Source organism: Tachyglossus aculeatus, chromosome 8 (genome assembly GCF_015852505.1).
Source record: "Tachyglossus aculeatus isolate mTacAcu1 chromosome 8, mTacAcu1.pri, whole genome shotgun sequence".
In the NCBI taxonomy this organism is placed as follows: domain Eukaryota; kingdom Metazoa; phylum Chordata; class Mammalia; order Monotremata; family Tachyglossidae; genus Tachyglossus; species Tachyglossus aculeatus.
Window position 1 is genome coordinate 15,171,197 of NC_052073.1, and position 288,358 is coordinate 15,459,554.

A 288,358-nucleotide genomic window follows, 5' to 3' on the forward strand; every position below is an offset into this window, starting at 1 on the left:
AATTCCCATTTTACAAATGAGAAAACTGAGGCACAGAGAAGTTGTGACTTTGCCAAAAGTGAAAAATCAGGCAAGTGGCAGAGCCAGAATTAGAACCCAGGGGTCTTGATTCCCAGGCCACTGTTCTTCCCACTAGGACATGCTGCTTCTACTAAAATGTCCAGGATAGAAGGTTGCCCATTCTTTATTTCAAAATGTTCAGGAATGGAGATTCCATAAAGTCCCTTCAAAGTCTATTCCAGAGTTTTACCACTCTGGTAGTCAAGATGATTGTCCTCAGAACTCTCCTGCTTGTAGCCAATTTCCTCTTCACCAGCTCTCTGTGACTACAAAGAAGAATTGGTCAGCGTAAAACTTCTTCATACACTCAAAGACAGTTATTAAGTCACTCCATAGGCTTCTCTTCTCAAAGCCAAACAATCCAATTCTTTCAACTGTCCTCACAGGGCCTGTTTTCCATCCCTTTAATCATTTTTGTTGCTCATTTTTGGACCTGCTCCAGCTCCTCTGCATTCTTTTCAACATGTGGTGACCAAAATTGTATGCAAAAGTTCTCTAAGAGTCATACCAGGACTGAAACCCCTGAGGGCTCCCATGACTGTTTGTGCTTGAACCCCTGGCCTGCCTGTGTTCTAGGCTGGACTTTTCTTTCCTCCATTTCCCCTTTGCATCGTTGGTGATTGCAAAGGGGATGTGTCAGGCTTCCCATTACTAGTGGCCAATGAAATGCAGTCTGAGCCCCTTTGGAGGCTGTATTTTGTTTTGTGTTTGGTCCTTGACCTTCAGGGGGCCTTCATTATTCCAAAGGGCCGAACACAGTGTCCAGAGCACATTTTTTCAGCCTGAAGCCTTCTCCTTACTCCAGCAGATGATGGTACTAAAGATCTCTCCATGTGCAAGACTTATTTTCAAGGCTTTTTCAGAACGTAACATTTTTGAAAGAATCAGTTTGCTGAATATTTGCCGCCTTCCTCCTAAATTCCTAAAGTCACTGAGTGGAGCATGTCACACCCAAGTAAGGGGAGAAAGGGGCAGTGAATAATCAGATGGAGTTAGCTAGATGGTGGTGGGTGCTGGATCCAAAGGGGAGAATAATAATAATAATAATGGCATTTATTAAGCGCTTACTATGTGTAAAGCACTGTTCTAAGCGCTGGGGAGGTTACAAGGTGATCAGGTTGTCCCTCGTGGGGCTCACATATTTAATCCCCATTTTCCAGTTGAGGTAACTGAGGCACAGCGAAGTTAAGTGACTTGCCCAAAGTCACACAACTGACAATTGGCAGAGCTGGGATTTGAACCCATAACCTCTGATTCCAAAGCTTGGGCTCTTTCCACTGAGCCACGCTGCATTGTCTGGAAGGCCCTACTCACTCCAGTCACTTTCCCCATTGGCCAAGGATGGGACTAGTTCAACAACTGCTCTGGGAGAGTAGTCCTTTTAGCAATTTCTTTAAGGCTCAGGTTCAGATTTCCCTCCCTCAGGATTATTTGGCATCCTATTATTGAAGATCCCTCCCTTCTGTGTCACCTATACACTTGGATCTGTACTCCGTAGGCACTCTGATGCTCCTCCCACCTCCAGCCCCACTGCATTTAGGTATGCATCTTTATACTCTGTAGCTTCCCCTGTCTGTAATTTATTTGAATATCTGTCTCCCCGACTATTTTATAAGCTCCTTGAGGGCAGGGATTATGTCTGCCAACTCCATTGTATTGTACTCTCCTAGATGCTTGGTTCTGTGCTCTGCATACATTAAGTGCTCAATAAATAGGATTGATTGACTATTTGCTAAAGCTCTCTACAAAAGGAAGTTCTACTGTCCCTCTCAATAATCCAGCCAACTATTTTGTAATGCTTACAGTTGGATATATCTTTCTTATACTCAACCCCAATCTCTGCTCCTGGAACTTTTCCCCTACAAACTCAAACATTTGCTGGGGAGCTTGATGCTGAGTATACTAACTTATTGAAGTCACTGACAGCTGAACCATTTCTCTCTTAAAAAGGCTAAAACACAAGAAAATCTCCTTGACACTATATTCATTTCACAAAGCCATTGCTCTCTCTTCTGCCACATGTTGCTTCTTAATACCAAATAACTGATTGCTGCTGTCAGATTAGGTTTTAATAGTTCTGAGTTATTACAAAATTCCTCATCAACCATGTTTAAAGGTTCCTCAAGATTAGATATAAATCATTATTCCGATTTAGTTTGCATGATTTGTCTTCTCTAACGTTAAGTCCACTACATAATCTTCCACAGTTTCTTTTCCTTTCTATCAATTTCCCTCGTCTATGCTCATCCAGCCTGGTATAAGAACTCTTCATCTGAAAGTCTGCAGACAATGACTTTGGCTGCCAACCGGTATGAAATGCTCATCTTACTTCATGGGCTGAGGTCATTGACTGGATGCATTTTCACCATGACATTTGTTATGCGGAGAAAACATGGATGCAGTGGAACTTGCACAACTCTAGTTCTGTTGTTGTTGTTTTTATTATTGTTGTTGTTGTTGTTGTTAAGCACTTACTACATACCAAGCACTGTACTAAGTGCTGGAGTAAATGCAAGGTAACCAGGTTGGACAAAGTCACTGTGGTGGTGGGCGAATCTCCATTTTACAGATGAGGAAACTGAGGCACAGAGGTGTTAAATGACCTGCCCAAAGTCACACAGCAGACAAGTGTGGAGTTAAGATTAGAAACCAGATCCTCTGATTCCCAGGCCCATGGTCTTTCCACTAATCCACGCTTCTTCTGTTGGTGCCTTTGATCTGTTCGATATGTTGGAAAAACATCAAATGGTCCAGTGACTCGATTATGAAATCAACCCTGGCTTGCCAAGTAAGAAGTCCAGATAACTTTAACTTTCTCTGTTGTCTCATTTTCTCTCCATCTACTAATCACCAGTACATATATACACTTTAAGATCTTGTTACTTTTTCCAACCTCGCATGCCCCCAGCCGGGCTTTCCATCTTCTTTCCCAAACTCTCATCACTCAATTTTCTCCTCCCTGTAAATACCATGTTCATAATCTTAGAGTTACCTTTGATCAATCTCACTCATTTACTGAAGTCAGTCTATCATTCAGCTCATTGTGGACAGGGGATGTGTCTGTTTATTATTATATTGTACTTTCCCAAGCACCTAGTACAGTGCTGGGCATGCAGTGAGTACACAATAAATATGATTGAATGAATGAATCCTATTTATTGAACACTTACTGTGTGTACCCAGTCCATTACTGTATCCTGCAGACTTTTCCTCTGCAGTATTTTATGATTTATTAAAGGTCACCACAGTGCTAGGCATTATCAGGAAGGACATAGAAATAATCCAACGTCAGGCATAGTTTGGTCACTAAGTAAAACCATGGTTTGTTCATACCTGGGATGTCACCTGCAGGCCTGGTGGTCACATCTCAGTAAGGCTGAAGAATTAGCAGAAAAGTTCATCCCAACTGGACAAGGAGGGATGCAGAGGGAAGAGAATAGACTCATATTGTTAGGATTCTCTGGCCTGGAAAGATGAAGGTTTAGATGGAAGAGTATTCAACTTTACAAATCATCAAAGTTGTGGGCAGGGCTAACTTCACTACATCCCTAAACACTAAGGCTTCTGATCCCCATTGAAGCTAAAGGCAATGGGATCAAAACAGAAAGAGGGAAACAACTCATCACACAATGGGGTGATAAGTAAGAAGAAATTAATCAGCCAATCAGTGGTATTTATTGAGGAATTTATTACTCGAGGGAGTTGTACAGGCTCAAAACAAATACTAAGAGGTTCAAAAGAGTGTCCGATAATTCCTGAATGACAGGTTTTTGTTTTTTTCTATGGTATTAGTTAAGCGCTTACTATGAGCCAGACACTGTTCTAAGCACTAGGATAAATACAAGATAACCAGGATGGACACAGTTCCCTGTCCCACATAAGGCTCACGATCTTAATCCCCATTTTACAGATGAGGTAACTGAGGCACAGAGAATGCAATGACTGGTCCAAGGTCACACAGCAGAAAAGTGGTGAAGCTGGGATTAGAACCCAGGTCTTTCTGATTCCCAGGCCTGTGCTCTATCCACTAGGCCACGAGGTTCATAGTGAATCATTAGAAGGAAAGTTAGGGATGGCATATCCACCACCATTTGGGTGGATGTCACACGATTCTCCAAAAATCTATTTCTTGACTCTGTTGGACACAGAAATGTGACACTAGACTGACTAGTAATTTTTTAATGGTATCAGTTAAGTGCTTACTATGTGCCAGGCTCTGTACTCAGTGGTATGGTAGATACAAGCTAGTCAGGTTGGAGCCCCATGTCCCACATGGGGCTCTCCGTCTTAATCTCCATTTTACAGATGAGGTAACTGAGGCACAGAGAATTTAAGTGACTTGACTAAGGTCACACAGCAGACAGTGCTAGTAATATCACTGACTGTGTCCTTATGGCTCTGCCTCGTGCCCTACACTTAGTCTAGTACAACATAGCCTTAGAACAAAGCTCTTACCTCTAAACTAGGCTACTGCAATAGTCTTCTTGCTAATCTCCCTGTCTTCAATTCATTCATTCATTCATTCAATCGTATTTATTGAGCGCTTACTGTGTGCAGAGCATTGTACAAACGCTTGGGAAGTACAAGTTGGCAACATATAGAGACGGTCCCTACCCAACAGTGGGCTCACAGTCTAGAAGGGGGAGACAGAAAACAAAACAAAACATATTAACAAAATAAAATGAATAGAATAAACATGTACAAATAAAATAGAGTAATAAATAAGTACAAACATATATACAAAAATACAGGTGCTGTGGGGAGGGGAAGGAGGTAAGGCGGGAGGGATGGGGAGGGGGAGGAGGGAGAGAGGAGGAGGGGGCTCAGTCTGGGAAGGCCTCCTGGAGGAGGTGAGCTCTCAGTAGGTCCTTGAAGGGAGGAAGAGAGCTAGCTTGGCGGATGTGGGAAGGGATGGCATTCCAGGCCAGGGGGATGACGTGGACCAGGGGTTATGCAAAAAGCGTCCTGACCTTGTTATATTATTCACTCCAGACATTACAGCATATATACCTTTAACCAGAAGTTTTATGCCTCTGGTTCATGCATATTGCATCTAGTTCATGTTGCATTTTTGTTCTTATTTTTCATTTATTATAAACTCCTCAGGAACAAGGGCCATCTTTTATCCTTCTTCTTAAATTCCTCTTAATCTCTGGTACACTGCTCAGCAGAATAGGAGCTGAATGAACACTAATAATGAAGATGATGAACTCTTATTATTACTAATAATCACTGTGGTGTTAAGTGTTTACTGTGTGTCAAGCACTGTGCTAAGCCCTGGGAAGGCACAATATAACCAGATCAGACACAGTCCCTGTCCCATCAGGGCTCTAGGTTATACTGTGCTCTGCACACAGTAAGCACTCAATAAATACGATTAATTGGTCGATCGATTCAGAGCTAAGTATCCAATTTGGGAATTATTCAGGCCTCCCTTTGTCCTTCTCCCACTTACTGGCCTTGGCTCATTTAAGTGTTCACTAATATCACTTCTAAGCCCCCTGTGTTGGTCCTGTGGAGAGAAAGTCCATCTCTGGGAATCAGGAGAGCTGAGTTCTAAACTTCATTCTATAAGTAGGGGACTATCTGCTGGGGCTGTGCCATCAATGGTGATAGATTCTGGCCTAGACCATTCATTCAGTGAGGTGGCAAGATCCAGCCAGAATCCTGAAACTTGGCTGGCTAATCTGGACAACAAAGACTTCTGTGGCCATCGAGGCAACCACCTATGGCACCATGATACATCTCGGTCATAAATACCACTATTTGTAGGTTTTCATAATCTGCATAGCGACTGTCTCCAGTGACCATGGGTGACTGAAAAATGACTGTTCTCCTAATGACTCCACAGCCCGTCAGCTTAGGTCCCATTTGTTATCATCCCTAGGTGCCTTCCCACTTCAAAGAAAGAACATTTTAAAGACCTAATGAATCCTCCCTCTTCCCCCACAAACCAGGATAGCGCTTGCAAAACTTCAAGATGGTAAGGTAAGCATTAATGGATCGAAAACATATGGCTTCAATTTCCCTGGAAAGATAGAAAGTTTCCTGAAAAGCCTGGGGGAAAACACCCCCAGAGTTGTGTGTTTTGCCAAACCCACCGCACTGCTAGATTGGTCAATCCCCAGTATGAATTTTTTTTGTTTGTAAAATTTGTGGTGGAAACCAGATTTTGCAGGAAAATTGGGCTTCCATTCTAAAGTCAAGTATATAAGAAGGAAAACAAAATTAGAGCAAAGTTTCAAGTGACAGAGTGAGGCATTCATCTACATATTCCTTCCCAGCCGAGTCTACTCCAAAGTCCAGAAGGAAATCTAGTCTAAAGCAGACAACATCTACATTTGCAAAGTTTTCCTTACTTTGCTTGTACTAATAGGCATTGGGCCTGGGAGGGCACTACAATCTTTATAGCCCTTTTCCAGCACAAACCACTGAAGACTGTGAGGGACCTGGGAATTTCTAGCCATGATGCTCCTCTCTTGACCTCCAGTGGAAAAACAGCCACTGAATAACATCACAGAAGCATTAACAAATGCCCAACTCATTGCATCAGGAGATTGGTCAATCAATCCATCAATGAGCACTTACTCTGTGCAGAGACTGTACTATTTTCAGTTTTGTGTTGTTTTTGTGTGCTTTGCCCTTTGGTCTTCTCAGTAAAGTTATTTAGAACCCAAGAAACTAAAAGAGATTTTGAGAGGTCGTCTGTTCTCTCCCCCTTCCTCCAGGCCAGTGAATAGCTAAAACAACCAAGACAGGAGGTGGTCTCTTCTTTCTTTAGGCCCCTCTTTTTATAAAGTTTCCATAACCTCTTTTGATAGCTTAGCCCAGTTGTGAATCATCTTTATGTTGGGGAAGATTTTCTCAGCAATAAACTCTCAGATCACCTTCCCAGTAGGGTGGAGAGAGGAAAGAAGCAGAGGACCCCACCTTCCCTCATCTTAAAGGTCATGAAGCATTGGAATTTTATTTTCTGCCTGTTGCAGCACAGAAGAATTTCGTTATTCAATTATGCTACTCTGCAGTCATCTTCATTGGGGACCTTTCTGAATCTCAGCCCTACATTTTGTTCTTTATTGTCCACCACACACCCCATTTATGTGTTCAAGGAAATATGGCTGTTGCAACTACAGCCAAGAAGAAAAGTTCATTTCTAAATAGTAACTAGGAGATATTTTGAATCCTAGTCACGTAGGAGTGGCTTCTTATTAACTGCCTATTGACCAAATCCCACAGTAGAAAAAACATTTCCAGCTCTGACTTCTTTGCACCAGGGATCTGGTCACTCACTCCTCAGCAAAGGACAAGAAGGTGCCCTCCCTCAAACTGTCCACTTCTGACTAGAAAAAAATGATATTTGGGGCCATAACTCATTTTCATCCTGCAATCAAATCCCACCGAATCTGAGCAGAAAGGAAGTCCAGAGGTTTACCACACAGGGCCTAAAATAGTGTGAGAAAGGAATTAGCTTCAGCCTGGATGAAAATCATTAAATCAAACACTGGGAAATTCATTTCTCATAAGAATGGAGTCACTGGAGGCTTGCCCAGCTATGAACCAAGAATAGCCATTCACAGCTGAAGGGATGTAGTAGGAAAATACAGTTCAAGGTGTAATAAAACTCCTCATCTGCAGCAGACTTGTGGATTCCAGCAAATGTTACAGATCAGTACCTGTGTTAAAAGGTTTGGAGTTACATGCCTTTGCTTTTTTGGATAGTGTTTCTCAAGTGTCTTTGACTGCAGTTCGTGTTTTAAAGGAAAACATATCTCTGGTGTTTTCTGGGGAACAGTGTGGAAATGGAGGGGCCTCCATGCTTAAGAGGCAGACATTCTATATTTTTGTATTCATTTGCAGCTCAGAGACCATAAAAAATTTTAATGAAAAATGCCATTGACGGATTCCAAGAAATTCTCTTTCAGTGGTGCAAGCAGTTCATTCTGATGGATAGATGGATAATTGCTAACATTAACACAAAGAGAAAACTGGAGCTCATTCCTGTCAAGGAATGTAGTATTGGGTTTATTGTTTAGGAACAGTGAAAGGGATCCCAAGAAAGACAAACTGAATAAAGGGTGCAATCTTAATATTTAATATATGCATCTATATTTAATATTCACCTAACGCTGCCTCTTTTTAGCATTTGCAGCTCAGTTTGACCACACAGTAAGAACATTGCCTTTGTTTCTTAGATTATATTTTACAGTTTGATGCTCTTTCTTTCTACTCCTAAATTAAATGAGGTGCAACGTTCAATAGCTAGTGTTGAGAGTTCTGTGATGAGCCCATACCAGCACCTCCCATCAGGCCCTAATGCTAAGATCCCTAAAAAAGTGGCCAAACCATTAAATGCCACCTTCTGAGGTCCAGACCAAGATGCAGTATAGCAACACCTCAGCTTTTTGTCAAGAAGGAAGCTCCAAATCCTACTAAAGGTACAGAGGTAAATCTTGGTTGTATAGCTGCCTTCTCTCCCCTACATACTGCAAGTTTAAAGACAAGAATCTTGCTTATTCTTGAACATATATCCTAGTGGCCTAGTACAATATTGGGTATCCTAGGGATGTGCCAATACCAAGACCAGGCACTATATAGAGCCAAGGCAAAAAGTACCCTTGGACTTTCCTTCTGAGATTGACCTTTCTGTAGTGTAGGCTCAAATCACTTCTAACCATTAATGAATCATAGCAATTTTGGAAATGTGCAAGAGTTGGAAAGACTGCTTCAGAGGGCACATACTCCACTTGGTCTTCTTGCCCTGTTTTTTTTTTTTCTCTTGAATGGCAGAAGAGCTTGGGGTCTTAGTTTACCTCGAAGAGTGTAGGAAGCGGAAAGAGTATTCATTAGCTGTAACTGTATTCTTGGGAAGATGGACCTACAAATCCTGACAGGCAATCAATGGAAATGATGGCTCCAAACTGCTCCTTATTTTTCAGAGCATATGCAACCGAGAGGAGTCCATTGGAAAAATACAATAGGAAAGAAATTCCACATTGTAACCAAAAAGGTGGATATCATCTTTATAAGAGACAGAGTGGCCTAGAGGAAAGAGGACTTGGGAGTCCTGGGAGTCAGAGGAACTGAGTTCTAATTCAGGACCTGCCAATTGGTTGCTGCGTGACCCTGGGCAAGTCACTTAATTTCACTGTGCTTCAGTTTCCTCAACTGTAAAATGGGGATTCAATGCCTATTCTTCCTCCTACTTAGACAGTGAGTCCCATGAGGGACAAGAACTGTGCCCAACCTGATTAACTTGTATATACTCCAAAATTTAGAACAGTTCTTAGTAAGCACTAAAAAAGCAAATCTGAGTTAAAATATAACAAATGACAAATGAAATATTTCAATGTAAGTTAGAAAACAAAGTAAGCACTTAACAAATATAATACTACTAGTAATAGCAGTAATAATAGTAGCAGTAATACTAGTAATAACATCCTTGGCCCTGCTTTTGTTCCCCAAACATCAATTCACCAATGGCTCTTACTAGTACTGGCAGCTTGTCCTCTAGACTGGAAGCTCACTGTGGGCATGGACCTTTTCTGTCAACTCTTGCAGCAGCATGGCTCAGTGGAAAGGGCCTGGTCTTTGGAGTCAGAGGTCATGGGTTCAAATCCTGGCTCCACCGCCTGTCAGCTGTGTGACTTTGGGCAAGTCACTTAACTTCTCTGTGCCTCAGTTCCCACATCTGTAAAATGGGGATTGACTGTGAGCCCCTCGTGGGACAACCTGATCACCTTGTAACCTTCCCAGCGCTTAGAACAGTGCTTTGCACATAGTAAGTGCTTAATAAATGCCATTATTATTATTAACTCATATTGTACACTTCTGAGCACTTAGTACAGTGCTCTGCACATAACAAGTGATCAATAAATATGATTGACAAACATGATTGACTCTTCCCTATCCCAAAGGGCATACACACTTTACTCTGAAGGGTTATGTGGAGCAATGTTGTTTAGTTTCTGAAAATTTTGTCTCTCATAACCCAGTGAATCTGAATGCCTGCCCAATCCAGTCCTGAGTAAAATTACACAGTTGATTTATTTTCTGTGGTTTGACCACTTTAGGCCCCTCTTCTTTCCATGACTTCCATTGATTTTCCAGAGATTAGATTCAGTCTAAGCGTACTCATCTTTGTGGAGCTCAAAGTTGTGAATACTAAGGAATGAATCATTGAGATGTCTCAAATCATGTGGTTGAAGATGTGAAACTGTAGAGTTTGAGAAGAAACCTGCAGTCATAATCGTGATAAACAGGAACCAACAAGTTGGATTTGCATCTAAGGGCAACCAACCACCAGGCAGGATTTACCTTTTTTAAGACAGTCTGGAGCTCACTCACCCAAGTATCTATTTCATTTCTCCCTTTCAGGCTGCACAAGTCAGATAATAACTACTGTTCCAGGAAGACAGTCTTAGAGTAGAACTAGGGAACAGGTAAGGCTTTAATTTTTAGGAGAGTCCCAGGATTCAGCTGAAAGAAGAGGCCCTGAATCTTCCAAACCTAGATGAAATATAAGCCAGATCAGATTCCTGGACCTCATTTTGCCTCCCAAAGAGCAATCTTCTAAAATATCCTTCTAGAGTCTATGCTCCATGGGCACCCAGATTAGCAGACAGACATGAAAGAATCAAACAGGAACTAAAATGGCAAGAATTGAAGAGAAACTGAGGAGCCAATCATTCACAAAAGCTACTGCTCTTCCTTTAGCTTCTGATGCTTGTGATTATTGGAAGTATTGTTACTGACATAGGATAGCTATATGGATTTAATCAGGATAATGAAGATGATGATGGTGATGATGGAGTCTTACATCAGGAATGAGAGATGAGGCTCTGTCCTGGGGCTTCAGAACAAGTATCTACATGGAGGAATTGATTCTAGTGCTAGTGATTTGCACAGCACTACTTACAGTCTCTCATTCCTTCAATCATGTTTCTGTTGGGGCATAGAGGGCAGCAAGAAAGTAGGTGGGCAAGGGGTGCAGCACACTGCAAAATGCATATGTGGTCTTTGCCTACATTTGCCAGCTACAGGCAGAATAAGCACTAGCACCTAACTCTCCTGATGGCCAGAGCAATGCTCTTTCTACTGGGACAATAGAAGGGCTGAATGCTACTGAAAGGGAAAAGTCAGAGTTTTAAGACCATACTCATTTAACCCATCATAGCAATGAAATAAACACGATTTTTGCATCTTGAAAACTGGTGATCTATCTGTCTGCCCCCTTTGCTATCTTTTGTTTGAAGGAGAAAACGGAGAATGCAAAGGTAAAGTCCTTTGAAGTGAGAATATTTTTCTTTACCCAGAAAAAGTAATAAACACCATAGCCATGCAATTTATTTTAGAATGTTTTCTATATAAACAGTAGTAGTATATTTTCTATACAAATGCAGGTCCATTTTCTATTTGCACTACTTGTAAAAGCTGTTTTTCTAGGGGTCTATTTTCCATACAAGTGGGCTGTTCAGTAAGTAGCATATTTTCTCTCCAAATAGGATTTTATGATGGAGTCTAATTTTGTTCTCTTTAACAAGCAATTATTATGCTCCCTGTGTAATGTTCCAGATGTGCGACAGGTTTAGGAAACCTTACCACCAAGTGAAGTACATCGTTGTAACTGTATGTTCTCACAGTGGAGACTTTCCAGGTCACTGAATCCTGGTTTGTGGTTGAGGATTTTTTTCAAAAATGAAAATGAGCGTGTTCTGTCAGCAGAGGGGTCAGTAGTCCTACAGCCAACCGTGAACACACAAACTGTTGCCAATTTCCCATAGGTTGGATGGCTTGTGGTACTGGAGTAAATAGAGGCACACCAAAGAGAAACAGCAAGCACCACTCAGGGGGGAAAATCCATAAACACAGGAATCAAAAGGTCACCAAGAGGCTTTAAAGGTTATACAAAAGAGGCAGGAGGCAGCATAATCACCAGTTTAGCAAAAAGCATGAAGAAATCAACAGTGGTTGCAAATGCTTTTTTTAGTCCTGAAAACTCATTACTACAAAGAAAATTCATCCACAGTTCCCAATTCCCTAACCCTATAGGTGCTGGATTTTGCATCTTAAACAATAAAAAGTCAGTGGTCCTTAAGGCAAAGAGGGACCATGAGAGGTCATCTAATCCATCCCCTTATCTTCTGGCAGGCCCACCCTCAAAATAGTCAAGACACATGACAGTCTACTTAGTTTTTAAAGACACCACAGCTCCCATTGCTCAATTGTCACTATTAGGGAATTTCCCCCTTATGTCCAAACTAAAAATTTCATGGCACCCTTCACACTCCTTTAAACTTGTTTTGACCTTGTTCTAGACCTGCTGATGTTTTAACCTGAGTCTTCCACATAGACCAACCAAAACCACAAGGAAAAATATGACTGCATTTATGTATGTTGATGGATGAGCGCACCAGCTGAGTAACAAATCTGCTTTATTGTCTGCCTGAGAGACACTGTGGGGAATGAAGCACCTGCAACCTTTTCCCATGATTTGATTTGTCTTGATTCATCCAATAGTGTTGGGATCATTGCAGAATTGCCACAATAAATATTCTTGTCCAGGGGATGAGGGGAGGGAAAGAAAACTTGCCCATCACATAGCAATATACGGGGAAGAGTACAGGAGAACTGATTTCCAGTAATGGAGTCTGTCCAACTTGATTCTGATCCCCAGGTCCAGTCCCCTGCCTCCAAGTAGGTAAATGACTAAATCTTCCAGACTAGGAGGTGGCTTAATCTTTTCTCAAAGATCTCCTAGTGTGGAAAGTTCACAACCTCTCAGAACCTTTTTTAGAAACCAGCATTTTATCATCTTAATAGTCAATGCATCCTTTCTCATATTCCAACCCAAATCTCTCCAGCTTAAATTTAAAACCCGTTTCCTCTTGTTTGGTCCTCAGTTGCCATGGAGAACAATTGGTGAGAATCCTCCCATAAAAACCTTTCATATACTTGACAACAGTTATTAAGTCTCTGCTTAGCTTCTCTTCTTTAGGTCAAGTAACCCTCTTTTCTTTAGCCTTTCTTCCTAGGACTCTCTTTCCTCTCTGAAATCTGTGTTGTTGTTCCATCTTGATGCTCTCTGGGTATTTTTTAAAGTGTGATGACCAAAACTGAAGGTGGTCCTGTCTGATCAACACAGTATCATTTCTTCTCAAGTCACTTAACTTCCCTGGGTCTCAGTTTCCTCAATTGTAAAATGGGGATTAATACCGTGAGCCTCATGTGGTACATGAACTGTGGCCAACCTGATTAGCTTGTATCTACCCCAGTGCTTAGTACAGTGCCTAACACATAGTAAACACTTAACAAATACAAAAAAAAACAAACTCTTGTACATTATTATCCTGTTGTTACATCCCAACACTGCACTTTTAAAATAATGAAAGGCATAAGGCAGTCCTGATTCCTATTCAGCTTCTGGTCATTTTTGATTCCCAGGTCTCTTTCTGCAGCACCCTCCCTTACCCCCACCCCCCAACACACACACAAACACCCTATGCCTCTGTTTCCTGCTCTGGGGTCAGGAATTGGGACTGGATCAAGACAGTGAAAGAAACAGGATTTGGCTTTCCTGTTCCTGTTTCACTGGTCATTGGCCCATGTTTTTTGCTCCATCAGCTGCTAAATGTGGGAATCAGCAGGAAGCTTGGATATAAGACAACTAGAATCAGGGGACCCTACTCCCAAACCCAGTATTGCTGGGAGTTTCTCATTTTCAAACCCTATTCCCACTCCCACATGCCACTTCAGCCTTCCACATTACCTAAATACTTGGATACTCACTCTCTACTTCCCTCCCCCATTATCCCTGTATACAGATCATTATGTTTTCCCTAGCCACCTCTAGTTGATTTTAGCATCCGTCTCCCCTTATAGACTGTAAACTCTTTGAGGAAAGGAATTATGTCTACTAACTCTAGTGTACTCTCCCAAGCACTTAGTACAGTGATTTGTTTTGAGTAAGTGCTCAATAAATGCTATTGCTTGATGGAAATCTTTTCAGAATCAAATCCTTTCTGAAACCCCAAGACATGACATTTCCTGTTCTCCCTTGAGTGTGTGGTCAGGAATCTTATGTTTATTTGCCACATTGTAGGATCAGCTCAGTCTGTGACACTCACTGACAAATCAAGGTGTCCTTTGTGTAGGGCCACTCCATTCCTAAATTAAATGGAAAGTCTTGTCTCGGACCAGCATCTCAAGAGACGGTTACTCCACCAAACAGGGACTTGATGTACTTGGGAAAAGAGTGTAGGTATCTCAGGCAAAATGGAAAATAGTGAACACAATTTAATTAATATGCTTCATCCTAAAATTAAAGCACTGGGCAAGCTTCTAAATTCTGCTTTGTAATTTTCTAAAAGGACATCCTACCCAAAGAATTAATCCTGCTCTTTTCCTTTAAGAGAACTTTCTATTCCATGTGGGATTTCTGTATTTGGTAGAATATTCATTCTCTATTAATGCAACATGTTACCTGATGGTCATGATTTAAATCATTAGCTGGAAATATCATCAAATCCTTTCTGAAGTCAGGGAATAGATTGACTCAGTTTCAAGATTGCAGATAGTTTTGAGTAAAATATTAAAATTCCTGGCAACCTCTGAGAATGACTTAATCTAAGTATGAAGGGAGGAGATAGTATTACATAAGCTGCTTCTTCAATGTTGGCCCCTGGGGGAGAGACCACATCTCATGGATTTCCTTTTTCCAATTCTAATTTCTGTGATTATCTCACGTCTATAAAGTTTCCAGGAGGCCTGAGACAAATGGGTCAGTGATCTTGAGGTAACTGGTGATGGGTTTGAGGGTCAGAAGGTAGGTTTGATATTTCCTTCTCTTGGAGTTCTGCAATTTCTTTCCTGAACTGGTGATTCACACTGGCATGGATCTGAACAGCACCATCCTACTTTTCAAATACAGTTGACCGTGGATTTTCCTGGATCTATAGCCATTCCGATTACTTCTTTCAAGGACCAAGAGTTTCAAATCCTTCATTCTGCAGAAACTGTAAAAAAAATACAAGAATATAAATGTATAGATTCCCCTGAAGCATGGTGGCATTTTCATAAATGTATAGAGAAGCAGTATGGCTCAGTGGAAAGAGCACGGGCTTTGGAGTCAGAGGTCATGGGTTCAAATCCTGGCTCCACCAATTGTCAGTTGTGTGACTTTGGGCAAGTCACTTAACTTCTCTGGTCCTCAGTTACCTCATCTGTAAAATGGAGATTAAGACTGTGAGCCCCCCATGGGACAACCTGATCACCTTGTACCTCCCCAGTGCTTAGAACAGTGCTTTACACATAGTAAGCACTTAATAAATGCCATCATTATTATTATTATTAGGCTCTGTTTCCATTAGGACTTGGGCAAAGTCTCACAAAGATGGTGCATTAATAATGCCACATTTTTTTTCCTCCAACCTCCCCCAGGAAGCCTTCCCTGTTTGCTTTCTCTTCCACCAGGGTTTATGTGCTCCCAAATGCCACTTCAAAACTCTGTACCAACTATGCATTTATGTACTCACAACCATCCTTAGCACTTATGAATATCTCGACTGAGCCATATACACTTCCACTTCTTCTTCTTCCTGTTTGCAAATTATTTCACCATCTCTCTAGCTATACTGTAAACTCCTTGAGGAAATGGATCACAACTACTAACATTACAGTAATAATAATAATAATAATGGCATTTATTAAGTGCTTACTATGTGCAAAGCACTGTTCTAAGCACTAGGGAGGTTACAAGGTGATCAAGTTGTCCCACGGGGGGCTCACAGTCTTAATCCCTATTTTACAGATGAGGTAACTGAGGCACAGAGAAGTGAAGTGACTTGCCCAAAGTCACACAGCTGACAAGTGGCGGAGCTGGGATTTGAACCCATGACCTCTGACTCCAAAGCCCATGCTCTTTCCACTGAGCCACACTGCTTCTCTATAATAATTGCTTCTCAGTAATCTCACCAGTGCTTAGCCTAGTACTCTGCACACAGTATGTACTCAATCAATACTATTGTTTGACTAGCCTGGGTTTCAGAGTTAAGATGGTGGGAAGCTGGCTTTGGCTTTTGAATCTGGCCAAGACTGACTCATTTCAGCCAATCAGGAGCTTTAGGTTGGAAAATCACCTATCAATCCATCCAGAACAATATTTGGAAACTAAGGGTGGAAGTGATTTAGATGATAAGAGCACATCTGGTCTCCATTCCCTGCAAAAAAAAAGGTGTTTAGCAATAATCAATCATTTATTGAGCTTTTACAGTGTGCAGAGCACTGTTCCAAGTGTGTGAGAGAGTAAAATATTAGAGTTGGTAGGCACGTTCCCTGCCTGCAAGGAATTTACAATCAGGAGGAGAAGTTTCTGGTCCATGGCTATGCCTAAGCAAAAGTGCTCCTAAAACAAAATCTCTTAGAGATCCCTGGTTCTGACTCTTCCCTCCTTCGCACTCCCCCTCCAGTTGCCCTTTCTAGTTTAACTGTATTAGCAGCAGTAGTAAACCAGTGGATGTGGAAACAGCATAGCCATGCATCCCTCCAGCAAAGCTAATAGCTGAATTGGTGCAAAGACAGGGGGTTGGGAAATGCTGACATTAGTGGTGACTTCTCCCTGAGCATTGTACCCCCACCTCAGGTGTGGAGGTGACAAGAAGTTCATGGTAGCGCTTCTTGGCTTTTCCTCATCATCCACTCATATATGAGCCTGGATGGAAGACAGGAGAATCAGCCATAAGCTTTTTGGGAGAGTATTATACTTTCAGGTTTCTGTGACAATTAGGGTCTTCTAAATCAATCTTTCTGGGCTGGGGTTCACCTCCCCTATTCCTCACTAATAAAATAAAGAGTGCAGATGGGATGGAGCCCACTGTGGACAGTTTTTAGGCTGGTGAACTTACTTTACAGAAATTGATTCAGGGTGGAGAGAGAGAGATCCCACTGCCTTGCCACTGAAGCACAAATCATCCAGAGAAGCACAGCTGGTGAAAGGCTTGAATTTATGACCGTGAACTGCAATAGCCCTGAGCCACTTTGGCTGCCTCCTCCCAGCTCGGCACTAGCCTTGCAGAAAGAGCACTTTGAAATATCATCTCTTTTTCATCCATTTTTCATTCTATAAAATACTTAGTTTCTGGAAGAGAAGTCTAAGAAGGAAAGAAAAAAAAACATGAAAGAATGAATAACATTGCAGACAGGGCTGATCTCTAAATGGATCCGAATTTCTATGGCTGTATCTGCACCAGAATGGTCTCCCTTTCCCAGTGATAGTTGACTGTGCTTTGCTCTTTGTTTTAACAAATGCACATGGGCTGCTCGGGTTGCCATAGCAAATATGCATCTTAATTGAGTAGCAGAATTGGGAGGCACATGAAACTTTTGGGTGGGTTGTTGGCTCACACATTCAATGACTTGGTTTGCATTCCTGAGACTGAAGTCATGTGTGCCGGTTTCTTTTTCAAAAGAAAAACATTCCACCGGGGTGAAGTTTTAATCTGTGTATCTCGATCCTTCTCATTAAAACATCCCATCCCATTTCCTGCTGGGCTCCACCCCTGGGCTCTTGACTCAGCCAGGGCATGATAACTCTAGGGCCGGGATGAGCTAATCTGACAATCTCCCCAAAGCAAACAATCTCCACTCAGCATTCTCAGTGCTCCACATAGCCCAGTTTCCTGAACTTGCTTTATCGCAGAGCACTCACATCCTCATTAACTCAGCAGCATTTTTATTAAAAAACTCAGGTTCCTCTTTATTAGGGCCTGCTATGATAGACGTTTCATGGGTGAAATGCCATCAGAGCCCACTGTTGGGTAGGGACTGTCTCTATGTGTTGCCAACTTGTACTTCCCAAGCGCTTAGTACAGTGCTCTGCACACAGTAAGCGCTCAATAAATATGATTGATTGATTGATTGATTGATTGATCAGAGGGTAACTCCTTGGACGACAGTGTTTGTAAGCTTTCAAAGAAATCAGTCTCTTTATAGGATTTCCATGCAGCCTGATCCAGTCTTCAAAAGCTGATCCTACCTAATTCCCCTTGGAGAAAATCAAATCACCGGGACCTAATGGAAAGAACAGGGGCCTAGGAGTCAGAGGACCTGGGTTCTAATCCTGGCCTCTGTCACTGGCTTGCTCTGTGACCTTAGACATGTCACTTAACTTCTCGGTGGCTCAGGACTGTCATCTGTAAAATTATGATTATTATTGTGCCATTGAGTCGTTTTTGAAAATAGAGATTTAATAAGTGTCCTCACGTGCTGGCCCCCTAAGATTAGGAACCCCGTCTGGGAAAGGGACGGTATACAACCTGATAATCTTATTCCACCTCAGCTTTTAGTGTAGTGGCATGAGCATAGTAAACACTTAACAAATACCATTATCATCATCAAAGCTTCTGGAGTTCTCATAAGCTGGGATCCTAAAGTCAGGTGAACTTCGGAAGCCAGGCAAATTATTTTTTAAAAGCTTTAGTTATACAGCTCATTGTCCTTCCTCCCTAAGAAATGGTTTAGTCAGGGGCTATTTTAGATTAACACCCAGAACATGACTTCTCAGAGGAAATGATTTTTCTCAGATTCTTTGAATCCGTATTTACAAGATATAAGGATTTTGATGAGGAGGGAGATGAATCCCAAGTAAGCCTTTGATAATTAGGTTATTTTTTGGAACCAAAATTCCTCTTTCTGGAACTTCAGTGAATTGTGTTTCAATCAGTCCATGGGCCTACCGTCTTCTTCTGGATGCCTAAAAGTCAGTGTAAATCTCCCCCCACCCGACCCCCAAAATGCAGCTCTGAGTGGGAAAAAGAAGGTCCTGGGGATCACAACAGGTATCCAAGATCTGAAACAGTAGTTTCTCCTTTTTCTCCTGGAGTGAACAGTATGAGCACCATACGCCTGTAGACCAGAGTTCCTTTAGGAAGAAAAGCAGCTCTCTAAGGAATTGATGCAAGCAATAACCCATCCTTGCACATCATGCCAAGAGCTGCAGATTTATGATCATCATTAAAGAAACAAATTGCTCCCCCCCCCATACCTTCTGCCTTACAGATGGATTGCTGTATATTCTGTGAAAACTCTCAATTTATGTTTCAAATGAGAGAAATGAGATGACACCTTTAAAAAGCCCCGAGGACAGAGATTAAGGGCAATAGAAGATCTCTGATTCTCCTTCCAAAAAATATCTGACAGACACTTTCAGGTCTCTTAAAGTGTTGACATCATGGAAATCCTTGCCTGATTAAAAATTAGCCAAAGCTGAAGCTGTGGCCCCGAGAAAACAAACTCCAATTTAATGAAATGACATGTAAATGCATCCAGGAAATATCACCCAACAAACCCAAGATGGATTAAACAGATCTGACTTCCTTCTCATGTCAGATGTTTCTTTAACTTTGACATATCTAAGATGAAAGAGATTGTATTTCTTTCGCAGTGAAATTATCTCTCTGCTACTGGAGACCTAACAAATGAAAGTAACAGTGTTTTTACTTTCTGATTCCCCAAATAATTTTGTATTTATGACACATCTCTCGAGGGGGTTTGACATTAGAGCTCAGAGTCAAAGGTTCTGACTGCTTCCAGTTTGTGGAGGCTTAAGCAATGAAACTCTGCTTAGAATGACCTCACTTCACTCAAGGGTATTTACTTAGCACTTCCTATGTAGAGATCTTAGAACTAAGCACATGGAGGAATACAGTACAATAGAGTTGGCAGATGCGATCACTGCCCTCAAGGGGCTTACAGTCTAATGGAAGAGACAGACATGAAAATAAATTACAAACAGGGGAAATGTCAGAGTATAAGGATATGTACATGAGTGCTCTGGGGTTACACATCAAGTGTAGGGATCCAAGTGCATAGGTGATACAGAAAGAGATGCTAAATAGAGGGGGGAGATGAGAAAGGTGAGTCAGGAAAAGTTTCCTACACTCTAGTTAGGGCTTTGAAGATGGGGTGTGTGGAAGCCTGCCAGATATGAAGTGGTGCAGAAGGGGGCACATGAGTAAAGGGTTCAATAAATACAATTGAATGAATGCTAGTCAAGATCAAGGCACACAGAAATTAGGTTGATGTTAGTAGGAAAAGAGCAGGAAGAAGTATGAGGGAGAGATCTGATTGAGTGCCTTAAAACTGACAGCAGGAAGAGATCTGATTGGTTTTCTGTTCGAGGCACGTGGAGATTGATGTACAACACATCATTAATAGCATTTACTGCATCCCCTTGTCTAGGACTCTGGATTAATCAAGTGGGGGACCCTCAGGACAAACATAAATGGAGATCCCTGCCTTCAAGGAGTTTACAATCAATTAGAGAAAACCATTGTTAAAAATACAATTGTTAAAAGAGCTGTAATAGAGACTTCAGCCTATTCCAGTTCTAGATAAATAGCAGTTAGGACACTGAAATGTCAATAGTCATGGCAGAGTCAGAAAGTTTCAACTGCATTCACTAAACCTGGCTTCCCAAGGAAAGGTGTACCTAAAAGAGCAATGCAGCAAATGTCTCCAGTGAAAATTCCAACCATCAGGTTTCCTGGAGCAATACCTTCATGCATCAATATTCTAGTATTAAGAGCCTGAGTAGGGAGGCTTCTTACCCAAAGCAAGCAGAGCTTAAAAGAGGCCCTCCATGGCTCATCTCCAGTTTCAATATTTGTGAACCCTGCAAAAGTAAAAATGGGTCAAATGATCGCTGAAGTTCAGGAACTTCAGAAGGTAAAGTCACAAACCAACTCAACTCTTGCTTTTTCCAGAACTTTGTCTGTAGATTAGCTATTCCAGGTGACTCTTCTAAACCATCTTGAAGAAAAGTGTAGAACAAGGAGCCTTTTTGAGAGTGGATACCAGCTTCTCTATGGCCCCATATTGAAGGCTTTCCAGGGCAGGAATAATTGGCACATATCCCTTCCTTTTCATATCCACCAGAGAGAAAATAATTGTGAAATGAAAGGTGGCAAGTGTGGGGATAGGTATGTACTTGCCCACATTCAGGCAATAGCAGAAAAATTTAATTGTGGAACTTGGTACAATGAAAGCAAGAAGAGGAGATTTAGGAAAATGGGGGCAGCAGTGGCTTCTGTAACTGGGAAAGCCTACCCTGTAGTGATAGTAATAGTAGTAGCAGTAATAATAGTAGTAGTTATTAGTAGTCATATTGACTGAGAACCCTCAGTGCAATGCACTGTTCAAAAGGCTTGGTAAGTATAAAAAAAAATAGCATGTCCCCTGGCCACAGAGAGTTTCCACTCTAATAGGGGAGACAGACTTGAACTATTTAAAGAGAGAATTGTTAAGATATATAATCAAATGTACAATTAAATAATTATATGCACAAAAGTGCTGAGAATTGGCGTAATATTTCATGATAGGGATGGTTGATGTGTTGATAGCTCTTAGAAGGGTCCATGTTGCTCAGCAGAATCAGCTGCTTCGGAACACCCTCCAGATGCCTCTTCTGTTTGAGCTCCGTCAACCCTCTTCTGTGGGCCCCAGAGGTTGATAAACTCTCTGAATTCAATGATTTTGTGTGTGTGTGTGTGTGTGATCATACATGGATGTGAGTTTCTAGGAAATGTCTACTACAGAATAGAAATCAGAATTCCTAGGGATGAGCAAGTTGGTCTTATTCCCTGGGAATACTTGAGACCCACTGGCTAGAGGGACCTGAACAACAATAACAACAAAAACAGCAAGTGGAACAGGAACGCAAGTGGAATATAGTTATCAGAAACTGAACTTGGTTTTCTAGGTACTTTTCAAGTCCTGCTCTATATGGACAAGGTGGGAATATTGATTGGCCAAATCATCCAGTGAATTTGGGGTCACCTAGACCGGTGTTCTCCAAACCATGGCCTGTAGTCACAGTAAACTATTTTTATTGGCTGACTCCACCCAACTTGTGCTACCTATTCCTTTCCTCTGCTTTACACTCTGGAATGAGTGCATCAGTGACACTCAATTGATAAAAAGAGATGAGGAGTAAGATTAAGATAGGTCAGTCAATCAATCGATGGTATTTATTGTGCACTAACTGTGTGCAGAGTACTTGGAAGAGGACAAGGGAGTGGGTAGGCATGATCCCTGCCTTCAAAGTGCTTAGAACAATGCCTGACACATAGTAAGTGCTTGATAAAAGCCACCATTAATTAATTATTAAACAATTAAGAATTGTTCAAGGCAAAATGTGAGGAATGGGGAGAACTTGGGATTTAAGCAAAGCTTGTGTAAAACTTTACTAGATTTGGTAGAACTGGACCAGAAACCAATATGGTATTCTTGTTTTGCCATTGACTTTCTCTAAGACCATTTGCTTTCTGATATTCAGGGAATTCTCCATCTTCCTATCAAGTAGGAAAGGTGCAGAGTTCTGAGGAAGATCCCATTGTCTTTTGCAGATTTCATGTTATAGCAACATGGCAGAGAAGGAGGCTGCCAGTGTTACAGGAAGGGAAACCTGTTGGATTCGGTGAGCAGCATGGTGAGAGTGAGAAAGGGAGGTCATTGCTGATCCTCTGAAAAGGTGGCAGGAGCCCAGTGGAATCCAGTGACAGAAGTGTAAGTGGCAGGAGCCCAATGACAGAAGGAGAGTTCTTAGAAAATGCCCCTTTACTTCTCCCTCACCCCTTTACTTCTAACCCTCTTCCAGACTTCTGAAAAGTCAGACTGTCTTATGAAAGAGGAGAATTTGGATTATTTTCCTCTGGGTGATCAGCATCTTTTAAAAATCCAGCCATCTGACCAGAGAGAAACAATGCCACTTTAGCCTCTTGAGAAATAACCTTCAAATCAGAATTTGACAAACAATAACAAAAATTCTCAGAGAAGCAAGGGATCTCGCTGACTGCGGCGTTTTCCTTCCCTTCTCAGCAGTGACTTCATCTTGGATCTACTAGCACAGAATCCTATTACTGCTGTCTCAGCTGCAGAGCAGCAAGACAAAGGAAGGTTACAGACACATCGCAGCTCTCTGTGCCTGTCTAATCAATAGTTTTTATCTAATTTCTTTGCTTCAAGGTACAGGAAAACAAGGTGCTGCGTCTGAAATGGGAGGCTGGGAATAACTGAGCTTTGGTGGGAATCAATACAAAATAGAATAGCTGACAATGTCATCTTGCCTGAACCAATATGAAGACAGATTTCAAGTTCTGCTAATTGTCTAGATGTTTGTATTTTTAAATGTCATGACTTGGAATCTGCACAATATTGGCTTCATTTGGAAGCTACTTTGGTTATCAGATCTTTTTTTAATACTTGGAGAAAGTTTTAGAAATTGGTTTTATGGTTTTATAGTGTATCTTTTTTTTTCTGTTCTATTGGGTGTTTCAGGTTTTTGAGATATTTGAAGAGGTGACCTCAAAAATAATTTCCAACAATGGGGATGTTTTTCTGACAAAGTGCCTTGTCAAGTTGCACGCCTCTTGTTTTGGTAGATTCATTCATTCATTCAATCGTATTTATTGAGCGCTTACTGTGTGCAGAGCACTGTATTAAGCGCTTGGGAAGTACAAGTTGGCAACGTATAGAGATGGTCCCTACCCAACAGTGGGCTCACAGTCTAGAAGGGGGGGACAGAGAACAAAACAAAACATATTAACAAAATAAAATAAATAGAATGTGTACAAGTAAAATAAATAAATAGAGTAATGAATACGTACAAACATCTATACATATATACAGGTGCTGTGGGGAAGGGAAGGAGGTAAGGCGGGAGGGATGTAGAGGGGGGGAAGGGGGAGAGGAAGGAGGGGGCTCGGTCTGGGAAGGTCTCCTGGAGGAGGTGAGCTCTCAGTAGGGCCTTGAAAGGAGGAAGAGAGCTAGCTTGGCAAATGTGGGGAGGGAGGGCATTCCTGGCCAGGGGGATGCCGTGGGCCGGGGGTCAATGGCGGGACAGGTGAGAACGAGGCAAGGTGAGGAGATTAGCGGCAGAGGAGCGGAAGGTGCGGGCTGGGCTGTAGAAGGAGAGAAGGGAGGTGAGGTAGGAGGGGGCGCGGTTGTGGGGAGCCTTGAAGCCGAGGGTGAGGAGTTTCTGCCTGATGCGTAGGTTGATTGGTAGCCACTGGAGATTTTTGAGGAGGGGAGTAATATGCCCAGAGCGTTTCTGGACAAAGACAATCCGGGCAGCAGAATGAAGTATGGATTGAAGTGGGGAGAGTAGATGAGCCGGCAACCAAAATATATGGAAATAGTTTCAGCATGTTGTCCTGTTGAGGTGAAGGGATGTCTTCAACCCAGAGTTGACAATGAAGTCCCAGAACTGACTGTGCCCTGGCTCCTAGTCTGACCACAAGAAGGTATTTTTTTCCCCTTCTTAGGCCTCCAGTTTCCACCCTGTGAAATGGGGATATTTTAGCTTCTTTTTCTTTAAGAGACTGTTGCTGAAATTTAATGGATTCATGCTGAGAATACTGTAAGCCCTATGTGGTACATGGACTGTGTCCACCCTGATTAGCTTGTATCTACCCCAGCGCTTAGTAGAATGCCTGGTACATAGTATGCACTTAACAAATGTCATTTATAAAGAAAGTGAGGCCAGATCAGATCAACTCAATAGAATTCTCAAAGGAATCCAAGGGGGCAAAACCCCAGTAAATGTAGAAGGTATAAAGCAATAAAATATTGCTAAATAAAAGTGGTAAGTTTTTTAGCAGTACAAAGTGCTTCAAGACATCAGAATGTTGTCAGTCAAATAGTATTTATTGAGCACCTGCTGTGTGCAGAGCACTGACTAAACAGCTGGGAGAGTAGAAGCAGCATATCCTAGTGGCAAGAGCACGGGCTTGGGAGTCAGAAGTCATGGGTTCTGATCCCCAGCTCCACTACTTGTCTGCTGTGTGACCTTGGGTAAGCCACTTAACTTCTCTATGCCTCAGTTACCTCATCTGTAAAGATGGGATTAAGACCGTGAGCCCCAAGTAGGACAACCTGATTACCTTGTATCTACCCCAGTGCTTAGTACAGTGCTTGGCACCTAGTAAGTGCTTAACAAATACTATCATTGTTATTATTATTAGTACTAATAATAATAAAATGGAAGATAATGCTTTTGGTCCCAATCACTCCAAAAACTGGGTTTGTTTTCCTTCAATATCAAGTGAAAAAATGAAACTATAGTGAGATGGCATCTCATTCCACTGGGGTTTGTAGTAGTAGCCTCATCACTGTGGGCACATGACACTAAATTGGGCATTTTTGTCCACACTGCATCAGGTTTACATTCTGATCATTTTGAGAGAATACAGTATTGGGATGAGTGAGGAATTGGTTCCAGGATCAGAATCTAAACAAAATAATTGCAGTGCCTACCTTCTGAAAATGTACTTACAAGAGGAAAAGCAGTTGGTCCACTTTTTAACACTTTATTATCCCCAACAAATTCTAAATAGAACAACCTCTTCTGAACTCAATCTGCCAGCAACAGTGTAGTTCTTAGAATCAATGTGATGAGGAGGAGCAAATGAGGAAGGATCCTCCGGTGCTCGACTGAAACTTGTCCATTATTTCTCCTTCCAGTATTGTCCTAGTCCTCTCTCAGGATGGCACCTGGAGAGTTTCCAGTACTCTTCCAGAGTCAAGGAGAGGTCTGTGCATTCCATTCCTAACTTGGGCAGTGGCTAGGGAGTGGAAGGCAATCTGCTACAAGTCAAAACTCACCTGTGTGAGGCAGAAGCGGCATGGGAGAGAGTTGAGGGTGGAAGACTCAGGTTGACTGCGTGGAAGGAGGCAATGGTAAGCCACTTCCATATTTTTACCAAGAAAACTCTATGGATACACTACCAGAACGATTGCAGATGGGGATGGGGCTTGCTGGGAGAGATGTGTCCATGGTGTCTCTATAGGTGTCTCTATAGACACCTCTGCACATCTGCCAAGCTAGCTCTCTCCCTCCCTTCAAAGCCCTACTGAGAGCTCACCTCCTCCAGGAGGCCTTCCCAGTTCCTCTCCCCTTCCTCCCCCTCCCCATCCCCCAGCCTTACTTCCTTCCCCTCCCCACAGCACCTGTATATATGTTTGTACGTATTTATTACTCTATTTATTTTACTTGTACATATTTACTATTCTATTTATTTTATTTTGTTAATATGTTTTGTTTTGTTGTCTGTCTCCCCCTTCTAGACTGTGAGCCCGCTGTTGGGTAGGGACCATCTCTATATGTTGCCAACTTGTACTTACCAAGTGCTTAGTACAGTGCTCTGCACCCAGTAAGCGCTCAATAAATACGATTGAATGAATGAATGAATGAATATAGGTCAGAGCCTACTCGATGGCATAAGACAAGACAAGAATTGCCCTAGTGGCAGAGCACCAAACCAACCTCCCAGAAAAGAGAGAAAACTGGAAGGGGAAACATCTCCAACAGGTCATCTGATCCAGATCTTTGGCTCCAGTCAGGTAAATGTCTAATCCATCCAGCACAGAGGCTTGCCTAGCCTGTGTTTAATGAGCTGGAGATTATTTTTTATGCTATTTCTAAAGTCCATACTAAATACCAGGCACTGTACTAAAAACTGGGGTAGATTCAATTTAATTAGGTTGGGCATAGTACCTGACCCATGTAGGGTTCACAGTCTCAATCCCCATTTTACAGTTGAGGTAACTGAGATGCAGAGAAGTGAAATGACTTGTCCAAGTTCACACAGCTGACAAGTGGCAGAGCCAGGATCACAAGTCCTCTGACTCTCAGGCCCTTGTTCTTTTCAATAGACCATATAACATCCCTCATAGGTCTAGCCTTATTATTTCCAAAAAGTTATTCCATTTGTTCAATCAAACTGTCTTGATCCCAGCCCATTTCCTCTTCTTAGGTCAGACTCTCAGGTCAGAAGAGAGCCCAATTCGGATTTGAGAGTAAATTCTTTAGCACTTACTTTGCTGGGCATTAAAAACGACCTGAAATTTCTCTTTAAAGAACATATCTTTATCAATCGATCTCTGGCTTTTACTGAGTGCTTATTGTGTGTAGAGCACTGTACTAAGACTTTGCAAGAGAAAAGTAGAGTCAGTAGACACAATCCCTGCCCTTAAAATGCTTACAATCTATCTTCACAATTTAAACCTTTTTTACTTCCCAGATTATACTTGCAGGCAACACTTAAAGCAGTGATGACTTTTAAAATCGCATTTGCATAAGAACACTGCAGTAATTTTGTTCTCCTTTTTACTGGTTCTCTTGAAAGTGGCTCATCTACTTTAGTATAGGTGATTATGTTTTGTTGTACTTTGCTCTTGTTTCTTTTGTCTGGAGCTCTGGCTGGGATCTTCCACTCCCACAACTAGTGACCTATAAGATGATTAAAAAAAAATCACACTCAGCTGACATTTTAAATGCAGCTGTAGAGTGATTTGCTGATAAGTAACCTAGATGAAGGAAACAATCTTCTGAAGGGTTAGGTTTCATCAGAAGGTAAGAGACCATAGATTGAACTCTCCTCTCTCTCACAATGGCTGAAAGATTTGGAGGCTGATGGTTTATAGATGCATTGACTCCAGAAGTGAGCAGGGGAAATAAGGCTACCAACATGCTGAATAAAAGAATCAGAGAACATGGAATGAAGGTAGCTACCTTGTCAAGGATGCTGAAGAAGACTGCTCCAAGGCACTGCCATTGAGGTAGTCTTTTATTTTCCTAGTTATTATGTTGCTTGATTCCAAGTGTTGTAATGAAGAGAAATTGGTGCCCAGGGTCCAAATGTAAATTTTGAAAACTCTCTCCTTCTTAAGACAAGGCTTTCCCACAGTCTGTTCAAATTGAGAAGCACTAAGGCCTAGTAAAAGAGCACATGGCTGGGAGACCGAGAACTTGGATTTTATCCTGGCTCCACCCTTGCCTGTTGTGTGACCTTGGGCAAGTCACTTAACTTCTCTGTACTTCAGTTTCCTCATATATAAAAGGGAGGTTCAAGCCTGTTCTCCTTCCTACTTAAACTGTGAGCCCCATGTGGGACTGCTAATGTGTTTGACTTGTTTTTCTTGCATATATGCCCTGATAATAATAATATTGATGGCATTTGTTAAGAGCTTACTATGTGCCAAACACTGTTCTAAGCACTGGGGGGGGGATACAAGGTAATCAGGTTGTCCTACATGGGGCTCACACTCTTAATCCCCATTTTACAGATGAGGTAACTGAGGCACAGAGAAGTTAAGTGACTTGCCCAAAGTCACACATCTGACAAGTGGCAGAGCCAGGATTAGAACCCATGACCTCTGACTCCCAAGCCCGGGCTCTTTCCACTGAGCCACACAAGTAAACACTTAACCATACTGATATAATTATTATTATTGTTATTATTTGTGTAGTGAAAGGAAAATGGAATCTCTATTCCAGGGTCCCAAGGATAGAGGTAGCATTGGTTCGTAGCTTGGCTTATAAATGTGTTTTAGGCCATTCCTTGTCCTCATACCCTACCATGTCTCTTTGTGTGTCCTGACTGTGTACAATACTTACCTCAGAGCAGGATTGTGTACATTGATGAACCGGTGTTGGTGAGGTGTTATTATTAGCTTTCTCTCAAAGCCCCATTGACAGCATCAAGGACATCATTCATCTCCAGGATTCCACGGTAAACTCCCACTCAGACAGCACAGCAATAACCACTTGGCCTGGGGTTTTAAGACCTCAGGCGTCCTCCTCATCCTCCTTTCCCTAAACCTCCCACCTCTCCACCCACCAAATTTTGACATTAGGTAAGTAGGCCAAGTCCACCTTGGCTCCCTACCTTGTGGGTAGGGAATGTGTCTGTTTATTGTTATAGCGTACTCTCTCAAGTGCCTAGGATAGTGCTGTGCACACAATAAACACTCAATAAAGACGTCTGACTGACTCTGCAGTCCCTGGAGATGGGGGTTGATTCTCCATTTAACATCCATCCCATCTCTGACATGATATACAAATGCCCCTTATAAGCATTCTTTCTTCCATGGTGGTCTATGAAGCTCACTTTCATCCTCTAAAGTAGGTATCTCCCTCTCTCCATCTTCTTTCCTTTTCCCTTTGACCTCATTGGTGGGTGCCCTGCCCCCACTCCCACAGTGTTATGGATGTTTTGTGATTAATGTAAGAGGGAGCATTATATATCATTCCCAAAGTCCCTCTGGAGGAGAGGATTTCCATCATTTTAAAAATATGGTTTGGTAAAGCTTCTTTGTAAAATGAGTGATAACGAATGTTCTCTCCGTGGAGGAGTAATTATAATTCTGTAACTTCTCTGTACATTTTCTAACTGATTCTTTTTGTGTTTTCCTCTCAGAATAGATAGGCTTGTGGGCTTTACCGAGCCTAAAATAGTTTTAAGACAAATGCTTTAAATCTACATTGGGGGTTGAATTATTCAAATTTGATACAACTTTTGATTGAATTAATTCACCAAGTCAAATGCAGCTATTTTAATGAATGTATTTTTCTCTTGAGGAGCAAATGCTAAGCATTAGGCCAACATGCATCTGTATTAGTATGTGGCTATACTGGTCTCATTGGGTCTCTACTGATTTCTTAATGATAACCAGATTCTAGATTATAAACTCCCTGAGTCCAGGAACCTTTCCTTTCAATTTTACTCTCTTAAGCAGTCAGTATAATGTTGGGCACACGCTAGACACTCAGTCAATACCACGTATTAAATATGTCTCAAATGCTCAAAGCCTCCCACTCTGCCTGTTGTGTCTGAAAATGTGGATGCTTTCCCCGAAAGCCTTGGCCTTTACAATGAAAGCATTTGCAGTATTTTCAGTGTTTCCAAGGTCTCCATTTTAGCCAGATTTTGAAAAGAATGACCAGAATTCTACAATGCTTTCCCTTTAGAGCCCACATGTGTCTGGGGTACAGAAGCCAAATATTTTTTAATGAATTGGGTCTTTGAAAATAGAGGTAATTGATGCAAATAACTCTGAAATAGCTCACTGGCAGTAATATTACCACTGGGTCCTTGCCAGCTGGAGCTACACTAAATTATTTGAAAGGTTGAATTTTACTTCTCCACTCCTATATTTTGCTTCTTTTTTGTGACAAAAGATTTCATTTAAATGATCTCTGTTTTGGTAACTGAAAATGATTGGTGTTTTTCAAATGGACTTTGATAAAAAAAAAAAAAAAATCCAGTGCATGTTAGCCACAGATGTGATTTACCTTGGATGGCTCAGGGAGTCCTCTTTAGGTCTCCAACAACTGAGGTCAAACCATAATATAGTAGTGGGCAGATCGTACACTTAACTCCATTTTTTAAACAGTATTTTATTGATCTAACTGAAAATGTCTAGTCAGTGGTTTACTCTGCATGCTCCCAACCAACAAGCAAATTTTAGGAAGTCTCATCTAAACTTTACCCTTTTCTAATAAAATCTGTTTACAAAAAAATAAAGAAATCCACATTTTTTTTTATTGTCCAGAGGTGCTTGAAAATGGGGTACAGGGAAGAAAGCTAAAGTGCTTTGTGCAGTGGTCCCAACTGGAAATATGGATGGAGAATAAAGGCAAATAAGAACAACCCAATTTGTGTCATAGCTCGATCTATTAGAGCATGTCTCTGCCCTGAATCTTCTCTCTGCTTGTGCCAGCACTCCTTTGATGATTACTTTATCTGAAGAAGATAAGACATTATGAATTTGATTATGGCATCACTCCATGTGGTTTTGACAGGGCCTCAAGCACCCTAGCAAATTGCTGTCTGAGCAGTTCCATTATTATTACATAGCACCATTCGGAGTTAAGGGCTATGCAGGAATAAATATGGAATTTTTTAAAAGTGATAACAGTCCCTCTTAGCCTTTAAAGAAATTACTCTTTTAAAGTTACAGTGTTTTCTCATTGCTTGCAATGTCATTCTGCTACCCATTAATAGTTGCTGGACTGAAGATTACCTACAACCTCAAAGCAATCCCAGCTCCCAACTTCTCGAAGCTAAAATGTCATTTTTGACCCCCTTTGTAGAATTTAATCAGTCCTTAAACAGTAAAGAGCTGACAAGGAGAACTATTGATCATAGCTGCTTTTTGAAACATCATATAATTTTCCAAGCTGAATTTTATGACTATGAAATATTTTAACTAGGAGGACACTGCACCAACCATAATTTTAACAATAGGAGACTTTTTACAGTTATGGATTTTAAAAATATCCTCTCAGGAGTTTAAAGTCCTTGATAGTTTTTCAGTTTACAAACCTATCTTCCTCCTTCCCTTCCCAACCAAGGGATAAATAATAAATATGTTGGAAGTAGCATTTATTGAACCCCACTCAGTGCAATGCACTGTACTAGATGTTACTTTATTCACTACTTCCCAAATATAATAATAATAATAATAATGGTATTTATTAAGCACTTACTATGTGCAAAGCACTGTTCTAAGCACTGGGGAGAATACAAGGTGATCACATTGTCCCACGTGGGGCTCACAGTCTTAATCCCCATTTTACAGATGAGGTAACTAAGGAACAGAGAAGTCAAGTAACTTGCCCAAAGTCACACAGCTGACAAGTGGCGGAGCCGGAATTTGAACCCACGACCTCTGACTCCCAAGCCCGTGCTGTTTCCATTGAGCCACGCTGCTTCTCTATGTCCCACTGCCCACAAGGAGCTTACATTCTAATGGAGGAGACAAACATTATATTTACAACAAGTTTCTTGAAAACTCAAAGTTCTTACAAGTGTGAACTCCATTTTTCCTGGGTAGAAATTGAGACCCGAAGTCCCAAGCCCCTAGAGTGAGTGAAAATCCAAGTACAAGGGTCACCCTCAGTCCAAAAGGAGGTGGGAGAAGAGGAAATAAGGGTTTTGTTGGGGAAGGCCTACATGAGGAGATGTGCTTTTAACAGGTTTTGAAGGTGGGGAGAGTGATCGACTGTCAAATATGACGAGGTAGGGCATTCCAGACCAGAGACAGGACCTGGGTGAGAGTTTGGCTGTGAGATAGATGAAATTTAGGTTGGCATTAGAGGAGCCGAGTGTGCGGACAGAGTTGTAGTAGGAGAGCAGTGAAGTGAAGTAGGAGGGGGCAAGGTGATTGAGTGGTTTAAAGATGATGGCAAGGAGCTTCTCTTTAATGCAGAGGTGGATGGGCAACCATTGGAGGTCCTTGAAGAGTGGGGAAATGTGGACTGAATGGCTTTGTACAAAAATGATCTGGGCAGCTGTGAAGTATGGACTGGAGTGGAGATGCCAGAAGGTCAGCAAAGAGGCTGATCATCATCATCATCATCAATCATATTTATTGAGCGCTTACTATGTGCAGAGCACTGTACTAAGCGCTTGGGAAGTACAAATTGGCAACATATAGAGACAGTCCCTACCCAACAGTGGGCTCACAGTCTAAAAGGGGGAGACAGAGAACAGAACCAAACATACTAACAAAATAAAATAAATAGAATAGATATGTACAAGTAAAATAGAGTAATAAATATGTACAAACATATATACATATATATACATATATACAGGTGCTGTGGGGAAGGGAAGGAAGTAAGATGGGGGGGATGGAGAGGGGGACGAGGGGGAGAGGAAGGAAGGGGCTCAGTCTGGGAAGGTCTCCTGGAGGAGGTGAGCTCTCAGCAGGGCCTTGAAGGGAGGAAGAGAGCTAGCTTGGCGGATGGGCAGAGGGAGGGCATTCCAGGCCCGGGGGATGACGTGGGCCGGGGGTCGATGGCGGGACAGGCGAGAGCGAGGTATGGTGAGGAGATCAGCGGTGGAGGAGCGGAGGGTGCGGACTGGGCTGTAGAAGGAGAGAAGGGAGGTGAGGTAGGAGGGGGCAAGGTGATGGACAGCCTTGAAGCCGAGGGTGAGGAGTTTCTGCCTGATGAGGCTGATGTAGTGATCAAGGCTGGAAAGCTTGGATTAGACATGGTAGCAGTTTGGATGGAGAGGAAAGGGTGGATTTTAACAATATAATGAAGGTAGAACAACAGGATTTGGTGACAGATTGAATATGTGAGTTGAATGAGAGTTGAGTCAAGGAAAACACCAAATTTATGGGCTTGGGAGACAGGGAGTATACTCCTAGCCACGGTGGGAAGAAATCTGTGGAGTTAAGTGCAAACTTTGAACTAGACATTTGCTGGGTCCACCCAAACCCTAAAACGGCCATGATTACTGTGGATCAGTTGAGTCATTTTCTCTCAATTTGTTCTTGCTTGCAGGCTGACTTTTTTCTAGGCCTAGGCTGGCAGACTCAGGTTAATTTGCATGGCCATTTTTACAGCATCCATTCTGCTCCCTCTGCCTTCCTCAAACACCAAATGGCACAAAGTCAGTCCACTCCCGCTCTTAAAAGTTGTGAGCAAAGCATTCCACAGTCCATGCCCATTTGTTGCTCTGATTCCCATTCCAGGTGTTCCCTATTAAATTCCACCCAGCTGTCATCCGCTATATTATTCCTTGTCGGAGTTTCCGCTGGCTATACTAGTCCAGATTGGGACCCAGCCTACGTTTCTAACCTAGGAAGACAAAAAACCTTGATCACTCTGGGTAACTTGGTGTGCAAACAGAGGGGATCTTCCTGAGGTTTTGTGCTCATTATAATGATAGCAAGCCCTAGTGGGACTAGCCTAGCCATGGCCTAGTTCGGCTCACGGTTTATGAGGCTCCCCTGTAGCAGACAGTGAAATCTGAAGCCAACTTCAAACATGTGCAAGTTGTTGCCTCAGCCAATCCATTAAGAGTATTTATTGAGCACTTTGTGCAGAATAAGGCTTGGGACAGTACAATAGAATAAGAAGACACAACCTTTACCCTCAATAAGTCGGAGAGACAGACACCAAAATAACATGCAGGTCGAGGGAAGCAACCAAATCTAAAGATATGCATGAAAGTGCTGTCGGGATAGGGAGTGGGATGAAAATTGAAATGTTTGGGGGTAGGGACTCAAGTTCATAGGGTGAGAGGGAGAACATAGGGTGAGGAGATTAGTCTTGCGAGGCTTCCTGGAGGGAATAGGATTTTAATAGGGATTTGAGGATGGGGAGAGTGGAGGTTGGTCTACTTTTCCCAGTCTTTTTTTTTTTAATTAGTAGACTAGGTTCCAGATGCTTTATGACAAGGCAAGGACAAGGTCACAGAGCCTGACCATACTTTAGTTAGGTGTAGTTTGTAAGGTGGAAAGAGAAGGGGCAAGGTCCTGATCACTCTCAACACTTGAATCCATTCCCCTCCACCATGGCGGGCTGTGGCTGAAGCTGACAGAGAAAGCTGGAGGGAGGGAGAGTGGCCACAGGGTAAAACACCCCTCCCCAAGGGCAAAGGAAAAGCACTGGGTGGAAGGGTGTGAGGAATAATGAGAGACATCTAAGCAGACAAAGAAATGCTCTGATTCAGCCATGAGGACAGCTCTCTGGGCTTCAAAGCAAGCCCCACAACAAACTGACTTGCTTTCTGGAAAGTCATTCAGTTGTATTAAGTGCTTACTGTGTGCCAAGTAAATGTTTCATCCTTCATGTCTGTAGTTTTGATGAGTTAAAAATGATAGTTCCCGTCAAAGGCAGCTGTTGACTGATAGGGAGGTCTTACGCATCCATCTTCTGTCCTGAGCCCAGACCACAGAGCTTGCTGGGAGAGAAGCCCGGGGTACCTCAGTCTCCAGATGTCTAAGATGATTTGGGAGGCCAAATCACTGTGGCCTTTTCGATGGCCTTCACCAGTATGAAGCATCTGGGGTGTGATGAGCCCCTCTTCTCCACATAGGTGAATGATGTACTCAAGAGCTTCCCTGTGAGAAACAATAGTCATCCCACCTTCTTTCATTCATTCATTCAGTCGTATTTATTGAGCGCTTACTGTGTTTAGAACACTGTACTAAGCGCTTGGGAAGTACAAGTTGGCAACATGTAGAGATAGTCCCTACCCAACAACGGGCTCACAGTCTAGAAGGGGGAGACAGACAGCAAAACAAAACATATTAACAAAATAGAATAAATAGAATAGTAAATATGTACAAGTAAAATAAATAGAGTAATAAATCTGTACAAACATATATACAGGTGCTGTAGGGAGGGGAAGGAGGTAGGGTGGGGGGATGGGGAGGGAGAAAGGAAGGAGGGGGCTCAGTCTGGGAAGGCATCCTGGAGGAGGTGAGCTCTCAGTAGAGCTTTGAAGGGAGGAAGAGAGCTAGTTTGGCGGATGTGCAGAGGGAGGGCATTCTGGGCCAGGGGGAGGAAGTGGGCCGGGGGTCGACGGTGGGACAGGCGAGAATGAGGCACAGTGAGGAAGTTAGTGGCAGAGGAGCGGAGGGTGAGGGCTGGGCTGTAGAAGGAAAGAAGGGAGGTGAGGTAGGAGGGGGCGAGGTGATGGAGAGCCTTGCTTCCCCCCTGCTCTGTATCTTGGTACAGAGATGCAGCCCAAAGGCAAAATCTGCCAAGTGGCCCTGCCCTCTGTGCTTCTGCTGGTCCCATCCTGAAAGACAAGATGGGCAGAAGCCCTGACCTTCCTCTTTTCCAGGAGTGTAGGGCAAAGAAATAGACATCACAAGCTCATCACAAGCTCTTCTCTGCTTTTCTCTGATGGACTTAGGCTAGGCAGTGCACAAGTCAGCTCTCCATGAGCAGAGAGCACTAAACTCAATGCTAGGGAATAATGGAAGAAGGCCCAGCTCTGTCCTTGAGAAGCTGGCATTCCAAATCCTTGGTTACTGGGCCCGGACAGCAAAATCTGTCCAAGGATTGTTGGACTCTTGCTTTTTTTTGGAACATTTAGCTGATTGAGGAATGCAATCTGCTTTCAATTTTAGTGTCTCCTCACCTGAAAAGAGTATCTTGATTTTGGCAGGGTTTAAAATTTGGAAAGGCATCAGGAAGTAAAAGTTAAGTGATGTCATGAGATAAACTGATAAAGATGGAAATGATTTTCCACCATCAAAAGCCGGGAGCCCCACAGGACAGGATGCTTTATCTCCAGGCAAGAGAGCTTGAAAGCACAATGGTTAATGCAAATCACATTCTCCCCTGCTTCCTTTCCTCTCTTTTTCCTGCAGTGGGTGACTGCTATGAGTCCATGGCTCCGGTATGGAAAATTCAACCCCTCCCAAGTCCAGGAGGAGTCCTGAGGGGGAGAGAAGGGCATTTGTGTGATGCAGCTATTTAGGCCCAGATCCATCTCTTCAGTCTGTGCTCTGGACTTTCTGTTTTGGATGTCCCATTTGGGCCAGAAACAACTGCTTTCAACTCAGCAATGTCTTTGTTAGTTCTGAGCTGAGTCTGTAATAAGCTGGAGGTAAGATGGTTCATTCTCTGACCCACTTCACAAGGAGATAATATATTGGGTATTCCAATAATCAAGACTTAGAAATTTCAGATCTATGTGATTACCCTTGCTAGGATCAGCTGAGGTCTCTCTCAGAAGTACTTTGTCAAAAAATATTTCCAAGAAGAACTTATGTTATAAATTACATTCATGGAACATTCAAATGTTAAGTGAATATTTAAGTTGCAGTTCACAAAAACCACCCTCTTTGACCGGTTTGGGTGAGGGTGGGCAGTGGGATTGGAGAAACTTTCATTTTACAGCTTTCCCTTTGTCAGCATTTTTAATACTAAAAATGACAAACTTTTGTGGGGAAATGCCAGTGGAGACAGCTGTATTTTATTATTGAATACTTCTGGTGGTGAGTTTGGCTCTGGGTCTGTTTATATTACTAGTAAGATTTCATGCAAGCCTCTGCAAAGTTTTGTGTTTAAACTTAAATGTCTGATCTGGTTTGTAATTGATTCCATCCCTCCCCCCCCCCCCGCACCCCACCCGCCACCACCAATCTCCAGCCCCATTCCATTTTTTGAGTTCATGTTGCAAAAGCAAATTTATCACTTCCAGAAAATGGAATAAAATCTTAAGGTGCTGCATACCCAGGGACAATTATTCCATTACCCTGCCCTAGCATTTCTACCAAATCTGATTCAGTGATGATTACCTCTCAGTCCATCCACTCCCAGTGTTTCCACATAGCTGTGTTCGAGCTATTTTTCTGAAGGTTAAGCAAATCAACACAGGGCCCTATCTTAACACCAGCCTTCTTGCTACTGGCTCCACCACCCTGTTGCTTCTTTTTTCCACAGATTGATCCAACTGTTTCTTGAGGTGATTTTCATCAATATCCTCTACCATTGGGTTGGCAATATGGCACATATTTAAATTCTATTTCTTGTAGGCCTTCCATCTTACTTTCTGAAAGCCAGTCCACCACATAACTCTGAAAGTTTATTTTGAATGAAATTGTTCTCATCGGGTTTAAAAGCCAACCTCCCCCTATTTTTCATAAGTATTTTATCTTTGAACCTGCAAAAAACTCCTTCACTTTTACCTTCTGCTGAAAGTGGGGCTGTATGATGGAGCCAAAGAGAACTAGAGCCTGTCATTTCTACTGGTTATGGGGTGACATACCAATGGAGATAACCTAGAGCAAATTGGTGAAAGTTTCATTCTACATTATTATGGCAATACATGACTATGGCATTTATTAAAGTGTCATAATAATGATAATGGTATTTGTTAAGCACTTAACAATGTGTAACAAGGTCACACAACAGACAAATGGTAGATCTAGGATTAGAACCCAGGTCCTTCAGTGCTAAGGCCTGGGTTAGATTAAAGGTTATCTGATGAAACACAATCCCCATCCCATCTAGGGCTTGCAGTTGATCTCCACCTCTCTGGGCCTCAGTGTATTCATCTGTAAAATGGGAATAAGTGACGTGTCCAAGGTCATACATCAGGCCAATGGCAGAGCTGAGATTCAAATCCCATTCTTTTGACTCTGAGTCTTGTACTCTTTCCATTAGGCAACACAACCTACTCCTGCCCAAGTGAAAATGAATCATGTCAAAATGATCTGCAAAACCTCCCTTCTAGATGAGGGATGCCAGTCAGTGTTCCCAAAGTTAACTCATCTTTTTTTTCTTGACTCCCAAGCAAGGGAAGGCAGATCAAGTGATGGGATAAATTGAAGGAAGTGTGTAAGGGACAGGGAATGTTGGGACACTGCAAAGCGTTGTGGAAGAGGTGCAAAAGTACAGGTAGCACATCAGAACAGGTGGTGAAGGGGGAAACATTGGAGAGAAAATGAGTTAGAGCAGAAAGTTTGGGCAAGGAACAGGGACCCATGAGGCAAAGTGCAACGTGGTGGAGCAAGGAGGTTGGGGAAGAGTATGGCAGAGACCTGGGAAGAGAGGCGAACACCAGTGAACCCCTGTGGGGTAGGCAAAGATGTGGAAACAATGGACAAGGGGGCAAAAAAATAGAGGCAAGGGGTGCAGGTGCCAAGTAGTGCTTTGGGATGGGGGGAAAAGGAAAGGATGCTTGAGGGAGAAGTGTGAAGAGTAGAGGTGATAAAAATAAAATATCACATTGGGCAAAATAGCTGGAACAGATGGATGGCATGTTCTTTTGGGGACGGGTGAAGAATGATGGTGGCAAGAACCTGACGATGATGATGATGATGGAGTCTTCTAGCAGGCATCAGTCAATCATTGGTATTTATTGATTGCTTACTGTGTGTAGGGCCCTGTACCAAACACTAGTGAAAGTAAAATACAGCAGTGTTGGTAGACCTGTTTCCTCCCCACAAGAACTTTGCAGTCTAGAGGAATGTTGGATAAGCCTCAGCCCTGGGACTTCGGTACTGAAAACCTGTGCTGAGGAATTGATTCTGCTGAGGATGATTTGCACAGTGTCACTCACACTGTCTCATCCCTGCCAGTCATGTACCGCTGAGCCCCACAGTGGCATAAGTGAGCAGGCAAACAGGGTTGTGGCACCTCATCAAGGCTTTGCCAAAACTCTTTTATTTTCAGGGCTTATTTGTGGCCAAAGAAGCAACATGGCACAATGGATAGAGCATGGGCCTGGGAATCCCAAGTCATAGGTTCTAATCCTGGCTCTGCCCTTTGTCTGTTATGTGACCTTGAGCCAGTCACTTCACTTCTCCATGCCTCAGTTACCTCATCTGTGAAATGGGGATTGAGACTGTGAGCCCAACTTGGGACAGGGACTGTGTCCACCCTGATTTGCTTGACCCACCCTAGCACTTAGATCAGTGCCTGGCACTTAGTAAGTGCATAAGAAATACTATTATTATTATTATCATTATTAAAGAAACCCCAGCATTGTATCAGTGCTGTGCTGTAATGCCAGGTGTTGGCATTACACATGACATTAGCCCCTAGGGTCTTCACCATCCACATTAGCCAGTTATTTTTTTTTCTTAATTCATGGTGAGTCTGTCTAAAATAATAACCAAGGCCAATAACCAGTCAGAAGTCTTCCCCATCAATAGCATAGCACAAGGGGCAGAGTTGAAATCTCCCTCTTACTGTGAGCTCCATGTGGGAGAGTGATTGTGTTTGATCTGAGTATATGCTATCTATCCCAGCACTTAGTACAGTGCTTGGCACATAGTAAGTGCTTCTAGACTGTGAGCCCACTCTTCTAGACTGTGAGCCCACTGTTGGGTAGGGACCGTCTCTGTATGTTGCCAACTTGTACTTCCCAAGTGCTTAGTACAATGCTCTTCACACAGTAAGTGCTCAATAAATACGATTGAATGAATGAATGAAAGTGCTTAATTTCTATTATTATTTATACCCCAGAGCTCCTGACACCCAGTGTCAGTCAGTCAATTTTGTTAATTTTTTTATTTTTTGATGGTAAGTGCTTACTATGTGCAGAGCACTGTTCTAAGTGCTGGGGAGGTTACAAGGTGATCAGGTTGTCCCAAGGAGGGCTCATAGTTTTAATCCCCATTTTACAGATGAGGTAACTGAGGCACAGAGAAGTTAAGTGACTTGCCCAAAGTCACACAGCTGACAGTTGGCGGAGCTGGGATTTATTGATCACTTACCTACTGTATTAAGCACTCAGGAGAATACATTATAACAGTAAACAGTTCCCTGCCCACAGTGAGCTTACAGTCTAGAGGGGGAGCTAGACATTAATGCAAATTAATAGACTATAGATATGTATATAAGTGTTGTGGGGCTGTGTTATTGTCACCTGACCTACAGCAAAGGGACCTAAGTTCAAAGTTGCAAAAATCATAGACCTGAACAGAAGGAAGAACAGACATTAGGAAGAACAACCTGACAATCCAAAGGATAAACCGTGGAAATAGGCTGCTAAAGGAGGTTGTGAATCTTCATCTGTAGAGATTTTCAAGACTAGATGTCCAAGGTACGTCTTTGATGGCTTATTCACCTCTTTTGAGTCAGCAGGGTGTGTATGTGTGTCCTTTAAAGTTCTAGTCTGTAAGCTTGTGTACAGGGGTGGATTTAATTCTGGCTCTGCCATTTACCTGTTATGCGACCCTAGGCAAGTCACTTGACTTACTCTGTGCCTCTGCCTTCTCGTTTGAAAATGGGGATTAAATTCCTGTTTTCCTTCTCCCTTTAGACTATGAGTCTCATAGTAACTTGTATGTACCCCACCACTAAGAATAGTGCTTGGGATATCATAATTGCTTATCAAATGCCACGTTCATCATCATTATCCATAGCATTAAGCTGGTGGGTACTCTTGCTCACATCCCATCACCCATGACCAATGGCTACCTTCCCACTAACTCTAGACTTAAAGCTCCTCCCTCTAGATCTTTGTGGGAAGGGAATATATCTATCAACTCTGTTGTATTGTACTCACTCAAATGCTTAGTACAGTGCTGTGCACACAGTAAGCACTCAATAATACTATTGACTGATTTACTGAAACTTTTCCAACTTCCTTTCTGCCCTTATGTTTCTTCTCTCTCTCTCTCTCCTCTCCCTCTAATGGTTACTGCTTTTCCCTTGTTTTCTTCTCTTTCCTGGAGATCTACCTCACTCCTTCTACCCCTGTTTTCCTATTCTTTCACCAGTCTTCATCAGGCTCTGGAGCCACTGGCACTGCTCTTGTGACTGGCATTATCTGTGCTAGCTCCACCTTCTTTTTGGAGGTAGGAGAAATTTCTTTATATCTAGTGAACTGAGACTCATTCTCAGTCTCTTTCATGGGTTCCTCTGCAGTCTCCCACCCCTAACTGTGCGTGTCCCTCAAGGTTCAGTTCTGGGTCCTTCATCTACACCAACTCCCTTGGAGAATTCATTTGCTCACATGGCTTCAACTACCACCTCTAAGTGGATGATTCCCAAACCTACATCTCCAGCCTTGTTCTCTCTTCCTCTCTGGAGTCTCACATTTCCTACTGCCTTCAAGACATCTTTACTCAGATGTCCTGCCATCACCTCCAACTCAACTTGTCTGCAACAGAACTCCTTACCTTCTCACCCAAACCCTGTCCTCCCCCGACTTTCCCATCACTGTTGACAGCACCACCATCCTTCCTGTCTCACAAGTCCATAACAACTCACATATTCAATCTATGACTAAATCCTCTTGGTTCAACCTTCACAACATCGCTAAAATTAATCATTTCTACTCCATCCCAACTGCTACCACATTAATCCAAGCATTTTTCCTATCCCACCTGGATTGCTGTATTAACTGCCTTGCTGATCTCCCCGCCTCCTTTCTCTCCTCACTCCAGTCTGTTCTTCACTCTGCTGCCCAGATCATTTTTCTACAAAAGCACTCAGTCCATGTTTGCCCACTGCCCAAGAACCTCCAATGTTTTTCCGTCCACTTCTGAATCAAACTCCTTACCATCAGCTTTAGAGTACTCAATCACCTTGCCCCCTCCTACTTCACCTCACCGCTCTCATACCACAAATCAGACCGCACACTTTGCCCCTCTAATGGCAATCTAGTCACTGTACCTCGATCTTGTCTATCTCACCTCTGGCCTGTCACCCTTGTCCTCCCTCTGTCCTGAAACGCCCTTCCTCTTCATATCCGACAGACAATTACTCTCCCCACCTTCAAAGCCTTATTGAAGGCACATCTGTTCCAAGAACCTTCCATGACTAAGTCTCATTTCCTTTCCTCTCATTCTCTTCTGTGTTGCCTTGATTTCCTCCCTTTATTCTCCACCCCCCTTTGCCCCCCACCCAGCCCCACAGCATTTATGTACACATCTGTAATTGATTTATATTAAGATCTGTCTCCCCCTCTACCCTGTAAGCTTGTTATGGGCATTCATTCAATTAAATCATATTGAGCGCTTACTGTGTACAGAACAGTGTGTTATTGAGCTCATGGGAGAGTACAACATAACAATAAACAGACACCTTCCCTGCCCACATATTTCTGTTATATTGGTATGTTGCATTTTCAGCACTTACTACAGTACTCTGCACACAGTAAGCACTAAATAAATATAAGTGATTAATGTAGACATCCTCTTTCTCAGGCCTATCCGGTACAAAGCCCCTTTTCTGCTGCTCCCCAAAGCTAAGCTTGAGAAGTTGCAGCTGCCCAGCCCAAGACCACTGTGCGCTGTCCAGCTCTTCAGACTTTAGATACTTCCCAAAGTTCTGGAAGAGCTGGACAGCTCCTGCTGGCCTCTGGGGCCTGATGGTAGAGTAACATCAATTTTCAGATCCGAAGCTGACTGAGGGAGCTGACTTGTTCCATTTGAGGGCCTGCTTTCTATCCTCCCCCCTACCAAAATTGGAGCTAGGACACAAGAGAATATGCTCTAAAATCCAGATCAGTGGTTCCAGTCACTCAGGGAAACTGAGGGAAGAAGATGATAGAGGTGAAGTCAAGGAAAGATACTAGCTCCAGAAAGACAGGAGAGGTGTATATGAGTAGAGAACGGGATGAGGTAGTGAGAGGTTCCCTCCTCTCTGCCTCCTACTTCCCTACCTTTTCCTCAATGCTTCCACACTGCTACTTGTCCTAATATCCAACTACTTTCTCCACTTGTCACATCCATAGTTCCTCCTCACTGTTTCAGAATCAGTGCCCTTTTCTTCTCTCTTGCCCTTATGTTCTTGTTGGCACTACCCTCCTCCTATTCCACTGCTTCTCTGTCTGCTACATAGCTCTCTCTATCTCTCTATCCCTCTTTTTATGGTATTTAAGTACTTACTATGTAACAAGCACTTTACTAAGCACTGGGGTAATTATACAATAATCAGGTGGCATACAGTTTCTGTCACACATGGGGTTTATAGTCTAAGGTGAAGGGAGTATAGGGATTTAATCTCCATTTTAGAAATGAAGAAATTGAGGCACAGGAAATGTGACATGGCCAAGGTCACAGAGCAGTCAAGTGGCAGATTTGAGATTAGCATCCAGGCCTCCTGACACCCAGGCCTGTGCTGTTTTCCATGCTTCTTCTCTTTCTGCCATGCTACCAGTTTTGCCTATCTGTTTAGCAAGCAGATTTGATTTCTTGCTTTGCCCAATAAATAGCTGCTCTCTGACATTTACACTTCCACTGTTTTGTGGGTAATGATTTGTCAGCAATCCAGTTCGGGATGCCTAAACTAACATTTCTTGGCATATTCCACCCTGAACATTGCACATCAAGAGAATATGGCTAGGGAAATAGTAAGTAATGATGAACCAGGAATAGCACTCATGAAGTCTGACTTCTTATCCAGTGAGACCCTGCCTTTCATATTTAGGAGGTTCTAACAGAGATACTGCCTACCAAGCCATTGTGATAAGAAGCAAATGCTCATGGGGCAGATTGAATCCAAGTTGTGCAAACTGAGTGAAAGTTTTGATGCCCCCTGATCTTGTATAGTTCAACTTTAATTTCTCAAATGCATACTTAAAACCTTCTGGGGTACAAACAAGTAAACAGCATGGTAGACATTGAACGCCAGGTACATTTTTTCATTATATTCTGAGTCAAGCGACTCATCGGGGATGCATGGAAAACTAGATGTAGGCTTATTCTGGCAGGGATCCCACTGCAGAAGATATATCTAAGATATCTCAAATACTGATATTTTTTCCAAAATACATAAAGAGAGATTTAAAAATGCACCAAGTTCATACTTGGTCTTGTAAGCACTGGCCATATTTTTCAGAAGCAATTTTAGTTATTTCAAGTTATTTCAATGGGACATACATTAAATTGAAATGTGGATAATTCTCTCAGCTATCAGAATTTTAAGAAATTCTACAGGAGTCTTATTTCACTGGGGCACAAAAGAATTCCAAGGGCCAAAGAAGGATTTAAACAAATATGTTCCTGAGAAACCAAGTAGATTTATAGCTTGTTAGAAGTGGGTACCTGTATTCAAAACCCTTCTTAACCAAGGTGTGGAAGGTTTTAAAATTGTCATTGGTCCACTTGTCCAAGGGAAAACCACAGCAATACAGATGGATTCTTCTATGTGTTTTGGAACACAGTTGGTACTGAGCCTCTCCTATTCTCAGAATCCCTAGAGCTGGAAGAGAGTACAAATCCACACCCCTGACTTTAGACATGGCTGCATTTGAGATAGACTGGCATCTATGTTACTTTAAAAGAGATTGCACACATGTCAGTGTCTAACAAATGTCATTTTTAGACTTTGGTAAACCAAAGGATACTGCATCTCATTTCTATTATTGCTGTACATCTAAAAGCAAAAGAGAACAAGCTAAAAAAAATGTAAGTGAATATTATCTTTGTCAGGAAAAAAAAACCTTGCTTTTTCTGCTCTGCTTCTAATTCAGCATCAACCCCTGGGAGCTGTCTTGTTGAAAATAGATAGAGAAGGGTTTCTGCAAGAAAGTGAGTGGCAAAGAGACTTTAAGTTCAGGAGTGCTTTCTCTCTCTCTCTCTCTCTCTGTCTCTGTCTTTCACACTCAGCCACTCTCTCTCTTCCTTCCCCTCTTCCACATTTTTCATTCCTGTGGCTGTTGTTTTAAGATCACATGCTGCTCTTCCCATGTTGAACCTGATGAAATATTCGGTTCCACCTGCCGAGATCACTGGCAGAGTTCATTTGACAGAAACCACTTAAACTTAGCATCTGTGATTGGCCTGAGCCTAGTTGTTCTTTGGATCTGGGGTGTCTGCTTGCTGCCCCATCATTCAAAGGCATCACTTGAGATGGGGACTAAAAGGAAGAGCCCCCATGTATCCTAGAATATCAGATTTCCTACAGTCTTGCTCAGTCAGCACGTTGGGGCAGCTTAGAGCATTCTTTTACATCACCCATTTTTATGATCGGTCCTGGCAGAAAAAATCCCTTCCATTCCCAAACTCATATCACATGAGCTGAGTTGGGGCCAGTTGGGTGTACACTCAGTTCTGCCATAACATGTGTTTTCACTAAGCATTTTGGCAACAATGCTGTAAGGGAATGTTCACCCAAAAATGCAAGGCTGTTTGATTATGGCAAATCGTGGTATCAGCAGGGACAGTTTGTGCCGATGCATGTGCATTTTATCACAATAGGTGAGGACTCCAGTTCAGGTGTTCTTCAATGCAGAAGTTTGCAATAATGCAAATCTTTGTGCTTGCAGGAGAGCAGGGAGTATTTGAGAGGGGGCTGTTAGAACAGGGGAAAGACAATTCAGGGCTGATAATCAGAAGTACTAGGTTTTAATCTTGGCTCTGCACTGAACTACTGTATGACCTTGAATAGGTCACTTAACCTCTCTGTGCTTTAATTTCTGTATTTGCAAAATGAGGCTCACACTCCTTGCCTTTTTTTTTTTTACCTATTTAGTATATGTGAGAACAAATGTGATCTTTGATGTGAAAGAACTTTGGAACATGAAGTGCTAAATAAATTCAAGATTGAACAGAAGGACAGTGCAATTATGAAAGTGTCTGAGAGTTGGGACTAAATTGGAAGTTGGGCCCTTTTGATCATCCCAACAGAACTCTACATTTTATCTCCCTGACAAATTAGCCTTCTACACACATTATGCAGATTATCCAGCTCTGTAACCAACACATCTTAAGTTTTCTCCCCTGTAGTCTCTCTTGGATGGGAGACAGCTGTCCTGGAGGTGAAGTACACCTAAGGGCACAACTGGTAGCCAGTTGCCTTTTAATCTAACAAAAGGGGACTTGGGAGGTAGATTGATAGTTGCAAATCATGGTTCACCTTACAAATGCTAGGTCAAGTCCATGGAGACAGGGAGCCCTGCTCTGAGATGGCTACCTTATGCCCAGAGTCTGTAGAATAGAGAGCTGCAGCCTAGAGATGCTGGCAGCCCTTCACTTCCCCCTCTCCTCATTCTTGGGCATCCAGACTAGAATTTGGTACCCAACACAACCACCGTGACTTGGGTATCACCTAGGCCAGAGGTGGGGTAAGGATGCAGGTGTAGGGGGTGGGGTGGAAATGCCTGGGGGGTGGGGGGTGGTGCTCTCATTCATCAGGTCAGTCTTCTGATGGGACTCTTGGGGCAGTTTTACAGACAAACTAGAGCCTTCCTAATTCTGGTTTTGCCTAAATGGCTCAGACTATTAATATTAGGCTGGTGTTGAGGATTTGGATTGCCTTCCAGCTTCTCTTCCCAAATCATGTTTCCTGAAAAAGACATAAAAGCTCCCCATCACAACAGTTTGAATAGGACAAGTAAATGTGCCTAGGAGAATGCCAGAAAAACAGCTGAAGAAAGCCATTACTGGATTGTTTTGACAATTGTTCTTTAGCATTCTGTCCACAACAATGGGTAACCGTGGACTAAATTCTGTCCTATTGCTGAGACATACTTGAAACCCGTTGAGACACCTCCCTGCTCCAAAGGAAGAAGGGGAATTTGCACACAGAAACAGGAGACTCTTCTATTCCGTGTGAAAGTCAGAACACCATGGACTCCAATTATGAATTTTGGATTGGAGGGAAACTGTCTCCGTTCTTAGAGTTCTAAGTTCTGGGAAGAGTTCAGGCAAATGATCTTTATTTTAACCCTTCTCAGAGTAGTACTACTGTAATGTGTTGGAAGTCCACTGGGCACAATGCACTGTAGTACAGCACTTGGGAAGATACAACTGTAGCAAGAAGCACATGCACTACCCTTGATGAGCTTACCCCCAATGGTAGTTGATGCTATACTCTCTGGAAGCTGGTCAGCCCTAATCAGCTCACTTGACCGTAACGTAAATCATTAACAAACCATAAAGCCACGGGATTCTACTCATGTACTGTCTCCTAGGGTTTATTATTCCATGCTGTCTTCGGCACAGGGTAGATAGTTCCTGCCTTTAGGTCCCTGAATCTTTTTGGAGTGAAGCTAACCTAGTTCACTGGCTGAAGGGGCTCAGAGGTGACTGGCAACTTAAATAACCCCTTGTCTTCACTTTGGGTAACTATTCCGTTGGTGCCTAGTGAAGCCAGCAGTGGGTGACAAAAAGGAAACAGATGCAAAAATTAAAATAAAGATTATAATGGCTTGTAAGGACACTGAGGTGGTCATACCCTCAAAAGGGTGGTTTCTAATGGAGCAACAAAGTAATTGCATTTTTAAATGGAAACTTAAAACAGTATTGTTTGTCCTTGCAAGATCTTTGTAATACATTTAACCTTCCTGGATAAATATTATAATCCTCCCTTTTCAGTAAACTGCAAACTCTGTCACTGGAAAAAAATGCTTTTACAGAGATCTCCTCCCCCCTTAACCTGCCCCTCCCATGAACTCGTCAGCCTTGTTTTCCAAGTTGCTAAGCACAGAAAACTCCCGAGGACTCAGGGAGGCCTTGGTATCTTCCAGAATGTTCAACCTGATAAAGTCATTAAAAATAGTGGAAAAAAATATCTGCTCCCAGGTGGAGATCCTCTGTATGCCAGGTTTCTGCCTGGAGCAGCATTTTATAGCCGAGTTATAAACCCTTGAAAATAAGGTTTTTAATGAAAAAGCTGACAGCCCCTTCATAATGATACCTTGTGGAAAAAGAGCCCAGTAGCCTTTGAAGGAGATGCGGAAAGATGTGTATTTCAGCAACTGTGCACCTGTTGTGACACCACAAAATAAAGCATTCTCTCTTCACACCAGATCTCCTTAATAAATAAAAGAAGCTAACTGCCCCCTAAGGTGTATATTCTCTTCATAAAGCCTTAGATGAAATGCACCTCATTCCTTGAAATGCAAATGGGAAATTACCCTCCTAGCTTCTTGCATCTGCTGAAAACAGATAATAATAAGAATAATGGTACCTCAAATTTATATAGCACCAGCAATCACCCAAATAACATTACCCCAGACACCATGGCACTGGCTGGATATCATCAACTCTTGGCAGAACTGAAGGGTTCAAGCAAGCGACCATATTTTCCTGGAACTTGGGGGTGCTATTCATAACACATGATTGATTTTTCCATTGAAATAGCTTCCTCCCAGTTACAACAAAAACCAGTAAGTAGAACCCTCTCCCTCGCTCTCTCCTCGGTTGAGGGGCTGACAGAGGGGGTGGGTAGGAGTTTTCTGAATCCTGCGTGTATTTTGCAGAGAAACCACGATGACTTAAACTTGACAAATGCTATTAAATGTATTTTGAGTGTGGCAGAAGCGCAACAGCCTTGCAGCAGGAGGCATTTAGCAGGAACAACGGTTTGAAGGGCAATGGGAGGCTTGTGCCAGTCTGCTCCTCTGGGAATGAAGAATGAGGAGAGGGGCTGGGGCTGGCTCAGGTTCTGCCGAGCTCAATGAAAATCTGGTCAAAATGCTTAAGCCCAGACTTTCATTAGCGGTTTGACAATGGCACACGTCGAAGCAATTGCTATTCATCAGAATAATTGCCCGGCTCTGAGAGCGGAGTCAGCAGTGTCGCTGGGATGGGATTCAGAAGAATCGTACAGGCTTCTTTCACGACATCCAGTGCAAGGTGGAATAAGGCTGGCCTAAAAGCCTCATGCTGAGGGAGCAGTTTTGGCTAATTCTTGGGGTCTGTGATTAAATGGTGGCCTGGACCACGAGTGTGCCCCTTCAGGGCTCTGGTCCTGCTTTATTTTTGACAGCAACAAGAATTATTTCTTTATGTTTTGAGAAAGTGTTCTATTCCTCTCATCAAAAGGAGGATGTTTCTCTTCACAAGTTACTCTCCTATGTTCTTTTTGTGGAGGCAGCATGGCCTAATAGAAAGAGAACGAGTTTGGGAGTCAGGAGACTTGGATTCTAGTTCTGGCTCTGTCATTTCCATGCTGTGTGAATTTAGGCAAATCACTTCTTTGGGTGTCAGTTTCCTCGTCTGTAAAATGGGGATAAAATGCCTCTTGTCCCTCCCTTTTAACCTGTGAGTTTTGAGTGAGAGGGATTGGGTCTGATCTGATTATCACGCGTCTATCCCATTGCTTTGCATAGTGCTTGGCTTATAGTCCACTCTTAATGAAGTATTACCAACATCATTAATGCTAATCTATATGGCTGGGCTCTCTTCTTCTTGGGACAAAAACCATGCCATTATAGCACCTTAGCCCTACCATCCCGAACCAGAAGTGCTGTCTGTGGATGAAGCTATTGTGTAGAACTCCTAAGATGTGGGAGAGGAAAGCTTTGGAGAGGAATTTCCAGGCTTCAGATATCTGAAATTACCCGATAAAATGAAAATTGACAAAAAACTGAAAGAACCTAAACTGAAAAGCCCACAAAGCATTTGCTTTTCTTCCTATGGGCTATAAAAATGTACTGCCCCCTCTCCTCTTCACCAACAGTCAAGCATTCCCAGCATGCCTTGACCTTTCATCCATTCCTGCAGATCCTTTCTCTGAAGGCAATGACTGCTGCCATAGTCCTCTGATTGCAATTGCTACCACATTAGTCCAAGCACTTATCCCATCTCACCTGGATTACTGTATCGGCCTCCTTGCTGACCTCCCTGCCTCCTGTCCCTTCCCACCCTAGTTTATATTTTACTCCGCTGCCCAGATCATTTTTTCTACAAAAACGTTCAGGCCATGTTTCTCCACTCCTCAAGATCCTCTAGTCAAACAGAAACTCCTTACCATCAGCTTTAAAGCACTCAATCATCATCCTACCTCCTACCTCAACTCACTACTCTTCTACTACAACCCAGCCTGCACACTTAGCTCCTCTATTGCTAACTTCTCACTGTACCTCAGTCTCATCTGTCTCACCACCGACCTCTCACCCATGTCCTGCCTCTGGCCTGGAATGCCCTCCCCCTTCATATCCGACAGATACTCTCCCCAGTCCAAAGCTTTATTGAAGACACATCTCCTCCAAGAGACCTTCCCTGACTAAGCGCTCCTTTCCTCTGCTCCCATTCCCTTCTGCATCACCCTGACTTGTTCCCTTTATTCACCCCCCTCCCAGCCACACGACACTTATGTACGTATCTATAATTTATTTATATTAATATCTGTTTCCCCCTCTAGACTATAAGTTCATCGTGGGAAAGGAATGTGTCAGTTATATCGGTGCGTTGTACTCTCCCAAGTGCTTAGTACATTGCTTTGCACACAGTAAGCTCTGACTAAATGTGATTGACTGATGGTCAAAGGGAGACCAAGGTCACTACACCTAAATAGAAAGTAATCTGAAAGTGATGTGTCCATTCTGGTCTATTCCCTGACTCTTTGCAGGGCAGCCAAGGAGGAGCTTGCTACAGGCCGAGAGCCCCACCATAGATGTTATAGGCTTTATTCATATTTATCATTGTTTCTTTGCCCACTTCTCTCCATGTTACCAATGCAGAAAATCTGTGGGCCATACCAGAAAGGTACGTCCATGAGCCTTTTGGCTTGATCAGATTTGGTGAGGTTCAGCAGCGACCCAAGCCTGAACCTTCTCGCAGTTGTAAAGCCCCTGAATAAGGCGGGACCTCACAAACGGGTTTGGGATGGAAACTTTGAGCAAGAGGTGAAGCCAGACAGCCATCTCCCCCTACGTACTAGTTCACGTTAGTGTCAACAAGAGCTGGAGAAGGGAGGGAGCTCATTCAGTGCCCAACTGGACTCGACTTTTAGCAAAGCAGGTTCATTCACTGCCAGTTTCACTTAACTTCTCTGTGCCTCGGTTTCCTCACATGTAAAATGAAGATTCCTCTCCTGTTCTATTTCCCTCTTGGACTGCGAGTCCCATGTGGGACAGCGAGTGTACCTGGCCTGATAATCCTATATCTACCCCAGTACTTAGTACAGAGCACACAGTAAGCACTCAACAAATACTATTATTATTGTTATTATTGTCATTCTTAGCATTTTCCATTGTGGACAGTGCCAGACAGGCTGAGTAGGCAAATGCCTAAATGACTTTTGAAAACTCCAAAGCTGCTTGTTGGACAGGACTAAACTGTGTCCCAGGAGGGAAGCCATAAACTCTCCAGGAAGATTCCATTTCCCAAGGCCACCTACTCATCTCAGAGCAGGACCGTGGGCAAGAATCCAGATGTTCCTGCCCCATCTCAGCTCTAAAGGAGGCTGCAGGAAGATTATATCGGTGGAAGTGCAATGAATCCAAACTAGTTTTAATGGTTCCCTGAGCAACACAAGCCAGTCCCCTGTGGCTCAATCTTTCTGAATATTATAAATGCACTGGAGAAAATGAAGGAGCAAAAAATTTCCTTGAAATGAGAAACCCGGCTTGGGCAATAAACAGCAGAATGCCAAAGCAAAGCTCTGGATTTCCATTTCTTGGTTTGATCCCTCAGTTAAGCCCACCTTAAATCTCTAGCTTCCAAGAGGACAAACCTCTTCAGATTAGGAAGCTTTTGCAGTGAAGGGGAGTGTGTGAGACCAAGGGCAGCTCCGAAGATGTGAAGGAGAGCCTTGATCGGGTTATTGCTATTTTCACAAACTGTATGCTAAGGCTGGTAGTGATAAATACCTCCCCTGCTGCCTTTGTGAGCCAGAAAGCCATACAGCGTAGATACTGATGTAAAAGGGAATTAGCTATGTTCAAATTGTGATCCTTACCTTTAGGCACTTGCAAAATCTTCAAGCCCTGGGGGAACATGGGAGAATAATTAGAGGCCTTATCACAGAATGGCAAAGGAGAATTGTTTATATGGAAAATGAGGGAAGAGGGAGGAAATACACTTAGTCCAGCCATATTTATTTCAATGAAATCCCCTAAGACACAGATTGATGGGTGGCTTTTGAGTATGAGTAATCTCCCCAAACACAATCACCCTTCAGTAGATTTTGCTGAGATCTGAATGGTGCAGATGACTCCACCTCACATCTTGAATCTATAACTATGACAGGAGGAAGGGTTTTTAGCCAAAGAAAAATTAAAATGGAACATTAAAAAATATGCACTCTAGTGATAGTTCGACAAGCAGAATTTGCATTTCAGCTGCATTAAAGGATTCTGAAATGCAGTTATGTTTCTGATTAGCTGGAGAAGTGTAACTTTGAAAATCACCTGTAAATCAGAAAAAAAAACATGTTAGTGGGATGCAGGTTTAGTAAAGGAAATCACTGTTGACTCATTGAGAAAATGGTGAGTCCTGTGACACTTGGCAATTTCCATCCACTGTTTGTGCTCAATTTCCCCAACTGTGAAATGGGCTTTAATAGTCATTTCTATAAAACTGATTAGTTGGACTGTTAGAATTCACATTTTTTAAGCAGACATGATTCGCTAGACAGTGAGCAGAACATGAATCCCTTTCCTTCAGGGCTTGGTTTTTCTGGGATCTTGTTGGGGTGCTGGATAAGAAGTGCTAGTGAGAGAAAACATGGTAGTTATTAAAACCATCTCATGCTCAACCCAACATTTGGAGAGAGGGTTTCTGTTGGGGCAGGGGGGAGGAGGGTAGAGGAAGAGGGGAAAGATGGGGATCATAGGTGGCAGTGGGCAACAGGGGACAGGCCTGAAATAACCCTCCTATCCAAATCATGAGGAGTTTGTGTTCTTTGAGTAACGGGCTGAACACACCCAGTATTTTTGGATATTGCTCTCAGCATCCCAAAGCAACCTGTCAGTGTGTATGGAAAGCAGATGGAGCAGAGCTGTAAGATCCACACTGTCCCAGCCTGTCTCCATTTCAGCTCACCCCAGCACCTCTCAGTACAGTCATATTATCGGAACAAAGACTGGCTAGTTCAAGCCAATTGGATAGCTAATGGTGTTCACTACAACCCAACTCTCAGTTTCACGGTTCACAAGGCAGTTATTGAGAGGAAAAGCTTAATATACAAGTGTTTACTGCTAAACATTAGCCACTCCTTAGTATGAATTTTTTTTAACTGAGTATAATAACAATTCAACCAAAATAGAAATTTCTGCTTACTGTTGTGATGGTCCTGTTGGAGTGAGGGATTTTGTTGATTGTTCCAACATGTTTGGAAATGAGGAAGGAGCAAAACTAATAAACTTCATTTCTTAAAGACTGAACAAAGGGAGTGAAAAGAAAGTGGACAGGGGTAGAATGGACAACCTTGAAGCAGGAATAGCTGATTTTGTTTTAATTTCATGTGTTTCTTCCACTAGACTGTAAGCTCCTTGACAACTATATTTTATTGTACTCTTCCAAGGACTTAGTACAGTGCTCTACACAAAATAAACTCTCAATAAATACCACTGCTTGATTGATGGATCGAGAAGCCAATGAAAGACCAAGATGATTCATTTATCTCTTGATCCCTTCCATTTGATGTCACCAGATGAGAGACTATTGGCTGGAAGGGATGTTGAGAAGTCCCCTAACCTGTGCCTGCCCCTACAACATGTGAGAGATGTAACAGTCCTACCCAGGTGGTCTTAAAACTCTAGGGAAGGAGACTGTACCACGTCCTGGGGTGGCGTCTGCCAGGGCTTCATCAGAGGCCGGGGTGATCGGCTTTTCTTTGGAGGATTGGAATGGTGGTGTGTGGGGCAGGTGGCCCTTGACTTCTGGCCTTCTGGCCCTGGCTGTGTTATGCTAGGAGGTCACTGGCAGGGCAGCCTGAGTACATATTGCTGGAGCTGCCTCCATCATCAAGACAGTCTACTTCTGCTCTGGAAACCAAAACCCTAGAGAAAATAGAACATTTGGTCTCTAATCCTGCCAGATCTTTACTATTCGCAAGCACAAATAGTTGCTGCAAGAGGGAATGCCAGAAGGGAGGGTGGGCCTAGGGTGTGATTGCAGGCAAAAGGTTCATTTAACAGCATTGAGAGATATTGTGTCTGACTCAGCGCTGGCTAGATCCCGGCATCCAGAAGTGCAGTGGAGCTTCCAGACCATAATTTGGGGATCTGGTCTCTGGGACCAGAGGGTGAACTTTCAGTGTTCAAGCTCCCCATTTTTCATCTGTCAGCTGTTCTTTAAATTACAGGCTTTTAATCTATTATTATCCATCTATCTATTATTACTGCTATTATTATCATTAATAATAATAGTAATTGTGGTATTTGTTAAGCACAATATGCCAAGAACTGTACTAAACACTAGGGTAGATACCCATTAATTAGGTCAGACACAGTTCCTGTCCCACATGGGGCTCACAGTCTAATGGGAAGAGAGAACAAGTGCCTAATCCTCATTTTTCAGTTGGGGAAACTGAGGCACAGAGAAGTTAAGTGGCTTGGCCGAGGTCATACCGCAGACAGGCGGCAGAGCCAGAATTAAAATCTGGGCCCTTTGACTCTCAGGCCTATGCTGTTTCCATCAGAACATCAGGTAAACTCAATCAGACAATCAATCAATTGTATTTATTGAGCACTTAATGTGTGCAGAGCACTGTACTAAGCTGTTGGGAAAGTGCAATACAACAGAGTTGGTAGATACGTTCCCTTCCTACAATGAGCTTACAGTTTAGGAGGGGAGACAGAAATTAATATAAATAAATTACATGTAAGTACATAAGTACTGCGGGGCTGAATAAAGGGTGCAAATCCAAGTGCAAGTGTGACACAGAAGGGAGTGGGAGAAGAAATGAGGGCTTAGTTAGGGAAGGCCTCTTGGAGATGTGCTTTTAATAAGGTTTTGAAAGTGGGGAGAGTGATTGTCTAAATTGCCAGGGAGTGTACAATATTTACTGTGGGCAGCATATACCAACGCATTTTTTAAAAATCTGCTGCATAACAGAGACACATTAAGTATCGCTTTCCATACAGATCTAATATTATGTGTGCATGTGGCGCAATGATGGGATGGAGGAGAGAGAGAGAGAGCGCAATTGATTGTTTGGAAGGCTCTTTTGTCAGAACTCATCAAATTCATAATTAAAAATCCATCACTTCATAAGAAAATCCAGCAAATGCTATTGCATAGTTGAGCAAGAAAGACTCTCCAAGTGTGCACAGAGGAGTTTGTTGAATTGTTCAAGTTGGGACTGTCTACAAAGCACAGATTAAAATATTTTTCCTCGTGTGTGTTTGACAGCCCCATTTTCTCTGTATAATATTTACTTTTCCATGGGACTGGAGTTTGGCAGATGTCGTATTTTGAGGCAAAAGTATATATGCAAGAAAATGTGTTCCAAGTCCCTGTCCTTACAAACTGTAACTATTTCATAAATACCTTGGGGCAGTGGATTGGAATGTTTACTCTTCAAAAATAACTTTCTCTTAGTGGGAGGTTAAATAAAAGGTTGATATTGACTTTGCCTTGATCAGAAAAAGCCTGCAGCAAGTTAATGTATTCACAGGAGGAGGTCATTTCCCAATTGTCTAACTGAATGACAAATAAAGCCCAGTTTTAATCCAACAGTATTTTATAGGTGCTCAGATCTTGTTATTTTGATCTTTTTGATCCCTTTACTATTCTGAGGAGCACCAGATGACCAGGTTGGAAATTTTATCCTTGGCATTCACAGTGAGGAGAGCCACTGAGGGTTTTACTCTCAAGCCTTGGTTCTGTGGGTCCCGAGTCTCACCCCACAACTGTGTGAAATCCTAAAGGATGATCTCCAGAACAAAGTTCCCGTCAAGCTCGTCCACAAAAGGGTCCTACTAGCAACTTGAGTAGGCAAATTTGAAGGCACTCAATTCTTTGGGGAGGAAATGTTGAAATCCATTGACTCAAGCCAGACCTGTCTCTCCCTCTGAGTCTTGGTCACTGACAGCATGGATCACCTCATAGAGGAGCTGCTTCCTGAGAGCCTTCAGGCCTGGTACTTGACAGAAGGGCTTAGCAACAAAGGGAGAGAAGCCTTCAACAGCTAGGCTTAATTTTTTTCATTTTAGTTTTCAGTAAAGAAGAGGGGGACCTGTTCCGGTAGTTGACAGAGACTTGGTGCCCTCGAGGGAGAAACCCTGGAGCTCTCCCAGCTAAGCTGGTGAACCAGGCAGAAGCCTATTCTTCCTGGGAACATAGGCAGCGATGTGGGGAGGGGTAAGATGGACCATCCTGCAGCGATATACCTTGGGGGAGGGAAGATGTAGGCGGGGAAGTTATCCTAGCTGCAGTGGAGAATGGGACACAGAAAAGGGCCTCAAGTGACCTATGCTTTCCCTCTGTCCCTTCTCTGGCTCCTCATAACATCCCTGATTCTGCTTCTCATCTCTTCCACCACACACAGATGCAGAAAGGAGAAAGAGAGTATCACCAAGGCTACAGCCTGGGCCCAGGGTTCAGGCTAAAGGCTCCACATTCCATGGCCCAGTACATAGGAATGCTGTCTGGTTTTGTAGCTTTTTTTAAATGGCATTTATTAAGCGCTTACTATGTGCAAAGCATGGTTCTAAGTGCTGGGGAGGGTACAAGGTGATCAGGTTGTCCCACGGTGGGCTCACAGTCTTAATCCTCATTTTACAGATGAGGTAACTGAGGCACAGAGAAGTTAAGTGACTTGCCCAAAGTCACACAGCTGGCAACTGGCGGAGCTGGGGTTTGAACCTATGATCTCTGACTCCAAAGCCCAGGCTCTATCCACTGAGCCAAGCTGCTTCTCTAGCTGAATCCCACCAGGGCCAAACAGCTGCTGCTAGATTTAGATCTCTGCCAGGATATGCTGCTTCACATCCCTTTTAATGGACTTTAACTCTTAACACTGATTGACTTTCCTGACATTTAACTTTTCCAGTTTTATTCTTTCCTTCTCTTCTCCCACGCTTCTTCTGTTCTTCTGTCTGCTCCTTTGCCTTGTCACCAGGGAAGACAGGATGGAAGTGATCCAAGAACCAAGATTTCCCCACCTCTAGCCAACCTGCAAGAGAATGGGGAAAATGTGCACCTCAGGGACAGAGTAAAGAACTTGGCCTCTGGGATCAGTGGAATCTGTCGCTCTAGTGAACGTGCTGATGTCAGGGTCCCAGGTGCAGTCTCAGGTAGAGGGTTCAGGTTGCAATGAACTTATTTGATCACTGCATTAAAAAATTTTCAGGGGACATTTTGTCTATTTCTTTTCTCAGTAGGAATTTGAGACTGACCTAACAGGAGACCCTAAGACGACGTTTAGTTTAAAAACTGTTGATTCAGTCACTAAGAATGACCCAGATTCCTTCCTTCAGAGTTTGTTTTAGCCAGCTTAAAGATATATTTATGTAAATAAAAATACTCCTTCCAGAGAGTTGGTGAGACAGCATCCGGAGGGGGACTAATGAGGAGACATCAGATGTAAACTTAGATTTCAAATTCAGTAGAGAATTGAACTATCAATTCATCAGTCAGGCCTGTAATTCAGCAAATTCAATATTAAACTATTCAATATTAAAACTATTCAATATTAAACTTAATATTCAATATTAATCAATTATTAATTAATATTGATATTCAATATTCAATATTCAATATTAAAATTCAATATTAAACTATTAAGGAATTCCTGGGATATATGAGCAGGAAAAAAAGCCACTAAAAAACAATTCTTAACTTTCATATGACTAGATCTACACACCCATTTTTGGCACTTCTTTTCACTTTACAATTAACCTACTGCTCTCAGGCATTCTCAAAAACTAATCTTTATATATCTCTTTCTCTTTTCATAAAATCCTGCTAAGGTAGAGACCATTTTAGGCTCTCATCCTCTAATTATTACTGCTCCTCCATCTGTCATTTATCTGTTAACTATTTGTATAACATCAAGATATTGGTTCCTAAGAGCTTCAACAAATAGACTTATTTTTGAACAAAATAGTGTAACGGTGGTGAGGCAAGGAGAATATCTTTGTTTTAAACCACAGACTGGTCGAGGGCCAAGACCAGGAAAAGACCAGATGATTTCCTCAAAGTGATCAATGATTATTCAGTTTACTTAATCTTTTCCTGATATTTGTCCTTTATTTAATAATGATCATAATTGTGGTATTTAAGTGCTTACTTTATGCCAAGTACTTACCAAGTGTTGAGGTAGATACAAGATAATTAGGTTAGACATAGTCCCTGTTTCCAAACAGGCTCACAGTTTAAGTATGAAAAAGAACAGGCATTAAATCTTCATATTATAGATTAGAAAACTGAGGCAAAGAGAAGTTAAGTGTCTAAGGTCATGCAGCAGACAAGTGGCAGAGACAGAATTTGAACCCAGGTCTTATGACTCCCAGACCTATGCTCTTTCCACTTGGTCACACTGCTTCTCATATAAATATAATATATATTTTCTCACTGTCTGCCTACTTCCCCATCATATGATAAACCCCTCAAGGTCAGGAATAGCATCTTTTACTGATTTTGTGTGTTCAGTAAAGACCTTTGGAATCAATCAATCATTATTAAAATCGTATTTTAATAAATATGATTGATTGATTGATCGTATTTATTGAGCACTTACTGTGTGCAGAGCACTGTACTAAGCGCTTGGGAAGTACAAGTTGGCAACATACAGAGACGGTCCCTACCCAACTGTGGGCTCAGAGTCAGATGCTCAATACTGTTGATATAGATGCTGGTTTTGGTTTTTCCATTTCACCTCACTATTCAGCAGCTGCTAGGGTCTCCTGCTGTCATATCCTGCCAAGCCAGGGTATGATACATAGAGGTGTACTTTAATTACAGTAGATCCTTTCTTCTCATTTGATATTAAGAATGGCACACATGTGGAGTCCACAGAACTGCTGGAAGTCTAATAATAATAACAGTGGTACATACTGTGTGCCAAAGCACTGGGATAGATACAGGTTAATAGACTTGGGGCCAGTTCATGTCCCATATGAGGCCTCCAGTCTAGGGGGAGGATTGAAAAGGGAGAGAATAAAGGGGGAGGACTAGGGTTGGTCTGATGCAGAGGCAGCAGGAGGGGAAGCAGGATCTGGATTTTGGGGGGGTGGAGGGAGGGAGGGAGGGAGAGAGAGAGAGAGACAGAGACAGAGACAGAGAGAGAGACAGAGAGAGAATGAAAGAAAGAAAGAAAGAAAGAAAGAAAGAAAGAAAGAAAGAAAGAAAGAAAGAAAGAAAATGAAAATGAATACAATGGAAAATGATCTGCCCATTTTCCCCCCAGCCTGCAACCCAGAGCAGGTGAAAAGCAAGGGGGAGGGACAGAAAGGAGACAGGACTTTGAGGACAGTGGTAGGATACTTCAATTATTCTGTAGCTCTTCATTTAGGCTTAATCTTGATGACACATTGAATTTAATCATACAATGGTACTTACTGAGTGCTTACTTTGTGCACTGGAACCACATTCGTGTCTGGCAGTCTCCCAGCAGACCTATTAACCTTGATTTGGTTTTCTATCTCCTCTTCGCTGTTTGCATTATTGGCAAAACGCACATAGAACTTTTCATTTATAGACAGGTGGAAAAAGTACCACTCTGGGAATCAGAAGACCTGGGCTCTAGTTTCGGTCTGGCTTGTAACTGGCTAAGGTGGATGGAGACCACACATGTGCTTTCGCCTATTGACTTGTTGCCCCCAGCAACCCAGAAGGAATATGACCAATAAGGACCAGAGAGAGTAAGTGATGCTGCACAAGCCAGTAGCACTCTAACAGATTTTCTGCACAAATTCTTTGTCCTGAAGTCTCAGAACCAGGTTCCTTTTCCATTCCTGACTGGAGACTCCATCATCATCACAAGCATGGATAAGATCTAACTTTTAGCAACATCATTTTTAAAGATGAAAGACAGCTCTAGTTCTTCCAGAGAATTATATGATTCCCATATTTAGTAATTGCTAATTGGACTGAATTCAGGAAAGCTTATGAGTGATTTGTCATTTATTTTGGTCCTTCTAAATGGGGAAAGTGTGTTCCTAGAGATAGGTAGTAGGAAGTCAAAATTAGCTTATGTGACTGGTAAGTTATCTGCTGAAACAGTGGGTCTGATGACCTCAGGCAGGTCCTTCTGTTTGCCTTTGCTGACTAGCCAAACACCTAAATTACATTGAAAACAATCAGTAGTCATGGATAATGAGCTGTTATTTAATTAGATACATATATGATATCTGCCTTTACAATCACAATAATTAAAATACAGTACCAAACTAATATTCAGAGGTGCTTTATGATAACTGCTGGTTTTAAAAGTAAATGGAGAGACACAGAACTAATTACCAGTTTTATGATTGATGAACTGATGAAAACACTATATAACTTATTGAATTAGATAGTATTTGAACAAGATTACAGGCCTGTAAAAAGCAATATTTCACTCACATGAATAAATGCCTTTGAGGAAAATGACCAATTTTGTACCTGTAATTTGGTCCTCTGACAAGAAGAGGAAGATAATCAAATGCCAAACCTTCATTAAGTATGGGTTACAAGAAAAATCCCTAGGTAGAATTGTCTAAATGACCTCTCCTAATTTTAGATTAATGTATCTTGCTGAAGAAAGCTGCATTGGTCAATGTCTTTTTACTTATCTAGTTGTTCTTCCCCTTGGAAGACGCTGCTGTTGATGAAGTTTGTGTGTGTGTGTGTGTGTGTGTGTGTGTGTGTGTGTGTGTGTGTGTGTGTGTGTGTGTGTGTGTGAATGATAAGGCCAGTATGTTTATATGCTTATATGGCTGGTAGTTGAAGTCACTAAGGGTGATTTGATGAAAATAGTTTCACATGAGCCAGGTGAAAATCACTTCTTTTTGAATATGCACATTAATAATAATTATTATTACAATAATGATGGTATTTGTTAAGCGCTTATTATGTGCCAAGCACTGTTCTAAGCACTGAGGTAGATACAAGGTAATCAGGTTGTCCCACGTGGGGCTCACAGTCTTAATTCCCATTTTACAGATGAGGTAACTGAGGCACAGAGAAGTTAAGCGGCTTGCCCGAGGTCGCATAGCGACAAGATACATAGGCTGTCCATCACCTCACCCCCGCCTACCTCACCTCCCTTCTCTCCTTCTACAGCCCAGCCCGCACCCTCCACTCCTCTGTCGCTAACCTCCTCACTGTGCCTCGTTCTCACCTGTCCCGCTGTTGACCCCCGGCCCATGTCCTTCCCGTGGCCTGGAATGCCCTCCCTCCGCACATCTGCCAAGCTAGCTCTCTTTCTCCCTTCAAAGCCCTACTGAACGCTCACCTCCTCCAGGAGGCCTTCCCAGACTGAGCCCTCTCCTTCCTCTGCCCCTCCTCCACCTCCCCATCCCCCCACCTTACCTCCTTCCCCTCCCCACAGCACCTGTATATATGTTTGTACATATTTATTACCCTATTTATTTATTTATTTTACTTGTATATATTTATTCTATTTATTTTATTTTGTTAATATGTTTTGTTTTGTTATCTGTCTTCCCCTTCTAGACTGTGAGCCCGCTGTTGGGTAGGGATCGTCTCTATATGTTGCCAACTTGTGCTTCCCAAGCACTTAGTACAGTGCTCTGCACACAGTAAGCGCTCAATAAATACGAATGAATGTATGAATGAATGACAAGTGGTGGAGCTGGGATTAGAACTCACGTCCTCTGACTCCCAAGCCCGTGCCCTTTCCACTAAGCCATGCACATTAGCAAACTTACCAGAGGAACAACTCTACCTTGACCTTCCTCTCCCATTTCTGCAGGTATTCTGACTCCTCTCCCTCATCCCAGATTCATCTTTGTCTCTCTTGCCTCCCTGCACCCCCTCCTATTCTAAATCGAGGAGTGTGGTGGGATGGGGGAAGAGCAATGGAGGCCGAGAAGAGCCAGGTCTCCCCATAAAAACTCTGGCAGAAGAGAGGTAGGTCTGACCTGACCCACTTTGTGACCTGGCTGAAACTTGAACCAACACACAAACATGCATCGTCTCTCACTTACAAATGGTTACCAGCATAAGCGCTTAGTACAGTGCTCTGCACACAGTAAGCACTCGATAAATACGATTGAATGAATGAATACCTATTGACATATACTCTCATTCAGACATGTTAATGCCATAACCTGAGTGCTCACATTCTTTTGCACGTGCACACCCACAGAAACCCACATAAAGTACCACAACCGTGTACTCATTGTGCTGGTCTAAGGCATTGGTGGGGCCAGTAGGTAGTGAGTCGGGGTAGATTGGATCACAGGTAGGTCATCGGGAGTTAGAGAACAATTCCCTAGGACAAGGGTTCCTACCATTCAGGGCTGCTGTTATTGAAACACATTCCCTTCAATAGGCCCTGAGACCATGCAAAGGAAGCTTGGGTACCCTTCTTCCCTAGCATCACTGCCCTCACCCACCCCTCCGTCTAGTGGGGAAGGGAGAGCTGAATGTCTGAAGCTGCCCTGAGAAAAGAAACTATTCAGTATGGCGGCATTTAAAGTCACACTGTGTGTGCATGCAATATTCCGCGTGATGTCACTTCAGCACTAGCATAGTGTCATTTGATGATGTCATATCCATTGGAACCCCGAAACTAGAATGTTTCTCCGGGGGGGGGACCCCTGCTCCCCTGCCCCCATCCTTGCTCCAGGGCCACTGTATTCCCAACCCAGGTCCCTGTTCTCATAGATACCTTGTCTGACTTGGGCAGAGGCTTTTGAGATTTTAACCTCCACCCCTCAACTGCCTCACTTTTTTGTGCTACTTGAGTGGATTAGCTGATGGGATGCTCAGGAGGTGTCATCCTGGTGTGCTACTCAAGGATAATAATAATAATGATAATAATAACAATAATACTAAGGATTGTGACATTTGTTAAGAATTTACTATGTGCCAAGCACTGTACTAAGAGCTGGGATAGGTATCATAACCAGGTCAGACACAATCAAAGTAGGAGGGAGAACAGATATATTATCCCCATTTTCCAGATGAGAAAACTGAGGCATAGAGAAGTTAAGTGACTTGTCCAAGGTCCTGGGAAAAGGAAGAGGAGTGCTGAAGCTGCTACCTCCTACTGTTCCTGATGGAGCTGGCCCAGCCCAAACTGACTAGTCTTGTCTCCTCCATTTGATTGTAATCTTCTTGAGGGCAGGGACCAGGTCCTTTCCCGGCTCTTGAACGTTCCCCAAGCTGTGAGTTCAGTGTGCTGCACCCAGAGGGGTTCGGTGAATGCCGTGATGATGGTGCTGGGAGTCTGGGAGAACTGAAGAAGCCCCAGGGTCACGTGTGTAGCCTAGCAAACACCCAGGGCTGAGGTCAGGCCAGTAGCCACTTCATTGAGTTGTACTGGCTGAGCGTGACTCCATTAAATTCTCCAGGGACATGGTTCAAAGAAAGCGCACTGGCTCAGACCACAACACTGGTCCAGCATCTCTGAATTACCAGTGGAGAGGAAGACTAGCACAAGGCTAAGGTGGGGAGCAGGGATGAAAGCTCACCTCTGGGTCCTGGCCTTGGTGCGTAGATCAACCAACCAATCATTGCATCTGGGAGAGTAAAATACAACAAAATTAGCAGATATGTTTCCTGCCTATAATGACTTTACAGTCTAGAGGGGGAGACAGACATTAATATGAATAGATAAGTTAATTTAATAGTATGTAATTTAAAGATACGTACTATGGGTTTGAGGGTGGGGCAAATAGCAAATGTCCAAAAGTCAGAGATCCAAGTACATAGATGACACAGAAGGGAGAGCGGGCCAGGGAAAATAGGGCTCAATTGAGGGAACGCTGTTGGAGGGGATGTGACCTTAATAAGGCTTTGAAGGAGGGGAGAGTGGGTCTGGCATATATGGAAGGAGAGGGAGTTCCAGGCTGGGTGGGGGGACATGGGAAAGGGGTTGGCAGTGAGATAGAAGAGATCAGGGCAAAGTGAATAAGCTGGCACTAGAGGAGCAGAGTGCACGGACTGGGCTGTAGCAGATCAGTGAGGTGAGGTATGGATGACTTTGGTGGCCCTTCTAGCCTGAGGTATGGCATTGACTGCAGTGGGGGCTCTCTGCAGCACTCTTCACCCTCTTCAGGTATGTCCCTGGCTACCACCATCATGTTCCTCTTCTGGATTCATTCAATCATATTTATTGTATTTATTGAGTGCTTATTTATTGAGCGCTTACTGTGTGCAGAGCACTGTACTAAGCACTTGGGAAGTACAAGTTGGCAACATATAGAAATGGTCCCTACCCAACAGTGGGCTCACAGTCTAGAAGGGGGAGACAGAGAACAAAACAAAGCATATTAACAAAATAAAATAAATAGAATAAATATGTACAAATAAAATAAATAAATAAAGAGTAATAAATACGTACAAACATATATACATATATACAGGTGCTGTGGGGAGGGGAAGGAGGTAAGGCAGGGAAGAGGGGGAGAGGAAGGAGGGGGGCTCAGTCTGGAAAGGCCTATTTTCCGGATCTCCCCTCACCCTTGTCCCGGCACTGGTATCGAATGGCTGACCTGGTGTTCTGTCAACTGGTGCAAATCAAGCCACCACAGACCCAAGAAGAAGGTGGCCTTGGCTGGAATTTCATATGGAATACAATGAAATTAAGGTAGTTTATTTTATTTCAACTGTTTGACTTTTGAATCTTCTCTTTCCAGCAAGTGAGCCTGACTTTTATTCATTCACTGCAGCTAATTTTGCTCAAAGTAAATAAGTCTGTACCCAACTGATACCTTCTTTTGTCAGAATGACAGCAGAGGTAGCACTCTAACTCCTGGGCACCACCTCACTCTAATTTATCTCTCTACCTTCTGTTAAACAGTAAATGCCAGAATGATGGAGAAACGTCTCCCTTGGTCAAACACCTAGAGAGAAGGGAAAGATTGACACATGAAGTCAAAAGAGTGTCTAATGAATTGTTAAACATCTGATTTACTTAACTATGAGCCACTGGCCCCGTTTCATTTCCGGAGAACATTCCTGTGCTCCATGCAGTGGTGCAGAATCACCCAAAGGAACCAGTCTTCAATAGTTTCCATCGTATTTTAAGAGCTACTCTTTTCTGAGATGTTCTCTGCCTACCATTTCTGTCTGTAACTGGTTTGTGTAACTGGAGGCTTATTTTCAGAAAGCAGATGGAGAGATGATCATTTTTTATTAAAGCCCGAATTACAAAATAATCCACTCACGGCACCTAGAATCTTTATTTTCAAGTGCATTTACATAGCCCCTTAGCTGACCACGTGCTGTTTTGGGGGGTTTCTTTCCTCTGCAACTTGGATTTCTGCCACATTGCTGTCATGCTAACTCCTCCAGGTTCTCATTAGTATCAGGAAGTTGTCTGGGAGTTCCAGCCAACTGGGGCTGTGTTAGCAAAGCTAGTCTTGCACTACGGTTTGCGCACAACTAAACCTTTCCAGTTCTCCCCAAGTTGGGTGGGCAGTGGAGCATTTAAAAGAAGAGGAAAGAAAGGCAAGGGAAGGAAAGTGGATGAAATGAAATCACCCAAACTGAGCAGTCATTCCCCTTGCAAATGGTGCTTCTCTTGGACACCATTCAAAGGGAGACTGGCCTTGTCATTTTGGGTTTTTTTCCATGTAAGTAGTCCTGGAGATAAGATTATGGAACTCAAGGGTCACTGAAGGAACAGACTGTTAGGTCCATTCATGTCAGGGGAGTCAACAATCAAATAATCAATATATGATTTATGGGACTTGGCTAGGTGGGTTAGATTTAAAGGTGGTACTGGTAAAGGCTTTTATAATTCTTAACATTACTGAATAGGAGGCCTGTGACTATGCGCATAGCATACATGGCATATGTTTTGAACTTGAATATGGGATTCTGCCTTAAGTCTTGTCAGGGGGTCATACAAAGTGTGACCATCTCATTTTAAGAAAGTAATTTGGTCACCTTCATGCACTGTTCCCTCTCTAGTCTATCAGTATCTTGTGGGCAAGGATCATCCATACCTCCTCTTTTATAGTGTACTCTACCACTTAGTACAGTTCTCTGTACAAAGTAAGTGTTTAGTAAATACAGTGCATGAAGGTGACCAAATCGCTTTCTTAAAATGAGATGGTCACACTTTGTACGACCCCCTGACAAGACTTAAGGCAGAATCCCATATTCAAGTTCAAAACATATGCCATGTATGCTATGTGCGTAGTCACAGGCCTCCTATTCAGTAATGTTAAGAATTATAAAAGCCTTTACCAGTACCACCTTTAAATCTAACCCATCTAGCCAAGTCCCATAAATCCAGGGGAAATCATATCATGGTCTGAGGCTGAACTAGCACTTGCTTATTTTTTTTTTCTGAAAATAATCAGCTCTTAAAAATCCAGCCTGATAGGCCAGGACTACAACAACTCTTGAGCTTCAAGGGCAAATTGATCTGTGCACCGATCCATCTTTTCTTCAAAGTGCTGGAACTCTGGGATACTGAAGCTTAGAGCCTTTTCATCACGCAGTAATAATGATAAGAGTAATATTCTGGTACTACTTGCAAAGGTATCCTTCCCAGAGAGTGCTCATTTTAGGCTCACGCGGAGATTTGAAAAGGATAAAGTCATATTGTTTTTCCTAATTTATACCGCAATTTCCATTTGGCTTTTTTGGTTCACTGAGTACTGTGCTTTCCTCTAGGACTGCTTTACTTCTAGAAAAAACAATAATAATAATGATGATGATGATAATAAGATATAAGATAGTCAGATTATACACAGTGCCTGTCCCACATAAGGCTTGCAATCTAAGAAGGAGGGAGAACAGATGAGGAAACTGAGGCACAGAGAACTTAAGTGACTCGCCCAGAGTCATACAGCAGGCACTTGGTGGAGTCAGGATTAGCACTCGGGTCCTCAAACTCCCAGGCCCATGCTCTTTCCATTAGACCATACTGTTCCTCATGGATGAATTATTGAGTAAATTAAAGTAAGAACTGCATCTATTATAAAGCATAAAGAAATTATTAGGGTGATAAGAATGTGTAAGAATATCATCCCCTCTAGAACAGTGCTTCACACATAGTAAGTGCTTAACAAATACCATCATTATTATTATTAAGTGAATCCATTTTAGGCATACCAGGGATATCAGTTATGGACTCCCTTGGCTCTTTGTTAGCAGAAACACTTAGCCTCCTGCTTCTTGCCTGGGGAATCTCCTCTTCATTACCTTCTGCCACTCTGCTCTTCATCCAGGCTGAAAGGGACAATCAGGATTAACTTATATCCATACAATAATAATGACAATAATTGTGGTATTTGTTCAATGCTTATTATGTGCCAAGGACTGTACTAAACATTGAGGTAATACAGTCTAAACAGGAGGGAGTACAGATTTTGAGTCCCCATTTTGCAGATGAGGGTACTGAGGCACAGAGAAGTGAAGTGATTTGCCCAAGGTCACACAGAAGTTAACTGGTGGAGCTGGGATTAGAGTCCAGGTCCTCTGAATCCCAGGTCTGTGACCTTCCCACAAGGCTGTGCTGTTTGGCACGAAAAGTGAAGCTTGGAAAAATGCTCAGGCTGATCTGGCCTTTCCTGATTAGTTATGTTGAAAACTATATGTTCTCACCCTTCTTGGACTGAGACTGTCCTCCTCCCCATTAGTCCCACCCATCGAGGAGAAGATTGCTCTCATTTTCCTTTTGCTGGGTTATTGAACTGCCAAAGCCAAGAACTGACACAGTTCTTCCAGGGTCGAAAGGCTGTTTCCTTGACTCCGCCTTGGCTCCAGACACTGTTTCCTCAGACCACCTCCTCTCTTTGACTTTCCGGCCTTCTGGGTGGAACCTCTTTGATGATAGAATCAGGTAGGTGGCTCTGGCTGGGCCCAGGTTTTGAAAGCAGAGTGAGGAGTAAATTTCTAAGCCAGGGAGCCAGGGGGTCCCCTACAGTTCTAAAGTATTCATCTTGTGGCAGCTCCGACAAGAGCACCTTATTTATGATGCTTCCTACACATTTTAGTCATTATGGAAAAAGCCCCTCAAAGGTTGGGAGCCAAGCGAATTTTGTACCAGATTAGACACTGACCCATCCAAAGCACCCCCATTCTCAAAACACTGTAGACTGTGAGCCTGTTGTGGGCAGAGAATGTGTTTGATGCTTTGTTGTACTCACTCAAGTGCTTAGTACAGTGCTTTGCACACAGTAAGTGCTCAAATACAGTTTGTAATGATAATAATAGAGAAGCAGCGTGGCTCAGTGGAAAGAGCACGGGCTTTGGAGTCAGAGGTCATGGGTTCAAACCCCAGCTCTGCCAATTTTCAGCTGTGTGACTTTGGGCAAGTCACTTAACTTCTCTGGGCTTCAGTTAACTCACCTGTAAAATGGGGATTAAGACTATGAGTCCCCCGCGGACAACCTGATCACCTTGTAACCTCCCCAGCACTTAGAACAGTGCTTTGCACATAGTAAGCCCTTAATAAATGGCATCATCATCATCACCAATAATAATAACTGGTAAATAATTCCTTCAGAAGTTACCCCGCTTCCTACTGAACTAAGGATGTGTCCTGTTCATGTGGTGAAACAGCGGCAGACAGCGTTTCAAAAGCAAATGCTACAGTTCTATCTTCCCCAATCCCCAGTAACTCACTACCCTATTGTATTCCTTCAAGATCAAGCAGCACTCACCTGACCAATGTTCGCTGCTTGCTCTAAGCCCTATTCTTGATGGACAGTGTAAGGTGATGAAAAGGCAGGGGACATAAAAGACAAAAGATATCAAAGAAAGCTGAAAATTTAGAGTAAGCCAGATAAAGCTGGCTCATCTTTGGTGGTGGGGGAAATGGATCTACATATTCATGTTTATCTTCACCGCTAATCAAATCATCAAATGTTTAACTGAATGCATTAAATATCTGCCAGAACAATTAAAACCAAAAGCCCAAAATTCTTAGTAGTTCAAAATCAACATTCGGGGGGTCAAATTGGAAATGGTTCTCAGGTGATCATTTACCATCAACATAGAGCCAAGCTCGATAGTTGTCCAGGATCTCATGGAGATACTCCCTGTTCAGCCGGGGAAAGGGCACAGGAGTGGAGAAGCCTCCATCACACACATCCCTTTGATTATCTCTTCCATCACACACATCCCCTCCTGCTCTGCATGTCCCACGCCTCTGCCTGAGGAAATAAAACCAGGCACTGAAGCCAATTCCTTTGAGAACCCAACTGCAGGTATTAGGTGGTGAGACAGAATTCATTACATTTGTTTAGGGCTTACTGCTTCATTGCCATTCAGTCAGCCTGATTTCTAAATAGGCCTCACCCTACTGTCCCATTGATTTATTTATTTATTTTGAGTCAGTCTACTTTCCTTCAGGGTCACCTGATTTCGATTCAGTCCTGGCTCGGGTTCATTTTCATGCATCCTGCCAAGTGTTACTCCCGTTGTAAAACCCCACTCAGGAAATCAGGCTCTCCAGAGAAAGATTCCCATCTAAGGGGCAAATCTAATTTCCTTAAAGTTACATCATATAAAGGAAAAATTCCAAATGAATGAGTGGATGGAAATGTGAAGTTCAAGACAGCATGGGTACATCTGGGTTTGCTTCTTTCCAAAATGTTAGGAAAGGCTGAAGCAGATATAGCATCTTTAACCCCCAAACTGACATGAAGATAATGGGACACCAAAACCTTCCAGTGAAAGCTCTAAAGGCATTAAAAAATGGCAAAGGGAACAGAGTCTAAGCTTACAATACAGTGTGACAATTGGGTGCATTTAGTCCTTTTTAGCCCTGAGATTCAGTGATTCTGGGGCCAGAACTACATGAAGCAAATTGAAGTGGAGTCTTGAGTGTTTATCTAGATGATTTAGGTGCAAAATATGCTATTCCATTATCCAGGTTGTTTGACTACATGGCTCAGATTCCCTGGGTAAAAGCCTGGTCATCCACTTCAATTGCCTAAGAAGACAAAACCTAAAATTCTGTATCATAAATTTTTAGCCTCCACCTTGGAATCTACAAATAAATCAAGCAATCAGTGGTATTACTTGAGCATCGATGCGTTTTCAGCACTGTATTAGCTATTTGGGAGAACACAGTATAAGTGAAACACATATTCCCTGCTTTCAAGGAGCTTACAGTCAAATGGGGAAGACAGACTAACAGTACTAGGGTGGGAGCAGGTAGAAGAAAAAGGATATAGCAAACAGTAGAGCATATATGTAAAATAAACAATATTTAGTTGAGTATACATATGTGTTTGTGTGTATATATATATATATAATGTGTGTATTACTATATATGCATATACACACATTTCTAAGTTTTGAGAAGTATTCCTGGAGTTTACCCATTCCTCACTATATCAAGCAGGGCTCTTCACCAGTTCTCTCCCTGTTACTCGTCCACTCTCTTCTCCCACTACAGCCTACCTCACACTCTTAACTCCTTTGTAGCAAACCTTCCCTTTGGGCCTTTTTTCGTCTCTCTCGCTTTCTGCCCCTTATCTACCCTTCCTCCTATTTGGAGCCTCCCTCCTTCTTAAAATCCGCTGGGCCACAGTTCTTTCTTTCTTCAAACCCCTACTGAAGCACATCTCTGTGAGGCTTTTGCTTTTCATTTTCCCCTGGTTATATCCCTCAAACTACTTCAGCCCTTCTGATTCTTCTACGCATTTATGCACTCATACATATCTACATATACCACTTCTGCACTTATCAGGGTACCCCTATTCCTTAAGCATTTATCTACATTTTTCCTTTATCTGTAAATTATTATGTATGTCTCCCCTAGTTCTTTGAGAATGTCATGTCTTCTTCAGTGTAGTCTCCCAAGCACCTAGTACAGTGCTCTGCCCAAATTAGGTGCTCAATAAATAGTACTGCTTGTCTGATGCAAAATTTGAGGAGGAGTTTGTAGATGGGAAGGGATTGGATGTGGTCTAACAGATTTGTGGAGAGAAATATTATGGCAGGGGTCTGAGGCAGGAAAATCAAGAATGAGACATAGTTTCCTAACTGAACTTGAGAGTATTTAAGAATGTGAGCTTGGGAATGGGAAGGGAGCCTCTATGAAGGATAAGGAGAGCAGATGGATGGAATACTCTCCAATACCAAATGATTTTTGTGTGATGTCAAGAAGCGGGTAGCCAATAGAAGATTTTGAGAAGTGAAAAAGTCCATTGTTGGGAAGTATAGTGTTCTGCACACAGTGCTCAATAAATGTGATTGATTGAAAAATTTTGGTTTAGTAGATCAACAAAGAGGCTGATGCAGTAGTCTAACCATAATATGATGATGAGAGCTCGAACCAAGGCAGTAACTTTTTGGATGAAGAGGAAAGAATAGATCCAGGAAAATATAGTGGAGGTAGAACTAGCAAGATAAAATCATTGAGTATGGAGAACAACACCAAATCTAAACACATGGGGTATATGAGGCAGGGGATTTTGGAAATCAGGAGTTCTAAACAGTATAGAATAATTCCAGTAATTCAACATTTGTATTCAATAGATTCTAAGAATGTTGATGGATGGGAAGATAATCAGAAATCCACCTGAGCACCTAACTATCAACATCATCTGTCCTAACCACACTTCCCTCTGCACCAACTATGCATTTGGCTGTGCACCCCTTAAGTACATCAATACTCACCCCAGCCCCCCATTACTCATGTAAATATTCTTACACTCTTCTATTTCCCTTATCCCTAATCTATTTAATTTCTGTCTTCCCGTTAGCCTGCAAGTTCCTTGTGAGCAGGGATTGTGTCTACCAACTCTGTAGTATTGCATTTTCCCAAGTGTTTAGTGCAATGCTCTGAATGCAGAAAGTGCCTAGAAAATACCATTGATAGATTGATTTTAAAATGAGGAATTTTAATCTCACATTACCATAAACTGAATTGAAAGCAGTGGCACCATTAGACATCTGCAGCAAAAAAGAAGTTCAGGATGTAACTGTTTGCTGGCAAAGACTTAGGATGTTTGTTTTGAAACAGAAGAGTTTGCTATGGGACATTATGCCTGAGGGTGCCACAATGAATTCTGAGCAAAACATCAAGACGTTGAAGTGGTTGGAAAATGGCATATATGAAACTCGACTGACCTAAGCATGAATAAGATGCTTCTCCAGCATGATAATTCCTGGCTTTGTACACATGGAATTTATCTTCCCACCATTTATTCCCACAGGTGCCTTTGTCAGCACTTCCATGCCACCTAAAACAGTTGAAATGCCCACACATTTCCCCCATCCCTACAGCACTTTTGTAGGTATCTTTCTATTCTACTACCTCCACCTAGTTGTAATTGATTTTAATGTCCATTTCCCCAACTAGATTGTAAGCTCCTTAAGGGCAGGGATGTGTCTAAACGATTCTGTCGTAGTTTCCCAAGCACTTAGTACAATGGCCAGCACACAATAGGTCAACATAGATGCTATTGATTGATGGATGGACACAAAGTTTCCTTGGCCAATCTTCATCCTCCCCGATTTGACCTATTGCCCTGCAGCCTGGAATTAGCACCTCTTTTCTCGCTAAAGGATGGATGAGCAAAGGTTTTGAAGGTGGCACTGTCATTATTAATCATATTTATCAGGCGCTTACTGTGTGCAAAGCATTGGTTCGCAGGTGGATACAGTGTAGTCTAAGGAGTTTTATAATATGATGCCGCCTGCCTGGCTCAACCCTGCCAAAAATGTGGGAGACTGGAGGCTGGAAAAACAACTTTGTATTTGTCATGGGTGTATGAGTGTTCGATGTAATTTTCAGTTTCACCGGAATGATATTTAGTGAGAAATAAAATAAGTCATTACTTTTGAACTGCCCTTTGCATATTGAGCTCCCATGGTGTGCAGAACACTCTATGAGGCACAATGCCGTGAGTGGCAAGTGATTTTCTTTTCTCTCATGAACGGGAAAATTGTAAAGGCTTCCAGGTCATTAAAATCACATTATAGTGAGTTCTAACAAGCCGGGGGCTAAATCTGAATTACCTTTGTGATTTGATAGGCTCCCGATCACTTAGAATATGTTAACACCAACTGAACTCTCATACTTCAGATGTCCATAGCTATTGACTAGGTTGCTATTTTATTTTCATTTCCTGCTGGTATTTTGCACATCACTCTAAATATCCAAATCAAACTGTAGCTCATAAAGTCGCCCTAGAAGCCTAAATGCCTTTATTATGGAGACAACAGAGAACTCCCACCCAAAATCTTGGAATTTTTACAATAAACTCTTGCCTGTACTTTTTGGAGCAATAATAACGTAAAACCAGGCATCCTCTTCAAATAGCTGCAGGGTCCCTTTTAATGAATAGGAACAAATAAACTATCAACTTAGCCAGAAATCTGACCTCTATCAGAGATGGTATCAAACAATAAAACAAAAAAAATTCTACATAGCCAAAGAACAACTCTTTATTGTGCTTCCAACATTAACTCAGCAGGTATTTAGCATTTGCCAGAGTCAACAACAAAGGAGTTTGGGCTTTTTTTAATTTGAAGAGATATTGTTTCCAACATTATTATTCTTGTTTTTCAAAGGGCATCACTAAATTGTTCACCTACACCACAGTGAGGTTAGTGTTAATGGGTTTTCCACCATGCCATTTTTCAACTGCATTCTTCGTTCTTTGGGAGTTATTAGGTTTTTAAATCTCCTATTTGCTAGAAGGTTCAGCTTGGTTGTTTGGGGGTTGCTTCTAGGGAGGGAATGCATCAACTTTTATCCGTGGACCATGAGCTGCATTGTCAAGCTGCATGCCTTGCTATTATGCTTCTGCTTTCCAACTGATGTAACCAGTTTCCAAAGTGAACATCAAGCTCACCAACTGATACTTGGTTCAATCCCCTTAAGCCAAGCAGCATCCTGGCCACTTCTAAAGGAGGAGGGTGAGGAGAATCCATTTGCTTTAAGAAACTTGCACTTTAATGTGAAGTGGGGGCATAGCTCAGGGGTAGAGCATTCAACTGTAGATCAAGAGGTCCCCGGTTCATACCTGGGTATCCCCTGCCTGGTTTCCTCTAAACCGTAAGCTCATTGTGGGCAGGGAATGTGTCCATTTTATCATTACATTGTACTTTCCCAAGTACTTAGTACAGTGTTCTGCACACAGTAAGTGCTCAATAAATTCTATTGATTGAAGGTGGTGGTTAATTTGTGTGCTGCAACTCTGAACAAGCTTCTTTTCTGGATCTATCATTGGAAGCTCTACAGGGTGGGAGGACAAAGACTGCCTGGGAAAAAGAAGGTGAAAACATGACTCTAAGCCACCTAGCAAGACAGAGGCACAACTCAGAACAGATCCCAGGATCTTGAGATTCATCTCTCCCTGGTCCCTACTCTTTCTCCCTAGACCACATTATAAACCCTGAGAGATAACTGATATTCAAGACTATCTGAACCTCTGGGTCTCCAAAACTGTACTGCATTAGGCTTGTCAAAATAGTGTCATTGGTGGTGCACTGTATATAGAGTTGTGGCTTCAGTAGATTAATAGTGGAAAAGTGCAGGCACCAGTCACAAACTGAAGCTTGAGTTTTGAAATGCATTCCAAGTGAGCATTTATTTATATCTCATGATGAATTCATTGTATAAACTTTATAGTATCTCTCATCTCTCTAGTATGAACTCCTTTGCCATCAGAAAACTTCACAGCTGGAAATACAGCGTGAAGTATCTGCCAGTATTTTTATTTTTTGTTCAGAATAAAGTTTGGATTTGCCCAAGATTTTACTCCCAGAGGTCATTTTATTTTGATCAAATAAATGATCCAATTTTAAAAGGCCTAAACAAAACAGATTCTATTTATTTTATAGTATTTTGATGAATTCCTTCGGAATAAGATAGGGGCCGTGTTTAAATGTAGTGGCACCACCTAGTGAGAGCTTCGGTGATCAAAGGAAGGGGTGTATGCAAAAAGCGAAAGGGACAGTTGAGCCTTGGGCCTTGTCTACTTGGGCATGGTATTTTATTGATGCTTCTGGTGTCAAATTAGCAATATGGAGATTGCTTTTATATTTTGCTTTATCACAATAGGACTGGAAACAATTAAACGTGCCCAAAGTGTATCTTGCCATGAGAACACATCCTCCTGGCTGTCTCCTAATTGGCTCAGGAATCTACCGGATGGACAACTGGGAGTAATGATGACATGTTCTCCCTGCCTTCCCCTTCCCGGCCCCACCCACTTCTCTTCTCCTTGGGTTTGGGGTTATCCTGAGGCCATCCAAAGGGCAAGTGGGATGAGGGAAATGTAGTGGTGAGGAGAACAAGAGGAAAAAGACTCTAGACATTCAGCCAGTCAGGTGGATCTTCAGACAGCTGGGTATCTGTGGAAGTAGAAGTGGGGTTCGTAACTCCCAAAATGCTTTCCTTGTCTCAATAGTGCAATGCCAACAAACGCCTGCACTTTCTTTGGGAAAAATTGGGACCAAAAACACACTTCTCCACCAAAAATTCTTCTTTAAAAGTGTGTTTTGCTTGAGGCTCATGATCCACAGGCTTTGGGTTGTCAGCCTCCAAACTCTAACCCTAATTCTATCTAAAATTAAATTGTTTGTTCATGATTGCTACTTTTAGTGATTAGGTAACAAAAGACCAGTGAAGATTATATCTGAGAAGAGGCAAAGAAGTCATCCACTATTCTCACCCTTTTCACCAAGTGAAATTAGAAGGTGTGGCTGGGAGTGGGGGAGGTGTGAGGGGAGTATCCTGTTAACAGCCTACCCATCGCTTTCCCTCTAACACTTCAACAAGCTGGAAAGAGAATCTGAACTTCTGGCCACTGCCATTATGTTAGAAGCTAATGGGCCCCTATTCCACAGAAGCAGCGTGGCTTAGTGGAAAAAGCACAGGCTTGGGAGTCAGAAGACGTGTGTTCTAATTCCGACAGGTGCCACTTGTCTGCTGTGTGACCTTGGGCAAGCCACTTAACTTCTCTGTGCCTCAGTTCCCTCCTCTGTAAAATGATGATGGAGACTGTGAGACCCTCATGGGACAACCTGATTACCTTGTAACTACCCCAGAGTTTAGAACAGTGCTTGGCACCCAGTAAGTGCTTAACAGCCCGGTATAGGCAGGGATTGTCTCTCTTTGAGAAGCAGCATGGCTTAGTGGAAAGAGCCTAGGCGGGAGTCAGAGGTCATGGGTTCTAATCCCGACTCCACCGCTTGTCAGCTGTGTGACTTTGGGCAAGTCACTTAACTTCTCTGTGCTTCACTTACCTCATCTGTAAAATGGAGATCAAGACTGTGAGCCCCAAGTGGGACAACCTGATAACCTTGTATCTATCCCAGCGCCTAGAACAGTGCTTGGCAGATAGTAAGTGCTTAACAAATATCATTGTTATTATTATTATTATTATTGTTTTTCAATCTATCAGTCAATCATATTTAGACGAGAACAATTTAGCAGAGTTGGTAGACACATTCCCTGCCCATAGCTAGCTTCCCTCTTGAACTGTAGGCCTGGTGATAGCCACCTGTTGTCAGTCCTGAGCTCAATACAATTGCTTACACACTATGCATTGAGTGCAGTCGTCTGGTCAGTATGGGAACATAACAGAGAGACTGAATTCATATAAAGCCAAAACTGATTTTGAAATACGTGTGTTTAAGAGTGGCTTTTAGCTAACAACAAACCCGAGTTCTGGCGGCATGATGTTTCAGGAACAGTGTGTTCTAGTGAATAAAGCACAAGCCTGGGAGTCAGTGGGCCTGGGTTCTAATCCCAGCTCCACCACTTGTCTGCTGTGTGACCTTGGGCGAGTCACTTAACTTCTGTGTGCTTCAATTTCTTCAACTGCAAAAATGGGGATTCAGTGCCTGTTCTCCTTTCTACTTAGACTGAGATTCCCATGTGGGACAGGGACTGTATTTGGCCTGATTAACTTGTATCTACCACAGTGCTTAGAACAACGTTTGACACATAGTAAGCACTTAACAAATACCATTAAAAAAAACCAGTGTCCTGTTGAAACTGGTTCCATTCAGGCTTGGCAAAGAGAAGTTGGGCAGCCAAATTGGTTTATTAGAGGGTAAGCCAATACTTTGCTTTGTCCGGCCTATGGAATGGATTTGAACTTCAGCTAGAGATGATCGACTTCTTGTAGACCCAGACAATAACTCTGTGCTATTAAAAAGGGACATTTGTGGCCCTTTCTGATTCTTCAGCCCCAGGGTTTGGGAGGGGCTTAAATCCATCATGAAGCTTTTGACCTGCACCTCAAAATATTTTAAGGTGCTTGGAAGAATGACCAAGCAGTTAGGGTTGTTCTAAAACCCAAACTTGATTAGTATTTCTTACTAATGTAAATTATTTCTCCAAAGTATCTCAATCTCTCTGCTTTCTAGATGGGGAAATTTGGCAATTCATGAAATTTAGCATTTTGTCTACCTTTATTTCCCCCCTAATTCGGACCAAACAGTGACCAGTGAACTTTTGTTTATAAGAGGCTGTTTGGGGCTCATTTTTCATTCTGTTTTCTTTGAGGCACCTTCTGACAACCTGATTGTTACGATGCTTTTCCTGGTTTAATGCTTTGTGATATTTGGTCATATATTACCAGCCAAATGATTAATGTGTCTGCTGCTTTTTCATTCCCATGGTTCCCCATTAACCAAAATGCAGAAAATTTCACTACTCTTGTCATTTTCCTTCTGTGGGGGGTAGGAAATGATAAACACACTTCAAATAAAGGGAATTTGATTTCCTTAGACAACAGACTTCCATCTGTTAGCAAATATTTGCATGACCTTGGACATAGCCTCCTGGGTGTAACCCATCTTGCTTTTGCTTTCTTAAATACAAAGAGCATATTTTTATAAAAATCCATATCCACATACCAAATGCTGGAGTTGAGCACAATTCTCAGTTCCCCAGGTGGGCACACAGAGAAAAGTCAAAATGCAGGGGAGAGCACTTGGCTCAAATGTTCATTTTTATTTATTTTCTCCTGAAGTAGTACAGAGTGGGAAGACTGGGAGTAATGGGGCAGGTAACATTATTTGTGGTACAGCTTAGTCAGGGATTGGGTCAGCCTGGAGTTCCTGGCCTGGTCAGGCTGAGGCAATGGTCATCAAGCTGGGCCAAAATCAAACCAAGTGGAGTTGGGAAGATAGGAACACTTTCCCACTCCCCAAAATCCCTCATTTTAGGGCCACTAAGGGCTGTGGGAAGAAGAGTCATCATTCTATAATTAGTTATGCATGCAGGCCACTTAGCTCCTGCCCAGTGGTTTTAGTGGAATGGTCATTTTTTGTTTTATTCCTTTAGACCCCCAAAGAATAAAAAAAACCCAGCACATTAGACCCACAGATTACAAATCTTTATAGGTGAGTGAAGATTCTGATCTCTGTAGCACCTTGTAGCTTTCAGGGTGGAATCAGGTAATGCTGCGTAAAGCCATTCAATAGTTAGGGACAAATGAGGGCTTGGCTTGGCTTTGACAAAAGAGCGGGATTATTTTGAGCATCCTATTAGAGACAGCAGGTGGTTTCGGGCTTCTAGCCCACATAGCATACCTGCCTTCAATTTTTGTCCCTGAAATGCAGGTCAAATGGACTAGTCCCAGACATGGCTTTTGGCCTTGGTCTTCTGACTGAGGAAGATCAGTGTTCCAGGTAAATATTATTCTGCCTTTTCATGTCTGAAGCTCCAGTGAGGGACAAACTGCATTTACCCATGGGACTGATACAGGAGAAAAGCACTCTGCTTGTAAGAGCTGATAACAAATACTTTCATTTTCTGAGAAACACACAAAGGAAAAGGAGGGAAAATAATCCATCATGTTCTGATGGTCCTAATCAGGGCTGCCAGAGAGGAGACAGGCCTAAGCCCCACCTACCGAGCCCCTTTGTTTTCCAAACAGGGGACTTGTGTGCTGGCTAATGCTATGTTGAACTCAACTCTTAATTTCCAATTTTTAAGACTGCACAAATGCCCCCCCCCCGCCCCCCCCAAGTTCCAGCTGGTTGCTTTTAATATCTGATTTTTGACTAGCAAGTATATATATATATATAGTTGAAATATATATATACATACATATATATATATATATTTCAAGAGCATTTTATTTCAGCAAAATTCATTTAACTAGTTCCTCTTTTGTTATATGGGTCTGCGAATCACCAATCTGCCATACCACACTATAGTTACATTAGTGACAACTTTTGCCCCATTATACATCATTCTCCAATTCTGAGTAACCTGGAGCAGTAAGCATCCCCAGTAAAAGAGTGCTGTCTCTGAAAAAAATTTCCTTTTTCTGATCCATTAAGGGCCTGAGCTTTTTGATCCCTCCTAGGGGTGGTATAAGCATCACCCACTCAGCCTGCCAAAACAAAACTCCACTCAGCATTTACATACACAGCATTATACTCGATTACTTCCCCTCTCTGCAGTGTATTTGAATTTTTCTCTCCCCAACTAGGTTGTAAGCCTTTAGGGCAGGGCTAATGGCTACTAACTAATCAACTAATCAATCAATCATACATGTTTATTGAGCTATACTGAGGCCTTTAGAGAATGCAGTATAACAGAGATGGTAGACATGTTCCCTGCCTACAATGAGTTTACAGTCTAGAGAGGGAGACAGCTATTAATATAAATAAATTATGGATATTTACATAAGTACTGTGGGGCTGAGGAAGGGGTGCAAATCCAAGTACAATATTCTACTGTACTCTCCCTAGCTTTTAGCACACAGTAAGTGCTTAAAAAATACCACTGATTGATTGAAATGGGTTTTCACTGTGCATTTGGGCTAGAATGTTGTTGGAAAATAGGGAATGACCACCCAACCACAAGATCACATTTGGATAGGGTGTACCACAACATCGGGAGAAATATTTATTTTGGAAAAAGAGAGTACTACAGTGCAAGTTTGCCTTAATGTGGAGTTAAACCAGAAGAGAACCCTCATGTTCCAGAAGAATCCGGAAAATGTTGAGTAGATTGTGTCAGGTCTGGAGGGTGGTGCCCCAGGTAGCCTTGTTTTTTGTTTTGTTTTGTTTTGTTTTTAATGTAAACTCTGTGATCTGGTGAAGGGAGCACAGGACTGGGAGTCATGAGACTTAGGTTTTAATCCTAGATTCTCCACTTTCCAGCTGCATGACCTTGGGCAAGTCACTTCATTTTTCTGTGTCTCCGCTTCTCCATCTCTGAACTGGGGATAAAACACCTGTTCTCCTTCCCTCTTAGACTGTGAGTCCTGTGTGGGACAAGGTCTGTGTCTGAACCAATTATATTGTATCTACCCTAGAACTCAACACTGTGTTTGGCACATAGTAAATGCTTAACAAATACTAAAATAATAATTATGTTAATAATAATGTCAAAATAATAAGTCCACTCATGATAACTAGCTTGTAGTTGAGGCTAAGTTACTGGCAGAATTCTATAATTAAAAGGGATATTGGGAGATCTTCTTCCCTGGCAGATGCATGACTACGCTTTCTAGGGCAGATGTCTGATTAAAGCTCTCCATGAAGGAGATACCACCATTTTTGATGTAGGCAGTTCCAAATCTATAAAACTTGGATTTTAGAAGCCCTTATTTTTATAACCCTCCAAATTACTTCTTATTTGGTCCTTTATAGACATGGATCATGAAAGGCCTTCATATACTTTAAAATAGTTACTAAGTCGATCTTTAGCCTTCCTTCTCCAAGCTAAACAATTAATTCCTTTAACCTTGGCTTTGACAGCACACGAGATGCCACAATTCCTGCAATTTTGCCTGTAATTCCCATCAGAGTAGAAAGTAGGTGGGTCGGAGGGAATTAAAGGAGAAGCTGCAATTGAAATTCAGCCCAGTTGTATGTAAACAGGAAAAGGGCAGGAGAGGCCAATGTGATTAAGTGGGGATATAAAGATTAGCACAAGCAATCTACCCAAAGCTTTAAAAACACAAACAATCTGGTAAGGAGAAGTCTGGAGAGACCTGCTTTAGAAAAACAGTCACAACAAGTTAAAAGGATGATTAGGGAAGGGAGAGAGATTCAGCCCTTTGGTTTCCAGTTAAAGCAAGCATGAAAATAAGTACAGGCCCTAGGATCCAGGACCCGTTACAAAAAAACGACAGCAGTTATGATCAGAAAAGGCAGAGCCTAAAATGAATTAGATATCTCCTTGGTGGGGTATTTGAGTGCTTGCTGAGTATGGAGCACTGTACTAGGCACTTGGGGAAGTACAATACCATAGAGTTGATAGACGCTATCCCTGCCCACAAGGAGCCTAAAATCTAGAGGGACAAGTAGTCCTTGAAATAAATGACATATAGGGGAAATGGCAGAGTGTAAGAGTATATACACAAGTGGGGCTGAGGGTGGGGCGAATATCAAGTACTTAAGGGGTACTGATGCGAGTATGTACGAAACACCAAGAGAAGAACGGGAAGGGGAAATGGCTTCGTCAGAGAAGGACTTGATCAATCAATGGTATTTACTGAGCACTTACTACGTGCAGAGCACTGTGCTAAGCACTTGAGAAAGTACAGCAGAATCAGCAAACATGTTCCCTGCCCATAATGAGCTTACAGTCTTACTCCTCTTGGAGGTGAAGTGGTTTTAGGAGGGTTTTGAAGGTGGGGAGAGCGATGGACTGTTGGATATGAAGGGGAAGGGAGTGCCAGGTCTGAGGGGTCGGTGGAGAGATGGACCAGATCGAGGTACAGAGAGTAGGTTGGCAATTGAGGAGTGGAATGTGCACGTTCAGTTGTAATAGGAGATCAAGGTGAGATTTTTTTCATTGGAATCTGTATTTGTGGGAATTTTTGCACTCATTTTCTATAGGCAGATATTTGATTGGTCTTAGATTGGTGAGCTTGTAAGCTCTTTGAGGGGAAAGATCACGTCTACTAACTGTAGTGTACTCTCCCAAGGGCTTAATAGTCTGCACAGAATAAGTATTTAATGAATATTTTTGATTGATTTGGGACACAGTAGAAGGAAATGTGGATGTCTCAGGGAAATATAGGTGGGGAGTTGGAGGAGAGTGGGACTGATGAAAGTCAGTTGGAAATTTTGCTGTCCATTGAGCCTTATATCTCTGGAAGCAGTGAAGAGAAGGCAACCACCCCCTGAGTCTTTCCCTTACTCTCCAGGGATGTGCTCCCAACTGGAAATCACCACAAATGAGTGCTTGTTTTGCTGTCTGTTCTATTTGCCTTCAGTGATGCTCTTTAAACCCCACTGAGTATGTGTCACAAGGGAGTGGGACAGTAGTGATCGGGTGGCTGGTAGAATTTGCTGACTGGGGGCACTGACTGCTCTGCTCCAGGTCACCCCCCGAAAAGTGCTATGCCCCTCAGTTGAGTGCCTCATACTAGGGGGATATACCACATTCTTGTGCTGGCCTGGGGAAAGAAAGAGGCGGGGAGACATATCCGTTCCCTTGTTCCCCACCTTCTCCCTCCCCTATAATCCCTACCTAGACTATGTTGCCTTCATTATGTAGACTTTAGATTTTTGAAAACTCCATTTATTAAACTGTACAGAGAGGAGACAAACCCTTAGGTTTCAGTATTCACACACTCACATAACATCTCTGACCTTTGCAAAGTGAGATTTGGGGCAGTCTGCCAAGCCTTCTATTTATGATAATATGGAGTAGAGGAGAGTTAGTCTATATCTGCAGTGATCTTGAAGAAATCTGCTTAATATACTTTAAATACCAGAAAAATCCTAACGTTATGTTACCCTAGATGACTTGAAAATGTAGTGGAGTAGCATCCTTAGTGTGAAAATAATGTTCTTGGGGACCACAGAGGAGAATTTGTCAAACCATTTGGCCAAGATGGTTGAAAGATATTTGAAAAGATACCATAGTAAAGTTTGGAGCCTGGGATAAGGATCTGCTGGGTTGGGGAAGACTAGGTGATGAAACATAAATAAAAATTAAAAAACTCATTTTGAACTACCTTCAGAGGCTGATCTTGCAGTCATTAGTCCTCAGTGAGATGGGTTCCTGGTTCAGCAAAAGGGAGATGCAATTTGAAAACTCTGAGGGTAACAGACCAAAATTGAAATTACAATTTCAATTGTTCAAGGGTTTTAATGAGAAATAAAATTCTTCAGGAAGTTCTTCAAAGAAGTGATCTCCATGTAATTAGAGGCTTTACTACACTTCCATTTATTGGAGTCTGATCCATCCATTCTCCCAATAATGTATGTTGAGCTCTTACTGTGGGCAGTACCAGGTACTTGGGAGAATACTATAAAACACAGCCTACCTGCTTACCTTGTATCTACCCCAGCGCTTAGAACAGTGCTTAGTACATAGTAAGTGCTTAAAAAATATTATTATTATTATTCTCTTCTACATTTTCCTAATGGCAAGCTCCTCAGCACCACCCGCCCTACCTGTATTTTTGCTGGCCCTGCCTCTTCTGTTCTTATTTTATGTGTGTGTCTTTGTGTTTTCTTAAATTTAATTTTTTCCTTAAAAAAGATGGAGAAGAAGGAGGATGAAACTTGGAAAATCCTGGACTCAATTAGGATGGAGTCTCAATCAGCAATCAGTTTCATGTTCTCTGAACATTTTCTGACAGTTTCCAGACCCAATTGCAAATACAAAACATCTTTACCTTGGTCTTTTTTAAGGAAATAAATGATTTCCAATCGAGTCAGATATTAGGACACCAGGCAGACCCTCTCTCAATCAATCTTTTTAAGAATTACCCATGAAAGCCTAATAGTTTTTAATAGAAGAAAGCTAATTTACGCGTGAGAGTTTGGGAAGTTTCGGAAACAAAGTAAGGAAACAACTGCACCTGAGTCCATACTAGTCTGAAAGAGCACAAACCCAGCCCAGGAATGCCAGGATAAAATAAACTTTTAGCAGACGCTGAGCGGCTGAGTAGAACAGAAGTTGGAAACAGCTGTGTTTGTGTCTTCACTCAGCTATGCAGCTCTCCTGTAAAAGTTTATGGGATGGTATGCGGGGACTCATCAATCCTGTTTGTGTTCCGCCATTAGGAAGGTTTGCACTTTCTCATCAGTTTCACTATCCATCATTAACTTGCTTTTTCCAAAAAGACCAGAATTATCAGGGGTTTTTCCTATTTCAAGAAGGGAATTATCTAGAGAAGCTTTTTTTCAGCCATAAATAGAATGCAGGCTCACTAATTCTGTGCAGCTCTAAGGGACAGAGTTGTACATATTCCTGTTGATTGATTTGAAGTGAAGGTGTTTCCTCTTTCTGAAGATGGGCGTGCAGTGGAGAGGGATGGATCTGTGGTGGAGATCCCCATTGGCCACTGTGGGGTGGGTGGGGGCGGGGAAATTGGGGCTGTTCTTAGGAGACTTGCTTAACAGCATCTTAAGGATCATTGTTATATCTGGACCAGTCACTGTCTTTTGGTTTAATAATGGTGCCAGTGATGGGGAGATTGAAACTCTGTGCAGGTTTGGCTGAAGAGAATGATGTGCTAATAATCACATTTTTTAGACTGTGAGCCCACTGCTGGGTAGGGACTGTCTTTATATGTTGCCAACTTGTACTTCCCAAGCGCTTAGTACAGTGCTCTGCACACAGTAAGTACTCAATAAATACGACTGATGATGATAATAATCATCCCTTCCACACTGTCCATAAAAGAACTTGTTCCATGAGCCACGTTTTCTGCAGGTTGGTTTGGTCCTGCAGTGGCCTATTTTTCCAGACTGAGCAGTACTCACATGAAGCAGGAAAATGCAGCACAGAACAAATGCTCAGAATTTTCCTATGGCAGAGACATCCCAAAGGTGTCTGGGAGAAGGTCTCACAACTGGGTGGAAGGTTAGACTTTTACAAATATCTTCTAGACCTTCAGTTAGTTTGGTCTGCACCCTGATGTCACTGCCTCTCGAAAGTCTTGCATGTTCTTTTGATTAGGTCTTCTACTCCATCCATGCTACGCTGGGCAAACTGATGCCTCGATAGCATAATTCAGGGACCAGAGTAAACTCTATATTGCTCATAGTAAGCTAGGCAGCCAAATATTTTTAAAGTAGACACCAGAGTCATGGATGTCGATGTTGTCAAATTATTTTGATAAAATCGGGCAAAAATCCTGAATTGAGGGTTTGCCATTAGGAAGAATTCCCTTGCAGTATTGTACACTTTTAAACAATCAGCCTAACACAGATTTGGGCTCTCTGTGTAGCTCCGTTCACCTTTTAACAAACATCTCAAACCACGTGCCCAACACTTCTGCATTTATGGAAAATTGGCACAACAGTCCAAAGCACACTTCAGTATTTATAACATTTCAGATTTTGCTATAAATATTGAAAAAGGGTCATTGTCTTAAGAATCATTTGAATGAAAAACACAAATGCCCTTGCAATTTAAATTTGTCAAGAGAAATGGAAGCGCTCCCCATCTCTAGACTATAAGCTCATGGTGGACAGGAAATGTGTGCGTTTATTGTTGTATTCTACCCTCCCAAGGGCTTAGTGCAGTGCTCTGCACACAGTAAGTGTTCAATAAATACAACTGAATGAATGAATGAATGTTGCCTGGGGAAAAAGTCTTGGTTAATATTTCTCATTTATCATTTACAGGCATCTTACTTCCAAAGGGGCCCCTTTATCTTTAAACCTTCAAGAAAAAGCTGTTGAGGATTGAAGGAAGTCTACAAGACATCTACAACGCTGAGAATGAAAGCACTGGCCTAGAATAATAGCCCCCTTTCTTCCAAGAGAAAAAAGCTTCCAGCTTGTTTAAGAAGGGTTAAGGTTGGGTGGGTAAGGCAAAGTGGCATGAATCTGCGGGAAATTGTGCCTGTCTCCAGACTTCAGGCTCCTATTCGGGAAACTGGACTGGGAGGGATTTCATTCAAATGAGCATCAGGAAACGCTCAGCAGCTCCACTGGCAAAATCAACAGCAATACCATTCTGGGAAAAATCTTTCCTTAGGCCATAGCCAAATTATCCTTATCTCAGAGGCAAGAAATCAGCCCTGTTCACAGACATCTCCTGCTCTTCCTTGTCAAATCCAACACCTAGCCTCTCTGCCAGGCTCTTTAAAATATGACTGAGTTTTGGTTAGAAATGTAAATATTCAGTGACCGGACATGATGTGTTTGCACAGTGACACAATTCAGTTAACACTCGGTTGGTTTTGTCATGTGTAATTTATCATTTACAAGGAAGGTGGGGTGTATTCAAAGCCCCATAAACTGTCGCAAACACAGTCCTGTTTTGTCTGTCGAATCGATAATTATCTAGCACGCTCATTGTCCCTTTCTTTCCTCTTCTCAGACTGATGATGGCAATGATGTAAACAGAAAGTGTCCAAGAGACAGCATGATTTTCCCAAGCCTAAGGAAGAAAGCAGAAGGTGTCACGTTAAACAAACATCTGCACTGGTGAATAGCAAACAATGTGTTTGTCTAGTAAACCAAACAAATAGGACTTGGAAGTCATAGAGGAGGAGGGTGAAACAGAGAATGCCAAGAAGTCCATTTTGCCAAATGACTTCTTTTTTTCTCTCGTTTTTTCATGCTCCAGCAGTCAAGGCCGTAATTACAATTCTCTCCAGGGACCCCCCCAAAGACTAATATTCTTCATTGCAACACAGGCTTGCCAATAGTCTCCCCAAACTGCTCAGGCAGTAAAAGATGTGAATGCAGTGGGAGTTAGCGTTTGACCAGAAAGCAAATATTGAGCAAAATGAGCTCTTAGAAATCATTTTCCTTCCCATTTTTCCAGGATGAAAGCTCATTAAAAATGGCAACTTGGACACCAACTGCTTCTAAATCCCCTGCATAGTCATGGGCAACTACCCAGAATTCCAGTGCAAGATTCCTGATCTGTTCCAGCCTCTCCCTTGGCAGACCCAGCAGGGACACAAATGGAGCGTTCAGTCTTTCTAACCAAATTCAGTCTTAGCTTCACGACTTTACCCGCATTGGTAGCAAGCAGTCAGTTTGACTGAGTTTAGTATCTGGAAACAGAATAAGCAGTTAAACTGGTCAACTGAACTATATTGGTTTTGGTTCCAGTTTGTTTTTGTTTTGTTTTTTATGCTTAGCATGTCCAATGGCCAGTGCGATTATAGACAACCCACTCTGGTGATTATATTTTTCTCTCCAAAGGGACTTTCCCTTGGGTTTACATTGTCTTCTGGATAATCCACACCAAACAGTCACTTCTTTTTCTATGAGGCCAAAGCGACTCTTCATTCTCTGCACCTTCCTGATATTAATGAGCTGCCTCTTCAGGAATCCAGGAGGTTGGAGTTTTTCAGACAACCCAATTTCTTTGCCCTTCTCAGTTCCTTCCTCTCCTAAATGGTGCTACCTACTATCATGAGGCACAGAAATAATAACAATAATAATAATAATAATAATAATAATAATAATGGCATTTGTTAAGTGCTTACTATGTGCCAAGCACTGTTCTAAGCATTGAATGCAGGGTGGGTTCAAGTCTCACAGTAGATGATGCATTAAGCAACATTCAGATTTTCAAAAGGTTGAAAAAGAAGTGAGAGAAAGAGAGAGAAGTCATTGTGAAGCCCTGGGCAAGTTACATAAGCTTACTGTGCCTCAGTTTACTCATCTGCGGATGGGTCTAATTAACAGCCCCGCTCCCCCAATGCATGTTTTGTGAAGCTTAATTAACGTTCATAAAGCACTTTGAGACCTGCAGATGAAAAGCACTGCAGGAAAAGTGTCAAGGCTTGCCTGGCAATTATCTACCTATTTTAGAGTAGGTATTATTAAAATGATCATTTATCTTAGAATTAAGAAAAAAGCAATTCTACCCAGTGATCATCATTTTCATATCCATCCTCTGTAGATGGGACTATGTGTAGTTTATTGATAAACTGAAATAATTATCAAAATGTACATCATTCTTTCCAGAATACTGCCAATGCTAATCACTGTTGTATCCGTCAGCGGTAATTGACAATAACTCAAACCATACTTCCTCTGACTTTAATGACTACAAAAGCTTCTGAAATCATTTTCTTGGTATGCTTGAATGATTCAGATTTACAGTATGTCGAGGTCCTTGTCAGATTCCCTGTATCAGATAATCTGGACATGCAAAGAAGGGAGAAAGAACTAGCAGAGCTGGGGAGAGCACAAGTCTGTGCTTGTGCCTGCCTTAAGATATTCTAGTCACGTATCTGGTGGAGAAGCTGTAACCCAGTGCATTGTAACAAAGGGAGAATTTCATTTTGTTTTTGAAATGCTGTTATTACATTCAGGAAATGTGTAAAGGTACCTTGACAGAACATGATGAAATACCTGAACTTGCAGTGCAACAACATTTACTTAGTAAATGACATTTTAATACAGAAAGTCAAATTTGCATACTAATTAAATTTTTCCTTTAGAACATTAAGACTTTTGGCCTCCCCACCTACCCATAGTGACAAAGATTAAAAGATTTTTTTTTATTATGTCCTGTCAAACAGAACACACTTTGTAAAGTGGTGGCTAAGTAGCCCTTTCAACACACTTCCCCATCATACATAATGCAAGCAGCACACATTTCAGACTGATTTCTTTTCTAGAGAGATAGCTAGAGGAGAAGAGTTGGAGATCTTTATTATCAGACTTTCCCTCCTCCTCCTTTCCTCCTCTTGTCTGCCATCATCTACTTATGGATAATAAAAATCTGGTGGAAGGTTTCTGACTCGGAGGTACTTTAAAAGGTTGGCCCATTTTACCCTGGACAGTCTGAGCTGGGGAGGTTCTTTCTAGCTTCTTAGCACACGATACCAGATAGCCATTGCCCTGGCCTGTTAAAAGATAGAAAATTTGAATTCCTCTTGAGCTCAAATGAAATTTTTTTCTAAAAAGTTTTCTCCTGCTTCCTGTCTAAAGAGGCCCCACCACCCACCATTCACTCTTACTTTGTCTCTCTTAGTCAAGGGAACCTTATTATGCTTTGATTGAATGATTGCACTTCTCACCCACTCCTTCTCCAACCCCCAAGGCTCCCTCAGTGCTTTGAAACCCCTGTGAACCGTGGATATTCCTTCTTACTGGCTTCTCTGAGGTTGAATATCTTCAAAGGTAATTCTTTGTAAGGTGGCAGCCTGGGTTGTAGTACCCCAAGTCCATTGCTAAGCGTCAGACTCGAAGTATTCAGAGAGGCTCCCATCTTATCTCACGGGAGGAATTTCTGAACCTCGAGAGGTACTTGGAGGGAGAATAAAGAGGCTACTAAAGATTTGTTTGCCCACTTGGGAGTTTGTTACAAACTCAATAAGGTGCCTCTTTGCTATAGCAAATTCAGGACATATAAATTAGAGAATATCTCGTCATGAGATGCCAGTCATTTGTGATCCCCACATTCATGAGTTACAGAAAAAAGCTACATGCAATTTGGCTGGAATATCAGTAGCTTATTTTTGAACTGCCAGTGGATATTCTAAAACATTTTCCTCTAAACATTATACAAGCTTCTGTCCGCTGCCAGCATCCAGAGAGCATGTACTGAGAAGAGGTTGTGGATTTTCCAGTGATTCAAACTACTGCACATGCCTGGCATACTTTTGCACTCTTTGCAAACAAAGCCATATTTCTTTGTTCTGTAATACATGCAAAAAATTATTTGCATTTGGAGATGGAATGTTGCAGAGGTTTCATGGATAATGAAAAGCAACTGGATTCTATTCTGGAAAGAAAACACAAGAAAGCATCTTCCAAATATGAAAACAAAATGTGTTTTTCCAGATCATAATTCAAAAACCCACAAATATTGCATTTTTAAAATTTGATGGAACCATTTTCCCTGAGGCACAAATCTTGGGAGTGGACTCTCTGGCTTTGGGAATGTGTTACAACAATCAGGACCAGAACATTCCAGTTTGTGCCAGAGGCAAGGACTCTTGCTTTGTGCCTTGCTTTATCCCACCTTCCCTCTCCCAGGGCAGAGGGAGGAGGGGGTGGCAGAAGGACTACATGGCCCCATTCTGTTCGCTGATACCATTACAGCTCGGAGAAGAATAATTTTTTGAAAACCTGGATCTCCCAGTATCTCAGACAACTGCTCAATCAATCAATCACTCAGTCATGTTTATTGAGCACTTACTGTGTGCAGAGCATTGGACTAAGCTCTTGGGAGAGTACAGTATAATAGAGTTGGTAGATATATTCCCTGCCCACAACAGGTTTCAGACTAGAGGGGGAGACAGACACTAATATAAAGAAATTAGATATGTACATAGGTCCTACGAGGCTGAGGAAGGGGTGAATACAGGGTGTACATCCAAATACAAGGGTGATGCAGAAGGGAATGGGAGAAGAGGAAGGCTTGGTCAGGTAAGGCCTCTTAAAGGAGATGTGCTTTTTGTAAAGTTTTGAAGGTGGGGAGAGTGAATGTCAGATATGAAGAGGGAGGGCATTTCAGGCCAGAGGCAGCGCATAGGCTAGAGGTCAGAGTAGCACTAATTAACTCCTAACCTTACACTGAGCCTTTGGCTTTTTGGTTGCCATCCGATGATGGCAGTAGTCAAGGAAGATAGTGAGAATGCTAAAGAGGAAGGACCTGGAGTGGGAGGGACCCCCAGTTTGCTAGGTTGCTACACAGCTGCTCCCTAGATCAATCCTGGGGTTTTCCCTGAACCTAGGGATCAGACCTTGGCCCTAAAGCCACCATTTTTTCCTCTCTCACCTCTAAGCCTTGGCAGTATAAGGAAGGTGTGACAGGAAGCAGAGGGTGGGGCATTCTAAACACCTCAGGAGAAGGTGAGGAAAGATTGTTTGTTTTTTAGGTGCTCTTAAGCAGCATGGCCTAAAGGAAACAACTCAGAACTGGGAGTCAAGAGACATAGGATCTAATCCTGGCTCTGCCATTTGTCGTCTATATAACCTTTAGCAAGTCACTTAACTTGTCTGGGCCTCTGTTTTTTCATCTGTAAAATGGGGATTCGGTACCTGTTATATCACTTCCCCTTGGTCTGTGAGCTCTGTCGAGGATAAGGATAGTGCCTGATCTGATTAGCTCGTATTCATCCCAGTGCTTTGCACTTACAAGATCTTAAAAACCACCATTATTAGTGTTAGTACTGATTTTTATTCCGCTCTGCCCAAGGCCTACCTACGTGTCCTCACCTCCACTTACCTAGATCCCTTCTCCATTAAGGTTCAACACTAGAAACAATGTGTGTGGGTATTTTTACCTGTTTTCTTTTAAAGAAAAAAAGACCTTCCAATATCAACGAAGTTGAAAGTAGTGGGAGGAGAAGTTTAGAGATGCAAGCAAAAGAGAACACGATTATGGATGTTTGGGTAGAAAATTGTTCTATTTCCCCAGACTGAGCCCCCCCTTCCTCTCTCCCTCCCCCCACCATCCCCCATCCTTACCTCCTTCCCCTCCCCACAGCACCTGTATATATGTATATATGTTTGTACATATTTATTACTCTATTTATTTTACTTGTACATATTTATTCCATTTATTTTATTTTATTAATATGTTTTGTTGTCTGTCTCCCCCTTCCAGACTGTGAGCCCACTGTTGGGTAGGGACTGTCTCTATATGTTGCCAACTTGTACTTCCCAAGTGCTTAGTACAGTGCTCTGCACACAGTAAGCGCTCAATAAATACGATTGAATGAATGAAATGAAAAAAACCCACGGCATTAGGATCAATCAATCATTTGATACTTATTGAGTGCTTACTATGTGCAGAGCACTATCCTCTAGACATGTTCCCTGCCCACAAGACTTCACAGTCTAGAGGGGGAGACGGACATTAAAACAAATTATGGATCAGTACATTAAGTTCTGTATGGCTGAAGGAAATACCAAGTGCTTGAAGGGTGCAAATCCAAGTGCAAGGTCGATACAGAAAGGAATGGGAGTAGGGGGAAATCATTGAGCAATCTGAGGGATCAAACTTGATCCTCAAAATAATTCCTAATTACCAGACATAGCCATTCCTCAAATTCTGACCCACAGCCGCCTTCTGGAGATATTTACTCATAAGTGTCCACAAGTAACTAAGGATAGACCTGGCACTGTGCCAAGTAATCTAGGGCAGGAAGATTTGGGACAATAAAATTTTCCTTTTAAAGAGCTCTTTGTCTTTAAAAGAAAACTCCATGAACACTTGTGTCGCGCTGGCACATTATTTCAGGGTAGTGTAACGCTGGGAACTTTTGATGTCTCCGGAGGCTATTCAGACATCAAGAATGCACTGCCTGATGATGTCAGCTGCAGCAAGGCATACACAGCCCTTGGGCTTCAAATCTTAATTATATCTGCTACTGTTTACAGCTTATAATTATTGATATTAATTTACTGAGTGATGTTACACACCTAGCCCCAAGTTATCTTTTTGGCATATTAATCCATTTGCTCACAGACTACTGCATTTGATTGCATGCACAGGAGTTTCTTGCTGACTTTATTGAGTTACAGTGAAGTGTATATTTTTTAAAAAATTATTTATACTGTAAAGTGACTATTTTTTAGAAGTCAACTGAGGATAATGAAGATGATGATTTATATCTGATTCCTTCTCTTCCGTGCAGAGAACCAAAGTGACCCAGAGGGGCGAATGTCAGGTTGCTTGCTTTCTGGGTCGGAGGGTTTGTGACTCAATGTGAGGAGAAGAGGGTTTCTTGAGAAACTCTCCCCGCCTCCCACTTTCCAAGTGAGAGTCTGCATCTCACCCTGGATATGTGGCATGAATCACTCCAAGAGAAGGCAAAGAATGCCTTTAACACTCGCAGTCATAAATGCCACCCTAGCCTCCTATCCCAGAGGGATAACTGAGGTTACAAAGCGATTATTTTAATAGTGGGGGAGTAATGAATTCCTACTTGTGCAGGTGTAGCCTCATAATCATGGACTTTCTAATTCTTGCTAGCCAAACAAATGAATTTAAGCTACTTTCTGTTCACTGAAAGAAGGAGTTCCCCACTGGTATAAGACAAGGTACTTTTTTTATTCAGCTAAGAGAAAGAAGTGACAATGCTCTTTTATACTCCAAGACAGGTCCCTATCAAGAGGGGTCAGCACTATCAGCATGGCATAGTGGATAGAGCATGGACCTGGGAATCAGAAGGTCATGAATTCTAATCCTGTCTGCTGTGTGACCTTGGGCAAGTCACTTCACATCTCTGTGCCTCAGTTACCTCATCTGTAAAATGGGGATTGAGACTTGTGAGCCCTGTGTGGGACAGGGACTGTGTCCAACTTGATCTGCTTGTATCCACCCTGCACTTAGTACAAGTGCCTGGTATATAGTAAGTGCTTAACAAATACCAAAATTAATTAACTAATTATCATTCTGACAGCTCCTGTCTCCTCTCCCTTTCTGGCCACCACTGCCCCTGGTGAGGTAAAATTAGCAGTGTCAGGAAGAGGAACTCACACCCAGGAATAGGGACTTAGAACAGTGCCATCACTTAGAACAGTGCTTGGCACATAATAGTAAGTGCTTAACAAATACCATCATTATTAAGCCCCAGAGTGGATGGTAGTAGATGATTTTCACTACCCTGGGATGATTATAGCTGTAAAATGCCTCTAAGAGAAGCAGTGTAGCCTAGTGGAAATAGCCTAGGCTTGGAAATCCAAGGACCTGAGTTCTAATCACAGCTCAGTGACTTACCTGCTGTGTGATCTTGGAAAAGTCACTTCACTTCTCTGTGCCTCAGTTTCCTCAACTGTAAAATGGGGATTTGATACCTGTTCTTCCTTCTACACAGACACAGGGACTGTGTCAGACCTGATTAACTTGTATTTACCCCAGAGCTTAGAAGAGTACTTGACACATAATAAGGGCTTAACAAATATGATTATTATTATTACTAATAATAAATATTACTAGGTTAATATTTATGCAAGGGCCTTTCCTTCTTCCTTCTAACAGCTTCCCTCTTCTAATCGAAAAAATAGTAACCTCTGGATGCAAAACACTGGAAGACTTAAGAGAGGAACTGGACTCAGAGAGCCATCATTTTAGTGTTTGCTCTCATGAAGAATGGAAGTTCTGTTTCTCCATCATCATTAAAAATGCTTGACTCACCACCTCCTAACTCTTTACCCCACATGTCGTCAACCCCTTATCTCTAGCAGTCTCAAGAAGAAAAATAGGCTCAGTTGGAGTTAATAAATACTAGGGTCTAAATTCTTGGATGCTCCCTTCCTGCTTCTACCACTGATTTGGTGTGACTTGAGGTATGGCATTTCCCTTCCATGGGCCTCAGTTTAGAAGAAATAAATGAGAACACTAGCTAGCCAGGAAGAATGAGCTGAGGGATGAGTTCATCGTTCTCACTTTCTCAAGTTTAAATTGCTATAGAAATGCAAAGGGTTATTAGTTTGTATTTGATCTTAAAGAGATTTGCAGCTCCAAGGTATTTTTAGCCTACCCTTGGGAATTTTCCCACCTCGGGAAAAATAGTTTTCCAACTTCCATTCCATTTAGCATGTATTATTTATATGGACAGAGCTTAGGGTCCCTGGGGCCTTATGTGGGCACAGTATCTAACACTACAACATGAACTAGGCTCAGATCATTCATTTTGCACACTCCTACTTGCAGTCAAGGACATTTTAGGCATAGATCAAGAATAGAATATGGCACACAGTTATTTGCTCACCCCTAGTATATTTGTGTTTTGAGATTCCCTGCTTATAACTAAATTGTTATTCTAGATGCCATCAGTAAAAAGCATGTCATGCATGTATCATTTGATTGTATGGTACAATTATCTTCCATCTTGGGCTGTTGTCTTATAAGACAAGTCATCCTCAGTCAAAGGAAAGTATTTCCAGGGTCATTTTCTTTGATCATATGCTTTTCAGATTATCGATGGCAAACACCCCATGATCACCATCCACCTTCTCTTCCAACCACAACACTCATTCTGAGGATTCAGGGAGCTCGTTGTGCCTGAGTGGATTATGGAAGAAGATGATCACTGAGCTTTTCATCAGCTCAGTGCCAAATCTTGGAAAAATAGGAGTCTTTAGGCAATTTGGGGATTTCTAAGCTTGTCAATGCATCAGCAACAACCTATTATTGCTTATTTTTCTATTTCTGAACATATGCATGTAAGCTGATTTATTTTTAAACAAGAAATAAACAGAGTGGCTGCACTCAGAAATCTTGGATCAAATTTAGTGAAACCTGAAATATGGCACTAACCCCTTTCGGGTCTTGTTTTCTCCTAATGCAAAATGGAGTTACTACAGTCTTCCAGAAAGATATAAAGGAGTGATTAGACAGTCAAGTATCTTTCGACAGCAGGATTCCTCCCCTGGTATGAAGCAGTGTGGCTAGGAGACAGGAGACCTAAATCCTAATCCTGGCTCTACCATTCTCCTGCTGTGTGATCATGGGCACGTCACTTAACTTGTCTGTACCTCAGTTTCCTCATCTGTTAAATAGCTCCCTCCCCCTGGATTATGAGCCTTATGTGGGAGAGGTATTGTGTCCAATCTGATTGTATCTGCTCCAGTGTTTAACATAGTTCTTGGAATAAAATAATACCTAACACTTGAAAAAAATAAAAATAAAATAGATCAGAAAAGTAATGAGATGAGCTGTCTGTGCTACTTCCCCAGAATCAAAGCTCACTGATCCTTGCTAACCAAGCAAATGGAAGACCATATGCAAGACTAGATTTGAAGTACTTGCCTGATATCTACCTCCCTGAGATGGTGTGTGGATTAATGAGTTAATGGAGCCGTTTGCTCAAGGAGAGCCTGAGTTCACACTGTGCTCGGCGGGTGAAAGCCCTGCAAGAAGCACAAGTTATCATTAGAGGTGGAGCAGAAGTAGTCATTAATTTATTTCATGTGTAATTACTTTTCTCTGCACGTTCTTCATAATTGTCTCGGGAAGATAGAACAACATGATCACCACAGGAAAGTGTACTTGGCTTATTGCTTTGCAAGGGAACTTTGCACAAATGATCTTAACTTGGCGACACTTGAATGAAATTGGACCTAGTCTCAAGTGCTGCCTCTAGCAGGCTTGGTTGAAATCCCATCAGACCTCGAGTTGGTGAAGTCACTTTTTAGTCCAAATGAGCCCATCTGTTGGAAGCCCTAATTTAGTACTGGGCCCAAATTTGAATCTTCTTACCAAGATAAAATGGCCTCAGCATTGTCCTTCCTTTTTCTTCAGCTTCATCCATGAATGTGGCTGTGGAGGCCTGCCAGTCAAACAGAACAGCAGTGAGCACTTTCTCCAGCTCTTTCCTTGCTTATTAAGGTGAATTTTGGAGGTCTGTTCTGTAGGGTTTTTTTAGGGTTGTTATGAAGGGAACCAAAGAATAATAGGAAAAACAGTCCAGCCTCCAGCCTCCTCACATGAGCAGAACTAGCTCTTCCAGGTCAGCCATTGGCCTATCCATGTTTAAAATATTCTCGGGCCTGGAGACTCAGGTTTATATTGGGAGCTTGGATTGGAGGTTGTTGAACTCAATCAAGAATTCCACAACCTCTCTGGTTAGGCTGAACCAATGTTTAAGTACCCTGTCTAGAGGAACTCTCTTTTGCTGCAAATTAATCCCATTTTCAATGGAAGTAACTCCATCCTAAGTGTGCCTGCTTCCATTGGTGTGCTGAAGTAGAGCCCTCCTTGGATAACAAAAAACCCTCCTACTCCAAGATCTACAGATCCAACTCCTCAGAAGTATTCAGAACACACGTCACCGCTATTCCCCTCCAAAAAGGGGGAGATCGGAGGCCTACGGAACCACATTTCTATATCAAATCCACTATAGAATGATAAACTTGTTTTCAAGATTGCATCACATTCTTATTGTTAGGTGGGTTTGTTCTCTGCTATTAGGTAATGAGGACAATAGAATGTAAGTTCCTTGCAGGTAGGGAACTATAGCACTTCCCAAGCACTTAGTATAGTGCCTTAGATTCAGAAAGCACATAACAAATAACATTAATATTATTCCTGCTACTCTGTGGGCCAGGAATGGTGCCTTATCTAATTTTCCAAATTTACCCTAGCAGTTTCACACTTTGGACATTATGAAGGCTTAGTAAATGTTTATAATAAGTATTTTAGTATTTGTTAATTGCTTACTGTGTTTCAAGTACTGTTCTAAATGCTGGGATAGATGCAAGTTAATCAGGTCAGATCCAGGCCCTGCTCGACATGGGACTCACAGTCTAAGTAGGAGGGAGAAAAGTTATTGAATAAAAGATATTGAATCCCCATTTTATAGATGAAGAAACTGAGGCACAGAGAAGTAAAGTGGTCTGCCCAAGGTCACACAGTAGACAACCTGCAGAGCCAGGATTGGAACCAGTTCTCTGTCTCCCAGTCCCATGCTCTTTCCACTAGGCCAAGCGGCTCCTCTTTTGAATAAATTGTAATAATGAAATCATAACTAGGGCTGCTGCTAAGAAAATAGTGTTGTGTCTGTGAAAAGACTGCCAGATCCAGCCTCGAGCTGTCGTTACATGATAAAGCCCCAAATAAATAAAATCAAAGATGGAGAAGAAAAAAAACAAGGAAACTGTAAAATCAATAGATAACTGACATCCAAATTTAGTACATTATCCAAGATATTGAAAAACACAGTCCTATGTCTGAAAACATTAGCATTTCAAAAGTGCTGAGGTGCCATCTTAGTGTAGTGATTGCTGTACATTCTAGATTAGATCATCTAAAGTTTACTGAAATTTCAGCAGTGCTGCCCTGTAGAAAATAACTCCTTGTTGTTATTAAGGGTAAAACCTCCCGTCATGATTTCAGCAGCCTATAGTCAGGAAATAATTTTCCACTGTGGTGTTCTGAATCCCAAATTTTCTGCACCTATACAGTCTAGGTTAGGACAGTGTGATGAATGATTAAACATACAACTATTGCAGGGAAGAATTAATAACACATAATACATGATATGTTGCACTGGTCCCTAATTCCCGGAAATGTGCCTTTGTTGGGAAAAGTTTGAGACCAACATAATAGTAGGGGTAATAGTAGTAATAGAAATAGTAGTACTAATAGTAGCAGTGGTAGTGATAGTAGTGGTATGTACAAAGTATTTTTTTCTGAGGTATACTGTAATCAGCACTTGAAATGTACAGAAAAAAAGTGACAAGTTCTCTGCCCTCTAGGAACTTGCACACTATTGGGCAAGATAAACAAAAATATTTATAAGAGTGTTGAAGACAAATAATTGAATAAACACATATATTCATGAGGCGTGATGATGGATAATATTAAATTCATAACTACTCTAGGTGGCTGATGGGATTATGTGGCCTAGGGTGCTGGGCAATGAAACAGGGAAGGCTTCTTCGAGGAAATGGGATTTAAGGAGGACTTTTTTAATGGTATTTGTGCACTAAGCTCTTTTAGACTGTGAGCCCACTGTTGGGTAGGGACTGTCTCTATATGTTGCCAACTTGTACTTCCCAATCAATCAATCAATCAATCGTATTTATTGAGCGCTTACTATGTGCAGAGCACTGTACTAAGCGCTTGGGAAGTACAAATTGGCAACACATAGAGACAGTCCCTACCCAACAGTGGGCTCACAGTCTAAAAGGGGGAGACAGAGAACAGAACCAAACATACCAACAAAATAAAATAAATAGGATAGAAATGTACAAGTAAAATAAATAAATAAATAAATAAATAGAGTAATAAATATGTACAACCATATAAGCATATATACAGGTGCTGTGGGGAAGGGAAGGAGGTAAGACGGGGGGATGGAGAGGGGGAGAGGAAAGAAGGGGCTCAGTCTGGGAAGGCCTCCTGGAGGAGGTGAGCTCTCAGCAGGGCCTTGAAGGGAGGAAGAGAGCTAGCTTGGCGGATGGGCAGAGGGAGGGCATTCCAGGCCCGGGGGATGACGTGGGCCAGGGGTCGATGGCGGGACAGGCGAGAACGAGGTACAGTGAGGAGATTAGCGGCGGAGGGTGCGGGGTGGGCAGTAGAAGGAGAGAAGGGAGGTGAGGTAGGAGGGGGCGAGGTGATGGAGAGCCTTGAAGCCCAGGGTGAGGAGTTTCTGCCTGATGCGCAGATTGATCGGTAGCCATTGGAGGTTTTTGAGGAGGGGAGTAATATGCCCCCAAGCGCTTAGTACAGTGCTCTGCACACAGTAAGTGCTCAATAAATATGATTGATTGATTGATTGATACAAGCTTGTCAGGCTGGACACAGTCCATGTCCCACATGGGGCTCATAGTCTTAATCCTCTTTTACAGATGAGATAACTGAGGCACAGAGAAGTGAAGTGACTTTTCCAAGGTCACCCAGCAGAAAAGTGGCAGAGGTCAGGATTAGAACCCAAGTCCTTCTGACTCCCAAGCCCGTGCCTTTTCCACTAGGCCAAGCTGCTTCACTTTAAATGTTGGGAGAGCTGTCGTCTCTGAGTGGGAAAAGCAGGTTAAAAGAGGAGACAGATCAAGAGGACTGAGATGGTGCAGAGCCTGGAAGCCAGATGTGAGGACATTTTGTTTGCTGCAGAGAGACACAGGAAGCTAGTGGAGGGGCTTGAGGAGAGTAGGGATTTGAGTTGAGTGCTGTTTCAGGAATATGATCCATGCAGCACTGTGTAGAATAACTTGGAAGAGAGAGAGACTGGAGGCTGGGAGGCCAGCAAGGAGGGCTGATGCCATAGTCTATCCATGATGCCAAAGTGGTCACAGATTGGGTGGAAAAGAAGGAGCGGTCCAGGAGATGTGTGGGAAAAAAAGAAGGCAGGATTTGGCAGTTTGCTGAATGTGAGATTTGAACAATAGCAAAGAGTTGAGGGTGACACTGAGGTTGTGGTGTCTAAGATAGAATGGATAACTCGTTGTGGGCAGGATTGTGTCTCTTTGTTGTTATACTGTACTCTCCCAGGCACATAGTACAGTGCTTTGCACACAGTTAAGCGCTCAATAAATACGATTGAATGAATGAATGAATAACAGGAGTGAGGCAGGACTGAAAAGCCTGAAGAGTGGGTTTTGTTTTAAAGAGCCGCCCTGCCTCGCCTCCGCATAACGCTTCGGAGTCTTCCAGTTTTCTGGCCACGCACCAAGTGAAGAATCAAACATTCCAGGATCTTTTTTTGTACACAGTGGTTAAAAGAAACAACAACAGAAAAACAAATAATAGCTTTCTTCAAAATGAGACTGCTGACTTGCTAATTGTATTCCTTTTTTCTGGAGTGTGGGGGTAGGGAGTAGAGGACAGAAATTGTTTGCAACATGAATTTAAAACACATAAATTTCTGCCAGCTGCATTTAGCCAGCAGAAAGGGATCAACAGTCAAATCAAATCCTCTTGCTTACCATAAATTAATTGGATTGGTAACATTATCTAAAGAGTATTCAGATGTAGATAGGTCTGAACCTTTCTCCCAGTGAAATCCAACTCTGAAATCTAATTTTATTGGGGGCAACAGAGATTTCTTTTTTCAGGGTCAAACTGGATTCAATTTCACCTGGATTATTAATTTGTAGAAGGAATGAATAAAAAAGAAACCTCCATGTTGCCTTCCCTCTGTTCTAATTCCTGAAGCCTCTCAAACTGGTGACTGCATAAAAGGTTGGAAAGGAATAAGATTCATGGAGTTGTGAAAGTAAAAACCTCTGGATATAGGCACTTCAGATCTCAGGGGAAGATGATTTTACAATACTTTATGTTTACTATAAATGAGTATTTTTCCTCTCAAACACATTTTTAAGAAACTTTTATTAGGGCTGTTGGGTATGCAACACAACTGTAAGCTCTGTGTGAGGAGTAACCTGCTAATGCAAAATTTGATAAAGAGAACTCCAAACAAATAATAGGAGTTGACAGGTAATTTCTCAAGTAAACACAGTGAATATTCTATTCCTAGTGCAAAGAAAAAACTGTATGCAGCCCTGTATGAAAACTGCCATGATTTAGGGAATGCCACTGCATTTTATTTACTGTATTTACCAAAAAAAAACTCATTATGAATTAAAAAGCACAAGCACCATCAATCCCCTATCAAAATACATAGGCATCTTTTACCATGAAAGGACTTGCCTGAAGTGGTTTTTCTAATGAGTAACTGGGGGTTCGTGGCTAGAATTCTTTCTTGCAAGATGCTTTTGATTGGGTGCATCACCAAGGCTTCAAGTGCCAGCTTTTCTTGGCCAGATCAAGTGAGCCTTTGACCTGTGTGGTCCTAATAGGTATCACAGTCCCATTTTGCCCTCCAGAAAGCAAATGTCTCCTTAAAATGCACTTCCCCCTAAATTATTTTCTGGGGGAAAACAACAAACTAAACTGCTGTGAATCTCTATGTTTTGGGACAAATTCCCCTTCAAGTGTCTTTCTCTGAGGAAAAGTTCAAGGACCTGGGTGGGGCTAGTGAATCTGGAAGTGTGAATGTTCAGGGATGAATTGAATAGCTGTTCAAGGCTGGGTAGGGGTTGTTTTGAGGCTGACCGGTTGTTTTGATCACAGAAGAAATGGGTTCCAATTGCAGTGAGAGAGATAGTTTGATTAGTCATGAAGAAGAACTTCTTGACTGTCCTGGTGGTTAAGCTGAAATCTCTGAGACTTCTCCCCTGAGAAACTGATTCTATATTTGCAAAAGATAGAATGTTAAATTTTTTCCACTCAGCAGCCTGTTTCTTCTTTCCCCATCACTTCTGCCTCAGCCTTCTACTATATTTTAAAATGGTATTTGCTAAGTGCTTACTATGCACCAGGCACTGTACTAAGTACCGTTGTACTAAGTACTAAGTACTGGGGTAGATGCAAACTAAACTCGTTGGACACAATCCCTGTCCCACATGAGGTTCACAATCTTAATCCCCATTTTCCGGATGAGATAACTGAGACACCGAGAAGTTAAGTGTCTTGCTAAAGGTCACACAGCAGACAAATTGTATAGATGGGATACAGATGGGTTACTCCCATACCCCTGTTCTATCCACTAGGCCATGCTCTTTCTCCCTCCTCATTCTCCTACTTCTCCCTCCTAATTGTTTACCACCTGGTGTGCTACTTTTTTTAATGTCTAAATTATCTGTTGACTTTGGTGCTCAGACTAATGTTCCCATGTTTTTGTATTTGCATTCTATTCTTCTAAGTTAACACTTTGCTCTGCAGATCTCCATGCAATTAGCATGCTTTCTTTGGTGTTTGGGTAGTGATTCTTTGAATGATAGTGAGTGTCAAGTAATGGATTACCCAAGATAGTGGCTGGACAAGAGGGACCTAAGGATGATAATAATTGTAGTGTTTGATAAGGCTTACTATTGTCAATTACTACCCTGAACTCTGGGATAGATAAAAGATCGTTAGGTTTAGTCATAAAATACAGACCCATAAAAATCATCACCTACATTCCATACTCAGCATCGAGTCAAGTTAGAATTACCAACACATAGATCTTAGAACACAGTGTTGCAGCAATGAGCCTTTATTAATAATAATATAATAATAATAATAATTATTATTATAGCATTTGTTAAGCACTTACTATGTGCCAGGCACTGTATTAAGCACTGGGGTGAATAAATGAAAGTTAATTAAGATAGTCTCTGGCCCTCAGGGAGATGAAAGGACACAAATACCAGTAAGAATGTTATACTCCAATAAAAAAGATTTAAAATGAAAATTATATTTACTTACATGAATGTCCTACTTTTTGCCTACTTTTTGTAATTTTTGCCATACAAAAATAAGGATGGAATTACCACACAGAGTCATAGAAGAATTTGAGTCTAACAATATGGGGAGAAAGAGAAGAAAAAAGAAGGAAAGGAGTGGAGCTGGAAGGGGAAAGTAAGTGGGCACTTGAAACTGTGTCTCTTCTATTGCACTCTCCTAAGTGTTGCACACAAGAGGTACTCAGTGAATTATGATAAACCCCCTTCTCTTCTTCTCTTCCTCCCACAGAGTTTGCACAACTCAGTGAAGAAATTCCCATCCCCAGGCAGGAGCTCGCTATACTGTTAGAGCAGTTTGGCCCTTCTCCTTTTTCTACCCCAGCTTATGCCTCAGATTGTAAATTAAGCACTACTTGTAAGAGACAATCTAGGGGCAAGCTATACTCCTTGGGAGGAAGCCACCACTACTTCCCTAAAGTTTTTCCCATGCCTCTCGACAATGTCTGGTGGGATGTTTGGGCCAGACTCAGGCTGTCCACCTCCAGATCCTGGAGCCCAGGTGGAAGGAGAAATTAGGGCCATGGAGTCAGAAGCCATTGCCTAGAGGAGGATGATAGAAATGTTAGCAGTTGGTTGGGTCAATTAATGGCAGGTCCCACTGCCATACGGAGGGCTGGTTGTACAGGTTGCTCCATAGGTTTTCATTTTCATCTGAATCTTCATGCCAGGCTAGCCCCACACTATTGTCCATCTGACCCCCAAAGGCCATGCTAGTCAATCAATCAATCAATCTATCAATCAATCGTATAATAAATAAATAAGAGTGCTTACTGTGTGCAGAGCACTGTACTAAGCGCTTGGGAAGTACAAGTTGGCAACACAGAGAGACGGTCCCTACCCAACAGCGGGCTCACTGTCTAGAAGAGCGGGTTCACAGTCTTCTATCTAATAATAAAGAGTCTTCCATCTCTTTATTTATCTCTGCAAACAGTAAATGCTCAATATGTACCATTGATTGATTGATTATCCACGCACTATTGGAAAAATGGCTCAGTTTCATGTGCTGCTTGCATAGCGCTTAGTACAGTGCTCTGCACACAGTGAGCTCTCAATAAATACGATTGAATGAATGTGTGAACCAAAGCTTACCTTCACAGGTATCAGAAAATGGTTCTAAATAGAAATATAATGAATCAGGAATCAAAATCATTAAAAGCACCAATTTCTTTAGGGAGAAATGTTATTTAGAGTGAGTAGTGATAACTAATATTTGGCTCTGTAGTGTTCCTTCAATTTAACGGAGGCCTCTTGACACAAGTAATCAATTTAAACGTCAAGCTCAACTGCTCTCACACACTGTTCCTCATTTCCAGAAAGGAGAAGGGCAAAAAAAGAAGCAGCGATCATTTTTTTGCTTGGTAGCACAGAATGCAGATGTCTACAGTTGGATTGAAAATAGCTCACCACAATAAGACAGGAAAACAAATGGAATTTCAAATGTATTTATCTGAGACTTCTTGCTGTTGGTTTCTCTTCCATCTTCCCTTTTAAGAGGTTTTCATAGTTTCAGCCCTGTTTCTCAGCAAACTGTAAGTTTCTGAGGGCAGAGACTGTGCCTACCAACTCTATTGAATCATAGTCTCCCTAGTGCTTAGAACAGTGTCGTGCACACAGTAAGTGCTCAATAAATACTATTGATCAATTAACTGATTCCATTCTAGGAGACAAGAAAGCTCTTGCATGTACCATACACAGCAGCACGATGAGGATCTACCCTTCCCGGCCCCCCATGTACAGATGTCAGTTATGAATCCGTCTTTTGGGCCAACTCCACCTAATGGGATAGGATTTCACTGCCAGAGGCATCATCTGAGGCTATCCAAGTTATTCCCAAGTAACTGCATTGTAGAATTTCTTTTAATCTGTGCTTGCTTCTCTTTCCCTCTTCATCAGGTAACTGCTCATTTTTCAGCTACTTTTTCCTGCTGCAAAGGAAAAGTCATTAATCAGAAATACAATCCAAGGTACCAAATTTCAGATCCCACCCTTGTTACTCAATGCCCCACTTCAGGTTTTCATTGCAATGACTCCCACCCATCTTTTCCTCAAACGGTGCCTCTCTCTCTCTCTTGCCCCTCCCACTCCCACTTCATCTACCTTATCCTGAAACCACTCATTGCCCAACCAAATCTAGTGGCCTCCAAATGATGGAAACCTACCCTGTCCCTCTGAACACAAGCTAGGCCAGCAGCTCAATAGAGTTCTCCAAAGTCAAGGGCAGGGTCTAAAATAACAAAGGTGCTCTGAGAGTCCACCCTGCTGATGCCCTGTCTATGAACCTAAATGTCTTCAGATAGGGTAATAAGACCAAAGCACTACATATTTCACCACTGTAGCACTCCTTAGGTTCCCACTTGGTTACAACACCAGTTACAGGGAGTGGCAGAGAAAGCAAACAGACTCTCACACTAGAAGACCAAATTTTCCCACGTAGAATGTGTTGGCTTCATTAACACAAACTCTGGTGAATGAGAAGAATTCTACAAGCTTCTGTGTGACCTTCCCCAGTGTTCCTTTTTTAAAATTGTATAGACAACCGTGCAACTTGGGTGGTTTTGCACAGAGACAGCAGACTGAACGAGACAGAAAGTCTTGTGGTCACTTCCAGTTCTGTGATTTTCTGGAGAAATAATTTGTCTGTTATTCTTCTGTAGGGGCCTGTGAATACTCTCTCTGTCTCTATATTTTATTCCCAGTATCCCTTCTAGAACTAGTATCACATCTCTATTAGCATTTTTTGTTCTTTCCTCTGTCATGGGCCCAGTTCAATATAGCCAGATCAATCAATCAATCAATCATATTTGTTGAGCGCTTACTGTGTGCAGAGCACTGTACTAAGTGCTTGGGAAGTACAAGTTGGCAACATATAGAGACAGTCCCTACCCAACAGTGGGCTCACAGTCTAGAAGGAGGAGACAGAGAACAAAACCAAACATACTAACAAAATAAAATAAATAGAATAGATATGTACAAGTAAAATAAATAAATAAATAAATAAATAGAGTAATAAATATGTACAAACATATATACATATATACAGGTGCTGTGGGGAAGGGAAGGAGGTAAGATGGGGGGATGGAGACGGGGGCGAGGGGGAGAGGAAGGAAGGGGCTCAGTCTGGGTAGGCCTCCTGGAGGAGGTGAGCTCTCAGTAGGGCCTTGAAGGGAGGAAGAGAGCTAGCTTGGTGGATGGGCAGAGGGACGGCATTCCAGGCCCGGGGGATGACATGGGCCGGGGGTCGATGGCGGGACAGGCAAGAACGAGGCACGGTGAGGAGATTAGCGGCAGAGGAGCAGAGGGTGCGGGGTGGGCTGTAGAAGGAGAGAAGGGAGGTGAGGTAGGAGGGGGCGAGGTGATGGACAGCCTTGAAGCCGAGGGTGAGGATTTTCTACCTGATGTGCAGATTGATTGGTAGCCACTGGAGATTTTTGAGGAGGGGAGTAACATGCCCAGAGCGTTTCTGGACAAAGACAATCCGGGCAGCAGCATGAAGTATGGATTGAAGTGGGGAGAGACACGAGGATGGGAGATCAGAGAGAAGGCTGATGCAGTAGTCCAGACGGGATGTTAAATGGGACTCCCCAGGAAGAGATGTAAATGGAACAGTCTTATGCAGTTAGTGGAAAAAAATTCTAAATTCTACTAATTATCTAAATCTAAAGTGCCCTTGTGCAAGCCAAGCTCAAGAGTAGGAAATGCATATTTTCCTGAAATGAGGTGCTCTTCAAATTAAGTGAAGCCCCGCTCCAGGGAAGCAGGCAAAAAGGAAGGCTCAAGAGAGAAGACTAAAATGGATTTTTAAGCAAGAGCGAAATATGGTAGACTAAGAGGAAATCCCCCAAGGGGGTTCATCAAACGTGGGGGCTCCCTGGAGGAGAGTGGAGGGTGAAATGGAAAGAGTTCAATGCTTTTTCCAAGGAAGGTCCAGAAAAGAGCAATTTAAAAGACAGAAGGTCAGAGACCTGTTGCTGGGCCCTGTTTTTTTTTTTAAATTACTGCTCAAAGCTTCTTGACTGATTGGGATAGAGTTCCATGCCTAGAGTTGAGATGTTGGGATCAAAATCCCCCTGCAAGTGATGTGTGCAAAATGTTGGGCCAGTTAGGATTTTGTGAGAAGCAGCATGGTGCATATTTCTCCATCTTGCAATATATTTCTGGAAGCCCTGCTGTTATCCAGTGGAAAGAGCACATTGCTCTGTGAATCAGAAGACCCGCATTCTGGCCCTGGGCCTGCTTATGTCTGGCTAATGTGGGTGAAGGCAGTACATGCATGTCACAAGGTGGTATGCCTCAACCTGCCTGCTCACTCGCTGCACGACGAGTCCGAGCCGGAACATGAGTGGCAGGGATGAGAGAGAGCCAGTGGTGCTGAGCGATTCACTAGCACTATAAGCATTTTGTCTTTGCAAGTTCTGGGTCCTGAAGTCTCACTCCCCAAGTTCACCTGCACTTTCTGATAGAGAATTCTATCATCGATATTTCTGATTTTATGGAAGGCCAGAGTAAATTGTGTTCCATGCGTAAAGTTGTTTGGGTTCTTTTTGTGATAATTTCTAAGTGCTCATTAAGTGCCAAGCACTGTAGTAGCCACTGGGGTAGATGCAATATTAGCAGATCAGACACAGTCAATGCCCCACAAGGGGCTCCAGTCTAAGAGATGGGTAGAACAGGTGTTTTTAACCCTGTTTTATGGATGAGGACACTGAGGAACAGAGACATCAAGTGAATTGCCCAATATTATGCAGCAGGCAAGTGTCTCCCCCTTCTAGACTGTGAGCCCACTGTTGGATAGGGACCTTCTCTATATGTTGCCAACTTGTACTTCCCAAGCACTTAGTACAGTGCTGTGCACACAGTAAGCACTCAGTAAATACAATTGATTGATTGATTGGTGGAGCCAGAAATAGAATTCAAGTCCTCTGGCTCCCAGATCTGTGATCTTTCTACTAGGCCCTGCGGCTCTCTTTTTATTTAAGAATGCTGACAGTTACCTGTAGTGGTACTAGTAGTGATGGTGGTAACTGTATTTATTGAGTGGTGCAATGCACAGCCTGCTTCTTTGTAGAGGTGGCTGGAAGGAAAGTTCCCCCTAAACACTGGCTTAGAGGTAGAGTCACCCAATGGAGGCAGCAGAGGTGTTCGAAGGTGGACCTCTGCTTCTGACTCCATCACTGATTAATGGCAAAATGTAGATCAGAGGGCAGAGAGGGCTTCTGTTTCCCCATCACTCCAAAGCACTGGCAGGATCATAATTGCCACCTCCTTGCCATAGGCCTGGAGAGGATAAATGAGCTCACATTCGCAGAACGCTTCCTTTTCCTTTGAAGAAAAGCATTATAGACCTTTATTTGAAAATAAAGCTCCTCAAATCAAATAGCATCATCTTCCTGTATTTTATCCTATAAACTAAGATAACAATTTGCTTCAAGTGGCATTTTATAAGTAGAAAGTAGATGACTCCCACAGTCGACTAATAGCATCTTCACATGGTTCAGTTGTCCTGTGTCTGCCTGCTCCCCTTGAAGTCATAGCCTCATGGAAGCTGCTACTGCCAAGCGAAAGTTAAGCTCTTGAAATTAATGACTTTGGAATAATAATAATAATTGTGGTATTAGTTAAGCACTTACTATGTGCCAAATACTCTTCTAAACACTGGGGTAGATACAAGATAATCAGGTCCCACGTGGGGCTCACAGTCTAAGTAGGAGGTAGAACAGATATTTATTCCCCATTTTGCAGATGAGGTAACAGACACAGAGGAGTTAAATGACTTGTCCAAGGTCACAAGGCAGACAAGTGCTGCAGCTGGGATTAGAACTCAGGTCCTCTGACTCCCACGTGACATCTGGATCCTTGAGGCATTACCTACATTTTGGGGCCCCTGATTCCTTTTTTAGGCTCCTATTAGCCTAAATGCCCTCTCACCTTCCTTAGAAGAGCCACATAAGGTTACAGCGAGACAGTGTCTACTCTACATTCTCAGTCATTTCCCCCTCTTGAGGACCTTTCTCTCCTCTTCTCCTGCCCACCCTTCATGCCCCTGCTGCTCCCTGAACTTGTGAGTCCCCTGTAAGATGGGGATTGTTTCCTAGCTGCTTTTACTTTATCTACCCAAGCACTTAGGACAGGACTTTAGCACATAATAAGCGCTCAACAAATACCACAATTTTCATGATTGCTCCCATCTGCACTACCCTCTTTGCTTCCTCCACCCTTCCATCGTCCCACACATTTCCAGGGGGTAGAAGAAGTGGAAGGAGAGAAATGCTTAAACAAGTGGTGGACATTTTATCTCCCCCTTTGAGACCCTAGTGGGCATAACCCTAACCCCAGGCTAGAATTGGGGTCTGTCTGCTTAACAGCCACATGTGGCTATTTCAAATAGTCTGATTTGCTGTCTGGAAGTAGATGAAGAGTCAGTTCCAATTTTTTTTATGGGGAATGACAGCATAAGTACTTTCTCTAGAGTGTACATTAAATACATATGTGTGAATATATACATGCAACATTCGAAACGCAGACCAGAGCTCCCTGCCATATGGATATGTTGTTGTGGAAAAAATATTTATAAAATGGCTTTTCCAAATGTTTAATCTACAGCAGATGCATCTTAAATTCATCTGTTTGGCTTGGCATTCATTGTGAGGAGATTTTTATTCATCATACAGACCTCCTGTAGCAAAGGAAATGGAGGCTGTTATAGGATTCATCTGTTTATGACTAAACAAAAAAACAACATCTTCACAAAAAATAAAAAAACAGGGAAAAAAAGAGAGAGGCCCTTTGGAAAGTTCCATCAGACTGAGATTCTCGTGGGTAATCCTTATTTTAATTTCCAATTCTTGGAACCTGTGTAATTTAATCTTCCCTATTGGAATAATAAACTTAATGACTATATATCTTACTAAAAAGTTGCTTAGCCACTTTCATTTCAACTGAGTAATCGGCCCCACTCTAACTCATGATTATGGTATTTCCATAGTGTTTGAATAGTGCACATAATAGCTTATTGCAAGTGCTTAAATGTGTGCTGCTGCGATGAGTAAGAGCTACCTAAACGAGAGTTGGCAAGAGACAACAGATGAACTCTGCTGTTGTTTCTTCTTAAGACTTTCTTTTAAAATAATAACTTATTTATTGAACTGCTAAAGCAAGAGATTAGCTCCCCGGGCCCAGTGATTATTACCGTCTGTCTGTCTGTGAAATGGGAAAAGGGAGAATTTAGATGAATTACGAGGTTCTCATTTCATTTCAGCCTCTGTAATTAAACTCCTAAGTCTTCTACGCATGACTGGGGCCAAGCTCCTCAGTGAATCCCTCTAGAAAACTCTTCAAGGGGCCAAAGGGGCTTCCATGTCAGGTCATTCTCCTCCCTAATTAAAGAGTCAGACCCACTTGGTAAAGAAAAAGGGAAACAAACCAAACCAAACATGAGCTTTTCTTTACTATTTTTTTCTATTTACTTCTCCCCCTGCTGTTCTTTTTGTCAACTGCACACTTGGACAACAGTGGTCACACTGTTTTGACTTTTCTAACATAGTAGAAACCCTGAGAAATCACATCCAGGCATTGTGATCCTCTGCTTCTGTAATATGGAAGCATCACCTTCAGATAGGGGACACTATCTACAAACATAACTAGCAAAGAGAACCTAACAACCAAGGGTCTGTATGAGACCCTGGAGACAGTTGTTAGTGGAAGTTCAGAGACTGGAGCAAACACTAGAAGTCAAGAAAAACTGCAGTCATCTCAATGGCTCTGGTGCTTTTCTCTCAATGGCCAATGTTTTTCAGAGCTCTTGATTTTCTGGTCAACCTAGTTGGATCCCTTGGCATTAAAAGGATCACTTTCTGATTGACTCACAAATGTAATTTTTGATCGACTCTGGAATACAGACAATTCATTCAGTTGTATTTGTTGGGCGCTTACTCTGTACAGAACATGGTACTAAGTGCTTGGGAGAATGCAATATAACAATAAACAGACACATTCCCTGCCCACAAAAAGCTTACAGTTTTGTTATATTGGTCCTGAAACAGTCTAATAATGGAGGCCCAGAAAGAAGAAACTTTCCAGATCATAACGTACAAGTGTATACTTAATCACCAACAGGCTCATATCATTGAGCATATCATCCCAACTTTCAATTCCCAAAATCTTCCAGCCCTGAGCCCCTCAGTCTTTGAAATTCCTTGTAGCCCTTGGAATGGACAATAGAGGTGTGTGTAGACTGTATCAAACTTGACCGGTTGTTCCAGTAAGCTGGAAATCCCGGTTGAAACACCAGTAATTTTGCTGGATATGGTCCAACTTCCTTGGTGTACCAAGTTGCAGTCCCCTAATGATGCCACATTTCTATCTCATTCCTGGAGTCATAACAACACCCCAATATGTCTCTGAGGAACAGGATTCCCCAAGGGAGGTTGGAGGGTAGCCTACCTAAACTTCCCACATCATTTTAGGTTTGGTGAAGTTCATCTTCCAGTATGAAAGACCACATACAAATGTAATTTATATTTCATTAATCATCCTTGCAGACAGCCGTTGACTCATCTATTCTCTTTTTTTTTTAAAAAAAAAGCTATTCTTCAAACTTGATAATATGTGGACATTTGTATAATAAAAAAAATCCATTGAAGTAGTTATCTATTCTCATCTGGATTTCCCTATCATATTTTACAAGGATTGGCCCTCTTCTGAATTTTTTCTTTTGGAACAAATGCATAAACTTGTACGATAGCATCAACATTATTCAGCATTAAAAGATCGTTATCACATTAAAACTTTTACATGTTCTCTGTCTGCAGTGCATCTGGCTCACTTCTGTCTCACTGTTTGAGAGTCTTTGCCTTACCTCCTGACTCCCCCTCCACTTTGTTTCTTCAGCTTTTAATTTTCTTAGCCACGTTTCAGTTTTGGTGGTAATCTTCCTGACTACCATCAGAGGAAACATTTTGTTATTTGGGGAATCTCATTGGTAAAACTTAGCACTGTTCTTCCTTTTTAACACAATGTTAGCATCACATTCATTCACTGATTCAATCGTTATTTATTGAGCGCTTATTGTGTGCAGAGAATTGTACTAAGCGTCTGGGAGACTACCATATAACAATAAACAGACACATTCCCTGCCCACAATCAATCATATTTATTGAGAGCATGGTGTGTGGAAAGCACTGTACAAAGTGTTTGGAGGAGTTAAATACCAGTTGTATTTATTGAGCTCTTACTGTGTGCAGAACACTGTACTAAGTGCTTGGCAGAGTACAATATAACAGAGTAGGTAGTCACATTACCTGCCCACAAGCTGGTAGACATGTTCTCTGCTCATAAGGTCTGTGACAACTGTACAATACTTGGAATCTGAAGACCCCAGAATAGTATACAACAGGACTCTCCCCAGAGAGACTACAGACTTGTCTTCCTTGCTTAGAGTCACATTAACTGTTATCTTCATTTGATAGTCTCCTTAATTGTATATAGTGAACAACATTCTTGTTAAGAGCCTCTTCCTTCCTTATTGTGAACAGGCCACAGTCAAATCTATTGCCATGTCATTATTTTCTGAAAGAACACATCTGGTCATCAAAATGGCTCCTGGGGGCTGACACATATAGCCTAGATAAGCTGAGTGCTTTGAACTGTGACACACACTGAGTAAGTGCCATATGAAGGTTAGCTGATGATGACAGCCTTGCCAATAAACACGTACCTGGATTTACCAACTGCTTTTATTTCCTAACTTACTTTCACACTGTAGCTCTCCTTCATCCTGTCATATACCTGTCAGAAAGGGAGGGGCAGACCCTATCCCTATATTACAGATGATCAAATTGAGGCACAAGAAAATTGGGGAATTTACCGTAGGTCACCCAGAAAATCAGTTAAAGAGCCTGCAGTAAAATCAAGACCTCAGAACGCCTAGCAGAACCTTCTTAGGCATTGCACCTGCTTCTTAGAACAAAAATGGTTTCAGCTAGGAACTTTTTATCACCAGCCTCCTTCCTCAGAACATAAAGAGGAAGAATGAAATCAACTTTCTTTTCTGTTCACCTGCCATACACTGCAGTATTTCCTATGCACTGTGGGTGAGCAGATATTTGTAAGGCTTTTAGTTCAGAGGTAAGCATCCCTCCCTCCCGCACTGCCCCCGCCCCAGTCCACTTAAAAGCTGTGGTTGAAGCTGGGGAGAAAATGGCTCAGACTTTCCCTTTTTCAGTCAACCCTGACAACCAGCAATTTTCCTCTAAAGGAAGGTGAGCTGACCTACCAGGTGCAAGCAATTTGCCTTAACCCACTAGTTGACACCAGTAGCAAACTGTAGCTTCCACCTTGCTTACATTTCTGTCAGAGCAGCTCACCGATTTCCAAATCTACCCTGGTTATGAGTGAAAATGCTAATGTGGCTATGGAAACAGGAATTCACTGACAGAAAAACATCATGATGCATTCACAGTGGTTTTTGCTTACAAGAGACCTGGTCTGCTTCAAACAGGAATATTTTCCTCAGCTTTTCTTAATTTTTGCTGCTTTAATTTTCAAATATTTGCAATGGCTTTGTTTCTTTTTTAACTTGAAGTGACACAAGTGTTTTGTAGTTGCCTTAATCTGAGGTCATCAGATGATCATCAAGATGACCAAGATGATGCTCATGATGAGGCATTAAGTGGCACCCCATACTGGATGGCTCACACAGAAAAGCAGTCATTTCACTGTGGGCTGAAATTGCAGCAGATTTAGTAGTATTTGCGGTGGCACTAATCTGAGTGCATAAGTGCACTAATGTAGTTGTGTTGGTGGTGAAAGTGCAATAATCATAGTTGTTATGCATATATCTTTATATTCAGGTACTTCCTCCTATTTGTAATTTATTTTAGTGTTTTTCTCCCTCCCTAGATAGTAAGATCCTTGAAGCTTTTTTGGTGATCTTGAAACAGAACACTTACCACAGTTGTTTGGGACAATTCCTTGCAGACCTGCCTGCCAGGAAATAGGGGAAAACTAGTTGACCTTTTGAAGTCCCCTCTTGATGATACTTATTTATATCCATACTCTGCACTTTTGACTAGATAGCTATTCAATTGTACATCCAATGATTTCTATTTATTATCCTATTTGTAAATATTTTAATACATTTTTCTCCTTTAGAGTGTAAGTCCCTGTGAGCAGAGAATGTGTCCTCTCTGTTTTGTTCTTCTTAACATTTAGTCCAATCAATCACTCATATTTATTGAGGACCTAATGTATGTAGGGCACTGTATTAAATGCTTGGGGTAATGAAATGGTATGAGTGGATGTGGTTTCAGGCCCAAATAGGAGAAAAGAAGTAATGGGGAATATTATAGTTAGCAATTAAGAAATAGTGGATGTAAGTCATTTGTAAAAGTGTTCCTGGAGGTGGTGAGTACTTAATTGCTAAGGTGGTGCAGAAGTGATAAAGTTACAGTTGCCGGGCTATAAACTGGAGAGATTAAACATTAATTGGGAAAGATCTCCTGGAGGAAATGTGAGTTCAAAAAGGCCTTGAAGGTGGGGAGAACTGTTAGGTGTTATACTTGAGGGGAGAGGGAGTTCCAGACAGAGAAGAAGGGGTGGACATGAGTTCAGAGGCAAGGACTTTGCAAATAAGGTAGGATGAGTAAGGTTATCTAGAGGGGAATGAATAGTATGAGCTGCAGTATATTGAAATAATTGAGTAGCTAAGTCGACGAGAGAGATCTGATTGAGTGCCTTAAAGACAACGGTCAGAAGTTTCTACTTGATGTGGAGAGGAAAGGGCATCCATTGGAAGTTTTTGAGAATTGGGGAGATGGGATGTGTGGAATGATATTTTAGAAAAATGATCCGGACAGCAGAACGAGTGCTCGCTAAAAACTACTATTACTCCTACTCCTACCACCATTATTACTACTGCAATGATTCAGTGGGTGCCTTTTGGTAGCCTCTATTTCACTTAGGACCAAGAATACTTTGAAAATCATATATAAATTTGGCTATACCTCAGGACATTACTTTTCTTGCCACATATTTCGCTGCTAATTAGAGTTGGACAATGTAGGCAGTTGAGTGATGTCCAATTGTTCTTACCTCACTTTTCAACTTAAGTCCATTGTGAAAATTAATTTATCCATTTGGTTAATTCTCCAGGGAACATTTGTTCCCAGTTTCTACCTGGTGCAATCCAAACTAGGATGGGCCTCAGTCTAGAATCATCTGCAAGAGTCTTCAGAGTGAAGGCCGGTTAACAATCTAGGGTCAGGGATTAAAGACGCCTCCCCAGCTCCACCCTGCAACAGACTACCTTGGGTCTGAATGGAACAATCACTTGGAGACCCTTAAATATCAATCTGTGCCTTTCTTTTCATTTTCTCTGTTTATATTAACTGCACAGTAGGCTGGAATCAAATCCAAAGCTTTAAAATAATTAAAATACTATAAATTAAATGATAAATTCCATTATATTCTAAACACTTTGAGGGCGGGGATTATGTCTTTTACTCACAATAGCCATTGAATACATACCACTGACTGGCTTAAGGAACCCGGTGGCTCTGGAAAATATGTCTTACAAGAAAACCTTCAAGTCTTTATTCCCTTTAATGATCTATATTTTAGAACTAACTCCCTGATCCTGACAGTCCAGAAGAGTTGTTGACATGGTTCAATTTCTGTGGATATGTAACAGTCCCCATTTTGGTTGGATCTGGACGATAACACTGGGAACAGGGCAATTAATCAGTCAGTCAGTCAGTCAATCATATTTATTGAGTGATTTCACTCATTCATTCATTCAATCATATTTATTGAGCACTTACTGTGTGCACAGCACTGTACTAAGCACTTGGGAAGTACAAATCAGCAACGTATAGAGATGGTCCCTACCCAACAATGGGCTCACAGATTTCTGTGTGCAGAGCACTATACTAAGTGCTTGGGAGAGTACAATATAACAGAGTTGGTAAATACATTCCCCGCCCTTGGCCTAGTGGATACAGCATAGGACTGGGAGTCAGAAAGACCTAGGTTCTAGTCCCAGCTCTACCACTTGTCTGCTGTGTGGCCTTGGGCAAGTCACTTAACTTCTCTGTTCCTCGGTTATGCATCTGTAAAATGGGGATTAAGACTGTGAGCCCCAAGTGGGACATGGCCAGTGTGTAACCTGATAACCTGGTGTGTAACCTCAGTGCTTCGAACAGTGCCTGGCACATAGTAAGTGCTCAATAAGTACCATAAGAGAAACAAAACAAAAAAGCGGGCTTACAGTCTACCTAATTGTATTTTCTCCCACTCTAGACTGTAAACTCCTTGGGCGTAGGGAACATGTCCACCAACTCTGTTATATTGTCCCCTCCCAAGCACTCACTACAGTGCTCTGAACACAGTAAGTGCCCAATAATTATGATTGATTGACCCCGAGGTCTGGATTTCAATTCAGAGCACACACTTTACACAACACAAACTAAAAGATTTTTGAAACTGGGTGGGTGAGGGAAAAGCACGTTCCTAGGTCACTTGAAATGGTGATTCTTCAAGTTTGACACCCCTTTATCAGAATGCCTGAATCATTAATGCCTATTGTCAAGTGCAATAAATAGACAGTGTCACTTAACTCCAGGATCTCTTACCTGTTTCTAATCCCCCAAAAGAAAGATCAAAATATGTTAAGCCAGTATTTGGCAGTTGGAAGTAGCCTAATGAGATGAAAAACTTATGGAAAGAAAATGCAGCCACAGTAAAAACTTCATTCCTGGGTTTCTACAATAAAATCCAAACTCTAGTTTGTGGCTGAACTGTGATCCCTTCTCATAGAGCCAGGCAGTGCTTCTGTGTGCGGAAAAGTGTCTTTCTTAGAAGAGGTGCCAACTTTGTTAGCCTTTTTGCATTTAAAGGGTGTTGTGAAATAATAACAGAACACCCAGTTTTCCTATAATGCAAGGGCTTCATTCCTGCAAAAATCGCACTGACATTTTCACCCATACAGCATCTTTAGTAATAAAATAATAATAATTACTGTATTTGTTAAGCTTTTAATATGTGTTAAGCACTGTAGTAAATGCTGGGATGGATACAAGAAAATAAGATCAGCTACAGTTCCTGTTCCACAAGGGGCTCTCAGTCTAAGGGGAATGGAGAACTGGTATTTAATCCCCATTTTACAGATGAGAAAACTGAGGCACATAGAATTGACTCTCCCAAGGTCATACAACAGGCAAGTGGAGGAGATAGGATTTGAACCCAAGTCTCCTGACTCCAAGCCCTTTATTCTCTCCACTGGGCTACACCACAAACTGAGCCCAGATGGCCTCAGAATGTCAGACTGCCCTAATTCTGTAATTTTGCCCTACTCAAGTCATGAGCATCTCTGTTGTACTCTCCCAAGTGCTTAATACAGTGCTCTCCATACAGTGAGCACTCAGTAAATACAACTGATTGATTGAGATGTTGTGGCAGAATGGAGCACCTATTCGCAGTATAAAAACTTGCATGCAGAATATACACTATATGCAGTGGAAGAAAATGAACAGATATGAACAGTGCTTAGAACGGTGCTCTACAGTTGAGCACTTAACAAATATCGTCATTATATAGCTAATTCAGAGATCGGTGATATTAAAATATCAACCAGCTCTAGGCAAAACGTCCTCTTTCTTAGCTTATGTTGTCTGGAAAGTGGCTGTTGGTTTACTCGTCATGGGTGACTGTGTCTCGGTATTAGAAAAGCCGACTGATTCCATTTGTGTTCCTCCCTATGGATGAGGGCTGGGGAGTCAGGGATACTGCAGGCTGACTGACAAATGTTTGTGTGCTGGGTAGTTTGTGTACTTATTTATGAGGTGTGGTTTCTGGAGTTTGTGTCATGGTTGTGGAAAAAAAAGCCCCAGTCAGCCTTGGAATGTGGACCTGCTTAAATACTGACAAACAACACAGATGCAGCACTGGGCCTCAGGAATTCTAAACCTTAGCGCTTGTAGACTACATTTTAGTTGCATGCTCATAAAATGAACTCTGATCAATGCCGAATTAAGAATGACCCAATCACCTAAGATCCCTTCTAATACAAAAACATGACAGCATGTATGTTCTGCATGCATATGGCCCTCTCCCATTTCTGAATGGGAACATTTTAGCATTTCTACACAACACACATTCACAGAGCACAGCCCTCACTGAAACTGCAAGAAGAGAACCAGCACTCACCTATGTTTTTTATGGTTCAGACATGTCTGAAATATAATGAGAAGAGGGATTTGTTTCCCCTGATTTAATTACTACAATCCAGATAACCCTGTCAATCAATTTTTCTCCTTGTGACTCCTGGCAGGGTGAAAAATGCCTTCATTATGAGGACTGATCATTAGTAGATGGCAAGTGGGGAAGATGATGAAGATGAGTTGTTGGGTCTGGGAGAGAATTGACCGGTCGCTGTCCCTAAGTGATGTCTAGCCAGCCCGAGGTCTCCCACAGGGTAAATCATTGAATTCTTTGCCACAGAAATCTGTGTCTGCCAACACCGAAGCACTTCAAAGTTTACACATACACACACGCACACACACAGTCTCCTGGAATTAGGAAGACAACTAAATAATTACACTAGCAGTCCCGGACAGTATGGTCTTACTCATTTTGCAAAAGAAACAAATTCTAAAGTACCAGGTTTTACTTTATTTTTATGAGTTGGGTTAAATGACACTCTGTTTTGTCAGATGTCTTTTTAATCCCATATTAGAATGCTAATACAGTACTTAGTGCCCTCTGGGTGTTCAGGAAGTACTGCTGCCCCTTAAAATCCACTCACCTAATGTTCATGTCAAAATTTATACATGTTTGCTTTTGCCCTTCATTTCAAAGACACAGCTGCTGATAGTGTTACTCCCTTTAATGAACTTCCAAAGCAATTTTGGCTTGCTTCAGTTTTAATAGAAGAGAGACTATGTTTTCAATTATGATGACACCCAGTGGCCCATCCATATTGCCCGGTGGGCTAGCACCATGCACAGTGGAAGGTGCCAGTGGTGCTCTCATTAGTTCAAGGCTCCCTGCCAGGTGCTTCCATCCATGCCTAGCCCCCGTTTTCCTGCCTAGTTCCTGATGTTTCCCTGCCCCTCTGCCCGTGCCCATTTTTTCGTTGAATTGTATTTATTCATTCAATCATATTTATTGAGCACTTACTGTGTGCAGAGCACTGACTAAGCACTTGGAAAGTACAATACATCAATAAAGAGAGACAATCCCTGCCCACAAGGCCTCACAGTCTAGATATGATTATGCTTGAATACGATTGAATGAGCTTTCTTCCCATTCCTCACACCTTGATCCTGATAACTCCCACTTCACTGCACTTCCCCAAACTACAAATCTCCCCTGCTGAAACCCTACTGAGTTCCAATCCCAGCTCCACCACTTACCTGTGGTGTGGGCAAGATTCTTAACTCTTCTCTGCTTCAGTTTCCTCGTCTGTAAAATGGGGATGAAATAAATACCTGCTCTTCCTCCTAATCAACTAGGAGCCGCAAGTGGGACAGGGATTGTATCCAACCTGATAACCTTGTATCTATTCCAGGGCTTGGCACAATACTAGGCACAAAGTTAACACATGGCTTAACAAATACCGCAATTATTATCATTATAATTATTGTTATTATATATATATATATATATATATATATATTTAAAAAAACCTGATTCCCACGTGAAACCTTTCCTGAATTACCCCCTTGTTTCCTTGAGCATCACACCCCCAAATGGAATCTTCCTGACATTTATGGACAAGTATGGAAGTTTCCGTAAGATTTTGTACATTATTCTATGTGATACGTTTGCTTCGCCCCGAGCAGGTGTAAGCTTCCTGAAGGGAGGGTTTTCCACATACTTTTTTGAAATACCTACCCACTGTTTATTACAGAACATTGCAAAATAAATGCTTCTACTACTATTCTTATTACTACTCCTGCCACTTCCACCTCTGGACAGCTGCAGTACCCAACTCTGATAATGTGCTCTAAAATGTATTCCAACTACCATAGCAACCATAGAGTTTTGTCTTATTTGAAGTGCAGAGAGACACTTTACAAACTGAAAGCCCTAGTCCTAAAGATTTAACAAGACTTTCTTTTAAGACTAAATCCAAGCAGAAACCTGAACCAAATGCAGAGGCTCACTCTCTTATGGTCCTCCAGCAGAGCCAGTGTGTGGGGAGGGTTGGGGGTTGGAAAATCACTTAAACAGTAAAATGAAACAACATTTCCACTAGGTTTCTTTAAACTCATCTCCAAGAACGCCACTCTTTTGAAATAAAAAACCAGATCAGGCTCAGAGTTCTGGGTTTGATCATTTAAGAAGCAATGTTTGAAATGAGTGTTCTCAGAGGGAAGTGCACTAGAAATCTGGGACAGAATGTGGTGAAATTCCCTAGACCATAAGTTTGTTTGGGTTTTTTGTTTGGTTTCTTTTTGATCTCAGGTTGTCATTTGAGAATCACACTGTCAATAAATCTCCTAAATGTTCTCCTTCTACTAGAAAAAATACCAGTTTACTTGCGCTTTCCAGTTACCACATGGGTTATCACCATGCCCCGAGTTCAGAATGTAAGTGGCCCAAATCAAAAGAGGAAGAACCAAGGCCTTATGCAAAGCCAATATTTTGAATTTACAAATAAAGAGAAGAATGAAAGGCAGGAGAGAAAGCTGTAGCAGTAGCTTCCTCTTCTCCTGTGTCTTACTCTCATCCTGTCCTCGTTCCAACTTCCTGAAGGCCTTCGGGAACCCTGAAGTGGATGGGGAAAAGGACTGCTTTGATTCACCCACTTCGATGTTTAGTAGATATAGGTTATGAGAAGCAGCATTGTCTAGTGGAAAGAACATGGGCCTGGGGGTCAAAGGATGTGGGTTCTAATCCAGGCTCCACTGCTTACCTGCTCTGTGACCTTGAACAAGTCACTTAACTTCTCTGGGCTTCTGTTTCCTCAGCTGTAAAATGGGGATTCGGCCCATGTTCTCCCTCCTACTAAGACTGCGAGCCTTATGTGGGGCATGGACTGTGTCCAACCTAATTATCTTTTGTATCCACCCCACTGTTGGGTAAGGACCATCTCTATCAGTTGCCAAATTGTACTTTCCAAGCGTTCAGTACAGTGCTCTGCACACAGTAAGCCCTCAACAAATGCAATTGAATGAGTGAATGAATGCTTAGTATAGTGTTTGGCACATAGTAAGCACGTAAATAACGTTAGGGAAAAAAAAGAAAGAGCATGAGCTTGGAAGTCAGAGGACCTGGGTTCTAGTCCCAATTCTGTCTAGTAAGCACTTACCAAATAATAATAACTATGATTATTATTGTTGTTGTTGTTATTATTATTATTAATGACCTGCCAAAGTTATTCTTCCGGCTGGCATTAGAGACCTTACGAGCACAAAATATTGCAGGGGAACTGGCAGCTCTCAGGCTTAGTGGTTGACCACTCTATTAAGCAAACTCTTTGGAAGCCCCTTTAATGTCTCTCTGCCATCGAGAATTCCTCATTTCTTCTGGATTCAAAGGAGGTGGAGTTTCATCCTGAGCTCTGCCGCTAATTTGCTTGGCCATCTTGGGTTTCTCCAATTCTGCTTTCTCGTCTGTTAAAAAGTAGGCCTAGTTACTAATAGCAGGTGTGAGAACGCAATAGAATATGAAGAGGTTAATGAAGTGAGAAGGAAAGAAAGCAAACAAAAAAAGCCAAAAATACAAGCAAGTGCAATTTTTTAAAATTTCCATCTTTTCTATTAGTGTCACCTAAGCAGCTTCCTGTTAAACGATGAGCTCCCTATTGTCACTAGACTGTGAGTCTCAGGTGGAATAGGAACTGTGTCTATCTTGTATCTACCCCAGCGCTTAGTACAGTTCTTGGTGCCTAGTTCATGCTCAACAGATACCACAGCTATATTAATTATTATTCAGCACATTCCCTTTGCCCAGGCACTTGGACCCTGACCCTTACCCTTACTCTGTGACAACAAGGGGCACTTATGATCATATAATTATCATTACATACATATCTATAGCTTTCGCCTACCTAGCGTAATTTATTCTTGTCTTCTTCAACCCTCAAATGTAAGCTCCATGAGAGCAGAATCATGCGTACTCACTCTGTTGTACTCTCCCAAATGCTTAGTAGAGTGCTGTGCACAGAGGAAGTTCTCCCTAAGTGAAATTTATGGGTTGACCGATGAGCTGATACTGATTGATGGACAGGAACTGATTCTTCTTCATCTTCACCAGACCAGCATTGTGAAGCCATTTAAGGGAGTGATTTTATTGCCATGTATAAAATAGCAATAACATCATTAAGCAGGCTTGGCCCTAATTTTCTGGGATTGAGGGGGCAACTGCACCAGGAGTTTCCAGCTGAAGGGTGGAGTCATTGATTTTGTCCCCATAGCTCTCTAAGACTGACTCCTATCTCACTTGTCCTAAAACTTCAACAAGACCTGCCTAATTCTGTGCATGTCTGCAAATCGCCAAATTACCAAACAAGTCTGAGAAAATTCCCTAATGTGGCCTTTCCCAGTCTTTGCAGTCATCCTGCCCCTCTGAAACTCATGTTCTTTGCTCCCCCCAGCCAACTTAAAACCCCTGCCCAATTTCCACTAACCTCTCCCAATGAAGAACTGCCTTCTTTGTCCAGCATTACAGAAGAGTGACAGAATCAGCCTTTCACTGAAAATAACAATTTGGCATCAAGTAATAAACCAGTTTGTCTGAATCTTTAGGTTTACCAGGTGGCAGTTACCTAGTGGCAACGTCTGGAGGTGTTTAGCCTTAATGGATCTGATATTGGAAAAGCAAACATTGCCTCCAAGCTTCAGACTTCTTAGATTTGGAGGGTGTCTGGGTTTCATTGCATTTAGGAAGGACTCGGGTTAGCAGGAAGGAAGAACTGCAGACAGCATGGGGGGAAGTGGGGAAACCCATGCAGTGGAAGAGATTATCAAGGTGGGTGGGGCTGAGATCTCTTACTCTGGAAATCATTAATATTGAGACAGACAGGTTAGGAGATGGGGAGCAAAGAGGCTACGCTGTGTTTGTATTTTAGCAAGTGTAAATAAAGCTTTGAGTGGAAATGTGTTAGCTGAGGCTTGAATGCTTTATAGCAGAAAGAATCCTTTTCCAGAAATTATTGGAAAACAAGACAAATGAAGATACATGAGTAGTTGTCCTTAGGCGGGAAGACAGTGGTCTGAAGAGAGGCTAGCGCTAAGTGCATCCATATGCAAAACTTCTATTCTACATGGTAGAAACAGATGACAGGATCTTTTTGATCTACAGAATTGAATTAAACTAACATCTTCAGATGTGCTTTAGGAACATACTAAAAGAGAAGACAAAATACCAAGAAATTATTGTGGAAGACTTTGATAATAAGCAGTCGTCTCACCCTGCAGTCCCCAAGAGTCAAATAAATATAGTTCATTTGGTCTACAGCTATTCCACCCCACTGTGGGAGATCACCCAGATTGTTTACTAAAACCACTGACAGTTAATTGTTTGATGTCAAGGGAAATTGAGGAGGAAGTAGAAATGGAGGAAGTGAGTGGTTGGAGAGAGGAGGAGTGGGAGGGATGGCGGGAGATGAGAGAGAAGAGGGAGTGGGGGAGGGAGCAAATATGGTTCCAATCTTTCTTTTCCCTTTTTCAATAGAAATTTATTGGAGGGTTATTGTCCAGAGCAAATGAAAGGCTTCAGGGACTGCTGAACCTGTATGCAAGAATCTCTCTTGCGCCCAAGGCTCCCACCCCAAGGAATGGCTTTGCTACGAAGTGGCTAGAAGACGTGACCCATCCCAACTCTATTATATTGTACGCTCCCAAGCCCTTAGTATTGTGCTTTGCACATAGCAAGTGCTTAATGAACACTATTGATTGATTGAATCCCCACTCCTTTCTTTCACCCTCAACCTCCTCTGCAAGAAAGCTAAGCCAGCCATGGCAATCACAACAGCATTCTCTCCTGTGCACAGAACCTAATACAAATGAGACAGTGGGTCAAAGAGGGAGCAATGAGATGAACCTGTGGGTGCTTCGGTTAGCTCTCTTTCCTTTCTAAATAGACCCTCCTAAGGTAATTTGTATCCATTGATGAATTCTAAGAATCTAGCCACTAACAAATAATAGTGTTCATCATCTAGTGAAATAAAACCCCCAAGAGGGTTGTAGGGATTTTGGTAAATGTAAATGGAGTAGAGCCCTGAGCTAACAACTCTGCCCAAGGCCCTGGACCAGGGGCCGGGCCTGTACTGGCTCTAAAGAAATCTGTGAGGCCCGTCCGTCAGTTTGAAGTGGACTAAGACGAATTAGAAGAGGCAGACCACTGCAATCCTAAACCACAGTTAAAAGTCTGCACAACCCATCATCACCTTCATAAAGGTAGTGGCATTTCCATATTCTTTTTTATGGTATCTGTTAAGCTCTTACAATTGTGTTCAGCACTGTTCTAAGTGTTGTGTGCAGTCCCTATCCCACATGGGGCTCACAGTCTAAGTAGGAGGGATTAGGATTGAATCCCTATTTTACAGTTGAGGAAACAGAGGCATAGACAAGTTAAATGACTTGTCGGAGGTCCCATAGCAGACAGTTGGTGGAGCGGGGATTAGAACCCAAGTCCTCTGACTCTCAGGACCATGCTGTTTCCACTAGGCCGTGCTGCTTCTCATGCAGCTCATACTGCTCCAGAGAATATAACTGTGGGCTACTGGAAAAAACATGGACCTAAGAGTCAGAAAACCTGAGTTCAGACCCCAGCTCCCCCACTTACCTGCCGGGTAACCTTGTGCAAGTCGCTTAAATTCCTGTGCCTCATCTGTTCCCTCATCTGTAAAATGGGATTTCAGTACCCGTCCTCCCTCCTACTTAGACTGTGAGCCCCATGAGGGCTAGGTAGGGACAGTGTCCAAACTGATTATCTTGTATCTACCCCAGTGTTTAGCACAGTGCTTGACACCCACTAAGTGTTTAACTGATATCAGTTATTATTGTTATGTTTATATACCTTTGAGCACCTGCACTGATTTAAAATATCTGTTCTGATTCTAGAACACCCAAATTGGTAAGCTCTAGATTCATTTGACAGGAGCATCTTCTAACCTGAGAATACATACATCCTCCAACTCTAGCACTTATGTACTTATTTATGCCCACCTTCAACACTATTGTAAACTTGTTCACTCAATTATTATTTTCACTACTTGTGTAATTATTCTATTTTTTGTTTCCACTATTAGAGTGTAAGTTTCTTGTGGACAGGAAATGTTTGCTTCTTTATCCTCTACTTCACAAGTGTCTAGTACAGAATACTGCACCAAGCAGGGGCTCAACATATGCCACTTACTACTACTACTACTGTGTGGAAGGAGAGAAAAGCAATGCTATCAGAACTGGAACCAGAATCCACTTCTGCAATCTGTCCTTTTTCCGAACCAAGGTGAATGTTTGCTCGTTGTGAGCAGGGAATATGTCTTTCTATTGCTATATTGTACTCTTCCAAGTGCTTAGTTCAGTGCACTGCACACAGTAAGTGCTCAGTAAGTATGATTGACTGATTGACTGACTGACTGAACTGTTTTGGTAAACAGGCATTGGGGAGGATGGATCCCAGAAGATTCTGGGGTGGTCCAATTTCGTTCTCGAGACCCAGATTTATATCCATCACATTCCTTTATGACTTTGCCTATGATTTCTTCTCAGAGAAACTGTACATCTCAGTATGAAAAATAGACTCATTCATTTTGAATGCTGAAAGGAGTTAATGTATATGGAAACCTTCAAATAGAGCGAAGAGAATGAATGGCAGGAGGCACCCTCATTCTGAAGGGTCTGATAACAAGCTAACAAATTTGAAGCAGTGAAAATTGACGTCATCAAAGAACTGAAATCTTAGAAGAATCCAGATACTGAAGCCAGCTTGACTAGTAACCTGTTGTCACAAACCCTGATGGTCAGCTCCGGACTGGCTGAGGCTTTACAGAGGGGAAAGTCTGCAGCCAGAAGGGCAAAGTGAGGAAAGGCTGTGCCCAGGAGGGCAGAGTGAGGGAATTCTACCAGAAAGCTTACCATCAGGCCGGATCCCCGATGCAACTCCTCCAAGCTCTACCTCAGGCAGAGCTCTCCCAGCAGGAACTTGTGGTTCCATGTCCCCCCGGTAGCTTAATCTAGAACGTCTCTCTGAGGATTGGTCACCTGGAGGAAATTTATCTTCGAGACCTCTTATATCCCCTAACTTTGAGGAACCCATATTAGTCGTACGGTGAACAAACTTTTAAGCAATTTCTCTTTCAATTATCTAAGTTCGGTTGATCCATTTTCAACCATTTGTCCCTACCCTTTTACTCATCAACTGATTAATCAATCAATGGTATTTATTAGATTTTTCTTGATATTTGTTAATCACTTGCAATGTGTCAGGCACTGTACTATTTATTGATTACTAAGCTCTTGGGAGAATTGCAATAGAGCTGGTAGGCAGTCGGTTTTTACTGTGGACAGAGTACTGTACTAAGTCCTGGGGAGAGTTCATTCTAACAGTAAATAGACACATTCCATGCCCACAACGAGCTCAAGTCTAAGAGAGGGAGTTCACAGTCTACCTGCTCATGTAGTTGAGCAGGGGTGCTATGGTGTCACTGGGGAGCCCTGCCCCAACCCCTGCTTTCTCCTTCCACAATGTCTCGGGCTCTGACCCTCTCACTGCTGAGCACCCTCCTTGCTTTCTTTGCAGCGTGGTTTAGTGGAAAGAGCGCAGGCTTGGGAGTCAGAGGAGATGAGTTCTAATCCCAGTGCTGCCACTTGTCTGCTGGGTGGCCTTGGGCAAGCCACTTAACTTCTCACTTAACTTCTTAACTTAAATCTTAATTTAAGACTGTGAGCCCACACGGGACAACCTGATTACCTTGTATCTACCCCAGCGCTTAGAACAGTGCTTGGCACATAGTAAATGCTCAACAAATACCATAATTATTATTATTAGCCACTCTTTTCCTCTTTCCCCTCATCCTTGTCCCTATTTCATTACTTGCCTCAGCCCCAGCTGAGGCTCAGACCTCAGGAATTGCCTTCTGAGAGCACACAGAAGTTTTCCAGAGGGACACAACTTCTTCTCTATGTGCATATGGTGTTAGACTTGCTCCTGGTACCTAGGTGAGGAAGAATTTACTGGCTCATCAGTGTCTAGGGTTAGATGCCCAGTGGAGAAGATCCTGAGAAGACGGCTTCCAGATAAACTCACTGGGCTCCCACTTTTCATGAATAAGGCCACCTCAGCCCTGTGGAAACTGAGACAAACAGTCAAATTGAGCAGTTCTGGGAAAAAAATTGACCCAGATAAGATCTTAGAGAACCGCCGGGGACACTAAGAACAGATGTCTTTTTGTGATGCTCTCAGCTTCCTGCTGCTTGATATTGCCTCTAGAAACCTTCTCCTTGCAAACTTAAACATGGCATTTCCTGAAAAATCACCTGATAACTGAAGAAAACCTATGTCTTTTTCTCTCCCTCTCTTTCTCTTTAACTATAGCCTATCCAGTGTTATAAGGGATCACCTATGGCCCCTGGCATGAAGCCTGGAAGTAAAAGATAACAGATCTGGAAAAATAATGGTTCAGGTTAGGAAAACAAGCCTGTTTCAGAACTTTGTATCTCCAAACTTGTGGTTGAGTGGAGAGACTGCACTTTCCAGCATTCCGAGCAGGCAAGGTCTGATGCAGCCTCTTCTTTGGAGTCCCAACCTGAGAGGACCGTCTGTAGAAGACAGGAAGGAACTTCATGCATTCAATTCATTTGATCGTATTTATTGAGTGCTTACTGGGTTCAGGACACTGTACTAAAACTCCGGGAAAGTACAATACAACAATAAACAATGACATCCCTCAGGGCTAAACTTTCAGTCAAAACTGAATTTCAAAAGTTGCTTTAGGCCTCATTCAGCTCTTTGTCCGCACCTGATTGACCCTTTGCAATTCTACTAGTCGTGACATTTGTTAAGCACTTACTGTGTGCCAAACACTGTGCTAAGCACTAGGGCAGACACAGTACAATAATATTGGACACAGTCCTTAACCCCCATGGGGCTAACGGCCTTCAGAGGACAACTATTTAATCCCCTTTTTATAGTTGAGGAAACTGAGGCACAGAGAAGTAAGTGACTTGCCCAAGGTCACCCAGCAGGTCAGTAACAAAGCTGGGATTAGAGGCCAGTTCTCTAGACTTCCAGTCATGTGCTGTTTTCATTAGGTCATGGTGCTTCTTTTGAGCATCAAGCAGCTCCAATGCCATGCCAACTAATCCACTTTGGAGGTGCTCTGGTATTTTCTGACATCTGGGATTCCTGACATTCTTTTTCCTGGCCTGGGTCCCTGCTTTTCTTCCTGCTCCATGGAGAGACTTCCATGAAACCTTCTCTGTTTTCATCTTTCTCCAGCTCAGTGGACCATCTCTCAACATTTTATGCCTGTCTGCTGAGGCAACCAAAATCCCACTCCTCTGTTTAGTCTCAGAAAGACTGCCGGGGCCTGAAAGAGTCATTTTTGTTTCTAGACACAGCCAAAGTAGTAAGTCAGCTTGGCACAGGGCCTCCATTATATTCCAGGGCACAGTTGTCAGGAGAGGAAGGATGGGAAAAGGAGAGGCAGAGAACAAAAGAAGAGAAAGAGTCAGATCATTCCCCAGTCTGGGGTTCCATCACAGAGAAACAAAATGTAACTACACTTTGAACAACCATTTAGTAATTGGAAATGAGGTCATTGTTGCAAAAACGATCTAAGCAGCCAGAAATGTTTCTACTTTGTGCCATTCATGGGGTGGTCCTTTTAAAAGATGCCCCTTTAATGCAGTATGCTTTGAGTGAGGTCTGGCTAAATGAGTCACCGGGTGCAGGGTAATTAGTTTTTATAGCCTTCAGGTCTCAGTATATAGCACCAGGTTATGTCACACTTTGCAAATCTGTTTTGATCTGCTTTAAAGATGTTTGTTTCTCAAGGATTGCAACTGCTAAGCTATGCTTAGGGCCCATGGTCTACTAAGCAAATCCCACTGATGCTCGGAAGTGAATTTTGAAAAACTCAAGTATCTAGACTGATTTAACCCTTTCAGGGCGGAGTTATTTGTGATGTTCTTCCCAGTGCTGGTGGATACACTCGCTTGTATAGTGTTGCAGAGGCAACCCCAATTCGAGGGCAAATCTCATAAGATCTCCCAGGGAGAGAGTCGTGGGACTTGGTATAACTGGAACCTTGGGAAAGTAAGGATTCCTGGGTCAGGCTGGGCAGCTTCTGGGGTTTCTAAACCGGCTGAAAAACAATCATAGACTTGAATTTTTAAACACCAGTCTCTTAGCCAACATAAACTCTGAAACATGATTTCACTTTCCAACTATTGTCAGCTGTATAGTAGGTCTGTTAAATGTCTTTTTTATAACCCAGAAATTCCTGCTTGCCATTGATTTCTGTAAACAGAAGGAAAGGGGTTGAAGGAAGTGGCTTACTTATATATAACATGTCCCAGACACAACCTCACTTCACCTACTGAGAAGAGATCAACTGATCAACGATTGATTGGTAGAGTACTTACTCTGTTCAGAGCACTGCACTAAGCTTTTGGGAAAGTATATTACAACAGAGTCAGTAGATGCAATCCCTATCTAAAATGGGCTTACACTGTAGAGCGGGAAGACAGGCATTAAAATAAAGTACAGGCAGGGGAAATAGTATAGTATAAAGATATGTGGGACTAGGATGGATAACAAAGAGGTTAAGGAGTACACAGCCAAATGCATTATCAACCCATGGGGGAAATCAGGGCTTAGGTAGAGATGTGATTTTAGGAGGGTTTATGAAGCTGGGGAAAGTAGTGGTTTGTCAGAGATATGAAGGGGGAAGGAGTTGCACCTTGTGGGGCTATAGATAAGAAAAAAGTTCTTAAAAGAATGTCCAGAACCATACCTCCATTACCCTCTCACTTCCCCATTCCTCTGCCTTCCTCAGTTACAGGAGATTGTTACAGGTATTGTAACAATTACAGTTGTAACAAGGACTTGATATTCAAAGCCTACGTCAATATTTTCACTTTTGCCAGCATTAGATTCCAAACTCCTTGCTGGACTTTCAAATAAATATTTCGAAGTTACCCCATATCTTAGATACTGACACTGCAAAAATTTTATTAATATTATTGTATTTGTTAAGCTCTTACTACGTTCCAGACACTAAGTGCTCTTGTGCATTTTATCCACCTGGCTTACTTTTCAGAAGGTATAATGATCAATCAGTAAATCAACTGCATTTATTGAGTGCTAACTGTGTGTAAACCACTTTAGTAAGTGTTTCAGAGAGTACAATATAACTGAGATAGTAGGCACCCCTGCCCACAGTGATATCTCCAGAAATATCTGGTGTCCCAAGATAAAGAGGGCTTTTTAGGGTCATCTGAACAGAAGCAAGGCCTAATGGAAAAACCATGGATCTTGGAGTCAGAAGGACCTGGGATCTAATTCTGGCTTAACCAAGATAATAATAATAATAATAATGATAATAATGTTATTTGTTAAGTGCTTACTATGTGCCAGGCACTGCACTAAGTGCTGGAGTGGATACAGGCAAATTGGGTTGGACACAGTCCCTGCCCAACATGGGGCTCACAGTCTTAATCATCATCATCATCATCAATCGTATTTATTGAGTGCTTACTGTGTGGAGAGCACTGTACTAAGCGCTTGGGAAGTACAAATTGGCAACATATAGAGACGAGTCCCTACCCAACAGTGGGCTCACAGTCTTAATCCCCATTTTACAGATGAGGTAAATGAGGCACAGAGAAGTGAAGTGAAGTGACAGCAGCCAGAATTAGAAACCATGACCATCTGACTCCCAGGTCTGTGCTCTAAAATTCTAAAATGCCCCCTTTTTCCTCTCCTTCTCCCCATCTCCCCTGCCCTACCTACTTCCCCTCCCCACAGCACCTGTATATGTGTTTGTACAGATTTATTACTCTATTTATTTTACTTGTACATATTTACTATTTATTTTGTTAATGATGTGCATCTAGCTTTAATTCTATTTGTTCTGATGACTTGACACCTGTCCAGTGCTTTGCTTTGTTGTCTTTCTCCCCCTTCTAGACTGTGAGCCCATTGTTGGGTAGGGACTGTCTCTATATGTTGCCAATTTGTACTTCCCAAGCACTTAGTACAGTGCTCTGCACACAGTAAGCACTCAATAAATATGATTGAATGAATGAATGAATGAAAAAAATATTGTTCTGCATACATGTACCTGCTCATCAAAAACTCCACATTTCTTAGGAGAAGCAGCGTGGCTCAGCGGAAAGAGTTCCACTGATTTGAAAGGGTTCAAATCCCGGCTCCGCCACATGTCAGCTGTGTGACTTTGGGCAAGTCACTTCACTTCTCTGGGCCTCAGTTATCTCATCTGTAAAATGGGGATTAAGACTGTGAGCCCCATGTGGGACAACCTGATCACTTTGTAACCTCCCCAGTGCTTAGAACAGTGCTTTGCACATAGTAAGCGCTTAATAAATACCATTATTATTATTACTATTATTTCTTTCCATAGCAAGCAGAAACTACTAACCATTGGTTTTAAGGCACTCAATCACATCTCTCCATGTTACCCATCCAATCTCTTCTCTGACTACATTTTAATTCCCATTTCTGTTTCTTCTAAAACTCACATGCTCACTGTGCCTCATTTTCATCTCTCACATCACCGACCTCTTGTTCACTCCCCTCCTCCTACCTAGAACTCCTGTTCCTTTCAAATCTGACAGCCCACAGCTATCCCCATTTTTAAAGCCCTTCCAAAGTCATATTTGGACGGGAAGTCAAATTCACTGGCAGTGGCAACCTTTTCAAATACAAATGATATATATACATATATATTATATGCAATATATTATATACATGTATATGTATAAATAAATACTATATATACATAATGTGAAATAAAATAAAATAAATTCCTGAAATGATTTTCCCTAAAATAATACCAGTAAAGTGTTTCAAATTCCTCTTAATGAAAGGGGCAAACTGAGTATAGGCTAGTGTTATTCACAGTTTTCCTTAAAGAAGTTCCTCAAGATTCAGTTGTGGGTCCCCTTCTATTCTCCATCTATACCCACTCCCTTCATTTGCTCCATGGCTTCAACTATCATGTCTATGTGGATGATCCCCAAATAGACATCTCCAGCCCTGATCGCTCTCCCTCTCTCCAGTTTAGCATTTCCTCCTGCCTTCAGAACTCTTGGATGTCCTGCCAGCACCTCATACTTAATATGTCCAAATCAGAACTTCTTATGTTCCCACCCAAACCTTGTCCTCCCCCTGATTTTCCTGTCACTGTAGACAGCACTACCATCTTTCCTTTCTCACAAGATGCTAAGCTTGGTGTTATCCTTGACTTATCTCTCTCATTCAACACACATGTTCAATCTATCACTAAATCCTGTCAGTTCACCCTTTACAACATTGTTAAAACCCATCCTTTCCTCTCCATCCAATCTGCTACCATGTTAATCCAAGCACTTATCCTATCCCACCTTGACTACTGTACCAGCCTCCTTGCTGACCTCCTGTCTCCCCATTCCAGGCCATACTTCACTCTGCTATGAAGATCATTTTTCTACAAAAACATTCAGGCCATGTTTTCCCACTCCTCAAGAACCTCCAGTGGTTGCCCATCCACCCGGGCATCAAACAGACACTCCTTACATTGGTTTTAAAGCACTCAATCACCTTGCCCCATCCTAATTCACTCTCTTGCTCTTCAACTACAACCCTGTCCACACACTTCGCTCCTCTAACACCAACCTAGTCACTGTACTTCAATCTTGTCTATCTTGCTGCTGACCTCTCGCCCACATCCTGAATCTGTCCTGGAATGCTCTCCCTCTTCATAGCCAACAGACAATTACTCTCCCTACCATCAAAGCCTTACTGAAGGCACATCTCCTCCTAGAGACTTTCCCTGACTAAGCCTTCATTTCCTCTTCTCCCACTTCTTTTTGCATCACCCTGATTTGCTCCCTTTACTCACTACTTCCGCAGCCCCACAGCACTTATATACATATTCATAATTTATTTATGTTTATTAATGTTTGTCTCCCCCTCTAGACTGTGAGAAGGAATGTGTCTGGCTCATTGTGTGAAGGCAATGTGTCTACCAACTCTGTTATATTGTACTCTCCCAAACTCTTTGTACAGAACATTCATTCATTCATTCATTCAATCGTATTTATTGAGCACTTACTGTGTGCAGAGCACTGTACTAAGCGCTTGGGAAGTACAAGTTGTGAGCCTGTTGTTGGGTAGGGACCGTCTCTATATGTCGTCAACTTGTACTTCCCAAGTGCTTAGTACAGTGCTCTGCACACAGTAAGCGCTCAATAAATATGATTGAATGAATAGAAGGGGGAGACAGACAACAAAACAACCATGTGGACAGATGTCAAGTCATCAGAATAAATAGAAGTAGAGCTAGATGCACATCATTAACAAAATGAATAGAATAGTAAATATGTACAAGTAAAATAAATAGAGTAAAAAAATCTGTACAAACATATATACAGGTGCTGTGGGGAGGGGAAGGAGGTAGGGTGGGGGGGATGGAGAAGAGGAGAGGAAAAAGGGGGTTCAGTTTGGGAAGGCCTCCTGGAGGAGGTGATCTCTCAGTATGGCTTTGAGGGAGGAAGAGAGCTAACTTGGAAGAGAGGAAGAGAGCTAACATGCCCATTAAGTATGATTGATTGATTGACTGATTATATCAGAACCATAATCTTTTCAGGGTTATTTGTGGGCACTATGTCTGTATGAGCCCACAGTTTGACATTTGGTACAGAAGTCATTCCTCTAAGAACACCATCTGAACATTTGGAACCCGACTTAAAATTTAGCCCCTTTTTCTCTCCAGTTTTGACTTTGCTATGGGGTACATGACAGGGGTGCTATTTTCATGAGACACTTACTTGCTTGGAAAATGGATGTGCCTATGCACCCTTATCTGTTCTACCTCCGCCTATTTGAAGGGATTAGTTTATGACCCATAAATGAACTGCACCCTCTGACTGGTTCCTGAAGATGGGATCTGATTTGTTTGAAACACCTGCCAATCATATGATACAATCTGACATGGACAATACCCACTCCAGTTTATCAGATAGGGTGGGAGAGAACAGCAAATAAGTTGTTCCCAACTTATTGTGGACAACTGTCAGCTGGACTTAACTACCTAATCAGCCTCGTCAACGTATGAACAGCTCTCAGATGGTAACACCTCTTGGTTATTATAGACTGGGGCAGGGATTGTAGCATTTGGCCCAGAGAGGATTGGCAGCCTCAGTTCTTAACTTTGAAGAAGACTTTCAGCTTGAGTTTAGCCAAGATTTCACATGTAAATATTTGGTTTGGTTCCACGAGCTCTTACTAGGAAAAAAAAATGGAACAGAATAAAGCAAATTTGTGAGCTGAAAAAAAAATTAGTTTTTGTAGGAAAACCAGATGTTCTTCCCAGCTGTATGTCTGACAGACTATAAGATCCCTGGGGAATTTATCCATCATACTTACATGATAGAGTGCATCCTTTCCTCCAAAAGTCTATCTATTAACTAATAAAACCTGAGTGACTAATTCTCCTGCATTTGTTGACGGTCAAAGCTTCTGTTACTTCACTGAGTCATTCACCCCAAAGATCATTCACCTAATATGTAAAAATGAAAAGATTTGACTTCTTTTTTATAACCAGCTACAGATTCTCTTTGCTTCTTAAAGGCAAATTTTCAAATTGCCATGGAAAGAGGGTTTTTTTTTTTCCATTCTGTCTAAAATGCATCAAGTAGCTGACTTCTCCAGTGCTGTCTTCAAGCTGGGTACTCCAAGTACTCTGGGCTTGCTGTCAATCATGAACAGTCAGTGACAGCTCAACTAAAACGCTTATGTGGAAAAAACATATTCTGTCAAAAAATACTTAGGACGAAATGCATTTTGTCAAACACCTTGATCTATTCAGTCTATAAAATTAATCCTGTCAAGAATCTTAAGACTCCATGCTGACAAACTCCATTGCTGCAGCAGGGTAAATGATCTGGATGGCAAATGTATTTTGTTGGGTAAAATTCATAACTAATGTTCAGCAATAATTCTGGATCTAAAATTGTGTTTCCCTTTATTTATGTCTTCCACTTGCCCAAATGTGTTCTTGTTGATCACCATTACCCTCTGTCAACGGGAGAACAGTCATTCACTCTCTTTCTGTTATCTATTTTTTCCTGTTTCACCGTTGGTAACCATTAACCAAATCAGCCTGTTCCAAGTGTTGGATAAGTGTTCCCAAATTATGGGAAAAGACAAACCATCCAAAACCAAAAGCCTAATCATCAACAAATCCCTAATGCTTTCAAAAGTAAAAATCAGCATATCAGCAACTCAATCCAAAAACAACGTTAGCCCTAGGGCTAGAGTCAGGTGTAGGGTTAGGGCTAGACCACATTTTGGGGATTGGTGATCTTACCAATAGCTCCACCTGAAGATAAGATGTTGATTTGTCCACAATTTATTGTTAGGCATTTGGATTACAATAATTTATTATGAGAGTCCCCAGTTGTTTCTGCGAAGAACCACATGACAATGATTCAGAAATTAAAAAGTACCTTGAGATCACTTGGTCAGGAGAGACTAAATGAAATAAATCATCAAGATATACTTCCAAGGTGGCTTTAACATAGACTCTGCCATAGAAAGCTGAAGTCAAAATGTGGTACCATCCTGGAAAGGGAAGTGGTTAACTTTTTTATAAACCTAGGATTAGGCGCTTGTACTTGAATATTAACAGAAGAACTCGATGGACTTAATAATATTGTTCCTCCTAAAGTGTTTTCTGTGTCTTAGTTTCTTTTTCTGGGGCATTGTCATTTATCCTACCCACTTATCCTAGCCAAGGATTCTTTCCCTACTGTAACAGTCTCTTCACTGGTCTCCCTGCATCTAGCCTCTCCCACCTCAAGTCCATACTTTATCAATCAATCAATCAATCAATCGTATTTATTGAGTGCTTACTATGTGCAGAGCACTGTACTAAGCGCTTGGGAAGTACAAATTGGCAACACATAGAGACAGTCCCTACCCAACAGTGGGCTCACAGTCTAAAAGGGGGAGACAGAGAACAGAACCAAACATACCAACAAAATAAAATAGGATAGAAATGTACAAGTAAAATGAATAAATAAATAAATAAATAGAGTAATAAATATGTACAACCATATATACATATATACAGGTGCTATGGGGAAGGGAAGGAGGTAAGATGGGGGGATGGAGAGGGGGACGAGGGGGAGAGGAAGGAAGGGGCTCAGTCTGGGAAGGCCTCCTGGAGGAGGTGAGCTCTCAGCAGGGCCTTGAAGGGAGGAAGAGAGCTAGCTTGGCGGATGGGCAGAGGGAGGGCATTCCAGGCCCGGGGGATGACGTGGGCCGGGGGGCATGCTTCCTGTTTCAATGTCCTGAAATGACATGCAGTACACATCTCTACATGCCTCAGGAACTTTCAGTGGCTACCTATTTCCCTGTGCATCAAACAGAAATTCCTTACCACTGGCCAATAGGCTGTCTACCAATTTTGTCCATTTCACACACCAGAACTGTTCATCTACTCCTCCCTAACCTGAATTCTTTGCTCCTCCTAAATTCCCCTCCCTCACTGTACACTGCTGTCATCTTGCCTGCCTCTGACTAATTGCTCATGTTGTTCCCCACGATGGGAACTACATCTTCTCCCAAATCCACCAAAGCCAAATCCCCTCCTCAAAGCATTCCTAAAACTCTACCTATTCCTCTAAGCTTTCCTTTAAGCACTTAGTGCGGGACTCTGCACACCTTAACCACTCAATAAATACCATTGATAGACTGATTGATTTCCAGATTAAGTTCCAACAGCCTAAAAGTCATACCAATCTAACAGCTACTGTAGCATTTATGTATTTATTTATACCCATTCTCAACACCTGTATATGAATGCATTTTCAATTGTACATTCAATTATTTATTCTCATGACACTATTTAGAGGCACTCACTGTTTCTGAAAGGCAAGTTCCAACTGAACAAAGAATCTGAGTTCCTTATGGGCAGGGAATGTGTTTCTGTTGTACTTTGCCAAGCGTTTAGTATAGTGCCTTGGACTCGGTAGAGACATACTAAAGACCATCATTACATGCTGAATTTTAATTTTCAGATTCATTGTAAATTAATGCCTGATAGGATTTATAATTCATAGTACAATATTTATCCCTAAAAGGAAATTAATTTTGGAAACTCAGTGGATGATTGAATGCATCGCAAAACCATTCTGTTTGCTGTAAGTAGGTGAAGACGGTGATGGGAAATTATATTCAGAAATAAATTATAAATATAAATATAGGGAGCAGTGAACAAAGTATCAAACAAAACGTCTCTGTTTAAATGTGAGGTAGCACAGCAGATCACATGAGCTAATCAAGGGGCTGGGCTCTGTTCCCTATTCTGTGTTTCACCCTAAGAAGTCACAACCATCTGCACTGGCCCAGGTACAGTCAGTTCTTCCAAAGAATCTTGCATTCACAAAAACTTGCACTGTAAAACTCACTCCTTGTCCAATACCATATGCAAGCACAAAAGCATTTCTTCTGACATCACAAAGCATTGTATCCAGAGAGAAGCACTTTGTGGGAAGAATGTATCTCTATTCCACAATAGCATTCTGTGCAAAACATATAGCGAAGACACAATTACGGCAGAAGAGCAGAATTAGGGCGTATGGCGGAACTCGGGAGAGAGTTCAGTTAAACGTAAGGAACAACTTCTAGATCATCATGGTGATTAGACACTGGAACAGGCTACAGAAAAAGGCTGTGTTTGTACTTTCTTTTTGCTGAAGTCTGGAGTCTGCCCCCTTCCCAAACTCCTGCACCTCCTGAAGTATCTTTCAGTTCTTTATAATGTATTTCTCAGAAACCCATTGGGAGAGCAATAATTTATTCAACCAGGATTCCTTCTCTCCAGTGAACTAGGGTTTGCTTCATTTGACATTCAGAAAGACAGTTCACTCTAAAGGCACAGACCAATTCATGGTCTCTGTTGAGAATGGTTTGGCTGGGCCAGAGTGATTTGACAAGCTCCTCCCTCCTCATCCCTCCTGAAGGGTGTGGGGCGAGTGGAGGGGGGCATAGTGGAGGGGAAACACATCAGGATCCTGGAACGGATTTCTCTAGGAACCACCTCTTAAGTGACAGAACCTTAATGACCTCAGACCTGAGATTCTCAGGTTGTAGAGTTACGCTTTAGCTATCAGGACTGGGGGATACATCCTTGGTAAGAGAATAGTAGGCCCTGTGTTTCTTTCTCTTTTAAGAGTAGGCCCTGAATTTATTTCTCTTTAGCCAGGAAAGTTCAGACTACATGATCGGCTATATTTACCACGATGGTCAAGGGTTTGGGTATTTAAACATGCTCGTAAAAATGCAGATGTCTTGTATATCCCTACAGTTTACTTTCTTAATTTTTTTTAAATCCAAGTCTTTTTCTTGTCAATCAATCAGTCAATGATATTTATTTAGCACTTACTATATTCAGAGCACTGTATTAAGTGCTTCGGAGAGTATAAAGCAACAGGATTAGCAGACAGGTTCCCTGCCCATAACAAGCATATAGTACAGAGGGGGAAGCAGACATTGATATGAATAAATAAGTAATTTGTAATATATAATTTAAAGATATGCATGTAAATGCTGTGGGGCAAATATCAAATGCCCAGAGATCACAGATCCAAGTGCATAGACAACACAGAAGGGAGAACAAGCTGGGGAAAAGGGGATTTAATCTGGGAAGGCCCCTTGGAGGAGTTGTGACCTTAATAATGCTGTCATACAGGAGTATGACTATTTGGAGAAAAATAATTAGAAAGCAAACACTTACAGTAACTCAGTTGCCTTAATGACTGTTCTTCATTTTTTGAGTTGGAGATGCCCATATATTTGGAGCTTAGGGTGAGAAAATCAGGCAGAATTTGCTATATTGTTGCAAAAAACAAGAGTAGAAACCAGCAGTCATGCTGCAAGGCTATCTTCCAGAAACAAAGCAGAATGGGTGAGAAGGACAAGAATGAAATGAATAAGGCAGGGGGCAATGGGGTTTGGTTTGTGTTGGCAGAGAAGTAAAGGTGGTTTTTTTAAAAGTCCTCTAGACTGTACACTCCTCTAGACTGTGAGCTCCTTGCCTACAACTCCATTATTTTGTACACTCCCAAGCACTTAGTACAGTGTTCTGCACATAAGCGCTCAATAAAATATGATTGATTTAATGCCAATAAAGCTCCTTTTAGCAGTGATTTTTATGTTTCCTTTCCTCTCAGGCTTCAGTAACGTTATTTTCATAATCTTCCCAACTTGCCCAGTATTTACAGCTAGTGCTTGCTCTTTTCCTCATAGTATGGCTCTGTCTGGGTCATCATCCTCCCTTCCCAACTACCTCCAGATTTGGGGGCCTGACCCTCAAGGAACTGCAATGTATCATCAGACCTCAGAGGAACCCTTTGGTTTTCCTTTGGAAAACAGTGCCTTCCAATGTTGAAGAATGCCTCTTTTAGGCCACAAGAAAGATTCTTCTTCTTTCAAGCTATTGTCCCAGTCCATGTGCCTAGCAAGCAGCATCCCCACCCTTCTCAGATCAGTTTTTCTGTCTGAGGAAGGTGCCCACAGTCACCCTCACCCAGAGCCATCTGTTGGGCCTGGGCGAGCATTGTCAAACTGTTTGAATAAATTGTCAGTCATATTAAAATATTTATGTCTGCAAAACGACTAGTTTTAGCTAAACTGTACCTAAATAGTCTCTCCCTCACTGTATGTGGGGTAGACATTTGACATCTGTGACTGGTCTTTCCTGCTGACATGTAGGCTTCAAATTTGGAACTCCCCCACTGTATTGCAGCAATTGACTGTTCAGATCAGAAGTGGGTGGATTAGAGAACAATGCTAGGCAGCTGGCAGTTCTCCCACTCACCCATAATTTAGCTTTCATGCTATTATATCGATCTGGATGGGTTTCCTTTTGCAGTCTCAAAAATGAAGCGGTTTTCACTGAAACAGAAACTGTAGGTTGTGGGGGATGAGGTTCGTGGGGCAGGATTTTGACCTGGCAGAAATTAACATGGACCTTCTGAAATCCGTCCACCTAAGGGTAACATCAAGGGGGTGAGGATTTCAGCAATGGAGACCTGGTATTTGGACATTTCAGTAAATCATGTAAAAATCGCTGATCCAACCCTTGGTACCTGGCCCCTGAATGCTTGTTTCTCTCTCAATATGAATCATTTAGGGCTGACTGGCAATTTGGACTAAGGCCTGGAAAACCCTATTTCATGTCAAATGTTGAAGGCATTGGGAGATTCAAGATAGTCACCTCTACAGAGCAGGACTCTTTCAATCACAGAAGTTCACCCTCCCTGACTGCCACCCTAGTTTCCTCCATAAGCCATGCCCCTATTTGCACCCCCCTACTTACATAAAAGGAAACCTTGCTAGTCAGAAAAGCTCATATTCTGAAACTGCTTGCACCCAGCTGTGAATTCTCAGAACTTTCCCTCCTGATCATTTTTTATTAGGCGTCTCTTGCCCCCACAGCTGAAATAACAATGGTATGGCCACGCTCCTTAGTCTTTTCCGGCACTTGGACTAATAGCAAAACATCTGTAACAGAAACAGGATGGCAAAGAATGGTGGCTCTCCTAAAGTGTCTTAACATCTTCCGTTTACTGAAATCGAGTCTTCTTCCTGCTTGGGAGCAATGTCACCCTCTGACCCGGGGAAGATGGCTCCACTGGCATTACAGGTCCCAGCCTATGCCTAGCATTTCCATTGGAAGTGGCAGGAAATAGGCATCCCAGTTCAGAATGCTGCTTCTTTTGCAAAGGAGGATTCAATTTAATCGTATTTATTAAGCATTTACTGTGTGCAGAGCACTGTAATAAGTGCTTGGGAGAGTACAATATAACAATAAACAGACACATCCCCTGCCCACAATGAGCTTACTGACTAGAGGAGAGAGGGGAGGGTTGGATCTCCCTGCTAGGTAGGGTAAAGCAAGTCTAGATCTGGAGTTGGACTCCTCCAGCAACTGCTTCACTGGAATTCCTTAAATTTGTGAGAGTTTGACAGATTAACAGATTAATGTATATGCAATCATTACAAATTATATATTGTAAATTATTTATTTACAAGAAGCAGTGTGGCTCAGTGGAAAGAACACGGGCTTTGGAGCCAGGGGTCCTGGGTTCAAATCCCGGTTCTGCCGACTGTCAGCTGTGTGACTTCAGGCAAGTCACTTAACTTCTCTGTGCCTCAGTTCCCTCATCTGTAAAATGTGGATTAAAACTGTGAGCCCCCCTGGGACAACCTGATCACCTCGTAACCTCCCCAGTGCTTAGAACAGTGCTTTGCACATAATAATCACATAACAAATACCATCATAATAAATAATAATAATTTATTTATATTAATGTCTGTCTCCCCCTCTAGACTGTAAGCTTGTTGTAGGCAGGGAACGTGTCTATCAACCCTGTTGCATAGTACTCTCCTAAACACTTAGCTGAGTGCTCTGTACATTGTAAGTGTTTGGTAAATACTCAATTCTTAATGTTCCATTACACCTCAGCACATACTTTTTATTGCTCCCAAGCTAAACTCATTCTGTTTTGTGTGCTCTTGACTCTTCACTTCAGTATCTTTGCTCATTCCCTTTGTCCTGTCTCCTCTTCAAGTATGCCAGATCACAACTCTTCTTATTGTGAAAGCCCTCCTGAAACCCTGCTTCCTCCTGGAAACATTTCCTGATTGAGCTCCACCTTGCTAAGTTGCCTTCTTAGAAGGCTTTAGTTTATATATTTATCTACCTACCACTAGTTCTTATGCATATTCTCTGTTTATATTAACTTGCACTAATTTATTTATTTATTTTTCTGTATTTTTGCTATTGCCTCCAACCCCTCAGTCCCATCCTGCCTGTGTCCAGGAACTCCCTCCCTCTTCATATCTGACAGACCATCACCGATCAGTCTTCCCATCTTCAAAGCCTTATTAAAATCACAATGACTCCAAGAGGCCTTTCCCGACTAAGGCCTCATTTCTTCTTCTCCCAATCCCTTCCGCAGTGCCCTTGCACTTGGATTTGCACACTTCATTTACCCTACCCTCAGTCTCAAGCACTTATGTAGATATTCACAATGCATTTACTCATATTGCTGTCAGTCTCACCCTCTTGACCATAAGTACCTTCAGGACAGTGCACTCATCTACCAACTCTATAATACTGTACTCTCCCAAACACTTAGTACAGTTCCGTGCAGAATTAGTGTTCAATTGTTGAGTTTTTTAATATTTCTTTAGCACTTATTATGAGCAAGACACTGAACAAAGCGCTGGGGTGGATTCATGCTAATCAGGTTGGACACAGTCCATGTTCCAGATGAGGCTCACTGTCTTAATCCCCGCTGTACAGGTGCGGTAACTGAGGCACAGAGAAGCAAAGTGACTTACCCAAGGTCACAAAGCAGACAATGGTGGAGCAGGGATTAGAACCCAGGTCCTTCTAACTCCCAGGCCCGGACTCTATGCCCTAGGCCAAGCTGATTGATCTACAACTGTAGTTTCGCTTCTTTCTCCTCTCCTCTCCTCTATTTGTGAGTGGTCCGTGTCTGCTAGTCTCTCCCATGCAGCTGTAAATTCCTTGAGGGTAGGGACCGTGTCCCTTAACCGTACTCTCCCAAGCACAAACTGAGTAATCAAAAATGCAATAGATTGCTTGGTTCATTGACTACTGTCAGCATTTGGAAGCAGCATGGACTAGGGTATTGAGCATGGGCCTAAGAGTCAGAAGAATCTGGGTTCTAATCCCTGCTCCACCACTTGTCTGCTGTGTGACCTTGGGCAAGTCACTTAACTCCTCTGTGCCTCAGTTGCCTCATCTGTAAAATGGGAATAAAGACTGAGCACCATGTGTGTCCAAACTGATCAGCTCATGTCTGTCTCAGTGCCTAAAACTGTGCTTGACACATAGTAAGCATTTAACAAATACCATCATTTGCACAACTGACCTCTGCTTTTGCATAGACTGAGTGAATGGGGAGGTTTAGGGGCCCCCAGAATTCATTCATTCAATCGTATTTAGTGAGCGCTCACCATGTGCAGAGCGCTGTACTAAGCAATGCTCCTCAGTGATGCAGATACCTAGCTTCAAGTCCTTTTTCAAGATTGAGTCCCTGGAAAGCAGCAGCTCTTCCCTTCTTATGTCAGCAGCCCCACATTTGGGTACCTAACTGCGTATGCGCAATGAGGATATAATCTGATTTCAATTGAGCTTCAGCTCTAATGAGAGAAAATCATCTGTTTCAAGGATCCCTGTGAGCAGAGCCAGCCATGAAACCCCAGGGTTGAAGCACTCCCCTCGACGACCAGATTAGCAAAATCTTGGAATCCACGGCAAGTCCTGCTTATTACATTAGTTTGTCATGGCAATAGCAGATGCCAGAATGTTGCAAAAATAAGTCTGAAGGTTTCAAAGCAGCCAAAGCAACTGATTGGGGCTGATGACTTAATAAAGTTTTGAACCATCTGGCGGTTTGGAGATCAAGGGAGGTTGTTTGCAGATCTTGGAGATGAGCTGAGTGGACCCAGACCCAGGATGAATCAGGGCCATTGGCCCGGATTTAGACAAAAATTGGGGTTTGGACTGATCAGACTTGGATTAAAGGAGGTCGTCATGGGTGGAGTCAGTCCGAGTCTTTCACAGAGTTAGACCTGGGGCCTCTTTCACATGGAGACACTTGGTTGAAACACTTCATTTGGAGACAGTCTCTTTGGAGTTGTAAAGAGCAGATGTGGGTGCTTTTCTAAAATGCAGATTTGCATTTCCCACCATGTGATATGCTTTACAAATTTAGCTGCTGGAGAATTACAATGCATTTGTACCCATATGCACTGTTAAATTGTGAGTCCATGTTAAATTTGTGGGCTATCATAAATGAGTGAGGAAAATTTACTTTGGCTTGAAGGTTCTTTTGAGGTTTCAAAAGTGTACTGCAAGGACATGGGCACATGAACTCTCTCTCTATTTCTCTCTCAGTTTAAGATTTTTGCAGCTGAATTTTCCAGAGAGTTACAGCTGCAAGAAAAATATCTTTGATATTATGAACTTTTGAGTTGTTTTGGCTGTGGTTTACTTTGTTAGTATATCCTGAGCAGCATCAGGGCCTTCACATAACAAAAATGCTAGTCATTTGAAAGAGAAAGAGGGAAAACAACAAAATAAAGAACTTCACATAGTAGGTCCAAAGGGAGAAAGCGGAGAAACGGAAATAGAGGAAGGGTAAAGGATAAAAGAGGAAATGATTATTTTTTCAGCTGAAAGAGACTTTTGGGAGATTCTGAGAATTTATAAAACCAAAGGAATGAATGCAAAAGAATGAGAGAAGTGCATTCAAACTAAAGCACTCTACCCCTTTCTACAGAAACCACAACGGCAGCAGCAACTACCAGTTACATCCGATTCAATTTACCGCTTTGTGTTCTTATATTTATGCTCTTGCAATTATTTTCTAAACAAACCTACTTACTGTTTCTTATATTGTTTCCCTGAGTTTTTTCACAAGTTACGCAGACAGTTATAGTTCAGGAGGAAAGTCAGTTCAAACCTATGGCAAAACTCATATCACCAACATCAAATAGCATTTAATAAGCACCTTCCGGCTCATGGAACTGTGCCGGGGACCGGGTAGAGCAAATTAAAGACTCATTCTTTAACTGCTTTATATAAGTCATTATTTAGGTTGATTGTATGTTCCTCTGTCTTGTCTCCCCTTTTCATCGCAAGTGCCTTAGGGGCCAGGGCCATACCTGTTCTTTAATGTGAGCACAAAGCTCCCATTTCAGGGCTGTGCACCCTGGGACCTCTGAATAAATGCTTGATGATGATGATGATCACTGCCCTAGGAACTTACAAAGAGAAAACATCAATGGACATAGGGCAAAAGATGGGCAATAGTGGGGTGCACTTCAGAAGAATATTTTATTCTAACCACTTCATTTACCACACGATTTCAGGTGTGGCATTACAGTTGTTGAACCACCTTTGGGCTGTTTTTTCCTCCATTTTGAAAGGTGACCTGTGTAACAGTTGACTAACACCCAGCTAGTCAGCCGCTTGCTCTTAATTTTAATTAATCCTACAATTAACCCATACCCATTTTAATTACTAAATGGGGGTGGAATGGATTATATCTCTTTTAAGACATTGTCTGGTATCAGACAGAACTACTATTTAATTTACCCATGATAAAAATAACCATCAGCTGGGAGAGAAAGGTGCAGAAATAAATATTATCATTATGATTAAAATTACAAATGGATTGTTGATATTGTAGTAAAACCAGAAAAGTACAGATACCATATTAACATAAAGCTATAGTTTACAAAGTTAAATCTGTCAACAGTAGCCATTATATTGCAGCTCGGGTAATCATTTTGAAGTATAGTTTTATGTTAGCATCTGTTTGGTTTGCATAGCCTTTCCATAATAACTCTGGCCTAAGTAGAGTTTTGTGATAAAAACTAACAGTACCACATTTTTATTTAGTTTCACAGTTCTTTCTCAGGACCCAGCGCTGTAAAATCTTGGATGGGAAATGCATAGAGGAGATAAATGACTGATTTGCAGAAAATAGCATTCCCTCATTTTAAAAATTGTTCTGAATGTGTTTTAAATTCAGAACAAAGTGTAAAATACTTGAGATTTTTTTTTCCTTTTTTTAAACTCCAGAAAAATCTGGTTCATAGTGAAGGTAGCTGATCTTTGAAGTGGAACTGGGAAAGGATCTCTGGAAGTCAATGATGTGTCAATCCTCCATTCCTCCCTCCATCTCTCTCCTGCCCAGACTCATGGATAGACACTCTTTTGGCGTGATTGAGTATATATTCAATGCCTACCTTGTACTAGCTACTGTAAAGGGAGCACTGAACCCAGTGTCTAGTGCACAAATGATGTGGGAGCCTACAATCTAGATGTTTTTCCTAAAGCTGTCAGCTCTTGGTCAGACTAGCATTTGTGGTGGTTATTTTCTCATCTTCTGAGTCTTGAGGGCTTTTTTGTTGTTGCTGTTGCTGTTTTTGGTATTTGTTAATCACTTACTATATTCCAAGCACTATACTAAGCACTGGGGTAGATACAAGCTAATCAGGTTGGACACAGTCCCTGTCCCACATGGGGCTTACAGGTGAGGTAACTGAGGCACAGAGAAATTAAGTGAGTTGCTCAAAGTCACACAACAGATAAGTGGCGGAGTCAGGAGTAGAACTGTGGTCCTTCTCACTCCCAGGCCCGTGCTCCATCCCCTAGGGCACCCACTTCTCTTTTTGATCTTTCTGTCTCCCCTGAGTTCAGACCCAGAGTTGGAACCTTCAAAAGACCTTCCCTGGCTAAGCTCTAATTTCCCCTATTTGAACTCCCTTCTGTGTCTTCCCCACCCAACCACTATTCCCTCTCCTGTAATGATAGCAATAATAATAGTGCTTGTTAAGCACTTACTTTGTGCCAAGCATTGTACCAAAAGTAAGCAGTATAGTTCTCTGCCTACAGTAAGCACTCAGTAAATACCACTGGTTGACTGGAGTAGATGTAAGATAACCAGGTGGAACAGAGGCCTTGTCCCCAGAGGAGCCTCAATCTATGTAGGAAGGAATAGGAGTTTATCCCCATTTTTTGGATGAGGAAATTGAGGTATAGAGTATTTAAGTGACATGCCCAAAGTCACACAGCAGACAAGCCACACAGTCAGAATTAGAACCCAGGTCTTCTAACTCCCAGGTCTGTCCTCCTCCCACTAGGCCTGTTGCTTCCCATGCCCCAGTCCCCTGCTTTCACCTGTAGCCTGTGGGAGGAAGAAATGGGCATTTCAGCCATAACCAAATCTGGGGATGCTAGGAGCCAAGAACACCCTCAAAACTGAAGTTGGCTAGGGACCCAGAGCATGAAGACCTGTTTAAAAACCTCCGTGAAACACTCAGAAGCAGCAGGATGCGAAGTCAGGCCTGGCGCCACTGAAAATGGTGAGGGCAGTCTCCAAAGGGACTCTTGCTACTCCCATCCTGACACTCATTACCAGGTGAATAAGCCCTGCCCCCTACACTGCCAGGAGGTTTATACCCCAGCTCCCCTTTCACAAGAGCTCTGAGCGTTGCAGGGAGTCCTGTGGCTGGGATTATCATTATTATCATTATTATTATTATTATTATGGACTATGTTAACTGCTTACTATGTGCTAATCACTACATTAAGCACTGGGGTAGATGCACCATAATCAGGCCAGATCCTGTACCTTGTCCTGTCTTGGCTTCATAGCTAAGTAGGAGGGAAACAGATATTTGATCCCCACCCTACTGGAAGGACACTTAGGCACAGAGAAATCAGGTGATTTGTCGAAGGTCACATGGCAGATAAATGGCAAAGCCAGGATAAGAACACTGGTCCTCTGACTTCCAGGGCTGTGCTCTATCCACTAGACCATGCTGTCTCCCGAGTGCTTGACCTGCATATTTTACTGTTAGCATTTTTGATTTGTTGAATTTTCACCAGTTTTCACTGTTGATTGGGCTATATTCCTGTTGCCATATAAGTCTGCCCTCTCCCATTTAAACTGTGGGTTTCTTGTGGGATGGGAACTGAGTGTTCATTTGATCATCATGAAATTTACCCCACGACATATTGCTTCTTTGGACATTGTGAGTACTTGGTGTTATTAATAATAATAACAGTAATACTAATAAGACCAAGAATTACATGGAGAGTGTTAATATCATCCCTTTAACATTGCTTGTTCATCCTGATATTTTTACTTCTCTTTCCTTTTTCTGTCCTTTGTTTTATGCCTCTGACCCTTAGCGACGCCATGTACACATCTCTCCCAGAACGCCCCACCTCCATCTGCAATCGTTCTGGTAGCGTATCCATAGAGTTTTCTTGATAAAAGTACAGAAGTGGTTTACCATTGCCTCCTTCCTCACAGTAAACTCAAGTCTCCACCCTCGACTCTCTCCCATGCTGTTGCTGCCCAGCGCGGGGGAGTTTTGACTTTTAGCAGATTGCCTTCCATTCGCTAGCCACTGCCTAAACTAGAAATGGAATGGATGTGTTTCTGCTTGACTCTCCCTCCCATAATCAAGCCTGGTAGAGTACTGGAAACTCTCCAGGTGCGACCCTGAGAGGGTTTTGGTGTTCTTACCTGTTCCCAATTAGGTGGATCCAGGAGTGAAAGAATTTTAAAGAGGTTCAGTGACACTGAACCCTCATCTTCCCTTATAATTCCCCTCCAAAAGTCGTCTACATTGTTATCATTGTTGTCTTTTTCATTGAAAACATCTGCATTGCTGGTGGGAATAAAACAACTTGCTAGCCCAAAGGAGCATGGAAATAGAGATCTGAGATGAATGACCCTCTGTCCAGCTACAAGTGATTCAACAATCTGAATGTACAGGTTATGGTGATCTAGGAATAGGAATGACACTGTTTATGCTGTTTCAGTTTTGTTGTTGCTATTGTCGTTGTTCTCAGAGTCTTAGTCATTTTGTGGCCTTAGCCAGTGAAAGGAATGGTGTGTTCTTGCTCTGTCTTTATAAATATTGCTTAGCTAGGGAATTTTCTTTTTTTTTTTACAAGCCAGGGGACTTTTTTTTACAAGTTTGATCTAATGTTCCTTTCTGCTAAAATACATTATTTTTATACATTATTACTATTGAGGACTGGGAAGCTAATTGGAGAAAATATCAATTCAACTTCAATATCAATTTATGCTCAGTATGCACTAGTCCTGGCAGCAAAATTGGAAGGGATGACTTTAATTTCCCAGGAAGCTATTTTTCCTGTAACAGAAATTTCAGCAAGCCAAAGGTAGACTAAAACATGATCCAGGGATGCAATGGGGTCTACCATGATAGTGTGACATCAGGAGACACTGCATGGGGTTTGGTAGAGAGAGTTGGGGGAGAATGTTCTGATGGGAAAAAAGCTTTGGTTTATAGTAATCCATGAATATGAGCCGGGGGCAAAGGAAAAATCCTATATTCTGAATTCCTGTTGAACCTGGCCCACACAAGATGGTTCTTTGGTCAGAAACCTTTGGGAAGCAGCATGGTGTAATGGGTAGAGCACAGGCCTGGGATTCAGAAGGTCATGGGTTCTAATACCTGTTCTGCCACTTGCCTGCTGTTTGGCCTTGGGTACGTCACTTCACTTCTCCGTGCATCAGTCACCTCATCTGTAAAATAGGGATTAAGACGGTGAACCCCATGTGGGACAGGGACTGAGTCCAACCCAATTTGCTGGAATACACCCCAGTGCTTAGTACAGTGCCTGGCAAGTAGTAAGCACACTTAACAAATACTATCATTATTATTATTATCATTATTAAACCCTCACTATCGCATAAGCACACTTTACACACACACACACACACACACACACACAAACACCCCTTAGTACAAACCCTGGGAAACCTTTGATCCTGTCCAAAGAGCTGCCTTTCCAGCTACCTCTTCCAACCCTGCAGCAGCTAAAATCCAAGTCAATCCATCTTAATCCAAGACGATGAAATGTCATTGTGTCTTTTTATCCAGGAACCAAGTCACCTCTTATGGAGTTGGCCATTGTAAAGGAAAGGACACACTGACCTGTGGAATATAAGGCAAGGTTTCCCTCAGGTCAGAAATGTAGGCGGATGCCCCAGAGAATTTGGGGGAGGTATCTAAATGATGTCTCAGATGGACAATGGTGAGTTCTGGTCATTCTATTTGAAATGGAACATAGTGATTAATAATAATAATAATAATGGCATTTATTAAGCACTTACTATGTGCAAAGCACTGTTCTAAGCACTGGGGAGGATACAAGATAATCAGGTTGTCCCACGGGGGGGTCACAGTCTTAACCCCCATTTTACAGATGAGATAACTGAGGCCCAGAGAAGTGACATGACTTGCCCAAAGTCATACAGCTGACAATTGGCAGAATCAGGATTTGAACCCATGACCTCTGACTCCAAAGCCCGTGCTCTTTCCCCTGAGCCATGCTGCTTCTCTACTGAACCTGGCATAGAGAAGATACAGTAACTGCCCATCTAATGGAATGCAAAAGTCATGGCCACTGTATTCAAAACATCCGTAGACAATTCTTGGAGAGAAAAGTTGATGAATATCAGGAAATACCAGAAATGAGTAGATTTAGAAGAAACCAAAAAAGAAATGCTGAGTCCAAATGAAATTTTCTGTTTTTCATTTTTTTTCAAATGGCCTGCCCTTATAAGAAATAACAGAACAAAAATCAATGATTCAACCACGCTGAACACCAGAGACTACCAAATTTACTTCAGGCCAAGCCTCTAGTTTACCCCTAGTATTTACTAGCAGCTCACCCCTAACCCATCCCACATGCCCCATTTACCTTCTCAAACCCACATCAAAACAAAACCCACTGGGGTAAAGTCACTTATGCTCTCTGTAATCAGATTTTTCGACATTCTTAGAAGGTCCAGCCAGCCCTGCAATTTCAAATCTCAGCTAAGATCCCAGGCTCTTAGGATAACTTCCACGTGACTCTGCTTTTTGGCCTCCCAGATTTCTGGATTGTCTTATGTAAATGTAAAGACAATTAGGCATTTAGAAATTACAAACAGAGACCATTTGTTAAAGGAAATCTACAAAGTACTACCTTTGCAGTTCAGTTCTGAAAAATAGCTTGAGTTCTTCAATTTATAAAATCTGTTAGTTATTACTCTCAGGATAGAGTATGTCTTAAGGGTTATGTATTTGTGTCTAAAAAACATCCACAGCAGTAATATTCCCCAAGGAAGAATCATGCTATAAATAAAAGACCCAACATATTTTATCTATTAAAAACTTTTACAGCTTTTAAGTAATGCCAAAGAAGCACAATGAGTTTATGTCTGCAGCCCTGAAGAGGATGCAAGGAAAGTAATCCTCCATATTGTGAGGGACCTGAAATGGGTTCAAAATTGTTGAACTCTGTGCATACAATCTGCAATGTGAGGGTAAGAATTTACGAATTAAGCTCACTGTGGGCAAGGAACGTGCCTACCGACTCTGTTGTATTGTACTCTCTGAAGAGCTCAGTACAGTGCTCTGCACACAGAAAGAGCTCAATAAATACTTTGATAGGATACTAGGCATCTTCCAATTTGCATAGTGAAGAAAGCCCGAGACTGGAGTCAAGAGACCCGACTTAAAATCCCTGCTCCACTACTGGCCAGCTCTACGACCTTGTAACTTAGCCTTTCTGGACCTCAGTTTTCTCATCTGTAAAACAGGGGTGAGACAGATCATGATCCCCGTGGGGTAGGGACGGTATCTAATCTCATAACCTTGTATCTACCCCAGAGTTTAGCATGTAATAAGCACTTGATAAAGCCCATAATTACCATTATTATAATTATTATTTAGCAATAAATAATGTTTTAAAACATAGGCAACAGGGCAAATCTATGTTCAAAGGAAATTGGAATAGAATCAAATAGTGTTGTGTGAAGGGGAAAACTTGGAGTCATAAGACTATTGCATCATTTTTCTTCTTCAGTGCAATCAATCAAAGGGCATCGGGAAAAGTGAGGTTTGGCCAGACTAGTTGTGTGGCTATACTCTTGGATGGGCCAGGAGCAAGGCTGGGTGCTCCAATCCAAAATGAACCTCACTTGCCCCTCTACTGAATCTGAACTCCAAAAGAATCCCAGAACCGTGTACTTTTCAGGGTTCCTGCCTTACTATAATAATTAGTCTCTGCTTCTAAATGGACAAGGTCCCTGTCCTTCAGGAGGCTCATAACCTAAGAGCCCTCACTTTTTCACAAGCAAATGGAAGGGAAGAGTTGGGGTATCATCCAGGGAATGGCTCCAGTGTTAACAATCAGTTGGCTTCACTGAGGCAAAGGAAACCAGTTTCCTTATGTGAAGGTTCTGGGTGAGTGCAGGGGCTGGTTACTCCATTTCTTCACTTGGCCTGTTTGGGCACAAGCTGCGTCTACGTGAACCAAGTAGAACGGAGAAGGACACAATTATCCGGGTAATTCAGGTCAAAAAATCCACCGCCTTTTGAAATTCCCCAATTATATTTTGGCCTCAATAATCTAAATCATTTGTGTAAAAATGGGTAGAATGGCCTCAATGGCAGTGGAGAATCTGCATCAAAAATATTTAGGAAAGTAACTTTTTAAGGGCATAGAGGACCTGCAGGGAGGGGCATGCTGGCTGTATCATGTATAACCATTATGTGCATTTATCCTTCTGTGAATCAGCACCTGCAAGTGTCATTAATGTGCGTTTTGTATTTAGGTTGCTTGGGTTTTGACCAATATAAACTGCTTTTACACAATATTTATTCAAAGTGATGTTTGCACAGAAGACATCTGGATGGAATTTTTTTTTTAAGACCACGTCTGGAAATTTGGAAATGTCACAGTTGCCGGTGTGTAATCGCAGAAGGATCGGTTCCTTTAATACAGTTGTGAAACTGTAGATTATTTTCCTTTAACAAGCTATGGGAGTAATTAAAAGCAAAGAGAGAGCAAAAGCGTTGATGCAGCTGTTTTCCAGCTTGCTCTGGCAAATTTTTGAGATGTGGAAGCCCAATGTCCTAATTACGTCTCTTTTAGGAAGTTTTTACCCCAAAGTTAAAACACATATGAGTAATAAAAGCATTTCACAAAATTCTCCAACTCAGTAACAATAAATGTGTAACAGTTTAAAATTTATCTTTTTTTTTTTTTTGCAAAAGGATCATTTGAATCTACAAGTACAGTTCCAAGTTTCAGGGATGAACACAAATGAGCTTGAGTCTCAGTCTCTTTATCTTGGAGGCAAAGCAGTCTCCCAAGTATTCTATGAATCTGTATAATTACCTAACAGTAGTCTCATTTCTTCCTAGTACAGTAGTCCCTTGGCATTGATGGATATTTTTTTGTTCACCGTTTTGCTTGTCAGTAGTTGGCTGAACCCATATTCATGGGGGTAGGGGTTGTGATTGTGGGCCCTGGCCCAGACCTTGGGCCTGCTTTCTCATCACCACCATTATTATTACTATTATATTAATAATTACTATATTAAAATAATTAATATGTTAACAATACATTGATAATTCATGGTGTATCAATAATATAATAATAAGAATTATTAGAGCAGCAGCGTAGCTCAATGCAAAGAGCACGGACTTGGGAGTCAGAGGTCATGGATTCAAATTCCAGCTCCGCCAATTGTCAGCTGGGTGACTTTGGGCAAGTCGCTTAACTTCTCTGTGCCTCAGTTACCTCATCTGTAAAATGGGGATGAAGACCGTGAGCCCCACATGGAACAATCTGATCACCTTGTATCCTCCCCAGTGCTTAGAACAGTGCTTTGCACATAATAAGCACTTAACAGATGCCACCATTATTTTTATTAACAATGTTTGCTATTTACTGTGTGCCAAATGCTATACCAAGCACAGGGTAGATAAAAGATAATCAGATCAGACACAGTCCTGTCCTACATGGGGCTGACAGTCTAAGTAAAAGAGAGAACAGGTAGTGATTCCTGATTTTACAGTTGAGGAAACTGAGTCACAGGTGTGTGGCAGATCTGGGATTAGAACCCAGATCCTCTGACTTCAAGGCCCATGCTTCTTCCACTGCAGTTCTGCCTCTTCACCATCTACCTGGCCACTCCTACCTTTTGGAGAAGGTTCAGGTGGCAGTGAGTTGTTGAATAAACCTTCACCACTGGGAGCAGAGAATAACGGCAGTATTATTCATTTTCAGGGGGTTCTCTAAGCAACAACCAACAAATTCAAGGGACAGCTAGATTCTTCTTTTTAATGACTTTGCAAAAACTGAACTCCGTGATTTCCATTAATGTCTTCATTGTTTTCCCCCAGAAATAAAAACTTCATAATATATTCATCCACATTCTATACCTAGATCCCCATCATCATCCACATTATCATCAATAGTATATATTGTCAATTTACTAGATGCCTAGTACTATACTATGTGCTTGGAAGAGTATAACTGTCAACAAAGGGCTTGCACTCTACAATTCTTATAAACTCTTTACATTGACTTAGACTTGTGCAAAATAAATGAGCTTTAAAAGAACATTTAATGACTGCCTAGCACGTTTGTCTCTTGCAATAGATACACCCCTATTTTTTCCTTCCTCATTTGGATATTTTAGCATTTAAATTATGGTGATTTTTTCAGTGGATACACTTCGATTAGGTTAAAGACACATCTTAGAAGAAATGAGGATTTTGGTCTTTGCTTCCCAAGTTTCAATCAGCATACATGGACAGAGGCGAAGACAAGAAAAGTCGCTGTACTTGGCTTTTAAAGGTCCAGTCTATCTCCTGTTGGTCAAACCCCTTAGGAAAATTGACATGGAAATCTCTTTCCTCACTAATAGGTGTTATGGCATGCCCTGTGCATAATGAGATATCGGAAAGCTACCTTTCAACCTTATAGAATGAGACATCTTCTATATAGACTTGGCAGAATGGAGTTTGGAGGTAATTATGAAAACTATGACCACTTTTCCTCACTATGTTTTGGGTTTAAAGCCACCCCAGACTAATCTCTTATGCTTGTTAGAGTGATCTACATATAAGAAATACTTAATCAATAATATTGAATGATTGATGAGTTGGGCTTGTTGTTCATTGACATTGACCCCCACTCAAAGATTTTCATTCCTTATTAGTAGGATTGGGTTGTGGTATCTGCTAAAAACATGGAATCTATCAATCAGTGGCATTTATTGAATTCTCACAGTGCTCAGAGCTCTGTACTAAACACCTGGGGAGAGTACAGTAGAGTTGGTAGGTATGATCCCTGCCCACAAAAATAGCATCAACTTTTAAATGGATTTTAAATAAAAACCAGTTCAGCTGGAGACCTTTAGTGGATCAAGAGCTATATCAATCAATAATATTTATTGAACACTTAGTTTTTGTAGAGTACTAGACACTTGGAAAAGTGTAATACAACAGAGTTGATAGATACAATCCCTGCCCACATAGAGTTTTCAGTCTAAGGTGGGAGACAGACATTAAGGTGAATTAGGGATAGGGGAATTAGTAGAGTATAAGAATATTTACATAAGCATTGGGGGCTGGCAGACATTATGGTGAATTATGGATAGGGGAATTAGTAGAGAATAAGAATATTTACATAAGTATTGGGAGCTGGGGGGAGTATCACAGTCATACTCAAGGTGCTTAAGGAGATTAAGCCTAGTTCATAGTCATCGCAGAGGGGATGGCAGATAGGGAAAATAAAAGGCTTAGTCAGGGAAGACCACTTGGAAGAGGTGCAATTTTAGGAGTGTTTTGAAGGTGGAGAGAGTGGTGGACTGTCAGATTTGCAGAGAGAAGGATTTCCGGACCCAAGGGAGAACATGGGGGAAGTGAGGGGAGGAGGGGTACACTAAATTGTAGCAGGAGGAATGAAGTATGCAGGTTGGGTTCAGGTAGGAGATCCCCAAGATTACATAGGAGGGAGAGAGCTGATTGAGTGTCTTAAAGCCAACGATAAGGAGTTTCTGTTTGATGCGGAGGTGGATGGACAATCACTTGAGGTTCTTGAGAAGTGGGGAGATGTGGCCTGAACCTTTCTGTAGAAAAGTTCAGGGCCCAGAAAGGGAAGAGACAGGAGGCAAAGAGGTCAGTGAGGAGGTTCCTGCAGTAATCAAGGTGGAAAGGTGAACTAACATTCCTCCCTCATTTCATCTGCAGTATCACTCATGGTGCACCATCCTGTTTCTTTATGGATCATTTAGTTTTTTAAAGTTGAGCTTACATTGATTACACCAGAAGTCCTTACACTGTTTTCTCTATCCTTGCCATTTCCATCTGCTCTTTCTTAAGGTTGGGAAATGGCAACAGCTTGACTCACCAAGATTACCCCATATTGAAACATTTCCCTATTGGTGGTTTGGCCCATGGCAAACAAAGGCAATTGTAATTATCATCATTGTTATTGAAGGGCAGAGTGCTAATCGTGTGTATAAATAGGCTTGATTGCAATCAAACCAGAACCAATATACCACTGAAAGGATCCAGAGGTAAGTTTGTAGTTTATTTCACTTGACCAAAGAAGCCAGCTGCCAAATGATATTCAGGGACTGTTTGATCAGTTACATGGTGAAGAAGTTTGTTGGTGGCAGCACACAGTGAGGTTTACATCAGGGATGTATGGAAAGAAGTCCTGGTTATATTTCAACAAAATATTCAGTTGGAAAAGAAATACCAAGAGTCCAGGAAGTGTCTCAAGCTTTTGGATTAACGGTGATGTGCCTACATTTTGCTGGGTTCAATCCTACTCTTAATATCCCCCCCCCCCAAAAAAAAATACAGGGAACTTTAAATTTAATGAACAATGACAAAAATACCAAAAGTTAATATGTAAGAAATGAAGGGATAAATATATGTAATCTAGGAGAGTAAAAACATAGGGAGCTGTTCTCATTAGTCAATAACTCTCTTGTAAATAAGTTCTCTACCTTAAAAATCACAGCAGTGATAGCTGGTGACAGTAGCTAGAAGCAGGTCAGTGTCACAGATGTTTCATGTTTAGCATTTTTATTAAATGTTTCTCTATCCATCACCTTATTCCTGTAAGCTTGACTAAATTCTTTCTTATCAAGTTAATTTGCAATAATGGGTTATGGGTAGACTGGGAAAAGTCTTTCTCTTCCTACATTGCCAGGAGATGGAGGAAAGAAAAACAGTAGTATGAAACAAAGAATGGAGGACTGTTCTTGCAGTGTGGGACTGAGGATGGGAAAGAGGAGGAGAAAAGAGAAAGACAGAGAGAGAGAGAGAAAGAGAGAGAGAGAGAGAGAGAGAGAAAGAGAAAGAGAGAGAGCCTGCCAGATAAGCTATTTATGGGGTCAATGAAATGAGTAGCCTTGAAAAACCAGAGAGGCAAATGGGAATCTTAAATAGCCCATCTTGTCCCTCCTGTTTATGTTTTGGGGAGTTTACCAGAAGGGTTTTTTCTTTGATATTAAAATTAAATAAACCAGAGTACTATATACAGTCAACAATGTTAACAACTAATGTTGAGTCAATCGCATTAAATGAAGTAGCAAAATAACAAGAAACTTTAAAGGCAGGAGGAACCATATGAATGAACGAGGCAAAGTAGCAAGCAAAGTCAAGCTGTGTGTCTCCAAAGAATTATAGTTAATCATGGTCTGTGAAATATGATGACATGATGAAAGGCAAGATGAACAATTAAGCCTGATACAGAACATATGACAACCATAAGTTCTTCGGTATTGTGTTAATCTAATTCAGCAATGAAAGGAGCATGTCAAAAAGAATAGATAGGGTAAGTGAACCACATATGAAAACCCAATGAATGGACGCTGGATAGATTATTTTGCTTTTATAAGTCTAGCCCCACTTCATAAATATAAAAAAGGTTTTATATTGGCTGCAGATTCTTTTCATGAACAAATTTGGATATGAAAAATAAAGGGTTTTACATACCAATACATGATGAGGAACTAAATTACACCCAGACTTCAGGAAGTATGCCAGCCATTTGAAAAGTACTGATGGCAACACAGACAAGCCTGAAATTGAGTCAGGCATGAACTCATTGAAATACAGTAGCCAATTTCTGAAGTAATAGCCAAGTCTGTCCTAAGAAAAGAGTTAATTCCCATGTATCCAGATACTTGTTCAATCCAGATTCTTGAATAACATCACCCTCCAAATTTTCTGAGGATTGTGCTCATTGTACAAAGAGGTAAACTGAGGTCAAGGGTATTCTGAGATATTTTCCTAGACCACTCAGACATAGGTGTTAGTCTTGACTTCAAAGTAGGATACAATGAGATTACATGATGTTCTCCAAGGCCTTAGTACAGTGCTCAGCACACTGTAAGTACTCAATAAATAGCTTTTATTGATTGATTGATTGGGTAAAATTGGACCTTTTGGACCTGACTTCTAGACTTAGATCAAAGCCCCTTATGCTGTATTTTTTTTTTGTTTTTTCTTAAAGCTGAGCATCATGCTTTCCAGTAATAAATACTGAATACTTTCACTTTTCCTCCAAAGCCAATGTTACTGTGATGGGTGAAAATACTCTATTTATATTGCCTGCACCTCTGTTTAGTATCATAATGTGAATGATATGTTTGTTTCCATTGTAGTCCTGGAGGAGAGGGAGAAAGAATCTAGAGGCAGAGCTTCCTTAAGCTGGAGCTATGATGGATTTGGGCTAGTAAATGGATTCAGGTCTTGCAAGACATATTTTGAAGTGCATCCACTCATTTGCACATTGTTCTAGTGAAAATATGTGCAAAAGACATTCAATCAGTTTACATCTTAATTCTTTTCCAAGCCCTTATTTTACCAACAACTTTTTAAAATTGAAATTTGAATTCCATAAGGAGTGCCTTCCTGGGCCTTATCCTTATTTCTGGAGAAGGAAATGGAATTGACTACATTTTGAAGAATTGTAAATTCAGGTTGGCAGGATTTTAATGAGCCTAATTCTACTTAATTTATGAGATTAAGGTTTACTTAATGACATCTTTGTCCCATTCCACTCCATGTACCTGGGGTTCAAGTTTCAAAGAGGGATTTCTTCATTGTCACTCAGTGTAGGTAAACTGCTGGAGTCAATTGAGGTGAAGAATGACCTTCACAGATACAAGGCCAGAGTCTAGCACTCAGTAGCTGCTCGATAAATGCCATAAATTGAAAATCACCTCAATGCGAACCTGTCACAGGGCATAATTAATATAATTTGAAATGACCAATTGACAGATAATAATAATAATAATAATGGCATTTGTTAAGCACTTACTATGTGCAAAGCACTATTCTAAGCTCTGGGGAGGTTATAAATTGATTAGGTTGTCCCACAGGGGGCTCATAGTCTTAATCCCCATTTTACAGATGAGGTCACTGAGGCCCAGAGAAGTTAAGTGACTTGCCCAAAGTCACACAGCTGGCAATTGGCGGAGACAGGGTTTGAACCCATGACCTCTGACTCCCAAGCCCGAGCTCTCTCCACTGACCACGCTGCTTCTCTAATGTGTTTACTGTTCTGTGTGTTTGCTGTTGGCCCGAGAAGAGTCATTAAGCACGAAAACTAAAGTTCTTAAGCTATTAGCTAAAATACAACACAGTCCACTGTACTATTACATGGCTCAAAGACCTCCAACCCGCCTTAGAACTTCAGGCCATTTTCAAAGACAAAGGCTAATTATAAAGCAATAATTTATATGCAATGTCAAGTAAATATTTCTTTGTGTGAGCACTGAAGTGTATTCAACCCAACTCTTTTAGTGGGGGTTTCCTTTCTCCATATGAATGATAGTGGATATTTATTTACTTCAAATGTTTTAATGAATTGAATTTAAGTACATCTTTGGGGGATTTGGTCTGATGTTTTCAGTTCTTTAGTACCAGCCAGAGAAATTGTACTTCTCAATGAGCTAGGAGTTTTCTTTTCAGTGACAAATGTGTTACTGACATGGGGGCTCAGTAAACTCATTCTGAAATTTGGGACTGGCATATTCCTTGAGGAATAAGTGGGTGTTTACAGTGATCCCTGGATGCTGGGGCTGGTTTAGGCAGAAGGGTATCAAAATTCAGAATTACCTTCAATTTTTATACATCTCTTTTTTCCAAGATGATATGACTTTATTTCACCCCACCCTCAGCCCCACAGCACTTATGTACATATATCTTTACACTCTATCATTTTCTTTATTAATAATGTATTCAGTGTCTCCCCATCTAGTCTGTAAGCTTCATGTGAGCAGAGATCTTGTCTGCCAACTCTATTGTATTGTACTCTCTCAAGTGCTTAGTACAGTGCTCTGAACCTAGTAAGCACTCGACAAATACCATTCATTGATTGATTGAAATGATTAATGGTGAGAACTTTATTGAATTAATGTAAATCAAATTTCACAGGAACAATTTCTTTGGCATTTCATCACAATCAATAATGGGAGACTCTACATGAACTTTCCTTATTATTGTTATTATTATTATTGTGGTATTTGTTAAGTGCTTATTATGTGCCAAGCACTGTTCTAAGTGCTGGGGTGGATACAAGGAAATCGTGTTGGAAACAGCCCCTGTCGCATGTGGGGCTCACAGTTTTAATCCCCATTTTACAGATGAGAGAACTGAGGCCCAGAGAAGTGAATTGATTTGCCCAAGGCCACACAGCAGACAAGTGGCAGAGCCAGGATTAGAACTCATGACCTTCTAATTCCCATGCTCATGCTCTATCCACTCTGCCATGCTCCTTAAACAGTGGTCAGAAAATTTTTGCTCTGATGAGTTTTCACTTGAACCACTTCTTTATTCACATTTTATAGAGTCATCTTGAATCACAGTATTCATTTTTCAGGGTCATCATTGTATGAAATACAACTTCCTACTCTTCTTTACAAACTTTGTAGATAAACAATGTTTGGATTCTAATGATAATAATAATAATGGCATTTGTTAAGTGTTTACTATGTGTGAAGCACTGTTTAAGTGCTGGGAAGGGGATACAAGGTGATCAGGTTGGTCCACGTGGGGCTCACAGTCTTAATCGCCATTTTACAGTTGAGGTAACTGAGGCACAGAGAAGTTAAGTGGCTTGCCCAAAGTCACACAGCTGACAAGTGGCAAAGTTGTGATTAGAACCCATGACCTCTGGCTCCCAAACCCGTGCTCTTTCCACTAAGCCGTGCTGCTTCGACCTCTTCCTTGAACACACAACTGAGCTCGTGAACAGCAAAATATAATCTAGGGCCTTTCAACCAGCTTCTCACGTTTCCTTTATTTGTCTGCACATAATAGTTGTGCAACACACAAGGCTTATTGAAGGACAGAAAAAGTAACTTTGTAACATCACAGTGCCTTTAATGATTTGCTGACATAATTCACCAATAAATACACCCTTCCCTTTGATATTTTACAAATCTTAGAGAATTTACTCTTTTAGGTAATGTACGCTTTTCCTGAGAATCTGGAATCTGCTGCAGAATTGACTCTAATGACAAATATTCAGTGCTGTTCTTTCTCTTCAGTAATAAAGCCTGTGCAAGTTATTTGATTTCAGAGATTCTTGAACTTGTGTGGGTCTATAAAATTTACATCTATAAACTGATTCATGAAGGATAATAAATTTTCTGCTGCTAATGTGTGTTTTCACTGTGGTTCTTAATTTTGTTTTCTCTTTGGATTCCTTGATTTTTTTTGGATTTCTCTCAAATTTAAAACAATTATTTTATTTGAAAATTGTTCAGGGTTTTTGTCTAAAATTGCCACTTTTGTCCACTACCACTTCTTCATTCATCGTCCTTAAGACCGTGACACTCAGGCTGCTCAGATCTATCTCTGATAATATGTTGGATTTTTGTTTTGGTTATGTTTTTTCAGACTCCAGCACAAGCTGCTATTCATAATTTCCTCACTGGAGATTAGATTGTTGGATAATACATGTATCAATCAAATGACCTAAATTTCCTCAAGAAACTCCTGGGGGTGGATAGAAAAATTCCGGTTTAATTAGCAGACACAGACTGTTCTATGAGACTCGAGGGAGGGGGAAGAAAGCCCGGGCATCCTTTATCTGTCTAGACAGAGGCATTGGATGCTTTCTTTGCATAACTGCTCCACTGGATATCCACCTGAATGAGCATTTGCTGCAATTACTCAGACAAGACACTTGAGTGTTAAAAAGGGAAAGGGGCTTCTCTATCCTAATTAGTCCATGCTATGCTCCTCTTCTCCCCTCCCTTCCCCACCATTTCTCTCCCCTTTCCCCCACTTCCTCTCACCTTCCACTTCTTCCCCTATAAGTGAGAAGGGATGCCTGATAGCGTCCACAAGATTCAGAAGCCTTCCTGTTTTTCCTTCCAGGAATGGGAGAGAAATGGGGACCTCCACCAATCCCCAGTCCACCATACCTTAGCTCTCTCATTTGTAACCCAAACACTAAGGCAATCATTTGGGGTCCAGCTACCCACCCCCACCCCCTCAACAGATGCCCAGGGTTTGGTTGACAGAAGCTCAGAGGTGTCTCATCTCCTTCCTACTACCTCAGCTTCCCCAGCAATGCATCCCACCAGCATCCAGGAGTCAAAATACTACTACTACTGCTACTACTACTACTCATGCAGCATAGAGAGCTCCAACTGGGATGTTAAAACAAAAATTGAAACGGTTTTAATTAGGTAAAAAATTAAAAAAAAAAACCACTCCACAAACACCTTTCTCTTTTCTCTAATGCATTCCCTTCACCAGGGCCCTTCCTACTTCCCTATAAATGTCCTGGTGCCCACATGCCTCTGGTTCTCCATTCCTCTCAGCCTCTCTCAGGAATCCCAACCTGAAGAACTCATCTCCTGTATCCTCTCCCAAAGATCACTCATTCTAAACCCTCATTTAAAAAGGTGGTGAAGTGAAGAATTTAAAAACCCCTGACTGCAGAGTCTAACGCAGAATCTAACATGCAAGCAAAAACTATATAATGGCTTTGAAAGAGAAGCTGAACCTTGTCACTGAGGAATTAACGTTGTATGGGAGAGTCAAATGAAGAGGTTTCTGGAGGAAAACACAAGAGCGGGTGTGAGGTCTTGGAAAAAGTGATCATTTCTTGGAGGGTGTAATGAGGATAAAATTGTAAATTCAAATGTATCTAACATAAATATTTTATAATGAGCTGGCTTTATAGAATGAAATTAAGAAAAAAATTCTACCTGTTCTAGCAACTTCTGAAATTCTCCCTCCTACCTCTATTCATGAATGACCATGAATGACCACCACAAAGGCCCCGGGAAAGTATCGAGTATTTTTCATTGGCTTGTCTGAAAGGCTTGGATGTTCCCAAAGGCCTGTGCCTTAACCACGCTGACATACATGTGACACTCGCATCTACTCTCACACACCCCACTGTAAAGCAATGCTGCGAATAATGCTAATTGCTTAGATTTCAGCTACCCTCTCTCCAAAGGTGTAACCATAACCCAATGAAGTTAAATACCACCTTCATGTGACATTATTTGTAATTGGTATTTAGGATGTAATGAATCACAGCTAAGAATAATAATACTAATGGTTAAAAATCATGGTCTTAGGCACTTACTATGAGCCAAGCATTATGCTAAACATTGGGGTAGATAAAAGATCATCAGGTCCCATATGGGTCTTACAATCTAAGTAGGAGGGAGAGCAGGCATTGAATCCCCATTTTGCAGACGAAGGAACTGAGGTTTAGGGAAGTGAATTGACTTGCTCAAGGTCACAGCAAGAAAGTGGAGTAGCTGGCATTAGAACGTAGGCCTTCTGATTTTCAGGCCCTAGTCTTTCTAGTAGGTTACAGCTGCTTCAATCAATCAATCAATTATATTTAATGAGCATTTATTATATGCAGAGCACTGCACTAATCACTTGAGAAGGTACAATACAATAGAATTAGCAGATACTTTCCCTGCTCATAAGAGCTTACAGTCTAGAGGGGGAGACAGGCACTATTGTGAATAAATTAGTGAGCTCACTAAGGTTTGTACCTCCCCTCCCTCTCTCCCCCCACCTAAGAGATAGTCATCTCCCACCACCTGCACAGGATATAGGGAAAAAAATAGTTTCAGCCCCTGTGAGTTCTTAGGCTTACTCCAGCTTTGCTATCATAGTTTTCCACTGATCTGGGAATGTCCATTGCCGATAATACCTTCCATGCCCCTTGTTAGCCACCCAGTGGAAATGCCCAACTGATGAGCTTCCATTCGGGAGATGGAAAAGGCAGAGAGCCAGAGAAGAGTTTTCATTGGCACCTTAATTGCTTTGGCTTCTATAAGGAGAGCTGCAGGCTGCAGCACAGGTGCCAGGATTTGGATCGAATTTGGGGTGGGAAAGAGTGCTGGTGGAATCTCTTTCCCAGCCAAACACGGAGGAGTCAGACAGTGTTGGCCAGGCTGAAGTGGCTATTGCCAAACACAACAACAGAGGGAATTGGGAGCAGAAAGCAAATGAAAATGTGAGTCCCTTTTCTACTCCATTCACCTCAATATTGTTTGCTTCTTCTCCCCCACCCTCTCACCCCACTTTCCCAAAAGACTCTTTATTGCCAGCACAATAATCCATGATGGTGTGAAAGCCTGAGACTGTCTCTTTCTATAGTGGAATCACTCAGAAGAATTTACAGAGAAAGGGGAATAACAATTCCTCATATACCCAGATAGTGAAGGCTCTTGATAGTTACCAGGGCTCTGGAACAGGATGAAAATATCTTTCTGTTCCTTAATCATTTCTCCTGCTCTGTCATAGCTCTTATCTGCACACTTCCCTTCCCCCAACAGCATAAACCTCTCTGGTCTCAAAGCTCAGATGAATCACGGGGACCCACTGACAGCTGGAAGACAGGCAAATCATGGCCTATGGAAATGCGATTTTAAAATCTTGGACTAACTCTGCCCAAAGATATGCTGCTTTAAGACTCCTTCCATAGAGACCAGACCAGCTGAGGCAACCTGCTAATTGGTGAGGGTCTGCAGGAGACAAGGAGTGAAAACACAAGCTGTGAGAGGGGAGGGATGGGCCTTACTGTACAGGAAAGAGAATGCTGTGGCCATCCACAAATATCAGACCATCCACTTATTATTTGTTGCTTTAAAAACTGAGTGGTCTGTGATTCAATTCCCACATCTCCCATCTAGAAGGCTCTGCAGGTGTTCTAAAGTCTAGCTGAACACTGTCTTCAAAGAGTAAGTACATGACCTAATGAACCGAATATCAGAAGTTATAATTCCTAAAGATTTTTCAGTATATAAAATATGTAGGACTAGGCTAATTGGACTTGCAAATGCGGAAGATGCGATTTGAGAAAAATAATTGCCTAGTTTGAGATTTTACATAAAAAGAGATTTATTGATATTGACTTGGGTTTTGCCTGGCATAAACTGCACCATTCCAGGGGAATAATTCAGTGGCTGTCCAATATCCTTGGGCAGAAATTGGGTCTGACGTACAAAATCTTTACCAGTGGAAAGAAAATTATACTCTCTAAGTCTCCATGGGGCTGACTCTTAAAAAGAAAATGTTTAGAAGCCAAGCCAGTTATGGCTCTGCTGTTAGAACATGGCTGTGTTCATAATTGGAAAGAACACTAGATGAAACAAAACCAAAAAGGGAAATATCAGTGGAGAGAGTTCAGAGCAGTTAATACTAATGCCTGTCTAGTTCTCTGTAGCCCAGCAGACATAAGGCAGCTGTGCTCTCACTGTTGAGATGCCAAGATCATGACAGGAATAATTTAACTCAGAAGATTCCTTCCTTCCTCTTCCTCCTGAAACTTTTCTCTCTTTCTCTGATTAGCCTTCTATTGTTTTATTTGACCTTGGAAATCATTTACTGCTGTATTTCTAATGCAGTGGAGGACATTGGACTGTGATCACTGGATTGCAAAACATTTTCATTTCACAAAGAAATGCCTCTCTCCATCTTCCTACCTTCCTGTTTTGTTTTTTTCCTTTCACAGCTGGCCTAAGCCAGAGAAAATTCACATTGAGAACCAAGGCTTTGGTGATAGAAGTAGCCTCACTAGCCTGACTAGTCACATGGCCCTGGGCAAGTCAGAGGACAGACTCCCCAGCTTCAAATGAGGTCAACATCATCTTGTCCCTACCCACATCAGAGGGAGATTATAAGGGAGGAGAGGTGTGTTTGTTCTATGATGGGTTGGCTTATTTTGCACTAAGGAAAGTTATTCGGGAAAAATTCTTTACGATGATATAAATCAGCATGTTTTAATGGCTACTGATCGATCTCATAGTTTGAATTACTAGGGCCTCCACTAGCTTGTGAGTGAAGGAACCCAGGCCTCCTCCAGGCATGTGGACTGTCCACTGAAGCTGCCAGCAAGGGGTGACCTCCCACTTCTAAACTGTGAGCCCGCTGTTGAGTAGGGATTGTCTCTATCTTTTGCTGAATTGTATTTTGCAAGCATTTAGTATGGTGCTCTGCACACAGTAAGCACTCAATAAATGCATTATGAATGAATAAAAATCAAAGCACGTGTAGGTGAAGTGGGAGCTGACCTTGCGATAAGGGTAAGGGAAACTCCAGTCTGGGCCACCACAGCCAGGGTGTGGCTACCAGCCACTCACCAAGAGATGCCTCTGCTATGGCTGCCAGGCTGTGTGGGTGAAGGGAGAAGTGTGTGCACCCAGTTTCCTCCTCTGAACCAGGGCATAGAGAGGCTGTTGGGGTAGAAGCTTGGGGAGAGGGATCCCCACTTGCCAGCTCAAGCTTTGGAGCAGGGAGCCCCCTTGCCCTCCTTCTGAAGCAGGAAAGTAGCACAAACTGAAGCGGCTCTGTCCCAGCTCCCCTGGAGGATTTGTGCTGCCTGAGGTCCATTTCTCCTTTGGCCCAGAATGGGGAAGGCAGGAAAATACCTGTAAGAAGTCTCGTGTTTGTTTTTATTTATTTTTGAAAGTGACAAAAAATAAATCCCCTATGGCCAGCAATGGTCTGAGCCAGGGGCGACTTCCAGACTGGGGAGCATTGGCGCCTGTCTGACCCATTGGGACAGTGTGTTGTGGGCAGGCTCCAGGCTGGTGTCAGATTAAATTATATGACTGGCAATGGAGGGGGAGATGCCACGTTGGATTGGAGTTCAACCCCTTCACTTTGGGATTGGTAAAATTCATAGGACATCCATGCAAATTCATAAGCTAACTAAATGCCTGTTATGCAAATCTCACCCCTGTCACAGAGCCCAAATACCTCCACTTGAACTGGTGATCTGTTGGCATTGTATTGACAGGAAAGTTTTCTGGTTTTCTCTTTTTTTCCAGTATTCCATAGTTGTGAGTTTACAGACTGTAAGAGCGGTGACAGAGTGGCAGCATAAATTGCTGTTGTTTATGAAACACTTTCCCCAGGCTTCCCATCTCCCCTGAGCAGTCTTGAATTTTCCTAAAACCCAACACCTTTATCTAATGGACCAAATTGGTGTTTAAAAATGATTATGCACGAGACCATTTGTAACTGATTTCACTTTCTGGATGTAAGCCAGGTGTTTCTGAACATTTGGTTTATCACCTGAGTTTGTTTTTCTATCAGAATTGTGCTTGTTGTATAATATTTCCAAAGTGCTACAATCTGCTGGGCAAGGTAAGTTTAACAATTGTAGTTAAAGTTATCTAGTCCATTAAAAGATGAAAAATCAACTGATATTTATAAGAATGCATGCATCTATAGCTGTATGTATAGATGTATGTATATGGCTAAAGGCGAAATTTTATTTTCCAACCAACAGTCCAATTAGATGAAAGAAGCTGACCAAGGGTAAACTGCAGTATGTTAAGGTGTTTTTTCTGAATTCTTGAATGTTCATATTAAAAAAGTGGTCAAATCAAGAAGATAAAAATACATGCTAATTCAGCTTTCTTAAAATGGGAACTGAAGGCTTTAAAGGAAACAATTTTCTTGAAAGTCAGTATCACTCTTGGCTCCTGAAGTAACAGCCTTTTATGTAATTTCAAATATATGTATTGGTTGAGAAAATAGTGAAAAGAAAAGCCACAGAGGGACATAATTACAATTCAGACACCCCATATTTGAGCATTTTTGTCAATGAAGAATCCACATATCTCCAGCTCCTTCGTCTTTGCTGTTGGGGTGGGACATGCAAGTGAGAAAAGAGCTTAGGGGTAAAACGGGGAGGCAACTGATGCAAAACAGTGACACAAATTTACTGATATAGTTAAAATTGTAAAGTAACAAAGGGGGAACAATTCAAAATTGCACATCTTGGGCAAAATATAATCTCCTCCTTTAATATATTTGGTAATCGATTAGTAAACAACATACTAAAGTTGCATTATAACTTCTGTTCTTGTTTACAATGGTATCTATTGTAGTCATTTGCCATTTCTTGGAGGTCCAGGATGTGTTTCTTTTGAACTCATAGATGGAAGATAATGAACCTTTGAATTTGTATAGTGCTTTTACGTACTAAGTACCGTTACCTAAATTATCACATTTTATCCTCACAATATTCCTGTGTGGCAGGAGAGGCAGATATCATCCTCATTTGACAAATGAGGAAACTGAAGAATGGAAGGGTGATGAAAGTTGTCTAGGCCACCTAATGGGCCAATAGCCAGGCTGGGCTAGAAAGTAAGTGACTTCTTAACTTGTAGGTCCAAGTTCTTGTTACTAAACAAGGCGAGACTTTAACCATTCTTACTAACTGCCACTACCTCCATGATAAAATGTCTAGTGATGAAATGGAAGAATGGATCCTGGCGTCAGTTCAATTTCCCTATCTGAAAAAAGGATCTACCACCCTTCCCCAAGTCTTTCTCGCAGATTAGGCCCCACTACCCCACCACCATTAGACTCTGATGAATGTTTCAGATGGTACTGTGACTCTTCCTCCTGCATATGCGTGTCTTTAGAAATTTCCTCTTTTTACTCATTTGTCAACTCCATTCCCAAACTACAGTATGCTCACTAGATGGAAGATGCATATGAAATTATATTGCTATAAGAAATTTGCCTAAAAATCAAGCCCCACAAACCTTTCAAGAATTTCCCAGTATAATATACCCCCTTGAGGGATTAGGTTGGCAGCATTTGAAACTTACAAGGCTCTCTAACTCCCCTCCCTAAGAGGTTCAAGCTATAATTTTTAGCTTGACTAATCTTTTATTTGTAGTCAATATATATCGTATATCTCAGGAATGGAAACCTAAAATGTGAATCGAATCTGATTGCTTGACCTTTTCTTCACAGTTTGCTGTGCATTCATTTTGAAACCAAGTGGCACCAAAAATTGCTCTGAGTCTGGCTTCAAACACTCTTAAATCATGAGGAAAAATGCAGCTTCTGTGATCAGAATGCAAATGGTCGAGTATTGGAGACTTCAGCCTTTCTCCATTAAGCCCTTATGCATTTTCATTTAGGGAAAAAGGCTCTCCTTTCTGACACAAAATGCTCCATTTGTCCCTAAACCCTTTCGTGATAGGAAGAGTCCAGAGGGTGAGGGGAGTAAGCATACGCACAGTCAACCCTACTATTTTACTAAGCAATCCTCCTTTGCCTTGGGACACTGCAGACTATCGCAGTTTTTTGGTTTTGTTTTTAATTTTTTGTTTGTGATAATGCATCAGGATGTCTGTGCTAGAGCCATATGTCACCAGTTAATTAAATGAGTGCCAAAAGTCCTCTTCAGTAGATTCCTGTTCTTGAAGGCTCTCTGTATCTCTGAATTATGGAGTATTTCTCCCAACATCAGGTTGATTTTTTTTTTCAGAAATATTCAGAAATAATTCTCAATATTTATGTTGCAAGGCACTGGGCAAAGTTTAGCTGTGCCCAACTTCCCCCTCAGCTAATTTCACAGAAGTGTAATTGTATGGATAATAATATAAATAATAATTATGGTACTTAAGTGCTTACTATGTGCCAAACACTGTTCTAAGCACTGGGATAGATACAAGTTAACCAGGTTGGACACAGTCCCTGTCCCACATTGGGCTCACACTCTTAATCCCCATTTTTTGCAGATGAGGTAACTGAGACCCAGAGAAGTAAAGTGACTTGCCCAAGGTCACACAGCAGACAAGTGGTGGAGCCAGGATTAGAACCCAGGACTTTCTGACTCCCAAGTCCATGCTCTATTCACTACACCATGCTACCTCTCTGCATCAATTAACTAAAGAAAAATGAAATCCCCACAGTGACCTCCTGGCATCACTAATACCATTTGTGGGAATTGAATTTTGGCTCCAGCTTCTCTCGGCTACTCTTCAAGATATTAAGATTGGATCTTTTCCATTCAGTGATTGGTATTTGGTTCACTGAGAACCGATTCATCTTTCTTGTTTTAGTCCCGACTGTAAGTGTTCCATCTTTAAATACACCTGTTTATGGAGATTGAGTTCTTTTTTTTTAAGTGCTAAGTTACCATGGAAATATGTCAATTTCTGACCAAATGGACTCAGGATAAAATATCAAGTACTTTCACCACTTCACCCAATGCTGGGAGTTCCTGTTCAACAACTAGAAAATTTTGTGGCGTTTGAAAAACTCAGTCTATTGCATTGATTTTCTAAGTGGGTCAGGGCTCAGAGCCCTTCACAATTAATGGATGCTTTAGCCAACGCTGAACATAAAAATTTCATGAGCCATATAAGTCGTCTGTTTTGAAACTTTAAAAAACTATGCTAAGATAAATAACTCCCAGTGTACCTAAAGGTCTTGGATAAATTAGTTGTAATTTTATTTTGATATTGATTGCTGAAGTCAGATATCTCTATTTTATTTTTAGTTTACTTTAGGCCTGCATCAAGTATGTGAAAACAGCTCCTGTTAGTCAGGTGGGAATATTTCCTTCTTGGAACTAGTCCCAGAATGCACACAGTAAGTGCTCAGTAAATACAATTGAATGAATGAATGAAAATAGATCTGAAATGAAGGGAAAGAAATTGAGGCTAGGACACTAACATAATTTCCCCTTATCTTTCTCTCCCCTTTTTGCTCCCTCTTTCACTCTATTGTGCTCTCTCTCACTCCATCAATCAATAGTATTTATTGGGAACTTTGTTCAGAGAACTGTATGAAGCATCAGGGAGCATACAATAAAGTTGGTAGACAAAATCCCTGTGCTCAAGGAGCTTACAGTCTAGAGCAGTTAGAAACACTTAAAAGAATTTCAGGTAAAGAAAGCAACTGGATATATATGTAAGTGCTGTGGAGGTGGGATGGGGCAGGTTACTTAAGTGATTAAGGGCTGGGACTAAGTACATGGGTAAAGTGATAGGGAGGGAAAATAGGGTAGGTGGGTGAGAGCTTAGTCAGGGAAGACTTCCTAGAGAAGATGTGATTTTAGTAGACTGTGAGCCTTTTAGACTGTGAGCCCACTGTTGGGTAGGGACTGTCTCTATATGTTGCCAATTTGTACTTCCCAAGCGCTTAGTACAGTGCTCTGCACATAGTAAGCGCTCAATAAATACGATTGATGATGATTTTAGTAGGGCATTGAAGATGGGGAGAGGGTAATCTTTTGGATATGAAAGGGAACGAAGTTCCAAGAGGGAGGGAGGGTGAGAGTAAGGGGTCAACAATGGGTAAGACAAGAGTAAGGGATAGTGAGTAGTTTGGTATTAGAGGAGTAAAATGTGCTGTCCCTCTACATCTTCCCCTCACTGCTATGTCATTCTTAATCTTCTACCTAAGTCCTGTTGGTTCAGGGGAGAGAATAGCTCTGGGTATCAGGAAACCTGGGTTCTAGTCCATTACTTACTGGGTTTCATGCTGTGAGTGGAAAGGTTTCCAACAGAAGAATCACCTAGGGCATTCTGCAAAGGTGGTCAGCACAGTAGGAATCCTGGGAAAAAAAACCTAGCTACCATGAGTGGCAAAGATCACAACTTTCCACAGCAACTGCCTGCTGGCTCACATCAGCACAGTCCAGCATCGGTACTAGGCTGTGGGCACTAAGGCCATAAATAAGTCCTTAAGTGCACTTCACAGTGTACCACCCCCCAAGCCATCTACTTGCACATTGCACCCCTGCTCCAGTGGGCACATGACTGGCAGGAATGAGAGTGCAAGTGGCATTACACAAAGCACTATTGTTACAATCAGTTTCTTTGTGATGTTTCTTGTTGCTGAAATCTCAGGATCAAGGCTCATCTGTTGCTCTCAACAGGAGATGTCATCCTTCAATCAATCAATCAATTGCACTTATTGAGCGCTAGCATGGCTCATTAGAAAGAGCACGGGCTTAGGAGTCAGAGGTCGTGGGGTTCTAATCCTGGCTCCGCCACTTGTCAGCTCTGTGACTTTGGGCAAGTCACTTAACTTCTCTGTGCCTCAGTTACCTCATCTGTAAAATGGGGATTAAAGACTGTGAGCCCCACATGGAGCAAGCTGATTACCTTGTATCTCCCTCAGTGCTTATAACAGTGCTTGACACATAGTAAGTGCATAACAAATACCATCATTATCATTGTTATTATTAAAGAGCACTGTACTAAATGCTTGGGAGAGTACAAAAGAAAATTTCCCTGCCAATAACAAGCTTACAGTCTTGAGGGGAGACAGACATTAATATGAATAAATCATTTATAATAAACGATTTAATGATACAGATGTAAGTGCTGTGGAGTTGGGAGTGGCGTGAAGATCAAATGCCAGAAGGTCATGGATGCAAGTGTAGAGATGACACAGAAGGGAGAGTGAGTTAGGGAGAAGAGGGCATAACTGGGGAAGGCCTCTTAAAGGAGATGTGATCTTTGTAATGCTTTGAAGGTGGAGAAAGTGGTGGTCTGGCATTTACAGAGGGGGAGAAAGTTCCAGGCTAGGGGGAGAATGTGGGAAAGGGGTTGGCAGCAAGATAGATGAAACTGGGGCACAGTGAGTTAGCTGGAGCTAGAGGAGCAGGGGTGTGTGGGTTGGACTGTGGTAGGAGATTAGTGAGGTAGGGTGGGACAAGCTGATTGAGTGTTTTGAAGCTGATGGTAAGGAGTTTCTGTTTGATGTTGGGGTGGATGGGCAGACATTGGAGTTCTTGAGGAATGAGGAGACATGGACTGAATGTTTTTGTTTATAAATGACCTATGCAGCAGAGTGAAGTGTGGATTAGAGTGGGGAGAGACAGGGGTCCAGGAGGTCAGCGAGGAGGCAGATGCAGTAGTAGTTAAGGTGAGGTAGGATAAGAGTGTGGCTCAGTGGAAAGAGCATGGTCTTTGGAGTCAGAGTTCATGGATTCGAATCCCAGCTCTGCCAATTGTCAGCTGTGTGACTTTGGGCAAGTCACTTAACTTCTCTATGCCTCAGTTACCTCATCTGTAAAATGGGGATTAAGATTGTGAGCCCTCCCATGGAACAACCTGATCACCTTGTAACCTCCCCAGCGCTTAGAACAGTGCTCTGCACATAGTAAGCACTTAATAAATGCCATTATTATTATTATTATTATTATTATTATTATTATTATTATTATTATTATTATAAGATCTTGGATCAGCATGGTAGCAATTTGGAAGGCCATCACTCATCTGCCTGGACGCAGTATGGCCAACATCAAACGAAGTAAAATGTTAACAATGTGCCATAACAGTTAATGATGCTATACACTGACAACCTGGTATGTGCAAAGCTGAACTAGACACATAGAGATTGGACAGAAGGATAAGACAAAGTCACTGCCTTGGAGAAACTTAGAGTCTCATGGGGAAGATAAATATACCGAAGATGTCCATACAATTAGAGACCATGAGACTAGTAAAAAAATAACAAGCACAACTGGTTAAATAAACTGATGGATGAATCCTGAGATGGCTGAGGTCATGATATGACTGGAATCATAGCGGGGATTAATCAGGGAATAGTTTTCAAGGAGGGAAGTTGAGTGGGAGGGAGAGATTTCATCTAGAAAGAGTGAAATGGAAGCTGACTGGATCAGGGAGATTCCAGCTGTGAGGGTGAATGGATAGTAGATGAAAGGTGGAAGAATCCAGTAAGAAAACAGACTTTGCTTGGAAGACGTTGCTTGGAAGAACTGGTGAACATGAGTTGAGGTAGAGCAGAAGAGTGCAGCTAAGTAAGCAGAAATAATAATAATAATTGTAGTATTTAAGTGCTTGCCATGGGCCAGGAACTGTACTAAGCATTGGGGTGTTTACAAGTAAATTGGGTTGGACACAGCCCCTGTCTCACATGGAGCTCATATTCTTAATCCCCATTTTACAGATGAGCTAACTTAGCACAAAGAAGTGAAGTGTCTTGTCTAATGTCATACAGTAGACAAGTAGCGGAGCCAGGATTATACCCAGGTCCTTCTGACTCCCAGGCTTGTGCTCTATGCACTGGGAAATACTGCTCTGGAATCAGCAACAGCAGAATTACTTGTGTGATTAGGGAAACAGTTTATAAAAATATACCCTGCCCTCCCCTTGCTCCCTGGATCCATATTTCTTACTTTCTTGCATTTTTAAACTTTCATAAGGACTGCATTTAGGTGAAAGTATCCCAAAGACACAAGAAAATGCAAAAATCAGAGAGTAGGTGAGAGACTTGTTAGGCATGATATTTCCTGAGGTCTTACTGTTTAAGCACTATGTTAAGGGATTGGATAAACTTGGTAGACAGATAAGATGCTCTGCTAACAATCAAAATGGAGGTAGACAGAGGTGGATAGGTGAAATAAAACAAAAATCAGACAAAATAATCCAAGATAATGCTAAGCAGACTCTAAACCCTTTGTGGGTAGGGACCTTATCTATCACCTCTATTGTGTGGGACATTATCAATTCAGTAGTACAGTGCTCTGCATATAGTACTTGCTCAATAAATACAATCGATTGAGAGGTAAACACAGTCCAGGTAACACTGTTTGTTAAGAAACCCTGGCAACCTCTGCAGGTTGGCAAAGATGTGAAGAGAGGATTCTGTCTTGGATTGTCAGGAAACATTGAGACTGGTCTGGTGTATGCCAGCTGCTGGAAGCTCCACCCTCCTGGACTCATAGAGGCTTAGGGCATCCACTTGGGCACCTTCCAGGGCATGCAAGGGACTTTCTCCTTTCGTTGGCCTGGGAGGAGGCAGAGAGGCTGGTCCAGGCATTGGGGCAATTGGGACTAGAAATGTGGGTTGGAAGTTGCACTTAAGCAGATGGTAGTTGAAGCTTTTAGGGAATTCATCAGCTCACATGAGGTGAATAAAAAATGAGTAGAGCAGAAGGTCAGGAACTGTGCCCTGAAGAGCATCCACAGTTAAAGAGCCCTGGGAGAAAGAACACAGAAAACTGAGAAGGAATTATTGTAGAGAGAATTTGAGAATTAGGAGAGTTCTGTGTCTTTGAAAGAGTTTCAAATTGGTCTAGAGGGAATTAGAATTGTGAATCAGCCATTAGAGTGAGCCAAAAGGAGGTCACTGGAGGCCACAGTGAGAATTGACTCTGAAATCAGCCTATTGGGAGCAGTCTGGGAGAGAACTGCCCAAGAGAAAATGGAGGCCTTGACTTTATATCTCCCTTCTGAGGCACAAGAACAGAATGAAGGAAATAGGGTGATAGTGGGAAGCTATGATGAAACCCAAGCAGTGTTTCAATTACCTTATTCTAGGTGATACTTGAACAAACTTTGTCAACTCTCCAGAGAAACAGGTTTGGACGATGTGACTCCCAGGGTTGGTGGGGGAAAGAGTGCTAAATAAGGGCCCTAGAAATTGCATGACTCTGGGAAAGAAACCACTTGGGCATTCAGTGAAATAGTTTAGCAAATAGGGAAAACTGCCTTCCTGCTATCAAAAATTTCATTGGTGTTAATTTATAGACTCTCCTCTGAAAAGCTAAGGCAATATAGATGAGCAAGCAGGAGGCCAAGAAAACAAGCTGGCAGATTTCCATGCCTACTGTAGTCTTTCTGATTATTTTCCACTTGAAAAGAAACTTTCTTTTCCATTTCTCATCCTCCTGCCTACTCACACCAGCAACTTAAAAGAATGTCACCTTTAAGAGCGATTAATATTGTTCTACTCTTGGCAGTTTAACTCTCCCAAGTGGCTAATTGCTATAGAGAAATCCTTACAAACAGAAGCATTTGCCTTGAAGCCTTTCTCCTTGTCAGTAACTAAAGCAGGGAGAATGTCTGGTGCCTTGGATCTCCTGGGCTCAATGGCTATTGTTGCAAAAGTTCTAGTGAATTAAAAAGAGCAGATCTAACTGCCTGAACTTATATTTACCTGGACCTCCAAAATGTACAAGGTATCACAGTGAGAGGTATACCAACAGATTCTGGTTTGAAGGAATCAGAATAAAGTGAAGACTTTGGAAATCAACCTATAGTCACCTGTGAATTTACAATGAAGGCACTGTGAGTCCCTACTCATGCCATCTAACCTCTGTGCCTTCTTCAGTTCATCTGTCAAAAAGCTCTGGGAGCCTTAATAATCTCATATGGGCAGGGAACATATCTGCTAATTCTATTGTGTTGTACTCGCTCAAGTGTCTGGTACAGTGCTCTGCACGTAGTAAGCGCTCAAAATGATTGATCAATCTTTACAAAGCTCTCTGAGTTTATTGGATAAAACACAAAGTTATTGATGGCTCTCAGATCAGATTATTTTTTTAAATGATTTCCTATCACAGCACCTGGCCCAGAGGAGAGTTGGGTGCTAGGAGGCTGAGAAAAAACCTGGTATAGCCGGATTAAGCTGGAATGTTGAAATGGGAGATAGGTCCTTTCCCACCAGTGTGCTATGTGATTGGGAAAAGCCCTTAAGAAATCTCCCAGTATTAACATTTTTCCATCTGCTAATCGCCCAGATAATGATAAAAACGAACCACGACCCACCTGGTGGGAATAGAGCAAAGATGATCTTTCAAATAATCTCTATAAAACCCTTTGCCCTTCTCTACAGACAGGAGTGAGATGACTGCATTACTATTGCCATAATAATTCTGCCTATGCATTTTCTCTGTAGAAAAGACTTCCTTAGCATTTAGTATTCTACAGATTCCATTACAGGAAATCTATTTGGTTGTATGAATATTATGTATTCCCTTTAAAGAAATTAAAGAATTTCTATTGGATATTAAACATCAATGCGGTATAGACATAGCACACTCCAAAGATGACAGTGGTCTGTAACACTGATAAAGAATTCCTTCTTGTCAATGAAGACAACATACATGATTGCACTCACACTGAACTGATTCTGACAGCAGACTTTCATCACTTGCCCCTCCATCTGACAGTGATTAGGGTAGTGAACTGATTGGGTCAAAGATACTGTATCATTCACCACAACACTACCCCCAAACTGAACCCTGGAACATCTCAAGTAGTGCTCTCATTTCTTGGGCACTCACACAGTGGAATCCTTCATAACATTTTCACGTTCAGTTGATTGTTTCAGTTATTTTGCCAGGATGTCTGTGTGCTCTGTCCAGAAACAAATGCAAGGTCTTTGTTTCTGAATGTTCACATTCGGTGTTTAGCATCCTTAAGACCACTCCAGTAATACTTGTAGTATTTGTCAAGTGCCTACTCTGGGTCCAACCCTGTGTTAAGTGCCTGGGTAGATACAAAACAGTCAGATGAGATCCAGTCCCTGTCCCACTTGGGGCTCACAAGTTGGAGAAGGAGAACGGGTATTTAATCCTCATTCTACGGGTGAGGAAAACAAGGCACAGTAAAGTCAAGTGAGTTGCTCAAGGTCACACAGCAGGCAAGTGGCAGAGCTAGAATCTGATGTTCATGAAAGTAAGAAAGACCACCAGAGTCATCAATCAATAGTATTTATTGAGCACTTGTTTGAAATGTTTGACAGAGTACAACAGAAGCAAAAAGACATGGTCCCTGCCCACACAGTAATTATCATTTAATGTGAGTCATGAAGGGATCATTCCCAGGAATCATCTTACTTGCTCCTCCCTGCCACCTGCTAAAGCAAAGAGAGGAGAGTTTAGATTCTCTCATCTGGATACATTCTTTTCTCATAGTAAGTCCTTAGCAAATACCGTAATAATCATCATCATCACTGAAGGGCTAAAGGCTGAGTTTCATTTGTGACTTTGGAAGTGCCTAGTTTTTATTTTTAGAAAATCTATCCATTTGGTGACCAGTATTAGAAGGAATTGATTGGTTACCTAAGGTTTTGAAGAAGCAACAAAATCGTTGTCTGTTTTACCATCCCTTTCAGACAATGCTTATGGTCTAACCACATAAGTTATCTGAATAATTCAAGCTCAAAAATAATCTCTGCTCTCACTTTTGTTTTTTAGACTGAAATATCTGGATAGAAAATGAAAGTTTAGGATTTCATTGTCAAGACTGGGGCTTCTCAAAGATATAATTATTATGGCTTCTAATAGAGCCACCGCAGTATTTTGGAATTGCAACTCTTAAAAATTAGTCAGTCTAATTTATTGAGAGCTTACTGTGTGCATAAGCACTTTACTAAGCACTTAGAGTACAACATAACAGGCACATTCCCTGCTCACAATGAGCTCACAGTCTAGAGGAGAGACAGACATCAGTATAAGTAATCAGACTTCAGGCTCACTTCCTGAAGCTGGCCCACTGTCTCCTCAGGTAGCCCAAGTGACTGGCTCTGAGGAACACATACGGTCATTCAATAGTACAAGCCCAATATGGCCAGCTGCTATTTCATCACCCATCTTGACCAGCTATAAAGTGGCTTCTGCCCTTCGTGTGCATCTATGCTGTACACCTAGTCTGAACCCAGGATCAAGATCTAATGAAAAATGTTCAGAGAGGATGTAACCTGACCAGGAAATGTTGAAAAAATTGACAAGACACATTAGAAGCAAGTGGAAAAAGAAAATCTTAGAATCAGAACCAGCTGGTTCTATAGATTTCATGGCCACAGAATGTGCGGAAAACACAGCATTGGGGTTATTGCAGGATGGAAAACTTTCCATATGAAACCAGCTGAAAATAAGAAAGAACAGGTATCAAAAGGGAGATACATGAGAATTGTAATCAAAACCACATGCCCTGGGCATGGACTGTGGAGCTACTAATACTTCTTGGCCCTAAGGATATTGTCTCTGGGTTCTGCTGAGCAGGACGAAAGTACACTCACAGTCCAAATTTTGTCTAGCATGAAGAATTTGGCAGCAGCGAGGGCAGGAATGGTCTTCACCACTAATTTGTGCTCAAGGTATAGGCTCAGGGAGAGAAAGCACACAAGGCCAAGCCTGGTGTTTCCCATTATGGAGGAATTCAGAGTGGATCAGAATTTCTCTGCAAAAAAAATTAAGCTTAAAGCTTGGCTGAATCTGCAGAGTCTGAGTCTCATTGTCTTAAGGCAAGAGCAGAACATTGGAATGGTCTGTTGTATTTGTGATGATTTGGGTTGGGGGTCTTGGGACTCTGAATAGTTTTGTAGCCATCTCTCAGAAGCTAAAACCTTAATTGCACCTGTTATACCTCACTTCACTCTTTCAATTCTAAAAGAACATTTATTTCTTTATTCCATTTGACTCTGTAATAATAGCTACTTTTCTATAAAAATGTACAATGAGTTTGGAAATAGGGAAAAATGATAGCCACTAACCAAGATCAGCTAAAGTGGCCTATCACTAATAAAGGTTTCCAGGTTCTTCATAAAATTGTAAAACTCTAGTAAGCATCATTCTGGTGAAATCATTAGACTTCTTCATCATGTTTTATGTGGCTCAGTCTCTTAGATGATCTGAGTGATCAGAAATATTTTACAAATAGATCTGCTCTCCTAAAGAATCATTGACTCCATGTGAATCAGTTATAATTATGGAGTGCCTATTGTGCGCAGGGCATTGTACCAAGAGCTTGGGAGAGTACAACACAAAAATATAACAGACATTCCCTGCCCACAATAGGCTGAAATGTACTGACATCAATCAATCAACCAATGGTATTTACTGAGCACTTACTGTGTGCAGAGCACTGAACTAAGTGCTTGGGAGAGTACAGTACACAGAATTAATGGACACATTCCCTTTCCATAACAAGCTTACAGTCTAGAGGACATCCATTATTATGCATCAACAGGAAACAAATATTTAATATTTGAGGTTAACAACCCACATGCAAGTACTTCTGGAAACAGGACCAGCTTCAGGCATTTGGCCGCCAGGAGACGGAAAAAAATGCCCACCTCCTTGCAGATGATGGTTTGAAACATCCCAGAACAGGAAGGGAGAAACTCCCATTTAAGAGGTAAAGAGTACTCTCACAACCACTTAGTTTGGTGCTCTGCAAAGAGTAAATGCTCAATAAATATGATTGATGGTGATGATATAGAGGCTCTCAGCAGAATGGCAGTATTTGGAAGCACAGACTGAACAATCTAGCATTTCAGCAATCAGTATAGGCAGGTTTCTCCTCAAAAAGAAGTTCCAATCTGTCTCCCCATTAGACTGTAAGCCTCCTGAGGGCAGAAACCATGTATACTTTCTTTTTTGTGCTCTCCTTATTTAATACAGAGTTCTGAACACAATGTGTTCAATAAATGTCAATGATAAATTGATTAATAAGAAAAATCAAAACTAGGGGCAAGTAGTGAAAGTAGTCAGTGCAGCAGCTCAGCAAATGATACCTGGGGAGGTGCAGTGTGTGGAAAGGACTGTCTGACAACCTATTTTTACAGCCAACTATATAGATTTTAGTGTAAATATATGCAGGGTGCCGTGGAGGAGGCGACTAACCAACAAATGTCTCCCAGAAGCTGTCATTTGTTGTAAATCGTTGCCTAGGCAAATTCACATACTCATCATGTACCCAGATGCAGAGAGCAATGGAAGCGGAATGGTTTAGTGGAAAGAGCATGGGCCTGCGAGTCTGAGGACCTGGGTTCTAATCCCAACTCTACCACATTCCCGTTGTGTGACTTGGGCAAGTCATTTGACTTCTCTGGGCTTCAGTTTCCCCCTCTGTATAATGGGAATCCCTCCTACTTAGAACCTGAGCCTCATGTGGGGTAGGGTCTGTGTCCAGTCTGATTATCGTTTATCCACCCCAACACTTAATACTGTGCTTGGCACATAGTGAACACTTAACAAATATTGTTATTATTTTCATATTGGATTTCTCTGGCCTTTAGTTATAAATTATATCTGTAATTTATCATACCTGTAATCTATTCATTCATATTAATGTCTGCCTTTCTCTCTAGACTGTAAGCTTGTTATGGGCAGGAAATGTGTTTGTTTATTGTTGTATTGTACTCACCCAAGCCTTTAGTACAGTGCTTTGCACACAGTAAGTGTTCAATAAATACAGATGATTGACTGAATGAATAGGCCCCTGATACAGCGGCCTTCATTTCCCCATTTCTCTAGGGTGATGGGTCTTTGGCTCCCCAAATTGTGAATTTACAGACAACTGATGTTCTCTTCCCACTCCTAAAGCCCAGGAAGGCACTTCCATCTCAGAATGAGGGACAAGGCACCCCCAAGATAAAGCCCCAATTTTGTCTTTTTTTTAATTATTATTATTCATGCTAGTTCATTTTTGCTTCAAGGTCATCTGAATCCACAGATGGGACTACTGGTTCATTATCCCATTTTAAATCCTGAAGTTGTTCCATTCCCAAGGCCATTAACTTGAATTTCCATCGTTTTTAGTCAACTACTGTTGACATCTATTGCACTGTGCTGGTTGCTTGGAGTGCATAGTCAAGAATAACTGGTGGCTGAGCCCTCGAGGAAATTATAGTTTACTAAAGAATATAAAGCAGGCTCAGGATCAATTTAAATGATGATAAAAAATAATTGAGGGATTAAGTGCTTGCCAAATGCTAAGCACTGTACTAAGCACTGGGGTAGACAGAAGATAATGTGTGCAGAGAAATGCAGAAACTACTAGTATGAGGTAGGGGAAGGGGTGGGTTGTGGCTTAGAAAATAGTTCAAAGAAGTTTGTGAAGAAGGTAGACTTTGTGCTGTAATGGTAAAGGAAGGCTCTGCAGGGTTAAAAAGGAGTTTAAGTGGCCGGGAAAGAGTAAAGCTGCCTTTCTTTGGGGTTTGGCCTCTGCCACTCTCTCAGATGATTGGTTGGATTAGTAAAACCCGAGGGATCAGCCTGACCCAGGGAGAACCAGAACTAAGGGGAAAAGCCAGATGCTTGAGCCAAAGGAAAGGAAGAAGGCACGTAAATCTCCCAGAAGTAGGGAGGGAGGGGCCTTTCCATGGTTCTAAACTGGGCTTGATGATAAACTGATGAGCCAAGAGGGATCCAGGTCCGGGAAGCTGCAGTGTTTTCTTGCTCTTCGTGGGAAAGGAGAAATCAGATGGGAGAGTGATAAAGGGGATAAATTTAGCTGGGAAAACTATTTGAAGATGATGTCTCAGACAAGTCAGTGTGACTCCCATGAATTTTAGATGGCTGAGGAAGATATGAATTATATATATATATGTGCATGTGTGTTACATGTATATCATAATTTATGCTATGGTGGTATATTTATAGATAATACACACACTCACACACATGCCAACTTTACTTCCCAAGCGCTTAGTACAGTGCTCTGCACACAGTAAGCGCTCAATAAATACGACTGAATGAATACGCAAGTAACAATTTCCTAAATCAGGAGTGTTTGATCTATACGAGAAAATGCAACCAGTCTAGAGATCTTGAAAACGAAAGATTGGTCCCTCAGAGCCACACCAGGACCTTGAGCAGAAGCGGCAGCAATGCCAGTAGGAAAGCAACCCAGGAAATTGCCCAGAATCAAATGAGCCTGTACACCTTTCCAGACTGTCCCACTTTCCAGACAGGTTTTCAGGGATTGAGGAGAGGCCAGATTCAGGCCGCTGAGCGGCCACCTGTCAATGGCGCCCCCATGTGGACCGTGGAACACTCCTCAAACTGGCTGACAAAACTCAGAAACAGCTAAGGAACTGGAGGCTCCAAACTAAAGCATTTTATCTTAAGTAGAGAGACTTTGGAGTGCTTGCATAGAGAAACAGTCAATTTTGTTCTAATCCCCTGTTCCATCTCACGTAATAGGATCGAGTGGCAAATACCAGAGAACAGATGGATGATTGACCTGTTGGTTCTGTGGCAAATGACCTGACACTTAAAAGTCCTTGTACCATAGCGACAGTACTTATCTATCAGCAGTACTTATTGAGCTTCATTTTTTGCACAACACCATGGCTGTATGTTTGCAGAACATTCAAAATAATTTAAGGTATGATGTCTGCCCTCAAGGAGACTACAATTAGTTGGCGAGGAGACATAAATAAATGAAGAGGCAGTATTGTAAAGTGCTCTAGTTATAAATAATAGACACAAATAACTAAATGCATTTTTAAAAAAAGGAAAAATGCATTATTTCTGAGGCATAGTAGTGTTGATAGTCTGACCTAAGTGAAAGTGCTTGCTTTTCAGAAAAACACAAAGAAGGGTGATCCCTCATCTGTAAAATGGGGATGAAGACTGTGAGCCCCACGTGGGACAATCTGATTACTTGTATCTACCCCAGCGCTTAGAACAGTGCTTTGCACATAGTAAGCGCTTAACAAATACCAACTTTATTATTATTATTATATAGTTTGGTCAGAGTATATGAGAAATAGGTCTGATTTGGGACAATTAGGAATACTGAGTTTGGAGATTTATTTGGGTTGGGATATGAAATTTCTGAAAAGTCACTAGTGCCAAATAGTCTAAAGGCTTTAGATTCCTTTTTTGATGTTGAAGCTTGTGAGTGACAAAAGGCAGAGGTTTAGGGGTAATTTATCAAAGGATCATCAAGCAGGAAGGGAAAATGAGTACACCTTTGTGGTTTCCATTGTTTGATACCCTACTTATTCAAATGCTGCTAGGAAGATGTCAGGACTCATGAGCAAAATTATCCTGGAATTTTGAGTGTCAAGACTCTGGGAACACCAACTGGAATTATTTAGCTGGAGAAAGATGCAAAATTGGAAGGATTCAATGTAGGGAGCGGCCTCCACCAATAAGAATTTCACTGGTCTAAAGAAGAAGCAAGAAGAAACTCTAGGCACAGAGATGGAACTGTTATTCTTATATGTCTCTGATAACTGCTGTTGAGTATTTCTTCAACTCTCAACACGTGAGGGGAAGAAGAGAATTTTAAAATGGAAGATGATCCTTTCAATTATGTTTCCTATTTGAAAGAGGATACGTGTATAAATCTCAAAAGCAGGAGAGACCAATCAGAGAAAATGCAAGAATCAATTCAGATGAGGTTGGTGATTTTTTGCATCCCTGGTGCTGCTATTGACTGCAGTTTTCCAAGTGTAATCACCTCAGATGAACTCCAGTAGCCATTCTTTCTGCAAAGTCTGTGTGAAGGATTTCTTTTTATTTTGAGAGCAGAGATAATCCCAGGGCAGGATAGTTCACAGCAGTGATCATCATCAAGTATTTCTGAGCCCCCATGGTGGGCATGGCATGACACTAGGCTGATGAGTCTTAATGATGGAGGATGATTGGCCTACTGCCTCCTTCAAAAATCTTCAGCTTAGTAAAATTCATAAACTCCAAACCATTCCTTATTTTAGAATTCCAAGTATTTTCTAAACATTGATTTATTGTCTCTCATCACCTCAGTTGATTACTATTCCATCTTCCAGAATCATTTTTGGCAGGCAAATATCTTAATATTTAGCAAAATGGTTATTTAAGTGACATTTGCTCATATTACATAACGCTATGTGCTGCAGCATTTTTTCCATAATAGGATGCATTGTTGTTTTCTCTTAGCATTGCAAAATGTATATAGTAAACCAAGTGATTGACATAGCGCAGTGCAGTAGTACTGTGATATTTCACTTGGTGAAATCCATCCATCTGGAAAAAAGAACTTGGCAGTGTTCTTCTACAAGTTAACCCTCGCCTCTATCAAATTAGTCTTCCTTGGTATTAGAAGCGCTAGTGAAATTTGACTTTTCATCTTGCTTTATGTCAGTAGGAGGAACACTGCAAAATCTCATGGCCTTAGGGGTTTTTTTGTTTCTTTAAGCACTGGGGTAAATACAAGATAATTAGACTGGACATAGTCCATGTTCCAGTTGGAGCTCAGAGTCTTAATCCCCATTTTACAGATGAGGTAACTGATGCACAGAGAAGTTGTGACTTTCCCAAGGTCACAAAATAGACAAGTGGCGAATTGGGACTAGAACCTAGATCCTTCTGATTCCCAGACCTGTGCTCTATCCACTAGGCTACACTGCTGGGTTTGATTCCAGAGGACCTTACGATGGCCAAAGAAGTGGATAAAATCACGAAAACTGTTCTGTATCTCCAAACAGCAAGATATAATACCGGGGGAGCATTGTTTTAAGAACATGGAAGTGAGTCTTTAGACTTTGGAAGTGCGGTGGCATATCAGCCAGCCAGCCATTTACAATAAGATTTCAGAAGAGGAACTAATTTTTGACTTAATTCTTAGAGGCAGGCATACAAGCCACAGTTGTAATGTAGTTGTTACTCATCTCTGAAGAAGACACCACTGATGGTGAAGTTCACCTAAGAGGGCTTGTGTGGCTGAAAAGGCCAATACATGATATAAAAATATCGGCCACATTAGGCACACAAAAATGTTGCCCTTTGCTGTATTGTTGAACTTTATATTTGAGAGCTTGGCATTTTTTTTCTCTTTTGCCTCCTTGCCTCTCTTTTCAAGGAAAAATAGTGCTTTTAATTTCTAGGGCACTTTCCCAGCAATAGTGCCATTTTGGTTTCACAAGTATCTCTGTGGTATAACTTCTTTTGTGTATAATTGGAAAGCTGAGGCACAGAATAAGTAAAGTGACTTACATAAGACCACACAGTAGATCATTATCAAAGCTGAGACAGGAGCCCAGATCTCTGGATTCCCCACCAAGCAATTCATTTCATGAGGCTACATTGCTATTGCAGTGAGTGACTGTGATTGGAAGTGATTCATATTGGCTTTTCCTATTGGGGTGGGAAAATAGATTTATGACCGTTTAAAATGAGGTAGGCTCTCCAAATGGGCAGTTTTGATGGTTTTGAAATCTTAGATTTAATTAAAATTGTCTGGTGGGCCCTTCATAAGGCTACTCTTCTAAAAGCTTAAATATCATCAAATTACATCTTGCAGGATTTTCACCTTCCACAGCCAAAAACAATCTTGCAAACACTCCTTGTAAATGCAAGTGAAAATTCTCCCCCTTCAGTATATTTGCACAAGGCTTTCCAATCCAGGGTTAGCCACCAGTAAATCTAAAAGGCCTATTGTGTGCAGAGACAGAACAAGAGTGTTCCTGTTCTCAGGGAGCTTACCTTCTGACAGGGTCACTGTGGTTCATGGTGGTTGGCTGCCATGGGTCACATTATTCTTAGGTCTTGGAATTGTGCAGCATGAACTAGATGAAATTTGGCAGTAGAAACCCTGAGGGTCATGGCTACAAGCAGCAATGTTTCATCCCTTATGGTTTTAATCCTGCCTGAGAACAGAGGGCTGCTTATTTCAGAACTGTTTTTAAAGGGCTGGACAGAGATTTACTTGGCAAATGGCTAGCTTCAGTGTTCTGTGTTATTATCATTTCCACTATCCTGTTTGATCTCTAGTCTTCCAAAGACTAAGCTTTGGAAAGGATACCAAAGACAAATTTTTCTTCAATTTTACAGTGGCATTTGCATATCAGATACAATACACAGGTCCCAGAATAATATTGTGAGTCCCAAATGGGGCTCACAGTCTTATTCCCCATTTTACAGATGAGGTAACTGAGGCACAGAGAAGTTAAGTGACCTGCCCAAGGTCACATAGCAGACAAGTGGCAGAGCCAAGATTAGAACCCAGGTCCTTCTGATTCTCAAATACGTGCTCTGTCCCCTACACTGGATAGGGGTGTTGCCCAGGGCCCACGGACAGCTGCAGGTCTCAGCTCCCTGCCTCAAGCTCCTGGAGGTGGAGGGAGTTGAGAACACACTGCTGGCTTACCACTCCTACTGATTATCCTGCCTAAACAGCTTTGAGCTAGCGGGACCTATAGAATTGCGCTGGCCACAGTACCTATGTAGTTGCCCACACACTGTTGAATGCACACAGGTTACCAGTTTAAACTAACAAATGCAGGAAATAGACCTATAGGAAGAGGGATGGCATTTTACAGGCCAAAAATACCTGTGCTTCAGTGAACCTAAGACTACCATTCCAAACTAGATGTTCAGTCCTCTGATTCTGACATGCACTTTTTGGGAGCTACGTTTACCCCACTGGCTGCAGAGTGAACAGTTCATTGTGTTAAATGCTTCCCTCTTCTGCAGCTTACTGAGCTATTTAGATATTTACTGGAGGGGGTGAAAGTTCTTTGTTCAAAAGGTTGGCAGCAGTGATCTTCAACCACAGAGGGAAATAAGGCTACAAATGGCTTGGGAAGCTGAAGACACCAACTGGAAAAATGTCTTGGGTTTCAATGATTCTAAAAAATTCCTTTGTTTCATTATCTCATCTCTTTTAGTGAAGGCAGTTCATGATCTGTCAATCAACTGAATATCAAAAGTAGCTATTAAATATATATTTAGAGAAGCAGTGTGGCTCAGTGGAAAGAGCATGGGCTTTGGCGTCAGGGGTTATGGGTTCAAATACCAGTTCTGCCAATTGTCAGCTGTGTGACTTTGGGCAAGTCACTTCACTTCTCTGGGCCTCAGTTACCTCATCTGTAAAATGGGGATTAAGACTGTGAGCCCCCAGTGGGGCAACCTGATCACTTTGTAACCTCCCCAGTGCTTAGAACAGTGCTTTGCACATAGTAAGTGCTTAACTAATGCCATTATTATTATTATTATTATTATTATTATTATTATATTTCTGTCAGAATTCTCCCTAACTCTTGGTATCACATCAAGGCTCTATCTCCCTCTGAACCTGCTAATTCTCTTTGGGTGCTTTATTCCTGAAAGAAAAGGCCATAGACAAGCCAAATCATTGAGCCCTGTCTGACACAGAATCCCAGCTTTCTGACGTTAAAGTGATCATCTATAGGGAAATAATTGTCTATATTCAAACCCCGGTGGGGGAGGGACATTCCATCATCAGAATTGCTAATAAAGAAATCTAGCAGGGAGCTGGGAAGCAAGTCTTGACCTGAACTGGGCCCCATGGAAGCCCAGAGAAAGCAGGCCACTGTGACTGAACCCAGGCTGTCTGGCCGAGTTGAACTCAGGGGTGGGAAATGCCAGGAACAGCTCGGCTGGGGGTTCATCCAGGGTATCAGCATGATACCTAGCATTGTGAGAAGAGATGAGAAGCCAAGATGGAAAATAATAGAAAAGAGGGAAGGTGAGATGAGTGAGTATAGTCTCCTACTATTACATGACCCTTTCCCTGCCATGGTGTTTTCTAGTACAATTTCTTGCAGGTCAGATGATCTCAGTGATATCACCTTTTGATCCTCATGATCGGAAGTGCCAACTTTTTCATTTTGAGCATGGAGAGGAACTTTTGAGGGTGAAGAATAGCAACGGGTCTTTGAAGCCCCAGGCAGGGGATGTTGGGAGGATGGGATGGTGAGAAAGGAGAATAGGATGGAGAGAAGCACTGTTGTCCAGTGGAAAGAGCATAGACTTGTGTTCTAATCCCACTCTGCTACTTATATGATGTGTGACCTTGGGCAAGTTGCTTAATTTATCTGTGCCCCAGTTACCTCTGTAAAATGAGGACAGAAGCTGTGGGACAGAAAATGTGTCCAAATGGATTACCTTGCATCTACCCTACTGCTTAGTATATTGCCAGGTACATAGTAAGCACTTAACAAATACCATAAAAAAAAATGGAGGGAAGAGGAAGGGAGAAGAAGCAGATGATTCTAAAAGAGAAGTACCTCCTTTCTCGACTGCCAATCCTCTGGTCTCCCTTGGCATGTGGAAATAAATAACTCATCTCACCACCAAGAACTGCAAATGCACCATTGCTCTTGACCACGATCTAATAATAATTATTATTATGGTACTTGTTAAACACTTGCTATGTGCCAAGTACTGTTTTAAGTGCTGGGGGCATATAAATTAATCCAGTTGGACACAGTCCCTGTCCCACATGGAGCTCACACTCTTAACCCCACTTTACAGATGAGGTAACTGAGCCACAGAGGAGTTAAGTGACTTGCCCAAGGTTATACAGCAGACATGTGGCAGAGCTGGGATTAGTACCCAAGTCCTTCTGACTCCCAGGGCCGTTCTCTATCCACTGTCATACTGCTTCCTAGCGAGGATTTTCCAATCTTGGCCAAGGAAGGCCCCACTGTGTAAGTCTGAATAAATAATAATAATAATAATAATAATGGCATTTATTAAGCGCTTATTATGTGTAAAGCACTGTTCTAAGTGCTGGGGAGGTTACAAGGTGATCAGGTTGTCCCACGAGGGGCTCACAGTCTTCATCCCCATTTTACAGATGAGGTAACTGAGGCACAGAGAAGTTAAGTGACTTGCCCAAAGTCACACTGTTGACAAGTGGTGGAGCCTGGATTTGAACCCATGACCTCTGACTCCAAAGCCCGTGCTTTTTCCACTGTGCCATGTTTGGAAGTGAAATGTACTTCAAACTTTAATCAATCAATCAATCGTATTTATTGAGAGCTTACTGTGTGCAGAGCACTGTATAAGCGCTTGGGAAGTACAAGTTGGCAACATATAGAGACAGTCCCTATCCAACAGTGGGCTCACAGTCTAAAAAGGGGGAGGGAGAGAGATTTAAGAGATTAGATACTTTCCAACACTTATTCATCTCTGACAGATTTTTATTAACTAGCATGAACATACTTGGCTCGGTTCAGCCCCTAAAGCCTAGCTAGCTGTCTGCCCTGTAACCTGGATTGGGGATGATGTGAAGGAACTGAAAATCGATTAATATTTAGGATACTGAATAGATCCTTCTCTGAGCATCTAATCTCACACCGAACAGCTACAGTTATGAAAATGGTAACCCAAAGAAAGACTGACCTGCTCTCCCTACCAAAGGAAGACTGTTCCCTCTTTAGGAGGTTCACAAAAATATTAATTCTCATATATAAAGTTGAGTCCTTTCCACCAACGTGACATTGTCATGAGGAACTGAATCTATAATACACCTAGGAGATAAGGTTCTGGGAACTAGACATCTGCAGGAACTGGAATGTCTGGAGTTTCTGAGCCAGAGCCATCTTGATAAGAAGCAGGGAAGCCAGGAGATCTTGATTCTAATTCTAGATCCATCACTTGCCTGTTGTGTGATCTGGGGCAAGCTACTTAGTCTCTGTACCTCAATTTCCTCATCTGTCAAATGGGCATTCATACCTGTTCTGCCTCCCCTTTAGTTTGTGAGTCCCATGTGAGACAGGGACAGTGTCTGATGTTATTCTCTTGTCTCTTCCCCAATGCTTGACACATAGTAAGCACTTGACAAATACTATTATCATTGTTGTTATGATTATTCCAAATCACTACCAAGATTGTCTAAAAGACAATTTTCATCTGCTTGAGTCCTTAGTACTTGAGACGTGGGAAAATGGAAGCTCCTAACCAATCTGAAATGGCTGTTGTCAGGACTGAAGTTAAGTGAATCCCCCACGTCACCCAGGGCAGCTATTTCATGTCATGTAGCAGCTGTTAGGGTTTGCCCCCCAAAATGAGTCGAGGTTGACCCAAACCTTGCTTTTTTTTTTAACAATATCACCCCAGTTGGGACAGAGGGTCTCTCATTGGCCTACTCAGCCACATCCACAAGGCTCCCCAATTTGAGCACGTACGTGTGTGTGTGTGTGTGTGTGTGTGTGTGTGTGTGTGTGTGTGTGTGTGTGTGTGTGTGTGCGCGCGCACATAGATACAGACCCAGATCCTCTACAGGGAAATCAGGGAACCAGTCACGGAAACCACGGTGAGACTGACTTCTCGTGGAATCAAGTTTGCAGGAGAAATAAGATCCTAGCAGCAGAAATCGTGAAGCAATGATCAAATATTTGCCTTCTCAGTGAACCTAAAACAGTAGCAAACTCCCGATGAATGAAACCCAGCCTATTAGTCACTTATTATGATCAGCACTCAGAGCACCTGTTTGCAGCATTTTCCAAAATCACACAAAGCAAAGGAGACACAAAATCCACCCAAGTGATAGTGCATCATCAAAAGCTGTCAGTGTCAATGAAAGTACTGCAACAATTAACAGCCATATTACTAGACACCAGGAATTTTTTCTCCTATTTAATTGTACTCAGTCTCAGAAACTAAAGGGAGGCAGAATTGACTCATTCAAAAACACACAATGGATTCACACCTACTACCTACTAAAACTAATAAAGGAGATGAAGAATCATACAAGTTGCCAAAATGCAATTTTTTGAAAAAGAATTGCTGAATCTATTGAATGTAGACAGGGATATGGGGCATTGCCACAAATAACAAATTGACCAGAGGGATTCAAAATTGACACTCAAAATTGAATTCTCTTTTGGCTTCTTTATAGACACCTGAAAAAGCTTATTCAAGGAAGAAAAGAAAGAATTGCATCCTTATGGAATTATCTAAGAGCAACTTGGGCACTGTAATGAGGCAAGAAGCTGAACAATGAGACCATCCAAAAAGTACTCAAACCAACTTAAACTTGAAATGAATTCCCTAGAGACTGATTGCTTCAATGAAATTGAATTTCCTCATAAAAAGGAAGGAAATGGAAAGACCTCTCTAAATTAGGAAGAATTATATCACTAAAGGACCACAAGAAAGGGCTGATTATGTCCAGAATTCTCATGTTGTTTCCCAGAAGCCATTAGTTGAAATGATTTAAGATGAACTATTGAGTCATTTGTTGAGATCTGCTTTGCTCTGGATACTATCTCCCAGCTTCTGCTTGCTCTCACAGCACTGAATTTCTTAGTGATGAAAACCCTGATATGAAGAGTATGTTTTTGAACGGTTCAGCAATGACCACTCTCACTTTGGGGACGCTTTCAACTCAGGGTGGATTTGTGGGCCTGACTCTTCTGTAGGCATAAAGAGTTCGGCCTAGTGTTCATACTTAAGTAATTGACTATGGAAAGATGACTTACTGTTATGAAACCTTTACCACTCACCAATGAAATGAAATATCATAGAAAATGAATAGGAAGAACTACAAAAATTAGGCAGTCAGAAAATGAAGAATTTACCTTAGAGGTCTCAACCATGAAAGAGTCTCAGGAAATCTTTTCATGCAGACTAGTTAGGATGTTGAAAAATCTCATTCATTTTTCCAGAGGGCCTGCAAGACCACTGGCATTTAAACTATGTGACATCCGCCTCCTTCAAAGATACCTGGGACTCTATCCCACCCCCACATGTCCTTCATTTCTCCATATGTTCCCTCCTACTTAGATTGTAAACCCAGGATGGAACAGGGACTATATCCCATCTTGTTATTTGTATCTACCCTATTGGCTAGTACAGTGCTTGGCACATAGTAAGCACTTAAATGGTATTGTTATCATTAATAATAGTATTACCATTATTATTATATGAAAAAGAACTGTGACTGAATTGCTAAATTTCCCAGTTATTAAGAAGAGGAGAGGACCGCAAAATCCATTCTGTTTAGTGCATTACAGGCTAAAAAGGAGGCGTGGGAGAATCAGATGATAATGAGTTTATGGCAGAGAAGTGAAAGAGAGAGGGTGGTGAGCTCACAATGGCCAAGGCAAAAGGGCCAAACATGAAATTTGAAAAGTCCTTTTCCTATAAAAACTTCTGTCTCCCTAGTCACAGTTAGGTCCAATGTTGTGTGCCAACCTAAAGCTAGTGAGGATTGCTGAGTTATTGGGAAGCTAGTGGAAAGAGCCTGGACCTAAGAGCCAGAGAACTTGGGCTCTTATCCCAGTTCTGTCAATTGCCTTCTGGGTGACCTTGGGCAAGTCACATATCTTCTCTGTGCATCAGTTTCCTTAACCATAAAATTAGGATTCAATACCTGTTGACCCTCCTGATTAGGCTGGTGAGCCCCATGTGGGTCAGGAACTGTTTGATCTAGTTAAGTTTGTACATACCCCAGCCCTTAGAACAGTTCCTGATACACATTAACTTTAACAAATGCTATTATTATGCCTAAGATGATGCAGTCCAGGCTAAACCCAGGGACTGTGATGTCAGTAAGCCCACTTGATCGACAGACAGCATTTAGTAGTAGTAATAATTGTGGTATTAAGTGCTGTCAAGCACTATCCTGAGCTCTTGGCTAGATACCAGGTAATCTGGTCAGACACGGTCATTGTCCTACATGGGGCTCATAGTCTAAGAGGGAGGGAGAACAAAGATGAGGACACTGAGGCACAGTTAAATTGTGACTTGCCCAAGGTCACACAGTAGGCAAGAGGCAGAGCTGGTATTAGAACCCAGGTCCTCTGACTTAGGCCTATGCGCTTTCCATTAGACCACCCTACTTCTTATTTCAGACTTTTCTGTCCTTTTCTGTAGTAGCACTCTCTATGCTCTCTACTTCTCGCTACTTCTACCAAAATCATGTAGTAGGACTGTACTGTTAACCTCCTAAAGGGTGAAAAAAGTGAGCAGAAAATGGAAGATGAAATTGGGGAAGCTACAATATTTAGTGCTTCCTGTGTGCCGAGCATTGTACTATGCACTTGACAGAGTATAATGTAATAAAATTGGTTGACATGTTCCCTGCCCACGAGGAGCTTAGGGCCTAGAAATCGCTGAAATTTCCAATTATATCCACACGTTAATGGCTTGAAGTGTGGGTTGGCTGAAGTCAGTATGAGAAGTGTAAAGAAGCTAGAACAAATTCTTATGTACAAATAAGTCTCAGAATGCCCACGAAAAAGCACATAAAGTCAGATCTATGCTATGTGCATTTATCATGCATTTTGAATTAGAGCACTGTCAGGGAATTAGCGAACGTTCTTCTAAAGACACAATTGTCTGGATAGAATGCCATTCAATTTCAGAAAATGTGGTTTTGCCCCTGGATGTAGCGTTCATTTGTCAAAACAAGAGTACTAAGGAGTTCTTCAGACCCATCAAAATCTGGAAACCAGAAAGGGAATCACTGTGGTTACATGAGAGTCATGATGTAGAAGGGACAGTTGAGAATGAAAGAATTGACTGAGAGGCCAGTGAATTATTTGTCAGTGGATTATTTGTTCTGTACCTGGACAGATCAATCAGTCAATCATTTATTAAGTGCTTACTGTATGCAGTGCTCTGTACTAAGCACTTGGGAGAGTACAGTATAACAGAGTTGGTAGACAGGTTCCCTGCCAACCCAAATTGTTCCTTTGTAAAAAAAAAAAAAAAAACCACCAATATTCTCCAACAAATAGGTTAGAGAAATTATATCAAATTTAGATAGCCCCTTAGGGTATGTCAAACCAAATTAATAATCTAGATGTAAAGCGGTCACCAGGACCAGATGGCGTCTCCCAAAGAGTTCTGCAGGAGCTCTGAAGGGGCGTGCCCATCTCCCAGCAGTGGTGTTTCAACCTAATGTTACCAGCAGATACTGTCTTGGAGGTCTGGCAGCTGCCCAGTATAACTCCTGTGTAGAAGTGACCCTTGAAAATATAATAATACTTTAAAGGCTACACTTTTTTCCCCCAAAGTGCTTTCAAGTCAATGATCTCATTTTATCCTTACAAATTTCTTGTGAAGTAGGGCATCACAGGTATTATCCCACTTTTACAGATAAACTGGGGAGCAGAGAGGTGAAGCCACTTGCCCAAGGTCACACAGCAGGCTAATGCAGGGGTGGGAAGATCTTCTGGCTCCTAGATCCATGATCTACTAAAACATATTGGCTCCAATTAATTAACAGACACTTTGTTCCTAGCAAATTAGAAGAATTTATAGTCAAGTTTAGGATCAGTGAGCACTTAAGGAAAACACAATCTGCTAGGGAGAAAGCAACATGGTTTCTGAAGGTGAAATTGTATCTCACTTAATTTGCTGGAGTTCTTTGAAAAATTAACATGCATGTGAATGAAGGGGAATCAGTTGACAAATATATTCAGAATTTAAGAGGTCATTAACAAACTTCCATATCAAAGACTGTTTCAAACGTTGAGCAGTTGAGCTCACAGGATCAGAGGAAATATTCTGTCATGGATAGAAAACTGGCTAAAAGATAAAAAAAAAAGAAAACAAGAGGAGGAATAAACATCCATTTTTTTCAGGATGGGGATGCTTGAATGAACAGTACCCAGAGATTGTGCTAGAACCAGTTTGTGAACTTTTTATAAATGATCCAGGAGAGGGAATGTATGGTGGGATCTCCAGATCCATAGATGACCAATTCCCTTTGCTGAGCAATGAATTGCTGGGCTGACAAAAATAAACTGTGGGAACATCTCACAATCCCAAGTGACTGGTAGAAAAGTGGCAGATGGACTTCAGCGTGAGCAAGTGCAAGTGACGCATCTCGGGGGGAAAAATAATCCACGCTCCAACGAAGTGATGATGCCCTGAACAATCAGCCAAAATGCTGGCGTCATTGCTGATTAGGGTGACCACTCATCCAGCTTTAGATAGCACAGCCTATTTTTCAGCTTGCGTTCCCCTTGTCTGTGGCTGAATTGGCACCCAACACCTTTAGATCTGACAGATTACACAGATCTGACAGAAAATTTGTAGGTTTTGTGAATCCCACAGAGCATTTTACATAAGTTCTGATGCTTATGCTGTGATGTACTTGGGAATGGATGATTTCTTATCATTCAAATTTTTTAAAAAGTATATTCAGGGGTACAAACAATTGGCATTCCTACAAGATAGACTTTTGATATTTTAAATAGTTATTTAAATAAAAATGTTTGAGAATGGTGAGGTAGCAAAGGTGGGGTCTGGAATCCTGAATGCTGCCAGTGGCCATCCTGTTATCAAGCTTTCTCCAATCCTGTCTACTATCTTCATAGTACTCCACTAAGAGCACAATAGAACAAGGACATATACAATTTTGTGGCTTTGTTGGAAACTGGGATTCAATTGCTGAGGACAGACCAGCATGGAGCACTGCTAACAATCAATCAATTTAACTTTTGGGGTGCTTACTGTGTGCAGAGCACCAAACTAAGTGCTAGGGAAAGTACAACAGAGTTGGTAAACATGTTCCCTGCCTTCATGAGCTTACAGCCTAGAGGAGGAGCTTACAGCCTTTTTAAGAAAAAACTTCATAAAGACCGAGAGAAAAGGAGGAGAAAAAGAAATCAGGCCTAAGATCTGCAAACATTAAATGACACAAGGGAAAACCATTTCAAGTGCACAGTGTGGTCTAGCCTTTTCAGACCCCCCCCATACACACACACACACACACACACACACACACACATCCTTCCTCTGCCCTTTAACTTCTTCCCTCTTTACATATGACAGATCACCACTCTCTCCATCTTCAAAGCTCTCCTAAAATCATATCTCCCCCACAAACCCCCCTTTATCCCTACACTATTTTCCCTTCCCTCTGGGCCGCCTGTGCTCTTCAGTATGCACCTCTTAGGCATTTTAATATTCACCCCACCCCTAGTCCCACAACAATTATGTACTTCTCCTTATATTGTGCCATTTTCCCTATCTGAAATTTATTTTAAAGTCCATCTCCCCCTGCAAGCTCTTTGTGGATAGGAATTGTGTATACCAACTCTATTGTATTGTGCTTTCCCAAGCTCATAGTACGGTGCTCTGCATGTGGAAAGTGCTTAGTAAATACCATTAACTGATTCTGTGACTCTGTAATATACTGTATTCCTGTCACTAATACTCTGCAGTAGCCATGAAAATTTCTCATCCTGCCATGAAGGGTGCCATGCTAGAAGAGTGTTAAATAAATCAACCAATCAACAGCAATTGGAGGATTCCAAGAGAACAAATACTGTGAGAAGATCACTGGAAAGAGAAAATTTTATAACATTTGTATCAAACAGCATTAAACCTGCCTCTGGCACTTCTTCAGGGTCCCACTGGAGTTTGACAAATATTCTTCTTCATCTTTGTAGCTTCAATGCGTCTATTCAAAGTTATTCCACCCCTTTCTATTTCCATTTCCGGACACTTGGCCAAATCCTAGTTTACTCAGATACAGGCTTTCAGAAGCCTGAATTTGTAGGATTGTATGATTAAATGTAAGGACCATGTCTATCACATCAGTGTAGACTGTGGGTCAATTACTGCTGTAGCAGAGTTTGGGTCTGGGAAGAAATGACTGGGAGAAGTGACCAGGGAGAGACCCAGGCTGTGTTTGCTCCTACCACCCCTGCCAGGACTTTCCTGGCTTTCTCCAGTTGTCATCATCATTATCATCATTATCATCATCATCATCAATGATATTTATTGAGTGCTTACTATGCGCAGAGCACTGAATTATGTGCTTTGGAGAGTACAATGCAACAAAGTTGTCAGACCTATTCCCCAACCACAGTGAGCCTACAGTCTAGCAGGGAAGACAGACGTTAATATACATAGCATACCTCAAGTCAATATTATTATTACTATTATTATTATATTTGTTAATCACTTGCTATGTGTTAAACACTGTTCTAAGGACTGGGGTAGATCTACAAGCTAATCAAATTTCCTACAGTCTATGTAGGAAAAAGGACAGGTTTTGAATCCCCTTTTTAGAGATGAGGAAACTAAGGCACAGATAAATTAAGTGACTTGCCCAAAGGCACACAGCAGGTAACTGTCATACCTGGGATTAGAACCCAAGTTCTCTGACATTCAGGCCTATGCTCTTTACCCTAGGCCATGCTGTTCTTTGGAGCCTTTTGAATAGTGTGTTATTGAAGTAGGGGGATAGAACAGTATGTTTGTCCTCATTATAGCTTTGCCTTGTTTCTTCTTGTAGAGGGAACAGTCTGAAAAGTCTGTCTGCAAAACACAGGAGGGAATTGTATGTAAGTGTAGCATAAGTATAGTGTGCACAGTTGAAAATTGTGGACACTTTCACCAAGTCGATTGCTTCCCTTATTTTCTGTTTTCTTGGTGCTAGGTTTACACCATTCCTTCTCTCATTCTTTATGGCAAGTGGAAAAAGAGGTTATTTTGGCTGGAAGGGTAGAGGAGAAACCACTTTCACCTAAGGCAGCAATTAGACAAGATTGCCTGGAGACAGTCTATACTACCAAAGGGTAGAGAAATGAAATCTTAAAGGACAGATAACTTTCTGTTGCCATTTTCTTTCTTAAGTAATATTCACAAACATCTCCATCTTCTGCTATGTTAATGAACCCTGCCCAAACAACTCATATAATTGTTAGAATTGAAGGGACTCCAAGAGGTCAAAGAGCCCGTCCTCCTGCCCCTAGCCAGGACCTCAACTTAAACCTCCCAGATATATGAGAATATAGTTCATTTTTGAATCCCCATCACTCCTTCCTTCTCTCCTTTCCTCAGCCCAGCCTGCCCTCTCCATTAAATCATTTCCACGTTGGCTAATGTATTTGCCCACATGATGAGTGATTCTTCTGGGGTTCCAAATAGGATAGGGGTGATTTCAATAATAAAGCTACCTAAAGCCCAGAGCCCCAACTCATATATTTCTAAACAAAAGTGAAATGTTTTAAAAGAAGATTTTTCTCACTTTTTTTCCACTGCCTAGTGAATATTTCTAATAAGTTAGTCAAGTCTATGCTGGGATGAACTGACGCACACTGTCTGCCTTCATTAATCATTATTTCCCTGCTGCTTCAGTCCCTGGGAAATCATGTGGGCTTCAATAATAAATGACTGCACACAACTTTGCCTCTTTCAAAACAATAATGCAGCAAATGTATCTTGAAGAATCTTTCTACAGTATGTTAGGGCCTTTCCCCAAGACCTTCCCCTTTTGGATGAGCTCCAGGAAGCAAGTCAATCCAAACCACCCAGACCCTACTTCTCCATCCCCTTCCCCCTCCCTCCCACCAACTGCATAAACAGAATCCCTCAGAGCCCAGCACTCAAATACAGCCATTGCCACACTCACTGCTCTCAGAATGGCCTGGCTTCACTTTTGTATTTGTTTGTCATGTTCCAGATCAGGTGATGCTTCTGGACCAATGGGAAAAGAAGTGGAAACTCTACATACACTGCCTAATTTAGGGTTATGCAACGGGTCAGCATCTTCATAAATAGGAATTACGATCCATGAAATAAAGAGGAGATTTCAGACATTCCCCATTTGGGGAGCCAGTAGATCCTATAAGGAAAAATTGATCTCACAGTGAAGACTCTCTCTTCTTTGGCATTACTGTAGATGACGCTGAAAGTCTTGGACCAGACCACAGGATGGGACTAATAAATTTATCTATGGAGAGATTGTTTAGTAACGAATGAACAGTTTCATATTTAAATGATTGGTCATTTATTGGCCCTAAAAACAGAATGCATTAGAGCAGCCTTGCTAGCTACTTGCAATTTAAGATGACTGGGTGATTAAACACTTTGTAGGAAAGCATTAATAGGTTACCTTATTGATTAGAAAGAGTTCCTGGCTCTGCCAAATACTTAAAGTATCCAGAGAGAAAATGTAGGGAGTGGAAGAATAGCTCTCAATGGAATTAGCTTTATCCACTAGACCGTGCTGCTTCCCCTAATAATTATTATTATTCTCCTTAATAATTTTTGTGCATTAAATTCAGCTACTAGAGAGAGAAAGTAGATTTGGATATCCATTAAAAGTTACAAACATGATAAAATTATCCCTTCCAATAATCTCCCTGGTGGCCAGAGCTGGATCTTGAAGGCAGTGTTTTGGAATCTTTGATTTCCTCCTTCACCTTCCAACCTTGATTTCAGTCAGTTCATCTAAGCAAGAAAAACTCTTAAATGGCATTGTTTTGTATTATAGCTTCTTAGAATGGCTTATATCACACTATGCAGCTCAATCCCCTCCTTTACACTGAAATGAGCAAAGTGAATGTCTAGCGATGATGCCGTGAAATGAAAATAAGTATTTGCCAATGAGGGAATCTAGGATTAGTGTCACACTCAGAGAGTGGGCATTTTTAATAAGCCTGTTCATCTGAACATTTTTACAGACTTTGATTCCAAGCCTATAGGGAATTTTTATCTTTGAGGCAGTGAGTTTTATAATGGAAGATTAATTTAAGCCCTACGTCATCATGTTTTAATATGATTTTCTACATTCATTCCCACTGGGTCTGTCATTTATTCGACTTGAACCTGCCGAGTTTCTGAGATATGTTGTCCTGGCCCTACATAATGTTCAAATTTTCAAAGCAGGACGCTCAGTACTGGGCAAAGGCAAGGAAGTAAATATGCACGGTGAGCGATGTAAGGGGTGGCACGCAGTAGCTGTACATGAGGATAGAAGAATGAGGGGGCAAGAAGGGAGAACTCATCCAATAATAACTGTGGTATTTTAGTGCTTACTGTGTAACACAATAAACACTGTACTAAGCAACAGGATAGTTACAAATCAAGCTCCTTATGGGCAGGGAATGTGTCTGTTTATTGTTTCAGTATACTTTCCCAAGCATGTAGTACAGTACTTTGCACACAGTAAGCAGTTAATAAATATGACTGACTGAATGAAGATAATCTAGTTGGACACCATCCATTTCCCACGTGGGGTTCACAGTCTGTGGGAGGGAGAACAGGTATTGAATTCCCATTTTATAGATGATGAAACCGAGGCCCAGAGAAGTTAAGTGACTTGCCCAAAGTCCCACAGCAGGATTAGAACCCAGCTCCTCTGACTCTCAGGCTCTTGTTCTTTCCACTGGGTCATGCTGCTTTCTTCCAGGTCCTATGTCAGCTTAAGCAATCTCATATCCCAACCCTAGCCTGTCCAGCACAGCTGGTATAGACCATGTCACACTGTAGATATGCCTCAAGTGGTGGAGCTTATCTTACATTTAATTAATTAAGAGGGAAAGATTTTGTTAAGCGAATTACAAAAAGCTTACACTGAGAAAGCCAGTCTCACCATAAAATATATCCCAGGAACAACTGGATTAAATGTCCAGGATTGATTTCAAAACCTATTTAAAAGTTTTCAAAGTTGAAAAGTACTTTTCTAAATTCTAATTATCTGGAACAATGTTGAATTAAGCCCCTAGTCTGTCACTGCCAGCCTTTCATTCCCTTGACATTGAATTACTAATGACACAATTACACAGAAATGCTAATTCTTACCACTCACCCTTCTGAACTTCATCTGACTCATAGAGACCACTGCTGAATTGCCCTATTTATTGTTTTTTTAACCCTGAATGGAAAAGTTGGGCTAACTTACCAAGTAATCGCTTAGATTCGCAGAAGGAAAATTTCCAAGTGAATAAAAGATTGATCAGGATGGAGGTGGCTTTTGTCCCAGACTGTTCAGATCTTTGTTGCTATCCACCATAGGAAGAAAATGAAGTGGTCACGAGAATTCTGCGGTAGGATGTGGTCTGCCAGACTTAGCTCTAATAGAAATTATTGTTGCTATTATTATTAATAAAAATAACAGCTGAGCCAATGAAGCAGTTCAAATTCAGCCTAAGCTTGAAATACACATCTTCTCAGGCCCCGATTATTGGATCTTTAAAATAAAATGAGAGGGGTTTGGAGAGATGTTTTAATTTTTTCATTGAAGAGTTCATGCAAGGGTTTGGTTAGCATGACCCAGTGAATTCACCTTTGTGAGAGGCTCAGTTTTCACTCACTGTTATTTTGGGTCATTGTAAAATACACAGTTGCCTTGAGGACTAGAAGTATTCCCCTCTAGGGACATTCACTGAATTGACTACAGGTCTATTTGGAGCCACTGGCAGGGTCTAGCTACCCAGATACTAACTTTACCCAAGGGAGTGCACCCACTTGCACTGGTACATAGGATGAGCACATACCTAATTTCCTAATTGCTAGGGAAGTAGTTTTCTCCTGCAGGGACACCGTATGCCAGCCTTGAGCAGCAGAAAGATTCATTCATTCATTAAATCAGATGTATTGAGTGCTTTACTGTGTGCAGAGCACTGCACTAGGCACTTGGGAAGTACAAATTGGCAACATATAGAGACAGTCCCTATCCAACAACGGGCTCACAGTCTAGAAGGAGGAGACAGACAACGAAACAAAACAAGTAGACAGATGTCAATACCATCAGAATAAATAGAATTATAGCTATATGCACATCATTAATAAAATAGAGTAATAAATATGTACAAATAATATAGAGTCGTAAATATGTACAAATATATACAAGTGCTTTAGGAAAGGGAACAGGGAAAAGCAGAGGGAGGGAGGGGGGCGATGGGGAAGGGAGGATGAGGACAAGAGGAAAAAGAGGGGGCTCAGTCTGGGAAGGCCTCCTGGAGGAGGTGAATTCTCAGTGGGGCTTTGAAGGGAGGAAGAGAGCTAGTTTGGCAGGTGTGTGGAGGGAGGGCATTCCAGGCCAGAGGTAGGAAGTGGGCCGGGGGTCGATGGCGGGACAGGCAAGAACGAGGCCCAGTGAGGAGGTTAGCAGCAGAGGAGCAGAGGGTGTGGGCTGGGCTGTAGAAGGAGAGAAGGGAGGTGAGGTAGGAGGTGGTGAGGTGATGGAGAGCCTTGAAGCCGAGAGTGAGGAGTTTTTGCTTGATTCGAAGGTTGATAGGCCCCACCAATCCAAAATCAGACAACCTAAATTCAGAAATTTGTAGGCTAGGAAGGAATCCTTGGGTTTTGTGTGTGCACATTTTATAGCATTTACTTGTAATTGGTGTTTTGGTTTTTAGAATTTTGTAATTCACCTGGAATCAGGTCCCCTTGGCCTCCCCCCTACACCAAACTTCCCAGCCCCCAACTCCACAACTCCCACTGGAATGGAAATTAAATGAGGGGGAACAGATGTGATGGTTCACAATCTAAACAAGTGTCTGGCCCATCATTCATTCAATTGTATTTATTGAGTGCTTACTGTGTGCAAAGCACTGTACTAAGTGCTTGGGAGATTACAATGTAACAATAAACAGACACATTCCCTGCTTACAGGTACTGGAGCTTCAGTTCTCTGGGAGCAACTGCCTTCCCTCCTTAGACACCCAGTTGGTTGGGAAGTAGAAGAGGTTGGGAGTTGCCAGAAAATTGCATTCCATGAATTTAGTTACTTCTGCTTGGAACCTTAAATGGCTGTCAGGGGTCATTCTTTAAGAGGGGCAGGAGAGAAAATTCAGAAATAGAAAATTTTCTCAGTGAGGTCCAAGTCCTCAAGAAGTAAAGCATCAATATTTTTCTTCTGCTATGAATTAAACAGAAACCCCTTCCAATTCTGACACTTTGACCCTGATCCTGGCTGCACAACTCATTGACAATCAAAGTTAACACCAGTGGCCAGTTCATTATCTGAGCACAGTCACAATCCAAATCAGAGGGTGGTAAGAGGACCCCATTTTGTTTGTGTTTTTATGATATGGTGCCTGAATAGAAGAGTGAGAAATAAAAGCATCGAAAATCTAAAGTGAGGCTGTGGTAAAGTCTTGCTACCTGGGTGACAGAGCTGTACTCAGGCTTTATACCCACGTTGACTTGTAAATTAGGGTTCCAAGTGGGATCCGTCTGAGTCTCTCTGTCTCCATGGATACCCCCACATCCCCTGGTAGATATTGCTTTCCATTTTCTCTTCTTCATACACTGCATGATGGGATATACTGTAAAATGTTCCTTGGGGGATACTGCTCATGTCTCTCTAGTCTCAAAATAGAAAGTAAGTAAAGGCATACAGTAAAAACGGAATCATGTTCTGGGGTTATATTAATTCCTTCTTTCATAATATGAAACATTTAAGACAACATCAGGAGAAAAAGAAAATCTTAAACTTCCAATAATGACAAATTAAAAGATATCTTTTGTCTTTGGTTTAAATTTGGCCACATTAGCAATATACTCTATGGAAAACCCAAAAGCAAACTCACTGAAGATGTCAAAGTGGCTTATACTGAGGCTTGCTTTGGAAATACCAGTGATCATTCTCTTCCTGCTGACTTCTAAACACATTACTAGTTTTCCTTAAAAACTGAAAAGAAAACCCCCAATTTTTAATCCAAGAAGGAGTTTCTCATTTTAATTTGAGACTCATGGCTTTATGTTTCTAATCTGACATCTAGCTAAATTCCATCTGTCACAGAGCTAAAAAGAAATTCTCAGAATGATCAATTTGTCTCTTCCAGGAGAAAATTGGTCTAGAGATCGTAAAGGGCACTAAAACTCCCATGTTCAGTTCCAGCTTTATCACAGAGGACAGACGACTGTCCCTGAACCAATGAATCTCAACAAGCATCTGTGTAATGGGACAAATGATATTTGATACAGTGTCATATAAGTTATCATTTGCTTCATTCAGGATTCATTAGCCTTAGCTCAACCTTAATGCCACCTTTGCAAAGGTGTTTTTGACATGATAGGAGTCAAATGTCCAACATAAGCTCTGTTGTGATTGGTACTGTGGAAATGCGGGAACAGATTAGCATTGTTCAAAAGATAACATGATAAAGAGAAACAAAGTCAAATCTGTGACTTTTATTGTTCAGAATGAAAACACCTAAGTGTTGCTAAAAATGACAGCAGACACCCGCATGTGTAGGTAGGAAGGGCAGTACTCTTCCCTTTCATCTCATCACAGCTGTGGGGTTGCACTTTCCCTTTATTGGAAGATCGATCAGTCAGTCATTTACTGAGCATTTACTATGTGCAGAGCACTGTAATAAGCCCTTCGGACTATATAATAGGAGTTTCCCTGCCCACGAGAAGCTTACAGTCTAGACAAAAATTTTTGAGTGTTACCTTAATAGTGTCACCAGAATTTCTGTTGGAAAATTGATCAAAGGCATTCAAATGTCATCAAAAAGATTTACCCGTTCTGAAATTTTAATATCTTTTGTCAATGTGTTGTTGGATCAGATAGAGATATAGCAAGCCCTCAATAAATACAATTAATTGATCAATTAACCTTTCTGCAACAGATGGACAAGTTTGACTTTTTTAAAGGTCTCAGTTTGATTATTCTAGTGAAAATTCTCAAGCAAACTTCAGAAATAGGCCCCTTCTCTCCCATCTTTGAGCACAGATCGTTGAACTCCAATGAGTCATTCACTTATTTTGATTTGACTGAGGTCTGAAAATATTGCACAGTCTGAATCAGAAACCTCTCCTAATTAAAAGGTTGATAGCAACTGATATGGATTTTGTTTCAGAGAGTTGTAATTTGTTATTCAAATTGCCTAAAGGAAAGTAGCTAAAGTTAGTCTGGCCAGAAGGAAGCATCTAGGTTTTCATCATCCATCTAAAGCTTGATCACTGAAGAATCATTCAAGGCAAACAAACCAAAGCAGCACCAGAGTTGGATGGTTCAGCGCAAGGTACAAGCCTGACCTTATTGTTGTAGGTGTTCTCTCCATCCTGATGGTGATCTCTCCCTATTGCACACTCGACAGTGGGACATGTGGGACAGGAACTCTGATCTGATTTTCTCGAATCTACCACAGTGCTTAGCACATTGTTTGGCACATAATAAGCACTTAATAGATATTGTTATTATTACAATACCTGGGAAAGGGGCTCTGGATTCTCCCGTGGTTTAATAATGTTGGTATTTAAGTGCTTACTATGTGCCAAGCACTGTTCTAAGCACTGGTGTAGATTCAGGGTAATCAGGTTATCCCACATGGGGCTCAAAGTCTTCATCCCCATTTTACAGATGAGGGAACTGAGGCCCAGAGAAGTGAAGTGACTTGTCCAAGGTCACACAGCTGGCAAGTGGCGGAGCCAGGATTAGAATCCACGACCCAGCCTGTGCTCTTTCCACTGAGCCATGCTGCTTCTCTAACCACGCGATGGTGTATTTCAGCAGCTTAAACATCTTTGAACAGCAGAGAGATAAAAAGCTCTTTACCTGAACAGACCAATTCAAATATCACCTCTCAGCCAGTGAACCCTGAAAATAAGATGGGGAAATTGCCCCACAGAAACTGGTATAAGTTGAGGGAAAGAGTTTCAGTGGAAACGACTGCCTTAACCCCTTCCTTCAGAAAACATAAGATGGATGTTTTCTCCTTAATGTTAATTCCAGAACACTTAGCTGAAATGCCTGGAGAAAATTAAGGTTTCCTGATCAATTGATTCATCCCTTGCCATATTCTCAGGCTGCAAATGGAGACTGGGCAGAGTTTTATTGGTAGGCATATTAGTTGGAATACTGTGAATCAAAATCATGATGCAGAGCAATTGTCCTAATGTTGGACTCTTTCATTATGACAGGTCTTTTAATTCTTGTTAGTGCAGGGAATAGCCATGTTTTTTCATTATTATCCAATTGCACCGATTGGAAAGTCTATGTTTCTCTGCTCTGGGACCCTGATGGGGTGTAGTGTTAAAATCCAAAGGGTCCTAGAACACAAGGATCATGTATGGGGCTTGATCCCACAACCCACTGGCTGAGATCAGCAAATATAAAAAACCAAAGTACTGTCCAGCTGAGGCTTTTTGTATGGAGCGATCAACTCTGAATGGAACACTCCCCCCTACCCTGCTTCCTCTGCAAAGGAATTATCCACCCTAGAAAAATCAGCTCATCCATTTTATCCCTGTAGCCTTTCTAGACCTAGATAAAAATAATGGTGAGGCATTAATCAAGCATTTACTATGTGCTAAGTACTGAGAACTGATACAAGGTTATCATATTGAACACAATCCCTATCCCACATGGGATAAACAATCAATTTTATTCCCATTTTAAAGATGCGGAAACTGAAGCCCAGAGAGGTTGACTTGCATCCAGGCATCGACAAGCCAATTGACAGAGGTGGGACTAGAAGTTAGGTTTCCTGACCTCCAGTCCTGTGCTCTCCCCACTATGTCATGCTGCCTCTTCGCATGCCCATATTTTGTATCTCTCCTACCACATATAAATCCATGAGGTCAGAATTTGGGTCCAAAACATTTTGAGGAAGTGTAATCCAAATATGATCCAGCTCATCTTATAAGTTGGTATCCCCAGTTTTGTAAGTTTATCACCTCTCCTTTTGTCATGCAGTTCCCATGAAATGGGTCCTCTAAATGGCTTCACTTCCAGCTCCAAAGTGATCGCAGCTTTTTGATAGGGAAAGAGCCTCTCCCTCCCTCCTCCCCAAAGCCCACCACCCGCTGCAACACTACTGACAACCCCTGGGCTCTGGCACGATGTCTGGACCATTTAGAATAATGAGGGCTGATCTTTGATGACACACGTCTGCTTCATAACCACCTAGAGTTTAGAAGATCAAACCTTCTATTTGTTCTGTGTTCTGCAGTGCCTCTGGTTCTGTGTCCTGCTGTCTTATTCAAAGGCAAAATCAAATGTTAAAAACACTGCCCGGTAATTAACTGGCAATTTGTACAGGAGCTTTATACTAGGGGAGGGCTCAGATTTCTATTGAGTGCCGGCTGAGCGCTCTGTGTAGAAATACAGTGAGAGACGATTGACCTCAACTCCACCAATTTCACAAATAAAACCATAATAATAGTCTGTTATCACACTTGGCTGGCCATTATTTCTCAGGACTGAATGAGCTAGATTACAGAGCCGATGGCAGTGACTCACTCTGCCAGCTGCTGGAATGGCACTGGGCAGCTTTGTGAGTCTGCAGGGTCTAGCATGTGTTGATAGAAATGCTCCCCTCAGCTCCCAATTCTTCCAGAAATACGTACCAACCGGAAAGGAGAAGGGAGGTGGATCACAGAGACCTTTGTGGAACATAAATACCTCATCTAAATGCAAAAACCACCCATGATTTCATTAAATGTATTTAGATGTGGATCTAAAGGAAGGGGTGGCTTTATTTGCTAAAGAAAGGGAAAAATGCACTCAGGCAGGGAAGGTTATGTATTCACCCAAGCACTTAGTATAGTGCTCTGAACACAGAAAGCACTCAATAAATAGCATTGATTGAGGTTGTGCCTCTGATGGTCTAGTCCTGCCAGATCCTGGTAATTTGAGGAGAGGAAGGGAGATGTGAATATTTCATTATGGAATCGAAGTCAATCAGTGATAGCCTGCTGAGCTTGTTCATATTTTAGAATTCTCATATTTACATCTCTTCCTCTTCCCTTGTCTCCCTCAGAAAAAAATAATTATGGTGATGGGGTTTATTCATTCAATCGTATTTATTGAGCACTTACTGGGTGCAGAGCACTATATTAAGTGTTTGGAAAGTACAATTCAGCAATAAAGAGAGACAATCCCTGCCCACAGAGGGCTTGCAGACTAGAATATCATACTTATGGGCCAAGCACTGTGTGAAGTACTGGGCTAGAAACAAGAAAATACAAGATACAAGTCCTTGTCCCACATGGTGCTCACCGTGTACGAGGAAGGAAAAGTAGGTGTTTTCTCCTCATTTTACAATGAACGAACAGAGGCACCAAAAAGTTGTGACTTGCCCAAGATCACAAAGCAGGCAATTGGCAGAGTGGGGACTAGAACCCAGGTTGTTTGCCTCCCTGTGTAGCCTAGTGGAAAGAGAAACCCTTGTGTGCATCCTCCTTAAGACGAACTGGGTTTGTCTGTTTCCCCCAATGTAAATGTAGCCAAAAAGCATCTCCTAGACAACATGCCCTTTTGTCACAGCAAGGGCAAGGGTGAGGAAGGGCTATTGCCAGACTGAGTAGGACCAACATGGCAGCAGCAGATATGCACCTGCACTCTTATTGCTACAAGGCAGTCAGAGAGGTGTTAGTCCACCCATAAGCATCCTCCTCCTGCTCACACATGCCTGCCCCCCACACCCTGGTGGAGCGCAGTAAACACCCCATAGAAGGTGGGAGCAGAGTCATCCTTCAAGCACCTGAGCTGCCACCTCTGCCTGAGCCAAAATCAGTTTCTTGGGGAACATTTAGACTTTCCTCATGATTTAGCCGGACTGCAGAATCACAGCCCCCTAGAAGCTTTCCACATGGAAGCAGAACCACAGACCTCCTTTAGCCCTGATCCCAACTGGTCCTTGCACTCTCTAAAGCCACCATGATCTCTGACACCTTTTGCAGGTTTCTAAGCAGCCCTAAAAAGCCTCACGATGCCATAGCTTGGGGCTTTTGTGTTTCTTTCCGACAGGAAAAAGCAGCAACCACTTAAAATTGGATATGTTCCTGTCCCCAGCACTGGGGAACTGCAGGGGGTGGAGCAGCAGACCTATTGGGGTTTTTGCAAGGAGATACACAGAATTTGCAGGCATACATGTTCACCCAGGCCTACACACAACTCCAGGTCAGAGTTCTCACCATTCAAAAGACAGCCAGACTTGGGTACAGTAAACATGATATTTTTTCCATGCATTATTGCCTGTTATCACTTCCCTATGGATTCTATAAATCAGACAGAATGCCTTCATTGAATATCGATGTGAAGCAGGAAAAAAAATCTGTTTTACCTACTCTGTTGTCGCATTTAATCCCATAATGGATTCATGAATCATATGCAAGACCTGATGCCAAAAATCTGTTTCCATCTCTGGTAATGATAATTTTTTTAAATCTCCTAGTTGCAGTGACAGAGAGGAGAAGTTCTGTACTCTATGTAAGCAAATCTATTCTATATAGGACATACTGAACACATATGTCAGGTAAATGCTTCCTACCATTCTAAAGCAGTCATATACAGTTCCCACAAAATTGATCTGTTCAATATGTTTTTCCAAGCTTTTTCTATTTTCACACCTGAACAATATTAATTTACATATGGTGACCTATTTAAATAAGAAAAGATCAGTTTTAAACCCAATAAGGAGGACAGACTTGATCATTTCAAACCATGCTATGTACTGTCTGAATACCTATAGTTCACGAAGATCTGGTGTTTTGTTTTGTTTTGCTTTTTTTCAACTCCAGAATGGGCTACATGGTAGTCATCTGGATGAGGGCATGTTGATATTATAGCTCTTATTTCATAATTTCATGCTTAGTACACAGGAATGATTTTGAATTTTACGCAGTCTACTAAAACATCCAGTCAGCCCATGGAAATAAAGACAAGTGCAAAAATGTATACGCATGTGAAGATCAATACATAATGTGATTTCATGAGGTTAGAAGTGCTTTATTCTGAGCCTCTGAGGTTCTTTGTTGAGATTTATTGCTTCACTTGTGAAGTTTCTCAGTTATGATCCTCACCATTTTGAGGATTATAGGATCGAGGAAATTGTGGTTTGCCCTAAAACCGTCCTTTTCATTTGGCCATAAATCACTGAGGAAGGTCCTCAGACCCAATTTTATGCATTCAAAATCATGACAGTGTCCATGCTTCTGTTACTTGCTTTGTTGCTGAGTTTTTTTATGAACTAGATCTTTTGCAGTCAGTAAAACTCTTGAATTTTGACCAGCTCTTGAATTTTCTTCCTGACAAAGAGTAACATGGATAAAAGATTTCTTTATAAGTACATTCAGAATAGGAGACAATTAACAAGATGATTCAGGCAAAAAGCTTTCTCTGGAGAATATTCAGGTAGTTTGAAGGGAAAGCAAGCTTGGGGACTTGGATTGTATAGAAGAATTGCCTCAATTCTCTGCTTCAGTTTGTTGGTATGGTCCTGACCTAAGGTCAAGCCTGGGCCTTAATTACCTCCAATGAGAACACTTGGTAATACTGATGCAAGAGCTTTCAAGCCCTGTGCCTTTTGGTCAGTTTTGTCTCCATCTCAACCTCATCAGCCTTTTGTGGACTATGTCATAATTTCAAATGTCTTCCCTGAACTGAACGCAGAACAATTCATCATATCCTTACAAAGGCCAAGCTGCAAACAGCATAAAAGTCAACACAATGAGAATGTGAACAATGCCTTCGTGCTCTTCTGATGGTGGCGACAATGCAATAGAATTCAACTCCATCACTCAAGCCCATAATGCTGCAAGTGGCAAACTGACATTCGTTTGACTTCCAATTGTAAAGCTGGCCAGGTATACAAAATATTCCCTTGGCTAGACATATGGAGAAGCCGTCCGAACAATGACCCGTGCCTGATCAGATGACCCGAGACTGGGCCTCCTGGATTCTATGGCTGATTTACTCAGTGACCTTACGTAAGTCACCTATCCATGCCTCAGTGGCCCCATCAGGAAAATGAGGGCACTTGTGCTTTCCTTTCTTCTTGAGCAACCAAGAGTCAAGTGGATAAAAGACACCCCTCTGAATGAGCTCAACCTCTCTTCCAAAATAAAACAGATAATTTATGCCTAATACAATGTGCTTTCTTAATCAATCAGATGCACTCATTAATGTGAGTGGTGAAGTAGTCAACATCAAGGGGGTTTGATTACTGTGCATCCAGTGATAATGAGAGTGAGTGAGGCGGGAGAGCAAAATTGAAGAAAAGAGGAGGTGTGTGCCTGCCTTTGGCCAACAAGATGATTTTGCCCTGGTAACAGGAATGTTTGTTCCTTGCATCATCCTTCATTCTTTCCTTAGAAAATTCTGTGAACCTCCACTACTCTTGAAGGTGACAGTGAACTGTTTTCAAGAGTAATTTTAAAATTAAAGTTAACAGAAATGCACCTAGAGAGGAACAGAAGGAGAAAACACTACACTCAACATTAATGATCTGAACAAGAGATACAGTGGTCCCACAGAATCCGTGTTGATAAAGTGTTAGTCCACCCACAAGAAAAATGGTACTTACAGGTGCTTGCGGAGAGGGGAGGGAGCAGTGCTATTAAGATGATGACAGGCACATCTTGAAGTATTTTCCAGAAGTGGAGAAGCAGCGTGGCTCAGCAAAAAGAGCACAGGCTTTGGAGTCAGAGGTCATGGGTTCAAATCCAGGCTCCGCCAATTGTCAGTCAATTGTGTGACTTCGGGCAATTCACTTAACTTCTCTGTGCCTCAGTTCCCTCATCTGTAAAATGGGGATTAAGACTGTGAACCCCCCGTGGGACAACCTGATCACCTTGTACCTCCCCAGAGCTTAGAACAGTGCTTTGCACATAGTAAGCGTTTAATAGATGCCATCATTATTATTATTATTTACTGCCCCTAAAATAGTGCTTTTCTTTCCTATCCCAACAATGCTTTCAACTCCCTCTGCCATCTTGCAGTAGCTCTGGACACTCTAAATTAGCAGATGAATGCTGCAGACACGGCCATGTATGGAAAGGGTTCAAGGGATTCCTTGAGAAGCAGTGTGGCTCAGTGGAAAGATCTGGGGCTAAGGAGTCAGAGGATCATGGTTCGAATCCTGGCTCCACCACTTGTCAGCTGGGTGACTTTGGGCAAGTCACTTAACTTCTCTGTGCCTCAGTTCCCTCATCTGTAAAATGGTTATGAAGACTGTGAGCCCCACGTGGGACAACCTTGATTACCTTGTAACATCCCCCCACCCCAGAATTTAAAACAGTGCTTGGCACATAGTAAGCACTTATCAAATACCAACATTATTATTATTATTATTCCTAACTGAGGCTCCTGTCCACAGGGGCATTCTATCCGGTAGTCTAGAAAATGCCCTGCTGAGGCTCACAGTCATTCTCCATTTTACAGATGATGTAAATGAAGTACAGAGAAGTGAAGTGATTTGCCCAAGGTCACACAGGAGACAAGTGGAGGAGCAGGGATTAGAACCCAGGCCCTTCTGACTCCCAGGCCAGTGCTCTACACACTAGGCCATGCTGCTTCCCAAGGTGGCAAGGTAGCACGTCATTACCACTTCTCCTAAAATTATCTGAGAACATAAGCAGTGGCACTCCTGGATCAGGCCAATGGCCCCATCAGCTGAATAGTCTTTCCCTGACAGTGGCAGCAGAACATTTGGAAGAGCCATGGAATGGTTGCCCTCTTTGACATCCATCCATCCAAATGAAATAAAGCTCTAACTCTTTCTCCCTCCGCATCCTCACCTCCCTCCTTCCTCCAATTGACCATTATGGGCATCTCATTCATGAATGTATCCAAATGTTTTTTGAATATGCTTCCTGCCCAGCTCCCTGTGGTACTGAATTCCATCTATGGACCTCCCTCTGTATGAGATGATGTTTTTTCTTTGTTTTGAGTCTGCTACATCCAAGCTTTGGTAGGTTTACCCTCATCCTGGTACTGTGGGATTTGGTCAAGATTTGCAACCGGCCACAGATGTGCCGGCTGTGTTCCAGTGCGGCTCCCGCAAAAAGTGATGGAGCCACTGTTGCTGGCTCTTTGCAGATTTGCATACAAAGGGCCAAGATGGGTGTGTCTACAGAAGCTGCAAAACTGTTTCACTTTCTGAAGATGGAAGTGAGTTTCATTGCCCCACTGCCCCAGTCCTCTTATGATGGGCCTGGTTGTGTGAATTACACATGGCTGATTACACATGGCTGACAACTCTGGGTTTAGTGAAAAAACAGTGCTGATCTTGCCCTATCCACACCTTCCCTGCTTCCTGCTCCTTTCCAGACTGAGGAGTCCAGTGGGGAACTCAGACATCAGTAGCTTCAGAAACAATAATCCACCCCATCAACATGGGAAGGATGTGTCTCTCCAGGGGAATTGAAACTACAGGAGGTTCAATTGTAATGATGTCCAATGCTGCTTTGACCTATGGCAGAAATCATTGCTAATGTTGCTAACAGAAGGAAAATCATCCCAAAACTAAAATAATCAAATTTAAGTCTAGATTTAGAATCCACATCTAGATTCATTCGTTCAATCATATTTATTGAGCGCTTACTGTGTGCAGAGCACTGTACTAAGTGCTTAAAAAAAAGCACTGTTCTCAGTGCTGGGGAGGTTACAAGGTGATCAGGTTATCCCTGGGGGGGGCTCACAGTCTTAATCCCCATCTTAATCCCCATTTTACAGAGGCACAGAGAAGTTAACTGACTTGCCCAAAGTCACACAGCTGACGAGTGACAGAGCCGAGGTTTGAACCCATGACCTCTGATTCCAAAGCCCGGGCTCTTGCCACTGAGCCATGCTGCTTCTCTAGAAGTATCTAGATGATTTTCATTAAATCAAACCCATATATTAAAGATTTTCAGGAGTCTGAAAGAAATGAGAAATGAATTTCATGCTCCAGCCATTTCTGCAAATCTTAAGTCTTTGGAACACTGTAGAAAATACGTTAGTACTGAAAGAAGGCATTATCCTAAAAATGTGTCTGGAGTCTGGCCTCGTCTGGAGCCTCGGCAGGCAGGTGCTTTAGGGATGAAATTTAGTGAGAATGTGAAGATGAATGCAAATATGTATATAGCTGGATGGGCTCAGAGCAGCAGAAAGGCTGATGAAGCTGGAGGAGGGAAGAAGGGCTACGATTAAACTGAGTATGTGGGCTGAGTCGAGGACTGGCAGAGTACCCTTTAGGGATAGAAATGGGGATTGATAAAATAATTTATGCTCATCCTTAAACCCATGATCACCTCTACTTCAACTAGAATCATCCATTTAGATACTGAAGATATTCACAGCCTATAATTTGGGCAGAAAGTCAGTGCTATATTAACACAGATTTACTCTAAATTCAAGGCTATCAAAATACCTAGGATTGTTGTTGCCTGCATTACTGCTCCAAAGAGCCATTTGTGTCTCAGAAAATCTGAGCCCAACCTGTAGATTTTGTTGAATTTTTTTTTTTCAAAATTGGAAATCCAACCCCAGCAAGAAGGCTCATATTCAAACAATTGCCTTTTACCTCCATAGGATCTGCAGACTGCTCCCTTGGGGCCTTTTGTTCAGGAAGGAAATGACAGCATCAGGCCCATACTGATGGCAATGGCAAAAGGAAGTTGATTGTAAATATGAAGCGAATCTCTTTCCAGGACCCCAGCTGCAGGTCCTGAAGGACAGGACTCATTGATATTTCTTTCCACCTGGTGTTTGAGTCTCCAAGCAGAGCCTGCCTGAATGAAAAGCAAAGAACATAATCAACCACAACAAAGTCTCTGACCTTTAAAAGGGAAACAGAAACCCAGATGCTGCATAGATGGCTGACAGTTCTGTAACAATGAACATGAAAAAGTAGGACTGACACTGGAATGATAACGTGGGCAGATTTGACTGAGTCAAGCAAACTTACCCACAAATTAAACTGACAGAGATAGGGAGAATATGCAACACCTAGGCATGGCCAGAACCAGGGTATTTGAACTTAGTCCTAAAATGGTGATTTTCTCTAGAACTGCATATGTTCTTGCTACTGTTTACTGCAAAGGAGAAACCTCTGTGTTCTTAGATCAAGTTCCGTCACCAGTTCAGGGATATGAAATTTGGTGCTCCTGAGTCTCCCATTATATATGCTTTCCCTTTGCTTGTCAAACCCCGGGAACCACAGTTTGCCCTGGATATCAGTGGAGTCCAGATGTCAGAACACCACCTTGCCAATCCAAGACCCATGCACCATGCTCAGTAGGACAATTCACTAAGCTTTTATTTTTCCCCAGGCTATTAGTTCGAAGACTTTAGATAAAGGATCAGGAACTAGGCTCTCAGGCAACTGACAGCAGAATCTAAGATTTTCAAAAGTTCCACTAGCTTTGTTGTAGGTGCTTTCATCATTTTTCCCTGGCAACACCCATTTTGGAAAATGGGAGAATGGATACAGGGTCCTAGAAACAATAAATTTCTTATAATATTCCAAAAGGATAGAATGGTCTGATCCTTCCCTGTTCTCTTGTATCCTAGTTTTCTTTTTTTTTTCCATGCTGAATGGCATGAAGGGAGATGTTTCAGAAAGGAGATGCATCTAATGCTAATTTCTGTGAGCTGCACCTGATCCAGTTGTTGACTCCCACTTGGTGCTGTGACACTGACTCTGAACTGGCCAGTTAATGCATTATTAAGGCTGCTTTTCTTATAGATCTATGATTATTTTCACCTTCTTATAGCATCCTGACATTCTCAATTAATCCAAGATATTTAGTGAGGGTGCACTATGTGCAGAGCACTATACTAACCACTTGGAAGAGTGCAGTAGAGTTGGAAGGCAGGATTCCTATCCTTGAGGCACTTATAGTCTAGTGGAAGAGACAGGCAGTAAAATAAATTACAGGAAGGGGAAGCAAGAGCATGAAGAATGTGTACATAGAAGAAGTAGAGTTAAGATGACTATCAAAGTGCTTAGAAGGTATGGATGCCAGTGCATAGGTGAGATAGAAGGGAAGAAGGTTGGGAGTGGAGATGTGAGGTTAGGAAAGCTTTCTGGAGGAAATGTGATTTTTGTAGGGCTTTGAAGATGGGGAAAGTGGTGGTCTGTCAGTTGTTAAAGGGGTGGGAATTCCAGGCAAGAGGGAGGGTGTGAGCCAAGTGTTGGTTCCCTGCTCTCTCTCCCTCCCTTCAGGCTCGTGTCTCCTCCTGCCTTCAAGACATCACCATCTGGATGTCTGCCCACCATCTAAAACTCAATATGTCCAAGACTGAACTTCTTATCTTCCCTCCCAAACCCTGCCCCCTCCCTGACTTTCCCGTCACTGTTGATGACACTACCATCCTTCCCGTCTCACAAGCCTGCAACATTGGTGTCATCGTCGACTCTGCTCTCTTGTTCACCCCTCACATCCAATCTGTCACCAAATCCTGCAGGTCTCACCTCCACAACATCACCAAGATCTGCCCTTTCCTCTCCATCTAAACCGCTCCCCTGCTGGTTCAGTCTCTCATCCTAACCTGACTGGATTACTGCATCAGCCTCCTCTCTGATCTCCCATCCTCCTGTCTCTCCCCACTTCAATCTATACTTCATGCTGCTGCCCGAATCATCTTTGTGCAGAAACGCTCTGGGCATGTTACTCCCCTCCTCAAAAATCTCCAGTGGCTACCAGTCAACCTCTGCATCAGGCAAAAACTCCTCACTCTTGGCTTCCAAGCTGTCCATCACGCCGCCCCCTCCTACCTCACCTCCCTTCTTTCCTTCTACAGCCCAGCCCACACCCTCCACTCCTCTGCCACTAACCTTCTCACTGTGCCTTGTTCTCACCTGTCCCACAATTGACCCCCAGCCCACGTCCTCCCCCTGGCCTGGAATGCCCTCCCTCCACACATCCGCCAAGCTAGTTCTCTTCCTCTTTCAAAGCCTTACTGAGAGCTCACCTCCTCCAGGAGGCCTTCCCAGACTGAGCCCCCTCCTTCCTCTCCCCCTCCCCATCCCCCTTGCCCTACTTCCTTAACCTCCCCACAGCACCTGTATATATGTTTGTACAGATTTATTACTCTATTTTACTTGTACATATTTACTACTCTATTTTATGTTGTTAATATGTTTTGTTCTGTTGTCTGTCTCCCCCTTCTACACTCTGAGCCCATTGTTGGGTAGTGACCATTTGTATATGTTGCCAATGTGTACTTCCCAAGCACTTGGTACAGTGCCCTGCACACAATAAGTGCTCAATAAACACGATTGAATGAATGAATGAAAGTAGAATGGTGTTAGAGGAACAGTGTGCAGGCTGGGTTGCAGTGGGAGGGGAATGAATAGGAGGAAGAGAACTAGTCTATGACTTAATGGTTATTTTCTTTTTTGTCTTTATATCGCTATTTGTTTTGTATAGCAAGTCTAAGAGGGCTGCCAACAGGTGGATCCATTTTAGTTTGGGTGAGATAGGCAATTTTTAACCTTTTCTAGCACCCTTCCCTATTCGTGCCTTCCTAAATTGGTCTGCTCAGAAGTCTGGGGCGTGAATGGGGCAGCTGCCTCTTCGGTGACCAGAAGACCAAATATCTCGAACTTCCTACTCAGGCCTTTCGGGAGTGTCAGGTTTGTGTTTACCCAATGTGAGTAAGACAGGCACATGTGTTATTCTTCAGGTGATGAGGTAGTTTACTAGGAGATGTCTGTACTCTTTCATCCAAACCCCTAATGGCAACAACATGCCTGGTGGTTGTATTTACAAATGTAACCTGTGCCCATAGAAGAGCACATGTCTGTGTGCCTTCTCAGCAGCAAAGCCTGATTAACCTTCATCCAGTATGTACATTGTTATTGAGTGAGACCTTCCCCACTCCCATCTGCTGTACCAATCATTGGGGTCTTCACTGAGAAAAGGGAACTCTTCATTTTACCCCCTTCATATACATCAGACCACCACTCTCCCTGCCTTTAAAGCCTTATTAAATTCACATCTCCTCTAAGAAACCTTTTCCAACTAAACTCTCTTTTTCCCTGCTCGCTCTCCCTTCTTTATCATCTATGCACTTGGAACTGTACCCTTCAAGCTTGCTAAAGTACCCCACCCTCAGCCCCACAGTCCTGACGTACATATAGTAATTTATTTTACATTAAATTAAATCTCCTCCTCTAGACTGTAAGCTCCCTGTGGGCAGAGAACATGTTTCAACCAACTCTGTTATAATTGAGCCTCCAAAGTTAGTTCATTCATTGTATTTATTGAATGCTTACTCTGTGCAGAGTCTCAAGTGCTTAGTACAGTGCTCTGCACACAGTAACTACTCAATAAATTCCATTGACCGACTGACTGGGAAATCAGGTGGTAGTGGCTGAAACAGAATAGTTAGATGTGTTCTGACCTTGCTCTCAAATAGTCTACACAAAGTATTGGAGACCGAAGGTGGATGGATGTGGAGTGGATCCAATGGAAAAGAGTCAAATATGTGGGATAGCGGTGAGAGAAAAAATGCCAACACAAATACAAAATTGCCCTGCCCATTGCCCTGCCTGCTTTGTAGGTCTGGATCCAAAGAGGGACTTTTGTTCCTTTTGTAACCAATCTGCCCCCTATATACACCACTTCTCTGTCCCTAGGGAGCACCCACTCGGCAAGTTCAGTGTGACCATAAAAACAGCTGCTCACTGGTCTTGTTAGCTAGACAGGGTTAAGGGCATGCCATCATCATTCGTTAAACATGCTAGGTGGCATAATATATGATAATGTAGAAGCAGCGTGGCTTAGTGGAAAGAGCCTGGGCTTGGGGTCAGAGGTCATGGGCTCTAATCCCAGGTCCGCCACTTGTCTGCTGTGTGACCTTGGGCAAGTCACTTAAATTATCTGTGCCTCAGTTCCCTCATCCGTAAAATGGGGATTAAAACTGTGAGCCTGTTGTTTGGTAGGGACCATCTCTATATGTTGCCAATTCGTACTTCCCAAGCACTTAGTACATTGCTCTGCACACAGTAAGCACTCAATAAATATGATTGAATGAATGAATGAATGTGGGATAACCTGATTACCTTGAATCTACCCTGGTGCTTAGAACAGTGCTTGGCACATAGTAAGTGCTTAAAAAATACCATTGCTATTATTATAATCGTGAAGGAAACCTGTGTGGGTGTTCAAGAGCAAGGCATCATGCAATTATCATTTGTAGGGACTGAGGCTGGAGGAACACAGACTTTTCACCAGAAACTGGTGGAGTGATACCAAGTTGAGTCTGTTTGGACTGGAAGTAATTTTTATAGGCCTGTTATATTTGGAAATAGAGAATTAACTGCATTTCTCATACCAGCAGCAGTAGGTGAGTGTAGCATCATCTTCCATAACCAGTCAGTTTTATGAACCAGATTATTACTAATTAAATATTTAAAGATGATTGCCCTTTGGATCCCAACTGGATGGCTGCAGTCAGTAAATATAGTCTTCCAGCCCAAATCCAAGTTCTGCAGTACCTTATGTAGGAGGAAGATTTTAGAGCAGCCCAAGAGCCAGCTTCCTGTTCCTTTAATTGTTAAAAAAAAAAACCCAAACCTCAAGGCCATCACTGGGCAATTTGGAAGTTACAATGGGCACAATGAAAGGACTTCAATGCCCTCCCTCAGCTCTCATCTTGCCACATCACTGTCAATCAAGGAATCCAGGAACAAGGTTTTCTTCCTCTCTCCCTCCCTACCGAGGTTCCCTGGTGGCATGTGTGGACTCAAGAATTGCCCTGTGCCCCATCAGGAGCAAAGCATTAAGGGTGATAAATATGGACAAGCCTAAAACTAAAGGGCCACACACTGTCTCAGTTCCCTTATTGGACTTGAAGGAGACTTGAATGGAATGTAGCTCCAAAAGCACTTATTTTTATCTGCACGAGGCAGTAGCTGCTAATATTAACTTACAGACTAAAGTTAGGTTTGTCCTATGCCAATATAGATTACAAAAGGAATTTTATACCAGAAACATAAGAAGAAGTTTGGCCTGTGCCCTCAGCCCAGGGAAGGGCTAGAACAGGACTGTTCAATTGATTCTCCAAAGCCATGTTAGATGATACAGTAATGCACTTGGAAGCTTCTAGACTATACTTCAGATCCTATGGTAAATTCTTCCAAGTTAAAAGGCTGAAAAAATCATCCAACATCCCAGAGATAGTAATTGAAGTGTTGCTTTATGCAGTTGAGATGCACCCAAGAGATCGTCCAGTGACCTGGTTTAAAGAGTATGGGCCTGGGAGACAGAGAATTTGGGCTCTAATTCCAGCTCTGCCACTTGCCTTCTGTGTGACCTTGGGCAAGTCACCAACTTCTCTCTACCTCAGTTTCCTCATCTGTAAATTGAGGATTAGATAGTCTTCTCCCTCCTATTAGACTGTGGGAATGGGATTGTGTCCAAGCTGATTATCTTGCAAATAACCCAGCACTTAGTACAGTGCTTGGCACACAGTAAGCACTTAACAAGCATTATTATTATTATTATCATTATTATTATTATTATTATAAAAATATAATAAAAAAGACCATCATGTCCTCTGGGAGAGTGTCAGCTAGAGTGTGGCAGGAATGTAACATCAGGTTTCAGTCCAGACAGTGTCTACAGAATCTAGTTCCATCCGTCCTTCTATATGGCAGTGAGATTTAGAACTGCTATTAATCCTACATCTCTCTCTCTCTCACAATAACATAGAGACCTCTTCAACATCAAGGGGCATGAAAAGGTCACAAACAACAAAGTCCTAGAATGGAATCAAGAAGTCAGTCTAATAGCACTGAAACTATGTTCACCTCGAACTCTGTTCTTCCCCCGTCCCAGCCCAGCAGCACTTACGTACATATACATAATTTTTTTATATTAATGTTTCCCTCCCTACCTCTAGACTGTGAACTCTTTGTGTGCAGAGAATGTGTCTGTTTATTGTTGTATTGTACTCTCCCAAGCACTTAGTACTATGCTCTGCACACAGTAAGCACTCAATAAATATGATTGAATGAATGAATGAACAGCTTTACTGGAGAAAGAATTTGGGGAGAATGGATTTCAGTAGACTCCCCAGACAACTGATATATGAAGAGACAAAACGGGGCAACCAAGAACAAAAGTTGCAGAGGAAATGTAAAGTCAATTGGTCAATTGTATTTATTGAGCACTTACTGTGTGCAGAGCACTCTACTAAGCGCTTGGGAGAGTACATTTATAATAATAAAAAGACACCTTCCCAGCCCACAATGAGCTTACAGTATAGAAATGAGCTTATGCGGTAAAGTGCAGTTTCAAAGAGTGAAGCATAAAGCCGAAAGCTATGAGACAACTGTACAGTAAGTGGGAAAAGCGTCACTCCTGCTAGGTGGAATCTTCAAGAGGGTAGAGAACAAGAAGCCAAAAACAGCCCAGGAAAGTAGCCCAGCAGAGAATTAATGTACTCATTGAGTGCTCTCTGAGTTAGAGAAAAGGGCCAATCTTTGTATGAGCGTGCAACCAGACTCACACCAACCTTTCTGATCAGTGATATATTGTTGTGCTCACCCCTTGTCCAATACCACACGCATTTTCACAATCCTTTTTTACAACCCCATTTTCTGTTGTATCCGCTAAGAAGCACGTAGTTGGAAGAATATTCCCTAATTCAGCCATCACATTCAAAACACAATGCTAAATGAAAATGCACGTGCTAGCAAAACTGAATGTATATTATATCAAGAGGTGGGCTGCTCTTTAGAAGCCTTAAGATGGTGTAATGAGAAATAATCAGGAATAGCTCAGGATTAGCCAAATCAACCAACTGGATTTCACTGTCTTTTAGATCATTTGTAGCAGGTCAATAAACCTTTTCTGTTGCTAATATATATATATATATTGCCTACTGATCCTTCTGCAAGTCATCAATATGCTGCATCTCCTAATCTTCAAGATGGGAAGGAATGATTCTCTTTGTGAACAATTGTCTTACTCAGGGAGTGGGGTTTCAGTATGGTGGTGATTACTAAAAATCTCTGTTTTGGACAGAAAATTCAGTGCAATGAAACATCCTTAGTCTCTTGAGGAGTATTGTTGCTTCAAGGACAGAGATGAAAAACCCATTCCAATGAAAATCTGTAGAGAGAATCTTTAAGCTCTGATGTTGTCTAGGGTTCTATTTTTGAAATTTAATGTGCAGAGTTATTGAAGCCTGTTTCTTCAGAAAGCTAAGATCATACAATGAAATGTCATCTGCAGTATAAAAGAGAAAGAGATGTTTAGCCTAGTTTTCTGTGGAAAAAGGTTTCTAAAATCACATTGAGTAGCTTTCTACAAGTCCTCTGAATAATGCTTGCCTCCCATTACAAACACTAGAAAAAGTGGATCCATGAAAAATGGAACTGCAGTATTAATAATTTGCAATAATTTTCTAATGTTCAATCACTTCCCCCAGAATAAAGAGTTAAACCTTTACAAAGTGTCATTTTCAACCTAGAATGACTCAGAGGGAAATAGGGAAGGAAATTAAGTGGCTTGATGTGCTCAGCGGGGAAAAACATGTAAATTATGAAACGAAGATTGGTCTATATGACTCAACCAAGTAAAAGAAATTAAAATGAAATATGAGGGAGTGAAGGATGAATGTTACAAAACTGGTGGAGGAGAGGAGGGTATTTGTTAAAATATCAGCATGGCATTTGCAAATGAGTTCAGGAAACTTGATTGTGATGCGCAGCGTGTGGTGACAAGACATCAAGAATGAATAACAACAAATTTCAGGAATAAGAAGAAGCCAGAGATTACACAGAAAACTTTGCACCTTCCAAGAACTTCCTCTCCAATTCACTGGCAGTCTTATTCACTGGCACAGAGGGAGGAGGTTAAGGCAGGAACTAATCAGATTTGAGTAGCTAGGCCTTATTAAAAGGACACTTGCAAGAATAGTTTGTTGCTCAGGGTGAGCTCTACATCCTTGCTAATTATAAAAGAAATAACTTAATTGAATGAGATGATTTATCTTCAAAGAGATCTCAAATTTGGCTTGAGGTTAGCGAGTCAATCTTCCAAATCAAAGCAAATCGGCCTGAAACACCTAGATCTGGGAATGTTTTTTAGCCTAAGCAAAAAGTAGAATGTCTCCTTCTGTTTGAAGTGATTTGTTCATATCCATATTCACTGGTGAAGGGGAAAGCAGTTGATACTCAACGATTCAAGTCCAACCCTCAGAGAGAATCTCTTGACCAGGTTTAAGAATAAGTGGGAGGCATCCTAACTACAAAAACTGTCCCTGATGAAAATAATAACTTTCTCCAACAAATGGTCTCAACATTGGTATATGTGCCAGGCAAACAGGATCTTGTTTGCCTTTTAATTCAGAGAGCAATGAAACTAAATAGTGTTTTGCAATAAAAGATGGTTCTTAGGGGCTGAGGGCCTGCATTTAGGGGTGCAGTCGAATAAGTGGAATAGTGCCCTGTGTCCTGGGATTGTAACAAAATAGAATTTTAGAAACCATTGATCAGTCCTCAAGGATTTACTGAGAACTCACATGGTACAGCATGGTAGCAATCCCTGTCTAAGCAGCATCCAATAAATGGCTCTCCAAACCAAGAACTTTTCCTCTTTCTTTGGGTGCTCTGTCTCAGATGGTTTCTTTAGATGCTCTCCTAAATACAAGCCAATTAATCTGACATACAAGCAGCTTTTCAGAGTCAATAAGGGGCAGAATGTAGTTTTTCAGAGCCAAAAGTAGGTGCCAAGCTGTTAAATAAAATGTATAGAGATCGACCAGGAGATAACATTTTACAGTCATGTCAAATCAGAACCCAAGCCAATTAATGTGCATAGCAATTTATGAATTAAATGGAGGCAATTAATCAAGGACAAGGGAAGAATGGTTGTTTCCATAGCCAACGCTATCAATTTATTTCAGACTTTTATACTTGACTACTGTTTCCTTCCATATCCGAAATTGATCTCTGTGTCAATCACAACTACACTCTCACAAATATAATTCATATAACAGATTAGAAGGCTGAGCAAATGTGTTCTGTTACTGTTATGCTTTAATAACAATATCACTCAGATCTTAAACTGCTTAATTAGATTTCACTCATTTGCCATCAGCAGCCTCATTGAAACTGTTCATTTATAATTTATAGTCTCTTTGCATTTAGCTATTCAATTGCAAAATGAGAAAAACAATAACCAGATGAAAGACCTTCATGGTAAATGTTTTTGGAAGTCCACAGGCCACATGGATATTTGGGACCCCACCATCTAAAGGCTGAGTGTGGTAATGTGAGCAATGGGAATAGCTCTGAGGCTGTGCAGAAGGGTAAGAATCAAAAGAGGGTGGAGAGACTATGGTTAACTTATTCAAGCCCAGAGCCTTCTTAGCAATACATTCTCAGGAACTAGCTTCTAAAACAACTCCAATCTCAGCACAAAAATGAGCACATATGACTATATGTTCCAGGAAAAGCTCAAGGTCAGTACAGGTTGATAATTTGGTTTAGAATGTGTGCTTGTGTTAGAACTGACCCTAATGTATGTTGAATTGGGGGAATTTCCCTGGACCCCTCTTGCTAGGGCCCCCACCCAACAAGTGGCAGAGACATTGATTTAAGGGGAGAGTGGTTTAAGGGTGGTAATATTAAATCGGCAGATAGCTGTATTCCTTAAACCATTTCCTGTCTCCTCCCCGACCCCCCAAAAGCTGCAGTTCCACAATGGGTAACTTGACTTCCCCCCCTACAATCACTTACTTGCCCAAAAAGATGTCTAGAAATTTCCACTGACTGAGTTGATGTGGGAGGTGGACAGATGAGGTAACTGAGGGACAGAGAGATTAAGTGACTTGCCCAAGGTCACACAGCTGACAAGTGGTCTAGGCAGGATTAGAACCCAGGTCCTTCTGACTCCCAGCCTATGCTCTATTCACTAGGCCATGGTGCTTCTCTAGGCTGCACTGTCCTTTGTGGACAAAAAGAACATCTGGCCTATGTCCTCAAAAAAAAAAAAATCCTACATATGCTTGAAAAGGGTCAGTCTTCTCTTCTCAGTAATGCTAATGTCATGGATTTCCATAGCACCCTTCTCCGGAAGGGCCCCCAAGGCTATGCACATATTTTCTCGAAGGTGGGAGACACATTCACATAGTTATTCAAGTCAAATATTACTGAAACTTAGAACTACTCTTTCCCATGTCTTTACCTATGTGGAAAGAAAAAAACTAAAGCCTCTCAGCATGATGCTTTGGGCTCCACTACTTATAAAAATCACTCACCTATAATGTTGCCACAGCTGAAAGACATTTCACGGGTAAAAGCAATTAATTTAAGAAACTTCTGCTTCATCATCACATTCTCTCAGCCTCTATCAGAAAACTATCTTACCCCCCAAAAAAATGTCACATGGTGTAACCTTTCCAGAAAGGTGCTATTTCAAGAGTCTATGCTGCATAGGGATTTGTTTCTGCAGATGCAATTTGGATTCAATGTCAGCCTCACTAGAGAGAGATTCCATAATAATCCTTTCCTCATGGAAACAGTCTGTCCCCCAGGGATACTGAGGAATGAGAGAGAAGAGCTGTGTTTGCAGTTTTATTCAGGAAATATTGGACACAGTGAGACCGAAGAAGTGATTCCAACTTAGCTTACTTCATCAGATCTGGACCTCTCCTCACTGTGATTCTTGTAAGGGGAACTGAAAAAACATTCTCAAAAATCCACACTCTCTAAGACCAGTACCATTTGGACAGGATATTGGGAGATAAACTGGGGGAAAAGGTGGATGAATAAATCACCTTGCTATTAGTGGTGTCTGCACTCACTGTCACTCACCTAAGCTGGGCAAAAGCCCTCAAGAGTTGCCTTTAGACCCTAGCCTACCCAGCTTTTGAAAGTTGACAGGGAGTAGGGGAGGATGGAGAGGGGACAAATTTCATGGGACTATTGTATAAGTTCCTTAAATAAATCTCTTAGGGCCACTTCTGAACTGGGGAATGCTGGGAAAGAAGACTGGCTTCTACAGCAACTGGCTATTTGGATGAATGTTTTGCACCAATTTCAATCCTTTAGATTTCCATCAGGGAAGTTGGTGTTTTGCTGGGATGAGGGAGAGAAGAAGAAGGTGGAGTGGCAAAGATGAAGGCATTGGTGTTGAGTTGGTCGACAAGGGTCTTTCTGTTTCTGGACTCAGAGATAGTTTATTGAAGACAGGTTCTTAGTTGGTGCATTTTAAAATATGAGGAATTCATTACTTCTAGGTCCTTGAAAAGGATCTATTTTCGAGTTGCATTTGGCTTTTTAGAGAAGAGAGAGATTTGCCTCTTTTTTTGGTTCTTGGCTGCAAAAGCAATCCCAAGGGTACTGGCCTTTGGGAGAGACAATGTCAGTTCCCATGAAGATGTGGTTGACTATTTTGGGAAACTGAAAGTGGGGCACTGGCAGCAGCTCCTCTGAAAAGAGTTAAGCAGCAACTGTTGCTTCTAATAACTCCACTAGAGAAGTACACTGAAACCTCCCTGCACTTCATTCGACATTTGGACAGAAATTTCTCTCCCAAGGCCCCCAGGAGCTCCCTACAGTAATGCAGGTGGGTAAATAGCCCTCAGTTGTAGCAGGGATAATGAAAGGCTGAAGGAGAGTTTTGGAAATGAATCCATTCCTACTCCCAGCAAATGGCACTGAACACAATATTTTGTTCCAGTTTCTATTATTCTTTACAGCTACCCACTGAGCATCTTGGGTGTTCTTTATGTATAAATACACTTGTAATGTGTGTTAACTATCCTTGCTCCCTCTCCCAAGAGGAATGAGAGTAGAAGTGAAAACAAAATAGTAGAATAATATTGATGTCCTAAAAATGCAAGGCATCATTTTTTTGCTATTTATATTAATATTTCTGATCATTTTAGAAAGTAAACTCCATGAAGATAGGGACCATGTCTCATACATGGTGTTTAACAATCATCATATTACAATGCTTAATAGAGGATCAGGTTTAGGTTTGTTCTGAAACAGGGGAATGAACAAAATGAAGTTCCCCACTGGCCATCAATAATAGCAACAAAATCTCCAGTATTTCTGGCAAACGATGTTTGGGGAGGGTCTCAATGGCCTAGTCATTGATGTCCCTATGGTGCTGAAATCTGAAAAACCAACTGAAAAGAGTCAGAAAGATCTATCCCATCACTCAAATCCATGCCGCATCTTTACCCTTCTGCCAGAGGAGCAATAGTATCTGTTTATTCTCTCAAAAGGACGAAAGTTGATCAATCACTGCTGATAGAGCAAGTATTTTCAAACAGCCTTCTCTCACCAACAGCAGGTCTGAATACTAACCCAGCCTCCTGTCCAGAACAAGACCTGAAGAGGGGAAAGAGTCAACTGCACACAGAAGCTTTTCAGCAATGAAAGAAAAGTGAGATCAAGAGCAGAACCAACTCAGATAGCTCATGATTTGGCGAGCTGTGTAGTCAGAATGCGTACTGAAGCATGAAGCTATTTCTTCAGCTTTTTTACCACAATAGAAATCATTTGAAAATGTCCACTGCTCATTCCTTTACTTCACACATTTGGGATGGATAGGGTGAGAGAGAAAGAAGCATGGAAAAAAGCCCTTGCATTCTTGTGGCTTTGAGTATTTTCTGACTTTTTGTATCCCTCTTTGCACCTGCCTCTTGCGGCTTAATCATTACCTGCAACCAACACAAGCACTACAACTCTATTCTCCCAATGGAGAGCTGTAACTCTCTCACAAATGTCCCGTGGTTTATTACATCAAAGAACCCAAGTAGTCCTAGAAACCTAATGAACATCCAGCTTCTTGCCTGCAAAATAGTGTATGTGTTTGGACTTTCACTAAAGGTACAATTAAAGGAAAGAAACGTTTGTCTACTGGTTAAAAGAATCAAGCGTTTGCTGATCTCAAGAAAGATAACAACCAATCCCATTATCACTCAGAATAGCATCCTAGGCTTAGAATCATAAGCAGCATTAAGCTAGAAAGAATGTCAAGAGTTCATCTAATCCAGCCCCCTGCCTCCCAATAGGTAAATGCCCTTTTATTCTTTTTTAAAGGTCAGCAGGAATGGAGATGCTATGGGCTTGAAAGGAATTACATCTGAAAATATGTTTCCAGCTTTATTTCTGACCCTGAAATTTGAAATCTTCTGGCATTTCTGTCCTCAACTCTGGGCCCCGACAACACTGTGGGGCCCTGTCCAAGCAAAGCGAATTACGTGCTGCTTGACAGCAGCTGAGAAAACATTGAACAAATGGATCTGACTCATCTAGATCGTCTTCACTCAGTCGCAAGGAAACATGGAAAAATGAGGGGAGACATTTTTGGCAGATGACCACCCAGTTCTTACTCAGGCAGGGTCTTTGAATGCCACCAGACGGTGGCCTATGCTGCATTTGTGTATTTGCCTCCCCCCGATGCTAGTCAGGAAACCTAGACCAAAGCCCTACATTGTGTCCATCACACTGGGCCTGGCCTGCAGTGCTAATGTGTGCGGACCAATTCAGTGCAGGGGGAAAACAGAGCAGCACCAAGACAGTACAAGCTGGGTCTCCTAGTCTTTCAAAAGACCTTTCTAGATCATCAGGAAGGAAGATTGCTAGCCTCATCTAAGGTCCAGCTCAGATTTAAGAGTAGCATGAAATCCTCCGGAACAGTGTTCTCACGTTTGATAAGGAGATGTCATGTTGTTTTCTGTAAGAAACATCAAGGAGCTATTGGAGATTTTTGAGGTGGGCAGATATGTGCTTCAATTAATGTGAGCACTTATGAAAATTGAGAGTCAGCAGACCCCTCCTCTCTCTCTGGCACTTTCTCTCTCTGTTCCTCTAATCTGCCAACTTCCTGAACTGCATTACATAAGGCCATATCATTTGAAATTCCATTTTTTTTACTTCATTTCATTCTCAGAGGATTTCTTCTCTTTACCTAAAGCATCCTCTTCCAAAATATGGGGAGATTTCAGCATCATCAGCCTGCATTAGAGCAGTTCTGAATGACTATACCCAAGTCATTATGTGATTCCATTTTTGGAGTGGACCAGTTGGATTGGCCTTTCCTAATAATAATAATGGTATTTATTAAGCATATGTGCCAGTCACTGTTCTAAGTGTTGGGGTAGATACAAGGTAATCAAGTTGTCCTATGTGGGGCTCACAGTCTTAAACCCCATTTGACAGATGTGGTAACTGAGGCACAGAGAAGTTAAGTGACTTGCCCAAGATCACACAGCAGACAAGTGGCGAAGCCTGGAATAGAACCCACATCCTCTGACTCCCAAGCCTGTGCTCTTTCCACTAAGTCATGCTGCTTCTCTGATCTCCCCATTCTTTGGAAGAGGATGTTTGAGGTGAAGAGAAGAAATCCTCTGAGAATGAAATGAAGTAAAAATATGGAATTTCAAATGATGTGGCCTTATGTAATGCAGTTCGGGAAGCTGGCCAATTAGAGAAATAGAGAAATTTCCCAAACCCACCCATTTCCTACTTTTGCATACTATTATTCCTTCACTATTTCTTCTAGGAAACACACGTAGTTTTAAATCTCATCCTGGGATTATATAAAATTTCTCTCCAACATTTCCCATCATAATAACATAACTTTCATGTCCTGTTTTGGCCACCCACTCTCTTGGGACCGATAAGACTCTTGATTCCACTCTTGATACTGAGACTCAGTTATGCAATCTCAAAAGAGGGAAGGGGGGTGCCCATACATTTGCACCTGCAAGAACTAACATCAGCATACATTGCTCTGCACCCAAGGGTGCCTAGTAAATACTTGATGATCGTGAACATAAAGATGGTAATGATGATGATGATGATGATAAGACCAGAGAAGAGTTACTAAGTTACAGGCATTGGTGCTTTGTTTCTAAATTAATGTTTTCATGTTTTAAAGGTTGGTTTCATTTTGCCCCTATCAATCAATCTATCATATTTATTTTGAGTGTTTACAGTGCACAGAACTCTGTACTCAGTGCTTGGGAAAGTACAATGCAACAGAGTTTGTAGACATACTCCCTGCCAAAAAGGAGCTTAGAGTCTAAAAGGGGGAAATTAGACACAAAAATAAGTTATGGATATGTACATGTCCCTGGTGTCACTATGGGTTGGAAATGACTCGACAGCATAAGGCAGGACAAGACATAAATGCTATGGGGATGGAGTGAGTATTAGGTGCTTTAAAGGGACAGATAATAATAATGATGGCATTAATTAAGCCATCTTAAGCCACACTTACTATGTGCAAAGCACTGTTCTAAGCATGATACAGAAGGGAGAAGGAAAAAGGGGAATGAAGGTTTAGAGGGGGAAGGCCTCTTGGAGAAGGTGTGATTTTAATAGGACCTCGAAGGTGGAGAGACTGTTGGACTGATATATACGAATGGGGAGGGAATTCCAGGCCAAAGGGAGGAAGTGGGCAAGATAGACAACCCCTTGCTGAGAAAGTATCAGAAACATCACAAGCCACATGACCAGAGCATGGGACTCCAAAACTTTCTGTCACATGGTGTTTTTTCAGGTTGTGTTTCCCTATGCACTAATTCTTTGACTTCCAAACTGTTCTGGGTAAAGCAGAAATTCTATCCCCAACAGCCAGTCTACAGAGAGTCTAGAATTATTATTAAAAATTAGATAAATAAAATGCTCTGGAGAACACCAGCGCCTTTCCATTCCATCAAATCCCCAATTTGCTTTTGCCCATATTTTTGTTACTCTCTCTTTGCATGAAGCTCAGGAGGTCACTAAATTCCTGATCAAAGCAAGAACACAGATTAAATGACATGCAAGTGACCCCACGAATAGTTTGACAAGATTGAGTTCTCAGCAATATTTTTAAAGTATAATCTTCTCCCTGCCTAAAGCAGGTTAAGACCCATCAGAGACTCCCAGGAGATGAGCTGTTCCACTCTCTTCCTATTACATTTTCAAAATTGCTCTAGATTTGAGTTTTCTAATGAGAACATACTGGGTAAAAGAGCTGACAGCCCCAAAAGGAACAGAAAATACATCTTTCAAAAAGAGTACCTAGGCAAACATTGCACTGCTTTTACTCCAATCACATATTCTCTTTTGGGAATGAAAGCTACAAACTTCAGCAAACACTTTCAGAAAACTTTACAGGAGCAGCTTTCCATGGGGTAGCCCAAGATAAAGAGATCCCATTTGGTATGGAGGAGTGTTTATTAACATAGCTTACAGTGCTCCAAATTGGAGAGAATAAGTTTGAACACAGTTGATCAATTTGGTTTTCCTGGGCCTAGTACAGATGCAATGCAATGGGGCTATGTTTCTTGAAAATGTGGTTTTATTGTGAACAGCTAGATTGAGGGGATGATTTTTCCATGGACTGACACTTTGTAAATTAGGATCTGTTTCAGAACCTCAGGAAATGTGAAATGAAATTCCTCCACAATGATAAATGTTCTGGAGTCTAGAACCTTTATAAACTTAGCTGGGCAAGAGGGGTTTGTAGGCCCTCTAGACAATAAGCTCATTGTGGGCAGGGAATATGTGTGCCCACTCTGTTGCACTCTCCCAAGTTCTTAGTACAGTGCTCAGTAAATATAATTGATGACAATGAAGTCACTAAATTACTGTGTAATTTTTATTGAAGTAATTCAGAATATCACAATATTAAATGAGAAGTTGTAGATTAGGAATCTTTGCAGGAGGCTGCAAAAATAGAAGCATATTTTGCTGATTTAGTAGTGGTTTTTCAACTTTAGTGAAGAATTTATCAAATTTAAGTCAAATAGCAACCTTTTCCTCTCAGACAACTTTAGTGAATGACCTCCTCTGAACACATATGTACACCTCTGAACTCCTCTTTCCATTAGAGGTGACTTCTTCAATCATAATTATAAATCCATCCACTTTCTTGAAAATTGATAGAAGACTTTTCAATCCCAAGATTTCAACTGGTGGTAGAGAAACATAACTTCTTCATTTTCTTTGGCATCTTGTCATGATCCCTTAGCTTGGTGCTGTGTGATGAGGTCCTTATTGTGCAATGATTCCTCTGAATGACATGCAGTTGCCTCTGAAATTATGCATCATCCATTTCTAAATTAAGATGGCTCAGCAGTTTAACACTTCATTTAGTTCACTGCTGGGAGGTTCTTTTAGGTCTTGCAAACCTACCACCACCTGTGGGCAAAGCTTCATCTAAGTCCCATTCATTGTTGATTGCTTAATCTCAGCCCAAATGCAAAGGATCAGGAGAGACTTTCCTGTAGTGTTTGGCCAGGATGTTAGGAACGTTAGAATAAGCATGGCTTAGTGGATAGAGCACGGGCATGGGAGTCAGAAGGCCCTAGGTTCTAATTCCGACTCTGCCACATGTCTACTGTGTGACCTTGGGCAAGTCACTTCCCTTCTCTGGGCCTCGGCTACCTCATCTGTAAAATGGGGATTGAGTGTGAGCCCCATGTGAGACAGGGACTTTGTCCAACCTAACTTGTATTTACCCCAGTCCTTAGAACAATGCTTAGCACACAGTAAGTGCTTAACAAGTACCATTATTATTAATAATAAAGTCAGGTGTACAATGGGTTAAGGTATCAAGCCATATAAGTCATATCCCTCATTAGTGGGATGGCTGTTTCCTGGGGTAAAGCATCAAGCAATGCAGGTTGTAACCTAGGAATATTGTAACCCCAGAGTAGTGTTCATTTGTATGGTGTATCAGTAGGTTGCTTACCCTGCACACTGAAAAAATAATGGGACCCTTTCATCTTGTGATTAGTCAAACTAAGAGATTCCATAGATACTTTCCTTCTGAACATCAACCAAACAAACCGATCTTACTTTTCCTTTCCTCTGGGAAAGGATAACGCCCATTTTTGCTTTAGCCTATAGTCCCAGTACTTGGTTACTGAGATGCATTTTTAGGTATGCAAGGGCCCTGGAAATATGATTAACTTTATGATGGTAGATTACCCTCTACATTAATTCAACCTAATGGTAGATGGTGCGAAATATGAGCAGGCAGAAATACCTCAAAATCTTCCTCTGGGTGTTACCTCCAGCTGACTGCGCAGTCATATCATAGACAAACCATTTGGATGAAAATAAGTTGGCATCCAAACTAGAAAATTAGGCTTGAAATTGATGAGGCCTTCAGTGAAAATTAGACTACTTAGGAGGACTCAGTTTCCTGGAAAAGTCATTTACCAAAAGAGAAGGATCTAGATTGAAGAGGAGTGTTGGCTCTGGAGTGAAGAGATTTCTTTTCTTGTGGATGAAATTATGCTAATGAAAGGGTTGTCTGCCATGGGCAGAGGATGTGCTCAAACAAAAAGATGGTACGTGTCCCTCCCTGATAGGCTGAAGACCTTCCAGACATGCCAGCAGACAAACTGGGACTTCCAAGATGAAAGTCCCTGAGGTCTTCACCAAAATCCCTTTGGGCTGAACCATTTTCCCCTGGCCAATAATTTCCTGACTATGCATAGCAACCTGTGGCTTTTTAATTCATAAAAATAATGATCCTGACTTTCTTCTATTTTAAAGGACATGGAAGTTCAACTCTTTAGGGATGCATAAATCACAGAATTATGGACCTGAACTTATCCTTCAAATGACAAATTATGGAAGTACTGAATGATCAGAGTTCCCTATGTGGTGGAGTAGACACAGTGCTAATTTGTTCTTCTCTATTGTTGGCTCTTTGCACCTCCCAAGCTCACCTACTAACAGTATCTCACTCTTGACCCTCACTCTCAATACTCCAGCTTCCAACACCTCAGTGATGCAGTACCTCAACCTGAAGCTCCCTCCTTGGCACCAAATCCACCAGATAGTAGCCCTCCCTAGCCTCAAAACCCTCCTAAAATTCTACTGTCTTCACAAATCTTTCCCCAGTTAATCTACAACACCCCAGTCACGTTGACTCAACTCTCACTCTTAGCACTCATATTTTATCCCTAACCAAGCATATGGTTAATTCATAACCACTCCCCAGTGCTGCTCATGGTCGGGGGCCCAAGTGCACAGCCGCCACGCTAGCTCTCTTCCTCCCTTCAAGGCCCTACTGAGAGCTCACCTCCTCCAGGAGGTCTTCCCAGACTGAGCCCCTTCCTTCCTCTCCCCCTCCTCCCCCTCCCCATCCCCCCTACCTTACCTCCTTCCCCTCTCCACAGCACCTGTATGTATGTATATATGTTTGTACGTATTTATTACTCTATTTTATTTGTACATATTTATATATTTTATTTTGTTAATATGCTTTGTTCTCTGTCTCCCCCTTCTAGACTGTGAGCCCACTGTTGGGTAGGGACCGTCTATATATGTTGCCAAATTGTACTTCCCAAGTGCTTAGTACAGTGCTCTGCACACAGTAAGCACTCAATAAATACGATTGAATGAATGAATGAATGTATAATTTTACTTGTATATGTATTTATTTATGTGTATATATTTGATGGTTTATTCAGTTATTTCATCCTGACACATTTGTACTACTTCCTTCTATAATCTTGTTCTTCCCCCTTCTCCAATTATTTGTAAATTATTGTTGTCCCTTGCTTCCATTAGGTTATAAGGTACTTGAAGACAGGGAATGTGTGTCTTTCTTCTGTTATGTTTACCAATCAATTGATGGTATTTATTGAACTCTCACTGTGTAAGGAGTGCTGTACTAAGCACTTTGGAGAGTACCACACAATAGAGTTGGTAGAAGCAGCATGGCCTAGTGGATAGAGTACAGGCTTGGGAGTCAGAAGGTCATGGGTTCTATTGCTGGTTCCACCATTTGTCTGCCAGGTGACCTTGAGCAAGTCACTTCACTTTTCTGTGCCTCAATTCCCTCATCTGTAAAATGGGGATCGAGACTGTGAGCCCCAAGTTGGACGGGGACTGTGCCCAACCCATTTGCTAGTATCCACCCCAGCTCCTCCTACAGTGCTTAGCACATAGTAAGTACTTAACTAGTACCATAAATATTATTGTTATTTTTATACAACACAGTCCCTGTCAACAAGGAACTTACAGTCTAGAAGGAGAGGCTGTTGAACTTTTCCCAAGTGCTTAAAAGAATATTGAGATGTTCAGGTGCTCAGCAAGCACTGTTCATTGACTGACTGACTGATTGGTGATGGCTGCTTTTCAGAGATGACAGGGGTGAATTCTGGTCATGCTAATTCAAGAATGGGTTTGAGCTGTACAGTACAGGCAATATTTTATGCTGGTCTAGTGTTGCTCTCAAGGTTCAATCACTCTCCGTAAAAGTATAACTATTTGATACAGCCCACAGAGAATCGTTTTTAAATCTTGGGAGAATTTCCATGGAACTCCCGCAGAAGAAGCGGATTGGATTATTTTCAATTCAACCAAAATTGCAGTTAATTCATTCACTCCAGCCCCTAAACCACACAAGACAGTGAGACCACTGCTGTTGGGCAATCCATGGGGATGGATCAACATTTCCCACTTCCGCTTTTCTATCAACTTTATCCCTCCTAGTACGACAGGGAATGATCTCAGGGCAAATAGATGGGTGCCACCCAGTCCTTGTTTCCCAGAATTCACAAGTATAAAAATGAATAAGATATGGTCAACTTAGAAATTAATTATGGGAAACTTCAGAATCATGGGTTCTCATATGGCCCTTCCTGAAGGAATCAGAGCACCCTTTATGCTCGTGTTATTAATTTTCATTGATGAAAAACTTACAGTAGTTGTAGAACATCATCTGCTTAAGGAATCCCAGAACAGTGGGGTAGCAGGTTTTAATAATTTTACTTAATTGTCATACTTATTAACATTTTGGCAGCTACTGAAATAACAGTGAGATTGTGTAGAATAAGATTACAGACAAAAAGTCTGGGCTCTCAGAATTTAATTTTTAAACAATGATGCTATTAACGTGCTATTGTTTGTCATACTCTTAACATAAGGCAGTGACCACTAGTAGAAAGCCTTCACTAGAAATCTGGACCTTCTGCCTCAGAGTCTGTCCTGGTTTCTATTGCTTTAGTCAGAAGTGAAATACATTGCATTTATTTTGATTTTATGTCTCACAACAGCTTTAGTAGAAAATGAAATATGTCATATTTGTGGCAGTTGGTTTCCTGCCGTCCCACCATGGTAATGCATACGCACCTAAAAATACAAAGAACAAATGTTTGCAGTCTAGACCTACTCAACTTTCAAGATTTAAACGGACTCCCCTGGCACCTGATAAGTGCATGACATTATTGCATTCCAGTCCAATTTGAAAAGACTGTCTAGAAACAGGACTCCAGATGCCCTAAGCACAGAAAATATTTGGTCAGATGGGCAAATATCTTCATTTAGGAGATAAGTCTAGGGAGGTGTTCACTTAGAGTGTGTATGGATTCTGTGGAAGATGACAGTGCTCTGCACACAGTAAGTGCTCAATAAATACGATTGAATGAATGAATGAATGATGGTACCCTAAGGTTAATAATGGCAGAACTCGTACTTATTGAGTGACCAAAGGGTGCAATACACTGCAGTAAGTGTATTGGAAGGTACTTGACCAAGAAGTGAAATGTTTCCTGCCCTAGTGTGAAGTTATAATCATATTGCATAAAAATAGTTCAGAGGTTGTACCTCTAAGTTCATACTCTTTGAAGGTACCTGGAGGAATTAGTGACAGGCAGTGAATTATTCACTCCAGAGACAGTTAACCCAGGAGAAGAGTAAACTAGTGGAAATTTCATTTGTACTATTGCAAAACTGAAATACCCAATCTTCGAACAGTTGGTTTATTTCCGGAAACATCTACGCCAACAGATAATTACCAGACCACCATTTGCACTTTTCCCCCATATTGACTGTGTCAAAACTCTTCCTAGAATCACATTCATGATCTAAAACTGAATCTAGATCCAACCAATCCCAACGTTAAAATGAAGGGAAGATTTTGAGGGTGCTTTGGAATCACTTTCAAAATGTTTCAAGAATCATTTAGAAACATTTCAACATTTAGATTTTATAAAGAAATTAGTAGAGTTATGGAACTGCAACAGACTTCAAGAGATCATCTAACCTAGTCCTCTGACTTCATGCGAGATGATTATCAAATCGTTCAAAAATGTTTCAAATTCACATTTTTGCAGAAATGACTCTCCTCCTCTTCCCCCGCCCCCCATCCCCTCGCCCCACTAGCTTCAAGATCTATGCCCTAACCCTAAAACACTCCAGCTTGGTGGGATATGGAGTTGTTTCTTTTATTATCCATCACAAGTTCAGTCATTTTGTCAGGCCAAAAACCACCACGAGTCCTGTTGCCCAAATTGTGTATAACAGACAAAGGGAACAACAGACAAATTTGGTCAAGGTAGACAGGTAGTGTCAATAATTGAGACTCCCCAAATAATTCAGATTAGCCTGAATGACCTGATTTGGCAGTTTGCATAGGATAAATTCACCAATCAATCAATCAATCAATCAATCAATCGTATTTATTGAGCGCTTACTGTGTGCAGAGCACTGTACTAAGCGCTTGGAAAGCACAAGTTGGCAACATATAGAGACAGTCCCTACCCAACAGTGGGCTCACAGTCTAAAAGGGGGAGACAGAGAATTACCAGCCATTACCTACCATACCCCTCACCTAATTCTCCAGCAGCACTGGAAGAAAATCATTTAACACTTCCAGCCCTAGACACCTAACATTTTCTGGTACATTCTGGGTTTTCTTACTAAAATCTACCCATCTTGGGTCTCTCCTCGCTTCCGATTGTCTCCATCTTTCATTCATTCATTCATGGATTCATTCATTCAATCATATTTATTGAGAACTTACTGTGTGCAGAGAATTGTACGAAGCACTTAGAAAGTACAATTCAGCAATAAAGAGAGACAATCCCTCCCCACACCAGGCTTACAGTCTAGAAGGGAGGAGACAGACATCAAAACAAGTAAATGGGCATTAATTTAAATAAATAGAATTATAGATGTATACACATATCATGATGAGTCTGTACTCATATCATAGGCATTAACAGAGTAACCTCAAAGTAATTTGTGTTATAAATTGCAATGCCTGCATAGCACTTACATAATCAACTCCACATTTCTAGCAGAATTCGTATCCATAAAGATGGGAGGGAAGCAACAGCACCATGAGATGGGAGAGGAAAGAGATGACAGCTGGAGTTGGTTGTTTCCTCTCCTGACAAGCCTTTATAAAAGATTTTCATTCCTAGAGTTTGCTTTAAAGAACACTTCAGACAGAACTGCCAAGGGTTCTGTAATGTCAGAAGAGGCCAGGAGAGATTAATTCTTCTCTGGCAAGGTCGACTAGCCCAGTTTCTCTGTTTTCCACCCTGTGAGAGAACATACGCATGTTGGGAGTAGGATAAGATGGGACTTCTCTTCCTAGGCCCAAAAGACTTCTCTCCCTAGTCCCAGAAGTGATTCCCCAACAGACTGTATCTAGAGGGTGGTTTTAATCACTTCTTGACATATACTGGTTTCCAATCCAATGTTAGAATCCTAAAAGCTCTACAGTATGTTGTAATGATGGTTGAGATAGGTTAGAGACATGAAGTAGGCCTGCCAATTTTTCTTTCAGACTCTCATCCACTGTAACTACCCAAAGAAAGTCTATTAAGAAGACCAAGAAAAAAACCCTTCTGGCCTTTATTTTCATTTAGGTCTTGCTACGGTGGGTAAGAAATCTATTCAACATTTAGATTTTGGCTTCTAACATAATTCTGAAACCTTAGGGACGGTCAAATTATGACTAGTCCAAATTGCTTAGGACGAATCCTGCCATTTGTTGGCCTAAATAGTTGCAGAGTGATTGTCCAAAGTTGTAATTCAGCTGACAGTTTATTTGGGACTTAATGTTTGGTTGAATCAGATACTGGCATATGTGGCAGTGTGAGTGCCCAAGCTGCTGAAGAAGGCAGCAAAAGCAAAGGCCCTCCTATTTCAGGAATAGCTGTGGCAGCCCAAGGGGATGAGACAATGATGTGGTCATTCAGGAAGGTGATATAGGTTCCAGGAGAGAAATAGGTCACTGGGAGAAAGAGCTAAGGCAAAGGCAAAAAAAAAAAAAAAAAGATGGTAGAAAGAGCTGTTGGCATACACTGCTCCTACCTGGACTGCACCATGGATTGCTCATCTCTTTGGTTAAACATGATGCCGCACCCATTCACCCACTGCAATCCTCTAGGCTGTAAGGGAATATGTCTACCAACTCTGTTATACTGTACCCTCCCATGTGCTTAGTACAGTGCTCTGCACACAGTAAGCCTTCAATAAATGCCATTGATTGTTTGATGGCAGTTGCAATCTATAGCCAACATCCCAAAGCAAATAGGTGGCTATTGGTTCATTTTTATCATCTCCATGGTTTCCGCTTTCTCGGTGGGTTTGCAGATTTGGCATCTGCCCTTCTCCTTTCCCAGGTTCTTTCATCCCAGAGGCCAGTTCCTTTGTATTAAAGGGAAAGTACTCCGTCCTATTACTTCTAAAAATTTCAAGTGAAATGGTCAAAGCCTTGTACCCACCTTGATATGTGACTGAGCTGTATAGCCAGTGTCCTGAAATATCATCTGGACTGTTCTTTCCCTACCCTTCAGAAAACCAAAGATAAGTTCTATACAATTGGCCATAAGGATCAAAAGGGGTGTCTGTTGCATTAATGAATAGCCAGAAGGCTCTCTCCAAGCAACTGTGCAGCCAATCAACCATAAAGCAAAAAGCACATCTGGCCTGGATCAGCTTCAAGACCAAATGACTTGTCATTTAGTCTGAACTGTTGTCCTTGGTGCTTAATTGAGATGGCTAATTAATTGCATTATGAAGATAGACACAACTTGGATTGCCATGATTTTCATAAACTGGCTAGGTAGAATGACTACAGAGCTGAAGTTTCCATCACTAAACTGCACATATTTCACCTTCAACCTAAAGATTCTTTCCATTTACGTTTGCTTCCGATTCAGGAAAATAGATATTGGAGCTGCCTGGGATTTGCTGCTCTGTTTTGGAGCAAGTCCATGGTGTAAAGTGATGGATGAGCATTTCTTAAAATGACAGTCCCAAAGGAAGAAGTTTTCCCTCTTTGGAGACCTCTCACCTCATTGCATTACATCATATAACACAACAATGTGACATGTCTGAATTACAAATCATAGGTTCCCTGCTGAACAAGCAATAAGTATTCTCCCTTTCCTTTTGCCTCACCTTGCCAAGATAGAGATTTTCCACAAAGGAGTGAAAAACACAGGAACTGGGGAATATGTCTTGAGCTGCATGACTGACAAAACAGACTATAGTCGATTTTCAGCTCCAAATTACCACAGGGAAACTAAGAGTTTCATCTGTCTTCCTTTTTAAAGAGGCCTAAGTCAATTCAATGAAGGAAGATAGCTCAATTTTGGTTTCTCTTCTGGGCAAATCATCAAGTACAATATTCTGCTCAATAGGTCTTGTTTCTCCATTTACATTGGTGATCATTATTGGCTCTGATTTATCCTGGGCATTTTTTCCTAGCAGGCATCTATTAAGTGAAGACACAGTTCAATTTTGAAATAAGGGTGCAATTTCCATTTTTATAGGCCTTTGAACTCCACCACGTTGGCCAAGAGAAATCCTGTAACTTCCCAGAGACAGTCTCCTATGGCTAGGTTTCTACCCCGTCTGCTCATCTCAGGAATCTGGCAACTCCTCATTACCAAAGATAGTAAAGTCAAAGTACCACCAAAGTATATACACCAAAAGCATAGGTTGTGGATAGAGTTGTGACTGAGTCCTCACTATTTTGAAGTAACACCAGTGGTATTTCCTTAGTAATTGGGAACCATTAAAGAGGCCCTCAGAGAACAAAGCAACAAAGTGAGAATTCAGTTCAGAATTCAGAGTGTGTAATATGTGTAGATGTGTAGAGCTCTGTACTAAGTGCTTGGGACAGTACAATGCAGGGTCCCTGCTCACAACACAACCCAAGATGCTGCAGCCATAAATGTACCTCCTCTGAAAAGGTTTGGGAAGTTCAGTTGTGCGCAGTGCAAGACAAACAGAAATTCAAAGTTGTTCAGAAACAGTAAGGCATCTCATGCCAAGGAAAGAGATGAATAGAATATTCCTTTAACTAACAAAAAGCATAAAGAAAAAGGTGTGTACTTCAAAGGACCAAGATGCCCATTTTTCAGGAGATGATCCACGAGGTTGTCAATAACAAAAGTCTAATGATGAATCATGGCAATCCTGGTGTCCAATAAGCAACCAAATTATAATCTGTGTACAATAACATTCAACCTGAAGGAGGAGGAGCTATAGTGTTTGTCCGTGTTTCGATGAATGCAACATATATAGAACAGGCTTCTTTTCAAAGAGGATGATCTTTCCTACTAAGTCCTAAAAGGAACTGGGAGAAATGGCTGTTAGTCATTTGATTCCTTTCCTGCCTCCCACCTCCTCACACAGAGACACACATACACACTTGAGATCATGCACATGATGCTGCTGCCTTTCCCGGAGATAGAATGTCCTAGCATCCAAGACTTTCACCTAGACAGACTGCCAGCACCTTCCAGAATTCCAGAATCCTGTTCTCTATCACAAATCACCTCTTACAACCTCCCACTAAGCCTTTTGCAAAGAACTGACCTCACAGAATGAGCAGAACAGCTTCCTTACTCTGCCCTTCTGCAGCAAAAGCACATATGGTATGAAGCAAGAAAACTCATTGCCAAACTCCATATCCATGCATGCCAATTTTACGATGTTTTTACAGTGACAAATGATTACCAATGCATGAAAAATCTGGAAACACAAGAAAACGGGTGAAACCTCCTATTTGCCAGGGAAACCACAAGGCAGGTTGCTCTTTATAGTGGTAAATGGTGAACTCTTCCCTCGGCAAAGGCATAAGGGGTTTTTTGGAGATTTAGTACAGATTCCAGTGACAGAGACAGATTCAAAGTATCCCACCCCCGTGAGCAAAGCATGTGACTTCAGGAACGTATCGCCATCTCATTCAGTTGGGGATTTGATCAACCAGAGTTCAGATGAATAAGATTTTATAGAATTGGTCAAATATCCCTGCCAAATTCAGGATATAATTTGACCCTCAGATTTTTGAAATTCAGATCCACTCCTTATTCAATCAGTCACTGATATTCATCTGTGGTGCCCATAACACGTTTACAGTCTAAAGACAGTTTATATGTTAATATTTCTGCCAGAAAACTGGGAGATACAGAAAGAGTTTTTTCCTAGTGAGAAATTCCTTGTGAATCAAAAACTCCAAGTCTTATGAAGTCACAGGTTTCATTAGAAATATAGCCATACTGTTCAATGAAAAAAAAAAATTGGGAAAAAGTGAAAGGGATGTACTCACTGGCTGATGATTGAGATTGCTCACCCTTGGACTTCAAGGACTATATCCTGGAAACTATAAGGAATACGTGAAAGAATAAAGGATTGGACCTGCCTTACTGAACATAAAATAACAAACGTACAATGATTAGGAGTGGAGAGAAAATGGCTTTAAACAACAGACCCAAGATATTGAATAAAGAAATAGCAAACAAAAAAACTCATGAGTGTAAAAGTGACCAGTGACCAGTAGTCATTAACAAAAGGTAAAGAGACCCTACTGCTACTGAAGAAGAGATTGGCTCCCCCTCATTATGGGCAGAATATGAGTCTACGGACTCTGTTGTGTGTTACTTTCCCAGGTGTTTAGTACAGTGTTCTGCACACAATAAGTGCTTAGTAAATACCATTGATAATGATTGGCTCATTTGTTCATTCATTCATTCATTCAATCGTATTTATTGAGAGCTTACTGTGTGCAGAGCACTATACTAAGCACTTGGGAAGTACAAGTTTGCAACATATAGAGATGGTCCCTACCCAACAGCGGGCTCACAGTCTAGAAGGGGGATACAGACAACAAAACAAAACATATAAACCAAATAAAATAAATAGAATAAATATGTACAAGTAAAATAGAGTAATAAATACGTACAAACATATATACATATATACAGGTGCTGTGGGGAGGGGAAGGAGGTAAGGCAGGGGGAATGGGGAGAGGGAGTAGGGGGAGAGGAAGGAGGGGGCTCAGTCTGGGAAGGCCTCCTGGAGGAGGTGAGCTCTCAGTAGGGCTTTGAAGGGAGGAAGAGAGCTAGATTGGCGGATGTGCAGAGGGCGGGCATTCCAGGCCAGGGGAAGGACGTGGGTCGGCGGTCAACAGCAGGACAGGCGAGAACAAGGCAAAGTGAGGAGGTTAGCGGCAGAGGAGCGGAGGGTGCAGGCTGGGCTGTAGAAGGAGAGAATGGAGGTGAGGTAGGAGTGGGCGAGGTGATGGAGAGCCTTGAAGCCGAGGGTGAGGAGTTTCTGCCTGATGCGTAGGTTGATTGGTAGCCACTGGAGATTTTTGAGGAGGGGAGTGACATGTCCAGAGCGTTTCTACACAAAGACAATCCGGGCAGCGGCGTGAAGTATGGATTGAAGTGGGGAGAGACAGGAGGATGGGAGATCAGAGAGGAGGCTGATACAGTAATCCAGTCGGGATAGAGAAGCAGCGTGGCTCAGAGGAAATAGCCCGGGCTTTGGAGTTAGGGGTCATGGGTTTGAATCCCGGCTCTGCCAATTGTCAGCTTGTGATTTTGGGCAAGTCACTTAACTTCTCTGAGCCTCAGTTCCCTCATCTGTAAAATGGGGATTAAGACTGTGAGCCCCCCGTGGGACAACCTGATCTCCTTGTAATCTCCCCAGTGCCTAGTACAGGGCTTTGCACATAGTAAGCACTTAATAAATGCCATTATTATTATTATCATGAGAATTTGAACGAGTAGGAAAGTGGTTTGGATGGAGAGGAAAGGGCGGATCTTGGTGATGTTGCGGAGGTGAGACTGGCAGGATTTGGTGACGGATTGGATGTGAGGGGTGAACGAGAGAGCGGAGTCGAGGATGTCACCAAGTTTGCGGGCTTGTGAGACGGGAAGGATGGTAGTGCCGTCAACAGTGATGGGAAAGTCAGGGAGAGGGCAGGGTTTGGGAGGGAAGATAAGGAGTTCAGTCTTGGACATGTTGAGTTTTAGATGGCGGGCAGACATCCAGATGGAGCTGTCCTGAAGGCTGGTGGAGATACGAGCCTGGAGGGAGGGAGAGAGAGCAGGGGCAGAGATGTAGATTTGGGTGTCATCAGCGTAGAGATGATAGTTGAAGCCGTGGGAGTGAATGAGTTCACCAAGGGAGTGAGTGTAGATAGAGAACAGAAGGGGACCGAGAACTGACCCTTGAGGAACCCCTACAGTAAGTAGATGGGAGGGGGAGGAGGAGCCCACAAAAGATACTGAGAATGAATGGCCGGAGAGATGAGGAGAGCCAGGAGTGGACAGAGTCTGGGAAGCCAAAGTTGGATAGCGTGTTGAGGAGAAGGGGGTGGTCCACAGTGTCAAAGGCAGCTGAGCGGTCGAGGAGGATTAGGATAGAGTAGAGTTTTTCCCACTCCTTATTCCCATCAGATCTCTCCAATCCCCTCCCAGTGGAGGACAAAGACCCCACACTCCCTGGAAAGACTGCCTATAGAAATTCCCATTGATCCACAAATCCTGCATTCAGCCAGGCTGCTGTGGCTGCCTGACTCTTATGATTTTTTCTCAGTCTTGTGACCTTCATTAAAAATTTCCCTATCCAGTCAAGTGATGAAAGGTCATTCAGCACACTGCATCCCTTACAGGCATTCAGTCTCTCTCTGCTGCAAAGGATTTTTGCCTCTTCTCCCAGTGATTACCACTGAACAAAGGGCAGGTGACATTGTCATATAAAAATAGTTGTTCTTTTCTCTGTCCTTGATTACTTTCTCCAGTGTGATGGTTGTTTTCTCCTCTTGTTTTGCTTTTTGATTAACATGAAAGACACAACCCACTTAAAGCACAAAGCCAGTTATGATCATCAGTAGAAAAAAGCATTGCAGTCATCCTAAATGACCCTCACCTCCCCTCCCCACCCCCAACTCCCTACCCTATCTCTTCTAATCCCTGACATTCTTGCTTAGGTCTGACATTACTGTTAATGGTCTTCTCTAACCCATCCTTGATGCTCTATAGCAAAGGTGACTTGCTCTCTCCCAATTACAGTCTAATCCAGTACCCAATTTCTTTTACTCTTAAGAACTTTCTCTGAATGCCTACCCAAAATGTTTCTTTAGCCTCAGGCTTTTTATCCTGTTTCTTTTTTCTTTTTCCTAAGACTGAAAAGAAGTCCTTTCACATCCACTGATTTTTTTTTTAACCTTGCAGGAAAGCTACCTTGATGCTTTGACTCTGCTGTTTTTCTAGACACAAAGTATAAACAAACACACAGAGCTCAGTTTTATCTCCTACTCCACTGCCTCCAATGCTTATTGGAAGTTTGGGTTTGTCTCTCTTAAAACTGAATTTTATCTTGCTGAAGCCCCAGCCATTATTTCAGCTGAGTTATCCTGAACCCTGTTGCTGCTTCTGGCTCCCATCTGCACTGAACTGGAGTCACAGCAGCCTCCTTTGCAGCAATTTGCTAGCAGTAGGTGGAAGATAGAATCATTACCACTGTGCTGCCTCCAATTTCCTGTGCGAACTAGGAGAAACTAGTTTGGTCCCTGAACCTTCTCCCCATGCCCTTTTTTATTCTCCTTGGACCCACATTACATCCCTTATTTATTTTTTATGATATTTATTAAGTGCTTACGCTGTGTCAAACACCATTCTAAGTGCTGGGTTAGGTACGTAATTATAATTGTAGAATTTGTTATGCACTTATTTTGTGCACAACAGGCACTGTACTAGCACTGGAATGGATACAACATATCAGGTTGGTCACAGTCCCTGTCCCACATGGGGCTCACAGCCTCAATCCCCATTTTACAGATGAGTTAATTTTGGCACAGAGAAGTAAAGCGACTTGTCCAAGGTCACCCAGCAAGCAACTGGCGGAGCCAGGATTAGAACCCAGGTCGTTTGATTTCCAAGCCTATGTCCTTTCATTCATTCAATTCATTCATTCAATCGCATTTATTTAGCGCTTACTGTGGACAGAGCACTGTACTAAGCACTTGGAAAGTACAATTCAACAAATGTCCTTTCCACTAGATCACAGTACTCTCTTATTATGCAGAAACCTGCGCAGGCAGTGTTTCAGCAAATTGGAGACCATACTCTTTCATTCAATCTTATTTATTGAGTGCTTTCGGTGTGCGGAGCACTGTACTAAGCACAGAGCAAGTACAAATCGGCAACATATAGAGACGGTCCCTTTCCCAGAGGAGCACATAGTGGGACTTAATAATATTCTGCTTGATGATGATGGTGGTGATCAGCAGACATGTCGCAGAACCGAGATGCCCCAACTCAGGAGGGCTGTAAGCATAAAATGAGCCTTGTGAACAGGGAATATGTCTGTTATATTGTTGTGTTGTACTCTCCCAGCAACCTAGTACGGTGCTCTGCACACCGTAAGCGTTCAATAAATACGATTGATTGATTGACTGATATGAAGAGGAAAGAGAGATCTCAAGTATGGAGGGATTTGGCATTTAAATCAAGGCAGACAATCCTAGAAAGGTTGACTCGGAATGCTGAGCCAAGGTTATTCCATGACACTCTCAGGTTGGGCCTTAAGGCAGTGGCTAGAGAAGGCAAGGTACTGGAATGTGGCTTTTCTCTTGTCTTCAGCTAGCCCTTTTCTACAGTGGGATGGGGGCAGGGAAGGAGGAGGTGCTGTAACACCCAGGTAGTTCATATAGAAATGGTTCCTTTAGGGTGACCAATGAAGGAAAATTTTGATTCTGCCCTGAAAGAGCAGCAATTTGGCCTGGATGTAATTTGTTAGCGTTCTAGAGGACAACAATAAAAAAGAAAGCAGGGGCAACTGAATAAGGTCACGAGGAAAGATGAGGCAGCAAAAAAAGAGAGGAAGGAGAATCGTGAGGAAAGTGAGGACAGAGAAATAAGTAGAGTAAAAAGGAAAGAGAAAACAATCAGGAGCCAGAGTGAGTGACCAGTTCATGGAGAAAGGACCTTGCTGTGCCCTCAGTCAGTCAATCAATCTTATGTATTGATCGTTTACTCCGTTCAGAGAACTATACTAAGCACCTGGGAGAGTGCAATATAGCCGAGTCTGTAGACATATTTCCCACCCTCATCTGGTTTGTACACTGCTGCTGAGCAGGACACTCACATCAGCTGTACTGATCATTGGGGTCTTCATATTACTAGGACACCAGGAATGGCCTGTGCCCAGGGAACAGAGGCTCCCTGTATGCCCTCTCAGCAGCCAAATCTGTTGTGCCTTATCTAAGGTGTTGTTCAAAGTATTGGGAAGAGGGACCAGTGGGAGTACCGATTGTAAATAGTGAACGAGTGGAAAATCCACTTTGGGATTTCTTTTTTGCTGATATTCTTAGCAGCGCTGTCCCAGAAGAATCAAAATTTTAGCTACTAACATCAGTGTATATAAAGTTATCTGTGCTCTAAAGTAACAGTCTATTAGAATGAAAGTGCCATTTGGGCAGGGAATGTGTCTTCTATTTCTAGTACACTTTCCCAAGTGCTTAGTATAGTGTTTGGAATACAGTAGGTGCTTAATAAATACTATTACTACTATCATCATTAGTACTACTACTAATGGTGCATGCCTTTTATAGATTTAACCATAAAACTGTACAGCTCAGCAGTCATGGTCTGTTTAGCATTGCAGTTGGTGAAACACTATGGATCAAGCACTATTCTAAGCACTGAGGTGAGACACAAGATATTCAGGATGGACAGAAGGAGGGGGAACAGGGATTGAATCCTCAATGACTCCCCAAAGTTGGTATGCTTCACAGATAGATCATGTTAACTTTAATATTTAATCTAAGTACAACGCAGGACACTTAGTTGGCATAATAATCCAAGATCACTTATTGCAGGGGATAATAGAGAATTAGCACCAGGATGGGGCTTGGTTAAATTTGTGGGATTAAACCACTAAACTTTATAATTTGTTCACTACCACACCTGAAAACAATGCTGAAAATTTGTTTAATTTGTTGCAATTTGGTTGTGATTTCTGGTTCCCTATCACTAGGGCTCTCAGAGAAGGAGTTCATACGTCTTTCAGTACTAGGAGAAGCTAAGATTTAGCTGGGTGATTAGGTCTACTAGGTCAAAGTCTACTGAGCCTAGGCTAACGGGTGAAACAGGCAATTTTTAGAGACAGCTTTTCTAGTTCCTTTCCCCATTCTGTGAGCAGTGTCTTCCTAAACAGCAATACTGCTTTTTATGGTATTTGTCAAGCACTTACTAGGTGCCAGGCACTTCAGTAAGCGCTGGGGTTGATACAAGATAATCAGGTTGAACATAGCCCATATCCCACATGGGTCTCACAGTCTTAATCCCTGTTTTACAGATGAAGGAACTGAGGCACAGAGAAGTTATGTGACTTGCCCAAGGTCACACAGCAGGCAAATGGTAAAGTCATGATTAGAACCCAGGTCCCCTGACTTCCAGTTCTGCACTCTTTCCACTAGACCATACTGCTTCTCCTTGTGCAAACAGAGAGTGCAGTGGTTTACCTGGCTTGCTGCCTCATGCCACCAGGATCTGCACCTGGGTCCAAAGTCATTCATTCATTCAATAATATTTATCGAGCACTTACTGCTTGCAGAGCAGTGTACTAAGCGCTTGGGAAAGTACAGTACCATAATAAATTCCCTGCCCACTCGAACTTAGTCAAATCCTTATTATTCCTTTTGTATTCAGACTCGGACTTTAAATTCCTGCATTTCACTACACCAGTAGTTGATGTTTCTGAGTATGAGCAAAAGTTTCCAGCTGTCTATTGCTCTCTCTACTGACAAGGAATATGTTCAAATCAATTTCATACATTTTCTTTGTATCTGTCCATATTTCTTTTTAAAGCTACCAGTGCAGTCTAACAGTGGCCTCTGCTGATCTGCATTTACATAACAGATCTGGTCCAACTATTAGGCAATGCAATATGAAATTAAGACAAACACGTTTTGAGTGTAAATGAGCACTAGGCTTACCCAGAGTATTCCTGGTGCCTGGGCACACAGTAGCATGGCATAGTGGATAGAGCACAAGCCTGGGACTCAGAAGGTCATGATTTCTAATCCCAGGTCCACCACTTGTCTGCTGTGTGACCTTGGGCAAATTACTTCACTTCTCTGTGCTTCAGTTACCTCACCTGAAATGGGGATTAAGACTGTGATCCCCATGTGGAACAGGAACTGTGTCCTACCTAATTTGCTTGTATCCACCCCAGCACTTAGTACAGTGCCTGGCACAGAGAAAGTGCTTAACAAATATGAGAGTTATTATTATTATTATTTTTAAAGAAGTTGGATTGTCTCAGTTGAATGCTTATATTTTCCCCATGCCTGCCCTCTATTCAGTAAAAGGAAGTTGATGGACAAGTGAATAGTGATTTAAAATAGACCTCTCTTCTCTCCGCACTGCCACTTTAGCACTTCTGTATTACCTAAGCACTTGGATTCTCACCCCCATTGAACTTTAGTACAGATCTCTATACTTGATTTCTTCCCCATGCCTGTAATTTAGCCTAGTGTTTGTCTACCTTTCTAGCTTGTAAACTCCTTGAAGGCAGGGATTATGTTAAGTAACTCTATTATGTTTTCCCGAGGATTTAGTACACTGTTAATACAGAGTTGGCATCAATAAATATTATCAATTGATAAACGGTGAATAAGAATATTAATGATAAATTATTAAGCACATACTGTACCAAACCCTGGGGTAGATGCAAGCTAATCAGGTGGAACACAGTCCCGGACACACTGGAGCTTACAGTAGAAATAAGAGGGAAAACAGGTACTGAACCCCCACTTTACCTGTCCTCTATTTTGACTGTATGCTCCAGATGAGGAAAGTGAGGCATAGAGAAGTTGTCACTTGCCCAAGGTCACACATCTGGCGAGTAGCAGAGCCCAGACTAGAACCCAGGTCCTCTGACTCCCAAGCCCTTCCTCTATCCAGTAGACCACACTGCTTCTCAACTGGGTCGTGTATAACACACAAGAAGCATCAGAAATTGTTTACTTTTCAGAGAAAACAATGATAACTAAGTTATTAGCCCGAGTCCATGAAAATGATGATTTTAAAATTTTGGAGTCGTAATTTTGATGGAATTATAAAAGCTTTTAATCTCATGATAGACAAGGGACAACTGCATGCTAGATACAAAGTAGAGAAATTTTCCCTAATCTGAAACATTCAAATATCCTGTTACCTGTAAAACTGTTCAAGGGACTACCAAGAACTCGCTGCCTGTCTACATAAGCCTATTCCACTTTTAGTGGTCCTGCTTGTACTTGAATTTTTATGTGATAAACCAAAGAAGGATGCTCTCTCTGACTTGTTTCTCTGAGCAGGACCTGAATGTCAACATGAACAGACAGTCATTTAATCTGTGTAATTTACTGGGTGTTAACTGTTTGCAGAACACTCTACTAAGAAGCAGCATGGCTCAGTGGAAAGAGCCTGGGCTTTGGAGTCAGAGGTCATGGGTTCAAATCCCGGCTCTGCCAATTGTCAGCTGTGTGACTTTGGGCAAGTCACTTAACTTCTCTGTGCCTCAGTTCCCTCATCTGGAAAATGGGGATTAAGATTGTGAGCCCCCTGTGGGACAACCTGATCACCTTGTAACCTCCCCAGTGCTTAGAGCAGTGCTCTGCACATAGTAAGTGCTTACTAAATGCCATCATTATTATTACTGAGCACTTGGGAGAGTATACGGAGCTTACAATCTAGCATTAAAATAATATAATAATAATGGCATTTGTTAAGCGCTTACTATGTGCAAAGCACTGTTCTAAACGCTGAGGAGGTTACAAGGTGATCAGGTTGTCCCTCATGGGGCTCACAGTCTGCATCCCCATTTTACAGATGAGGTAACTGAGGCGCAGAGAAGTGAAGTGACTTGCCCAAAGTCACACAGCTGACAAGTGGCAGAGCCGGGATTTGAACTCATGACCTCTGACTCCAAAGCCCAGGCTTTTTGCACTGAGCCACGATATGCAGCAGATAAGACTGTACGTAAGTGCTGTAAGGGAGTAGGATGAGTTAAAAAAAAAAATTAGGGGGTACAGACCCAGGTGAATAGGCAAAGCAGGAAAAAGGACAAATAGGAGGGTGAAATGAGAGGTTAGGAAGGGTCCATGAGGAGATGTGATTTTAGTAAAGCTTTGAAGATGGGGAGAGTGGTGGTCTGTTGGATGTGAAGGGGGAGGGCATTCCAGCTCGTGCCACTCACTGCCAAAAAGAAGTAGCAGCTTTCTTTCCTAGCCAAGAGCCTAGCAGCTCCAAAAGACACAGAACACACATCACAGACAGAAGGCCTTCACCCACTCACTTGGATGAAGCTATGCAGGATGACAACAACTCCATTATGAGCTTTGGGGGAAGGGAATCTAGAGGATGATTGTCAGAAAGTTCAATACCCAAGGTGTTCATTATCTCCCCTCAGCTGCCAAGACAACGACCTCCAGAACTGAAAATGCTGAAAGAGATAGCTGCCCTGGGCACAGTAGCATAAGCAAATGCATAAGAAAGCCAGAGATGTGGTCAAGTCCCTTCACTATTCTCAAAGGCAATTACTCCACTAGGGATTTCAGTTTGGAATTACCACATAGTCCTTTGGAAATGGAGGACAGCATTATGTGTACAGTTATACATACACTCAGGTCAATCGATCAGTGGTATTTATTGAGTGCTTACTGTGTGCAGAACACCGTACTGAGCACTTGGGAAAGTATTTCAATAGAGTTGGTAGACACACCCCTAACCCACAGTGAACTTGCAGTCTACAGGTCACCTTTAAAACATGGACTAACAGGCTAGAGAAACCCCAAATTAAGGAAAACCCCATGCTGTAGTGCAGGCAACTTGACTGACATCATGCACATAAACATGATTGTTTCTTCCAACAATTATATCCAGATAGATATAATATATCCAGATAGACCTGCATTATTGGAGGAATGTTACCCCTTCACCCAACCAATGAGTAATGAAAATATATTCTGGAAGAACTGATTATGCATAGGTGTGTGTGTGTGTGCGCGTGTATGTACCAATCAAGAATATCTGTTGAGTACATGCAAGCATGCAGTAGGTGTCCAGCAAATACCATTTCCTGACTGATGAAAAAATCAAGCTTTGCAGAATTCTACTTCTTTATGGCATTAAACTCAACCAAGGTCCTTTCTGACCTCACATGAATGACACCATGACACCACCAAGTCTTCAGAGATATATTTGACTAGCTTATCATACAGGGAGACCCATTGTTGGAAACGAAAATGTTTCTGTCTGGACACCTTAAGAATAAAGTATAAAATCCAAAGCATTTACTCAGGGCTGGGAGACCTCAAGGCTGGGTTTTCCCCATCAGAAACTCATACTAATGCAGGTAAGAAAATGTAATTTGGGGGCTTTCCCATTATTGCTGACATTTTAAGGTAAGGAAACAGCTGTGATAATTAGCTCAGTATTTATGCTGAAATGGGGTAGTAACTCTCTCCGAACCACTCTTAGCCAGTCCTTCTTCAAACTCATGAAATGGCCCCCACACATGTTCCTTTCCCTTCCATTCTGTGCTGCGAGCACACCTGGGCTCAGCACAACCATCTGAGTGTCTTGAGACCAGAAACTCCAATATCACTTTGAAAGAAGTGCAGACAGTTGCTGCTTCTCTGTTCACTTAGGACCCAAAATAATTCCATCAATGCCATAGCCATGCCACAGCGTGGATGGAAAAGCTGCATGGCCTAGTGGAAAATGCACAGGCCTGAGAGTCAGACCACCTGAGTTCTAATCCTAGCTCTGCCACTTACCTGCTATGTAACCTTGGATAAGTCACTTAACTTCTCTGCACCTCTGTTTCCTCATCTGTAGAATGGGAATTTAATATGTGTTCTCCCTCCTACTTAGACTGTGAGCCCTATGAGGGATAGGGACTGTGTCCAACCTGATGAACTCGTATCTACAGGAGGGTTTAGTACAGTGCTTGATGCATAGTAAGCACTTAAAAATATAATAATATATTGCCACCAGAGCTCATCCATTTGCAAACTCTCATCAACCCCCCCAGCGCCCCCAAACACACACAATTCCTAGAGCAATTTATCATCATTACTGTTGCTACTATGAACACCTAAAGAATGAGCAATAATTTTATCCCATGGAGAACTGTTAGCCATTCATTACCCTCTATCTTGGGGAAAAGTTTTCTGGAATATGCAGATAAAAGATGTGATTCATTGCATTGGCAATAACACATTTCTGAGAGCTTTGAGATGTGCCAGTTCATTAGCAGGGCTGAGTCCCTGAGAGTGGATTATTTCCTATTTAGCATTTCAAGACTGTACTCTGAAGGCAGGAACTACCCTCAGGAGTAATTTTTAGGTGTCTCTGACCTGATTGAAACACATTCACCAAACAATGTTTTAAACACAAAGAGATTAGTTGGGGGTGATGAGAAATGTGGAAAAAATAAAATCTGGTTCAGAAGACTTTGATTTTCCACTTCCAAGCTCCCCACCAAACCTGTTGTGTTCACTCTCTCCTTTCTACTAGTAGATAAAATGGGATTTTACCCCATCTAAAAACCTTGCAGATTTCATAGAAAATTGATTTTTTTCTTTTCCATTCTGGCTGGCAGAGCTCTTCAAAAAGCATTTGACAATCTCAAGAAGCTGGTTATGTAACTGTCAGATTCTTAGTCAACCAACTGATTTTTAAGAAGGCACCTAATATAACTTCATATAATGGCCAAATTCTTTTTGGCTGGGGAAGAATTAAAAGAGAGTCAATTTCCACGGATTTTTGGATCGATGAGGGCAAGTTCCATCTTTCTTCTCAGTCCTCCCGCATTGTCTATTGCAGTAGTTATTGTTGGCCCAGTATTTACCCAGAGAGCAAAGCAAAGAGGTGACATCAAAAGAACAAAAAGGCCATTTGAGTTTGGAATTGCAGAACTCAGATTTCAGTGTTTCTATTTGGTATGATTTCAAAATAGATTGACAAAATTTTCTGGGGTTTTTTTTAATAGTTTTTGGGAAATGTGGCTGTGATAGCTTTCTTTACAGTCCAGATGGATTTTGGTTTCCAAATAGCCTAGAACGGGCCAAACTCAGACAGAGGTTTGTTTGACAGATTCATCTACTTATGCCGTTGGTTTTTTTCTTTAATGGCATTTATTAAGCGCTTACTATGTGCAAAGCACTGTTCTAAGCACTGGCACTGTTCAGTTTAGACAGAAGACTGGAAAAAGCTGCCTAGAATGGCTATGGAATACCCATCTCTGGAAACCTTCACTAGAAAGGCAGGTAAGCGTCAGCACTGAGTGGAGGCAGAGTGTGGATCCCAGTGACTTCTCAAGTTCCTTCCTGTTGTAAGCTTCTATGGTGTCCTAATCTCTGTCATATCCAAAATGACACTCACCTGTTTTGCTTCCATCCCACCTACTATGTAGAGAACACTTAACTAAGTGTTTGTGAGCCTATAGTAGAAGTAATAGTAGCATTTACTGACCTTACAATCAGTGAGGTGCATTGTACTGGGCACTTGGGAAGTACAGAATCAGCATCTCTACCCCAGCCCCCCAACCAAATCATCTGTTCCCTGGACCAGCCTAATCTGTCCAGCCAGAGGGGATGGGTCTTGTAGACCAGCTCCCTTTCCCAGTTTGGAGACTCCCTGATCGCAGAGGTGATTTCCCATCAGAGAATATTTCTGATGAGACAGAAATATCTTTTTTCTGTCAGTGCCCACTTGGAGGTGGTCTTTGATTGCAGATGGTCTCCACCCAATCAGAAGTAGCCTTTGGTGGATCTGAGTTCCCGCACCAGAGGAAGCAAGTTAAATATAGCTTGTTTCCTCCTCCACTATCGTAAGACAGGCTGGCAGTGGGATGTGGTGGGGAGAACAGGATTGCCTGCTAACCCCGAGAGCAGTTGTCAATCTCAAAAACAGGTTTACTGATCAGGAGGCTTGGAAGAGGATGCAATCTCACAACAAAATTCAACCCAACTTTTTGGAGCCCTTCTGTACTGAGCTGAAAACAAAAAAAGAACCAGGTCTCCTTCTTCCATTAGCTAACGTTCCAGAGAAGCAGATTTTAAGACTGTTTTTCAGATAGACTTTAAGTTTATCCCATAACAGACCTAACCTATAACTAAACTCCCATCTCCATTAATCCCCTATTCTCATTCTTAAAAAGAGGAAAATTCCAAAATAAATGAAAATCCCAAGAATCCATTCATATGAAAAGAGATAGTCTGCCACTCATCACATTCAGTATAAAATCCCATCTCACGCTTGCAAGCCTCCTATGACATTACCCTTCATCTTCCTCATCCCCTGGTTGAGCATTCCATATTCTTTATTCTTTCTTCATCAGACTTATTCTCCAAGCTTTCTGTGATTTTTGAGATTCCCCAAGGGTACGCACCATATTTTTCACATTTTTTTCAGTTATAGGTCCCAAGCCTCAACATGGATTATTTGAAGTGTCTGAACTGTGTTGAGGACAAATTGAAGCCTAATCTCACAGCATCCACATTCCATCCTCCTGTCTGAGCACCTCCTACTCGAACATTGTCCTAAGGAAAGCCCCAAGCTTTGGTTAGGGTGTTCTTGATTGAAAAGAATGAGGAGGAGTACTAAAATCATCCATACTGGCAGATCAATTGTTTGGTGGAAGATTAAATGGCACTTCTCTCCATTTGGGAAAGTTCTCCAGCAGAGCAGTACTGCATAACTGACAGACTGATGGTGCCTGCTTGGGGCCAGAGAGATTTTGAAAAATCTCCCTTTTTCAACTTGCATCTGTTTTGGGTAAGCCTGATTTTTTAGAGTTATGTACTACTCTTCTTTTATCAGAGTGCCTCACCTACCCCTGGAACCTTGATGACCACATATCCTCATAACTGATAGGTAGAATTTCAGGTTCTTCCAACCCATTTCTGATCGAACATGCTGTCACCCTTGGAGGGCCTCAAAGCAATCCCCAGAGACCAGGTAAGTTGTGTGGGGTGAGGAAAACAGCACAAGGCTCCTAAAACTCTTAGACAGCATCTGTCAATCAGCCATATTCCTCAGCCAATCAAGGAGCCTCCCCAAAGATATAGTATTATAGGAAAAGAAAATCTTAATTGAACCACTTCATCCTAATGTTTTTTCATTGCTCTGTACTGAATTGCACAAAAGTACTGGTAGCAGATTTCATAAGGTTTAGCAAGCTAATAAAGGCACATTTTGTTAGGGTTGCTAAGGAGTATATTGGTTCTGCTAAATTTTTTTCAAACTGTTGTTAGATTGGCCAAAATGTACCCTACATTTCAGGCTGGAAATCTTAAGCCAAGCACAATAATTGCTTTAAAATGAGGAATATATTCCAGATGCTGCCATGGGGGGAAAAAGACTGCAATGATTTATTACATATGGAGTGCAAGGAGATTTAGCCAAGTGAATTTTTCTTCTGTCTTGGTGGCAGGAGAACCTCCTGCATCATATAAATTACACTGATGGTTATCAGGCAGGAGTTGCTACAGAGATCTACAAAAAGAATTGGAAACACTATATGATTTTGAAAAAGGTAGTAAGCTTGAAAAGAGAATATACAAATGGCACTAATAAGGGCTCAAAGTTAGGAGGTAAGATGAATGGGTCTGCGTGGGTTTGTAATGACATCTGATTGTAGTTCTAGAAAGGATCACATTCACACATGAAAGTTTTATTGACATAAAGTTTAAAAGAAACTTGGGAATCCAATGATGTACTCCACACATTACTGTATGTATTGAACCTGTCTATAAGTCTGTTTCATTACACTCTCCCAACCTTTAAGAACAGTGCTCTGCACACAGTAGGCACTCAGTAAATATCACTGATGGCCTGAGTTCAAACAGCAGAAGATGATTAATAATCAGGGTGCTTCAAAGAGGAGGCAACATAATTTTGCTAAAAGATCATTAGATAAGGAGTCCTAAGTGAACCACTCCCTAGTGGTTAGGTCTTTCTGTGAATTAGAGCAGTCTTCCAAATAGTTATCCTCCAGATTGATTGGGGTGACATGTTTATGCTCTGCACTGCGTTACCTTGCACTGTATTAAATGCAGTGGGAAAAAGAGTTATCAAATTCTAAGGTACATTTCATTACTGAATACATCATAAGGGATGTGCTGATCTCTTTTCATTGGACCTGCAGATACAAATTCAAGAGGAGCATGGACCTCCTCACTCCTGAATCCAGGTTTGGTCCATGACAAGCCACATGGGAAGGAAGGAAGTAAGAGTTGCCCTCATTCAATGTTAGGAAGTCTTGTCTTGTCTTATGCTGTCGTGTCGTCTCCGACCCACAGCGATGCCATGGACATATCTCTCCCATAATGCCCCACCTCCATCTGCAATCATTCTGGTAGTGTATCCATTGAATTTTCTTGGTAAAAATACAGAAATGGTTTAACATTGCCTCCTCGTGTGCAGTAAACTCTAGTTCCCACCCTCGACTCTCTCCCATGCTGCTGCTGCTGCCCAGCACAGGGGAGTTTTGACTTGTAGCAGATTGCCTCCCACTCACTAGCCACTGCCCAAGCTAGGAACGGAATGGATATGCTTCTCCTTGACTGTCCCTCCCATAGTCAAGACTGGTAGAATACTGAAAACTCTCCAGGTGTGATCCCCCTCTCAGGAAATAGAGAACAGAAAAAAAAAAAAAGAAAATGAAATCTGGAAAAAAAATCCTGCTCTCTACTTTGTCCTTTGATGTTTTTCTGTTTATGCACCTCCTTGCACTTTGGAAAGAACCCATTTGGCGCTTAGTAAAATACATTGGTGTTCACTGCAAGTCTAAAACTCAGTGCATTTCAGAATGAAACTGCATTTAATTATTTAAACTCTTCTATTATATAAGGCTGTTCAAAATGAAACAAGGTAGTTGTAAAAACCTGAGAGACTAGACTAACTGCTCTCTAAGCAAGCCTGTTGATCAGGGTTGGAATTGGCATTTGGGTAGGCATACATCCAAACAGTGAACTGCCTTGACCTTGCCAGGATGCCAGATTTGCAGACTCCTGAGGAGAGTGGCCCACAGTGCCATGGAGAAGCAGTAGCAAAGTTGACTCCTAATGTTGCTGTGATAGCCACACACTGATTCTTATCCAGTCTAAAGTAGAATTAGCAAGTTGGTCATTAGTGAAAATTAAGGAAGAAGTGAATATGCCCCCATCTAGTATCATCATTAGGGCTGGGCAGAGAGGAACTCCGGTTCCCAGTTAGGATGGAGGTAAAGTGTCCAGGATTAGGTCCTGGAAGGCACTGAGAAACTCCAACTCCATTTTCAACCTCTGGTACCCAGACATAGTGGCCATGAGGCCCCATGCATAGGCTGTTTATGTGGAAAGAGAGAAGCTTTGTGATGATAAAAACAGAGAAGGAGAAAAGAGAGAGTAAAGGAGAGAGACACAAAGAGACAGAAACAGAAGTTGAAATGCAGAGAAAGAAAAAGATAGAGAGAACCAAAGGAAAGAAAATTAAAATACAAATTAATCAGTGGTATTTATTTAGCACTTACTAGGTGTAGAGCACTGTACTAAGTACTTGGGAGAGTATGATAGAGTACCATAGAAAATCCCTGCTCTCAAGGAGTTTACAATCTATCTGCCTGATATGAGTGGAAAGAAAAGCTGAAAGGCCAAAGAGCCAGGCCAAAGAAGAAATACCAGAGATTGAAAAAAGGCCAGAAGGAAGATGAGAAAACATTGGAATTCAGAGAAAAGAGAACATGTAGAAAATGAAAGGAAATTTGAAAAGAGGATGCATTAGAGAAGCAGGAAAAGGGAGTGGTCAGAAAGATTTGGGAGTGCAAGCACGAATCTGTTAAATGAAAGAGAGGGGTTGGGTGGTAAAGTAGCATGTAAATTGTCAGAGAAAGGCTGGGACTAGGTGTCAGGGAATGTAAGGGTAAACAGGAGGGAGATTTCAAGGATGAGTGCAAAACTGCTGGATGGGAGATTGAGTGAGGTAGGAAACTGTGAGGGCTTTAAGGACAATGTGCTGCTTTTAATGACACGTTTGGCTCCTGATGTATTCTTTTTCTTCCTCCTGCTCTCCCTATCTGAAAATAATTTTTGTCTGCTCATTAGGTTGTAAATTCCAAGACAGCAGAGATGAGGATACAGATGGCTTAGCACAGTGCTCTGCAAATAGAAAGTGTGCAATAGATGGCACTGATTGTTTTATTAATTGCTGGGCAGTGCCACATATCCTTCCTCACATAATGGATTTTATCTACCATAAGACCAGAGAATTGAACCCCTTGTGTTAATCTACCTTTTTTAAACAGTTCTGTTATCTAGGTATTTTACATCTTAGCCTTATTCATGAATCCCCTTAAATACCTGCATTTTTGAGATTATCCCTATTCCACTCTTTGGAAGTCCTACCAATTGCCCAAAAGGAACAATTCCTGGCTGTTTTTAATGGCAGTCTGACCCTGCTATCTGCTTATTGGCTTAAATGCTAGCAGAGCTTCTGGATAAACAGCATTTTCATCTCAGAACCACTCACAAATGCATTTCTACCCTTTTCAAAGTCAGAATCACTTCACATCAAGGAATTCAGAAAATCCCTTATCCTGATAGTCAGCATCTTCAGGATCCAGAAGTGGTGCCCATGAAATTCCCATCTGGCAGGAGTGAGTTAATTGAACATGAAGTCCACAGTGGCCCATTCTGAGGAAGGCTTCATATCTCTGGGAGCAGAGGGAAATCCGATGAGTCGTGAAGTAGGATAGCAGAACTACTTAAGAGCCAGGGTGCTTTGGAAGGTGGGTGCTATTTTTCTCTTCTTTCAAGGCAGAATTTGGAAGTGAATCACTGCAGTAATCAACGGAAAAAGCCTATTTAGTTATCTGGTCCAACTCCCCATGGACTCTATTCTGGTACTCTGCCTAGTTCATTGTTAAATATCTCAAGCAATAAGGCTTTCACCACTTACTTTGCCTTTAAAGTGCCTGGAAATTTGGTGTTTTCCTATAAACAGAGCAAACATCCACTCCACACTTTCTCAATAATTCATTCACAACCCCACAAAGAAAGGAGAACAAAACTACATTTTTTTTTTGATATTTGTTAAGGATTTACTATGTACCAGGCACTGTACTAAGTGCTGGAGTAGATACAAGGTAATCAGGCCAGACACAGTCCCTGTTCCACACAGGGCTCACAGTCTTAATCCCCATTTTACAGATGAGGTAACTGAGGCACAGAGAAGTTAAGTGACTTGCCCAAGGTCACACTGCAGAAACGTGGCAGAGCTGGGATTAGAACTCCCAGGCCCGTGCTCTTTCCATTAGACCACACTGCTTCTGAATGTCAAAAGAACAAGATTTTGTACTTCCCACGTGCTTAGTACAGTGCTCTGCACACAGTAAGCGCTCAATAAATACGATTGATTGAAAGAATGAATGAATGAATGAATGAATCTAAGAAACCACACCTAATCCATGAGTATTAATTCCTCTTGTTTATCTGACCCATTAGGACAAACCAAATAGCCAAAAGGAACTGAATTTTATGACAGCACATTGTGTTATAAAACCTAGAAATAATTACTTTTCTCTCCACTTATACAAGCTGATCAAAATCCTGCCCTTCTCCTTTCTTTTAGACCCATCGGTTTGTTTTAAGAAAGCAGGAGTCAAATGATAAGCATATAGTGCTTCTTCTAACTTGTGTCAGTAAATTGAACAGCTACTGTTGTGCTTCAGGCTGAGGCCATAGATAACATTCTTATCTTCCCTTGCAGTTAATGAAACTTTTCTTTAGTAATTGCCACTGGAGATAATATAGAGGAAACCATAGGAAGAAATTGAGAGTTAAAAGTATCATAAATTAACAAGTCAGTGCTCTCAGTTGAAATAGAATGGTTATTCTTCCTTATCTTACAAACATATCTTTATTAGAAGACCAGGGAGGGATTTTTTTTAATAACACTCAAGCTCATCTTTAAAAAAACAGCACGTTAATTAAATTCAGAGATGATACCAAATTGGCAGATATTTCAGACAGCAGAGAGATCAGGGAAATAGAATTAAAGACCCCAGAGAGGTTAGAGACATGGGTAGGAAATAACAAAATCATATTCAATTTTTTAAAAATGTAGGCTAACGCATCTGGGAAAAATCAATCCAAATAGAGATAGTCCATTGGAGAAGCAAAGAGAGAATAAAATACCAAAGGAAACTCTGGGTTGAAGTTAGGCTACAGAGTAGATATACATTTGTTGTGTGGTTTCAAAAATGACCTGTATAAATATGGAGGTGCCAATGCATGGACATTCTGCCTTCGGGCAGGGCAAATCATAGTAGCTCCTTGAGAGAGTTTCCTGAGATTCCTTCCGCAATCAATCAATCAATCAGTGGTATTAATCAATGGTATTTAATGAGTGCTTTACTGTGGGGAGAGCATCGCAAAGCTTACTTCACCTTGGGCCTTCTAAGAGACTGTACTAAATGATGAATTAATTACCCTGTTTGGACAAGCTAATAAGGAAGCAGCATGGCCTAGTGGAAGGAGAGCCTGGGTTTCTAATCCTTGCTCTGCCATGTACCTGCTGTGTGACCTTGGGCAAGTCACTTTTCTGTGTGTCGGTTCCTTCATCTGTATAATGGGGATTCAGTACCTCCTACTTAGATGGAGAGTCCCATGTGGGATCTGATTATCTTGTACCTATCCTATAATTTACAACAATGCTTGGTATATAATAAACACTTAACAAATAATACGACAATTATTATTATTCTTAAGGTAATGTGGAGGGCGATTAGAAAGAGAGGAAGAAATAAAGAGGCAAGGAGAAGCTAACCACCACATTGAGAACCATCTCTTGATGGAACATGAAAGATAAAAAGCAGTTTAGCCTAGTGAAAGAGCACAGGCCTAGGAGTCAGAGGACCTGGGTCTATTCCTAGCTCTGTCAACTGTTTGCTGGGTGACCTTGGACAAGTCATTTAACTTGTCTGTGCTACAGTTCCCTCAACTGTGAAATGGGGATCAAATATCTGTTCCTCCCCATATTTAGTCTGAGACATCCATGTGGGGGACAGGGACTGTGTCCTAGCTGATTAACTTGTGTCTACCACAGTGTTTAGAACACTGCCTGATACATAGTAAGCACTTAACAAATATAATGATGATGATGATGATTATCGATGATGGCCAGAACCTACACAGCAGTAGAGTGAGTGTTTGCTCTCAATCTCAGTTAGGACCCTGCTTACTTGCTGTGCCATTTCTCCCTGGCTGGAGCTTCGAAGTAGGACCCAGGAGAGGCTGGTTGAAATGATCCATTCATTCTCTCCATTGCAGCCAGAGCTGGGGAGAGTCGAGGGCAGAAGACGAAAGAAAGAAGTGTAAATGCTTCTGGGAGGATTGATGTTAAAAAGGATAATGTGAAAACTGGGCATAATCCAGAAGGAAATAGAAAACAAAAGTCATAGTTTTGTTCCTCCATTAAACTTGGCATGCCCCTATCTCAAATACCATTCTGTAGCTTTGGTTCCCAATTCATAAAAGACGAAAGAGTAATAGTAATTGTATATATTGATGACTGACCACAATTATAATGTTTGAAGCTCTTAGGAAAGAACAGAAGATGCACAGAACATATTTCCTGCACTAAAGGAGAAGCAGCGTGGCTCAGTGGAAAGAGCATGGGCTTTGGAGTCAGAAGTCAGGGGTTCAAATCCCTGCTCCGCCACATGTCTGCTGTGTGACCTTGGGCAAGTCACTTAACTTCTCTGAGCCTCAGTTACCTCATCTGTAAAATGGGGATTAAGACTGTGAGCTCCCATGGGACAATCCGATCACTTTGTATCCCCCCCAGCACTTAGAACAGTGCTTTGTGTGTAGTAAGCACTTAACAAATGTCATCATTATTATTCTTTTAATTATAAGGAGCTTATCTGCTATGGTGCTGTCAGTCATAAAAATATTTACAGTAGTAGAATCATAATAAATGATTAAATATATTATTGATTACATCAGTGCTAAAGACTGTGAGCTTGTTGTGGGCGGAATATGTCTGTTGTTATGCTGTACTTTCCCAAGTGCTTAGTACAGTGCTTTGAACATAGTAAGTACTCAGTAAATATGACTGAATGAATGAAGGTAATAAATACATACATGCTAGAAATGACTTTTAGATTAATACAATTTGGGATGTTGGGAATGAATGGGGGAAGGTGAGTTGGAGACAGTGGGATTTTAGAAAACTGAAGATGTTTAGAGCACAAGAAACTGAAACGATTAGGACTTTGAATCTAGAAAGAGTCCAAGAGGAGACATAGTCAAAACTTTCAAATTTGTGCTGAGAGTAGGCGAGGTAAAATGGAAATGTTGATTTCCAAAACTCACAATGGGGTGAGGTGGCAGTCACCAAAGGAAAAATGAATTCACATGGCAAGCAATAAACAGATTATATGTGCTTCCATAGGAAGCTAAGCAGGCTAAAAAAATATCTGCTGATTCAAGAGGGATATGGGAAAATTAATGGACAAGGAATCTATAATATGTTCCTGGAGGGAAAGTTAAGTTATATTGCACTCTCTCAAGCATTTAGTTCAGTGCTCTGCACACAGTAACTACTCAATAAATATGATTGATTGAGTGATTAAATATTAGGGGAGTTAGGTAGTACATTCCTAAGCAGGAGGATAGATGTAAAGAAGGAAAACCATCAGTCAATCAATCATTGGTATTTCCTGAGTGCTTACTGTGTGCAAAGCACTGTACTTAGGTCTTGGGAGAGTACAATAGAGTAGGTAGTCATAATCCCTGCCCTAAAAGAGCTTGTCATCACTGTCAGAGACAGAATTCCATTCCAGCCTGATGACCCCAGCGTGGGATCCTAGAACCCCTCCCTCCTAAGAAGAAGATTCCACAAGGTGGGTAGGAAGGAGATTAGTTCATGATACTTGAACCTAAAATGCAAGCAAAATCAAATAACCTACATGTTAACTTGTTCAAAGTTCCTTAAATTCATTTATACTTCGGTCTCTTCACATCACCCTTGAGAAGTGATTTGGCACTAGTAGCCTTCATGATTCAGGCAAAGAGACTGAGGCAGCACACTCTATGTACAAGCACAGTGAAGGTTAGAACTACCCCCACTCCTCCTCCCATCTCCTTTGTCCTCATTCAAGCCCTGGACCTGAGTCTGTGGCTGCTTTCAGAATTGAGTCCCTTACTCCAAACTTGCCACCCATGTAGATTCAATAAACATGGCTCCTTTTCCCCATTAAAACTCAAAGTCAAATTCTCTGAAATGGAAATTCAAAACATATATATATTCAAAAACAGAAAGAGAAGATGAATGGAAAGCAGTATTTCAACGTGTGCTATAACTTCCTTTTGTATTATAATTTTTAATTAAACCTACTGAATATAGTAGTTTACACAATGACATCAAAAAGAATACGTTAAAAAAGAAAAAAATTGCCAGAGGTTGTTTATTCTTGCTTAGACAAAAAAAAAAATAACTACCCCATTCCAGAATATAAGCATTAAATCAAACCCTTTGTGTGTAATTTAAAATTAAAGAATTTTGGTCACACATGAATCCAACAAAAAAGCTGAAATTTCCCTGGGGTTCTGAGAGATTTCGGAGGCACAGTAGTGTTCTTTTTGTTTTCATTTTTTTCCCCATTTTAAACAATCAAATCACTGTTCTCAAAACCACTGAATTACTTTCATTATTTCAAAGGAAAATATTTTTTATATTCTCCCATAGACTCCTTAAATTATATAGCCCTTCCTGCTATGCATCCTGCCATCCATGCTAAATACATTAATATCATGTCATAAAACCAAGCTGCATCATTTTCCATTATTTTCAGACTTCCTAATCCTAATGGGCATCTCCTGGGTCTCAGGAACAATAACGACAGCACACTGGTATCCTCAAAATTTGAACAGAAGTCCTTTTAGATAAAAGGGGCCAGTTATGGAAAAAAAAATGGTTTTCTCTGACTTTTATTTTTGTTCATGGTCTGCTCTTTTTTGTACTTTTTGCCTTTGATTAGAGCTGGAAAAAAGCACAAAGCTTAGTTCACAATCCAACCCTCAGGTTCTTATGTTCAAACCAAAAAGCTAACTTTTCCGTTTTCAAATTTGGCTGGTAAACAGAACTTTATGACTTTCAGGGACACAGTGGAAAGGTTCAGAGGGTTCCAATGTTTTGCGGAAATGCCACTGTAATGAATGTGGTGCAAGCTTTTGGGAAATGAGATGACTCCACGCCACCTGAAATATACCCAGCTGTTAAAAATGAAAGGTTTAAATGCTAGGGCAAAGAACCGTCTGGGTTCAGTTGAATCCAGCTGTCTTCAGATAGTTGTCAAAATGAATTCCTAACCTAAACTAGAGCTCTATTTCCCCCATCATCTTCAACACCTGGGCAAGTTGAAACGGAAGACGGTATCTCCAAATGGTTAGAAAAATTATTTCAGTCAGATACTTCTATCATTTAATATTATACTGAAGCAAGGAAAATCTAACTTACCAATTATCATTATTATTTTATGGTATTTTTAAGCGCTTCTTGTCTTCTCTTATGCTGTCGAGCCATTTCCGACTCGCAGCGACTCCATGGACTCATCTCTCCCAGAATGTCTCACTCTCCATCTGCAATAATTCTGGTAGTGTATCCTTAGAGTTTCCTTGGTAAAAGTTCAGAAGTGGCTTACCATTGCCTTCCTCATGTTAAACTTGAGTCTCCACCCTCGACTCTGTCCCACGCCGCTGCTGCCCAGCACAGGGGAGTTTTGACTTGTAGCAGATTGCCTTCCACTCACTGGCCACTGCCCAATCTAGGAATGGAATGGGTATTCTTCTGCTTGACTCTCCCTCCCATAGTCAAGACTGGTAGAGTACTGGAAACTCCCCAGGTGCAACCCTGAGAGGGGTTTAAGCGCTTACTATGTTTCAAACAGTGTTCTAAGTGGTGGGGTAGTTACAAGATAATCAGGTCGGACACAGCCCCTGTCGTGCATGGGGCTCACAGTCCAAGTAGGAAAAGACAATTCCAATAAGTCAATACTAGATCACATGGGTTTCTAAGGATGAATGGTCTCAGTCAGACTAATGACTGAAAATTGATGAAAAGTAAAGGGTTTGTTCAAGGCAACATTATCAACAGAATTTATTGACCATCTGCTACTGTGAGTTCATTGTAGGCAGGGAAGATATCTACCAACTCTGATTGTACTCTCCCAAGTGCTTGCTTAGTACAGTGCTCTCCACAAAGTGCTCAATAAATACCATCGATAACTATGGTCATCTACTGTATTTAGACTTCTGTTCTAGGCCCTTGAGGGGCATGCAGTAGTGGAAGATGTGATCTCTGCCCTCAATCTCAGGCAGAAGACAAGTCAATTTACACAGAGAAGCAGCGTGGCTCAGTGGGAAGAGCCCGGGCTTTGGAGTCAGAGGTCATGGGTTCGAATCCTGGCTCCGCCACAAGTCTGCTGTGTGACCTTGGGCAAGTCACTTCACTTCTCTGAGCCTCAGTTACCTCATCTGTAAAAATGGGAATTAAGACTGTGAGCCCTACGTGGGACAACTTGATCACATTGTATCCCCCCAGTGCTTAGAACAGTGCTTTGCACATAGTAAGCGCTTAACAAATGCCATCATCATTATTATTATTATTATATACATTTCCAGTAGCGAAGGGAGTCTGAGAATATATATATATATATATATATATATATATATATTCAATTGTATTTATTGAGTGCTTACCTTTTGCAGAGTACTGGACTAAGTGCTTAATATATATAGTGTTTCTAAACTGAATAGTAATGTTTGACTTATTGTTTCTCAGTCTCCATGGAATTTTAGGGGGTATAAAGGCAAAGCAGGACTTGACCTACTCAAGAAACTTTTGTCAGGAAAACTGCCTTCCAAATAAATGTTTAAAAGAAAAAGGTGGAAATAGAGGGAAAACTGAAATTGGGTAATAAAACATTGCCATATGCACCGGTTAATTCTCTGCCAAAATGTTTGTTTGCTGTTGTTCTATACACATGCTGAATTTATCTGAAACATTTGTTTGAAAGACATTGCCTTATTGAGTGTGGTGAGGGAAAGGAAATACTAGATGCAATTAAGTAGATTACTCTTCTATTAAGAAGCAAACCCCATTAGAACCAAGTTGCCCCTTAGTGTCCAGAGCTTCACTTGTAGATCAAAATATATTTGATTTCTGACTTGCCCAAGGTTTGTGTTGAACAAAAACATAAATTTACCTCTCCTGATATTAGTGATATCCTCTCCTTCTTTCAAGCTTTAAATTCTTCAGAATACTGTTTCAGAGTCTCGTTCAAGAAAATAAAATTGAAAACGCATGAAAAATTTGAATAATCTCTAAGCTTTTTACCTGTCATTTTTTATCCAAGAAGCTCAAAACATATCCAGTATATAAAAGTAATGTTCATAAGACCATTGGTTAACAGGAAATAGGGATTACACACCGTATTTTGCAGTTGCAAGCCAAAGGATTAGTATCCTAACCAACTGCATGAGAAAATCAGAGACAGAGCCAAGAATAGAGTCCTGATCTTCTGACTTCCAATCTAATGCTTTATTCACCGGACGAAGATGCACATAACCATGAGAAAGGCACATAGACCAGTCTGAAATGCATATAAACCATTATAACAAGGGCTTCATAAATAGAGCTTTGAATGCTGTATTACTCATAAACCCACATATCAAAATATTTAAAATTCCTCTGTTTCCATATCCACTAAATTGCTAATAGTGTATGTTCAGAACCATGGAACTGTTTTTTAGTCAATTGACTAATGAGCAGAAGTTAAGAATTCTGGGCATCTGAAAGAGCGGGATTCAAAACAAAAAGCAGTTAAGGATGAGAACAATTATGCATTCAACCAAACTGGTTCAAAGCCTCACAGTCATTTCAAATTTGAAAATAATTCCAAAGTCCTCACTCTTGTTGGACTTCTAATTTAAACTATGTTTATTTTATTGTGTAAGTAATTAACAGAGCATTGCTGTCTTCCCCCCCCACACACACACACACAATTTATCAAAGAAAATGGCTTAAAAGCCTAATGCAGTTAAAGACAGAAAATATTAAACTTTTCAAATCATCATTTCTCTGGCCTTTTCCTCACCCCTGTCTTCTATCACTTTTTTCTTAAAAGACATTATGTGTTACGAGAGCAAAGCAGCCTGGGGAGGTGATATTTTACCATCGTCTCTGCTATTAATGCAGTTAAAAAATCCTCAGACTGGAAAAATCAGACAGCTGCATCTTCCAGGTTCACATGTGCCAACTCCATCTGTTAAATCATTAAAACACAGACTTGGCGGATTCTGTAGAAAAACACATTTGTTTTCACTATAAAGAGGAAGAGTAAACTTTCGATTCAGTTCTTATAAGCTTTCCAATTACTTTAATGTGTAAAGCTACCCATACCAAAGCAGGAAGCATTTAACATGCTATAGAAAAGAAATGGAAGCTTTCATTAAATTATATTCTTTGTTAAATTATATGTTATATTACTACAGTGGCTTAACAGCCGTTTAATAGTAATGAGTTATGGTATACCAAAACTTGCAACTACATTAAATGGCATTATAATTTGCCCTTTCTAAAGTACATCTCCATGAAATGCCTAGAATAGTAGGCCTTTGTTCTGACATAGTCCCTATTCTCTAGCTTAGGGGTGCTTATGATTTACATTTAGGATTTACATTAGAACAGCAAACCAGTGGGAAATATGGAAGGGAAGAACAAAGAAGGGAAGAGATAGCCCTTTCTGAATTATCTAATCCCAGAAAAATGGGCAGATTGGAGGATTGTCATGCCTATAGGGGCCAATGAATATCCATAGTTTATTATACTAAAGCTTATGATAGGAGAAGGGCATTGATAATGGGAACAGAGTAGTCAAATGTAATAAGGTTTAAAATCCTAGCAGAAGGCCAGATTTCCCCAGTAGGTCAACTTTAACCTTCTTGCAGGCAGAGCCAGACTAAATTTCCAGTAAGTTCCCAAGACTTAGTGTCAGTACTCCATAAACCCACAAAAACATACTCCCCTCTCAGAACTATCACAGCTATTTTTAGTCCAGCATTTGCTAAGGTAGGAGTCAGAGTATAAAGTGACAGTCCCAGCCTGAGGGTCCCAACCCACCACCCAAAAATAGCAGTTTACTGAAGCTGCTGAGAGCCTTACCATGACCACAGGGCCTGAGGAGTCGGTGACAGTGGTAGCAACAGTTCAGTAGATGCATCTGGAAGAGGGGACAGCAACCAGCCTCCTCTTCCTCTGCTGCCGTGGCTGTTCTAACTTCTCCTGCCTTCTGGGCCATTTTCTGGGGGTTCCCAATGTGCTTGAATCTGGATAAGGGACCTCAAACCAGAAACCTCCATGAAACCACAGGCATAAATGGCTTAAGCTTGTTAAGCACAGGGACCATGTCTGCTGCTTCTGTTGTACTCTCTCAAGCTCTTAGTACAGTGATGTGCACATAGTAAGCACTCAATGAATACCATTGATTGATTGGCCCACAAGTACAACAAAAGTAACTGCAAGTAACCTTGCAGTTGGGACCCAATCACTGGAGAAATAAGCAGGAGTACCATAGTGGTAGCAGCCAATAGTGAAAGAAATATCAGAGTCTGGGTAGATGTAGGTGCTGCCTATGTGTGTCTGCATTTATGTCAAATATATGCCTGCATGTATAGGTTTATAAACCTTCTATCCTACCTCTACTTCCTTCCCTTTGTTTCATTTTCCCCTCTCCTCCTGCCTCTTTCTGTCTCTGAATCTCTGTTGCAGACCCTCTGTCACTCTCTCTTTCTTTAGCCATTAATCATTCGTATTTATTGAGCATTTACTGTGTAAATTTACTGTACTAAGGGCTTGGAAGAGTTCAGTAAATAGACACAATTACTCTACTTCGTGATCATACAATCTAGCGGGGAAACAAACACTAAAATAAATTGCAGGTAGAGAAAGCAACAGAGTACTGGACATGTACATAACTGCTGTAAGGTGGGTTCGTACCTATGTGCATGAGGGGTGAAGATTCAAGTATGTAGGTAATGAATGAGAGAAGGAAAATGGGCTGGGGAGATGAGAGATTATTCAGGGAAGGCTTCCTGGAAGAGGTATAATTTAGTAGGGCTTTACTCTCTGTCCCTCCGCTTTTCTTTAATGTCTTCCAGCCCCACATCCTTTGGAGCTCTAAAAATATATCTCCATTAGGTAAAAGCTGAGATTGAGGTTCTGTACCTTTTCCTCTCCCCCAGGACTATGGACCCAGGTCATTTGCCCCTTTTGCCCAGTAGTTTAAGAGATCTTGTTTATATATTAGCCACTGCCTCACTTTTTTCATGCAGCTACTCTCACTCTCCAGCAATTAAAAAAACCGGTGATGTGGAGGATGTGATGGGTTGTAGTTTTAATATGTTAATGTCCCAAGGTATAATTTGGGGCAGTTATTGGCTTATTCCACTATTTAAGACTGTCAAATCATTTGCCTTGTAGAATGGTGGTGAGGAATAACTTCTAGATATACAATGTTTAGCAAATAAGTAAATAAACAGGCTGCATCAAAGTTTAATCATTGTTTCTAATTGGCAAAAAGGAAATGAATGAAAGGGTCCAAGCACTGAGCTCCCCTTCTAGTTCGAATATGGCCATTGCTGGCAGATAAGAAATCTGACAGACCTCTATGCGGGTGGAACAATGGTCATCTGTCTGCTTTGCAGAAGTCAGAATGTCACATACACATGCACTGCATAAAAACAATAATTTTTTTATGGTATTCATTAAGCACTTTATGCCAGGCACTGCACTATGCCTTGGGGTTGACACAAGATAGTCAGGTTGGACACAGTCTATGTCCAACATGGGGTCACAGTCTTACTCCCCATTTTACAGATGAGGTAACTGAGGCGCAGAGAAGTGAAGTGACTTGCCCAAGCTCACACAACAGACAAATGGAAGAGCTGGAATTAGAACCCAGACCCTTCTGATTCCCAGGCCCATGTTCTATCTACTAGGCCATGCTGCTTCTCCACAAAACTATGTCTTATCTAATTCACCTAATAGAACCTGAGCATTTGAATTTTGTCAGTATGGGGAAATAAAAGTGTTCAGGCCCTTGCCCTGCCTCAGTTGCAGGAAGAGCCAGTGTGTCTCAGATAATCTGAATCTCCTTCTCAGCAGTGCCTTCAGTACTGAAGACATGAGCCCAGCTTAAGAGCCCCAAGGCATTAATAAAGAGTATTGTTAAACCAATAATTGTCTCTTCCAATATATCATGAAGCACAGCAGCATACCAGAAATTGGGTGACGTTAGCAAGAGCATTATAGCAGTTATTTATGAGGAAGTGTGTGGCATTTCTTTATATCTGTAGTGACCTTTCCATTTTTTTTCCCTGTAGCTCTGTATCATGTGAAATAAACATTATTTTTGTCATAACAACATTTGTCCCTCAAGATTAGACTATTTTGTAGTTACAATTCTGAAAGCTTCTCAATAAGAAAAGGGGGCAAGGTGAGGAGGCAGGAAGGAAGAGAGAGGGTATGCACAGCGAAGATGAAAACTGAGTTAATTGCCCAAGCCCTAAGGGCAGTGATGCTTTCCTCAACATCCAGTCTAGGTAGGTTGCACCTGCTGTCAGAACCATGAATTCAATGTCCAAGAGAGGTGGTGGTCATGGTCCAACTTTCCCTGGTAAAGCATTCTTCCATGGGAGAGTCTGAAGAAGGCAGACTAATGGATGAGTCTAAGATCACACACCTAAGGAAGGACTTGACTGATCAGCAAAAACATCTAGTTCTGTCTCCATTTTCCACCAGGGTCTTTCTCATACCCTTCATTCTCCTCCCCTCCCCACCATTCCATTAAGAATTGATGCTCTAAGGAGCATGTGAAACTTCATCCTGTTCTTAAGGAAACTTCCCACTCACAAAGTTGCTTGTTCTCAGTATGAATTCCCACTGAATACTACTGATTTAAACTGTGAACCCCCTTTGAGATTGCGAGGTCCCTGAAGCAAAGGGATCATGTCTAATTCCCATCCATATATTCTCTCCCAACACTTAGTACAGTGCTCTGAACACAATAAGGACTTCATAAGGAATGTTACCACTACTGACTCTTCTCCTTAAGGAGGCTTAAATGGCAATGCTGAACATATATTGTCTCCTTCCCACCAGAAGCAGTGTGGGATTCTAATCCTGGCTCCACCATTTGTCTGCTCTGTGATCTTGGGCAAATTATTTAACTTCTTTGTTCTCCAATTACCTCATCTGTAGACTGGGGATGAAGACTTTTAGCCCTATGTAGGACAGGGGCAGTTTCCAACCTAATTATCTTGTATCTACCCTAGTGCTCTGTACAGTGTTTGCCACATAGTAAGGACTTAAAAATGTCATTTAAAAAAAAGAACACCAAATGCAGCTGCTTAGATCTAACCCTCATCTTCATCATCACCAAGAACAAATTTCACTGAGCGCCCTGTGGTGCCTGCTAAGAAGTTTTGCATTACTGTCTGTGCATTGTAGATGTTTGTAATGATACACATGAATGAGAAACTAATTTAAAATGCTGTAAAACTATGCTTGAATGTAATGACAACAAATGCAGAGCTCTGAGTGTTTTCTGGCACCTCATATGAAAGACACTGAATTCAACTGAGAATTATTAAATCAAAAATGAGTGATAAACATGCATTGGAGACTGGATTTAATCTTCTCAGCACTTCCCTTGGTTGCATAGTTCAACAGGTGGTGGATGTGCTACATTGGGAAAAACAAAATCCTGAGATGCCTCCTATTTCAGTGTCTGGCATAGAGTAGACATCCTATCCATTTTGCTGAGATTGCTAAGGGCAAATCACCCAGGTTTTCCAGAAAGATGGTGGTGTCATCTAATTCAGCTTGCCATTTGCCCTGTAATATTTGTATAGGTTCTTCGCTTGCTTACATGAGAAAAGTTTGGGGAATGCCAAGGAAGGGATTTCCAAGGCCCAGAAAATATGGCTTTTAAATATCATCATTACTTACTTGAGTGAAACCCATCAAAGGCAAAAACATCCCCCTGTGGCCCTAAGATAGAGTCAGAAAGGTAGATGATTTTTTTCTTGTGCTTATCTACAAAAAGTACTGGAGGTAATTCATACCCTGCTAGCTACCCTGGCTAGAGCAGGGTATCGAAAGCAAATTTCCTTGGCTTTATTCTCAGTTCTTTCCCTTATTCCCAAGGTGTCCTTTACCATAGCCTCAGTAAACTTTGTTGATTATCCAGCTAAGAGGAGGGGAGAAGGTTTTGGTAGGATTTAAGCAAGGGAAGGGGATATTTCAATAAAAAACACCTTGAAGAACTGAGTTGTTTTACTGAATAAATCGGAGACATCACCTTCAGTGTGTAGCTTCTAGACTGGAGAAGGAGTGGATGTGTACAGTGGTCCTTTCATTACTCTTTTATTTACTATCTTAATGGTATTTGTTCGGCATTTACTATGTACCAGGTACTAAGCGCTGGAGTAGATAGAAGATAATCAGGTTGGATACAGTCCTTTATCCACCTAGGGCTCACGATCTTAATCTCCATTTTACAGGTGAAATAACTGAGGCACAGAGAAATTAAGTGACTTGTCCAAGGTCATACAGCAGTACAGTGGCAGAGCTGAGAATAGAACCCAGGTCCTCTAACTCCCGGGCCTGTGCTCTTTCTACTAGGCAACGCTGGTATTGGCCCTCATCTTTTGACTCAACAGATTTCTTGGAAAGCCACTGGTCTGTATATAAAACCTCACACTATCTGTTTGCCCTATTAAATTGTGAGCCTCTTGAGGACAGAGACTATGTGTCTTCTTTCTGATGTACTTTCCCAAACGTTTAGTAGAGTTCGTCACACTCAGTGGACATTCAGCAGTGTGGCTCAGTGGAAAGAGCACAGGCTTTGGAGTACGAGGTCAGGGGTTCAAATCCCGGCTCCGCCAGTTGTCAGCTCTGTGACTTTGGGCAAGTCACTTCATTTCTCTGTGCCTCAGTTACCTCATCTGTAAAATGGGGATTATGAATGTGAGCCCCCTGTGGGACAATCTGATCACCTTGTAACCTCCCCAGCGCTTAGAACAGTGCTTTGCACATAGTAAGCGCTTAATAAATGCCATCATTATTATTCAGTAAATACCACCAGTTGATTGATTGGTTAATAGGTTAAATGCCTTAAAGCAAGGCAGGAGTTAGATCTTCCTAGTGACTTAGATTCAGGGTTTATGAGGTAGAAGAAATGTTCAGCTTGTTCATCATTGTTCAGCTCAAATCTGGAAAAATCTGTTAATATAAATGAGTTAACCTGTACAAATATAGGTTACCTCATTTACGTGTGTGTGTGTGTGTGTGTGTGTGTATTTGTTTTTCATATACAAAGACACCAATATTGGTGAAATTAACTACAGGTGCTTGCCTGTGACTGAAAAGGCCAAATGCTATCCTGCAGTCCCAGACACGTTTTGCATGTGAAAAGACTGTCCCTCTTTGCATTGTCATGTTTGGTGTTTGCCAGAACCTTCACATATCTTTTTGCATTTGAATTCTTGTCCTAACAAATATGCCCAACTGTTAGTTGGGGACTTATTTGTTATGGGCATTGTTCTAAAGAGCACTTATGTTTCAAAACTAAAGAATAACCAGCATGTACAATGTGCAAAGCCTGGCGCGGGAGGGGGGGAGTGAAATTGAAGAGGTAAAAGAAAATACTGTACTATATATAAACCTATGCTAAGTTGCTTTACAGTGTTTCCTTATCTCCAACACTCTAGATTTGGTTTCACTTTGCCTTTTGTTTTCTCTTCCTTGGTTAACTGCTTTAGGTTTTTCTAAGAGGGATCATTTCCAAACAAGTCTCTAAAGCAAATCTCTGTCACGTGTCCTCTTGAGTTCTGAACCTTTCCATGACACCAGGCTGTTTAACCTTAGATCTAAACTGCTGCCCCACACCCTCTGCCCTCCAAGGAGTTGCCCACAAGCCACCAGGAGGAATACCAGGGCCAAGAACTATTCTCTCTCTCCTCTTCCTTCTCCTTTCTACAGGTGTTACCAAATAGCTAAGAATGCCCCCCAGCCCTGTTGGGGAGGCTGCAGAGCCCCCTGCAAGAAGGGAGGATGAGGACAAACTCTGGCCCTAGGCTACTTTCAGCAATGCAGGATGCAAGTGGATGTACTCATTCCTCATCTTGGAGCCTTTCCAGCTGTGACACCACACCACCCCGTGCTCTTACACAGAGGAGTTACCTGACTCCTCCAAAGGCTTTGAAGTTGGAGCCAATTAGAATAGTTTCCCAAACTCAAGCATTTTCCAACACTCACTAAGACTACTAGCAACCAAATAGAAATCCCTCATGGGCAGCCTTCCCTAATGTAATTTGGCCCTTCTATTCCCATCAGATACCGGAAACTCAGAGCTGCCCCTGAAAAGTAGATTACAAGAAAGAAAAAGCGAGAAAGGGCCCTGCATGTTTTTGGCTCAGGAATGATTGGCACTCATCTCCGATGGTTGAACATTGGCTATTATTACATCTGAGCTAGTTCATCTATGATATTCCTAACATATTTTCCCGATTTATTTTAGTTAGCCATTCAACTTCTAAGATGTGATTTAGTTTACTGAAACATGTCACCATCAAATAAAGCGTTCCTTTATCTTTTTCTTTCCTGGCATTCAGCCTGGCTTTACTTTCATCTCTCATTTGCATTCCTTAAACCCTCCACTTCTGTTATGTCACCAACAGAGTTGGTATGGAATTCATTATTGAAAACCATATAGACACAGCTATGGGTTTGAAATAAGGGTGGGGAATTTTTCTTTTGTTTGCTGATTTTAGAGATGGTTTTCATCTAACTTGGTCAGACTCGCATATGCATGCCCCACTCATTCCTGTCTTATGGATAGCAGGGAGGAATACCAACACATTGGATTAGCCCAATGGAAATGGGCCAAGTATTACCCAGTCTCATTCCTTTGATCTAATTTTGATCTAGTGGGGTGATCAAATATGCCAGGCAGCTACTAATTTCTTTCAATTAGTAAGGTGGGTGTAGCATGAACTAATTTAGTGGATTACACAGCTCTTTCATAATTTTGTAAAGAATCAGACCTTTTCAGAATAACGCTACCTAGGATTTTAGTTGACACATTTTTGTATTGTGAATTTCTGACTGGAGCTGAGGCAAGGTTAGTCAATGCAAACCAGTTTAGTGCCAGCACAATTTTCCATTATAACTTTCCAGTGGATGCTTAATGGACCATTTTGTCAACATAAGATATATTTTTGGACTGAGATACTAATCCCTCTCCTTTCATTCTCCCATGAAAAATATGTTTTCTATATTACAATGAAGATCTGGTCCTGCCTGAGAACAACTAACAGGATTCTGGAAATGAAATCACAAATGGAAAAATAAAACTTTCTTTTAGAATATGGATGAACCTTCCAATGTTTGCTGAGACCAGCATCTCAAACAGTCCGTGGACTCAGGAGCCAGAGGACCAGGGTTCTAATCTCAGCTCTAACATGTGCCGGCTTTGTGACCTTAGGCAAGTCATTTAACTTCTCTGGACCTCAGTTTCCTGATATTTAAAATGGGGATTCAATACCTGTTCTTCTCATTCATTCATTCATTCAATCGTACTTATTGAGCGCTTACTGTGTGCAGAGTACCGTACTAAGCGCTTGGGAAGTCCAAGTTGGCAACATCTAGAGATGGTCCCTATCCAACAGCAGGCTCACAGTCTAGAAGGGGGAGACAGACAACAAAACAAAACATATTAACAAAATAAAATAAATAGAAAAAATTGTAGAAGTAAAATAAATAGAGTAATAATTATGTACAAACATATATATACATATATATAGGGAGAGAGGTGCTGTGAGGAGGGGAAGGAGGTAAGGTGGGGTATTTTATTTTGTTAATATGTTTGGTTTTGTTCTCTGTCTTCCCCTTCTAGACTGCAAGCCCACTGTTGGGTAGGGACCGTCTCCACATGTTGCCAACCCGCACCTCCCAAGCACCCAGTACAGCGCTCTGCACAGAGCAAGCGCCCAACAAATACTCAATATATACTCAAATTCTCAATATCTGTGAGCCATATATGGGATAGGGACAGTATCCAACCTGATTATCCTGTATCTACCCCAGTACTTAGTTCAGTGCTTATCACATAAGTACCTAACCAATACCACAATTTTGGGGGGGTACGGCAGAATTTCCTTCTTCTAAATGTGATGGAAGTTTGACTCTAGTGAATTCCTTAAGGAAGCAGCTCTTCCCCATCAGCCCTAGCATAGTAATACAGATTCCTGAAGGGTGCTGAGGAAGCATTAGAGGGAGATCCCCTCTTTGTCCCTCCCCTCCCTGTCCCTCTCTTCCCCTCCCCTCAGTGACACTGACAGGGAAACCTGGGGAGAAAGGGAGGCCCTGAAGGGAGAGAAGGAGGAAGGAAGAGAGGGAGGCTGGGAGGAAGTCTGAGGCTAACAGTGGAGAGGCAGAGGGGTCTCTCCCTCCTCCCCCAGTGGTCTGCTCCCACCTCCACCTGCTCCCTGGCTGGGGAAACAATCAGAACATGGATAATTTCCCCCTCCCCAATATTCTGCTCCTGCTGCTGAAACCAACTCCCCCAGTTCACAGGAGGTGGTGACTCCCCAGTCTCCTTCAACGGCAATAGAGGAATCTGAGTGCTAGCCTCTCTCCTCCCTCCAGCAGAATGCCAGGCAGGGGCAGGGAATGGGCAGGCATATCTGAGACCGTGGCAGATTAAGCTCTATGCAGCTCGGTAGGAAAGGGGGCTACATACTTTGAAGGTTTCTAGAGGAGCGAAAGTCGATCCTTTGACAGATAACTTTCCAAAACTCCTCGGAGGTGTTGTACTACTAATAGAATCCTTACCCGACCGGCTGCTCTTTGTATCATTCATTGAGAAAACAGGAGCAAAGAGATGAGTAAACTAAAATTAATTTTATTGCTGGTCTAATGGTTCATGATATTTATTAATCTGTTGGGCATATAATATGACTAATAAGAACAATAACATTTTAGACTGTAGACTTTTAGACTGTGAGCCCACTGTTGGGTAGGGACTGTCTCTATATGTTGCCAATTTGTACTTCCCAAGCGCTTAGTACAGTGCTCTGCACATAGTAAGCGCTCAATAAATACAATTGATGATGATGATAACATGGTGTTTTTGTACGGCACATTTTTATTTTTCCAAATTGCTTTCACACCAATTATCTCATTTTACCCTCACAACATCACTGTAGGGTAGGAATAGGCTAGTATGATTATCCCCATTTGACAGTTGAGGAAACTAAGGCTCAGAAAAATTAAGTGATTTTTTTTAATGGGTACTTGCTAAGCGCTTACTATGTGTCAAGCCCTCTTCTAATTGCTGGACTTGCCCAAGATAATGCAGCAGGAAAACCCAAGGCTAGAACCCAAATTTCTTGACTTTCCCAGGCCTGCCCTCTTTCTACTAGGTCACACTACTTTCATTTGCAACTCCTGTAATATGAGGATTGTATTTTGGTTAAAATTCCAGTTTCTACCATGAAATGCTTTAATAAAATGAGGGCAAAGGAAATAAGCTTTGTTATCAAATCATAAATGAAGTTGATTAAAAGTGCCCTTCATCCTCATCTATCATCCTCTTACCAAATGGGTTTTAAGTATCTTTGTCTTCCAAAATATAACCTAAAAAATACCCTTCTTATTTCTGTTCCACCAGCTTCTTCCCACATTAGATATGGAATGTGTACCATTTACAGCCAATGCTGCAAACTATTTGAGTGATAAGAATTAATAAGGATAGAAATTGTTTTATTCCAGAACTAAGTCCATGCCACTGAATTACATCTTGTTTGTCTTTACACTTTGGAAATGTTCACCAGGAAATAGAAAGCACTAGCATTTTTTTCCTTAGCTTCAGTGAAATTTGTCAACTTTGGAATACTATTTTCAAACTTTTCCTTGTGGATTGTATACGCTAAGACAAACCTCCCTGATGTGTTTCTCTGCTCATTTTCTTCTCGTATCCAATTTGCTGCTCCTCATCTGTATTCCTATTAGGTGCTGGATAATCGTGCTTTGATGATAGTTTTGAACTTCATTTCTCAGGGGAAAATCCAGTGTTAAGAAATGAGAACATCATTCAAATTGTTTTGCAGTTTTATACCTCTGGTGAATTCTTCTTTTATTTCATCTTTGCTGTTTCCTTTGCTTTGTAACAAAGTACAGCCATCTTTTTCCCTCCCCGTTAGTTGAATGAATTTAATTAGGGAACTTGTTTTTGATAATACAGGGAGATTTTTAGATACTGGAAATTCCTCAGGAGACAAGGGAAATGTCTGATATTCTGTGTCTGCATTTACTAGATTTATCGTTTGGAAAGTACAGACTGATATACATGCTCTGGTGCATGTGCATACTGTTTTCTTTCTTGGGAGCCTTAAAGGATATACTATAAATTTGAAGCATTACATCTTAGTAGTTCATTAAAGGAATATTACAAAAACGCTTCCCCAAATCACATCTATATGAGTCAAATCCGCCCTTGAAAAGAAATCCAGATGTTTTATAGAGTAAACATTTGTAGCCTTGTTTTAATCAAATGAAAGATTTGCAACAAGGTTTTGCCTAATTGATACGGATTGAATTAAAGCTTAGTTGCTTGAAGCTGTAAAAACAAGACATTTTGGCCCAGAGAATACATGCTTCTTCATGCTTCATGACTGGTCTAGGGGCTCACCCAATTACCAGTTGCTGCCCAGAGCTGCTAATGGCTCTTCACTGCTGCTGCGGCTGCTAATGATGATAATGATAATGGTGATCTGCTATGGTCCCTTCAGACCCACCAGAATGAGAGGGCATGGCAGGGATCTGGAAAAGTCTGAGATATTGTCTTGTGATCACATAGACATGGAAATGCCAGGGAATCTGGGGACACTGAGAATATATTGGTAATTTATCATATCTGTAATTTATATTGATGTCAGTCTCCCCCTCTAGAGTGTAAGCTCACTGTGGTCAGGGAAGGTTTGTTTATTGCTATTTTGTACTCTCCCAAGCGCTTAGTACAGTGCTCTGTACACAGTAAACACTCAATAAATATGATTGAATGAAAGTGGGATTACATGGTACATGGCCCCAAAGCTAATCTCCCTGCAAAGTTTCCTTTGGTACTGAGTACTTCAATTGCCTTGCATATATTCAGGCCCAAAATGGCTAATCCAGTCTTCCCCCAAAATGGGTCTTCTCCTACAGGTTTGACTAATTATCACACAAATTCACTCTTTGATATGGCAATTTCTAAGTTCCAATATTACTATGATTTGGTCATTTAATGCCTCTTCATGTTGTACTGATGATAAAATCCTAAAATATATGCATTCCATTTTAACAAAGTCAACTCTTTGAAACAACTAAAAGGTCACAGGTACAGCTGTTGGGCTAATCTGACTTCAAACCTATAATGATTTGCCAAAAATTCCATGACACAAAAGAACAAAAGCATCATTAACACCATACCAAGTAGTATTTACTGAATACTTAGCATGAGCAGAACCCTCCAGGAGGCACTTAAAGGATATACAAAACATACAGAAGTAATGTAGCCTAGTGGAAAGAGCAAGGGCCTGGGAATCAGAGGACATGGGTTCTGTTCCCAACTCTACCACTTACCTGCTGTGTGACCTTGGGAAAGCCTCTTAATTTCTCTGTGCCTCAGTTCCCTCAAAAGAAAAATCAGGATTCAATACGTGTGCTCTCTCCTACTTAGAATGTGAGCCCCATATGGGACCTGATTATCTTATATCTAACCCAGTGCTTAGTGTAGTGTTTGATATATATATATATATATATATATATATATTAGTGCTTAACAAATTCCACATTTATTAAACAGAGGATTACCATCAAGTTTGAATAGATGACCAACAAGTGCCAATTTTCCCAATTCTACTTTTGAAATTTGGTGTTTGTTACTTGCACAAACACCAAAACATTCTTCCTTCCTTCTTAAAATAGAAAAATATAGTGAGTGTCTACCATAAAATGCCTTTATATGTTTCTTTGCAAGTTAAAATTCTGTATTTTAAACATATAGAGAAAAAAATCTATTTCAGCTTTGAAAAACTTTATGTTCAAATTATATAAGCATTTTTTAGAAGTTTTTACCAAGACATATCTCTTTTAAAGATAAATTATGTTGGTTAGGAGCAGTTGCCTGAGTGCTGGGTTAGCTATGTCAAATAAGACTATATGGATGTTAGCCACACTAACTGCAGGCTATGTTTTACTTCTACACCTTTAAAAACAGTGATTCCTTTTTACGTTTTCCACCATCCTAGACAGAAATAGGAGGAATGGTAAAGAGGAAGAACTGTAACAGAGGACCCAAATGCAGAAGAGGTTTTGTAAAGCCATTCATTTGTATTGTACATACCCCTGTGCTTGGCACAGAGTAAATGCTTACTATGCCATACAGCTGTTAGTATTATTATCTCTACTGTTATTAAAGGAGATGAAGTGCTAATCACCAAGGGAGCTGTCAGACTATAGAAATTAAAAAAACTATTGGCTCTTTATTCATCCATCCAGATTTAACCAGATGATCCATCTTGAAACTGCAATCTACCCAATGACCTGCTTTCCTGTTAGAGGACTTCCTGCAGCATCTCCTGGAAAATGGTAAAACAAGGTAACAGGCCTCAGTCAATCAAAGGTATTTATTGAAACATAGTCTTCATGTGCCTTTCTGACCTCTCTAACACTCCCCAAGTTGTATGCCTCCTCTTTCTTCCCCTCCCATTCTAACCAACACAAAACAGCACTGAGGCAGATGGGTTCAGTATTTGATATCTCTATTCCTGACTGGAAAATGAACAGTTCTAATATATTCTTTCCTAATAGAATTCCCTGGAAATGCACCAGATTAAGAATTAAGCTTTCTGAGAAATCTAAAAGGAGCCATTTCAGAGAGAGCTTTCTATCCAGAAGGGCTTCCTATTACAGGAGGGCTGAAGGAATTGGCTGAGAAGCAGCATGGTCTAGTGGAGAGAACACAGGTCTGGTAGTTCGGTGACCTGGGTTCTAATCTCGGCTCCACCATTTGCCTGATATGTGACCTTGGACACTTCATTTAACTTCTCTTTGCTGGATTTCTTCATCAGTAAAATGGGTTTACATACCTGTTCTCCTTCCCTCTTCGACTATGAGCCCCATATGGGACAGGGACTGTGTCTGGCCCGATTATCTTGTATCTACCCCAGCTCTTAGTAGAATGTTTGATAGATAGTAGACACTTATTAAATACTAGGATTGTCCTTATTCATGCTATTAGACAAGGGGGAAGTAGGACCAGTGCATCAGAAGTGAAATCATGGTAAATGAATCATAGTCAACATGAAAAATAGAGCTGCTGCATTCTAAAAATGAAAACTACATAAATACACTTACTAAAAATCACCTTTCATTTCTTATTAAGGTATATAAATTTGGAAACTAAATCATTTGATTAAATAGTTGCACACCATTATTTCGAAAAAGAACACCCGTGAGTGTGAACTGTCCTTTATGTTCCAGGATGCAGGAGCGGTCTTTGGTCACTTGCACCCCTTTTCCCTAAAATCTTGTAGAAAATGTCTCCCTCCAGAATCCATCTTGCTGGTAGGGGTTGCTAGACCCCTTAGGGCATGTGGTCCAGGGAAATTTCCCCAAGTGACCCTGCCCGAGGGATGGCCCTGCTGGCCATAGCCTCCCTTCTGAAGTACCACCTCAGCTCCCTAGATGCCCGGCTGAACAGGGAGGAAAATAAAAATTCACTTGGCATGATAGGTAAGTAAATTTGACCACTTTAAAATGTTGTGCCATGAAGACGACATAGTGTTCCATTCACTGTAGCTCAGGACCATCTTGGAAGGAAGAGAAATAATATGAAATTAATCAAATGAAAAATGCTTCTCTTTGCATTTTGACTTAAAGAAAGTTCCAAACCCAAATTACTTGCGAAACATATACCCTTCTTAACAGTGATATTTTACATGGTATTCTGGGATCAAAACATAATTTCAACAATAATATACTTTCTGACATCCTCCAAGAAAAAAAATTACTGGTTTCTTCCCACTAAAAGGATTTAGATGGAATAACATCTGTGTTGAGATTATTGTGAATATGTTAAACTGACAGCAAATCTCTAAGGGGTGCTGCTCATTAATGTTCTGTGCATAAAATTAAAACTGGAAATATATTTTTAAATCCATTTGGAATCATTTAAGCAATTCTCCTGCAAAGAAACTATTGTGCTGAAATAATATATTTGGAGGGAGGAATATGAAAGCTATTTAAATGGCTTAGACCCCCTGCCTATCTTGGGGGGAAAAAAGCTCGCTCCTTGATTTGAAACACACTAAGAAATGTACTTTAAAATAGCATTAAGAACTTCATTTAAACGCACAAAACCCAGAAAATTTAAAGTTAGGTCTTCCCACTTTTGCCTTAATGCATGTTGCTGGGCATAGGTGTTTCAGTGTTACATAGAAGCTGTCTGGACTGCAATTATTCCTTTCAGGCCTCAGGGAGATTTATACTTAGGTGCAGGTTATAGGCTTCTTCCCCTCACTACATCTGCTACCATTCAGAACTGAGCCCCGGCAACACCAAAGAAAGTGAGAAGAATGAAAGACCATAAAACAGGTGTATATTGTGCCCATGTCTTTAGAGCCAAGCTACTCATATAACAGTGTGTTTCGTTTTGTCTTTGCAAATGCTTTGGATTGAGAAAGCGTGGAGTCACCAGGCCGGTCCATGGGATTGTCCCATGGCTAATTGCTTTGTCCTGCTTTCTCAAGGCAGTGTGTCAGAAGGAGATTCATTTGAGTGATGAGTCCCACCCGGCTGCAGGAGAAACTGGATTGCAAGCAGGACCTCTATACTCTCAGAACTGAGAGCTGATTGACAATATTAATGCAGCACCTCTCCTCTTTAATATTTCAAGGCTTTCTTGGGTATTTTTGCATTGATCTTGGCAACATTAGTGTGAAGCAGGAGTAGGTACTTTTATCTTCTAGACTGTGAGCCCACTGTTGGGTAGGGACCGTCTCTATATGCTGCCAACTTGTACTTCCCAAGCGCTTAGTACAGTGCTCTGCATACAGTAAGCACTCAATAAATACGATTGATTGATTGATTGAGAGCCTTGAAGCCGAGAGTGAGGAGCTTTTGCGTGATTCAAAGGTTGACAGGCAACCACTGGGGATTTTTGAAGAGTGACAGGCCCAGAGCGTTTCTGTTATTTATTACATTTCTATAAAAATATATAGGGACTGTCTCTATATGTTGCCAACTTGTACTTCCCAAGCGCTTAGTACAGTGCTCTGCACACAGTAAGCGCTCAATAAATACGATTGATTGATTGATGGATTGATCTTGGCAACATTAGTGTGAAGCAGGAGTAGGTACTTTTATCTTCTAGACTGTGAGCCCACTGTTGGGTAGGGACCGTCTCTATACGTTGCCAACTTGTACTTCCCAAGCGCTTAGTACAGTGCTCTGCACACAGTAAGCACTCAATAAATACGATTGATTGATTGATCTGTATTTTACCAACCCATAAGGAAATAGAGATGCAGCTGGGTTAAGGAGACTTTCTCACAGTCATTCCCTAGAAGTAGCAGAATTGGGACTAGAACTCAGATTTTCTTACTTCCCAGGCCACTGTTCTATTCACAGGAGTTCACAGTCTCCTATCTGACAACAGAAAAATAGCAGTTCAAATTGAGATGGATGATGACATTCAAAGGTACTGGAACTGTTACACTTCGCCATTAAGAATCTGACAAATCCAAATGAATTTTGAAATGCATAATGAATGTAGAGGACAGGCCATTGTTAAATGGGCTTTAATTCATGGAGCTATTGACAGGATTGACCATAACATTCCTTTCAATGAGTAGCTACAAAAAAAATTCAGTGTCAGCAAGACACATTGTCAAGAAAAGAGAAGGACACACTGTTCTCGAGAAAGGAGTGGTTCTTTCTTAGCAAAACTTCATAAGGAATGACAGATAAGGAGGAAAAAAGGAAAATCGCGCCAAGCACTGCAAATTTCAGAAGTGACAACCCAAAAAGGAAACAGTCTATTTGAATGAACAATGTAGCTGGGACCAGAGACCCTGCACTGGCCTTTTAATTCACACATGCCCTAATAGATACATTTCACCATCAGTGGTGTTTTCTTTGAATATGAAGGACAGCTATGTATTGAATACTTAGTACAGTGCTCTACACATGGTAAATGCTCAATAAATGTGTCAATTAAATATGTACACTAACTGAAGGCAATCGAAATAAGAAATCACTCCATCAATCAGTGGCATTTATTGAGCACTTATTGCATGTGGAACACTGTATTAAACATTTGGGATATTAGATTGTAAATTTTTGAGGCCAGGGATTGTGTCTACCAACTCTGATTGTGTCTGCCAACTCTTTTGTATTCTCCCAAGTGCTTATTACAGTGCTCTGTGCACAATAAGCAGTACAGTAAGTAACCCAAATCAAGGAGCTTGCAATCTAGTGGAGGAAACAAACATTAAAATAAATTACTCGTGGGAAGGCAACCGAATATATGGTTATAAATATAAGTGCTAGGGAGATGGGGTAGTATCTAAGTACCTAAGGTATGAAGTTGGTCTGAAGGAGGGAGAAGCAGATGGCAGGGAGATCAGTGAGAAGGCTGATGCAATAGTTGAGACAGTGTGTTTGGACAAGTGTGGTAGCAGTTTGGATGGAGAGAAAAGAGTGAATTTCAGAGATGTTGTGGAGATAGAATTGGAAGAGCATCTACTTACTAGAGGTTTCATGTTAAAATTTGAATTTGGGATGGCCTTGCTAGAGAAGCAGCCTGGCCTAGTTGAAAGAGCACAGGCCTGAGAGTCAAAGGACCTGGGTTCTAATCCCAATCAATCAATCAATCAATCAGTTGTATTTATTGAGCACTTACTGTGTGCAGAGCACTGTACTAAGCACTGGGGAAGTACAAGTTGGCAACCTATAGAGACAGTCCCTACCCAATAGTGGGCTCACAGTCTAGAAGGGGGAGACAGAGAGCAAAACAAAACATATTAACAAAATAAAATAAATAGAATAGATATGTACAAGCAAAATAAATAGAGTAATAAATACGTACAAACATATATACATATATACAGGTGTTGTGGGGAAGGGAAGGAGGTAAGGCAGGGGGGATGGAAAGGGGGAGGAGGGGGAGAGGAAGGAGGGGGCTCAGTCTGGGAAGGCCTCCTGGAGGAGTTGAGCTCTCAGTAGAGTCTTGAAGGGAGGAAGAGAGCTAGCTTGGCGGATGGGCAGAGGGAGGGCATTCCAGGCCAGGGGGATGATGTGGGCCGGGGGTCGACGGCAGGACAGGTGAGAACGAGGCCCGGTGAGGAGATTAGTGGCAGAGAAACAGAGGGTGCAGGCTGGGCTGTAGAGAAGAGAAGGGAGGTGAGGTAGGAGGGGGCGAGGTGATGGAGAGCCTTGAAGCCGAGGGTGAGGAGTTTCTGCCAGATGCGTAGGTTGATTGGTAGCCACTGGAGATTTTTGAGGAGGGGAGTAACATGCCCAGAGCATTTCTGGACAAAGACAATTCGGGCACCGGCGTGAAGTATGGATTGAAGAGGGGAGAGACAAGAGGATGGGAGATTGGAGAGGGGGCTAATACAGTAGGCCAGACGAGATGGGATGAGAGCTTGAATGAGCAGGGTAGACATTTGGATGGAGAGGAAAGGGCAGATCTTGGCAATGTTGCGGAGCTGAGGCCGGCAGGTTTTGGTGATGGCTTGGATGTGAGGGGTGAATGAAAGACCAGAGTCGAGGATGACACCAAGGTTGCGGGCCTGTGAGATGGGAAGGATGGTAGTGCTGTCAACAGTAATGGGAAAGTCAGGGAGAGGGCAGGGTTTGGGAAGGAAGACAAGGAGTTCAGTCTTGGACATGTTGAGTTTTAGGTGGCGGGCAGACATCCAGATGGAGATGTCCTGAAGGCAGGAGGAGATGCGAGCCTGGAGGGAGGGGGAGAGAGCAGGGGCAGAGATGTAGATTTGGGTGTCATCAGCATAGAGATGATAGTTGAAGCCGTGGGAGTGAATGAGGTCACGAAGGGAGTGAGTGTAGATCGAGAACAGAAGGGGATCAAGAACTGACCCTTGAGGAACCCCCACAGTAAGGGGATGGGAGGGGGAGGAGGAGCCTGCAAAAGGGACTGAGAATGAACGACCGGAGAGATAAGAAGAGAACCAGGAGAGGATGGAGTCAGTGAAGCCAAGGTTGGATAGCGTGTTGAGGAGAAGGGGGTGGTCCACAGTGTCAAAGGCAGCTGAGAGGTCGAGGAGGATTAGGATAGAGTATGAGCCGTTGGATTTGGCAAGCAGGAGGTCATTGGTGACTTTTGAGAGGGCAGTTTCCGTGGAATGTAGAGGACGGAAGCCAGACTGGAGGGGGTCGAGGAGAGAGTTGGTGTTGAGGAATTCGAGGCAGCGCATGTAGACAACTCGTCTGTTGTGTGACCTTGGACAAGTCACTTAACTTTCCTGAGCCTCAGTTCCCTCATCTGCAAAACTGGGACTCAAAACCTGTTTTCCTTCCTCCTTAGACTGTGAGCCCCATGTGGGACCTGATTATCTTGTATCTACCTCAGTGCTTTGTACAGTGCTTGACCCAGAAGTAAGTGCTTAATAAACACTGTTACTGCTATTATTATTGCTATTATTACTATTATTGTTGGAGAGCTTTAAAATTGGGGGCTACATTGTCTATTATTATTAATAATAATAATGGTATTTATTAAGCACTTACTCTGTATCAAGCACTGTTCTAAGCACTAGGGTAGATACAAGCTAATTAGTTTGGACTTAATCCCCATTTTACAGATGACATAACAGACACAGAGAAGCAGATGTCTGTGCTATTCAGGTGGGATGGCTAGCAAACTAGAAAGTGTAGAAATACCAGCTAGTCTTTAAAATGATTGATGATAAAAGCAAATGGAGAGCATGTAAGATCATAAAGGTCTACATATTGTGATTAGAAGAAGTGGTTTTCTGGGGATAACTGAATCTCTCCTCTTGCTAAGCACTTAATACAGTAGTCTGCCCAAAGTAAATGCTCAATAAATATAATTGGTTGATTGAGGATTCTATCAATGGCATTAGGTTGACTAGAATCAATCAATCAATTATATTTATTGAGCACTTTACTTACTAGGTGGAAAGCACTGTACTAAGTACTTGGGAGAGTACAGTAGAATCTCCCCCTTCTAGAATCTCCTCCTTCTAGATTGTGAACCCGTTGTTGGGTAGGGGTTGTCTCTATCTGTTGCCAAATTGTACTACCCAAGCGCTTAGTACAGTACTCTGCACACAGTAAGCACTCAATAAATATGAGTCAATGAAAGAATGAACAAACTTACAGTTCGTTTAAAGAGAGTGACTGCAAAGAATAGTAGGTAACCTGAATTATCTTCTAAAATCTCCCGCTGTATATAGATGTCCAGTAGTCAGCTGTGGCCCCCAAGTGTGAATTCTGAGTTGCTTTATTATACTGCCACTTGAACAAGGGACCTGGGTTCTGATATCCACTCTGTCAATTCCCTGCTATGTGACCATGGCCAAGTTACTTAATCTCTCTGTGCCTCAGTTCCCCCATCTGAAACATGGGGATTAAGTTACTGTTCTCCCTCCTACCTAGACTGTGAGACCCATGTGGGACAGGGATCATGTTTGACCTGATCATCTTGTACCTGCCCCAGCACATAGTAGAGTGCTTGGCACATAGTAAGTGTTTAATGGATATCATTACTATTATTATTATCATTGCATAATTTTGTTTCCCAGCATGAACCACCCAACTTGAGTTGCTGCATAGTTTTATGGTTTATCTGTCATTGCCACTTGTCTGCGGTAAACAGCTATGAATGTTACCTGAGAATCGTTTTCAAAAATAATGAAGCCACAAAAATCCTATCCATCCCACAATATTTGGCTTGGCTTGTCTACAGACATTTACTAATGCCACCCTGTTCTCACCATTCTTTCTCCTATCACACTCCATAACACTAAACAACAAAAATCTCCCAGTAGCAAAATCACTAGTTAAGAACTTACAGACAGAATAGTGAATTCCACCCACCTCCAGTCCTCAGCTCCTCCTTTCTCCTTAATCTG

General features: G+C 41.7%; 2 non-coding genes across 2 annotated transcripts; both read right to left on the minus strand.

Moving 5' to 3' along the window:
• Window positions 1-147,588: 147,588 nt before the first annotated feature.
• On the minus strand, window positions 147,589-147,726 carry LOC119931963. The gene has a single exon (XR_005452256.1). It is a non-coding gene; the product is annotated as a small nucleolar RNA SNORA7 (small nucleolar RNA).
• A 117,129-nt stretch (window positions 147,727-264,855) lies between these two features.
• Window positions 264,856-264,993, minus strand: LOC119931858. Its single transcript, XR_005452165.1, has one exon. It is a non-coding gene; the product is annotated as a small nucleolar RNA SNORA7 (small nucleolar RNA).
• Window positions 264,994-288,358: the final 23,365 nt, after the last annotated feature.